Source organism: Melopsittacus undulatus, chromosome 6 (assembly GCF_012275295.1).
Source record: "Melopsittacus undulatus isolate bMelUnd1 chromosome 6, bMelUnd1.mat.Z, whole genome shotgun sequence".
NCBI classification, from domain to species: domain Eukaryota; kingdom Metazoa; phylum Chordata; class Aves; order Psittaciformes; family Psittaculidae; genus Melopsittacus; species Melopsittacus undulatus.
The window spans coordinates 15,125,621-15,335,967 of record NC_047532.1 but is presented as its reverse complement, the minus strand read 5'-3'; the positions used below and the strand labels follow the sequence as shown (position 1 = coordinate 15,335,967).

Genomic DNA, 210,347 nt, shown 5'->3' with positions numbered 1-210,347 from the left:
TTGCTGTTAAGAGGAAGGAACTGAGGAAGTTAGCCCAGTAAATCTGTGCAAAGTGTAAGAGATGAATTCATGCCTCTATTGAGGAAGACCCAGGAAGGATCCTCTTGAGTTTCCCTGGAATTGGACTGTACTGTTCCAGGCAGCAGGGCTTTACAGAGGGGCTGACCAAACTGCCCTGTTTGTAGGTGGAGGTGAGTGAATTCTTCCAATGGCAGTTAAGACTGGTCTTTTATTATTCAAAGACAATGTTGGTTTGTTCAATAATGTGAACAGACTGTTGTGGAGATCAAGATTACACTAAGTATTGATCCATGTTTTGTACTCAAGCAAATGAAGTGATGCAGAACACATCACAACAGCTACAGCAGCTTTACAAAGGTGACAGCAGAAGTACAGGGAATGGTTATTCATATTCAGCTCTTGGCTGTCCCACCAAGTAATTACTTATTTTTAACCAACCCCTGCCCCTGTCAAAGACCAGGTTGCAGATGCTGAAGAACCGAATGGATTTATTCAGAACCTGGTTGGCCATAGTGTCAACTGAGGCTTCAGGTAGCCAAGCAGAGCCAAGGGAAGAGGCCTTGGTATGGTTGGCTGGAAGCTTGGATTGGTGTCTAGAGAAGGGTTATAGGAAACTGGGCTGTCATTTATAACTGGCACTGTGTAGCTGGCAGGAAAACCCACACTTGTACCTCTGCCAGTGCCTTGGTTTGCCTTTATTTCAGGAGTGCTGTAACCAGGCATTCTGTAAATGAACACAGACCCTGTATGCTTCTTGATAGGAAAGAACTACATCTGTGCAAAGAAAAAAAGCTGCTTTATTTCCACATGATAAAAGCTGGTGGGCTGTAAGTATTAGGAAACACCCTCTCACTAAACAACACACCTACAGCTTGCTCAGGCACTATTTCTTTTCTTGGCAACCTGGTGTCTGTCATTCTCAAGTATTAGGCAGCATTTCCTTGAACTTTGCATTGCAGATGGATTTTGTAACTATGCTAAATTAGTTGCCTCCTTGGAGTTAAAGGGGATTATCTGCTCATTTGAGATCTTGGAAGCTGTTATTAATATTTTTAATAAAGTATCAATGCTAAGGCAAACATTGAAACAAATGTATACCAAAGTATTTTGACCTTTCAGTGAAGGTACCCCAGCTGAATAAAAGGAGTTACATGACCTCTTGCCTTTTCTTGCAACATCCTTGGGCAGCTCTAATAACTACTTATGTCAAAAAGTAATATTAGAAAGTATTTGATGTATTTTTAGATTGTCTAATGCAACTTGGCTGACAAAGAAGAGCCAGTGCCATGTGACCAGCTCTCTGCAGACATTGGGAAATGTGGTGCAAACTATGTTCTGGGAACATCAGATTTGATTTTGAGGCCATGCGTGAAGCTGGAAATTTCCAAGTGATGCAAATTATTGCCAGAGGTAGGTAAGTGAAGACTTAAAATCTTAACAGACTGTCAGCAGGGTACCAGCCCTCTGCACACCAAGAGTGAAGCTCCATTAAAGGAACCTTGAAGCTTATCCAGTTCCAGCTTCCGGCTCAGGCAGGGACACCTTCCACTAGAGCAGGTTGCTCCAAGTCCCTGTGTCCAACCTGGCCTTGAACACTGCCAGGGATGGGGCAGCCACAGCTTCTCTGGGCAACCTGTGCCAGTGTCTTGCCATTCTAGGCCACCTAGAACTTCTTCCTAATGCCTAATCTAAATTTCCCCTCTTGTAACTTTAAGCCATTCCTCCTTATGCTGTCACTGCTTGCCCTTGTCAAAAGCCCCTCTCCAGGTTTCTTGCTAGCCCCTTTAGGTACTGGAAGCTGCTGTAAGGTCTCCCTGGAGCCTTCTTCAGGCTGAACAACCCCAACTTTCTCAGCCTGTCTCCATAGGAGATAGCACGATTTGTAGTTTGATTTTGAACTTTTCAATTGTGAAATAACGGTTCAGTACACTCCACTATGCCTTGTAAGGCATGCACACTGCTGCAGCATGTGACCCCAGCTTGCCAGTACCACAGCCACTGGATGAACAATGATTTTTGAGGCAATCTCAAGGTTTTGATTCATGCTCTGGGTCCTTGTTCACTGAAAATCACTAGTTATTTAGTAAGATCTTTAAGAAGAAATTTCCATTTTGTGACAAGACCTGGTTTCAAAGGGTTTCTGACACATGCTGTTTAATTGAAAATAGCTGTAACTTGCTTACAGCATTTTTAATCTCCAGGGAGTAATGATGCAACTCAAGTTCTGTTCATTTTGAAAGGCTTGTTCTATTGCTGGAGACTGGTCTGCTTTGTGTGATTGGCAGTTGTCTTAGTGATGGTTTGCTTTTTCACATGTTTCTGAAAGAAAGGAAATATAATTAATTTATATTAAAATATAAAATAATTACTTTGAATAAGGGTTTCTTTCCCTGTTTTAAGTTTCCCACAGCCTCTTTTCCTCAGCTAGACCGAAAGACATCAGGTTTTCCTATAATCTGGTGCTGGATATTTGGGTATTTTGCTGAGATCTCTATTCTGACATGAAAGTGGCACCAGTCTTCTGAAATACATAGAATGCATTATATCTTCCAGGCTTTTCTGTATCACCTTTCTCTCAGCCACATGATTTCTGTGTTGTAAATTATTAACTTTTGAACACAGGGCTATTACTACCTCTCTCTCTTCTGCTGCCCTTTGAGTTGCAGAGTTGCTTTCATTGGCAGTGTGCACTGAGAAATCATGTTGGCCACTTCCAGCCCTGAAATTGTAGTAGTTTATCCCATTACATGGTGATTTTTTCCAGCTCATTTCTCTTGAGAACCTTGAAATGGCTTTTCCATAAAACTAGTCCATCCGCTCTTTTTCTTTTAAAGACTATAGTAAAATTTGAAGGGATAATCCAGCTATTGTTTCTAGTGGTGTGTGTGTTCTGTCCTGATGATTTTGTTAAATTATAGAGGATTTTTGTGGTGCAAGTCTGGGTTACTGAGAACTCAGTGTTTTCTTTGAGCAAGATTGCGTGTTCTTTAGGAACAAGCTGACATACATCACTAGCATCTTCACTGGTGGAAACTGTCCATGAAAAAGCATACACTTCCTCTGTTTTTAATCTGCACAAGCACTCCGTGAGTTTGCAGTAAGCTGTAATAAAGGGCTTAGATTGTCTTACACCAACATTTCCTCAGTGGCTCACAGGCATCATCAGGAATGTGTACCAGGTGTGTTTTCCTTTCTGACTGCCAGTTTTGCCTTCCTTTCTTTATAGCTGAGGTGAGTATTGTCTGAGATACAGAGCTGTTCAGCTTGAGCTTCCTGATATTGCAGTATGCTAATACTTTCCAACTGCTTGGGCCCTCACGTTTGTTATGGTTTGGGATGGCCAGAATTTGTCAGGAAAGAACAAATGAACCAGTAGCTATTCAGAACAAGACTTCACTTGCATTGAATAAGCATGGTGAGAAATTCTTTTTGTTAGCTTCTCTGCTGAGACATTAATCTGTGTTAAAATTTGCATGAGATGTGCCTTGATTTAATTTTTCCCCTTCTGTGTTAAATCTCAAATGAGCCGAGATGAGAGAGGTGATTGAATGTTTGTCCTCAATTGGTCTTACTCTCAGAAGCAGTCCCATGAAAAAGGCTGTGGGAAGTATTGCATGCATTGTCTACTTGCACAATAAAAGCAAGCTTTAACAATTGTTGCTACCATCTTTAAATAATCCTCTTAAAGCAAAAATATTTTTAGATTTTATACTCAGAATATCTCTAGTTTGGTAAAAGTAACATACAGGAGAGATGTCAAAGATACTAAAGCCTTTTTTTTCTTTCTCTTTTCCATCAAGAAAGCAGCTTCCTGCTGTGTGTATTATGATTTACTGTGCCCTGCTCTATTGGCTAATATTGTGTTTAATCCTCTGTGGTAGTCAAAACTGTTTTGCAAGGGTTCTGACAGTTTGAAATTGCCAGAACCTTTCCCAGCAAGCTCAATACATTCAGCTGACTGACTTGTGAGTTACAAACCTGAACAACTTGCAGACATCTGTCATTGAGATGTTGAGGAAATGACTGGTCAGGGCTTCCCGGGTGCTCTGACTCACAGCACTCCACAAAATCTCAATCATGTGATTTAGCAAGGCATAAATAAGCCTGGGGTTTTTTATAGGCTTAATTGCACCCAGTAAAGCAATGCTATTTTGCTTAAGCAGGGAGTTGCTGGGAAGGAAAAACTTTGTTAGAAGAATAGGAAGGTTCAAGCAGAGCCATCAAGATTGTAGGACAAGCAGAAGGAGTGTGTGTACTCATGGCCCTGCTCTCTCTACACATGTACACTTCCATGGGATTTAGTGGTGGGATTTGTCTGTGATAAGACCAAATGATTCCCTGTTTGCCATCACTGATGACTTAACAAATGACATGATCAAGATGAACATGTGTCTTTTTTTTTCTCCTTTTTCCCTTGCGTACTAGTGAAAGGGAAATGAACTGATGGGGAAGAGGGCCTGGAATAATTAGTGACATTTGTATTCAGCAAGGACACCAGTGACATTGCTGCTTTCATTCACACATGCACTTTCATTATGTGACTTGGTATCTATACGCCAATGCCTTCAGGATTTCAGACTCATCCAGTCCATGTTCAACACCCCTCCTGGCAAATGGGAATTTAGGGTATATTTTCGTGTTTAAGGAGGCTAGCACAAGCAGGTGTCCAAAGCATTTGCTGAGCCAGTACAGCTGCAACTGATGGGGTTATTTTCCGCCATTAATGAGTGGCAATGGGTGTAGCCAAGGCCATTCCAGCTACTGCTGGGCTAATGCTGGATCTTAAGGTGTCAGATGCTGAAGGTAAGCACTTGGGGGAGAAGACTGTGTAGTTAATGTATCATGATCATATGGGTCTTGCTGGATACTAACTCCTTGTCACGCTGTTTTCTGTAAAGACACACAATAAAAGATGGCCCTTTACCCTACACAGGGATAATCAGATAATTGACATCCGGTTTTCAGTCATCGTAAATGGCAGTAAAGTCCACTTACAGGGCTCAGGATTCCTTACAGAAATATCAATAGTGTCCTAGGACAAGAGGACATGAGTAGCAGGATCCCCCCAATACATAATTCCCTTTGCAATAGACATAAAATTGTTGGAAAAATCACCATGTTGTGAAAATTGCACTGGGTATTTATCACTCTGGCAAAGGGAACCATTCTTGTTTACTGGTCAGCTTTTGGTTCTGTGGCCTGTTTTCCCACACATAAATTATCTTGAAATTCAGTCTCTTCTTCAATCTCTAATCTGGTCATCACCTAGACACTGTCACAGTTCTGCTGAATTCTCAGCTTGCTTTCTTGTAGCCTTACCATTTTTATTTACACACTGTGAGGTACACATTTCCATGTTGCCATACCACATAAAGTTCTGGATGGGTTTTAGTCAACAGACAAGATTTTCTTCATTATCATTAAAGGTGCTCAGCCTTTTGTAAACTACAGGGGGAGATGTTTGCTTAAGAGTTTGGGGTTTTTCAATGTGAAGCACTCATTTCCCTTGGAGTGGAGGGAAATAAACCTTTTCTTCGTGGCTGTGCAATGAAAAGACCACCTCATCACCAAAGAGAAACGAGGGAGGAAGACTGCACTGTTTCATTTTGGTTTTGAGATGTTTGGTTTAATTCTGTATTTGGGCACTGTTGTTACCCTTTGATGGCTGGTTCAGGCACAAGTTTTCTATCCAGTCTGCTTTCCACTGTATTATTCTTTTGGTTTGCCAACATTTATATAAAACTGTTATTTTATACAAAATAATTTATTTTAAAAGACTGCCCTATAAAGAGAATAAGGGGTTTAGTGCTAGCTGTATAATGGCTATAAATAGATAAAACAATCCCAATGTTTTCCAAGTTTATTCAAGCATCATTCCCCCTGTGGGGAGTTTTCTCTATGTCATATGCGTTACTTGAGATTCAGTGATACTCAACTTTGAACTAAAAGACCACTAACAAACCTTTCGCAAAGCTTTTTCCTGCTTTACAGTGGCCTATGTTGTAGTAGTCTGGAGGGAGGGTGCCGGTGCTGGAGCCAGGCCATGTGCATAGCTGCACTGACCACAGTCACTTAAGGCTCCCATTTTATAACACTTCCAAAACATCAATTTCAGAAAATAGTTTCAAACACATGAAAGAAACTGTCATGTGAATATGATCTTCAGTGAGCAAATTAAATGGGTTATAACTCTCTTCCCTAGTGAATTTATGGTATGGGGAATTTGATGTCAATTCAGATGCCTGCCTCATTTTTCAAAGCCTTTCACTATGGGTTTTACATTTTCGGTTAAGCTGTTGCTATTTAAAAAGATGACTTCCATGTCATTTGCAAAGCATGTAGAAGCTGGAGGCAGTTCAGCATTTTGACACTCTTAATTAACTGACGGCCTGTCATGAAAGTAGATTGTAATTAAATGATACAGTAATTTTGGCCATGCTGCTTTTCAAACTATTTTTATATCCCAGCATAATAATTCAGGTGATGATAACACATCAGTGTCTGTGCTCCTCCTTCCTCAATGCCTACTCAAGAATTGTTGCTTATGGTTCAAAGGAGCTTTAAGAAAATAAATTCCAACCAGTTCTTGGTGAAAGAGGAAACAGAAAGTCAAAAGATTTCCTGTCACATACTGTGGCCTGTCATCCTGTTGGGGTCTGTGGAGATGCCATGTAATATGTGACAACCTACACGTCCTGTAAGAGATGTTCACACATTCAGAGATCTGCAGGGTTTCTAGTTCTTGAAAAATGACTGGAGAAAACAAAGGTATTTTGGTGGCTGCAGAGCCTTGTGCCATGTTTTCTCTGGGATATTGCTAATGATTTAAGATTGTATTTGGATTTAGCCCCAGATATTTTCGATTAATGAAGATTATGCTGTCTTCATCTAGAGAGGTGGGTGTTGAAATGGGAGCACTTTTACTGGATAAGCAAACACAGTTAATGGAGGTATTCCAGGATGGACATGTCCCTCACACAGCCTGACAGTATTACTGTTCAGAAATGAGTGGGATTTGCCAGAAGCCAGTAATACCTTCTGCTTTCTGAGCCAGGTTCTTTTGATGTCTATTTTCTGATGTGCTGCCCTGCAGAAATCTGCCATTTATTCATCTCTTCAACCCTGTAATAACATCCCTTGTGCCAGGAACATCATAATGCTCAATGCCATAGCTGAGACGTTACTATGAATATGCTGAAGATTCTTGCTTTGTGTGATGAAACGATCTTTGGGGAATCAGTGAAACAAAAGCGTGTGTAGGATATCCTTTAATTCAATGAAGAATGTGGGTGGAGAAGCAATTGAAATGAACAAGATGCTTTGGATTTTCGCTAATGCCTTGAAAATTTCAGAGTGTACTTAAACAAATTTGTGTGTGTAAAGGAGAACTGCTCAAGGAACTCAGGAAAGCAGAAGAAGCCCATTTTTATAACCATCTCCTGCTCTACCTGCCCTCCATTACACCTTTCCTCTCAAATATGGGCACTGTATTCCCTGTGGCTGTTCTGATAGGGGAGAAATAACCATACAAAGAAGTCTAGACCTACATGTAGTAATAGGACAGAGGGTAACGAGTTAAAACTTAAACAGGGGAAGTTTAGACTGGATATAAGGAAGAAGTTCTTTACTGTTAGGGTGGTGAGGCACTGGAATGGGTCGCCCAGGGAAGCTGCGAATGCTCCATCCCTGGCAGTGTTCAAGACCAGGTTGGATGAAGCCTTGGGTGATATGGTTTAGTGTGAGGTGTCCCTGCCCATGGCAGGGGGTTGGAACTAGATGATCTTAAGGTCCTTTCCAACCCTAACTACTCTGTTTCTATGTGGCTCAGAAGCCCTCTGCTGCTAAAAGCTGCTACAGTGGATGCCTTCCCTTTGCTGCCCTTGGTGGGGCAGTCATTTGTGACTTTCTCCTACAGCAGTCACCAGTTGCCTCTTTCAAGTGTGGTTGAACTTGAGCAATGTATTCTTGAATCGTTTAAGGGGAAAGGAAGACTTATCTGCATCTGCAGCACAGATGTGTGAGCCTTTCTTCTTCAAAAGACTTAGCTTAAAAAGACTGTATGTACAGAGGATTGTGGTTTTGATGCCCACCACACCCACAGTCATCAAGGAGAAGTAGAGTGGAAAAAAACAGCAGATAACTCAAGATAGTGTTGCAAGAGTGGAGCCTTCTGGACTTCTTCAAGAATAAAATCCCTTTTGCTGGAGTATGACTCCATCATGCATTGAGTGATTTAATTACAAAAAAGAATGAGACAGAGCTTGAGAGTCATGTATGGCCATGTATAGAGCTATTCATTTATCTCCAGCACAACAAAGAAGGGAAATGCTTAAGATAACAATGAGCCAACTACATCTACCACTTCCTTTCAAGTAAGTTTCAGTTCTTTTCCTTTCTAAAGAAAATCCAGCTCTTCCTTTGTATTCAGAAAGACTTAAGGGATAAATAAATGTATATATATTAGAGCTAACCCTTCACATAAACACTGAAAGAAAAGAAGATATTCTAGATTAAGTTTTATACTTCTGTTTACTTACATCCTCAAAAAAAAAAAAACCCAAACCAACAATCCTCAAACAACAAAACTGACCACACTGGAAATTCGTAAGTGCATGTTCATAGGCATGTTGACAACTTTACATTTGGACTAAAGACTTTTTCTGAAACATATTTCCTACCTTGTCCAGAAGTGATGAGCTTCATGCAAGATGTGTGTTCTCACTGCTTCTGCTGTTCCTCATCCTCTGCCTTCTGATGCCCCAGGAGTCGCTGATCTCTTTCCTTCTGTGTCCTCTCTTCTCCTGCCAAGACTGGCAGCTTTCTCTCTCCTCAGGTTCATAGACCTGCAGATCTGTGGAACTGATGAGGAAGGATATAGAGAAAAAAATATATTGCAGCATTCCCTCGTAGTGCTCCACACTCGCGTCTGTAAGGCACACAAAGATAGGATGCATCACTGTTTAGTGCTGCTCTTACAGTATATACAAGAAATCAGAAGAAGTAATTACTGACCTTAATCTTTTCTGTTCCCACCTTGGCCTTTGTTTTATATTTAGGTGCCTTTTACCTAATCACAGAATGGTAGAAGTGAGAAGGAATCTCTGGAGGTCTATAAGCCTCTGTTCAAGCAGGGTTAGCTAAAGCAGATTGCCCTGGACCATATCGAATATAGTTGAATATCTCTAAGGGTGGAGCCCCCACAACCTCCCTGGGCAACCTGTGACAGTGTTTGGCCACCATCACAGTATAGACTTTTTGATGCTTAAGGTGAATTTTGAGAATGTTAAATATTTATTACAAAAGCAACTTAAAGCTGTCTAGGGCTGTTCCAGAAGGATGTGTTAATACTTAGGTTTAGCCATCCAATAAGAAAACCTGGTTTTTCAGCTGTTCTGGTGCACAAGTGGATAGCTCTGCTTGTTGTGTAACTGTTATCCCTCAAAAGAGCACAACACCAAGGCTGTGATAGTGTTTCTCTAAGTGACAGAGCCCTCTCAGCTCTGGCCATAGCCCTCAGCATGTCAATAAGGATATAACCAGGAACCTAAAAACTGAAACTGACACCATATAAAGATGCACAAAAACTTGTGGTTTAAAGAGAAAAGAGAGTTTGCAGAACAAAGATAAATGAGAAGGAACAGAGTGGAAATAAACAGAATAGAGGATTATATGAAGTAAAATTTATTGTTCCTTTATGGGAAAAAAGGGTATTAAGTTAAATCATGCAGCAGAGCATTTATATTGAATGAAAGAAAACACTTTTAAAGTACCACAATTAGTGCATGGAACTCAGTTACAAGACATCACAGATTAAACCAGGATTTAAGTAGGATTAGATTTTTTTCTGTATGAAATGTGTGTCCATTTGTGTTAGATAAGTACAACAATGAACAGATTCATTTAATTTGTATACCAAATCTGTAAAAAAATCAGACAGCTGTTTTGCTCATAAAATACAGTTATGTTAGGAGGAACAAAAGAAAAGCCTCTCACATCAAAAAGCATCACTTCAACACTCTTAGTAATGGGTTATTTAATAATACCTGTGCCAATATGATTTTTTTCAGCTTGAAATAGTTTGATTTTGTACTTGATATAATTAAAGCTTAAATTGTAGTGGTTTGATTTATCTAAAATTGTTCTGTTCTTAGAATATGCCTTGCATCTGAAGTGTTGACACTCGAGGGAGTGGGTTTCAGTTCACAAAAACAGTCATTCAAAAATCCTGTACAAAATATCCTCTGTGCTACTGTTTGCTGGTGGAATTCCTTTCTGAAGTGTCTGATGGGGTTTGTTCTCAGCCAGCATACTGGGTAAGTCCTGCCTCTACGAGTGAGTGCATCAAGCACTGAGAATGTTCACCAAAGCCCACACAGATGCCTGAGACTGTTGCTATGTAGACTGACTTCATGAGCTTGTAGGCTCTCTTGTGGGCATGTATTTGGTCCAGTTTTAGAGAATCTCAGTTTGAAAATCACCATTATGCTTCCTCTTGGCCACGAAATGTAAGTATGTTGGAAAAGTGCATATGGCTGTTATGAAAGGGCTGTCAACAACTCAGAAACTTCCTTCTAGAAGCTGCGAGATATGCTGATCACTCCCCACCAATGTATCAAATGTAAGGCAGATTTTTTAGACCAAACTAAATGAATTATGACTCTTCCCCAAACAATGAGAATCTCAGTTATCCTAACTTCCACCAGCCACTGGCAGAGCTCCAACATTATTCCCAGAGTACTATAATTTTTGATATATGGAAGGTTTTATATGATTGAAGAAATTAAATCGTATCACACCCAAGTGATATACCAATATACATGGGATAGTATGCAAGATCAGGAGTTCTATGATTCTAGACCATATTTTTAAATGCATTTTTTAGGCTGCTTAATCCTCACATGGGGATTAACAAGTTTCAACTATTTGTGAAGTACTTTTAGATCTTCAAAAGGAAAATGCATATTTCTCAGCACTTTAGGAAGACGCAGTGCTGTAGATGAAGTTAATTTTTCAAGCTCCTATTCAGTTTTGAATCTCAAAGGTCTTTTGTTTCAGTGAACCAGAAAGCACATATTTAGGTGATGATTTCATATCTTCCAAATGATAGTTTTTCATGTAATCATCATAATAGCAGTTTTCATGGGAGACTTTCAAAGTGGTTTCTTTGGCCTTCTTAAGGTCTCGTGCAATACTTACTCATGCTGTAAATATAACTACTTTTACTGTACACACCAGGAGAGAGGATCAGACAGGTTAAATGTCACTCAGCAAGTCAGCTGAAGAGTGGAACAAGAACCTGTTCCTCCCAGTTCCAAATCTGGCAGGTTTTTTGTTACTGAGCACAGACATGTTCATATGGAACACCCTCACAAATACTCAAACCCCATGGGTATTTACTAAAGGCATTTCCATCTTCCGGCCAGACCGGGAATGTAATCAGAATGGTGCTTAAGCACTATCAGGGCTTCCAAATACAGATGAATAGGAAAATAAGCAATAAGAATTAAATTATTCAAACATTTATTGTTTTCCTGTTAACAGGGACTACCACATCATGCAGGCTGACTTCTCACTTGGTAGAGGCTTTAAAATTACCCAAGATCACATTCTAATCTCAAAAACTGAGTCCAAATAACAACCCTTGAAAAATTGTCCTGTGAGTATTGGAAAAACAGCCCTTGTTTGCACATGGATTTGTGTCTTCACCCTCTGATCTCTTCCTTGGAATAACTCTAGCCCTGCCATGTCCTTGGTGACCCTCCTACCACAATGATCTCAGCTTCCTCTACATTCCCTGCAATGCTCCTAAGCTGAAACAGTGTATGCTGGGAGTAAGCTGGCAGTGTGTGCATGTTGCCTGAGTGTGCACGAGCAGAGTAACAAACCAGCTGGGGCCACACATGGTAAGTACCAGCTGAGTTGATCTTGCTCATCCCTCTTATGTTCGGCCACGGATTGCCACAAAACTTGGAAGAACTACATTTCTTTTGAGGCCTACCACTTTTTCAGCTGTGGCAGAAATTGGCCAAGAGATCCTAAAGATATGGGAAGGAGGGAGGGGAACATAAAGACAAACAATTTAATTGAATAAATGTTGTTTCCTTATGAAGCTTGGGCTAATAAGCTAAAATGAGTGCCAGAGGGAGAGGAAAAGAAAAAATGAAGATGTAATTAAGGTCCAAAGTGCTTGCTCAAGTGCACACAGAAATTTAGCACAAATACACACATGGATCTTTTAGAGCCTCTAGGCCAGTATCTGGAGTATGGAGAGGAAAGTGGTGCATGTTTCAAGATTTAGTCAGCACAGACAGTAAAGAAGCTATTGCCCCCTTTAAATGCATAACACATGTGAGTGTAATGTTGGAAAGGATTGAAATGCCATCTATTTTTACTCCTAAGAATAAATGGTATGTTTATGATTTAAACTAGGCAAAATAAGAATAGGTTTTCAGCATGAAATGACTCTATATTGACCCATGCAAGGAGATTGTGACCTAGCAGGTCTTTCTCTTTTCAAGAGATTAAGTCTTATCTGGTGGCAAATGCATCATAGATTAATTTAGTGCCCATGTATTAGTGGCTTTATTGTATGACTCACTGAGTTAACCTTAATATAGGAGGCTGAGGACATTTAGCCAAGCATTGGTATTGATTCAGATTGTTTTGGTGCAGGTACTACTTGAGTATAATGGATGACGCCTACACAGAATTAAAAAAAATCCAAGATTCAAGGCTGATGAGGTAATCAAGGTGTATAAAGACACCACAGGAGCTGGACTGGTCTCACTAGAGGGCAAAATCAGGTCTGCATATTACAGCTCACAGTGTCTTTCTAAGGGTGTAATCAATGAGTTGTTTTTTTCACAACAGAAACCGGTTAAATGATCACTAAGCACTCCACTAGCAGTGGTGGGAGTAATGACTATTTAGAGTATTGTTTCTGTCAGAGTGTGGAATGCAATCAGTTACTAGCAAGCGTGTGGAAAAAAGCCAACATTTTATTCCATGGAGCTGTGAATAAAAGCTTCAGTCACCAATGAGGTTTGGAAGCTTAGGTTCACACACAGGCCTTTTCTACTCAAGGTCTTACATATCAGTAGAAGACTGAGTGTTTGTATCAGGAACCATATTTGGGAAGTAATGAACATTTTGCTGGAAGGTTTCCTAATTGAATGTACCTTATCAGATCCAGAGACTCCTGAATGTTTCAGCTGATACCAGATTCTGGAGAGGTTCAGAACCTCATGTACAATCCCCTACTCAAGTCAGTTTTTGACCTTCTTATATTGCGTTTTCCTGTTCTTCTCTCCCCTAGTTCTTGCCCTCTCTAGCACCTATGCCTATTTATTATCAAGTAGCTATTTTCTGCTCCAGTAGAACTCCCACTCCACTGTTCAGAGATCAGGAGTGGGTCAGTGGTATGGACCCGAGAGACTGCTTGCCATGAGAAAGATCCTGCTTGTGATAGTAGCCAGAAGCAGCTGCCAGAGGAAGAGTTTAGTAGTAGGATAATCATATAGTCACACTTGCCAGGAGTAACCTCCCAGCTTCCAGCAATGTACGTCTCAGAGTTCTTGAGTGATAAAAGTTACCTTTGTATGCAAAACATTTCAAAGGATTTGCCTTCTGTGAACAAATCCACCCATTCCTTCAACCAGTGTAAACATTACCAACCACAGGACTGCTCCCATCATGTGCTCAACAGCACATGATCTGTGTCAGATGATGCTGAAAGGATCACAGGTTGTTATTTAGTGCCCAAAGAAACTGGCTTCTGCATAGACTAGTAGCCAGAATCCACAGCTGCTGTCACCTGGTTGTACCTCATAGGTAACAGACTTACAGGACTGAACTCTTGCTTGTGTTAAAATATATATAAAACATTACAAATAATGGAAATTAAATAAAATAATTTTTAAAGCACCTGATTTTGACATTTCCATTGCTGGAAAATCTAATTTGTTTCTCCTTAAAGTCTCCTTAAACTCTTCACTGGTAGAAGACTCACCAGGAAGCTGAATAAATCTGCCTTTAGCATACAGTCACTGAATTTGGAAGTACTTAAAACCTGTGATTGAATCACCCATTCTCTTTTCTGACACTGAAATAGATTGAACATTTTCACTTTCTATCTAAATAATCTTACCATTCCTCTCTGAACCAGCTCTTTCCCAGCTTCTATTAAGGAATTAGGATATCAGACTTCAGGACCATTTGGACCAGTACCAGAAAAATAAAGACATCTTTCTATACTCTCCTGTTTATAAAGCCAAGGACTGCATTAGCCTATTGGCCACAGCACCACAGCACCTGCTCATTTTCTTCTGATTATATGTGATGACTCTCGAGGTTTTTGAGCATTAGAGCACAAATTCTCTCATCCTATAATAACTGTCTTTATCCTTTGGTGCCTGATTTTACATTTGGCTGTACAGAAATGTGTATTAGTCGTTACCAAGCTGTCTCAGATACTTTACATCATGACTTGTTATTTATGCTTACATCACTTGCAAACTTTGTTAGTGATGATTTTATGCTCTGCTTAGAGACTTCAACACAATGTAGTGTAGAACTAATCGCTAGGGGCCCCAAAACCACACTCTTTGATGATGACTTCTCCTTTCCCCTCTTTGTATCTGTCAGTTAGCTAGGGTTTGAATAGTTTAATACATTTTGTGATGAGTTGGTATCATTTTGGCTTCTTAATTAAAAAGCCACGAGTTACCAAAACAAATATTTTGCAGACCTACTTACCTTGGTCAACTAAACTTGTGATGCCATTAAAAATCAAATTATTCTGGCAAGATTTATTTTCCACATTAATTTGCACTTAATGTGTTTTCATCCTTTAATCCCTTTTAATCAAGTAATGTAAATAATGTCCCATTATTTAACCCAGAATCCTTGTCAAGCTGGTAGGTCATGATTACCCTGGGCACCCTATTTACCCTTTTAAAATATTGGTGCAATATTTCATCCAATCCTGTGGAACTTTAACAGTCTTCCAAGATTTATTGAAAATCAACATTAATGGTCTAAAGATACTCTGTGCCAGTGCTTTTAAAACTTTGGGATGAAAGTTACCTAGACCTGCTGATGCCCAACTTTATTAGCTTCTGTTTAACATCCTCCTCAGTGCCTGTTGTAATGCAATGCATTTCATCATCATCATGTGATATTCATACATCATCTGGCTCTTCCGCAGATACAGACCAGAAACAGTTACTGAGCTCTTCTGCTCCTTCTTACATTTTTGTTCTACTATTTCCATCTAGTAACAGACTGAAGCCATCACTAAACTTCCTTTTATCCCAAGTTTCTGCAAGTTTTACCAAGTAGTTAAAAAAGCCCTCATCTTTAACACTATTGTTCAGATTACTCTTGCATCATTTTGAATCCTGCATCAATTGCCCATAACTCCTAGCTCTGAGTGTATATAGGTTATTACAGACACACATTTTAGTACTAATCTTTTAATTCTCTCTGCTGCCCCCTTCAACTAGAGCATCTCACAGCTTCCCCTCGCCTTTCTGACTGTGGTCTTCTCACTTGCTCCCCAGTTCCTTGCCTTCTGCAAACTGGAGTCTCCTCTTCTATGTGCTCTCCTTCATGCCTCTTCCTTGGTAGCTTCTCATAGCAAGCTGGGCAAAGATGTTAAAAGACTTAAGAGAGGTGGTAAACTCAATACCAAATGTCCATGTGGGGTACTATCAGGCATGGTTCCCTATGACGGTGCAGTAGAGGCTCACTAATGTGAGGCTGATTTACATGGAAGAGCTGAAGATACTTTTCAAAGAACTTGTAACTCTGACACTTGCATTGAATGTGCCAAGTAGAAAGTCATGGTCCATGTCTTACAGCCTTGATGGAGCTTGGGATCAAAGTATCGATTTGGGATCAAAGTATCCATATCCAAATGTTTTCTGTTTGGACACTAGCAGAGGGAGCACACTGAGAAGGCAGGCAAACTCCTTGCTTTAAGCTCAGGTGTCTGGCCCCACAACTGCCTGGAGCAGCAAGCTGCGTTTTGCTGAGTTCTTCCTCCTCTAGATACATCTTCATTGGTAACAAGTCATGTGGCAACCAAGTTACATATAGATACCAAGACAGGATGGGGTGTGAGACCATGTCCTATGACCTTAACTCATAGAGACATTTCCCATTGCTCCAAACTCCTTTTTTTTGCGTGTATGAGTTGACACTTTGGAAAACAGCCAATTAAGACAACCTTCAGGTAAAAACTCTCAATGTTTGGTGAGAACATATTCCAATGAATGGCTGTACGCAGGGGGATTAAAGCAGAACAAAATAATGGTAGCGATATGCCTCTGTGAGCCATAGTTAGGTGGCAAACCTACGCGCTTGCATGCATTTGGCCAGAGGGTACAGAGTGTTAAACTGCTCACCCTTTAATTCATTTCCCTTTTGTTTGTGAGGCACGTTGTGTGTTTAGCAGTCTGAGGTGTTTCATGAGAATGGTTTTGAGGATAGTAATTGTGTATTGGACTGATCTGTGCTTTACAAGCATAACATCACTAATTGCTAGAGAGATAGCAAGGCGGGGTTAACCAGGAACACTTCATGGGAGAAAATAAATTCCATCTCCATTAATGTGCTACTACCAGCTATGATTGATTAGTATTTTTGATCTCCTCAGCTCTTTTCCCATGGATTGATGATTCAGTTGATTGGGAGTATCTTGTATTTTCTGCTTGAAAAGCACATAGTTCTACCAGAATCAATGAATAAACATTAAGCGCTTCTCTTTCATTTCAAGTGGGATGGGCTGATGCTCTTGGAGCAAGAAGGCCTAGATTTTATCACCGGAGCTCATTACACCGTATTCACTGCCAGATGCAGGAAGTTAATGGAGAAGCCTAACCTGCTGTGAAGTGATAGCCTGCGAGCTCAAAGACCTGAGGAGCGGGAATGGCGGTGCAACTGCACCAGCTGCCACCACACTCCTGGGGGTGACATGGTGCTCCGCCGCGGCTGGGGGGAGGCCGGAGGCCGAAGGTGAGGGGACGGTAGCGGATCTTTTGCCTTCCCTCGGCGCTGGGCGAGCCGTTCCTGAGGGGGAACCGAGGTGAGACACTGCTGAGGAGAGGAGCAGCCTGAGGCGGGGTCCTACCTGAGGCGGGGGCTCCCTGAGGGGGGGGTCCTACCTGAGGCAGGGGCTCCATTAGGCGAGAGAGACCCTGAAGCGAGGGGCCCGATGAGGGGGGAGCTCCATGAGGCAGGGTCCTAGCCGAGGAGAACGGCTCCCTGAGACGAGTGCTCCCTGAGGTGAGGGCTCCCTGGAGCAAGGGGCTCCATGAGGCAAGGTGGCGGGCATTCGCGCGGGACTTTTAGACTCGGTTATGAATGGCACAACCCGTCAGCTTGCCATCGCAGTTTTGACACTGTTCCTGTGAGGAACGACCATGTGTGTTTTGGTATTTTTGATCCGTGCTCTCCAGCTTTGCTTTAGAGTTAACGTGTCTTTGAGCGGATGGCTCCGCGCTCAGGCACCCCTCAGGGTAGCTGTATGGCCATGCAGGGGCGGCAGCGGGTGTCCCACAGAACGGGGTGCCCCTCTCTTGATGTCAAAGGTACTTCAACATGAAACGGTGAAACAAACCACCTACGGCTCACAGCCGCGAGCCCTCGGTTCGTCTCCCGGCCGCGCAATGCCGGGTAGCGGTGGGTTCCTCACAGCGGTACAGCCGCGCCTCACACAGCCCCTCTGCGGGGCTGCCTGCGGCTGGTTTGCGGCGCCCCCCGGTGCCGTCCTCCCTCCGCGTCTCCATGTGTGTGGAGCGGTGTGTGCGGGCGAGAGGCCCTGGCTGCGGGGCCGTTCGGCCTTGGCGGGACCCCGCGGCGGGGTGAGCGGGTGGGCTCCCTCCGCGCCGCCACAGTTGTGTCCCCCCACGCCGGGTGACTCCTCCCGCTCTCCGCCCGCATCCGCCCGGCGTCAAGCGGCCAGGCCGGAGGCGGTGGCTCGGCCTGCCCGGCCCCCCGTGCCGCGGGGCGGGGGTGCGGCAGGCTCCGCACTGCCTCCCCGGCGGTGCCGCAGTGCCGTGCGCTGCCGCTGGGGCCGGCCAGGGGGCGCTGGCTGCCGGTAGCTGCGGCGGCCTTGGCCGCGGAGCCAGCGAGCGAGCCCGGCTGGCAGGCGGTGAGAGCGGGCGCCGGCCTCTCCAGCGCTCGCGGGGTCTGCGGGGCCGCCCGGCAGCGAGCGGCGGCGGAGCGCGGCCCCGGGGGATCCCTCTCGCCATGCAGACCCGGTGGCGCCTGCTGCCTCCCGAGGTGAGTGAGCGCCGCGCAGCCCTGCGCCCCCAGGCCCGGGAGGCCGGGGTACCCCGCTCCCCAGGCCCCTACCGCCCGCAGCGAGGCCCCGCGGGGGGGCGGGAGGGGAGGGCTCCAACGCCTCAGCGGAGCCGCGGTATCGCCGACACCGCCCCAGCCCAGGGCCTGGGGGGCTCCAGGTGCCCCCTCACCACGCCGCCCTTGTCCCCCCCGCACCCCGCCGAAGGGAGAGGCTCTTCATCGCCGAAAGGGAAAGGCAGCGACCGCCTTCAGCCCTCACCGGCGCTGGTCCTGCGAGCCCCCTCCTCGCCATTCCCCCCAGACCCCCGGGTGCTTTGGGTGAACCCTCGGTCGGCGCAGCCGGGGCACCTTTCACCCCATGCCGGCGATCCTATAGAAGGGGGAAACAGCTTTTGCTGGTCTTCATCGGGACTGCCCCTCGGGAGGACACCCCCCGTGTACTCGGGTGCTGGGTGAGGAGAGGCTGTTCTCTGGCTGGCCGAGGCCGGCGGCCACGCCGTGCGCACGGAGGCAGCGGGCAGGCTCGGCCCCTGCCCGGAGCGGGGAGGATCCCTGTTCGTATCTCGTGTCCTTTTTATGGCCTGATCCCCGCTCTGTCCCCGGGCAGGGAATGCGACTTGCTCATCGCGATGTGTAACAAGTCACTCCTGCAATGGTGGTAGTGGTGGAGGGGGATGGGGCGAGCGGGCGGGATGCGTTTTATAACATCTCTAATTACGTGAAACTGTGGTCATGTCTCACTCTAAGAATAACTGGCACTCTTGGCATGTCAGACTTCTTGCAGAGGTGGGCTAGTTGCTTGCTCATAAATGTTATGGTTAAATAGGTGTGTGTGATGGAGCGTGGCTGAAGAACTGTTTTTACCTCTTTAACCAGACTGAAAAACAAGTAGCGAATGGGAATTGATAGACTTATGTTTTCGTTTTAACTATCTTGCTTATTTATAGACAACAAATTCCTGATTATTTAGTGACAGAGGTTTTTCAGGGGATTAATTTTTACACACATTTTCATTCAGTTCAAATATTAGAAGTTAACTGAATTCCTGCAGTGTTTTTTGCTAAGTATGGTTGTATCAGAAATTCTGACTAACACTGCCCTCATTATTTTAGTCCAGGCTGTATCCAAAAGTGGAAGGAGCCCTGTATAAACAAGTAAGATAATAACAAAAAAAGATGCTGTACTTGAATAAAAGCTTTTTTGGGGCAGCACTTGACTGCTTGGCAATGTTTTAAGACATTGTAATTAACTAGTATTAGCAAATCATTTTTGATTGCACGGAACGAATCCAGATTTTTAGATACACCTTCAGTGGCTGAAACAACATCAAAATCCTTTGTTACTGCCTGAGCCCAGTAGTGTGCTTCTTTGTGTAAAGTTATGGCATGTGATACAAGATGAGAAGAACGGTCCCCTTGACCCAAGAGGGATGAAATTAAAAATCTCTTCAGAGGCTTGGGGAAGCTGAAATGGAAGCTGAAGAAGGGCCTCAAACCAGCTTCCCTCCAATTCAGGCCCTGCTCTGCACCTCACAAGTCACCGTGTTCTGACACCCTGTGATTGATTCTCATTGCTTTATGGCGCTTTCTTTAGTGTGTGAAAAAAGAAGAAAACAACCCCAAAACTGCAGTGCTGAGTCCTGGATTGGGTGTTATTTTTGTGTGGTAGCTTTGAGTCAGTTATTAGGCTGGGGATTAAATACTTTCAAACACACATTTCAGGATCTGAGGCCTGGGGCTAAGACTGAGATGAAATACAGTTGGTGTGTTTTTTTTTAGTTTGGCATAAAGTCTGACTGATTGTCTCGGGGAACAAAGGTAGAGGCTGAACAAAGATGCACTATTAAAACCTGTGGCCAAAGAATGATAAGCTTTTAATGTCTGTTGTTGCCTGTCCACTTGCTGTGCCAGCTTTAGCAGAAAATAGCTTCCTAGTTTTCAGGTTTACAGGCTGTCTATAAAACATTACCTGACAATTATTTAGCAAAAAGATTAGCGTGAAGTTTTGCTTTTGACTAGGAGTTGGCCAGAAAGAAATGGATTTTGGGAAGAAGTTGTGTATTTGTGTTTTGTGTCTCAGAAAAATCCTTTTGATGCACTAAGCTGAGATTCTTCCAAATAAAGGTGAGTTTCTTAACAGTCAATTGGATGAGGAATAGTAGTTTCAGTGCATGGTTAGTCTGTGTGCTGATGACTCAGTGATCTCTTCCAGAACATTGTACTTTGAAAGCTTTATGTAAAGGCTACTCTTTATTTTTTAAATGTAATTGAAGTCTGTAAAGAAACTGAAAGGTGACCTGCTTTAGAGCTCTATTTATGATTCTTTGAGACTTGAACTTTGAAATGAAATGTGAACTAACATGCTCAGTTTTTCCCCCTGTTGTTTTTGTGAATGATTGAGAAATATGTATTTACAATGAGACTAAAAGTTTACAAAGCTTTTTGGCTTGGTAAGAAATACATAGTCAAGAGTAAATGGCTAAAAGGAAGTTACAATATTGAGTTTTAGGTGATAGAAACAGCTTTTACTTCCGTGTTCTTTAAAGTGTTGGCTACATCTTGCAACATGAATTAATGTAAATGAATTGAAAGGTTTAAAAGCTCTGGTAAGGATCTTTTGTTGACATAGGAGTTTCTCTTGCATTAGAATTCAGAATACATACAAACTTCTTTGACTAGTGGCTAGAGCAAAGCCTGCTGTATAGTTATCAAAAGAATAACACACTTTGAAAAATCTGTGTGATAAAAATAAATTACCATTATGATACAAATATATATTTTATAAATAATAATGACTTATTTTATAGTTATAGATAATTCTATTTTTATAGGCAAATAAAGTACTTTCTACTTACTGTTTGGCTGGCTGGGTTTCACTTACTTGAAACTAAAGCATAACACAATTTCTTTACTTTTAATTTAGCTGTTACTCGTTGAACATGTGTAGATTTTTAAGGTGCCTTGTTAAATGTAATTCTCAGCTAGAGTTTGTGGGAAGGAACGGGTGTGTGTGTTATACCTATAATATTAAACTGTGTCATTCCTTAAAATATTAGTTTCTAGAGAAAATGACAAGACGTTGGAGATCTCAGGACTTTTTCATTGGGATTAGTGGAATACTGCACTCAATGCTTTTGTCTTTGAAATGCATTTGTTTTCTGAATGTGCTTTGTGATGTTTTCTCCTTTTTGTATCATACACATGCAGAGTTTGGGATAGTTAGGAATGCGGCTGTTCAGATTGCAATAGGAAAAATACTTCTAAGGGCAGCTTATACTTGTTCTTTCACTGAGTCTTGTCAGTATTGTTTATTATTGGAACATTACAACAACAGTTACATTACTGTTGTATTTCTAGAAGAAATAAGTACAAATGTGTAATATTGATACTTACTTTTCAGAAATAACAACATTCCAACTAGTACATCAGCATCAAATGAAGGTGAATGTTAAAGGAAATCCATAAAGGGTCAATTAAACCATTTTAAAGGTCATTACTAGAGAAATGTAATTAATTTAAAATCAAAGGTTAAAGACAAACAACGCACAGCCAGGAACTTATGGGTGACAACACTGGATAAATTGTTCCTTCTGTATCCTTTCATCCGGATCTGCTCAAGTGGGAGTTGACTTAAAGAAGCAAGTCCAGTCAGTTAATTTTACAGTCACAGTTCTGTTACAGTAAAATTAAAAAATGGCCAAAAAGAGAAGAAGGAAAGTGCTAAGCTGTGTGAAAACCAGGTGTGGAGTCACCATCTGTAGATTTTCTGTGGTTTAGAAAGTGTGGAGCTAGAATGCTCTCTGAATAGCTTCTGTGGTACCTTCAGTCTAGGTATATACTAAGGCAATAGTTGTGAAGGCCAGTGAGGAGAGAGTTTGAAGAAACTGAACATCATTTTGCTTCCATGTACAATTAGGTAATTTGGAAATCTTAATATGTGGCAGTCTGACCACATGTTATGTTTTGAGGCTTTGGTGCCGATAGATTTGTTAATGCATGTAGACATGTATTCTGTTGCCAGTGTCTATTGTACATTGGCCAAAAGAAAACATGGACAACAGTGCTGGATTTCCATTTGCATGGGTTTTTTGTTTGTCTCTGATGTTCTTGAGTAGCAATTACTAACCTTCATATTGGATTATTTGGCCATACTGCTAATGGCTGTATCCTCTGTATTCTGTCTCTATGTTGTATATAGAATATATAGATAACTTTGTCTTGTTGCTATATATGTTAATATTGTTTATATCTCTGATGTTTTGATGGCAACTGAAGCTACAGATTATGAGTCAGTGGGGTCACTGTAGTTTCAGTTGTTTAAGGTAATACACTGAAGGTCCAGAAGCATTCTGGTATGTTCTGCTAGGATCACCTAAGGTTTTCTATCAAGAATTGTGTTGCATGATTTTGCTTCTGTTTTCTGTGCTTTCTTCCCCTCCTTTTAATGTCAGGAGGAAGCTTGATTAATGTTTTTAAGACACTGATAGCATAATGAAATTGTGTAGGACTTTGCAGTTGGAACTGGTATGGCCAGTTAATAATTTTTCTTCACATTGTTTCATTGGATTCCTGTTACTGGTTTGGTTCCATCAGAGTAACAAAGGTGGAAAGCTTTCTGCAGGAGGCTTGAGGCATTGACTGATAGTTGAGATAGTGATGCTGAACCCTGGTTTAGGGTATGGATTTGTATATAAAATAATGCAGTAATGTGTCTTTGCTAGTGTCTTCTTGCCTTTTGGATTGGCTCAAGCTGAACTGATGTTTGCAGTAGTTATCAAAAAAGCACTAAAGCCTAATGTAGATGAAGCTGGAATTGTTTTTTCTTTCTGCTGTTTTCTATATGTAAAAATACTTCTGTGTTGTAGATCTAATTTTGATCACTATTTTAAGGCTATTCTTCATTAGTGACAGAGGAATTAAGCATGACCAGAGATGCTGGAAATGTTTTAATCCTTTGCATTATGACTACACTTACTTGTAATGTTTCATTGTTAGTCTTACTTACTGGCTTCTTGTAATTCAGTTTTGCTAAAGAACAGTCATGGGCCTGCATAAAAAGACAAAATGTTTAGTGTATGTGGTGAAGTGGTAGCTAGGAGGAACCTGTTATTCCCTCTTCCCAGCATACAAAGAAGCCAGAGGTCATTTCCTATCAGGTGATAGTTTGAAATTAGGCCATACTTATGTCAGAGATTCATGTGTCTCTATCAATTAGAGAAGTGCTGTAGCTGCCCTAGTAATACTTACCAGCCTTACTTCTGGATTCTTGCAATGTCTGAACTGACTGTAATAGGAAAGGTTTTATTTACTTCTATGATATACTGAAGCCTATTTTTATAAATAGTACAGCTCAGTCTTTATACACGTGCTCTGTGTATAGTGTTTGTATTTCACTCTAAGTTTAACATTTTATTTGGGGGAGTAGTATGGGTGAAATACATTAAAAAAAAGTCAGTGAAGGAACATACGCTGGTACATTTTTCTAAGGGGTATGATGAACTTAAAAGGAGTTGGTAGTGTTCCGTGTGAGAAGCAGATCAAAGAGCTTTCTGAATCGCATAATAGCTTCCTTATCTGTGAATGACACTGACTATTAGAGGAGCTTTTCTGTTTCCAGATTCAGTTTTGTAGTGTCAAAACTCTGCTTTGAACTCAGCGTACATGTTGACTTACCTGCTTGCACTCTGAGTGCGATCTAGAAGATTGATTTAGGATGACTAAAATCAAGGTTGAACCATGTGAAGCTGTGAATTTGTAGTTATATACTTATATAAATTCAAGAAGAATTGGTAAATCATGTGAATATGCATAATATTTATTGCTTTATTGGGTTGCCAGTCACATTATTGGAAGTTTGGGAAATACTACACGATAGAAAAATTGCAGATATTTTCAAATCTGACTTTTTGTTAGTTATTATTTACTGTACTTTTCTTACATTTCTTTTACCCTTGACAGTGAAACTGTTCTCTCGTCTGTTTCCTTTTCTTTTTCAACTTCATTTTCTTTCCTCACATTTTTCTAATAGTTGAATTTTTAAGAGGAAGGTTTAAGAATGGTGTTATTAGTAGTAAAATATGGGGCCCGGTTTCTGGTCATCTAGATGCCTCTGATCAGTGTTGGACTCAGACCTCATTCTGATCTTGGGTGTGCGACACATCCAGTATCTCTGAGATTATCTCTGTGGTGTGACCATCCCTGCCCCAGTCATGTGCTGATGATGACTGTCAGAACTGAATTTGTATTCCCTCTTCAAGTTAGTTCTGCAGCTTTGAGCTTTGGATGTCAATTTAAACATAATCAAATGAATTTTGTTTCTGTTTAGATTGGGAAGTGCAGTGAGTGAAGAAGTAGCTCGTGATTTTTCTGCAGGTGGTGTAGAGAAGGAAAGGCAAGTGGGCCTCAGTGATCTATCATAGAAGGGGAGTGGATATCTGGTACTGGTGATTTCTTAAGTAAGGATTATATGGAAGAGATACGTGTTTATCTTGGATCTTCCACTAAGTATTGAATAGGGGTAATGCTTCCCTAGCTTTTTAAGTCATCACAGATCCAAGGAACATGTTGCCTGATGTCATGCAAGACTGAGGACTGAAAACTGGGCTTGATTAAGCCAATGCTCAAAAGACCTTAGTGGTTCCTGGACTGAGTCAGTGCAGTGTGTTGGTGCAGTGATAAAGGAGGTCTCATCACTCTTGCTGAAACAGTGGAAATCTAAATCCAGATTAGTTTCTGATAGCTAGAACTTATTTTCCACCCATCATTTTTTAGAATTTATGAAAGATTTTTGTAAGTAGCAGGGAAATTCTTACAGGATCTGGAGATGGAGAGAACTATGTTTTGTTTTGAATTAGAAGATGTGTTGAATGAGCTTTATAGTGTAAACTGAATCTGACATTATACATAGCCATGTCCTTTGAGATACTTCATTGGTAAGAGTCTACCATCAGTGGAATGAAAGAAGCTTGTTTTTCTGTGGATTTAAATCGGTTTTGCCCCTTAGTATCTGTTCCTTCCCTTCCTCCTCTGCAGTGACCCCAGCTTTCTCACATAACACCATAATTCCGTTTTCTCCAGAGCTGTGTGGGTATTGATTGCCCAGCAGGTTGATGCCAAAAATACATATAGCAGTTTGCTTTTCCCTTGGAGGACAGTCATTTGAATTTGTTTTTACATTGCAGATACTAATTTTCATGAATATATGTATTTTTTTAAAAGATGACCATAAGGAATAGGAAATGACCAATATGATCCCATATTCTTAATTTGTGTAGTAGATCAGATAAAAGATACAACACTTGAAAAGTGATAGTAGCTGAACACTTACCAGTATGCAAGTCCTTTTCTTACTTGTATTGCTGACACTGTGAATAGCAAGTTTTCTGTGTAGGGTGGAGGACATACAGAAGATATATGGTTAAAATATACTCAGCAAACCAGTCATGTCAGTGTAATTTTTTATTCCTTATCATCTGTGCTGTAATGCAGATAAATGAACACTAAATATGAATTGAGATCACATAAGAGGAAAGTTCCTTCTTTGCCTATTATTTTTTTTTCATTTTTCTAGGAGTCTCTTTGAACTTGCATGTTCTTCTGCAATGCTGTAGAAATACATGCTGTAGCTTGCTTCTGAGGCTTATGTTTTGTGCAGAAAGGCACAGGTATGTGATTTACAATCTCTTGGGGTCTATACTGCAGTATATAGGTACTGTGCCTGTTTGCTGGCCAGTTTGATAGCTTAGCAGAGCATATTGGCTGTTCTCATGCTACAAAGTTACATTGTGGATGCTATTTTAGTTCATTCAAAATTAGTATTTTAAGGATCTCTTATTTGGTGAACTTGAAAATATGTTCAAAGCCCTTTTCTTAAGCTATATTCTTAACAGATTGCTTTAAATATATGTATCGAAGCAGCCTCTTAACTGAAACATCTACTTGCATTGATGTAGGAATTTCATATTGTGTTTTTGTATAAATGATGAAGGTTGAATAAAACCCCAGTATGCTTCATGTATTTCACATCTCTCTTGATTCTTTTGTAAATGTAAAAGGTCGTTACTTTAAGCATCAGTCTACCTACGTCCTTGTGTGTGTTCAGGTAATTATATTAATGTACTGGCATAATAGCCTCTCCATTGTGTTTACCTTAGTTTTACTTAAGTAATCTGTAAAATGTATTTTAACCTAATGCTGGAATTTGCACATAGATTTTTATTTATTTTTTTGGTATACTTCTCCAGAATGAACATGGGTTTTATTACTACAAGAATTAGTAATGGTTTCTTGAGAGTTATGGACAGTAAATACATCTATTTGTAGTGGGTTTGGGGGTTGTGTCCTCATTCTTTTGCTGTAATGTCCTTTGTCTCTTTTTGATACCTCTTTTTTTCTCTTTTTTCCATTAAGCTTCATTTGTGTACAGAGTGCTTGTAGATGCAATTTTACCTTCTACTTTGAGGAAATATGTAATAATGGCTCTTATGCAGTTAATAATACCTCTTAACTAGAGGTTTCTGATACATAAATGCTTGAGGAAAGCAGGTAGCTGTGCTCATCCTGGATGTTGACTGCCCAGTGTATGTGTCAAAAATTGTATTTCATAGGCTAAAAGTCTGGAAGTTGAAATGAATTTGTGAAGGAGCCATGATGATGGTGTATAAAGACAAGGACAGGTAGAAGGCAGGTTGACAGTGAACACAGTTACAATGATTTCTTATGATTTTACTGCTTGTTTCATCATGTGTTTTGTTTTTTCCAATAGCTTTTTTGTCTAAAGGCTTTCATTTATGTTTGCAAAGTGGTTGCATCACCATTGTTGTTGGGTTTGTTCCCCCTGTTTCTAGAAATAAGGAATAATATTGTGTGGTTAATAAGGTTGTTTACAACTGGTTTATACCAGTGGTTCTGAACAGCAGTGTTGAAATGTACTTTTGTCAGAGAAGGGAAGAAACATGGGTAGGGAGAAAGATAATGAGCACAGAAAGAAGTGAATGGGCAAGGAATGTATTTGAGAGGGAATAAGAAGACTAACAGGCAAAGAAAACAGAACACAAGAATATAGTACAATCTAAGAAAGAGAAATGAAGTAGGGATTCATGGCCGAGTCAACCACCTGTTCAGTGGAATTGGCAGAGGTTTCTGAGTTTTGGACTGAGAAATGTTACATCTGAGTTTAAGAGGATTTTATGTTCTTGGGGCTCAATAAGATTTCTGAAAACTATACTTTGACTCATTAATAATTAATGCTTTCAATTTATTATTATTATTATTATTATTATTATTATTATTATTATTATTATATTTTTAGCTGTTAAGCCTTTCTTTCCCATGACTGCCAAAATGATACCGAATTATGGCCACTTAGTTTTGTCACTGAAACTTTTGTGAATCTCACATAAATTTTAAGTAAATGCCCTGATGGGTATATTGCACCACTGCAGCAGTGAAAAAAAACAACTTTATAGTGAATCTGATTGCAAGTTACTCACCATTTATGCTTTTTAGTGCTCAGTCCCATCAGCACTGTTAAAAGCATGTTAATGGACCTCAGGTTAAATGAGAACCATACACAGAAGTAGCAGTTTCAGTATATGCTGTTACCATGGATTTACTGAGTTGTATTGAGTTACTAGTTACAGATGACTTGAGACATAACGGACTGTGAGAATCAGCAATGTAGTTAGATCATGATCACAAACATGGGAGTGGGAATAAACTTTGCTACATTTGACAACAGTGTCTCATAATAATGTGTTTGTATTGAGTGTGTGTATACAGATGTTTAACCTTGATGTGATATGAATAGAAAGGTCAACACAAAATGGGAATTAAAAATTCATAGAATCCCAGACTAGTTTGAGTTGGAAGGGACCTTAAAGCTCAATCAGTTCCAACTCCTGGCCACAGGCAGGGACACCTTCCACTGGACCAAGTTGCTCCAAGCCCCATCCAACCTGGCCTGGAACACTGCCAGGGATGGGGCAGCCACAGCTTCTCTGGGCACCCTGTGCCAGCAACTCACCAGTCTCTCAGGGAAAAATTTCTTCCTAATATCTAATCTAAATTTACCCTCTTTCAATTTAAACCATCCTCCCTTGTTCTATCACAATCTGCTCTTGTAAAATGCCTCTTACAGATTTCTAGTGTGTTGATAAAGGTGGCTTTAGCAGCTGATTGACTGCTCTTTAGTAGAAGGTGACTGTGCAGATTGTCCTTTCTCTAAAGAGCAGCTGAGTGCATAAATTGTGTCACTTCTAGCAGCTTCTCTCCCCAGTGGGTTCAACTCAGAATTGATGGGTTAGTCAATGGTAGCAAGGCACTTTTCCTCTTTGTGTGTTGTCCTTTTCCTCTGTCCCATTCTGGTTGCATGGCATTAATGGCTTTTATTAGCAGACACAGATTTTGCTCACGGTGCCTGCAAGTATTGGCCCCTTGTGGGTTTTTTAAAAAGAACAGTTCTCTCGCAGTTGTAGGCATTTAATTAGAGATTCTTGGGGACCTCAGTCAGTGTTTCCCTCATTGCCCAAACCTAGGAAACATCTGAAACAATGATCAGTGCATTTGGGATTCATTCTTGTTACTGCTCTACATCAGAAAGAATTCAAACTCATAAACTATTATATTACAGAATTAATCCACTCAGATACATACACTGGAACATTAATTTTATTCTTCAAATCTGTTAAACATTAATTTCTAATAGTCAAAACCTTATTTCTCAAATACAAAACCATAAAAAGTCATCTTACAAATCTAGTTATTTTATATGGCTTAGTTTGTGTTTCAATAAAGTTAAATATCAGCTTCAGTTCCGTATGTTAAATGTATTGATTTGTTTTTTAAAAGCACATTGTTACAATAATGACATTACATGGAATCCATGCACAAATTAACAAACTTTATTTTGTATTACATTTATGTTTAATACACTGTGAGTTAATTTCTTTGGTAGTCTACAATATTTATAGTTGGGGGTTGGATGAAACAAAGTGTTAGAAAGCATTAGATTTAGAAACCACTAGATTTTCGGTTGAGCTCTACGAACATATGAATTAGCTCAGGAAAGCTTTTTCTCTTTTTTTTTTTTTGTCCAACTGAATTCCTTTTGAAAACCCTGTAGAGAAGGCAGCACTGCAGTGTAAACCTATCTACTTGTGTTTCCAAAGAGCTGGAGATGGACACTTTTCAAGGCAGGCAAAAGTAGCTACGTGAGAGGGATGTGTGGTTCCTTGTCTGCAAGTGCAGAGAGCCATGTCTTTGCGCTGTTGTGGCAAGGCTGGTTTTTGTGTCAAGAAAATAAAGTCTTTCTCCTTGAAGTAGTAAAGAGGGTAGGAAATGGAATTTATTTTCTCCTGCAAACTGTTATAAAGCAGGTGTCCTTCTCAGTTGGGCTGCTTCCTCTTATTTACTGGAGGATACAGGTTGATAATGTTGCTATAATTTTTCTTGTCTCTCTGCTGCTTTTGACTGTGATACTTTCTGTAACTCTTCTTTGAAGTTGCTGCTCTTTTGACTGCCTTACTACTGCTCTGGCATGTGTGAATGTCTCCTTATGGAAACTTGGCTGGAGACAAAAGTGAAAATAATAGCTTTAAAATGGCATGGAGAAAAGTCAAGGGAAAAGATGCAAATATTAGTGAAATAATTAGAAAGACTGTATTCTGCTTTAGGTGTTGTCCATCTGTTTGTTCAGCTGGTTAGAAAAAAGGACAAACCAATGCAACACTAAAATAGTTTATCTTTTCTCAGCATTCTTGGGTCCTGAGCTGGTACAAAGTGTTGTATTACACAGAAGTAGCCTGCCATGCCCCAGTCTGCTCTTTGGTTAATTTACATTGAGCAGTAGGAACATCAGCAAATTATGGCATATAAAGCCAAAAGATACATGATTGTCCTGAGCTTCTGATGCAGGGAAAGGATTAGCAGTGACTGTATCATGTTTGTTACATTTAATCTCCTGCTGCTGTTTTTAGTATTTCTTATTAAATGGATTTATGGTGAGTTTTAATGGGATTTTCTAATCCTGAACTGTTTCTTAGACAAGGTATATTGAAAAATCCTGTTGTTACTTGCTGAGTCTTCTTTAATAAATTAGAATTTTAAACCCAATTATTTTTCTTTTCCTGCTTGCATTGCATGGCTGCCACTTTAATTTATTCATAGAACAATTCATGTTGAAATGTTTAATTTTGAGCCTAATCCATACCAGTTGTAGGTGCTGCTGTGACAGTGTATCCTGAGACAGGTCTGGAGGACTGCCTTTGCTGGAGGAGTGTTCCTGGGTAGTATTTGCTCTTTCTACTTAGATTAATTCTTATAAAATAATACAGAAACATAGAATCATAGAATTAACAGGGTTGGAAAAGACCTTTAAGATCATCAGGTGCAACCTTTATCGCAGGACTGCCAAGTCCAGCACCAAGCTGTGTCACTGAGGGCGTCATCTGTACAGTTTTTCAATGCTTCCATATGAAGTTTGACTGAAAGTTTCTGCTTCATTTGAGAGAGGCCGAGAAGGAACCATTAGGAAGTGACATAACTGTTGGTCACATGGTAAAGTACCGTTATTCCAAACATTTAATCACTTGAGTGAAAGAAAACCACCTTTTCCACTTGTTAAGATTTAGCTTCCAGGTTCACTTACCAGATAAAATAATTCACACTGTAGAACTGTGTGTCCTGAAACTTTCTTCTCCCCCTCTTCTCTAAGTACACTGATTTCCTAATGCTATAGTATTTCTTGTTGTAGTCTTTATTCTTGCAAAGTTAGGACCTGGATATATCCCTGGTCTGTAGTCTCTCTGAATTTCCCATCTGAGAGTTCCAGAGTGCAGACAAGCAAGGATGTTACCAGTATTGAAATCTGGGTTTGCGTTTTAAGATAATGCCTAGTTCAACTAATCCAGCAATAATGAAGTGCCTTAAAATGGCTGCAAATGTATTCCTGCCTACTCAAAGACATCTCACTGGTAGCACATTATAGAGGATCTGTAGTTTAGTTAAGAGCTGGATTCTTGCCAGTACATGGGAGCATTTTTTAGCATCTCTTCATGCTTTGAGCATTTTCCGCATTTTTTTAACATAGTATCAAAATTGCTTCTTTTTCAGTCTCTTTCCATTTATTATAAGCTATTCCAGTTTGTGCTGGTTCAAATTACTTCCATTTGATATTGTAAACATTTTTTACGTTCTTTTTTTTTCTGGAAGATATTTCTAATTTTGTATTTTTAGAAATCTTTTCTGCTGTTCTTTATCCTGTCTTATTCTGGGCATGTCTCTGCTTGTCATATTTCTCTTCAATTCCTGTTTTGCTTTTACTGTATTTGGCAGTTGCCCTCTTGGAGCTCCTGAGGGAAATCATCCATGTAGGGTATAACCAAAGCAGCACCTGAGTGATACCACTGTAGGGCAGGAGACAGAATTCAGCCAACCATCAGCAGAAGAGATAACAAACTGTGAATTACTCAAAGGAAGCAAACTGGAACAGCAGGCACTGGGCCTCCTTCATTTGCAGTGATCTTAGGTCTCAGTAGGCTCATAATTTTTAGGTGGAAATGTATTTTTAGCAACATGTATGATTTATAAAAAACCTAATCCTCGTTAGGTTATACATTGTTGTGGATATTCCTGACTCTTCTTTGTAGTTACTCATTTTGTCTTTTTTATTTTAATATAGTTCACTTACAATACCTTTTTTTTTTTTGGAAAAATAATTTGGCTCTGTTACCAACTAATTGATTTTTTTCAGGAAATCCAAACCTTATAATTTTCTTCTTTGAAATTGCTTTTTGTTTAAATATATTACATTCATATCTGTAAGCATGCTTTGATTTCAGCATAGATCTTTGTAAGGGGAAATGGCTGCTGAGTGCGAATGTTGAATTGTAAACAAAATGCTCAAGGACCTCCAGGTAATATCTCTTCAAAGCATTCTTTGGAGGCTGGTAGGGATTGATTGGATCTATGTTCTCCTGTCTTGCATGGTTATGGATGAAAAAGTTACTACCTTGGAATAATGGAACAAGGAAAGTGGATCAGAATAAACCCGATGAATAATAAAGCTGTACTCTTGCCCTGGAAGGCTTGCTGTCTTAGGGCACTAATTACAGCACAGCACATTTCAGATGTGGATTGCTAGGACTGATCCATTTCTTACTGGTAAAGACTGGACTTTGTAGTTAATGTATGACCGACTGGTTCCTGTGTAATGTGTTTGATGTTCATGCTGCAGTTGTATAAATCACAGATAGAATTGTCGTTAATTGATCCATCTTTTCAAGGGGATCATGAAAACAGAACCATTCACCTCCTCCTCCAGGCCAGAAGGGGACCTAGTGGTGGTACAGACAACCTTGCCCTGCTGCCACATGTACTTCACAGCCCTTTAGAAAAGCTTATCATTCTGAAGCCTTTCAGAGGAACTAAATTTCCCTCACCTCCATTTTTATATGCATATGAAGCCTATCCGAAGAACTGCTTAATAGTAGAAATTATTATATTTATCCAAACCCCATCTTAGTTTATCGGGGTAGAAACATACCTGGCATCAAAAATTTTACTTGCACACAGGAGCAGTTCTGTTGGCATACAAAGCTGTGGGATTTTATTCTGAGCTTGGAAACAGTACTACTAGGAGCGCTACTGTGCAGTTCATTAGTTTCCTGGAATTATTACTGTAGCTTATTTCTGAAAAGAATAATAAACAGCCCTGGGAAAATTGTGGTATAGCACTGAATATTGCCTTCATGCATGGGGAACTGTTATTTTTTATTTAGCTCTCTTCATTTTGCTGGAGTTTTATTTTCTAACATATGCTGCTGCTTCATCAGAGCACCAATAAGTATTTCAACTACCTACACCAGGTCAGATACCAGCACCAGAACACCTTAAAACATGAATTGAACTTACCTTACTCTTTATTCTTCTCCTACTGTTTGTCATATACTAGTCTCATTTCTTTCCTGTGATGGATTTTTGAGCTGTGTTGGCTGTTAGGATGCAGCCTGTGAAAATAAGCACCTGACCTATAGAAATGCTGTTGTTAGAATAACATGACAGTTTCCTCTGTCTTATTTTTGGCCTTGGCTGTCCCTGCTATTGAAGGTTGATGCCATTGTGGTTTTGGAGAGAAGAAGCTTTTAGGAAATGAAGGGAGCCTAAAATTGTAGTGGGAATAATTTGAAGACAAAACCAGTTGTTTAGCTGTTAGAAAAGCAGTGGGAAGCTGATGAATACAGTTTACAGAATGCACAGGGCTGTGAATTTTTGATGAGTATCAAAGCTAGTAGCTCTTTATTTTTGGAAGGCCTATTGTAGTGTAATATAATTAACTTCAGAGGGGAGTTTTATAAATGAAGCCTTACAGTCAAGGTCATCAGGAGTACAAGGAGTGTTGGAGTTGCTGTGTCACTCTGTGGGTTTACAGTTAAATGAAGAATAATAGTAGGTAGGTAGCAATGTGGTTTTTATAAGCAGCTTTTTTCACCAGCATATCGGAGTGCAGTAGTGGCATAGTGCACAGATCCCTGAATTTAAAGCTGCAAATGTAATCCAAGTCATTTGAAGGTTTGCAGCATTTGCCAAATGTGCCTGTGCTAGCTGCAGTCATGTGCTGAAAAAACATGGGTTGTGGCAGAATTACCAATCATAAAATACATGTTTGTGTTTTGTTTCCAGGATCAAGTAGAACACACTGATTCAGCAGAACTGGCTGGTTGTGCTGCAGTCATCATGAGTAGGCACAGGGTCATTCGTTTCTTAACACATGTATAAGAGGAAAAGGTAAGAGGCAAGTTCTGCTTTAGAATGTAATGATTCAGGGGTATGTACTTGCAATGCATGTGTTTGTGTATGCTTATGGATATATATTTATATACATACACCTCTCTATATGGATATATCGTATATAGAAGATGACGAAGTATTTTTAGCATTTTGTTGTTTTGGCTTGTATTGAGAGTGATTGCCTTGTTTTACAGCAAAAATGTGGCTTATTTTGTTTGGGGGGAGGGGGAGAAGTGGGCAAAGTCTTTCTTTCTCAGTGTGTGCTGTAGGCAGATCTCATCAGTTAAAAATACTATTCAGCTATTGCTGAACTCTCTGAACAAGCTGTTCATTACAGCAGAGGTGCTTGAGTTCTTCCTCCCAGGAGCAGATGATTAAAGGGAACTGCAACAAATGTGACTCCACTGTTGTTTCTTAGGGTTAAAGGAAGTCCTCAGGAGCACTAGATCTAATAAATTAAATTGTCCAGTGGATACATAATTCCCCCTTGTCATGCTATGGGAAAATAAGATTTTCTGGACGTCTTGAGTTTTTTCAGGATGAGTGAGCAGTGTTTGTTTTTTTCATGCCCCTTGTGACTTTCATCTTAGGAATCCTTCAGATATATTTTTGGTGAAGATATAATAAACTACTTGAATATTTTGTTTAATAAGAGTTTACTGAAATGTGTATATTCACAGTTTCATGTTGACATGATAGCATAATAGTCCTTATTCAGGTTCTTTACAATTATTAGCCTTGTAGCAAAGGCCTAAAAATCAGAGAATATGTATGTTGGTATTACTTTCTTTTGTTGCATTTTTTCATTATAGCATTTTAATGTGATTTTGTGCTGGTCATCTACTATTAGAGTCAAGAAAATTTGGAAGACTTAAGGCTGCCAGTTCCAGTGCTGAAAAAATCTTGAGGGTAATTTAAGCTTTGCAGTGTAAAAGATCATAAGTTAAATAATCCTGTATGGTAGAGACCAAGGCAGATTACATGTCTTGCTGCTTTGCAGGTGGAATACAAGGCCTAGCTCTCTGTACAGTTTGTTTCCCAATAAGAGGCTGTTTTGAGAGTCAGTCTCCAAGGTTAAGCCTGTTCAGAATACCATCTAATTTTGAGGAAGGTTTTTCTGTCCTTTACTTCTGCCTCCTTCCCTTCTCACTAATCAGTTAAAGCTTGTCTGGTATCTGTTGGGGTGTAAGCCCAGCCGGTAACTCAGAACCACACAGCCGCTCACTCACTCCCCTCCTCTTCTTCCCCCCTGCTCCCAGAGGGATGGGGAGGAGAATTGAAAGAATGTAAATCTCATGGGTTGAGATAAGAACAGTCCTGTAACTAAGGTATAATACAAATGACTACTGCTACCACCAATAATAATAATGATAAGGGAAATAACAAGGGGAGAGAATATAGTACTAAAAAGGGAAAGGAAAGAAAAACCAATAAACACAAGTGATGCACAATACAAATGCCCCAGCTGTCCCTCTTAAATGATACAATGGGATGGATAGTAACTCCTGATACATGTGACACAGATGTTTGGACACATGCACATTTATGTTTAGACATTAGAAGAGAGTAGAGCTTGTAAGCTTGATAAAACATAAGTTGTTCAGAGTTGTTATCATCATCTTCAATGATGATGAGTCCATGCTGTTGGAATGAAGAAACTGACAAGTAAAACACAGAGTTTCTGGTTGATAGGCTGTGTGTTTTCATTAGCTTTTTGCCATGGGGAGCAAGTAATCCTGGGTTGTGGCCTTACTGTACCACTGGATAGCAGCCATTGAATTATTTTTTTTTGACACAATTAAAAACAATAAAATTGCTATTTAATGGGGTATTTGGGGGGTTTCTTTTTTGTGTGTGTGGGTTGTTTGGTTTTTTCCTATAATTAGTCTTTTCTGCCAAATCTGCTCAGAGGACTGTATTTTTGAAAAGCCATCTTATGCTTTTAACTCATTAGTGGTTTGTGTCTTGTTTTTCTTGCACTGGCACAATATCTTCTAATTTATAATGTTCATCCCAGTATATTCTAATTTAGGAAGTGTCTCCTTTTTGGCAGTATACAGCTAAAATTGCCATTGAAATTTCATAGAATCCCAGACTGGCTGGGTTGGAAGGGACCTTAAAACTCGTCCAGTTCCAACCCACTGCCATGGGCAGGGACACCTTCCACTAGAGCAGGTCGCTCTAAGCCCTGACCAACTTGACCTTGAACACTGCCAGGGATGGGGCAGCCACAGCTTCTCTGGGCACCCGGTGCCAGTGCCTCAACACTCGCACTTCCTTCTAATGTCTACTCGAAATCTTGCCTCTTTCTTCCTGATTTGCTCATGATTTCATTCTCCCTTTTCCAGAGTGTAAGTTGCATATTTGCTTGTCAGCTTCTCTCCATGCCACAGCTGGGAATAGTTAGGCAATGCTGAAGAGTTTCACAACTATCAAGAATCCTTTAAAAAACATAATTTCAACCTTTATACTCGGAGGAATTTTGGGACTAGGATAATTCCAAAACTGTTCCAAACTTTTTAGTGGTACCTGTGAGTTACAGTCAAAATTTCCCAAGATGTGTAAAGGAATATGTTTGGGAGTTTTGTTTGCTTGTTTGTTTTAATTTATGTTGGATATTTTATAGAAATATGAAAAAGCAATAGTGAACCACAGGGAAAACAGCTCCTGGATTACTACAGTATGTTGTGTTAGAGCACTTTGTGTTTTCTGGTTTGAGCTGAGGTTGCTGGCTATGCAGAATTAAGTATTAGATCTTCAACTGGCAAAAGTATGAGTTGCTGACAATGTATTGGTCATGAGGTATTCCAGGTATCTGTTAGGAACACGACTACTTGTCCTCCTTTTCTTTCAGGAAGAGGTCATAAGGACTTCTATGGCATTGATGATGTGTTTTGCCCTTGGACAGAAACTTCTGGAAAAGCTGCGTGTGGGTTGTTGTGTTCTAGTGTCTAATAATAATAATAATAATAGTAATTTTAGATATTAGACCTGAAGATTTGCAGCTGACCTTTTCTGAGAAATGCCTGCTTGCACAGACAATGAGATCTCATTTAGAGAGGCTGTCATCTTAGTGGCTCTGAGTTTAAAATGAAAAGATTCTTCATGTATCCTGGTACATCAGTAAGTGAAATAACAGTCATGGTATGAAAGGTCTTTTCTTTCTTCAGTTTGGACTATGAGCATACATCAATGTGGGTTTTGGCTCATTGCCTGTTTTGTGCACCAGTATTTGAGTTTCAAAATTCATATGATTAGATATATTTTGTTTACACATAGTTCTATCTGCTTCAAATTTTTAAAAACATAGAAAAAATCCTGTTATATTGGACCACATTTAAACTCACAAATACAGATATTAGATAATACTGATGTTAATAAAATAACAATGTAATGTAGTATTAAGCACATTGGGATAGTAAGGGAGTGGGAACAAAAGTCTAAATCTTCTTTATATGGCTTTCTCATTGTTAATTGAATGGTCTCCTAAGTCTGAATATTTATATTTTCCTAATGTTTTAAAATCACACTTAATATAAAACTTTAAAGCTAAACCTGACTAAGGTCAATAAAAATGATTATTCTGACCTTCTAACACTGCTTTCTTTGGTTAGGCATATCTTGTTCCTGATTTGCATGACAATGAAAACCCAGCTAATGTAGGGCTAAATTTAGGAAATGTTCAGTTTGTTCTGAAGTCATTTTAATCAGGCTTTCAATCAGGTTTTGAAGTTGTCTGAATGGCCAGGTCCTAATTTTGATAAACATTTGAAAGTTATACAGAATCAATATGCAGTTGTTCCAAGAGTTACTTAAACCTCTGTTTTCAGCAACTATATAATCAGCAGAGCGTTCCTTCCCCATCAGCTTGCTTGTCAGTAATCATTATCTTCTCTGAAATAAGCAAACAAAACCAAATCAATGCTTGTAGCCTATTTTTTTGGGGCCACTCATGCTGCAGGGTTTGTGTCCTAGAGAATTCCTTGACTGGATGTTCTTTTTCGCTATGAAAGTGCATGGAAATCTGACAGCGATGGTTTCAACCAGCATCACAGTTTAACTCTGAAACACAAAAATTCTCTATGACACTTCTCAGTCTTGCTGTGCTTCACTGACAAATACTCTTTGCATCATTGGTCTTAGTAGCAGGACTTTGCTTAAAAATGATTATTCAGATCTTCATCAATTATGGCTGGACTGGAATGTTATTATCATCATTTAAATTAAGTACATTATAAATGGATGTAAAATTATATGGTGTTTTGTACAGAACGGTCTTAGTACAGTGGGTTAATTTTGGTTGTTTAGAACTCTGAGTGAAAAAAAAAGTAACTGGAGCAGATTCTGATTAACTTTGCAAGATTTAACATTTCCTGAGCTTGTTGAAATGAGGTGGAGAGAAAGGTGCAAGAGAACCTCCAAACTCTGTCAGTTTGAAAGTAGTTGGAATGAACTTAGTATTTGTATGTCTAAAGAGAAGCATCTGCCTTATACAATATTTTGGTTTAATTGAAATGTATATATTAATTGTTTCAGTTAAAATGGTATGAAAAATTTTTAATACAATGACTTGGTGGGCAGATTGAATAACACAGGAAGACCTTACAGTGTGTATCTAAAGAATCTAAGAGGTCTATGGTCTTGGCACAGTTAGAGGTCAGAACCTGGCTTTTGATAGAGAACAGAAAGAGTTGAGCTTCTTTATATTTCTTCAATACAACCGTTGATCAAGGTGGCTATTGTTTCCATTGCTTTTTATAATCTGTGCAGCCATGTACAGTAAATTATATGGTCAGTCATATTTTCCTTACAGAAAGAGTTAATCATAGAACCATAGAATGGTTTGGGTTGAAGGGACCTTAAAGCTCAGCTATTTCCAACCCCCTGCCATAGGCAGGGACACCTTCCCCTAGAGCAGCTTGCTCCAATCCCCTGTGTCCAACCTGGCCTTGAACACTGCCAGGGATGGGGCAGCCACAGCTTCCCTGGACATCCTGTGCCAGTGTCTCAACACCCTCGCAAGTCTTCTCCAGGCTGAGCAAGTCCAGCTCTCACAGCCTGTCTTCCCAGGAGAGGTGCTCCAGCCCTTTGATCATCATCGTGGCCACCTCTGGAGTCACTCAAGCAGGTCACAGAATCCCAGAATCCCAAGGGTTGGTAGGGACCTCAAAAGATCATCTAGTCCAACCCCCCTGCAAGAGCAGGGTAACCTAGAGTACATCACACAGGAACTTGTCCAGGCAGGCCTTGAGTATCTCCAACGTAGGAGACTCCACAACCCCCCTGGGCAACTTGTTCCAGTACTCTGTCACTCTTACAGTAAAGAAGTTCTTCCTGATGTTAACATGGAACCTCCTATGCTCCAGTTTACACCCATTGTCCCTTGTCCTATCACTGGGTATCACTGAAAAAAGCCTAGCTCCATCATCCTGACACCCACCCTTTACATATTTGTAAACACTGATGAGGTCACCCCTCAGTCTCTTCCAAGCTAAAGAGACCCAGCTCCCTCAGCTTCTCCTCATAAGGGAGGTGTTCCACTCCCTTCATCATCTTTGTGGCTCTGCACTGGACTCTTTCAAGCAATTCCCTGTCCTTCTTGAACTGGGGGGCCCAGAACTGGATGCAATATTCCAGATGCGGCCTCACCAAGGCAGAGTAGAGGGGGAGGAGAACCTCTCTTGACCTACTAACCACACCCTTTCTAATGCATCCTAGGATGCCATTTGCCTTCTTGGCCACAAGGGCACATTGCTGGCTCATGGTCATCCTCCTATCCACCAGGACCCCCAGGTCCCTTTCCCCTTCACTACTTTCCAGCAGGTCAGCCCCCAACCTGTATTGATACATGGGGTTGTTCTTCCCCAGATGCAGGACTCTATACTTGCCCTTGTTGAATTTCATGGTCCATGTCCCTGTTTTGTTGCAGGTCTGAGAGCTGGATGCAGTGCTGCAGGTGGGGTCTCATGAGAGCAGAGCAGAAGGGCAGGATCAGCTTTCTCAGTGTGTTAGTCATGCTCCTAATGCAACCCAGGACACTTGGTTTCTGGGCCATGAGCACACACTGCTGGGTCATGTTGAGCTTCTCATCAATCAACACCCCTAAGTCCTTCTCCTTGGGGCTGCTCTCAGTCCATCCTCTGCCCGGCCTGCACTTGTGCTTGGGATTGCCCTGATCCAGGTGCAGGAGCTTGAACTAATCTAAAATCCCAGATTAGGCACAAATTTGTGAGTTTGTAAAATGAGAGTCTAGTTTATATCTGAATTTCTTTACAAAATGGTCTTTATTTGGGTGATGCTTATTGCAATTTTTGTGTTGCCATTATACTAATCTCTTTAGAATTGCCTTTTGTATAGATCTTTAAAACATCATTTAATCTGATTATATTAAACAACAATGTATTTATGTTGTAATATGATTATCTTTTAAAAACACTGTGTCAAATTTTTAGGTCAGCCTTAAAAGCTTGAACTCTTCATATTGTGATATTGTAATGCATAATCTTTTTGTACCAATAGCCTATAGCTGTTGCTCACAATAATGTGAAACTGTATTTAATGTTGTAATAATTGAAATAACTGGTTGATGTTTTCCTCAAATGCAGATACAATGGGGGTAATGCTATAGTTTAAATTGAAAATTCCTCTGATGTGTTTCTTGTGTCTGTTGTATCTCTAGTGCTGAAGAGCACATTTTTAATTGAACTGGAGTCTAGCTGTCAGGTCTAACACTGTTTCTTACTGCAAAACAAAGTTCTCACCCTCTCCTCCTTCATCTTCTTACTGCACAACGTTGAAAGCCAGTTCTGAAGAGAATAAGGTTGTTTTGGATGATGTTCAGAGAAAGATCAAATCAAGGTCTCTCTTTTTGGTATATAGGTTATGGCACACATTTCTCAGTGAAAATGTCTCTGCTGGTACTGAATGTTTTTAAGAAAATGAATCAGGGTGTCATGTTGCTACAAGCCTCTGGTAGCAAGAAGAGTATATTCCTACTGTTAGGGCAAAAATGTTATTTATTATGTAAAGTTGTAGAAAGTTATTTAGCGACTTAGGGTTGTGTTTTGTTTTTGTTTTTTTTTCATTTCTCCGTTGTCATCTTTCATTCTAGTCTGAGAGTATTATCTTCTGATGAGACTATTTACTTCTGTGCATTTTGCTAGATTTCCAGTGCCTGCCTTTCAGGTAAACAAAGATTATTAAAGTAGGCATTTTAAGAGCTAGCACAATTCAAATATCACCCATTGAGTTCTTTAACAACTTCTACAAACATGAATCTGTGAAGAAGCTCTGGGAGATGAGGAGTGACACACAGTACTTCTAATACGCATGAGAAGTCAGAAGCAATGGAGAGTTCAAACTACTTGTTCAGAGCCACATGATACCACATTGGTGGTATTATGGAACTGAAAGCTGGATCTTCAAATTGTTAGTTGGTCTTCTGGTTCTCTAGATTCTTATTTTCTGACCACAGTTGGGGCAGTTTTGCTCTTGCCATTATGGTAATCCTTATGGTTAGATGCATCACTGTGGGAGAGTGGAGGTAATAAAATCCAAAGCAAGTTTAATAAGGTTGTTAATCTGAATTAAATGAGTTTAAGCACACAAATAATTTTTATTCCTGGAAAATACTTCTGATTTGTGCATGTAATGTATGTAAAATTTGAATGACAAAGGACTTCTTTTTCCCTTAAATCAAGGCAATATGTAGTGGAACGCTGCTGACTGAAGGCTGAATATCTGATTGTAATTTGTTCTCTGACAGGTTCAGACAAGAATCTGGTGGTCTTTCCCTGACAAATGGAGAACTATTTCCAAGCAGAGGCATATAACCTCGATAAGGTTTTAGATGAATTTGAGCAAAATGAAGGTGAGTCATTTAAACAAGACTGTTGATGCACTTCAGATGTTTTCTACAGACAACACCACTGAAGAGGGAGAGATCTGTGATACCCTTTTTTGTTTTGACTTGCAGATTAATCTCAGAACTGGAAAAAAACATCAGTTAATTTTGCATGGTATATCTTCAGCATTTATTAGTAGTGTTCTCTTCTGGTTCTATTAATCTTGTTTACATCTTTTAATAAGAAACCTGCCATACATTTTTAAAATAAAGGTTTTATGAAGCTTGATCTCAGTGGCAATAATTTTAATAATTTATTTTAAACAGATCTGGCAAAAATGATTTTAAGCTTTTGCAGTTTTGGGAGTCTCATGCATAGAAATGTTTTATTAGGTCACATAAATCATATAATACAAGTTATCATATCTGAAGTATTAGATTTTTTGCTTAGTCTAATTGCTTCTTCTGTGCTGTCAAGGAAGTTGAACATTTTATGGGAGTGGGAATCTTTCTAGGCATTTCTAGCTGTCTAAAGTATATTAATCAATAGATTAAAGTTGCTTGTGCAAATTCAATCTGATATTAATTGTAGCTCTAAACTTCTTGAGTGCAAGAAGCATTATGCAGTCAATCAAGGGTGTTAGTTATCTTGGACCCATATTTCAACATCTCTACATTTATATTTGGGGTATTCTGATGCAACATGACTTGTGGTTTTAATAGGGCAGTAAGTTCTCTTATTTAAACACTTTTCCAGATGCTGCTGTTTCACCTGCACTTTTGGGTGCCAAGTGGAATCAGATTCTAGATCCACCTTCTCGTCATCTGTCATTTAACCCAACCGTGGCCAATGTAAATGAAGCTACAACTCCTAATGAATGTCAGCAGAGATTAAAGTCTTTCTCCTTGTCTCATTCAGTGACTACATCAACAGGAGGAGGGGATCACTGTGCTAATGGAAAGGATTTTAGCATAAGCCCAGAGACCCCAGTCATGTGGATTGATGATCAGGCAGCAGCAGATGATCAGTTGCTTAAAAGAAACAGTAATCTGGATGATCAGTGTAACACTGTGGAAACAGGAGAAAAGAAATGTGGAAATACAGCTTACTTGCCAGAGGAGAAAAATGTACTGGTGGTGGCAGTGATGCATAACTGTGACAGAAGAACACTACAAAGTGGTGATGCGGTGGATTGTAAAACTTACAACAGTCCGTCCCTAATGGACACTATTAGCTTTACACTGGATAATGAAAACCAACAGACTGATCAGTTTAGTGTTACTGTAAATGGATCCACGGAAAAAGATACAGAGACAGAAAAGCAAGTAAATAGGCTGTGCACTGAAGAAGACTCTATAAGTCATTTGCTTAATGCTTCATCTGAAAGCCTGACTGTTGCATCCCCCTCCTCTCATTTAAAGGATGATTTTAATATGAATAAAGATTCTCTGTTCTCAGAAGCTACAACTGCAGGGATTAATGCAGTGACTCTCTTACAGAGACCAGTTGATGATACTGCTAGAATGCAAGAAAATTGTGTATCAGTTGAAAACTTTACTAGTAAATCTATTCCTCAGAGAATGGATCTAGAAACTAAAAACTCTACTTCTGGTTCAAGTAATGGAAGCTTAATTGTGGAACAGGAAACAGCCCAACAGTTACAGTCTAGGCTATCTGGGCTTACAGAAACGTGTCAGCCTAACGTGACTGAAAGTGGCAATTACAAGGAATGTGTTGCAGAACATTTTGCCCCTGAGGATGTTAGTGCCACTGAAAGTGAAGTCATTGAGTGTGGTAAAAACCTTGGCACAACAGAATTGCTCAGCATGGCAGAGTGTTACCCTGAATCTCAGGAGATGACTAATTGGGAACTGACAAAGTTGAATGAGATGAATAATAAGCAAACTCTGGGAGAGAATGAAAAACTCTTGCAGACAAAACAGCCTGATGAGGCATGTAGTAAAGAAGGTGGAGATGGGATGATGGAGGCAGGCATAGACTTAAAAGGGACTGGTATAGATGAGCTTGAAGGGTCCAGTCTCTCTGATGTGATGGCTACATCAGCAGCAAGCTCTCTGTCTAATGGTTGTGATTCCTATGGAATGCAGAACCCAGTTGTTGCTCATGTTCCAAAGACTTTACCTTCCAAGGAGGACTCGGTAACAGAGGAAAAGGAAATAGAGGAGAGCAAGTCTGAATGTTACACTAATGTTTATGAACAGAGAGGAAATGAGACCACAGAAGGGAGCGGTCTTATTTTAAACAGCACTGGTGACCACATTAAGAAAAATTATTTGCATAATCTTTGTAGTCAGGTTTCATCCATGCAAGGGCAAACTTCACCTAAACCAGTGACTAATTTGCAATCCATCAGTGTTCCTTTTGGTGGTGCAAGACCTAAACAACCTACAAATCTTAAACTGCAGATTCCGAAGCCATTGTCGGACCACTTACAAAATGATCTTGTTCCCCCAAATTGTGGAGGTAGTAGTAAAAACAAAAATGTCTTTGGTAAGACACAATTAGGTGATACAACAAATGCATTTCCTAGTGAAATATCTTCAAATGCCTCTGTTACTGATGCTAATGGGGAACATTTGGAAGAGTATGAATCTGGAGTCTCTAGTAGTCCGTGCCTTGCTGTAGCCCCAGATAGTCCTGATAATGATCTCAGAGCTGGTCAGTTTGGAGCTCCAGCCAGAAAGCCTTTTACGACTTTGGGTGAGGTGGCTCCAGTTTGGGTTCCAGATTCTCAAGCACCAAACTGTATGAAATGTGAGGCCAGATTTACATTCACCAAAAGAAGGCATCATTGCAGAGCTTGTGGGAAGGTAAGTGTATATTTTGTAAGCTCAAAGCACCCTTTTTTTCTGATAACTGCACAAAATCAAATTGGAGGACTTTGATCCACTGGCTGTAGTTAACTGTGATATCTCTTCCTAAAAAGCTGTGTTTGGTTTGTGAAAGAAAAAAAAGGAGTTTGTAATCTCTATTTAGGGTCCTAATAGAGGATAACTGTTCTTTATAAATGAAAGAATTATTAGCCTGTATGTGCAGTGTATTTGTTGATTGCAGCAATCAACATCATTGGATTCATGTTGAACTGCTACAGAATGGCCAAGTGCAGGAAACTTGTTTGCAGAAATTACTGCGTCAATAATCCCATTAAAGATGCTGAAACCTATTGATGTGAGTTGGAAGTGTGCTGTTGAATTGCTGGTGTTCCTGCTGGGTGAGATGGCTGATCAGCCATACATTTGCTCCTGGAAAAGAAAATAGGGTAAATTAACTGTAACCTGATATATGTACACATATGTACACATGGTGAAAAATTTTGTGGTGAAGACAACTAAAGTATTATTTCTGTATCATTTTGTGTTGTGTAAGAAATATTTTATTGTTAACTTTTTTAATGTTTTATATAGATGCCGTCTAGGTCAACACAAATTCTTGGATGATAAGTTTTTGGTAAAGGATTAGCTTGTAAAGTGTTTCCAGGTATCTTGTTACTGAAGTACACATCAGTGGCACATGGAAAGTATGAACTTAAGAAAAAATATGATGACTCAAAAGCAGTAAACCAACAGTCTTGTCAAGTAGATATTAATGAATATTTTTACGATTAAAAGAAATACTGTGCTCCACTAAAAACTGGAGTAAAAGTAACTTTGGTTCACTTAAGCCCTATTTGAAATTTCTGAAGTTGATTGAAAGACCTCCTGACTGCTATAGCTGGTATCTTTTGCTACCAAAAGAGTGCAGGGAAGCAGAATGAACCAAGAAATGACTTAAAATAAGCAAATATATCTGGAAAGCTCAAACTCTTATGCCACCTCTTTCTGGAAGCAGCGTAGCAGAAAACCCAGGCTTGCTCCTCTGTAATGGACATACATGTGTCCCATTTGTCCCTTTGAGTGCTGTGCATTTTGGTTACTAATCTCTTCACCACCAGAGAAGTAGATTTTATTCAAAATCTTTCCCAGGACACTTCTCAGAGCTAAGCAGACATTCATTGTGCACTGGTCCAGGACTTCCAGTTGCTTGCTTCTGCCATCCTCTTGCAGGTTGGTGATAGTCATGATGTGGAGCTAGCAATGCAATAAACATTACATGAGGTACCTGCCTACCTTTTGCGAGCCTCTTGGTTAATATCAAAGGGCTCAATCTTTTCTCATTGCAGTTAAGGTGAATCTGTAAGGCATGTAAATTAAAGGATTATCCATTTTAGCTTTGCTCTATTAACTTATACTGTCAGTTATTTAGGTCATTCTTTTGGGTTTTATGAGTTTAAAAAATATGACTGCAATGTTCATTTACAGTAATGCTTTCTACTTATTTTTGTGTTTTAAACAAGTTTACTGCTTGGATTTAATTACTTCCCTGTAGTGACTGCAGCCCTGAATTGCACAAATGAGAAGCTGAAAATGAAACTATCTGTAAACAAAATGGATAAAATACGCACAGATAGGGCAATGCCAGAACATGTAGTGTGGTTTCTTTTTGCTTTTCAAATTGCTGAAGACAAGCCTTGAGAAGAGCATCCAGCATTGTTTCACATTCTATGTGGGGAATGGGTAAAATAAAAGGTTCCTCTGTAGACAGATTTGTTTCTCAGATATGAAAAATACATCACATATTAGTATTTAATGTTCTTAGAGTGTTAGAATAATCCTCAGAATAGCTTGTGTCTAGAAGCTTTTGTTAGCAAATGTTGTCTGGACAAAATTTGTACACATGCAGTCAAAAAGATATGGCAGAAGGAAATTGTGAAGAAAAAAACCCACTCATTAACAAATGCTAGTGATCAGTATAAGTCAAATAATACAGCAAATTGCTTTACAGCATTTAATTCCTGTAACAATTCCAGGTGGAAAGAGATCAAAGGTTTTGACAGGCAAGTTCTGATGAATCTAGCTGGTGGCTTGAGACACAGCTATTTGCAGCTGTCTGCTCTTGCTTTCTAGTTAAAATCCCTATCCCCAAAGCAAGTCATTCTGACCATGTGCCTCTGGTACAGGTAACTACTGAATCACAGTGACACTTCTACTGTTTCTGTTAAATGTATGAATCTCATTTAAAGAACTGAGATCCCATTTTCATAGAATCATAGAATCAGCTCTTGCAATTAATTGTTTCAAGGGAAGCCATGGGACTGAATATTTCTGAACAAAAGCTTTAGCACAACAGTTTCTTTTAAAGCTTTCTGAGCATTGTGGCAGATCATTCTGGTAGGAGTGAATGTGTCTGTTTCATTTGGGAATGAAAATTGCACTTAAAAATAGGTGAGTGGCACCTGGGAAGTCTGCCTCGGTTTTTAATTTCAGGGTAATAATTGCAAAATTAATGGACGATCTGAGCCTCAGGGGAGTGGTAGAAAGTAATACACTTACAGGAAATTCTGAATTAAAATTCACACCCTGAAGAATGTGTGTGAACACATTCATGATTTTTACCTTATTTTACCTTAATGTATTTAGCATTTTCTATTGTCGGATGAAACAGTCATCCTTGATAGGAAAACCAGAAAGTTTGTATTTCATTTTTCTACTGCCAGCCAAAGCTATAGTTTTCCACAAAAATGTATTAAAAAACCCACCAAGGCCCCTAGCAAGTAATGCTTTAACAACTCCCGGTGAACCTGAAAGCCCTAATAATAGAAACTCACTTTAACACTGCAGTGTTACTCTTCTATAGCATGATGTACTGAGATAGTGACTTGGTGATTGGTAATAACAAGACTGTATTGTCAGTTGTGCTGGATTGTGTTCTTCCTCAGCATTACTACTGTTAGAAGGCTGATGCAGCCTAAGAAGGGAGGTATAGGTGTTCTGTCGTTGCTTCTATTTTCTCTCCTAATATTAGATCGTTGCACTTGAGAGTTTTGCTGAATGCACAATGTGTCCTAAATGCATAAAGGGTCTTAAATTAGGTATTAATTTGTGTAGGTCCTTCATTTATGGTTGAAGACATTGATTTTTTCCGTGTTCAATACTGAACTTTCAACTGGAAGTTTCTCCCAGAAAGCTAAAATGATGTCAAATGTCTCTAAAATACACAGTGATGTTGTTATTAATACTCCCTAGCATGCTTGTAAATTGGGTTAATGTGTAAATGCAGAAATGAGATTTTTTTGAAGTACATTTGCCTTTTTTAAATGACTTTTTAAGATTTTCACATGAGCAAAAGGGTTGAGTTTATTTTTTGCATTAAATGCCAGTGTGCACACACTTCTATTTTGTTTCTGAAATGTTTAAGTTGACAAAATTAGGAAACATTTAAACTGGTTGAAATGAGGCAGGGTGAGCTCTTCTTACTTCACATTTGATTTTCAGTTCTCATGGTGAAATCAGAGCTTATTTTATATGTGCTTATTTTAAACACTTGCCACTAAAAGACTGCAAATGAAACAGGCTGCAAAGTGGTCATAGTCTGGTGTGATCCTTAACTCAGCTGAAGTTTAGGTAGGCTTACATATATTTATGTATGAGAATCCTATGTAGCTTCTTGTCTATATTACAGAAATACCGCTGCTGAAGTGATGATGGAATAATTTTTTTGATTGCATAATGAATTGTAGCTATAATATCCATCTAGAATTGAAATTTGAAATTCTTTCTTGATATCTGAACTGGCTGGCTACTGCTGTTTCTAGATTTCCTGAGTGTGATCTTACCTCTCCACATGAAATGGGTGTTCATCAGTGTCTTCATGTCACCTGAAATTTAACCTTTTAAATAAAGAAAATACTGTTATTTAAATCAGATAAATCATTAGGGCAGCTTGATCTATCTGTTCTGCAGGATTTTGAGATGGAAGTAATTGTTATAGGATCATATCTGCATGCAAGTGTTTGTTTTGGTGCACAAGTCATGCTCATGTTTTATGGTTTTGCTTGTCTGGAGGAAGCCTCAAGACTGTTTCCTGCCCAGGACTGGGGAATTGTTAGAGCTGGTTCAGGTGAGAAGCACCAGTGCTGTGACAGCATCTCTACAGGAGGTTGTCCTTCCAGGGGTTTTGAACCAGATCCCCCTGTAGCAGCCAGTGTGTGTAAAATGCAATTCCTGATTTCTCTCCAGTGTTGAGATGCTGTAGTTTTTTGTAATAATTTAAATACAAGCTGCTTTTTCTTTTTTTTAATATTGAGCAAGATTTTCTTGTCGTTCCAATGTCATTTAGCTCTTTTAAATGTCTTGTTTTATATGGTGAACACTTTTTGATACATCACTGCTCAGATAGGTCTCAACTGAAGAATAGCTTGTTATATATGAAGAGATTAAATAGCTAGAGTTGCTAATACATGTAAATTGCCCTACTGCAGAGAAAAATGACCTGTTACAATTAATCTGTGCCATAGCAATGTCTTCTGTAGAGAAAACTTGTGCATTTAGACACAGTTGGTTCTAGAAAGTACTCATACATTTTCTAAGACTGAAATTAATTCCCAGATGGTTAATTCAATGAGTAAAGTGGTAGGAATGTATTAACCCAATGTCATGTATGTCAAGTATATTTTGAAAATGCCATAGTGCAGTATCAGGACAGCATGTGTCTATGTGTTCCACGTAATACTGCTTCATCAGGATTAGCAGGAAGGGCATCCTGGGCAGGTATTAGTCACTGTGGCTTTAAGAGGAAGATACTGATAATTAACTTCCTTATTTTCCACATCTAGAGCTTTACAGATATTGACTTGTCTGAACGCAATCAGTTCATCACATCTTCTGAACAGCACTGAAGATATTTCCCCTTTGGTTACAGGTTTTCTGCGCGGCATGCTGTAGCCTGAAGTGCAAGTTGCTGTACATGGACCGAAAGGAAGCCAGAGTGTGTGTAATCTGCCATTCTGTACTAATGAATGGTAAGTGGCAAGAGAATCTGAGATACAGCATTTTACTGGCTTTGTGTTGAGCTGCAGTGATGCTATTAAAGAAAATAAATCGAAATACCTTATTTGAGTGGGTAAGTATTCTAAAACAGTGAAAACCTTGGAGAGACCAGCATGGAAGCTCTGTGGAGAGTAGGGATTACTAAACTAAATATGCTTAACAAAAGGTAAAAACTAGTAAGGTTGCAATGGGTTTGAAAGCTTTAATATGTAAGTGCTATACCAGCATTGCAGAAACTGTGGCTTTGGTGGCTTTTTGGTTTAATTCAGGTGCCTACTCTCTGTCCTTTGATGCCAGAGTAGTTAACCTGTTACGCTTTTTTACTGGATGCCAAAGAGAAGATTAATGCAATTGTCCCTCTTCTGGATTATATACTGTAGGAAACTGGGAAAGTAGTCTTTATCCACAGATTAATCCAGCTTTTCTTCCTTGTTAACTCCTTGGTGCTAGAGTAGGGCATCTTATCTAAAAGCCTGTCCACAACTGTGGACAACTGAGTTGGGATTATTGCTTTGGGCACATTTCTGGAGAGTGTGTCAAACCCAGGATGATGCTGTTTCTAAAAGCCTGATGTGAACATGGGACATATGAGAGAGGTCACAAGTAGTTAGGAAGTTAACAAGTAGAACAAAAGTTCTATTACCTCTGCTTGGTGTAAGGATTGGGTTTGACCCAATTGTAAGGTGCTTGAGTTTGACTAGAGAGCCATGGAATCTAATCTGAATTTTGTGCTTTATATTGTTAATGCTTCAGATATGTGATTTAAATAGGGGCAAACACAGACTATTCTTCCACTGTATCTTGAGGCCTTTGAAAATTTGAAGAACTTCCTGTGCTGGCTTTGGGTGGTGATGCTGCCCAATTGACTTCATGTCCATAAGCCTGAGATGGCTGTTGCTGAAAGGCGCAACGTTCACCTCTTCTGTCTTGAATTGAGAAGGTAGGAAAATTGGATTAGGTTGAGAAAGTATCCATGTGAGTGCTTAAATCATGAGAAATCCCATCTCACTGTGAGAAGTTCCAGGAGCTGTCTTCAGTTTATTAATGGTCTTTGGATAACTGGAACCTGATGATCAGAGTTATTTCAGTTGTGGAGGAAGGTCTGACAGGCACAACTGGCCATGTAGAAAGTAGAATGAGGAATAGACAAATCCGGGTTCTCAGTGCAAACTTGAAATCCTGGAATCTCCATTGCTACAAATGTTTAGTTAAACTTTGGAGACTTATCAAAGATGGCTGCCGTAGTTTAAACCAAGAAGTAGTTGGAAAAATGCTGTGTTATGTCAGCATTCAGACAGAGCAATTTTGATGGCATCTTTACATATTATTGTACAGTATAATATTTGGGCTGCTGTTCTCAGAAACATCTTTGGATTTGCTAAGGGTCTGGCTAAGCTTAGGAGCTCATAGCTTTTAATTTTCTCCAAAGAAGTTCAGTATTATGCAGGTTTGGTTGAAAGTAGCTGAGTTCTTGGGCTTGAGATGAGCATCCAAAATTAGCAGGCAGTTTATGTCATTAACCAGGAATAATTTTTTCCCATTTCAAAGATTTTAAAGATTAATCAGTGGTAGTTTTTAACTACTAATAATTCTTTACTGTAGGCTGAATGCATAAGATGATAGGAAATTTTAGGTTATAATATCTAAAACCTGAAACCAAGTTCTGACATTGATGTCAAAGGGGTGGTAAAAAATGACATTTTGAGATGGAGAAAGTAACTTATTTCAAGGTGTACAAGAACAAGGAACTGCACATACACCTGGCAAAAGGCAGCTGGCTCCTTTTGGTGGTGAGTAGGATTTGGTTTCATCTGGGGGAAGGGTAGAACCTGAAAATATTTCAGTTGAAACCAGAAGTGTTCTTGTAAAAAGGAATAATAAAATTGATCATATTATAATGATTTCCTTTTAAAAGCCTTTCTGTCCTGTTGCCAGGACAGATGCACATTAATGACAACAAACAGTGACACCACTGCTTGGTTTATTACAGGGAGAGTGCTGCTGCCTGCTTAGGTGTACTTGCCCTGGGCTACCTCTCTGTTTCTATCCCTGCTGCAGCGCTGTGTGATAATGCTTGTGGTTGCTGGTTAGTTAACTTGTAGCCTGGTCATATGTGATCCCTGCAGTGTCTTTGTGGGTACAGTTTTGGGTTTTTTTTCCACTCAGTGCAGCAGGTTGAGCATTAATCTTTGCACAGTCTTGGAACCAGGGGCAGGAATTCTGCTTTCGAAGTAGTTATTTCATTTGGTTGCTTGGTATCTGGTTTGTGTTTCACTGAGGTGTGGGGGAAGGGATGTATGTTTTCTAGCACTTTTCCATTGCCAGGCTGTGTTTAATAAGTTTCCAGTGCTTTTTTACTATATTTTCAATTGGTAGATATCCTGAGTTGGCACTTTGCTTGATTTAGACAAGGCTTTGAAAGTTCTTTTACCATGTGTCCTGGATTCAGCAATACCAATCATTTTTTCTCCTTGGTAGCTGGTACAGTGCTGTGTTTTGGCTTTCAGCCTGGGAACAGTATAGATAGCACTATGTGTTTAGTTACTGCTCAAATGTTTACTCTGGTCAAGGACTTTGTGAGTCTCATGCTTTGCCAGGGAGGAGAGGCCGGGAGGAAGCAGAGACAGGACACCTGACCCAAACTAGCCAGAGAGGTATTCCATACCACAGCATGTCATGCCTGGGGAGGTAACTGGGAGTTCCCCGGAAGGGCTCTCTCTGTTCTGGGTTGGTCTCATTTCGGCAGGTGGTATCGTATTCTCTTCCCTTGTTATTTCCCTTATCGTTAGTATTATTGGTGGTAGCAGCAGTGATTTGTGTTATACTTTTGTGTTATACTTTAGTTTGGACTGCTCCCGTGGGAGTTACATTCTTTCGATTCTCTTCCCCATCCCTCCGGGAGGTGGGGGGGAAAGAAAGACTATGGGGAGGGGTGTGAGAGAGAGACTGTGGTTGGGTTTTAAACCATGACAGTTCTTTTTGGCACCCAATGTGGGGAACGAGTGGTTGCGATAATGACAGATCTGACCAGATTAATAGTCACTTGGCACAATACTGATTTATTGGCTCTCAAAGTTGTTTCTCTTGATCTCACAGTGTCAGTATATCATACCTTACTTAGAGCTGGTATTTGCTGTGTTAGTGTTTATCAGGTGGAGGGCTTGGGCTAAGGTTCTTGTCTCACTGTACTTTATGGTAATGACTGGTAATACAATAGAAGCATTGATCATGAAACTGATCTGGTTTATGTTCCCAGTGTGGTCACCACCTTTATACTTTGGGAGGTATATAATAAAAGTGCTTAGCAATTACACATCTTTTTTCTCCTTCTCGGGTGGTCAACCTGTGAAGGAGACATTCTTTTACCCTCCCAGTCCTGTCCCGTGCCCCCCCAGATGGTTTACAGCATCATTTGAGAGTTTTGAAGTTTTTGAATGGCCTTTTAATACTGTTGAGACTTGTATGTTAATTGTGATGGGGATCACCATGGTAGCACGCATACAGAGTGTGTTTTGCCCACAACCATTTAGTCTGATTTCAAGAGTTAAGTGGAGTCAGGTTTGGGCCTTTTCTAGGGTTAAACAACAATATAGGAGGACCAAGAGATTTTCCCCGAGGCTGGACAGCCATGAGTGGCAGGGTGTGTGGGATTGTATGGGCAAGTATCTAGGTCAGTGGGCCCCTCCAGTACTTTGGAATTTCACTACCGAAAAAGTGCAAAATCCGGAAGAATTAGTAAAACACTTAAATGAGGTGTGTTGTCATTCTGGCCATACCAGAGATGAGCAAATCATGGCAATGTGTTGGGGCTTGGCCTATGCCTACAGGGCTTTGTTCAACACTATCCAGCACCTTCAAAAGGGAAAAAATGTCCCTGGATCTGAGGGCAAAGCAAGAGTCAGCGCAGCTACTCCAGCTCCAAGCACAGCAGCTACATCACCCCCAGCAACAAGTACAGTCACTGCTCAAACCACAGTGATAATCACTGCAGCTAAACCAGAGGACCAATTCATACCAATATCGGTTGCCCCTGTACGCAAGAGAAAAAACAAAAGAGAGTCAAGAAGGGTGAGGCAAGATGAAGAAACAATGTACTCACCACCTGGTCCAGCATTTGATCACGTGATGAAGAAGAAGAGGTAACTTCTCGACCTTGGACCTCAACTGAGCCGCAGAATATGCGAAAAGATTTTACCCGTCAACCAGGGGAGCACATCATCACCTGTTTGCTCCGATGCTGGGATAATGGGGCCGATGGTCATGATCTAGAAGGTACAGAAGCCAAGCAGCTGGTATCACTTGCTAGAGAAAGGGGAATTGACAAAGCAATTGCAAGAGAGAAAATGTCCCTCAGTCTTTGGAGGCGGCTTTTGGCAGCTGTGAAAGAAAGGTTTCCATACAAGGACGATGTTATGAGTTGTTTGGCCAAGTGGACTACTTTAGACAAAGGCATCCAGTCTTTGAGGGAATCAGCTATTGTAGAGATGATCTATCACATCAAGCCGAATAATGGGGATATACCCATAGACACAGATGAAGTCAAATGCACACGACCCATGTGGCGAAAACTGAACACGGAATGCACCATCATCATATGCCCATTCATTGGCAACAGTAACCTGGAATGACATAGTACCACTAACAGTGGATGAAATGATTCATAAACACCGAGAGTTTGAAGACAATCTCACCCCTTCCATCATCTCAGCTGTGGAAAAACTGTCCCAGGATCTCAGACAATTGAGGGACGATTTATCTGATTTATCCAGCTCCTCACGTGTGCCAGCACATGTCTCAGCTATTAACAAGGTGTCCTATTGTTCGAGAGAGAAAATATAGAAGGTACACACCATGGGCCACCCTATGGTTTTACCTGCGGGATCACGAAGACATGCCAAAGTGGGATGGAAAACCTACTTCAGCCTTGAAGAAACGTGGGTGAATTGAAGAGGGGAGAAAGGGCTAAGACTGATCGTCCCATGAGAGCTGCAGCTTCAATCTCTGATGAGCAGATTCCCAGATGGAGCGGAAGAGCTGATTTTACTCCAGCTCCTGTGATAACGAAGAATAATCCCTTTCAACACGACTTAAGTGTCCAACATTGTGATGACTATTAGAGGGGCCCTGCCTCCAGCCAGGTGGAGGTAGGGGACAGTCATATTTACTGGACTGTGTGGATCAGTCCCACAGAAGTATAAGGCTCTAGTAGATACCGGTGCACAGTGTACCCTGATGCCATCAAGCTGTCAAGGGGTGGAACCCATCTATATTTCTGGAGTGACAGGAGGATCCCAAGAGTTGACCGTACTGGAGGCTGAAATTAGCCTGACTGGGAGGAAATGGCAAAAGCCATTGTGACTGGTCCAGAGGTTCCATGCATCCTTGACATAGACTACCTCAGGAGAGGGTACTTCAAAGACCCAAAAGGGTACTGATGGGCTTTTGGTATTGCTGCTTTGGAGACTGAGGAAATTGAGCAGCTGTCCACCTTGCTTGGTTTCTCAGAGGATCCTTCTGTTGTGGGGTTGCTGAAAGTCAAAGAACAACAAGTGCCAATCACAACCACACCAGTGCTCTGGCGGCAGTATTGCACCAACTGAGACTCCCTGATTCCCATCCATAAGCTGATCCGTAGACTGGAGAGTCGGAGGGATCAGCTGGACCCACTCACCCTTTAATAGCCCCATATGGCCAGTGCAAAAGTCTAACTGAGAGTGAAGACTAACAGTAGACTATCATGGTCTGAATGAAGTCACACCACCATTGAGTGCTGCTATACCGGACATGCTAGAACTTCAGTAGGAACTGAAGTCAAAGGCAGCCAAGTGGTATGCCACGATTGATATTGCCAATGCAGGCAATGCCAATAGTCAGTGCAGGCCATAGTTCGCTTTTACTTGGAGGGGTGTCCAGTTCACTTGGAACTGACTACTCCAGGGGGTTGAAACACAGCCCTACCATCTGCCATGGACTGATCCAGATTGCACTGGAACAGGGGCAAGCTTCAGAACACCTGCAGTACATCGATGACATTATTGTGTGGGGCGATACAGCAGAAGTCTTTGAGAAAGGGAGGGAAATAATCCAAATCCTGCTGAAAGCTGGTTTTGCTAAAAAACGGAGTAATGTCAAGGGACCTGCACAGGAGATTCAGTTTTTGGGAATAAAATGGCAAGATGGGCATAGACAGATCCCCACAGATGTGATCAACAAGATAACAGCAATGTCTCCACAAACTGATAAGAAAGAAACGCAAGCTTTCTTGGGTGCTGTGGGGTTCTGGAGAATGCATATCCCAAATTACAGCTCGATTGTAAGCCCTCTCTATCATGTGACCTAGAAAAAGAATTATTTTAAATGGGGCAACAACAAGCCTTTGAGCGAATTAAATGCGAGATAGTCCTTGCAGGAGCCCTTGGACCAGTCCGGACCGGCCCAGATGTGAAAAATGTACTGTACACCACAGCTGGGGAGAATGGTCCTACCTGGAGCCTCTGGCAGAAAGCTCCAGGGGAGACTCGAGGTTAACCCCTCGGCTTTTGGAGTCGGGGATACAAAGGATCTGAGGCCAGCTATACCCCAACTGAGAAAGAGATACTGGCAGCCTATGAAGGGGTTCAAGCTGCTTTGAAAGTGATTGGCACTGAAGCACAGCTCCTCCTGGCATGCTCGTTGCCTGTGCTGGGCTGGATGTTTAAAAACAGGGTCTCCTCTACACATCATGCAACTGATGCTACATGGAGTAAATGGGCTGCACTAATTACACAACAAGCTCAGATAGGAAATCCCAGTCATCCAGGCATTCTAGAAGTCATCATGGACTGGCCAGAGGGCAAAGATTTTGGAATGTCACCAGAGGAGAAAGTGATGCGTGCTGAAGAGGCACCACCATAAAATAAATTGTCAGAAAGTGAAAAGCAGTATGCCTTGTTTACTGATGGGTCCTGCCGTATTGTGGGAAAGCATCGGAGATGGAAGGCAGCTGTATGGAGTCCTCAGTGACAAGTTGCAGAAACTGCTGAAGGAGAGGGTGAATCGAGTCAGTTTGCCGAGGTGAAAGCCATCCAGCTGGCCTTGGACGTTGCAGAATGAGAAAAGTGGCCAGTACTTTATACTGACTCATGGATGGTGGCAAATGCCCTATGGGGGTGGTTGCAGCAATGGAAGCAGAGCAACTGGCAACGTAGAGGTAAACCCATCTGGACTGCTGCACTGTGGCAAGATATCGCTGCCCGGGTGCAGAAGCTGGTGGTGAGGGTATGCCATGTAGATGCTCATGTACCTAGGAGTCGGGCCACTGAGGAACACCAGAACAACCAACAAGTGAATAAAGCTGCTAAGATTGAAGTGGCTTGGATGGACTTAGACTGGCAACATAAAGGTGAATTATTTTTGGCCCAGTGGGCCTATGGCACTTCAGGTCATCAGGGCAGAGATGCAACACACAGATGGGCTTGTGATCGAGGGGTGGCCTTAAATATGGACACTATTGCCCAGGTTATTCATGAGTGTGAAACATATGCTGCAATTAAACAAGCCAAACAGTTAAAGCCTCTTTGGTATGGAGGACAATGGCTGAAGTATAAATATGGGGAGGCCTGGCAGATTGACTATAACACACTCCCACCAACCTGCCAAGGCAAGCGCCATGTGCTTACCATGGTGGAACACTATCCTGGGCCTTGAGAAACAGATTTTGTGGTGATGTGGCACCCCAGAGAGAATTGAGTCAGACAATGAGACTCATTTCTGGAACAACCTTATAGACACTTGGGCCATAGAGCATAGCATTGAGTGGGTATATCACATCCCCTACCATGCAGCAGCCTCTGGGAAAATTGAACGGTACAATGGGCTGTTAAAAACTACACTGAGTGCAATGGGTGAGGGAACTTTCATGCATTGGCATACACACTTACCAAAGGCCATCTGGTTGGTCAACACTAGAGGATCTGCCAACAGGGCTGGTCCAGCCCAATCAGAACTTTCACATATTGTAGAGGGGGACAGAGTTCCTGTGATGCACAAGAAGAATTTTCTGGGGAAGACAGTTTGGGTTATTCCTGCTTCAGGTAAAGGCAAACCCACTCGTGGGATTGCTTTTGCTCAGAGACCCGGATATACATGGTGGCTAATGCAGGAAGATGGGAAAGTCCGATGTATCCCTCAAGAGGATTTGATTGTAGGGGAAAACAGCCAATTAACTTAATTGTATGCTGTTGCCTGCTGTGTAATACTTTTATAGCACATCACCTAGATGTCTTCAGGTCACCAGTGACTGTCCCTGACTTCCCTCCAACCATCATCCCAGCAGAGAATGAACTTTGATAGAACCAGACGAGTTCTTCAGTAAAGGAATGTTCAGCATTAGCAGGCAACGATCCAACACTGCACACAGCCTCACCTGCTCCGAAAGACTATTACAAGGGATGGTACCTGACATCATGGACCGAATGGACTCAGCAGCATTATAGGGATTGGTCCATGTACTAAGAAATGATCTCTTTCTCTCTGTCTGTGTGTATGCAGATGTGTATATATATATATATATATATATATATAAGTGTTATGGTATATTGAAAATGTGGGATCTGAGCATGACGTGAATGGTAGGGATAAGGGGTGGATAAGCAGTAGCAGTCATTTTTTTCCCTTCTTGGTAGCTGGTGCAGTGCTGTGTTTTGACTTTTGGCCTGGGAACGGTGCTGATAGCACCGATGTTTTTAGTTACTGCTCAGATGTTTAGTCTGGTCAAGGACTTTGTGAGTCTCATGCTCTGCCAGGGAGGAGGGGAGGCCAGGAGGAAGCAGAGTCAGGACACCTGACCCAAACTAGCCAGAGAGGTATTCCATACCACAGCACGTCATGCCCGGAGAGGTAACTGGGAGTTGGTTGGAAGGGCACTCTCTGCTCAGTTGGTTTCATTTTGGCTGGTGGTATCGTATTCTCTTCCCTTGTTATTTCCCTTATCGTTAGTGTTATTGGTGGTAGCAGCAGTGGTTTGTGTTATACTTTAGTTACTGGACTGCTCTTATCTCAACCCGTGGGAGTTACATTCTTCGGATTCTCCTCCCCATCCCTCTGGGAGCAGAGAGGGGGGGGAAAGAAAGACTAGGAGGGATGAGAGAGAGACTGTGGTTGGGTTTTAAACCACGACACAGTGCTTTGACCTTTCTAACAAAGGGATCTTAGAGATGTAACTTTTCTTTGTGCGTCTTTAACAGTTCCTTCTTCCAGGCCCTATACTCCAAATGAAAACAGAATTGCTGTTGCAGAAATACTTCAATTTAATTAATCTTCTCAAAGGGCCATGCCAGTATCTTTTCCATTGGCAGGTATTTCACTCCATTGGTTTTACAGGTTAATGAGAGGAAGAAGGAGGGGTTTTGTGTTCTGTTTGGGGTTTTTGGTTTTTGTTCTTGTTATTTTCACCTTGGTTTTCTGCCAATTCATAGCCAAAGGAACCAAAACATGTACATTATTTATTCAGGCTTTATAGCTGCTCAGAGTGTATAGGTGACATGATATTTATGTCTGACTAGTGAAATGCATCAATGGTAGCATACTAATATGGTTGAAGGTGCAAGTACACATGAATTTTCTGGTACCTTCCATAGCTACGAGCCTTCTTTATAGATGAAAAAGAAGTAGTGCTGTGGAGATACAGTCTGTTTCACTAGCTATAGGGGAAATTTCCCTGTGATGGATGTTCTTGACAAAGCAGTTTTATGTGTTACTGTTTGGCCAATTGAATTAAGGCTCAAGTCATGCCTTCAGAATGAACAGCATAAGTTGTTTTTATATATATAGTTAAGAATGTAAGTTGTTGGTCTGTACTGATCTGCCCCAGATACAAAGAATGTAAGATGCTTTTTCTCATACACAAAACATAAATCTGCTGAAGTGTCCTGTGGGTTATAAAACATTTGTAAGAGGAATATCCATCTGTCCATACAGTGTGATAAATACACATATATATAAGAATTAGTTTTTTTCAGGTAAATCTTTGAAGAAGAAACAGAATGAAGCATGAGGAGCTAAGCTTCATACATATAGTTTTCAGAAAATATTTCTATATGAACTACTACTTCTATGGCACAGGACCAGTGCTGTTTCTCCTCCTGCTGTGTTTTCTTGATTAACTAATGAAGTATCCTGGGCTTTTAAATAAAAGAAGAAAAATGGTGTTTGGAAGGTGGCAGGGTCCATACCTACTGTAGGTGAGAGCTTAACACAGTGTTTTGGATTGTTAGATACCTTCCTTTTTGTTCATGTTTCTTGTTCTTTGTTTGCTTTAGCTCAAGCCTGGGAGAACATGATGAGTGCCTCAAGCCAGAGTCCTAACCCTAACAATCCCGCTGAATACTGTTCTACTATCCCTCCTTTGCAGCAGGCTCAGGCCTCGGGCGCCCTGAGCTCTCCGCCTCCCACTGTCATGGTACCTGTGGGAGTTTTAAAGCATCCTGGAGCAGAAGGTAAGAGTGCTTTGTTTTCTTTCCATTTGCCTATAACAAGAATTTGGAAAGAATATCTGTACTTCATTCATTCCAAATACTCTAGCTACAGCCAGTTGTGATATTCCTGCCCTCAGCAGGAACACAAGGTTTTTTAAGGACAAGTAAATTATTCTCAGCAGATGTGTTTATACATGATGCTGCCATAGGCAAGGCACTAGATGATGTCTTAAGCCCTTTCCAGTTCATATTTCTCTGTTTATTAATTTTTTCCATTTTGCTCTTCTGTACTCAAATTTCCAGTCAGTGTTGCTGTGAGATCTTAAATCCTGTTTTCTATGTTCTCTCTAGTGGCTCAACCTAGAGAACAAAGGCGTGTTTGGTTTGCTGATGGGATATTACCCAATGGAGAAGTTGCTGATGCAGCAAAACTGACAGTAGCGGGGACAACTTCCACAGGAACCCTGGCAGTGTCACATGATCCATCAAAGCCTGTCAACAACAGCACTTCAGCAGCAGAAGTAAGGAAGTGTTCTGCTATTCACCACAGAAATACCAAGCTTGCTTTGGTTGTGTAGCCTGTGTCTGAAAGATATTTGTGTAATGCATGTTTTAAAGAAGCCGTGTCCTGGTCAGTAAGGAGTTTGAAACAAGATTGTCGTAGCACAAAGCAGAAAAACTGTGACACTTCTTATAAAATGATGTGTGCAGGAGAGTGCAGGTACAGTCTAATGTTAAATCTACCATACCCCATATGAGTGGAATTGAGACTTTGCAAAAGTTCAGATGGGCATAGGTACGTTTAGATTTTGTGAAGAAATGGGTGTGTATAGTGCTAGCGAAGGGAAGTGCAGTCTCTGCCTAAGCAGACTTTTAGCAGTAGTTCACATACAGGAGAATTAATGAGCCAAATTAGTTGGTGCTTCTGGTTCTCAAGCAAACACAGACTCCTTCACCTACATCTAGTCATCCAGCCAGCCAGCTCTTACATATTTATCATTATTAGTTTTGTAATGTCAGCCTTTTTTGTTTGCTTCTTGTAGACTGATAATGCTTCTGTATTCTCGGGAAATATAACTCAGGTTGGCAGTCCTGTTGGCAGTGCAATGAACCTAATTCCTGAAGATGGTCTTCCTCCAATTCTCATCTCCACTGGAGTAAAAGGAGGTGAGGGTATAATCTGGCAGCTAGCTTTTATGCTTACCAGTTGCACTTAACCTAATAGTTACTGTGCTGATTTTAAAAATAAGATGCTGGCAATATGCTGAGTAGTTGAAGAGATTTACATTAAGTACTTTTAGCTAAATGTTGTGACAGTCCTTTACACCATTGGTACTTACTGGAATCCTGGAAAAAAACCGTCTTGCTGTGAAATTACTGTAAGAAGTAAAACATAAAGCAAAAAGAAAATTAACTTCAGCCCAGAAATGTGGGCTAATTTCTTCACTAATCGGACTGTGGGGAATGTTTCACACAGAGATACATTTTAATTAGCCTTATGAATATTCATGCACCCCTCCTCTGAAATTCTTTTGGATCATCCTCTCTGTCTGAGGCATCCCCAAGCACTGCATTCAACAGCACTACTGTACATCTTGGCCCACAGTGAAGCTTTTAGTAATTGTGATATGTCCCCTTCCAGAGTACCCAAATGGAGGAGAATTCAGAGAAATAAAACCTTATTTTTATAAAATTAAAAAAAATATATATTTGTTTATCTGACAGTTGCTTTCCACAGTCTGATTCACGACATCCTTTAATACATTCCTGGGATTAACTTCTTTTTTTCATTTGTTTATTCCTATTAAATATTTTGCTGACTCAGTGCTTTTTTAATGGCATCTGAAAGTAACCTTTTATTGCAGGATAGCATCAAAACCAAAATGTGAGCAGCATTGAATTTCAAAACAAATCTGTTCCATCCTGTCTTAGCTCATAACTCACCGTGTTCATATGGGTGCCTGATTATTCAGTCTCTTCCTCAAAAAAGGAGTAAAACTAGAATAGACTTTTCAGCTTTTATGTAGATAACCTCACATAAATTGTATTTTGTATGCTAAGTTGATGTTGTTTTATATGCAGTCACATACCAGATTTTCTTTGCAGCATGTTATTTTTTATATTCTAATTCTATTTTAAGAAGAGTTTAAAATTCTCCCATTAGAAAGCAAAATTACCTTTCTTTCTAGATCATTCTAGCTGGAAAGGTAATACATTTATTTAAAAAATCTGTTTTTACCAGCATAACTATTTTTGTTATATCTTAAATGCAGGGTAAATTATAATCACATGGATGAAAAATGTTAATTTGCAAGTCATCTGGGTCTTAATCACAGAGGAACATTACAAACATCTTTGAAGTTTTATGTTGGGATCCATTTTACACTGGATTTTGACCTTCTATGATTTATAGAATACATTAGTTTATATATTTCTCCCCTCTTCATTATCTTCCTAGTAGCTAATGCATAGAAAGTGTATAAATTGTGTGTTTACTTGTTTCTTTCACAGACTATGCTGTAGAAGAGAGACCTTCTCAGATCTCTGTCATGCAGCAGCTGGAGGATGGTGGCCCTGACCCTCTTGTATTTGTTTTAAATGCTAATTTGCTGTCCATGGTAAAAATAGTAAATTGTAAGTTTTTATTATTAAGTAAGGATTGGGCTATGAGAGGGGAAATGTTACCTATGTTATTAGTAGGAACGGCAATGTATTTATTTGGTAGGATAGTTTGAAAATGTGCATGGATTGAAAACTATACTTAGCCATATTAAGGTACCTTACAAAAGGCTCTTTTTCAGTGATTTAGACATAAATACAGAAAATTTTGTGTAGAAAATATAAACTAGAGTGATAGAGCCTTCAGTCTCAGGTCTGGAGAGAGGTTTTGTCTATGCAGTTGGTAGGGTGAGGTGTATCACCAGTTCCTCCTTTGTTGCTTAGCTCATTTGCTTGTCATCCCATTCTGGAAAAAGCAGACGGGATCCCATAGTAATACATAGCTTCCATTCCACTACTCTATTCTTTTCTATACTATGTGTGTTCATGTGCGTGTACATGTGCAGGGTGAGGGAGGAATGAATAGGGAGGCATACAGATGGCTTGCCATGTTAGTACCTCAGTCAGTCTCTGCTGGATGAGAAAACATTGTTTGAGAAACTGAGAAGGACAGTTTTGCAGTAAAATGCTTTGTTTATGTGAAAATTTCATAAAAGAAATGAAGATGTTTATGAACCTTTCATCATCTGGTTAGATAGCAGTATGGTTTTTATGCATACATATAAAAATGTCATTACTGTGCATATATATACATATTAGATGGAACATTTTACTTCAATAACTTAGTGCTCTCACCAAATTAATTGTGATGCTTGGAGCATGTGTCATCACTAACATTCATATGAAGCAGAACAACATAGTGATGTCTCATGAAAATACCTGACATCCAGCTATCCATCTTGAGAGAGACATAACTGTCTGAAACAGGTTTAGCTGTCAAGACTGTGGTATGCACAGCCAGCAGCCTGGCCTTTTCGCAGGTTCCTTCATTCCTGTTTAAATGCTGGTCTTTAATCTGGATACAGAAACCGCTAAAAGTTAATCCCAAGATCTGACTGGAAACTGTAATGCTTTGGCTCCTCAGCTGTAAACAGGGAATTATTGTGCTGCTTTTGTCTTAGTTGTGCTTTCTTGCAAGGCAACAGATTTAGAACCTAATGTGTCTGTGTGACAGATATCACAATGAAACGAGCTGTAAAAGTGATTTTTGAAAGAGCTATTTTCATATAGTTAATTTGAGGACATATTTTATGAAATTTTCATCTTCTGTTCTGATCCACGTTTTCCTCTCTGCAGATGTGAACAGGAAGTGCTGGTGTTTCACTACAAAAGGCATGCATGCAGTGGGACAGTCAGAGATAGTCATTCTCTTGCAGTGTTTGCCTGATGAGAAATGTTTGCCTAAGGATATCTTTAACCATTTTGTGCAACTTTATCGGGATGCCTTAGCAGGTAGGAATGCTCTCTGTTAAAAATGTTTTGAATAAATGATTGTACTGGGTCAGATAATCACATTTTTGTCATTCTGCTAATGGCTATTTTTGTATAAAAGAATAAAAAAGTAAGTATTAAAATTAGTAGGAAAGAGAGGAGTTGTTATTATTAACCGGTGTTACATTCATCTCACCAAATGAAGTGCTGATAACCTGGAGAGCTGCTCCAAAGACCTTCCAGCCTTCCTCTGGGTGCCAGCAGAACAAAGAAGTTTTGGCTGTAAGGGCCATGCATAGACTATTATGGCAATGGAGCAGGGGGACTCTGCCTGTGGCAATTTTGTGTTCGGCAGCCCTTGCTGAATGTCTGCTCTGGCAGCTTCTGCTAAGGTGTTAGGGTAGGAATCTGAATACAGCTATCATATCTGAAATTAGTACTGTGCTTCATTTAGCATTAGGCATAGTAGGGTACTCAGCAGGGCTCATGGGTACACTAATGATATTACTTCTAATAATTATTTTTCTTTCAGCTTGAAGTCAGGGTAGCTTTTTTAAAGATACAAAAAGAAAATGTTGAGAATCCTTGTGAATAGAATCATAGAATAGTTAGGGTTGGAAAGGACCTTAAGATCATCTGGTTCCAACCCCCCTGCCATGGGCAGGGACACCTCACACTAAACCATGTCACCCAAGGCTCTGTCCAACCTGGACTTGAACACCGCCAGGGATAGAGCATTCACAGCTTCCTTGGGCAACCCATTCCAGTGCCTCACCACCCTTACTGTAAAGAACTTCTTCCTTCTATCCAATCTAAACTTCCGTTGTTTAAGTTTCAACCTGTTACCCCTTGTCCTATCACTACAGTCCCTAATGAAGTGTCGCTCCCCAGCATCCTTATAGGCCCCCTTCAGATACTGGAAGGCTAATATATTAAATATCCTGAAATCAGGTGGTTCAGAAATTTCCTTCCTACAGTGTGTGTGTCTATTGCCACATTATGGAGATAGTATTTATATTACAAACTAATACAAATACATATGTATATGTGCGCCTAGTATGAACCGTAAGGCACTGAAGAAATTATCCCTGAATTTTGAATTTACTATCTTAACTGCAAGATTGCATTATGTAAACCTTTATACTTTTTACATTTGGTATGTAAATGGGCTTCTACTTTTCACTATTGTTGAACCTTAGAATTCAAAAACCATTGCATTGAGGACAAATGCAAGTATTTGGTTCCACTGATTATAAAATAAAGATAGCTTTCCAGAGGTGAAATGGGATCACATTAAGGTTATATACTGAAAATACATTACAAAGGGTTCTGCATATCATTTGCAATACCTTCCCAATATTTTAATAAAATAATGAAAAAGATCTTTGTTTCCTAATGTGTCTTGGTACAGCAAAGGTTAGCTTGTCCAGAGAAGTTGTTAGGTTCAGGAGGTACTATTATCACATATCGTAATGGGATCTTGTGTAAACTGGAAACAAAACCTTTCTAAACCCCACTTTACTTGCAATGCTTTATATTCTAATTATGTTGTTATACTGAGGGAGATATATATGAAAATTTGAGTGCATGAGTGTGTGTATGTATATTGCAGATACAAATCCAGCTTGGTGTGTATATTGCAATGAAGTTCTGTATAATCACACTACAGAAATACATAATTTATGACTCCTACATAATGTATTTGGAATCCTTTTTTTGGTGCTGTACTGGTAGTAATTTGATAACCTACAATTGCACTGGTGCAGAAAGCTGCTTTCTATTGTACAGTTCTTAATGAGAAACCAAATTTCACTGTATAAGAATTCCACTTAATGTATAATGTTCTTTTGGTCAGATTTGCTCTGTGTTATGTATCAGATATGTAGTAGAAGCAGATAGACACCTTGAGTTGCTATGTAATCCCATGTAATACCAAACTGCACTGAAGTTTGTGTAGAACATAGCACCTTGATAAATTCACATAGCACTTTGTAATGCACATTCCTAGTACCCTTCCTTTTTCATTTCCAAGTCATGTTTCTTTGAGACGGAGAAGTATATATTAGGGTACTTTCAACTGTGGCTGTTTCAAGCATCATTCAGCTAGGGACACAAGGATGTGATGCTGGAGGGGTTTCAGTTTGGTGGTTGTAATTCCTTGGAAGTGGTTAGCAGTTTGCATGCTGTTGGAGATGGAACCATGCTTCTGAAGCTGGGATACTGCACCTCTCCTGGCAATTAGATGATGGACATTTAGAATAAATGAGAATTCCCATTAGAAGTCAGAGACTATCTGAAACACTGCTTCACAGTTTCATTGTTCATTATATAACATATTAGTTTAAATTTATTTTGCTGTCAGGAAACTGAAATTACTTTGATGGATGTTTTTATTTATCTCCCTTAGTAAATGTGTTCTTAAAAAGTCATAAAACAAAAAGACACATACAATATGCTTTTATTGGAATGGAAACAAGAATTACATTTAGCAATGTTGATTTGGTTGCAGAGTGATTTGGGGTTTCTTGTTGGTTTTGTTTTCTGCTGAAAAATACAACATTCCTTTTTTGTTTATTTAATTAAAGCCCATATCTATGGCACATTATTTTTTCATGAGTCATATCTATCAGCTTTTCTTGGTCAAGTTTGAATTCTGCATTCAGGCCTAGAAGCACAGACTTGTGTGTGCAGATGTTTCTGCTTTCCTTGGGGGATAACTTGTTTCTTGAGGCTTAGTCCTTTCCTCTGTGCTAGGTATTGCTTTCAGAGCATGGTTCTTGCATGTGCAGGTAGTGACAGCAGCAGAGCTCAGCCTCCAGACCTGCAGGCAGGGGCATTTAGTCTGCACACCCAATGCTTCGCAGTTTGTCCTTCAGATTCACCTCCTGTTTCAGCATGGGTAAGATGTCAGGCTGCTGCAGCACCAAGCTTCCTTAGTTTTGTTACTAGAAGTCCTCAACCTCAAGCTATGGTCTGGTATTAGGACTTTATAATAGTAAAACAACATAGAGGTTTTTAAGGAAAAATGGCATTTTTCACTATGGGCTGTATGCATGTGAGTTATAGATTGTAAAGCTGTTAATTAAGGCAAGTATTAATTGCTGTTCAGTTTCCATCATTTTATTTTTCCGCTGGCCCCTCTGTCATCAGACTCCCCGCTGTGCTGCTTTTCTTGTTTGGAAATGGAAAGCTAATGATTTCTGTTGTGGTTGTAGTAGTTGTACTGTTGTGGTAGTAATCCCATGATTATCCTTGTCTGTTGGCTATAAGCCTGGCAGGAGGTCTGGTGAATGGAAAAATGAGAACTTCTGTCTGTCTGAATGGGTACTTTGAAGCAGTTGCATGTGTCAATATAGAGCTGCCAGATACGCCCTAGTGCATTAGCTCTTTGATGGAATACAATAAATGCTACTGTTACTTTTGTAGTGAAAATGCAAATCTGGCAACTGCTTGAAATAGCTTTGTAATTGCCCTGGGTTTGGGGATATTCAGGGTCAGGATGGATCTATCCCAGTCACAGTCTTGTGTGTATTTTACCCAGCCTGATTTTAATTAAATAAGGTGGTAGCTAATACAGAGTAGAAGTATAAAGGAGCCCATGTAGATGTTCTGCACAGAGAACAGATTAACTGAGTGACCAATATACCCTTGTAAGTGTAATGTGGAAAATCAAACATTGTATCAGGCGTGATAGTGACTGATTGGAAGACTGTTGCAGACTAGTCTGAGGAAGTTTTGGATGCTGGTAACTGCTACTCACAGTGATAGTAAGTGAAGCATTATGTCCCTTGCCAATACAAATAACTTGTTGACGTGTTTCAGTAAAAATGCTGAGCATGGTCAGAATGTTAAATGTTGAGTTTCATGGGTTTTCTCAATGTTGGCATCTGCTACAGATGTGTTGTGTCATCAAGTTGCATTCATGGTCTTGTCTTTTCCGTATCTCTCTGTCACTCTTAGTATGGTAGTGACAGGGTTTGTATTGCTTTTTTGTGGTCATTTGCTCTTGAAGAAAATTCGTCTGGCAGGATTGTTCCCAGGTGACAGTTGCTTTGCATCTCTTGCTACAGAACTGAGACACTTGGGTTTTCAGGATGCTGGCATGGGGTTTGGTACTTGGCAGTTCTTGGTTGTTACTGATGACAATGGAATGAGGCCATACAGATGCCCAAGCCACATTTGATGCCTTCCCTGAGACTGGATGCTTTTTGATCTGGGATTAACCAAAAGACATGAAGCACGTATAAGGAATTTAAGCTTACTGGTTTTGATAAATGCATCTAACTGGCTTCACTATATATTGAGGACAATAAACAAATGCAGAAATCAATTTTCTTTATCTTTCCTGGTATAAACTATTTTATTTGAGTCCAGAGGGGATTGCCAGACTGATATGCAAAGTAAATTGTTCATCAGGGGAAGATAGGTGAAGAATTCAAAACAGCATGGATCATGACTGAAGAGAAAGTCACATCAGTGGATAAAACTGTGGGATTTTTTAAAGGACTTTATAGAGCTGCTTAGGATTTAAAGTCAAGGGTAACCCAGCATAATTGAGAAGAGAGTAAGTACTGACCTCCTGCAGAGCTGCTTTAGATGCATCATCCACACTTCAGGCACTTCTAAATAATGTCAGCTGCTAGAACTTAATATAAGGAAAAGCACCTTTCTGTTCACTCTGAGATTACTTGTTTAGAAAGGAAGTTGTGATATTTTGTAAATTACCTGCTTTTGAGAAGGATAGCTTTGTTTGAAAGCTTTTCTGAGAGCCACGCTTCCTCTGAGCTTCTGAAACACAGTTCTCGGCTTAAAATGTGTAACAGTGCAGTGGGTTGGGTTTGACCACGTCAGGCTGGTAATAGCAACTTATCAGTGGGATCTTGACCTGGAACCACCTTCAGAGACATGTCACGAAGAGCTGACAGGCCCTGGTCAGTGCAGAAATGTTTGTGGGACAAGCTGAAAGCCCAGAGGCTTTTTTGACTTGGATTTGCTGGTTGAAAAAAGACACTAGAGAGGAGTGTATGAAAACGCTTGATTTTTCCCATGCTCTCTATGCTGCACACTCTTGCATGCTCTTATAAACAATGAATTGCAGCACAACTACCTAATCCCAAAGGTTTCTCCTTTTACTAGTGGTAACCTATTGAAGTTTGCACTGCGACAGTTGCATGTGTCAAAAGGAGTAACTTTACAGTGAATGCTGTGGCTTATGGTAGCGCAGTGCTGAAAAGCTGAATTGCAGATTCCACTCTGAGGGGGTTTTTCATGTTTCCGTTGGCTGAAACAATTCCTGTTAAGGCCTCCCAAGCCTGGAGCCTTGAAGCTCCATCTCCTGAACGGAAAACATAAGTAGTCATCCCCTTGTGCTGCAGCACTTGGCATCAGTCACAAATGGAAATGTCTGATTGCTTTGTCATCCCAGTGGGCAGTATCACACATCTCGGAGCTGTATGACATTGTACAGCTTCACTTTGCCTAGCCTCTTTCACACAGAAGGTGCCTCAGAAAAAGGTGCACGATTCAGTTCAGCGTAGCAGTTCATACACTTTAAACGTTTTAAGGTTAGGAAGGATTATTATGGTCGTGTTATTGGAAGCGAGAACCTCACCAAGTAATTTTACTATCAGGCCCTGTAACTTCTATTTGGGTAAGAACAGATGGGAAGAGGAAAAGGAAGTTATAAATGAAGAAGAGGAGATTAGTGACGGTAGGTGGGAACTGCAAAAGCAAACGAGTGGTGCTGAGATAGAGAAGTGCCAGCAGCTATTTTAGATACGTGAAAATCTTTTCCATGAGCACTAATTGATACATTGGTTTGCACTCACCAGCACAATGCCTGAGTTGGTGCATTAGCGATGCATTCACTGAGCAAGCAATAGTGTCACAGCACAGGCTGACAGGGAAAGGCATTTGCACATGGGCAGGATCAATGCTTTTCAGCAACTGACAGCATTTGATGTGGCTCTACTAATCATGTTAGTCCTTCGGTTTGACCAGTAGCTACTTTGCATCAAGTATGCTCATCTGAGCATTGCAGGAGTTGTAGCCACTGTAAGGGTTCTGGAGTATGATCTGAATCAATGGTGGCAGCTCTATGTGTGTATCTGTAAAATGACAGACCAGCTTCACAGGACAGTGGCAATGCACACATGAGCTGCACCCTGCCATGGCGTGCCTGGGCTGCTGAAGCAACCTTGTAATAGAGAACTTAAGAACTCAGTTTATGCAACACCTTGTGGGCACAGACCAAAAAAATCCACTAAGGTGCTCACACATTTGGATAGCAGGGAAAGCCCTGAGCTTCTTTGTTGGAGCTGGAGTATAAAAGGAGCCTTTTGCTTAAAGACCTGCTGGTAGCTGTATTTAAATGTGGAGGTGCCAAGGTCGTGTGAAGGAGGTAATGCTCAGTGGTGGCTGTGCCCAGGTCGTCTGTTTGGAGGAGTGCAAAGTAGCATGGCCACATCTCCAGAGCAGGGCAGGAGCAGCTGTATTACTGTCATGCTGGTGCTGGCTTTGTGGAGAGGTGCTGTCATTTGAGGCTTTCACAGGGGTTTGATGTAAGGGAAGATCTGAAAGGACTCATCAGTTCTCCTTTCCTTTGCTGGCCAAAACAGTACCTCCTGTGTTTATTTTTCTTGCATATTTAAATGCTTGTGCATGATCTTTAGGCTGTTTTGCAGCATAAAATTAGAGAAGGCTTAAATTTAATAGTGTACTTGTATTGCTGAGGATGTCAGAGTTGCACTTTTGCGACTCATGTTTTTATGTACTTAAAACCTAGCATGTGTGTGCCTGTGCATGTCTTGTGTAAAAGGGAGAAACCCTTCAGTTACTGTCCGGTTGATGTGCATGTTGGAGCCTGCCTTGAGTTCAAATACAAACACTCCATTATAGAGTCATAGAATAGTTTGGGTTGGAAAGGACCTTAAGATCATCCAGTTCCAACCCCCCTGCCATGGGCAGGGACACCTCACACTAAACCATGTCACCCAAGGCTCTGTCCAGCCTGGCCTTGAACACCGCCAGGGATGGAGCATTCACAGCTTCCTTGGACAACCCATTCCAGTGCCTCACCACCCTAACAGTAAAGAGTTTCTTCCTTATATCAAATCTAAACTTTCCCCGTTCAAGTTTTAACCCATTACTCCTTGTCCTATCACTACAGTCCCTAATGAATAGTCCCTCACCAGCATCCTTATAGGCCTCCTTCAGATACTGGAAGGCTGCTATGAGGTCTCCATGCAGCCTTCTCTTCTCCAGGCTGAACAGCCCCAACTTTCTCAGCCTGTCTTCATACAGGAGGTGCTCCAGTCCCCTGATCATCCTCACGGCCCTCCTCTGCACTTGTTCTAACAGTTCCATGTCCTTTTTATGTAGAGGACACCAGAACTGCACACAATACTCCAAGTGAGGTCTCACGAGAACAGGATCACCTCCTTTGACCTGCTGGTCATGCTCCTTTTGATGCAGCCCAGGATACGTTTGGCTTTCTGGGCTGCAAGCACACACTGAAGCCAGCTCATGTTCATTTTCTCATTGACCAACACCCCCAAGTCCTTCTCCACAGGGCTGTTTTGAATTTCCTTTTTGCCCAACCTGTAGCTGTGCCTGGGATTGCTCCCACCCAGGTGTAGGACCTTGCACTTGGCATGGTTAAACTTCATGAGGTGGTGAATTATGTGGTGATGGAGGTGGAGAAGGAGCAGAAAGTTCTACTTACCAGTCTCTGTCTGCAGGTGGGAAAGCCTGGGATTGCTGCAGAAGCCCAGGAGTCCTGCATGAGTATCTCAGACCCATGTGGTTCCTCATACATGGTGTGATCAATCACACCATGAGCTCTGAAATTGCTTGTGTTCTTCTTTGGGAGCAAATCAGCACTGTTAATATTCACATCTTCCTATGGAGAATTGTGATCAGCTGTTCTGTACATTATTTGCATGCTGTTGTCATTTGATAAAAGGAATCACACCATGGTTCTTTGCTTCAGAGTTAAATGCTGTATTAGATGCTATAATAATCTAATCAACATTCAGAGTCATTCAGCCCTTTTAGAGTAAACAATTTTTGGAAATTGAGAGCATCAAAGAGTAAAAATGGGAGTGAAATTCACTGATGTTTCTCCCCTGTGTCTCTCTCAGTTGTGTTTTACATTAAGTATACTAATGAAATAAACAGCCTTTTGTGTAATTCTTAAAATGACCCAGATTTTCAGTGTGTGTCTGAGCAGGCACCCCAGCAGTTTGCTTAAGCAGAGGGACAATCAGCGGGCATAAACTGTTTGGTCAGGTTCACAGCTATCCTTTAATCATAGCTGGATCTAAAAGTTCAGTCAACAGCAGCTTCTGCAATGGAAACCCCTTGAATCTCTGCAGACACTGAAAACAGGGTTTCTTTGATGCTTTTGTAATGCTAGGGGGAGGTTGCAGGTACCACTTCCTTGGCAGCAGTATTGGCCTGAGCCATCCTTCCTTTCCCTGGCTATCCCTGGGATGCATCATCCCTTCTGTTACACTGCCTTTACCACTTGAAACAGGCAGATCACTGGTCTCCCACCCTGCTGTCCCAGGAGAGGTGGTAAGTCTGTGGTTGTATGTACTGTCCTGGTAACACTTGCAGGCATAGCTCTCTCAGCCAGGTGCAGAAATGAAGGTATGTGCATATATTCCCACAAAACCTACCTTCCTGCCAGTGATAGTCACTGAGTGCATGTGTCACCAATGGTGGATCAACCAGGAATGCCATGGCTTTGGTGGCTTTAGCCTGAAGAAGTTATTCCATAACAGTTTACACTCTTTTGCAATAGGATGTAACCTGAGCTCCTTTGTGCAGCAAAACATTGTTTCCTGAACCATTAATGTCTGTTTATCACAGAAGAAACAAAGTGAGTTTAATATGGACTTTTTCCCCTTCTGGAAAATTCTACATTCTCGATAACTCTCAATCTAGTGAAATAATGAGCATTTTTTTTCTTCATAGGTAACATTGTTGGCAACCTGGGACACTCCTTTTTCAGCCAGAGCTTCCTTGGAAGCAAAGAACATGGAGGGTTCTTGTACGTGGCAGCTACATATCAGTCCTTGCAAGACCTGGTGCTCCCAACCCCACCGTACTTGTTTGGCATCCTCATTCAGAAATGGGAGACTCCCTGGGCTAAAGTGTTTCCCATTCGGCTGATGTTGAGACTTGGAGCTGAATACAGACGTAAGTAACATGCATTCCTTCAGCTGCAATTTATTTCTGCAGGAGAATGTATTCTGGTGTAGAGTGCACACCCAGCCCTAGATTGTTACCTGTCAAAGACATGCAAGCTTAAACAGGCAAGTATAAATTGTGTTTGATGCCCACATTGCATCCAGCTAATAGCACAGCAGTACTGAGGTGGTGATAGGACTTACAGTCTATTTACAACTGTACTGGTTGATCAGGGAGATTTCTGCAGAGACAAATCTAGGTCTGAGCAGCTGTTTGTAGTTCAGTGAGTGACCTGAAAGACAGTTATGTGCAGAACAATCTGATTTAGCTGGTGCAGTTAGGACAAGGGAGAGATGTTCTTTCAGTGCTGAAATGGAAGCGTTTGCTTTTAGGTGTTTAGAACCACACTCATTTTCCAAAGGGTAACAATTATGTGTGCAGGAGCAACCGACCTGGCAGTTTGCTGCAAAGGAGAAAGGATTTCAGCTGAACAAAGTCCTAGCAGTTAGCATGAAAATAGCATAAAGTTAGGATCAGATCTTTTTCAAAAGACATTTGCCATTGCTGGAGCAAGCACTGGGTATCTGCCCACCCTGGTGGGCTCATCTGTAGTTTTAATTGGAGCATCTTCTAAATCTGAATTACTATGAGAATGGTCTGTGCATTTCTGTCCAAAACCTTTTCATGACTTATTAACAAAATAATTTTTAGAATATGCTTTCTAGGGGTTTTCAGATTTAACTTGAGATGTTTAGGGAACACTGGGATTTATTTATAAAATACCTATGTCATTGGACAGGAAAAGGGAAATCTTCAAAATTTGCCTTCTGAGGATGAGGGCTGTAGGCTAAACTTGTCAGAAGAAACAGTGTTAAAGGTGTGTATGTTTTTGTGTGTATCCATGGGTTTTTTAAGCAATGTATTTATTCCCATCACCATTTAGAAAAGCAAACAAAGATGCTCACATTTTGGATGTGACATCTGTTTTTTAGTACAGAAACAGATGACAGAGAAGTACCTGCTTGGACTATGTTGGGCAGCAACCAAATTAATTCTATAGCTGTGATTTGGATTTAGGGATATTCACCTGTCCTGTGACAGTTGTGACTGCAGGTCATTTGCTCAATCCCCTCTGGGAAGGGGCTGCATTTGTATCCCAAGTATCCTTGGATACATCCTGTTTTCTGTTGGAATGGCACATTTCAGCCATTTGCTGGCTGTGCAGCAGATCAGGTGCAGGAGTCACTGTGGGTTGCTGCACATCCAGCAAATGTCTGATGAGCATCAGCAGAGCAATCACACAGCTCAATCTTGGGGTATTTTATGCATCTGGGATGTAGCTGAGCTGCTGTAAGCAGCCAGGGTGGCAGGCATGGGATGTTCAGCACTTCTTGGTGCCTCAGGACACTGGGCATGAGTTGTTCAGCTGTATGGTGTGTATATGGGAGCTGTGATGCTGTCCAGATATCGCCTCAGTGAGCAGAAGCTGGAGCTTATTTCCCTCAGGAAATCCTGATGATGTTATTCAAACCTGCTGAGCCCCTTCTGGCTGCATTGGGAACTGTGAAGATGCATGGCATTTTGGGAAATGAGGCTGTGTTTGCCTGAGGGTAGTTTAGGAACCTTCCTTCAAACATCTGTTTAGAAAACCTTGGCATTACGTATTACTGTGTGAGTCATGGTTCAAGCATTGTTATGGCTTCTGCTGCAACATAATGTCATGCAGATCTATACACTACAAATTGCATCACAGATGGTTTACAAGGATGGCTAAGTCAGCCAAGGAATGTGGATGGTTTGCATTGCTGACGTACCATAAATGTCCTTTTAATTGCTTTTGACATAATCCTATGGAGAACTTGCCATATTCTTACAAAAACATGAACACAGAAAATGAAAGAACCTGTATTATCACTTGAATGTCACACACATCAGCCACAGAAGCTAAAAGCTTATGGTGCTATAGTGAAGAGCGGCAGGATGCTCATAAGAAAGGAAGAAGCTATTTTGAAGAAGTGGGCTGAGAAAAGCATTTAGAAAGGTCATCTCTGCAGTCAGTGTCCAGGTCACTAGGTTCAGTCTTGCAGTGTGGCACTTGTAAGCATCCCACATAATTCTTATTGTTTCTAGTGTGGTGGGTAAGGAGCCATGACGCACATGTAGGGAGCATTAGAAAGTTAAACCCTTCTTCCCTTTTGCTTTTTAAATTGGCCTTCTTCCAGGCTCTTCTTTTGCTGCTGCTTACCATTTTGAACTAGAGAGATGGTATGCAAGTCTGGTTTTGCAGAATTCCAGTGTTTTAATTTCAGTCTGACCTGTTTCTGTTTTCTTTTATCCTAGTTTATCCATGCCCACTTTTTAGTGTCAGATTTCGCAAGCCTTTGTTTGGGGAGACTGGACACACCATCATGAACCTTCTTGCAGTAAGTGCTGAGACGCAATTTGTGTGTTCCATCAGTGTGAATGGATCAGTGTGGCGAGAGCTGTACTCCTCTTGTGTGCAGTAGTAGGCAGGTTTAGAAGGTGACAATGCCCACAATAGTGGGCATTTGGGTGAATTTGCCTGGTGTTGGATGTTAGCTTTCAACAACACGGTGAATTGTAACAAGGTACCCAAATCAACATCCAAAACTGGACCACCTGAGGTGTTTGGATCTGGAAACAAGTGCATTAGTTGCTTGAAGTCTCTCCTCAGAAGTGCTAGGTCATCGAAGTGTGCAGTCACGGCTCTCTGATTATACAGCACTTCAAATGAAGCAGAATTATTAGCTCTTCCTAATTTGCTAATGTTTCCAATATTGAAAATTCTCTTTGATGTGTGACTTAATCTCACTGCTGGGAAGGCTAATATCCAGTAATGTAACAGCATGCAGAGAGCAAATTTTCTTACCTATAGTGATGACATTCAAGGCTGGAGAATATTAATTTTGATGTAAGAAAATCACTGGAAAGACCTAACAGTCATGATGATGCTTTTTCATTTGTGTTCTTCCATTATATAGGTTACAAGCTGTGATGTCTGCATTCCTCCCTGCCTGTCAGTCCCTGATTATAGTTGTTTTAATGGGCTAACCGGTAGTCACCAGGGTGGTTATGAAACTACAGCGTTAATGATGATGATCATGCCTAACTTTTAAAAACATGTTTTAATTACCAGGACTTCAGAAATTACCAATACACGCTGCCTGTTGTCCAAGGTTTAGTGGTTGATATGGAAGTCAGGAAAACCAGCATCAAAATTCCCAGCAACAGATATAATGAGGTAATGCTTATAGGAAATGCATTTGTGTGCAGCTTCTTTGTGGTTGGAGGACTTGGGATTTAAAGGCATTTTATTTTATTCACTACCACTAGGGAAAACTGCCTCAAATGAGAAATGCAGGATGCACACATCTTTGGAAAGTGAGGGAGGTTGGCTTCTCCATCAAATGCCATTCAGTTTAGTATTAAACTCTTAGACTCCTTTTTCTTCAGGTTTTTACCTGCTGACATATGAAGTGTAATACTGGTTTGATTTGAGCAAATAAGCTGATGAAATTGAGGTAAAGTAGGAGGGAAAAGTGCATTAGCTTTCCTCACCTGTGTTGTGTGTGCATACTCGAAGCATTTATAATTGCTTGGTTTATTTTATGTAAAACTTTTCTCGACATCTAAATTTTATCCTTGATTTCTGGTGTGCCAAAACCAGTTGGAGTCTTCAGGATGTGTGGTGCTGTTGAGAACTAAGTGAGGAGGGATTTATAGAATCATTAGAATAGTTAGGGTTGGAAAGGACCTCAAGATCATCTAGTTCCAACCCCCCTGCCATGGGCAGGGACACCCTACACTAGACCATATCACCCAAGGCTTCATCCAACCTGGCCTTGAACACTGCCAGGGATGGAGCATTCACAACCTCCCTGGGCAACCCATTCCAGTACCTCACCACCCTAACAGTAAAGAATATCCAGTCTAAACCTCTGCTGTTTAAGTTTCAACCTGTTACCCCTTGTCCTATCACTACAGTCCCTAATGAATAGTCCCTCTCCAGCATCCCTGCAGGCCCCCTTCAGATACTGGAAGGCTGCTATGAAGTCTCCACGCAGCCTTCTCCAGGCTGAACAGCCCCAACTTTCTCAGCCTGTCTTCATACGGGAGGTGCTCCAGTCCCCTGATCATCCTCGTGGCCTCCTCTGGACTTATTCTAACAGTTCCATGTCCTTTTTATTTGAACAACAGTGAGAAAGAACACTGGAGAAAGTGATTGATTTTGTATTCTGTCTAAAGAGGAGAAGGTAACTTGGTATTTTGAAACCAGTCAGCAGTCAGGGTGAGAGCAGATCACCTGGGCAAACTGGTATTTGTAAGGTTTTGTAATACCAGAGCAGAATGCAGTTTTATCTCAAGAGAGAGTTTCTCTGCAAGAAGCATTTGAGTAAAATAACAGTGAGGACAAAGAAATAAATTGAAATAAAGAAAGAAGTGTTCTTATGTGAGGTTTGTAAAAGATGAAACTGCTGAAGCAGGAACATAAAGGGTCTGTTAAAAGGTATATTAATTCTTGATGCAGCTGTGAGGTAATGGAAGAAGTCAGTGAAGTTTGCATGTGTCATGGGTTCAGCAGTAGCTCATGGTCTGCCAGGGAGGAGGGAGAGATAGGGCGCCTGGTCTGGGCTAGTCAGGGAGGTATTCCATACCACAGCACATCCTGCTTGGGGAGGGGACTGGAAGCTGGCCTGGAGGGAAGGGGTTAACACTCCACGCTGGGCTCGGAGAGGGAACTGTAAGCTGGCTGGGAGGGGAGGGGTGAGTGCTCTCTTCTGGCCTGTGGCAGCGGGTGGTATCGTATTCTCTCTCCCTGTTTGTCTCCTCTAACATTGATTTGTTATTGGTAGCAGTAGTGATTTGTGTTATACCTTAATTGCTGGACTGATTTTACCTCAATCCGTGGGAGTTGTATTCCTCTGGCTCTCCTTCCCATCCCTCTGGGAGTGGGAAGGTGGGGGGGGGGGAGGGGAGGGGAAACAAAGTGGGAACTGTGCTGATTTAGTTTAAACCATGACAGCATGAATTCCATAGGGATTGGCACACAGGGTGCAGCTCAGTGAATGTTAGCTGTGCATTATGCTGGTGAGTGCGTCAGGTTTGGTCCTGTGTTAGACACTACACTAAGCTGGGCTGTGACAGTGCTGCTGAGTTAGGCAGCTGAGCAAAATCTCTGCACCATGCTTGGATTCTCATTCCAGAGTGAAGCAAGGATTCCGCTTTTTAAATGAAGTAAGTGTTAGTTATGTATCCATAGAATCACAGAATGGTCTGGGTTGGAAGGGACCTTAAAGCTCATCCAGTTCCAACCCCTGCCAGGGGCAGGGACACCTTCCACTAGAGCAGGGTGCTCCAAGCCCCTGTGTCCAACCTGGCCTTGAACACTGCCAGGGATGGGGCAGCCACAGCTTCTCTGGGCACCCTGTGCCAGCGCCTCAGCACCCTCACAGGGAAGAGCTTCTGCCTAAGAGCTCATCTCTGTCTCCCCTCTGGCAGGTTAAAGCCATTCCCCTTGGCCTGTCCCTACAGGCCCTTGTCCAAAGCCCCTCTCCAGGTTTCTTGTAGCCTCTTTAGGCACTGGAAGCTGCTCTCAGGTCTCTCCAGATCCTTATCTTCTCCAGGCTGCCCAAGCCCAGCTCTCTCAGTCTGTCTCCATAGCAGAGATGCTTCTTGGAGCATCATCATGGCCTCCTCTGGACTTGCTTCAAAAGGTCCATGTCCCTCTTGTGTTGGGGGCTGCAGAGCTGAATGCAGTACTGCAGGTACTTGCAATCAGGTTGGAAAATTGAATTACTAGAATTTTTCCATCTGAATGTAGTTTGAATTAAGATGAACTAAACTACAAGACCCATGTAAAGCAGTATTTAATTAGAAGCGTGTCACTCAAGCTATCTAGAAAGTGAAAAACTCGCTTTGAATTCTCCACATCTAATCAGTGCATGCGATTTAGTCTGCAATTAACAAACTTTAATATATAGTTTTTCTGTGAAAGACATATTTTTGTCTTCAAATCATGTAAATTTTCTGCAGCTTACAGTAATAGTTAGCTGCCTGTTTAGTCCCTCAGCAAAGGTGACTGTCACTTTTTAATCAGTTGCCTTGTCCCAAAGCACAGTTGCCATAGCGCCATAGAATGGTTGGTTGCAAGGGACCTTAAAACTCTTCTAGTTCCACTTCCCTGCTATGTCCACTTGTTTTCTCTTACACTAAAGACAACTACAAGGCCCCATAAAGCTGCTGCTGAGCTCTGATCTTGTTTCTGGAGCACAACATGATGAGCTAGATAATGAAATACACTGTTGTCTGATGTGAAATCTTAATTAAGTTTCCTCCCCAAACATTACACCTGTGCACATTTGTCAATAGTGAGCATCAGCTAATGTTCCTGACACTATAATTAAGGCTTTATGTTAGACTGAGAGAGATAAATGCATTGTGTGTAGTGTGCATGCTTATCAGCTGCAGAGGATGGGAGTGCTGTTAAGAGATGTCAAAGAACTCAGCATTTTCCTTCTCAGAAGAGTTTAAACAAACATGATTTTTTGGGTTTGAAGCAAATTGTGTAGATAGGTGACTCCCTCAGTTTTAGTTTGGATAAAAAACTCATAGTCTGAGCTTCCATGAAGAGGAAGAGAGGAGAAAAGGAAAGAAACTGTAACGTACAAGAACATTTGTCAAGGCACGTTAGCTGAGTGTGTTAGATGATAATCAGCAAGACTGAAGTGCAGATGCATCACAAATGTTTTTGAGGCCTCCCTTGCAGAGAATTAACATTATTCTGGATGTTTGTGGTTCAGAGCTCTTAAAAAAGTCTTCGGATTGGCAACTTTGATCTCAATTTCTGCAGTTTACACAGGTGAAGCACAGGGATGCTAAAGCTTTGGTAGCTCGTCTAGGCACAACCAGGATTAAATGCTACAACTCGGAGTGTCAGTCTGGCACTGAAGTAGGGGGGCAACATAATTTATGTTATAAGCAACTGTAGTTGTGTAAAAAAGCCAGGTGTTGTCTCTCTGTTTTTCTAATGTGTTTTCCTGTGAATTTATTGTTCTAAAGCAGCTAGTGATAATAGCTTTTGCAGCCTGTGTAGTTCAGCTAGCCCTTGTACCATTTATCTTAATTACATAAAAGGTACTTTAAAGCATCTAAACAGGACAAGACCTGAACCCTCTTTTCAAAAGCAGCTTATGGTTCTGAGTGCTAAAATCTGACATGAGAATATGAGCACTGGTGACAAGCTTGCTCTCAGTGCTCTGTCCAATTAAACTGTTCCAAGAATCCCCTATTTATGGTAGCGCTTGACAAGCAGGTAGAAATGATAAACCGTGTTGTTTGCAGATGATGAAAGCCATGAACAAATCCAATGAGCATGTCCTAGCAGGGGGAGCGTGCTTCAACGAGAAAGCAGACTCGCATCTGGTGTGTGTTCAGAACGACGACGGGAATTACCAGACACAGGCCATCAGCATCCATAACCAGCCAAGGAAGGGTGAGAATGGGGGTTCACGAGGAGGCTGGACCCTCTTTGCCCTTTGTGTTATCTGAGCTTGTTAGACACTGAGAAAACAATTCTGACTGCTGGGCAGCTTTGGGAGTTAGACAAGTGCAGTGCAAGGAATAGTAACATGTTGCTCTATCTGCCCTTTACCCCTTTGGTGTTTTATTCCTCTCACAGAATCCATGATCTCAGATGTCGGGGGCACACTGTGCAGTTTGCATCCTGTGTACAGTCCACATCCCTCCTCTCTAGGCCAACATTGCTGTTCTGAATTTGTCTAAGAGGTGCTCTAGCAACTGCATAGATCAAGCAGATATAGAATAAAGCACACAACAGCTTCCTCCCTTGCAAATATAGTAACGCTGCTTGCACAATACAGCCCAGGACTTGTGCTGCTCCAGAGGTCACAGTGCTCTAACTGGCTTAGGCAACATCTCTAGATTATTAATGAGAGGTGTCATTAGCACACTTGGGAGACTACAGGTGAGGCTGTGGCTGCCTATGCTCAACCTATACTGTGAGAAAGGAGGAAGCTTAGATTTAGTCTGAGAGGAAGGTAAATAGGAATAACCAACTACAGTAGCATTTTAATAATGCAGCTTCAAGAGACAGTTGTTCCCTTCAATTAAACCATCTAATTTCCAGGCTTTATTTTTGTTAGAGGCTGAAAGGCTGCAGCAGCACTGTGCTGGGAATTTAAATACTGTGGGTTTGGGGAAAACTTCTGGCAAAGACGTTTGAACTATCTCTATATGAGAGCAAGCAAGACAGAGGCCAGCTTTTATGTTTTGCAAGTATCCCTGTTCACTCCAGTGAGTATACTGGGACTGATGGGCTTATCTGACTTTTACATGAGGGACAAGAAGAGGGATTTCCATCAGGAATTTCATGATGCTCTGTGGTCATTTAAGAGCATTTTACTTTTAAATCAGGTGGCTTTGAGCTGTGGCCTTGCCAGCTGTGTGGAAACATTTGGAAGGTAATTATGTACTTGGTTACCCTAAATTAATAGTCCTGAATCCTAAAGGTGTGTATGGGGAGAGTGATGAAATATTGAGCATTCATTAAGGTTGACAAAAACTCTTTTCCAGTTTGGAAAATAACTCGGCGATTTGGCCTTCCATACATCACCCTGTGCGGTGCATTAAAGTCACCATAATTCTAAGTAGTGTTTGATTAATCACCTCTGGATGCTAGGGCTCCATTACCTGATGCTCATTGTTTAGATAAAAGCATCACTAAGTCACTCCTGTTGTTGTTGTTGCAGTGACCGGTGCCAGCTTCTTTGTGTTCAGTGGAGCTTTAAAATCCTCTTCAGGCTACCTTGCCAAATCCAGTATAGTAGAAGGTAAGAACTGAACTGCTTGCTTAAAGGACACTACTTTCTGAATACAGCTTGGCTCTGTGGTTAGCAGGGCTCTGCTGTTACGCCTTGGGCATTTGAATCATGTTGCTGCATCAGCTTTAACCTGTTACTTAGCAAAAAAACCCCAAAGCCCCTGTTTTCTTTAATGAGGAGAAACTTGTCCAGATGCTGTAGAACAGGGACACAAGAATGTGAGGGTAAGATACGAATTACCTCACTTGTGAGCCTCTGGCCAGTTTACTGGTTTGGGTTGAATGAGGACATGGTGAAGCTAAGAACTATGGAATGTGTATTCCACAGACCAGGAGAGGAAGCCCTGCTGAACTTACTCTGTTCCCGCATAGCTCTGCTTTATACACAATTAGGGATGTGCATTGTTTGTGTGCTTGTATGTGGGCAGATGAGAACAACAAGTTGAGATTGTTGAGCTGGTACCTCTCTGATGTGGTTTGTTCCTCTTTCACCGGTTGTCATATCACAGAGACAAACCCCGACTGCACACACTGCATTGAAGACTGTTACTGCTCATTAGCTGAGACAGAACTTTGTAGTCTAACCTCACTGCAGATGTGACAGTGCAGGCAGGAGCATTTTAAGTGTGCTCCTTACAGTGCAAGTGAGGTATGCGAGAAGCCCACGCATGCAGTCAGCACAGCTCCACTGATGAGCAGGAGCTCCTTCAGCTGCACCAGCTTTTGAGCTGGCAGCTGAATGAGGGTGCAGTCCATGGGTGAGTGGTCACCCTCTTGCTGTAACTCACTATCTGTAGGTCATTGCACCATTTTCTGTGTCTAAATTGGTGATTTAGTGTAAGCACTCTAAGTGGTTTAATGTAGTGGTTTAATGTTTAGTTTAACCTCTGTTAGACAGAGGTACAGGTGGATTCAGGCAAGGAGGCTGTACACAGGGGAAGCATTTCATTCTCAAGGTATTTCTGTGGTAATTTAGACTGACCCAATCCAAATCTGTGTCATTTGCCACTGTCTGGCAAGCACTGACTTCTCACAAGCTCCTGTCACACTGGAATGCTGCTTCCAGTGCCAGCAGAGGTGACAGCAAGAGGGATGGAGGAATATGGGGCTCCTGAGGATTGCCTAGAGTGGGTGTCATGTTCTGAGGCAAACTAACTAATGTGGCTGTTACAGCTGACTTCCCCTATTAGACTGACTTCCCTCATCCATGTGTGACCCTGGTCAACACTCATCAGTGCTGTGTTTTAGGAATCTGAGAGTTCAGAAATGGTTTTATGTAGCACTGCTGCTTATGACTCCTGTACTAGATGTTTTAACCTTTCTGTTGGAAAAAGAGGAAGGATGTTTGTTTCTTTTTCTGCATAGGCTCTGTTCAGTGTGGCTTATCTTGGCTTATGAGGATTTCTTGGTTCCCTAGATGGAGTAATGGTCCAGATAACTGCTGAGAACATGGACTCTTTGAGGCAGGCCTTGAGAGAGATGAAAGACTTCACCATTACATGTGGCAAAGTAGATGCTGAAGATCCTCAGGAACACGTTCATATTCAGTGGGTAGAAGATGATAAAAACTTCAGTAAGGGGTAAGCAGAGGAGCAACCACTTGACATTGAATGGTGACTGCCTGTGTTTGTGAAAACTTTTAATTGCTCTTATAAGGTGCACAAGTCTTCAAATCAATAGGAATTACAAGTCTGTGCCTCTATTTTGAGTGATAAGATGCAATTAAATGTAATGAAAATGGAATTGTACCAGAGCTTTGAGGCATCAATGTAGAAAGTTGTCTATGCTATGGATTTTTTGCCATTGCTAATATCCAGTTATTGGAAACCACTAATCTGTCTCCAGCAGTCAGTGCTGAACCTTGCAGATTGTGGTCACTTTGCTCTCCTGGTGCTTAGTTTGCATTAAGTAACGCTGGAAACAAAATAGCTGAACATCAACAGTGTACCTGGATTCTTCATAGTTAGGACAAAAAAAGAGGTTTATGGCAGTAGAGTGCTGTTGTGATGGGTGGATTTAAGGACTCAGCATCTAGAAAAAAGAGTAGTTTCAAACTCTTCAGGTCAGTCTTAACCTCTGTGATCAAGTTCTGGGCTGTGTAAGCAGTGTTTCAGGTATTGCTGGCCTACACGGTTACCATTGCATAAAACCCACGTCTTACTGCTGTGTTAGCACCTTCTGAGATCTCTGCTCTGGTACAAAGCTGTGCTGAAAACCTTCAGGAAGGTGCCTCCTGCACCTGCTTTGTGCACACTGACCAGGGTGGGCTGCAGGGGCGATGCTGCCTCAGCTCTGAGCCCATTCCCACAAGGCTGCTCCTGCTGAAGCTCCACACCATCTTCACAATTAGCAGTTGCAATTAAGATCACTGGTTTTGGCACTTTTAAGCCTTTGGGTTCCCTTCTGAGGGTAATTTTGGTCTGTGCCCCATTAAGCTGATGGGCTAACTTGCTGTGCTGTAGCAGTTCCAATTGGAGAACAGTTATGAAAAACCCTGCAGTGAGGCAGTTGAGGATTCAGGTGCAACAGCAGAGCTGCCTGCCCTTTGATTCTGATGTAGTTCTCTTTTGCAGTGGTCTCTGTTCAGCTCATGTCTTCTGCTGAGTCTGAACTTACCCTTTTCCCTCCCTTTCAGTGTTGTGAGCCCTATTGATGGCAAATCAATGGAGTCTATAACAAGTGTGAAGATATTTCACGGCTCAGAGTACAAGGCGAATGGAAAGGTCATTCGGTGGACAGAGGTAAGTGAGTCAAAACAAGCTGCATGTAAAGCAAGACTTGGCCTTCTGGGATTGCAACTCAGCCTTCTGCTGCTTTCGACCTGCTCTCCCTACTCACCAGAATGAAAGCAGTAAATTCTTCAGCACAAACCAAACCTGTAGTAACTTTCCTCCCTGCAAGGCAACATTCAGTGTGGTATCATGCAGAATAAAATACCCTACGGCTGGTACATGCTCAGGCCTGGCCAGCTCCTTGCATACGGTTTGAGAACAGAGGGGGAATGGGACCAGAAAAATACTGTCTTACCCCAGGTGACAGTTAGGTTTTACCTGCATTTGTATTAAACCCAACCTTTTAAATGGAGATGAAATAACTGCTTTTATAAAGTGGGTCTTTTGAGCCACCTTCTCTAGCCTGGTGCAGGTTAAACTGGAAGTGCTGTGGCATCAGTCACTTGCAGAAACTGCTTGCCTTGCTGATGGACCTGTGACTCTGCCAGCACACAAATGCTGATGTTAAAACATTTCTTCAAGTGCTTCTCTTAACCTGCCCAGGAGGAACCACATCATCCCCTTGGCAGCTTGCCCCTTTGTATCCTGTTTTCCCAGGTCCATGTGGCTCAACAGAGCAAAGTTCATTGACAAGAACAGTACAGATCTTCAGCTGGGGTAGCTTCTAGTAAAACTGTGACATTAACATCTGTTTAAAAGCTGGTATTAATTAAAAACTATGTGCAATAAATAGTGCATTTCCATCATGAGGCTTTTGCCCAGAACAAACAGGGTTTTGAGAACACAACTGTTCAAATCTTTCCTTTTGAAGTTTAGTTCCCCCCCCCAAGTAAGTGTCTTTCTTCAGGGTCATTTGCTGGTCATCCCTGAACAGCTCTTCTTTAAGCCCTCATCTGTAGAAGGATTAGCTGGTGTCTCAGTAACCTTATTTGCTAGAAGAGCCAAGGGCTGTGTCTTGTGTTACCTCTTTCCTGCAGGTGTTTTTCCTGGAAAATGATGAGCAACATAATGGTCTGAGCGACCCAGCTGATCACAGCAGGCTGACTGAAAACGTGGCAAAAGCTTTCTGTTTAGCTCTCTGTCCCCACCTTAAGCTGCTGAAAGAAGATGGAATGACTAAGCTGGGTCTGCGTGTTACACTCGACTCAGATCAAGTAAGTCTTGAATAGTTTTGGTTTAACTGTTCCCTTGTTCATTCCTCAGAAAGGGAATACACACTTCAACCATTCCCTTGGTTAAAGAAGTACTATCAGATGCCAGTGTCATGGTGCTGAGGGGTGTTTGGTGTTCTGGGCCATCTGTTAAAAAGGGAAGCTAGTGCCTATCCTGAATCAACACCAGGCTTGAGCCCTGGGTGCCAGCTGGCAGCACCTGCTCTGCAGCCAGAGATCCAGGACCAGCCCTGTGAGCTGCAGGCCTGCCACATGCTTGAAGAAGACTCTGAATTGGCCTTTGCACCAGAAATTAAAAGATGGGAGTGTATGAAATGCATTACTGGGAGAGCACAAAGCATTCCCAAGCATGGGTGGTCTTAAAAGATCATACCGCATGTGAGGCAGAGGAGCAGCTGGAAGGTTCCTTAGGGAGTGCTTTGCAGGAGAAGCCCCAGGCAGAGATAAGGGAGCAGAGCTCCCTGGGAAGGGAGCTGGCTTTGCCCTGGAGAGGAGGTGTTCCTGGTATCAGCCAGCTTTTAAACACTGCCTGAGTTAATGCGATAACACAGGGGGTGGTTCCTGCAGGACTGAATGATCTGCTTTGACAAAGCAGTAGGGTACTTCTGTGTAGGTGGCTATTGGGAACCTAAAGGAGAACAAAACCAAGGGGAAAAGCTGCTTTAGTGCCTGCTAAATCCAACTTAGTGGGCAGAGGCCACAGCACCTCCCCCAGCTCATCCTCCTGCCCACCAAACTGCTGCCTGTGTCCTGTTCTCTGTAAACCCCCCCCCCTCACTTTGTATTTTTTAGGTTGGTTATCAAGCTGGGAGCAATGGACAGCCACTGCCCTCTCAATACATGAACGACCTGGACAGTGCCTTAGTTCCAGTGATTCATGGAGGGGCATGTCAGTTGAGTGAGGGGCCAGTCATAATGGAGCTCATCTTTTATATTCTGGAAAACATCTCATAAGAGGACTTCATTTTCTGTTCAGACCTGTTCCAGCAGCAGTTGTATCTGAATCATTTGCACTTTAAAACTGGAAAATTAAGCTTTTTGTTAACACTATTGGGGAATGGGTGGGGGGAGGAGGGAGGGACAGTTGTTCCATAATTCTAAATCTTCTATGCATTGTCAACAACCAGAGGATCAGGGCAGCTTCTATACTACAACATGGCTATGCTATCCTTGCAGCTAATACACTTCTGTTACTGTTTAGAGAAATGCTCATGTTTAAAGACTTACAGTCATGTACTCTAAATGCTCAAACGGGTGCGAAGATCACTGGGGCATAAATAAAAAGTGAAACTCCGCTCTTGTCCTGGTTGTAGATGGACATGTGAGAACCACTGCCCACGACCACCCTTCTGACCTCGTCCTCGTGTCGCTGGTGGCTGTGCTGTAGACATTCAGAAGTCATGTTTACATTATTTTGACCAGATTCTTGGTTGAAAGGCATTTGGAGTAGCCCTGGAGAGACAGGGGCAGGTTACCCAGCCATAACCACATTGGTCTATGCCTCCAAAGGAGCAGAAGGGCAGGTGGGATTATGTAAACTGCAGTTTTGTGTCTGTGATAGGCTAGTTTCCTTTTTCCCCCCATTTACTGTAAAACCCCCTCACCTCTGCAGATTCCTATGATGGCTCCTAGAACAACTCTGCTGTTCTGTACTTTGTTTACAAATCTGTTACAAAGCAGAGGAAATATTAGCCCTAAAGTGTGGTTCTGTCTCATTGCTCTTCCCCGGTAGGTCCTGCTTTTCAAGAGAAGTAACACCCAGGGCAGCTTTGAGTCTCCTCGCTGTACGCTGTAGTGTAACGCTTGTGTCATGTACTACAAGGCAGCTTGCACTTCATCTTAGCAGCCCCATGTAAAAGCTTACCCATGCTAAAAGTCTAGAGTTGCTCTTTCCTGCATGTTCTGCTGAAAAAAAGGCTTTGTGGGCAGCTCCCCACACTTGTGCCTGGCCCAGCGCTCCTGGTCTCACCCAAGAGGGCTTTAGTAGGGAAAAAAAGCTGTAACTGAGAGTCAGACAGAGACAGGAACTGTGTTTCCACATCCTCAGTGGGAAGCTGCTCACCTGTGGCAAGAGCTGAATGCAGGATCAGGGGTTTGGTTTGTTTAGCCATGTGGAGCTGCTGGTTTGGGTCCCTCGCAGAAGGGGATGAAGGTTTCCTTCTCCTGTCTGTACAGAAAGTTAATCTGGGAAGAGAGGTGCTCACTGCTGGTGAACTGTCCCTACTCACAGTCAGTTCTGGTGGATGCAGCAGGAGTTACTTTGGGTTTGCTGTAAATGGGTAACACAGGTGCCCCTTCATACCCAAAGGGAAGTGTGAGGCTGATCTTTAACAAATACAGTCTTAGCTGGGAAAAGGTAACTACACATAGCAATGTGTTATAGCACAGTGTATGGACAGAATGTACTTGTGAATAAATAGCTACTGCTTTTGAAACAAAGTCTGACAACCCAAGATGGCAAATGATGGCTGTCCCCAGCCAGCACTGGGAGAAGGTGGCCTGAGAACTGGGGTCCAGCCCCAGAAACAAAAGCTGGGCAGTAAGAGGTAGCACACTGCTACTGCTAATACACTTAGAAGGGTAAGTGTGGCATCAGAGCAAGACCATACCTCTGTGCTGGGGAGGAGGTGGCTGGCTCACTCCATGGGTCACGCTGGACGAAACCCAGACTCTCACACAATCCCTGTTCTCCCAATGGATTTGTGGAGTGGAGCAGGACTGAGGTTACTTCCTGATTCCCCTCTGCACACTGGTTTGGGACACACTTCACAGTTCAGGCAAGATTTGGTTCCTGGAAGAGCACTCCATAAACTAAAATTGCCCATTTTCCTTCCAGAGCCTGCTCTCCAGCTTTGCCACAGCAGCGGCTTTCCAGTTCCTTGAGTTGCATTGTTACACTTACTCTTGCAGTAAAAGAGGCGAAAAATCATTTCCTTTGCCCCAAAAGTCTTTTAGGTTTGGATTATGTTTGTGCAAAACACTATCAACTGGTGACTGACATGTTTGCTTCAACCATAGCCTTTGAAATGACCTTAATTACCATGTTGTTAAGAAATGAGTACTTGTTTTAGAGAAAAAAAAAGAACTGTACTTTTAAAATTCAGTTAGTTAACACTGCAAAAAACGGCATATTATATTTTTATTTTCAACATGTAGTTTTGTATATTAAATTTATTGAAATTAAAAACTAAACACTGTATTGTCTTCATCTGCTCAGGAAGACAGAGGCAGCGCTGCCTGACTCTTACCCGCCTGGACCCTGCTTGTCTATGCCCTGCCCTGCCTAAAGAGCTGGTGCAGGAAAGGCTCTGACCCCCTAGCGCAGGCACATCCTCTCCTCTGAGATCTGTCCTTTCTCTGAGCTCACAGAGGTTTCAAAACGCAAACTTATTTGGTACCATTTTGTTGTATGCTGCTGATCAGAAGCATTCCTGAAAATAGTCTTAATCCCGTTTTCTACATAAGAGTGGCTATTTTCCCCAGCACCTGGAAGAACTGTAAAAGCCTATTTCTGTACAAACACAAGGAACATTTGGGAAGCAGCAGTCAGAGCTTACTTAATGTTCTCTTCCCCTCCTTTTTACATTAAAAAAGAAAAAGGATGAAGGCACAGGACCAGGGCTGCACTGACCATGCAGGGCAGATAGCTGGGAGCCAGAACAAGAATGTACATCTATAAACACCTGCTGCTCTGGAGCCTGCCGTTCCTTCCTCCTCAACAGCAGCATCCCACTGAGCTCGTGCTGCAATGGCACACACAGAGGGACCCACTGCCTGAGTTCCCTCTCTGCTTTAGAAATGAAAAGAGATAGATCAGAGAGGCCTTGATAAGGAAACAGAAGAAGCAGTAGCAGACTGGTGGCTGTACCACAACACTGGAAAACAGGAGTTCTGCTAAAGGTCTTACCTGTGACTTGACCAAAATATTCTTGCACTGCCTCAGGGAATTCTGAAGGGGCCAAACTTTTCCCACACCACTGTGCATAGTTAGTGTAACGTTCATCCTGGTGCTACATTAGTAGTCCCACATTAAGGCAATTCTGTCTATTTTGTGTAGACTAGTGACAGTCCCCTGCAGCAGCAAACTCCCAGAGCCTTACATCTGCCCCGACGTTATTAGTAAGCACTATGGCTGTTATCAAAATAGACATTAGGTTCAGTAGTGCATTCATTTAACATCTTTGGTGCTTGCAGCTAGCAGCATCTCTCTGCAGACGTTCATCCCACATCTTTTAACTTGCCAGTGGATCTGGGGAAAAACAGAGGAAAAACACCAGAGTTACTTGATGCAGCTTTTAACCAGATGTTCAGAGTTCAAGGTCACATTAGATGGGAAATGCTGACATTCGTTTTCTGGATGGTCAACTATAAAATCAATGAAGCAGTATTGTTAAACTCTAGTGACTGGAAATGCTTAAGTGTCCAGTCACTTGGTCTTGCAGATACGGCCATCAGATGTGTCCCTTCAGAGAACTCTGAAGCTCACAGCCAGCTCACTGACCCCCATGGCTGCAGAGCAGAAATCCCCAGGCAAACAGTCCCTTTGGAGCTCCAAATTCACATTCATGCACTGAAACAAGACCTCTTGGTCTGTAAATCCTAACACAACAGGGAAGCAAAGGTGTGGCAGAAAGGTGCTATGCCCATGAAGCTGATCACCATTAATTTAATAGCCATCTATAAATGCAAAGCTGTGCTGAGGAAGAGGGGTGCACACCAGACTGCAGTGCACTAAGGGAGAACTGACTGTCGCCAGCAAGTCCGTGTCCCTCTGTGATTTATGAACACAGGCTGTGGGAGGAGTGAAGACCACAAGTTTCGGGGTGTCAAGTGATTGTGTCCAACTACTCTGACTTTCTTTCAGACATCAGACACAGAAGTGGGCTGAGTTAGAGATTCCACAGGCAGGGGCACTGCTGGTGTTTATCCTTCAGTAACTTTAGGTAGGAAATGGCTTAAAACCCAAAGACATCAGAGTCTGGTATTAATATGCTTTGGATTTGTTTTAAAGAAGAGAGAATTTGTGATACCTAAAAAGCAGAGTCTGAGAAAGGAAGACAAGCTGCCAAGTCAAGCAGTTTCTGTACAGGCTGGCAAGAAGAGGAAGCCTCCCTCTTTCCCAGCCTGCTAGTACACAGCTACTTTGGCAGCTCTTCTGTATCTGAGCACAGTGGGCATCAGGCACAGCTCTTTGGGTAACCTGTATTCAACTGCACAGCTTCTCCATCCCCAGAAGCAAGCCTGTCTCCAACACCTTCCCTTTCAGATGAAGTCAAGCAGACTTCCATGGGACAAAAAAAGTCCTTTCTCTAACTTCTGGTAGGGGCAGAAGGGTCCCTGCTAACTCTGAAAGGTTCTCTGCTAACAACAGGGATGGACAGAAAGCATTGCCACTCCTAGAAAGGACTCACCAATCTTGTTTTCTAAATGCCATTCTAAATAAGGGGGATGTTAGAAGTGATCGTGAAATAACATCTTTGATACACAAACTGATCAGAGATTGGGTAGCCTCATTTCTGAAACTGCCATTTCACCACTACAGATACAACGAGAAACGATCCTAAAGCCAGAGCAATGTAATTAGGTCAATGTCAACAACAGACATTATTCCAGCAGAGTTCCTCTGTACCCTGTCAAGTTCTGTCAGCCCATCGCTGGATGCAGCATTCCTACCTCAGGCAGAACTAATGCTCAAGGACCAGCCAGTTTTCTGTAACTGTTTGAAGATCTTGACCGCTGAGGGGCTCCCTGAGTCTCACTTTTACCTCCAGTTTCCCTCCAGTGGGCTTTCTGCCATCAAAAATCTGAAAGAACCACAAAGAGCAGAGCAGTCAGCACACATACAAGCGACAACATCAAACCAGGGTGCCTCAGGCAACCCCAGGCTCTATCTCCCCGTGACTAGAAGATGACAGAGATCACCTGCAGGTGACCACAGTGCTGAGGGCAGTGTGTCGTGGGCATGTCTGTGTTGCAGCCCAAGGCAGGGGGTTATTAAGGTTCCTGTTAGTGAGCTCCTGCTGGATCTTGCAGCAGCTCTCTATCCACTCGGGCAGTCTTCATCTGTTAGCTACCAACACAAATGTTTGGGAATCACCTCAATTTCTGGTCCTGACAAAGAAAACTGTCCTGATACAGGAAATTTGAGGAAGAGAGTTCCCAAGACAGGGCTTGGAGCACCCTGCTCTAGTGGAAGGTGTCCCTGCCCATGGCAGGGGGCTGGAACTGAATGAGCTTTAAAGTCCCTTCCAACCCAAACCAGTCTGGGGTTCTATGAATGGTAACAGCTACCACAAGCTTCAAGAGATGACAAAACAAAGAGCAGCCCACTGTTTATCAGCCTAACTAAACAAAACTCAGCTGTGTGCAAACACATGCAACACGTATTCATCTTCCCTTTGTATTCAAGTTCTAAACCAGGAGAACTCACCCTACCCAGAAAACGTACCTCGATGATCTCTCTGACTTCACACTCTGACTCCAGCTTCTCCAGTTTCAAGTGTGCTGTTCCCACTTGCTTGTCACTTCTGAAAAAGGACCTGTTTCAAAGAAAACATCTTTAATTCAGTGGGTAAGGTTCTGCAGTACACAAAAGAGAAAACAGGCTCAGGCCAGCACTGTTTGCACCATCACTGCATCCAGGAAGGTCAACCAAGAAGTGTTATAGAACCCTACAGGCCAGGGTGCAAGAGGCAAACCATGAGTGAACCAGACTACAAGGACAAGATACAAAGTACCCACGTTTTAATTACTCCCCTTGCAACCAAGCTAAAGATGAGGACAGTGGTGAAGAGAAACGACCAACTAAAGGAGCACTGGGAATGGCAGCAGTGTGGGTCCCTGCACAGGGCAACAGGGAAGAGTGGCCTCACACCAGGACAGACAGCAACCTTCTGCAAGGGGCTGTTCAATAGAACCTGCATCTCTCATCGAAACAAACACTTCACAGGCACGTGCTGGTTTTGGCAAACTACTTATCAGGAAAAAGCTACATGAATCATTGTTTCCTTTTGAGAAACCAGTTTCAACAACTAAGAACAGTTCTTTGCAGCTGTTGGTTTGATTCACCTCCACACCGGTAGTTTGAACCATCAGGAACCATCGTTTCAGACTTTCCAGTCTGCTCGAATTAAACACAAAGCATTTCATCCTGCAAGGAAAACAACCAACTGTTCTCTGCTACAGTCGCTTCTGCTCAACAGTTTGATCAGCAAGACATCCATCTTCACCTTAAGAGGCAGGTGATGCAATCCTTATCCACACAAACTCCCCCAAAAGGCAACAGCTAAGACTAACACACATTAATTCTGCTGGGTTTCTCTGCCTGCATCCAAGCATTTTCCTTGCTTTTGGAGCAAGTCTCCAGAAGGTTTGATAAATGACTAAAAAGTACAGAGTCTGGAGGCAGTAAAGCCAACCAGCCATGCCTGTGCCTGTCATGTTTTAGACAGGAAACCTGCCAAGAATTCAGAAGCTTCCTTTTTTATGCCACTATCTGTGAAAAACCAGGCAAGGAATAACCCCATTAATCCACTCTTATTCCTATTATATATATTATCAAGCAAGACTTGACATACACAATGAAAACTTGGAGGATTATTATATAGAGCCTCATGATCATGTAATCTGTGGCAACAGCAGCCAGGACATTAATACACAGACCTGACGTCAGTTTCCAAGGGAACATCTGTGAACCTGATGGTCTAAACTCTGACAGGAAAAGGGGGAAGGTTGTTTCCTCACATCCACCACCTCAACAATTGCTCCACTCATATATTCTCCAAATAGCTCAGATCAATCACTGTATAAGGCCCTGACATCCACATTTTACCCTCGCTTTCTGGCCTGTTTGTTCAGAAACAGCATCAGGAAGGGTCCTACAGTACCTGAGTTTCTATAGATTAGAAGTCTGGTACCATTAGCCCAGGCTGCAGTGAGCTCCCAGCAGGGAGCTCAGACACTTCTGGATGGCATAAAGACCCCAAGACCTCTGCAACTGAATGCACTGGCACATGCAGAGTCACTGTTAGGAAGTACATCTCCTTCAAGAACCTGCTGCTGAAGGACTTGAAAGACTCCAGCTCAGTTGTCAGATTACTCCTTAGCCTGTCAGTTTGTCCATCCCAACACAAAGTGCTGTAGTAAAGAAAAAGCACTGTCACAAGGAGTCACCTCAAAGGCTGATAATGCTGCCCCAAGCATGAAGCCTATGAATTCTCTTGGCAGAAAGCCCTCCAAAGATAAGACCTCATTCTCCATCGATACGACTACATCATTTAGAGAAGTTCAGACTTCATTCTCTTACATGCTAGAATACTTCCTTGACTTCACAAGCACCTTAAAATGAAGAGGGATTACATAACTGTACTGCAGTATGCTGGCACCTTGCTCATAAACTCGGGGAATCAGCGATTCTTCTGGCTGAATGCTTCTTAAAGCATTTTTCCATTTTATAATTCAAGACACAATGAAGACTGATTCAGCCCCCATCAGTTCTAAGGGGGTGGCTGTGAAGGATGTGAACTTGCTCCAGGCCATGGCTTCAGAAACAGCTATGGGGAATCTCCTTTTATCTTCAGAAGCTTTTAAGAGAAGTTTAAGGAGAGACTTTTGCTCTGGAGAAATCGCTGCTGGGATTTCTAGTTTAAAGTGTTCTTTAAAGGGAAGTTTAATATCGATGACCTGAAACAAGTCTCCTTTGCTCACGGACACAAAATAGTTCTTGGGAGAGGGTCAAAGAGCTACCAGAGACCCCAAACCTACAACATCTACAAGCACTTCTGAAAGTATTATTCATTTACAGTCTTCAAGACAGGCAGGGAGCAGGCAGCCTTTAGAAGAGAGCCTGCATCATTAATCCTCTTTTCTCCCAAGAGGACAGCCAGGGGATGGTGCTCAGTGGGCTTTTCTTCTCTTCCTCATTCCCCGTTGCTACGTGCCCAGGGAAACTGCCACCCCTCCACCCCAAACCAGCAACAGGCACATCTTTATCTTGTTACATTCCCGTTCTAAGAACAAAACCAAAACCTCAGACCTAGAAAAGGGATGACCTGCAGAGAGTTTTTTGCTAATCTTCAAAAAGGCTTCAAAGGCCAATCTGGAGCTGGCATGTAACTTGTGAATCACTGGAGAGTGTTTCCAATGGGTGAAGTTGAGCCTGAGCTCACCCACTAAAACCAAGCGCAGTTCCAGCTGGTGAGAGAACAGGATGTGCCCCACATGTACAATGATGGGCAAAAGATAGGGGAAAATGTTTTAAACCAATGTAAGCACTGAACAGTTCTGTGGATAAGAGGCTGGATCTCTTAATGATGACACCATGAACAACAGAGCAGTAGCACAAGCAGGACAGGCGGAGAAAGAGTAAGAAATTCAGCTTTTGCTTCAATGGAGATGCAAATGGGAAGACCTGGACTTTAGCTCACAAATTGAAACATCTACAACTTGAAAACCACCTCAGAGAATTTATGGACCATTTCTGCAAGTCTCAGTAAGAGAAACAACAGCACAAAGAACCACCAAGACAAAGCCAGGTTAGCCAACATCCCATCCAAGTCATGGATCACAACCAGCTCAGGGAATACAGGCCACTGATTCTGAATAAGTCAGTAATAAGCATAGACACAGGATGAACATTACCAACTCTTAACATCCACCTCATCATCTTGATCTCTGAGATGAGTGGAGTCTTCTGTCTCTCTCAAGCTAGTTTGCTAGCAGTGCTCAGTAAATACTGTAATAACCTCAGAATGAAGTACAAAACCCTAACACCAGTTCTGCCATCATCTGACAGCTGCTTTACTGCTGTTCATATTTTGCTGCTACTTGTACTTACTGTTCTACAAAGTTACCCCCTGTAATATATAAATCTCACCCAAACTGGGTGAGAATCCAAACAATCTGAAGCTGAACCGTGATGTTCTCAGTCTCCTCAATTCCTCTTGCCACACGAACCCTTCACTGATGTGACAGTTAGGAAGCAACTTCTCTGAACTTCTGCCTTTTCTTCACCCCCCCAGGGGAAGATAACAGAGCTCAGACATGTTTTGAAAGGAGTTCTCAGACACGAGAACCAGACAACACTTTACTGCTGGCTTAAAAATTGGACTTCATAAATTTCAGCTACTTCAGGCTTCTCAAGTGTTTCAGAGAGGCAATGAGAGGCAGCAAACTGTGGACTTACCCTTTATGAAAGACTTCAAATTTAATCCCTTTGGACCGAATTGCTCGTCGGAAACCTCGGTGATTTCGGTTGATGTTCAACTTAAACAACTGGTTATATTCTACAGTGAGGATACAGAGAAATGAAGGTAAAACATGTGCTGTGCCCTATTGCATGCACGTACTCAAACTCCTGTTTATCTTAGTTTTGTCCACTTAGAAACACTTCACATCCCTATGAACCTCCTCCTCAGGAGGTTATTCCAGTCATTAACAAGGCATCACTTTACAGGGACAGAAAGCAAATAGCAGAAAACCAAATCACGAGGTGACAGCAAATTACTGGAGAGCCAAAACGGGAGAATCAAGGTCTTTCAGCAATAAACAGATTGTCTGTGGCTAAGAAAAAGGTACAACTAATAAGGAAACAACATAGGAAGCTTGGAATGACTGGCAAGAGGGGTTTTGATAATGCAATTAACACCGATTTAGCACCAGTTTTACTAATGAGCATAACAAGAACTATGCCACAGGATACCTGTTTATCAGAAAGGGCCACAACATTGTACAACTAATGTTCAAAGACTTATCTGCTGTGCTACCCAGAACACTCATCTCTCTGCCTGTGAGCCTGGGATCTCAAAACATTACAGCTAAGTGGCTGCTCAGCAGGCGCAGATCAAGTTATCGGAAGGCTTGGAACACAGCTCTCAGCATCAGAGCTTCAGGACTTCCGCTTTTAATAGGAAATACATATAAACCCAAAAGATACATATTTATATATCTATATGTACCTATTTTGAGATAAATTCACAACTAATAATTTGAACATGGAATTCAAAGTTGTTTGATAGTAGATGGCTGCTAACTGCAAGAATTAAAGGAAAAAATATAAAGCAATAAACCAAACCCAGAGTACAAGAGGTTTAATTCTAAACCACATGATGAGTCTTACAGTGGTAGTCAATGGCCTGGTACAAAGGGGTATTTTTCAGAAGCTACAAGGGAAGCATTTTAGGTGGGTTTAAGACACACTGTCTCTTAAAAGAATACCTATAAGATCTATTTCTGCAGCACTGCTTTGGCAGGTTGAGAAGTGACAGCTGATTGCCAGCTCTGTCATGATCTTTGCTAATCTCCAAGGACACAAAACCCGACTGAAAAAGATGGGATCCATGGAGATACTGAAATTAAGGACTTTACTTACTTAATATTTATTTATCTGGCCCATCTGCAGCAGGGCTGATGGCAACAGCTGGAGCACAATTGGTAACTCGATGATTTCACTCATTCATAACATAACAACTACCACCGATACTGGGATGAAGGTGAGGAAGCTGCCATCGCAGCTGGACTTCACCCTACAACAAACCCTTTCATAAAGAAAGAAGGCCTCTAGCCTGGTTCACCATAAAGGACTAGCTTATACTCTCCCATGATCCCTAAGGTGCAATGTTTTCCCCTCTGCCACAGAAAAAGTACTAACCTGGAGAATTGTTATTGTTTATTACAGGTGTTTTACTCTTCTGAGGTTGCTCCTATTAAAGAGAGAGACACATTACATAAACCATCAGATACTGTTTCAAAATACAGAGTAGTAACAATTTTTATGAGCAGCTCTTTTATATACCTACACAGTGAACATGAGGTTTCAGGGGGTTATGAGAATGATAAGAGCAGCCATGGTACATTCAACACTGAAGTATTTGGGTTTCATTGTGGTAACAATAGTAGATAAAGAATAAGTCCAAAACATTACATTAAATATAAGTCACAGATAAGCTACATGGTCACACTCAATTCAATCCAATCATCACAGAGTTACCGACTATGGCTGTTCAATGACATGATAAACTGCACACGTTCCACGACACAGTAATTCTGTTCCTTCTGCATTAGTTGGAATAATAAAGCTACACAAGGAATTCATCACAAATCAGTCAGGGAATTGCCCTACTATTATTTTGCCTGACAATCAATCTGCCACCAAAATGAATTAACTTTTAACCTAAAGTGGAGAACAAACTGAATCTCTGGGGACTGAACAAGGACAATGTGATCTAATTACTGCAGCTACTTTGCAAAACTGATGCCAGCTATGAAGGAGAAAGGTGGAGAATTGACTGTTGGTTAAGCAGTGGAGACCTGCCTTCTTTAAAACAAAGATAAACGGATTAAAAGCAGCTACACTGAGGTCTTACTTATTCCCTGGAAAATTATTCATACAGACCAATTCTGGTTTTAGCCACCCCTCATGGGGGGGGGAACCCTTCATTAAGGCCTCACATTACTCAAACCTAACCCCAAACCTGATCTGACCATCACCAGTTTCTCACAGGTAACTGAATTCAATTCAGTGGAATTACTGCAAATTTTATTAGGAGCAATAAAACCTAGGGCTCTGCATTCTCCCAGGGGTAAGTATTAGTCCTGTAAGAGCGAAGACTGGTTTTGGCCTACAGCAAAAGCAGCAGAAGCCCTAGCACTTCTACTGAGAATAAGAGTAGACAGCCCTCAATGGTTTCTGTATGTCAGCTCAATGCTTTCTGTATTTTTCAGACCAGAGACTGCTTCTAAAAGTGTGGGGAACAGGATGACACTGAGGAGTTTCAAGGAAAGAAGCCATATATATGTGTACAGGTGTTTTTATACACATACATATGCACATATATACATGCACATAAGTATTAATTAATAAGGTCAAGAAACTTGTATGGCCTAAGTCAGATATGCACATGCATATTTGCTAACTGAATCACCAGGAGTCACATGCATTTATTAAATGGCAAAGATTAAGCTTCACAATCCATTCCTATAATTAAAGAGATGTCCAAAAGCAATACCTTTAAAAGCTTGTTTTCTGAAAGGAATGGGACTTAGAGATCCCATCTAAGGTGGCCCTTCTCCCCTACTGACAGCTTTGCCTGTCCTTGTGTTTGAAGTCACCAGAGATTTTGCACCCTTGTAAGAAATGAACTTCTACATATTTTGCAGACACTGGAAACAGTCTGATTAGTTATCTTGACAGGGGAAAATGTGGGCATGGCTTCACACCGTGAATGCTGTTCAGCAGAAAGCTGGTGGTCAGGCAGCCAGAGAACATGCAAGCCTAAAGCAGGTTCCACACTGCTAAGTGTAGGATGTGAAGAACATCAAGGAGCAGCAAAGCTCAGATGTGCAGCAAGCTCATTAAGCAGTCTGTTTCTCAGAAAAAGCTTCTGTTTTAGAACTAAATTCAAGCAGTATGGCTGGAAGTGTTCTCCCTTTCTAGAAGAAAACCCACACCTTTCTTCCTTGAAGCCCTCCCAGGCTAACACAGCAGGGGCAAAGGTCAGACTGAGGAACAGCAGAGCCAGGACACACACTCACCGCGCTCGGGTAGTGAAATTCAAACTTCACAAAGGGATCCAAATCTCTCGGTGATACACCTGAATGAGACAACACCGCCAATCCAAACAGCCCATATAGGTACATTCATTGCATCTGTAATGCTGAGCAGGGTTCTCAAGAGCACCTGAGTGAGTTTCAGTGGGACTCATGACCTGTCTGTCGACAACTGAAATCTAACGAACCAAAATCCAGAGAGAGCTGGTGTCCACAGGAAAACACCTACTTCTCTTAATGCCGCTGTTACCCCTGAGACAGACTGGCACAGATGGTTACAAGCTCCCAGAAACAAGGGACTAAGAGCAGGAACGTTGGCAGGAGCAACTGTCTACTGAAGGGTCACTGACATGGTACAGAGTTAAGGCAGGCATAACAAAATAGGAGATAAACACAAAATTAAAACTATGACCCAGTTACGAGTGAACCCAGGACAATTTAAAGCTCTTCCCTCTGTCCAGATAGATCCCAGATTCTCTTTGTTCTTCTGGGGGTTTTGTTCGTTGGGTTTTGTTTTTTTTTTAATACTGTTTAAAAGCTGGGGGGGGGGGCTTGAGCCTGAACCCTGGCTACTTTAATGAGTGCTGGCTACAAGTCTTGACTCCTAAAGTGCTCTTCAAGGTAGAAAAATCTTATTCCCCACTACTTTCCTTACCTAATCAGGGCAAAAAGCCCACATGTGCTTTTGAGTACCTACCTGGTGGAGCTGGTAGGTTTATCCCCCTGACAATAAAAAGGTGCATTTCTGTGCTGTTGAGCTCAGAAAATATCCTGTGGAAAAAGAAAGACAAGAAAGTGTATTCACACCAGTAGCCCACTGCCAGATCCACTGCCAGACCCGGACACCAGGAATGCACCAGACTGTTTTCTACAGTGCACTCCTACACAGATCATCTTCATAGATTACAAAAGAGCAAGGAAAAGGCACAAACCAAGACAAAAACATCTCTGAGGTATAATGGAAAATGCCACCAACAAAGCCAAAAGGCAACAGGATTGAGGGGGGGAACACAGAGGAAGGAAGAGTATCTGAAGTAACAGAATATGAAGAGATGAAGCTGAAGATATTTCAAAAACAAAAGAACCCAGAAAAGAAGTTAGAGAAGAATTTCTATGCATTTAAGTTGTTGTGTGCCTTTTAAGGAATGCTGAGCCTAACCCTAGGTGCTACCCAAGTCTGCTGAAGCCCACAGTTCCCTAAAGAAGATCTAGAAACCAGGAAACTCATTCCAGCATGCCTGAGAAATCCCTTTGGTTTTCCATACCTTATCATCTTGAAGGTTCTTTCTTCAAAGTGATGGCTTGGAGGCTCCATTCCTTGTGCTCGTGCAAGCTGCAGGATCTCCATGTCCTTTCTACAACCTTGTGCCATTTTCTCAAACCTATAGAAAAGGCAAAGAAACAACAGAAAAGCTACAACACACACTGGGACATCAAACAGAGCATTCTGCCAGATACAGCCCACACAGTAATCCTCACACCAGATGTCTGATTGCAACTTGGGCATGCAGGAGGCTTCACAGGTCCTGACCCTTTCACTTAATGGGAAACAACCTGAAACCCCATCATCTTTAAGGGGGTCAGGCAGACTCAAGCCTGAACTGACCACATTGTGGGATGATTTAACAGCAGGTCTTACCGAGTTGTTTCTGCTACATTTCCCAGATGCATGAATTGCTTGGAATACTGCAGACACCTCTGTCAACAGAAACAAACCCAAACAAATACAGTTGCACTCAGTGATCCTTATACACAGACTCGTGACTGGCAGAGTTTTGAGGCTGATGATAACCTAAGAAATGGCAAGAGTTTTCCCATGACACCCAAAACTATCCACCCACCATTCCGAGTAAAAAAGCACAGCATTTGAGTTGCTTCTTAATCACTTCATTTCCAAATATGAGGTTCAGTCAAGGGCCAGTTTTAATCATTCAGGTACTATTTACAAACTGGAGTGCTCATATTAATAGTGGCAATTCAATAGCCCTGAGCCTCCAAGCACAGCCTCTGACTTCAACAAGCAGAAGATCTAACTCTGAAAATGCTCCCCTTTAGGACACACAAAATTTAAAATTTAATTTAAAAGAAAGCCAAAAGACCCCACAGACACAGTGATGAGATGGACGATGATATTAATAAAACACAGAGAGATATTAAAATAACAACACCCAAAGCATTACTAAAAGAGATAAACATAAACTGGTCACCTCATATTGGTCCTTCAGCAGTTTTATGAGCTGTGCATACACTTCATCTGCTTTCTGAGACAGTCTGACATCTTCATGGTGTATGAAGATAAAATCACCCTCATCATCTGTAGGGGGTGATGGCAGCTGCAATGTAAGGACATCACATTTCAGAGCCCTTATAGGGGAAAAATGAAGTAAACAAAAAGCAGCCAGAATGTATGGAAAGGTCAGTGAAGGAAGGGGGGTTGTTTTCCTTCTCAAAGCAATTCCAACCCAACCCATACTCGCACTGCTGACAACTGCTTAAGTCAGAAACCCTGCAACATGTCTTACAGGCCTAGTTCCCTGATTATTCCGGTCAGGAATAATGAACAGTGCAGTTTAGTTTTCCATCTAACCAAATACCAAGAGAAACCAGGGCACCACTCCATCACATGCACCTGATCCTCATCCCAAAATGGAGCCAGGACACAGCTAAGAAATGTACTCACACCCTAACCCCAGGGGGTACTTCTAAGCTGCATGGTTTAGGTGTAAATCAAGGAGCTAACGGTTCATAGAGACAAAACGTTCTCAAAATCTGGAACACTTGAGGAGCAGCACAGGAAACAAAATGAAATGAAAATTAAATAAAAAATATAGGGGGGGGTTTCAGAGCTCAGTATCCAGATTTATCAAACTAACTTAATTGTGTCAAGAAATGCTTATTAAATCATTTACCATTTGAAGTAAGCACTTAGATGTCCAAGAATATGAAACAAAGCAGGACACTGACAGTCCTACTAACCTTGGAAATATCAACAGGTTTGCCACATTTTGCTTGCTGAATCTTTATGTCAAAGCTCTTGGCTGTCCTGAGATACATCTTGGCCTGTTCAAGGTTATTTTCCTTCTTTGCTTTGATGGCTGCCCTTATGTATTGCTTCTTTCTGTTCTCCAGAAATTCCAGCTGTTCCCTCACTGAAAAACAGTTGAATAAAAACCTTCATTCATCTGACACTGCCATGCCCCTGAAAAAGGTTTATCATGTTCCATTTATAGCCAGAAAAAGGTCAGCAAAAGTACAGCTACCAAATAAACACATTTCCTTACTGCACTTAATTGTTTCTTGGTCAGTTTCAATGTCAAGTATCAGAAAAAGAAACAAACTTCCTTCTATCATGGCATCTTCATCAAAACCTCACAGCATGTCACAAGTGTGACAATAGTGATTGCAGCCCTTTATTTGCAGATCCAAAGCAGAAGGTGAATACAAGCTTTCAGCTTGGCATGTTAACTCCTAGAAGACAGCAAACATGAGCAACTTCTGTACTCAGATGAACCAATATGCAGGCACATTCAGATTTATCACCTCTGCTTATTTGTGATACCTTGCCATCTTCATTTCTTATTAGTTATTGGGTCTCTTCTTTCCTTCCCATAATACAGACAACTGTGCAAGTCAGGAAAGATTGCTTTACACTGTACCAGGTCACTGCATCCTGCCTCTTCTCATACCTCACTTAGAAAATGCACAGCATGAGCCATTTTCCAAGATACTCATACTGTATTCACCACTGCACTCTACTTGTGATTACACAAGCTAAGCAGCACTTGCAAGAGGTGCCTGTCTTGGCAAATAAATACACCAATAACTCTCGCATTATGTTCACTGCTGGCAGATGACAATCAACTTATTCCCATCCTCACAGAAGAGCCACTGTCCTGCTGCTATGAGCAACTTGCCCAATCAGCCAAACCCAAATTAATTAGCCAAGGTAGCTAGCCCAGATTCCATTGAGACAAAACCCACAGTGTGCTCTGAGCCTGAGCCACAGAGCACAGGTATTCCCAAGAAAATCTGTGGAGAATGCACTGAGCAAAACCATTAATCCTACTGATCTTGGTTCCTTGACTTTCCTGGTGAGGCATTAAGTGCAACTGCTCCACTCCCCCACCTCCCTATGCCTTGTGCCCTCCAACAACACAGTTTTGTTACAGTCGATTTATCAGCTGTAAGCTGCATTTTGTAATTCTGGGGGGCAGGAGGCAGCATCTGGATCACAGAATGCACTTCGGCTAATGAAATACAGCTTTACATTAGTGAAGCACTGACTGTTTCACTGTAGTGAAAATCATGTCAGTATGAATCTGTCCAGGTTCCTGTTGCACCTATTGGTCTTTTAAAATATGTGAAATATCCAGGAGAAATTACTGTAATATCAGAGACCAGGTATCAATTCCTCCACACTGTAAGTCAAGGGCAATTGACTCAAAAGATTAATATGTCAGCTAAAACTGCAAAATCCCCAAATCCTGAGGATTCATAGATTTTCGAAGTCAAAATGGACAACTACTAAGTTTTAGTCGTATTTATAAAAGAAGTCATGGAATTTTTCTAGACAGAAGGCTTAAGCTAATCACGGTGGCACCATGAAATGCTTTTCAGTCTGTAAAAGACCCTGCATCAGCCAACTAAGCAGTTCTGCTTTGTCCTGCGGGAACTACCCAGGGCAGAATGGAAAGAGGATAGCACTATGAATGCCCCATCCCTGGTGGTGTTCAAGTCCAGGCTAGACAGAGCCTTGGGTGATATGGTTTAGTGTGAGGTGTCCCTGCCCCTGGCAGTGGGGTTGGAACTGGATGATCTTAAGGTCCTTTCCAGCCCTAACTATTCTATGATTCTATTACAGTCAAAGCAAACAACAGAATCAGTGACAGCATGAACACTGCTGGTGTGTGCCCAAATCACACCATGAGGAGGTGGCTGCCCCTGACTATCTGTACAATTAATCTTGTACAGACTGTTCAGTGACCTTAGCAACAGGAGGCCGAGAAACTGATGAAATACTGCCTATGTATCAGTTTGAGATCCTCGGATAAAGCACTAGGCAAAAACCATTGTTTGATGTAAAAGCTGCATTAGATCAATGAATAATTCACACTGGAAAGCTGTCCACTTTAATGAGAGTGCACACAGAGCTCAACTGTAAGCTGAGTTAAACATTATGAATGGATACATCAAAATTAATTAAATTAATTTTGTTACATCAAAATTAATTAAAACCCCAATCACCCTTAGTATTACACATTGCTGCCTCTATGAAATAAAGCTGCATGGCTGGTCTGGATCTGCCCTCCAGCAGACACATATACTGAGGCCCCTGCCAGAGGACATCTATGGCACATATTCACAAGCTCATATCTAAAAAGATAATGAAGTCTTTACCAAGGTATTAAACTAAACTAGTGCAAACAACTTGCACATGGATCACTAGGAATGACAATCCCTTCATCTTACCAGCTGGAGGGAGGTGATCCATTGACTCTGCCTTATGCAGGGCGGAAGGTGATGAAGCTTGTTTCACATGCTCAGGAGAGCTCTCCTCCCCAGCTACAGCAGATGGCACTGTAATTGGCTTAACGACTTGAGTCGGCTTTGCAGGCAGCTGAGCAGGCTTCTTGGCAACAGGGGCCTGTGCCAGAGGTTCACTCTAACATAACAAAAGGAATTTCATATTACATAAATAAAAATCAATTCCAGGGCTAAGGACAGCATCAACAACCGTGGTTATCTTTTATCAGCCTTCTGGTACCACTTTTGAGGGGAGCATAACATTCCAGACAGCAAATTTTCATGGAGGTTTATGAGTCATGCCATGCCAGTAGGTAGTTAACATGTGCAAGTGTCAAACCTCCACTATAGAAGGGACAAAAGGAATGTTCAACAAGGCACTGACTTCAAAAACAAGCAGATGTATGCAGAAAAAAACATCATCTAGGAATTCTCTCCATTAAAAGCTACTCCAGTTGAAAGCACAAGCAATCAGAAACCAAATCCAGAGAGAGAAAGAAATCAAACCCAAGTCTAAAGGCTGGTGCTGCCTGACAAAAAGTGTTGAAAATCCTGGGAAAGCACAAAGAGAGGAGCTACTGGGATGCAGGATGAAAATACAGATTGAAATACTTTAGAACAATGTAAAGGGGTGACTAGGATCACTAAAGGGGTTACTAGGTGTTTGCTTTGAAAATAAAACCCACATGTAAAACAGTTGTGAAAAAGCCAAACTGTGGACTCAGAAACTGTAGGTACTGACTCTAATAACATCTCATCTCTCTCCTGCACTATAATTACTACCGAGATCCTACACTCTTCAGACTTCTGGGAAATGTATTTCAACTTTCTTGACTGGAAATCCAGTGGCCTTGTCTCTGCATATCAAAGAGACAGCATTTTAACTTTAACACATCCTACTAAGAAATACAAACCTCCTCGTCATCATCATTCTCCTCCATGTTTGCCAGTTTGCCAGCACTTTCCAGAACAGCAGCTATTGAGCTGTCACCATCCGTTGCTGCAACACCAGGAAGAGGGGGAAATCCTGTGGAGGAAAGGGACACAGAAGAGCTGCATAAGACCCAAGAGCTGTCTTCCATATTTCTTCTTTTCATAAAGCTATTTCTATCCAAGTATCTATTACCTCATTTGTTTCACAGCTGAGCATAACTAGACTGTGATCAAGGCCACAGACCTTGCTAGATAAAGTCTGAGTGGTGGACTTAAGATCAGATCTCTCACAGATACCCAGACTAAGATAATGCAGTAGCAGAGCATAGTATTCTAAGTTGAGCAACTGGTAGCCAGCCACGGAACCCCACAATCTCAAGACTTTGGTAACAGAGATGCTTCCAGAACCAGCAAAGAATTCAGTCTCCTTTGCACAAAGGACAGTGGATTGTACAAGTTGTTGCTGGCTCTTTCTCCCCTCTCACTGCTGCCTCACCTTAAAGGTACACAGTCCAGCAGAAAATCTGTGCTATCCCATACAGTAATAAAACACATTGGTAACATCTGGATAACACACTAAAAGCCTCTGCTGAAAATCTACAGCAATATAGAGGTTGCAAAGTAAAGCAGAATCACAGTAGTTAAATGTGAAGTATATGAAGAACAATCCTTTTCACTTTTATTATCCTTCTAAGGACAGGAGGAAGGCTGGATGATGGGAAATAAACTCACTTCCACACTCCTGCTTCAGTGTCAGCTTTGAACAAGAGACCCAGAGCAACTATTATGAAATGTCTGTTAATAAGATTTATCTTATTAATATGTAGCAAGTATTCTTGCTGCTGGTCCCATTAGAGGTGCCAAGAAATAGCAACTGAACTGCTTCTAAACCTAGAGATAGTGCTACAGGGACAGAAAACATGTTTAGAGGTACACAGATAGGCAGAACCCTGTGCTGCTGCCCCCAGTTTGATCATTATTCAGCAGCATTTCTGTCTTCAAGGAGATCAAGGCTGTTCTTATCATCATTCAGATGCAATGAAATGCACTGCCAGTCCATTATAATCTCATTGCTGGTCCCAGTGACTGCTTGATGGTTGTCTTCAACCTAAATCATATGGCCTCTAAATGATGGCTGAAAAACACACAGCTAATACGTAAGGAAATGGAGGAGTTATCCATATTTTCAGAAGTGTAAATATGGAGTACCTCACCCTTACAGAAACTGGGATTTACCAAGAAACTGATCACTTCCTAGAACAAGGGGTGCTAAACTGCTTTTCATAGAACCACAGACTACCAGGTTGGAAGGGACCTCAAGGATCATCTGGTCCAACCTTTAAGCTTTCCAGGAACAGCTTCAAAGCAGGGAACCTTCATAGCAGTACATAACCTGACAGAGCTGGCACTGCCTACTGTATTACTACTACAGTGCTTGCTACTGCCACATTTGAGAAAGACAAAAAAAGCCACAAGGTCCACATCCTTTTCCTAAAGTAAAAAGCCTAGGCACCTCTTTGCAGTGCTAAGTGTCTTTTCAGGAGAACACATCAGGCACAAGATAAAAGGAATGATGCTTCCTAGGGGAGAAACAGTATCATGCAAACCACAGGTGGAACATTCATAGATGACCTTGTCCAACCTTTTATAGACACAGCACTATGTGTGTTCTGAAGATGGTAAAAAGGACCTGAGTCTCAAGAAGCAGCTTTAGTTTCTGCCTATGCCAGTGTCTCAGTTTGATCACAGGCATGATTTGCTTCATCTCTGTATACTAGTTTTATTGGCCATAAGAGCTGAATTACAGGTCTGACTTGTCAGGTGTAAGATGATGATTAATTAGATAGAGAGTTCTGAGGCTCCTGGTGGTGATCAAAAGAATGGGGTCAAAAATCTTCCTGTAAATTAAAAAGCCAATATATCCCAAATTCAGTCTTTCCTCTAGGAGGAAAGACAAAACAGGGCAAACACATAAGACAAACAGGCAACATTTTCAGCACCTGCCCGTGGTTAAACTGTTTAACTTCTCAAACAGCACCAGTTTTAAGTTCCAATACTGTCAAACAGGCAGTTTGGAACTCAAACTTACAGTCGACAATGAGGACTATTCACCAGTGTTAACATTTGGGTGCATATTTATAATCACTTTCACAATACCATCAAACAGCAAGGCCAGCCTACTCACTGAGAAATAGGAGGAGCTGTTCCACAGGATGAGGAGGCAGTATCTACACAGCTCCTTCAGAGCCCACTAAATATACAGAAAATGGTATTAGGACATTTTATATTCACACTTACCAGGAGGAACAGGTAGCTCAGAAAAATTCACTTTTCTCCCTGCTTTATGGGCTCTTATGGCATCCTGGTATTGCTGCAATCAAAGGCACTCAGTAAGATATAAAACAGAGTTGACTATAAACTAGCAATCATCTGCACTTAGCCACCACAAATATTGCAGAAAACACAGTATTTTACTATAATATGTGCATTGTCTCTATTTCTTCTTCCCTCTGAATCCTTTAGAGCTTTCCTACTGGAGCTCTTTACAAACAGAAGAACAACACACAAATTATTTCAGCCCTGAAGAAGTCTTCAGCAAGAGAACTAACTCAAATGGCTTTGCTGGATGCAAGCAGCCTGCCACACTTTCATTTACCTTCGCTATTCTCTCGTGCATCCTGCCTTTCCGGTCATCCCCACTCGCTTTAGCCTGTGCTGCTGCTGACTTGTACTTCTCAAGCCTTTGCTGCAATGCTTCCAGCACTGTTTTTGGCTGCTGCAGGGAAGCTTGAAATAAGACAGACAAAGAAATGGTGTGTGATTCGGATTTCAAAACATATGAACTGCTCTTTTCCTCCCCTTCTTTACCTTCTGCAGAGACAAAAACATTATTGCAAAGTCTTACTATGAATACGAAAGTACAGATGGGATCAGCAATAAACAATACTCAGGGCCTAGGTTTACTCAATCCTTCTGCAGTTCAGTGGGATAGTGCAGGCCTTAAAGTGCCTGTCACCTGTGCTGTTTCTATGGCTTGCAAGAGAAATCCACAAGACCTACCTGAAGCTTCTCGGGTGTGAGGTTCAGGTGTTTTAAGATCCTGGGAACTTCCCACTGGAGCTGGTACCTTTTGCTTGGATGCACCTTGTACATTTCCTAGGCTCTCAAGATCTGCAATGCACGGAAAGCAGGAAATTTCACTTGTTCCATAAACACCAAGTCAACCCATGTTACTCTGAAAACCATCAGTTTGATCACATCATCTTCCTGAAAGCTTTCTGGCTTCAAAACAGTATCTGCATGGCTAGGTAAGTGTAATGTTCCCATCATTCAGAGAAAATGCTTCATAACAGGAAATCTCAAATGCTGATTTCATTTAGGTTAGTGCTGCTTGTGGGAAAAGGAAAAAAAAAAGTACAACCACTTCAAGTATTCTAAGAATTCTCTCCCCAAAATACAATTTGGTATGGTGGCAGATGGAAGGAGTGAACAAGATTGCTAACTGACTAAAATATTCTAGTAACAAAGGATGTGCTGAAAAAGGAAAGCAAGTAACACCATCCATTCAGACACCCAGGCTTTTGGCATTGTGTAGCAGTGGTTACTTCAGAAAACTATAGAACTATCCACTGCAAAAATCTCCAATGTAAGATTGTGTCATGAGTGAACTTTCTCTCTAATGCCACTTGGTGATCAGTTTCTAACCTAAGGAATCATAAATTAAGTGATTTAATGAAGTAATCTGTCATTTAATTTCTTAGAATAAATTAATTTACTGAAGTAAATGGTTTAAAACATTAAGTTCAACTGACCAAATATTAAATGTTGGTGGCAATACCAGACTTAGTTTAAAAAGCCCTCTCTTAAAAAGATAGAAGTATCTTTAAAATTGGTAACTTACTTTAAACTTCACTGTACTGCAACCTATTTGTTAATCTCTTAACCTGAACATTATGAACTTCAGCTGACAATCCATAACACCATCAAATATCACGGTAAACTTTAAGGATGTGCCATTACTCTTCTTTCCCTTCCGTTTTTAAATATGATCTATTATATAAAGCTATAAACCCAGGAATATTAGACATCACTACCTACTTCAACTTGTAATTCACAGAGAGTAACTTCAGTGTAACAACTCAGTTTTCTTCTTTGGTTTTCATTAGAATTTGAATATGCAATAAGCCTCAGACCTAAGTGATCTTCAATTCTTCTTACAGTTTTGCAATCAAATGCAGAATCATTCCATTACAGCACAGAGAGACTTCTAAAAGGGTTTCTGTAAGACAAGCCTTACCCTGAGGAGATGGAGGCATATTCTCCAGGTCTATTGGCTGCCCACTGTCCAAAGCTTCCAAGACCACATTGAATTTCTAATGCAGAAAAAACAAAACAGAGGATTTATTCTAGCATGCCTAAGTCTTGCTAGCTGCCACAATAAATATTTGACATTCAATGCATGTTGGTAAAGCACAGGGTATGTTTATAATTCATGACTTCTTGTGTGCACACCTTGCCTGCCTTCATGTACTCCTTTGCTTTCTCCAGGTCCCCTTGCTGCTTGGCTTTCAGAGCTGCTAATTTATACTCCTTCTGCCTCATAAGTAGTATTGCTCGTGTGCTGCTCTTCTGGAGATCTGTGAGAATGAAACAGAGCATGCAAGACTTATACGGAGCCTGTAAGATGTGCCTCCATTGTTATGTCCATCTAGTTAATACCTGCATTTGCCCTCTTTTGCTTTGAACCACACAGCCATCTTAAGTCCTTTTTCCACCAGTCTCCAGAAGTTCTACCAGACATCATAATCCCACTTTTCCCAATTGAAAAGTGGTCTTTTAGTGAGTATCTCAAAACCCCTTAAAGCTTGGAATTCCACATGTGACAATACTGAAGGAGAAACTGAGGCACAGGAAAAGTTAAGTGAAAGATACTGATACAGTGCATGTAAGAGCTCTACAGTAATAACTGATGCCACTGCCAGAAATTCAGCTCCCACTGACAACTCTATCTGAAACATTCAGCAGGGAAGTTCCAACATAGTGCTTTGCTATAAATATCAAGAAAGATGTAGCATTAAATAGTATTGCAATTGCTTATCCCCTCAGATCAGGGTACCTGTTTCCGCAGTAGGACTAGAAGCATCATGACCCTGTAGAGACTCTGATTCCACATGCTGCACTGCTTCCCGAGGGGTCTTCTGCTCATCATCTGCAGCAGACTCAGCTTTATTCTCCAACAGGTCACCAACTGAATCTCCTGTATTCTCTAGCTCCACTCCTCTAGCTTGGGATAAGTGAGAAGAACTCTTTCCTGTTGCAACAGGAGGTGGCATTTCTTCCTCATTGACTTTTTTGCCTTTCTTCACTGCAGCCAGCATGGTTTCTAGTGTCTGGCAGAGATGGAACAGCAAAGTCAATAGGCATTTTCATCAAACATGCTACTAGCATAAAATCATTAAAACACAAATTCATTCCCTTACACCTGATGAGATCTATTACACACATCACTACAGGCTGCTGCCCTTTAGCTCTCTATTTCCCTGCAAGGCCAACTTCAGTGCTGGTGAAAGGTGTCCAATTATCAGAGCAACACAATGCAAAGGACTTGCTACCCAAACTACATAATTGCAAGTACCTGAATACCCAGAATTGTTGGATAACTGATGTGGCCCACTCAGCTTTGCCACAGAAAGTCACCAAGGAAGCCATTTATACTAACTACAGATGGATTTTGGTCTTCAAAATAAAATACACTACTGTGAAATGCCACTGCCTATGTGGATTTAGGGAAGGAAGGAGCGTGCATACCTGCTTAATGCAATGATAAAAGCCATTAATTACTAACAAAGGAAATAGAGCTTCAGCAGATGACCTATGGCAAGCAGCTCTCACCATATGTAACATGGGTTAACTGCTGCTCATATTTTTAAATGCCTTCCTCCAGCACAAATATTACCTTCCTCAGTATGTTGTTGTATTGTTTCGTTTTAAATTTAAGGTTCAAAGACCACCATGCACTTTAAGCCAAAACAAAAATTCTCCTTCTTTCATCTTCCACAGAAACCAAAATAGAAGCACAAAAAGACAACAAAATAATCTCATCAGTGCCAGAATTGTTGCTATTTTTGGCTAGCCATGACATTGTTTGACCTATTAAGCAACAGAGATACAGGGACCGCCAGCATGCAAGATGGGGGTTCAGACCAGTACAGCAACCCACACACAGGCCTCTCTACTCCACATGTGGCATGACAGACTGACGGGAAATGGAATTAAACACTGAGATTAAACTTCACAGTTCCAAGAACTAAGGACACCTTTTGTTGGCATGTCATTTTGCTAATTAAGGAACTGTGAGCTGTGAAATGAGATCTGCTCTATTATCCTTAGTTACACTGCTTAGAGACAGAGCAACTCCCTGCCTTGAAAAATAAAGGAAGTGGCAAACAGTGCACTAAGCTTCAGTGTTGGATAAGCTGCTTTGCCTATCTTGCTCTCTGAAAGGTCAGGTTAGTTTAATATACGTTCCTTTCAGAGGCAGCAGGCAGAGGACGCATACAGACATCTTCTTTCTTGTGCATTTCCTCCCCTGGGTTTGACTTTAGCTGTTCCCTTTGTACCCTTGTAGTTAGTGAGACATTGCATTCTTCCCTCAGTGGACAGTGCTGAGCTATAAAGCTTTGCTCAAAAAGACCGAGCTGGCTGCTGTGTGAAGTGATGCAGGGGACCAGATAAAAGTGAACAGGGAAATAAAGGCACTCTGCACAGCAGCAGTCACCAAGCACTACCAACGAACTACAAGCACGCCACCTGGCTGAGAAGATGCAATACTGAAGAGAACACTCCTTGCTGCAATTTTTAATTGCTTTAATGAAAAATCCTGTTCTACTCATTTCCAAGCACAGCCAGTGCACTCATGGAAAAGGTTTCACCTTCCTTTGTCTCACAGCAGTGAGTGGAAGGTTATTATTAAGGTGTTTGTGTTAGGAATGCTGTTAAACTTTGCTTTAAAGTAACATGGAACAGCTATCACAAGTCAAATTCAAATCTAGATGGGTGAGTTTAACATCAGCATTTGTGACAAACCTTGCCTCCAGCTACCCTTATTACCCATCCAACAGAAACAAAGCTGAGGTATAAAAAGGCATCTGAAGTTACACTTTACCTGTGTATTTGTTACATCAAATTGGTAGTAAGTAACAAGAAGTGCTTTTAAAGTAACTCAAGGCAGCATATTAGAATTTCTCTCCCACTTCAACAAACTCACACATCTGGAAAGACTCTAACTACACTTCAGAGAACAGACTTTGTCCCCGCCTCATTCACATACCTGATGAACCCAACTCACCTTAAGGCCTCTTTCGTATCGGCGTATTTTGGCCGACTCACCCGACTCCTTTGCGTTAGCAATTGCTGTCCTATAGTTAGCAAGCCTCTTCTCTATTGTCTGTTGCAGCTCACTGGTAACAGCAGGAAGTGAGGTGGTCTCAGAAAAAATAATAAAACAAATCAAGAAAACTTATTTCATCCAACTTACGCATTTTCCCACAGCACTGCAAAAACAAACACTCCTCTTCGACACACACTCCCGTTAACCAAGAGCACAAGGACGGAACAGTCTCTCTAACAGAAGAGCACTTGTACTACCCTAACAGTCCCTGGATCCACCTCTGGGCTTTCTCTCAAAAGCCTAATAGAGAAGAATGGGTGGAGACATCTAGAAAACTCACAGTCACAGGGTAATTGGAGCCATGTGGTTAGGGAGTAGGTGAGGAGAACAGTGAAGTCTCTCAAACACCACACAACAGAGGGTGTGAAGAACTATTCTGGCATAAATCTTGACTTTTTCTTTTCTTATTTTTAAAACACGCTAGTTTACTCCCTTCTGGGCTTCTTCAACCTGGTTTTACTACAAAAAGAGCTCTTTCTCCTTCTCCTACAGCCTGGAATTAGTTCAGTGACAAAAGCAGCCTAAGCAAAGTTATGAGTAGCTACTTACAAACACTCCACAGCTACAGGGCCTTTTCAGATGGCTACTGATGCAATTATTGCCATTATCTCTATAGAAACTCTCTCAGACCCATTTATTAATAGGCCTAATGCACAAGGACACGGGAATCTGTAGCATAAACAGAAACATGGCAGTAACTGAATAAATGATTTGATTGCATGAGGATTGACAAGCTGAGAAAGCTAATCCTACTGAGAAAAATGCCACAAGGATGCCAAGGATGCTGAGTGCTAACAAGTCTCACAATTTTGGCATGCTGCTCAATAATGGGGAATACAGAACTCTGGAAGCCTGAGCTGCAGTCTGTATGCTTATATGCATGAGGGACAAGACATGCTTGATTCCAACTGTTTACTTCCTCAATTCTATCCTAACATTAAAAAATACCCTCTGAACAAAGCAAAAAAATCACCTGTACCAACACAGCGCTGGTTTCCACAGAGAAGACACCAATAGCATAGCTTCTCCTTCCTTGGAGGGCAGGAAGACCTCTCTTGATCTTTGTTTATGACCCTTGCATAAGCTCTATGACAGCAGTGATTCAGTAAAACTGTCAGGAACATGAAACTCTTTCCTACCTGTGACTGCAGTTCTGGTTCCTCATTTTCTGGTTCAGCAGTGGATGGCTCCATTGCTATTGTTTCATCCTCACAGCTTTCCGTCTCACCTTCCAGAACCTCCTGCAATTCCGCCTAAAGTAAAAGTAAAAGCCAACAAAAGGCTTTTCCTCATGCTTCTCTATTTCCTCAAAAGACAAAATAAGATCAAGACTCAAGCCCCAAAATCTTTGGATGGACTCTGAACCCAAACAGAGAATCTAAAAGTCTTCTATTCCAATCTTTTTACTTTAAGTCTATTTTCATTTTTAAATTAATCTGGTCCCACTTGCACTCACAATAGGAAGACAGATACCACTTAAAAGCTCTAGGATCACCACAGAGATTTGCAGTTAAGAGATTTGAAACTGGAGATGTTCAGAGAATTACTTTTACAAAGATCATTCAAACCCAAATCTGAGATTTCCAAAAAAGCATCCATTAACACTGGCAGTAAAAACCACTGCTTACCACTCCTTCCCTTAGATCACTCACTGAAATAACAAAGAATTCCTTGGGAGAAGCTCTCTCAGGCCAAGCACTACTTGAAGCAGTAGCTAAATGGTGACAGACATCACTTTAAGGGGAACATCCCTGGCGGTACTCCCCCACCTGACCTGGAAGGGGATTCCTGCTGTTCCCCCCAGCTCTTTAGGACCCTCTTGCACATGAATGTTAGTTAAGAAACTCTTACACTTGTGCCACAGGGGGCTGGATCCTGCGAAGCTCTAGATCTAGGGAAACACTTTTGCAGTATTTTAGCTTCTTACCACAAAGTTAAGACTTTTTTTGCTAAATGTAGTTCCATCAAAAATCCAAACAAAACCCGAAACACAATAAAGACACACTAAAACTTCTTGCTAACAAAGTTATGCATACCAACAGGTCTGTATCTTTCTCTAAGTCTTCATCATCTGCTTCGTCTTCCTCATCTTCATTCAGGTCCTTCATACACTCTGCAGCCATCTTTTCAATATGATCCATTGGCAGAGGAGCTGTAATAAGAAACCACAATGAGCCATAAAGCCTAAGTAATAATTATGCAGTCACTGGGTGTAAACACTAAAGGAGTTGCTACCCACTGAAGAAGAGCAGTGGCTTCTTTTGCTACCCCTTATCAGATAGTGCCATAATTAAATGAGAGTATACTCATGGATAAAGGGAAAAGACTGGGAAGTGAACAACCAGGAAAAAACAATACCAGTATTTCTGAGAGTGACAGTCAAGGCAGGCAGTAAAACAAAGAAAATGACTGCATCCAATAACCTAGCTTAGAAATTAGATGTCAGAGAGAAATAATGTCTGTTTACTAATACTAGGTGCCTGAATGGCATAACCATAAGCACTGTAATAGACTAGCTGGTATGGTGGGACATAACAGTGCTCAGAAAGCACAGCCATAAAAGAGAAAGGTACTGTGGTAAGCTTGCACAGTACTGACAGCTTAGACTGGGCAAGACAGAGGAGCAGGACAGGATGAAACAACTGCTTCAGGAAAAACTTAACAGAATTCACCTCAAGCTCCTTGGCTGATTTAAAATACAGATAAATACTTCTATGATATTATTTACAAAACAAAACTAGTAACAGAAGCTCTTTCATTACAAAGTCTTAAATTTTTCAAGGAAAAATTGGAGAATAATACTATTCTTGGGTGTTACATCAAAACTGTATTCCTCAGTTAAGATAAAAATCAATGTTAAGATAAAAATCAATGGTGGCACAAGAGAAAATAAATATGCACTGCTGATAAATAGATCTGATTAGAACTTTCAATGCATGAAAGGGAATTATTGAGGCAGCCTCTGTCCTCAGTAGGAATAAACATCTGATCTAGTTTTAAGCTGATGCTAGGTACTTATGAAAGGGATTTATGACATGACTGTCCATATTGACAAGGCCTGGATTCAGCATTCCTGTTAGATCTATTATGTGTCCTTTGCCTCTTGTCAGTTTACCCAAACAAATGTAATTCACTGTTGGTGTAGGCCTGACTGACAGAATTAACTTCTGACTCAATATGGAAGAGAAGTGGTCCACAGCCATCCATTCCTAAGTGCCAACAAACTATTTTTTTCCCCAGTTCTGTCTCTTTTCTTCTCTCCCTCATGTTGACCTGATTTGAGTTAAAAGTATTCTAGTTCCCTGTTATAGATATAACTGAGTTAGCCCAACGGTTAAATGCATGAGATGCAAACACTTGCATTAACCATCCCAGCACACCTGCCAGTGAAACTTCTGTTCACATTTTCTTTTAAAGCCCAAAATATGTTATTCTATGTATTATAACAGCACATACAGCCATAAATCAGAACTAAGTTCAAGGCATTTACCATAAATGGTGCTCAGCTCAAAGACTTCCAATGAAACACCAACTAATTAAATCACTGGAGTTTTGTATAAGGTCTGCATTATGCTTGAGGCTCCAACAGTTGATCCATTTTCCCAGTATACAGTCTACAAGAATGTCTCTCTCCATCTCATGTTAAACTAGGTATGTATCCTTTGAATGTGATGAGGCACATTAACATCAATTTTGGAGACATACTGAACAACACAAGCCTTAAGCCAAACTCTTGGTTGTTACAGCTGTTAACATGACAAACAAGGAGGCACAGCGAATTATCCATATGTTTGAAGGCAGCCAGAAAGACAGACAAGGAAATCTTTCTACCTTGAAAAACTACTTGTTTTATACATCAAACACCACTGCAAAATCACACTTGGCATACAAAAATAGAACACTCCAAATCAAGGCATCACACTTGTCCTGAGCCTTGAAAGCAGCAGCAGAACACTGCAGAGAGAACTGCTAAGCAAATCAGAGAAAGTGCTGTTTCTTCTGCCTCTCTAGCTACACTTCTTCATTTTCTACATTGCTGTCTCTTCTAACTCTGGTCTTCACACTGAAAGCTCTACTTCATGCTGTGGCAACCACATCTTCCTTAACTATTAAGTTCCTTCACCAACACTCAAAATGAATTTATTTGCACACAAACCCCAACCATCCACGTAAATGCCTCTTATACTTCCTGATGCAGACACATGACTGTGACTCACAAGTGTCATTAAATGTTGCATAAAATATACATCTTCAGGACAGAGCTTTACAGTCAATTTAAATGCATCTTAAAATGGATCCCATCTGTCTGCTGCATTTGCTGAATCAGCTGAAAATGAACTCAGGTACAAAGCTGGGTTTGTTCACATAACCTACCATATCAGTGCTTCAGTACCTATATCAAACATGTTGCTCATGGATTTAACCCTTAGCAAAACTGCAACTAGGACAGTAGGCCATATCCAAAGGCCACTGGCTGTACTGCAAGGCTCATAGTGTTCCTTATATGAAGCCCCACTAAAGGCAAAAAAGCCAGTAAAGCCTTCTCAGAAGCACTAATCCAGTACAGCAAGCCGAAGCTATGATTTCAGACATCCAAGTGGCTGACCAGCTGGCATTTATCAGTCGCAGATAGGAGAGATCTCTGTACTTAAGACGCTGCAACAGTACAGCTTTTGCTGCCTGTATCTTCAAGGTAGAGGGAGAGATCACCTCCTCCCCTTCAGAGCCTTGGAATGTAAATCCAGGAGTAAATTATTGCAACTTGTGCATAGCCAAGAACTGAGCACTTGTATGTACTGTACTGGGTCCCTTTTTTCTGGTCCTTCTCCAGACAGGATCAGTTTTCCCCCTGTCCTTACTGTACCCTCCTTTCCAGGTGCTCCTACCATGCACCACCCTCATCACTTCACAGTATCAGGTCTCACGAGTCCCCAGTGCCAGCTATCCAGTTGTTCATCTTCCATGAGCTTCTAATCTACATACTCCCAATTCTACCAGGAAAACAAAAGAGCTGGAAATGATTTTGATATAAACAGATTTATGAGCCATAGAATAGAAACCATAGAACACATAATTTTAAAAGGCAAAGTAAATCTTAGTTTTGTACTGCCTGAAGTTTCATTTCCCTCATATGAATAGAGAGACTGAAAAAACACATTAGGTGACATAAGCAAGGCAGGAAGGAAGTCAGCATTTGAAAAGCTGACAGTTCAACGGACACAGATTCACCCTCAAAACACTTTTCTGCGTGTTTTAACGATGAGTAACCTTTACCCAATGGCAGAAATTCTGCTATTGAGCTTCTTAGCACAGTTATGCTTTTTAGATTTATGGGTTTACTACAGTCTTGACATCTGGAGAGTGGAAATTATTTAAAATCTAGTTTTAAATACAGACACCTCCTCTGCCTCTCACTAGTTACAGTGTGTAGACAGTCTCATTTTCTAAATACTTTAAAACTCTTCATTTCACTGCAGCTCTGTGTGAAGTCCCTTCAAATATTACAGGCAAAATACTGCAGAACTGTAGCAAGGGTAGGTACCACTCTCCTTGTCCCATCTCAACCACTTGCTGCCACCCCCACCTTGCAGCCACAGCAGCATTCAAATAAGCAGATAGCAAACCAGATCAAGGAACTGATTCCAGTGAAAACCCAGCACAACAAGGGAAACGTATTTTTACAGATCAGTTTCCTGAAGCAGCTCAGCCTGCAGCTCTGTAAATATGTACAGCAGCAACTCAGAGGCAGAGCATGTGCACTAGGGACTGCCCCTCTCAATGGTAGCCTTCATCTACAGCAGTTTATAGCAACCCTGTAAACCACTGCATAGCTGCTGGCAAACACCATCAGACAACATTAACACATGCTTAAAATGTTAATAGTAAGGATCTAGTCCAAGAGACACTCTAACCTCCTGTCATTTCATCAGCTTCACAATTTCCCTCTTAGAAGGGTTATTCATTGTTGTAACAATATTTGAGTGCATTCAGTAAATTCAGTTTTTAAACAACCCAAACATAACAACCAAACAACAACTAACCCTCCACAAGAAACAATTCCCATTTTTAATTCATCTAGCACCTACTACACCTTTTTATGGCTTCATAGGCTAAACAAGCATGTCTTTAGTCATTAAACTGGCTAGCCATCACGCATCCTTACCCTGTGGCTACAAGAGTACAGACAAATAAAGCTTGTGCCCATCTTGTGGAGTTACAATTTAAACCTTTCAAAGTAAAGGAAACAGTCGTTGCAATTTCAGCTTCTATCAGTGATGAAATAACATTTTAGATAAGTCAGTGATTTGTAAGTAAGTGGCTTAATAATTTTATTGTAGTTGTCAATAAACAAAATCCAAACACTACAACTTACTTTTCACTTTTGGTTTTGATTTCTCTTCTTTCACTTTCATTCCTGTGATAGCTGCAAGCTCTGCTTCAAGGTCCCCATCATCCCCACCATCCTCTGCAGCCAGCAGCATCTCTTCTGGATTGAAGTCTACAAAAAGCCCCAGCTGGAGCCAAAGGAAAATGAAATACCGCAGTTAGAACAGAGATGGCACTCAAACTGATCACATTGCATGGATTATTGAAACACTGTCATGCATTCTGGATTCTGCTCTTTGGTTTTTTTAAGGCCCACTCTCATATCACTTCTATCATCAAAATAATGCACACCAGGCATTAATCACTAACTGACTTAAGGCACATAAATCCTAATAAGCCACAAATACTCCCTCTAAAACTCCACTCAATCAATGATTCCTTAAAATCAAGCCTAATTTAACAGTCTGGCATAACAAAGCAAAACAAAATGACGTCTGTTATACTGGACCTCATGAAGCAGATATCATCAGGGAAGTTCAGGGCAGTTACTGCTAACAGCTAAGCTAAAAGGTATGCAATCATGATACACAATACCAGTCTGACATGTGTACACTGCAGGGATTTCAGGCTGAGAAAGTTGGGGGTGTTCAGCCTGGAGAAGAGAAGGCTGCGTGGAGACCTCATAGCAACCTTCCAGTATTTGAAGGGGGCCTATAAGGGTGCTGGGGATGGACTATTCATTAGGGACTGTAGTGATAGGACAAGGGGTAACGGGTTGAAACTTAAACAGCAGGGGTTTAGACTGGATATAAGGAAGAAATTCTTTACTGTCAGGGTGGTGAGACACTGGAATGGGTTGCCCAGGGAGGTAGTGAATGCTCCATCCCTGGCAGTGTTCAAGGCCAGGTTGGACGAAGCCCTGAGTGGCATGCTTTAGTGTGAGGTGTTCCTGCCCATGGCAGGGGGATTGGAACTGGATGATCTTAAGTTCCTTCCAACCCTAACTATTCTATAATTCTATGATTTCCCCCTTATCTCTTGGAAGAAGCTATATTCACATACACAGAACTGCTCTGTACATCTCCTTGCCTCAGTTTGTAAATCATAAACACATGGAAGATGCATGCACATACACAGCCTTATGGATTACAAATCCAGCAATGCCTATGGAACACTGGAGAAAACAATCAACTGTCTGGCCATATCATCAGCTAAGCAACATATCATCTTATGCTGCTTATCATCATACCAGCTAAGCAACAGCATCTCAGGCAATCTTATTAATAACAGTAATCAGAATCTGTCAAAGTAGTGGGGTTATCACTCAATTGTTGTAAAATATGCCAAATGACATAGGTATCAGAGAAACCTGAGGTCTCAGACTAAAAGGTATTCTTCTAAGATATCTTTTTATCACAATTGCTTTATGGCTGGTTAAGACACTAACTGCCCCAGAAATAACATTTTTATTTCTGCATGCTAAGCTTTTTTTATAAACATGAATTAACTGAATTAGGTTCATCCTATGAAGTAGTCAGAGTAACTTTCCTCAGACTTTTTCTAAGCACAGGCCTCAGTGTGACTTATCCATCTTCACATGGCCAAGCGGGCAGCAGTGCAGCCTCTCTCAAGTCAAGAGAATAAAACTCAGTTGTCATTATCACAAGGGTTAACAAATCTCCTCCTGCCTCTGAGGATGTGGAGTGATGCCAGAAGCTGAAGCTGCCTGTCAATTTATAAACTTGTGTAACAACCTTTTGTAATCCTATAGGAATCAAGATGTTGGTGGCTACCACCTTGAAATGTTTTATAACTCTCTTTGAACTCTTCTATAATCCCCAAGAAGAGTATGAAATATGGCTGAGAAACATGGATTCCAAGGACCAGGAACAGTATTCAAGAGCAGCACCTATTTGCTAGCCCTGATCCTGTAAGGCACTGGGCAGATCAGCTAGCCACCTTCTGCAAAACAAAACTAATACATTTGCAGTCTTGGATAGAACAGAAAGAAGACTGGGGTACAATTTAGTTAGGATATATTTATAATGGAGATCTAAAGATTAGAGTGCTCTGGAAGATGCATACACCTTATATCAACGTGCAAAATAGATCAGGAGCACACCTGACCCATTCTTCACTACAAGTGTAGAAAGTTTAACAAGTAATGAATTCAGTCAAGAACAGAATCCAGCAGTTCAAGCATCAAATCTCTCAATCTGTTCTGTAAGCAGCATTTCCAATGAAATTAATGGTATTAAATAAATGCTTAATGAAAAAAAAAGACGTTCTAAAAACCTTGCATTTGATACACCACATAGCACAAAACCAGTTTAAATGGAGTTAATTTGCAAGTGAGCAAGCTATTAGTGTATCTGCGTCAAGAAACAACCCTCCATGCTGTCAGACAGGCTGAATAACCAACTGTATTGAATTAGTAATTAGTAAGATATGCTAATCAGATCCTTTGTTTATTCTTTATCTTTTTAGAGTGTGGTTCCTTTTTCTGGAAGGGGCAAAATACATTTTCACCTTTATCTTCTCCCTTGCTCAAATAGACTAAATTGTCTAGTACCTTTCCAACTCAGAAATGCAAACTTTCATACCAGAGCAGTAGCAATGTTACAGATCTCTAATTAAATGATTCTGTTTCCAGTATGAAAATGCTGGTTCCTAAGAAATCACCAAAAGAGAACATCTTAGCTATTTTCTCTATTCTAACATCCTATTACAATGTCTTCTTGTATTTCCTTATATTTTTTATCAGTTACTCCTCCCTCTTGTTACTTGCCTTTTTTCTATCTTCAAAAGTTTCTAAAGTTCCACTCTGGTTCTAACACATTTGTTACCTGTTCCACAGAGAATTTGCCTTGGCTGTATTTCTGATTTTGACACTGTTGCCTAACTCCCCACACTGGCCAACCATGATTACATGGTGTTTCTCTCCTCAAGGCTTCTGAAACTACAGTGAAAGGTAAAGACTGTGAAAAAAACCCAACACACACACACACACACACACATCTAAGCTCACTTTTAGTGTGATACAGACTTATCAGTCTACCTGTTCCATGAAAAGATGACTATATACTAAGAAATTACCTGTTTCTAGTGTAGGACCTTAATGTTCTCCCATATGTGCCCCTGAATTTGTTATCTGATATTACAGTCTTTTTATTTCTGTCTTCTTAGAGATGCAAAACAAGCGTTGGTATAGTTATTGAAGCTATAAATAAACCTGGGTATACCCAGGGTAGTAAACTACTGTAAGCATGAGTCATGAGGTCTCCTACAAAGATTACAGCATTACAACATTGTGGCTTCCCTGCAAGACCTCCACTGTTGCATATCAGGTATTTACTTTGAGAAGAATGTGTTGAAGGAGAAAGCAGGAAAACAGACACCATGCAATTTAATTTTGCCATGGTCCTGCAGTATCTTATTAACACATAGGAAGATTCCAGCAGGAAGAAAGCAGGAAGAGGCCTGACCTGTGAGAGTAGGAGGTTTCCCTACCTGCTTTGCAACCACATCTCCCTGGCCCTTTACCTTCCTTACCTGCTTTGCAATGGCAGCTCCCTGTCCCTTTGCCTGAGGGCTTTTCTTAGGTCTTCTGCCAAGCATGTTGGTTCATTAATTTCAGAGGGCAGTCTCTCTAAGGGACTGAGAGCACATGAAACTGAACGTCAGTATCCCTACCTGTCTCAACGCACCGCAAACGGGACGAAGGCAGAAAGCACGTAGGAGGCTGCGCACACCCCTCCAACACCCCCAAACACCGGACAACACCAGGAGAGCGGCAAAAGGGGGACACACACCACGGAGCACGCTCCCCAGGGCCCAGGCCCATCAGTGCCGCCCTCCCCACAGCCGCACCCCGCCCTCCGCCTGAGGCGGCTCACACCCGGCCCGGCCCCGGTCACCGCTCGCACCCGCAGCCAGGTCAGTAGGACCCCTCCGTCCCCAGCGCCCCGTGAGGGCGGGGCAGGCCCTCCCCGCCCCGGCGCAGGGAGGAGCCGGCAGAGGCGATAGGCTGAGAACGGGGTAAATAACCGGCGCCTGCCGCCCCGGGGCACCGCGATGGGTCAGCCTGTAGCGGGCAGGCCCCGGCTCACCTCGGCCTCCTGCAGCCCGCCCAACGGCGCCCGGTGAAGCAGCTCCCGCCCGGCACGGGGACGCCTCGGCCGCGGCTCCAAGGCGGCAGCGCGCCTGCGCGAGGGGGCGGGGCCAGCGGAGGCGGGACCCTCGGGGGCCTCACCGGGGAGCTGGTTTGGGGCAGGGCGGCGTTACCTGAGGGAAGTGGTGCGAGGAGGGCCTCTTCACCCCAAATGAACCCCAAAAGCCCAAGGTGGTTACTTGAATGACAGTTTTCTTCTGGTGTTTTTATTTTCCCGGTAGGAAACAGCCTCCTCCCTTCAAACTCAAAGTTCTTTTTCATTATATCAAGTTTAAGCACGTTTTAATGTGTCTTTTATACTCACTGAAGAAAAGCTGTATAAACAGCAATGCCACAAAGATGTCACCAGTCCTAAAAGAAGGCAGGGATGGAAGCAACGCATTCCAAGCTCCCACACCTCAGCTGAAAAAGGGGACCACTTACCAGCATCCCAGAATATCTTAAAAAAATAGCTCTATTTCAGTTATTTAAAATGCTTTGAAGCAAATTCTTTATTATACCAAAATATACACCAAATATTCCAGCCAACCATTTAAAAAAATACGTATCACTATTTTGTCAATAATACATATTAAATTACATATTAAAATAGATAAAACCTCTATTTTCCTATTCATCCTTGAGGGCATACATGACATCGTCCTGGCTGACATTGAGTCGCACCCGCAGCTCAAGATACTTAGCACTGGACTCCACCAGCAAGAGCCTGCAGGCACCGAGTCTTGAACAAATTGCCATCACTTCTGACACTGTAGGGCTCGGGATGCCTTCCATTCTACACAGTGCTAGAAGGTGACGATAGACCTGTTAGAGAGAGAGAAGTGTTAGGGCTTTGGTGAGGAATGAATAATTCCAAGCTATAATTTCCTTTTTCATAGAGCCAAAAAGCAAAACAATTCGCAAACCAGCTTGTCTGCAATTTCAGTAACTGGACCATTTTACCAGTTATTACACCTCCGCTTGACTAGGTGGCCTAAAGCTTACCCAAGTAGATTAAGAGTTGCCATACAATGAATTACATATCAATTCAATTCACTCGGAAGTGATACTTGGGACCAGTGGCTGGTAAACACAAGTCACACTGACTACAGACACAGAACCATAGAATGGTTAAGGTTGGAAAGTATCTTAAGATCATCCAGTTCCAATCCCCCTGCCATGGGCAGGGACACCTCACACTAAGCCATGTCACCCAAGGCTCTGTCCAACCTGGCCTTGAACACTGCCAGGGATGGAGCATTCACAACTGCCTTGGGCAACCCATGCCAGTGCCTCACCACCCTTACACTAAAGAACTTCTTCCTTATATCCAATCTAAACTTCCCTTGTTTGAGTTGTAACCTGTTACTCCTTGTCCTACCACTACAGTCCCTAATGAAGAGTCCATCCCCAGCATCCCTATAGCCCCCCCTTCAGATACTGGAAGGCTGCTATGAGATCTCCACCGCAGCCTTCTCTTCTCCAGGCTGTACAACCCCAACTTTCTCAGCCTATGAAAGATCACAGCTTAGAAAGGCATGATGCACCTTTAACTACAGGAGAACACACTTCTCAAATCATGCAGACTGGTAAATCTGTAAGTTTTTTTAGTTAGGATCTTTTGCTTTGCTATTTAGAAAAAGCAGGTGAAAACACTGGGTATTAAAGGAAAACCAAGGGGAAAACAAAATACTCTTTGAAGTTTGAGAACTGATTGCACAGCGTATCTATGCAATAAACTGATGCAGATGTTGAGGAGCCAATAACAGAAAATGCATCAATTTTAATTAAAAATTAAAAGTATATTTATGAACCAGCAGAACCAGAAAACTGGCAGGTTATTTCATATATCTAGTTCTAAACATTTTTATAAGTGTTAACATCGAGCTTCCATACTGTGAATCATGAAATTGACTCTGTGCAGAGACTTCACAGCACTGCTGGTACCAAGCATTTTATGGGCCTCCTAAAAAATTGATGTACCTGCCTCTATTGAGAAAGATAGTGCTATGGAAGTTGGAATCAACTTTCATTTTTCCTCCTTGAACTACATTGCCCATTATATTATATTGTCTTTCATCAAGTTTTAAGACTAAAAACTTCAATTATTTAAATAGTTACACTTTGGCCTGAGCAAAAAAAAGAGGGGGTGTAAAACTTAAGGGGTAAAAGTGCCAAAATTAACAGGGGGAAGACTCAGAACACAAACGTACCTGTTGAACTGTTGCCTCTTCAACTCCTGCCCTGCGAAACTCTGCTAAAATTGCCTTCAAAAAGATTTGTTCATGGAGCGAGGCATTCCTGCATATCAACACAAACAGACAAAAGTCAATCTGTGATGTTTAGAACTTACGAAACCTTAGAGAAAAAGTCTAGAAGAGAAATTATTGCTTGGTAACCACCTATTTAAATGCAGGTTATCTTTCCACCATAGAGGGGCAGTCTGTGTCAACCAGCCATCATATTCCAGCCTGCAGCTCTGGCACCACAATGCACTGCATTTCATTTCACCTCACCTCTATTTCAATGTATCTGAACACAGCATTTCATTCTATACATCATAAATGTTCTGCAGTGTGTATTGATCAACTTACATTCATTAATTTACAAATTAACATTGAGGTTTCTAGGCACAAGTAGCACATTAAAAGCAGCACTTGCATATCCAGCAGAATATCCTATTTTCATCCCTTAGTCCTCCCCATCTTTGATGAAACAGAGTTTGGGGTGTTTTTTTTGACCAGAACTGGTAAAGCACTTTACCAGTTCAGCTTGTGCAGACCACTGAAAGTCAACAGAATTTCTCATTTATTCCCTTAGGAAACTTTTTGGAAGTCCTAAGAATCTATTTATGTTAAAGAAAGAAACCAGTTCAAATGGAAACTTCTTGCATCCTGTTTATGCATCTGTGGCTGCATCTAAGCAAGCAAAGATGGTGGCATAATAGAAGCAGATACGTAGGGAGGAACAGTTTGACTCGTGGGGACCTGATGACTACACTATGCACCACTGAGTGGTTTTCCCTTCAGTCTAGCTCAAAGTCTGGTCCATTAAGCCGATATCAGTAGTGTTTGTAGTTGTGGACTCGTGAATAAATTCTCTAGATTTAGTCCCAACTGAAAGGAATTCAAATATACGTACTTGGAAACTGCTGTCTACTGAGATCAGTATAATCAGGGACAAACAGGAAATTCCAAAAGCCCCCTCCTGGTCTAAACATTCTGTATAAACCTGTACAAGGGTTTCTATGCCTTTGTTTCCCCATCTTTAATTCCTGTTTTGTACCTCTCTCTCCCAGCTATGCTGCAAGGTTTGTTTTGTATCACGCTTTAATAAAGCACAATGCATCACATATGCTCCCAAAAAGTGGTGAGGAAAGACTGAGTGGTTTTGGAAAAGAAGTGAAGTGAAAGAGACACAAAAGCAAGGAGATTCCTCTGGGATGTTTTTACCTGATTGCATTTACATATGGTGATGAGAACATTTCACCTATGGCTTCAGTCACATGGGCCATCCTGACCATCTCAGGAGTTCCCTTTTGGCTATCGAACTCACAGATCTCAGTGGCCCTTCTGCAGATGTCAAGACAACGTCTGGCATCACCAGACAGTGCTGCTACCTGAAAGTGAACAGGACGTTTGTATTTGCTACAAGTTGCAAAACAGTATAAAAGAATCAACAGACAAAAGAAAACCCAACAAAACAACCCAACCACAAAACAGGAGAGCAATGCTACTGTGAAATATGTTATTCAAACTGGGATTCTAGGAACAATCTCACTGACCAAAACCAACAGAAGTAGCCCTGCTATGCCATGATTTGGTCATCACAAATTCAAGACTGATCTTTTTTCTGTGATCACAGAAGTCAGAGGTTAAAAAAAATAATGTAGGAAATTCAATCCACTGCCACACAAGGGCTTTTTTTAGGATCATCCAATGACTCACATTATACCAAACACTGGAGAAAGCTGACATCATTACACATGACTTGTCACATCTCTAGCTCTTGGAATACACTCCCACCTTCACAACGTAGGTGGGAAATGCAAGGACACTGCTTTAGCAGTATTTCCTACAAAAATACCCTGTATACCTTAAAGAAAACATAATGTGAGATCTGCTACTTGCCCCCACCCCACTTGTCTCCAATACAGAACCACAGACCAAGCCTGACTACTAAGATTCTCCCCTGCTGTACCCCACACTCTCTACCGAGCGCAACACAAAGGATGTACATCTGCTCTGTGCTTACCTTTCTGGAAACCAGCTGAATTGCATCCTCTTCAAATGCCTTCATGTTGTTCAGTCTAGAAGAAATAATTTGCTGTAGCTGTTTGTAGGTGTATGGCTGAAAGGACATTCTGGTGAGGCCCTGTAATAAATAATACAACACAGTGAGAAGTGTTTGTAATGCTTGAAAGCTCTCAACTGCTCAAGCATAGCCTGTATAGTTGGTTTTATTTTCTCTACTAGGAACACTCTCTTTCACATCCTTCTCCTCCAAGTGATATGCTCCAATCAGTTGCTTCACTTTGTGAAGTAAACATGCAAATCCACAAAACTGGCTAAGTGAGGATCCCTGTTGGAACTCCCCACTGAAAGGCCTGAGGAGCAAATGAGGTTGCTATCAGAGTTCAAATTTCCTGTTGCAAAACTTGTAAACAAATCGGAGCCATCTAACATGAAAATCTTTTGATTACAACTGGTGTACACTCTTTTTTTAACACAGAAACAGCAGAAGCTATGAAAGAATATGCATCTTTCCTTTAGCAGATCTACATACATGTATAGTTATACTATTGACTTCATGTTAGCAATCAAACTTCTTTCAGAAGAGGAGGACTATCTGTGTTAGAGATGGTGCACTGTCTTTCATATTCTACAGGAGGCCCGGGTTTTGCATTTCTTATAGTCACAATGGAGAATTTTGCATATGGACTCAGCTGATCTGCAGGTTTAGCGGGTGGGGGAAAGCAATTCATACACTGTGGAGCTATGTGAGTCACAGACGGTTGGAGGCACAGAGCACTGATTTTCACAAATCACTTTTCAGAGCAGCAATAAAGAAATAACCCAGGAAAATGTATTCAACATTTAACTTTCTGTCCAAAATTATCCAACAAAAGAAGTCTACAAGCTGGTGATGGCTGACAGATAGAACTAACTAGGTGTCTGGAATGAAAGGGGAAGAGGAAAGGAAACCAGAAGATAGTTTTCCTGAACTCCAGAGTCAGCAGCTTAACCGTGAAGCACAACATTTGATTATCCAGATTTAATATGTTTAAAAGACATCTACATTCCTAATTCATTCTTACAAGAACATAGTGTACTTACACAGCATAACATCTGATTAGCAAGCTGCCTCTTTGCTAAAATTTATGTGTTCGTTATCAGCCCTCTGGAGAGGGAATTACAAAAGCATTGTTGAACCTCTGATGTAACCAATCCTGCCTTTCTCCTGGATTACTTTTAATTGCATATAGTGTCTAATCTGTTTTCATTCTACAGCATAGCAACAGAACTGCTAGGACATACCAGCCTGCTAGCTACTCTGTTCATCATTATCCTCTCTGGCAAGTCCATGGTGTTAGCAATGGCCAAGATGATTAATTTGGAGTGCTTTTGAGTTGGCCAGTCAAATAAATTGTACATCACATTCTGTTTCCGTGTCCACAGAAGATCAAGCTGCAGAGATAGAAAGAGAAGAATTAGACTGAAAAAGAATAGCTTTGTATTTACCAGACATGACTGGGGTAAGAGAGCCCACTCTGCTACATAAGACTTCTTATGTGATTCTGAACAAGCTGTCTCTGTTGCATTTCCTTTATCCATCTACAAGTAGGACTGCTTTCTCCAAGTTAGGGCATTAATCTCTTTTGGAAAAGCACAGTCCTACTATATGCTTGAGCAATATTAATCACAGTAGAGTGATTAAACAGCTGGAGATTTTAAACACTATTGTGATATTATTGCCACATCTAACAAGATTAAAAGACCCTCCATGTGAGAACCTGAATAAGCTCACAGCAAAAAAGAAGTGTGTATTTGTTTATTATGGAACATAGCTCACTTGGAGGAGTTTCAAAACTGGATATGACTTATTTCACACTGAGTTTTCACACTGGAAAAGCAGCAGCTTCCAGACAAAATACAATTGAATTCTGTGGCATTTAGGACTTGACAGAACAAGTCATTATATGACATACCAAAACAAAACATAAACCCAATGTGAAATCCATGGCAGAGAACAACGTAGCAACAGGATACTTGCTCATTTAAATTCAGTTTCCTAATAAGGCTAAGAGGAACTATTTGTGCAACTAATCTGTCAAGTCTGTTCCTTTTACATCACATATCATATACTCTAAGCATGTACAATTTGTCTGTCTTCATCCTCCAACAAATAATTTCCTATGATACGTCAGGGAAGGAGAAAGAAGGATTCTTTGTCTCACCTCATCCACTACCAGCACTGTGGTCTTCCTCTTTGGTCCAGGTGTACTGAACAGTTTTCCCAACAGTACTGCAGCATGGGTTGCAGTCACCTTTTGACCTGTCAGTAACTGGACAAGGATTAAACAATGCTGCAGATTAATCACACCAAAACTCTGGAAACAGGAAGTTTAACTCCTATTTGGTTTTAACTTTCCTCTAGCAATCAACACCAAGCTTCTAGATTTTGGCATGGGGGAGTGGGGTTGTGTGTAAAAAAGCAGCTCGTAAGACACTCGGTTCTCCCAGAAGCTGTCCATAAAGGAGCACAGAAGAATACATAGCTGAAGAGGAAGGCCTTTAGAATTCACTGTAATTATATAAAAACAAGCACAGGCAGTAGTCCCAGATGAGATAACTGCTGACTAGTTTGTCATGGAAGTCCAGTACTGTTGACAGAGACAGTCCCTCTTTAGCTGGATTGCTATCACGACAGGCTAGTTAACAATTAAGACCCTCTTCGTAATTATTGTACTGCTACGCCGACTTCCAGAGTTGTCATCTCAGTAACTTTTTAAACAGAAAAAGTTACAGAAGGGGAAACTATAAAAAGAATCTAGTTTAGATTTAAAGCTGAGTGAATGTAATCAGGCTATTTCCCAGCCACTGCCCTTACGCAGCTGAAAGCAAAAGAGTTCAAGAAGTTGTCCATCACCTCAAGTTAACTATTTTTGATCCTCCTCTAAGACAAAAGCATACAGTCTCTCAGAGGGACTATTTTATTTGGAAGTATTGTTATGTTAAGTGCCTTCAATACTGTAACACATTGAGGATCTAATGGCAAAGCATAAAATCTCTTTCAAACCAGAAAGCCACTGACAAGGTTTTACTTACCTCTAGTATCTGCACGTAAGCTTGGTGAGGGTCAGTCAGCTTCATGCCATTGATCTCTAGAAAGTGGAATGATGGTAGCTCATCATTCTCTGCAGCTTGCTGAAGAGAGCGCATCACTTCACGAACAGTTGCAGTTTTACCAGTACCAGGCACTCCAGAAATGTACATGCACCTACAAAAGGAGAACACCTCCTCAGCAGCCTGAGCAGAATGCTAACACTCTTAGGATCAATGAGCTGGAATTTCCTGGGCTGAGACCAGCCTTGAATACTACTCCTTTTGTCACTCCAGGCAAATACTTTATGAATATAATTTACCTCTTTAAAAAGAAAGAAAATAAATGGTTTCCCAGACATCTAAAATTGACTAGTTATATCTTGGTCTTTAATTTGAATCTGTACAATAAAGGAACCCCCATTATTTCTACGCACAACCCTTCTTAAGAAAGCAAAATACCAAGAGAATTCAGCTAGAAACTTTAATTCAGCCAAATGATGATAACCTTTTAAATAAAAGCAGCGTTGATTGTCTGACACCACAACACTGCTGTTATGCCATAGGGAGATGCGCTGTTGGTTACAGTCTCAACAACAAACTCACCCTCCTGTTTCATCAATAAGCTTGCTTTCCACAAAGTTATAGATGTCCTGGTATTCTTCCTCACGACAGGGCAGAGATTCTGGGACAGCAGAAACATGCAGCCTTTGGATTAAAAATAAGAACAAGAAAAAGAAAGTTTAAATAGGAGGTCCAAGGTTTGCATTTTTGCAGTTCTACATGAAGAGCCTAGTGAGGAACACAAGGAACCAGGTGCTCCACTTCTCACAGCTGTGTGTAGCTTTCCAAATCTCTTGTGTACTTTAAGCCTGAACACCATTGTCAAACATCCCAAAAGAAATGGCCTTCTCTCTCTAGATGTATTACAGGCTTAAAGAGGGCTGAACAATCATCTTCAGAAACAATCAGCATGAATATGCAGTAGTAAACATCTAGTTGGTTTAATCCATGAAAATACTGTCAGTCTAGAGGTGGGATAAACCAGGGGAAACTGCTTAGAGGAGACTGAAAAAGCTACAGCTCAGTTTGAAAGATAGAGTCAGCCCTAAATGCCTCCCCCCCACTATGAACATCTACAATGACAGCTGTAAAGTTTTTTCATACATTAAGAGGAGACAGATATTATACCTTTAAAACCTAAAGCTAGTGGAAAAGGATCTTCATTTTTTTAATGTTGCACAGAATAAAGATATTTAATTCTTAGCATGGACTTGGCATGGACTGGTTTTCATAATTTGAAATTGTAAAAACATATTGTAAATGCTACTATTATTTGTAAATCTGGTATTGTACTGTAAATCTGTAAATGCTCTGCTCCTGTCAAAACATAATGCATTTTTAACAAATTTAGACAACATGGTAAAGATAACATTTCCCTACTTCAGCACAGCCTACTGCTATGCAGACCTGATGCAGAAAAGATTATTTCCTGCCTGAGCACACATCACTTTACCTTAATCTGGCCTCTTCTAGTACACTGGCTGGTTTCTGTGTCGCATTTTTGCGCTTGGGAATCTCAGGAGTTGCATTCCGGGGTGTCTTGGGTGTGCCTGGTAAAGGCTGCAAAGAAAAGTTACAACCTCATATTGATTTCTACAAACAGCAATTTCTGTTGGAGACTGATCATTCATACAAGTTTCCCAGACATTGCTTGTGGATGCCAGAGTACAAGACGAACAGAGAAACAAGCTTTACAAAGGAAATTACAAACAAGCCTCATACCCTTTTCTTCCCAAAGATAAAAAAGAAACTGGAAGGGGATGGTGACACCAACAGTGACACCTTTTACCTGTCTGAAGGACTTTTAAATTGTGAATGCTTTTCTGAAGTGCTGTGTTACAAAGTGATCTGGTTCTTAAGAAAGAGCAAGCAACTAGGAGGTTGATCTATCTGAATTTCATTGCCCAAATACGCAAGTGTTTTATACATTTGTATATCCTACTCGTATCAAAGATCCTATGAATCAAGATAATGTTTCATTAAAAGCTAAGGGGTTCAGATACTTCATTTGATACACAGGCATCAAACATTCCAATAATCAGCTTGGAAATAATAAACCATCTCTCTCACATGAAACTTACAGTTTTCTTTGGGGTCCTGGCAGGGGTGTGAACTGAAGACTTCCTTGAAGAGTTTGGGGTGCTGACTGTTCCACTTAATTTAGTTTTCTTTTCTGGTGTACAGATCTCGTCATCCTCTTCTTCCTCACTACTTGAAGAGGACAAGCTGTCTGAGCTAGATGAAGACTCCGCTTCCTTGTTTGACTCTAGTGCATTTAATAGGCTACAAGAAACAGAAATGAAGAGTTCTAAAAAAACCACACATAACACTGCACACTGCAAAGTATCATTTGTACGTTTTCAGCTTTTTCTGTATTTACCATAACAGATAAGCCAACATAGTTGCCACTTGAGCTGTTCATTTGCCATAGCTATTTAACAGACTGGTTTAAAGGAAGTCAGTTTTCTGATGAACACCATGAGCTGGCTTTAGTTTTTTATTCACATTGCAATTAAGCTGTGCTATTAGAACCATTTGCATTTCACTATTAAGCTAGACAAACTTCTCAAGGCTTCAAGCTATCAATAGCAACCTGAATAAGAGAGCACAGACACAAAAGTTCACCTGATTTGCTCTGCAATGCGAGAGTTTGTCTGCTCCACACAACTTCTTCTAGAGCGACCCATTGTTCTAGATGGGTCTACATGGCTCCGCCTAAGCAGTTCCCGGCATTTATTTGGACTGTAAAGAAAGAACACAAACCTGTTTGTATTTCTTTACATTACACTTGTGAAGATGAAGCCTTTCAAACTTCAGGCTCAATTGTTACTACACCTGTCAATCCAGCATGAATTCTTGTTGACAGTTATTTACAGACTGGCTGTGGCATGGGTACTGACAGTACAATTTCTCCTCTCTTCAATATATCTTTGCCAAGAAAAAAAAAAAACCCAAACAAACAATATATTTACTATAGTATGAATTAGCAGCCAAATTCTCTTGCACATGTAACACTGCCAAAATGAAGAGACAGGCTCCAAACAGTTGCAGGTTTGGTTGTTGGAAGTGGTTATGGTTTGTCTTTTCTCTTTCTTGGGCACTTCCTCATCACAGGAACTGTTAATACAACCTTCCAGTTAGTTCAAATGACACAATGGGATGAATTACAGATATTTTATTTGTTGATGGCTCTTAGAAATTTGTTTAGATCTAGTAATACTGCTGAATGCTATCACCTTATCAATTAATGGTGAATGTTTTTATGCTATACAATAAGTGACAAAACCAGAGTGCAGATCTACCAAGTGTCCAAGTGTTGCATCCACATCTTTACCCTTTGAAAGGAGGAACATGACTTGGTTTTACCTTCTCGCAACATTTTACACAAGAAAGTCTGATCCATTCTCCTCCTGCCCCAGCTTAATGCCATTTTTAAAGACTGTGTGAAAATAGACTTAAATATTTATGCTTTGTGAGTTTTAATTTCTTTTCTGCATAAAAATTAGCATGAAGGTATACATCCAAATATCATGAGAACTCTCATGAAGCCAATCGCATCCCTTTCTATACATCAACAGTTGCCATGAATAGGGCACATTTGAGCCTGTGATACATGTACTGCTGGGAAAATGATTTTTATCCATGTTGATGAGTACAAACCATACTGATCAGTAATATAGCCTGAGTTCCCTTTTATATCATCCTACCATTCCCATCTACAGCATCTTCTCTCTGTTCTTGTAATCACAGACAGTGTGCATCCATCTCTTTAAAGTCAACTCCTCTTGTGATTCCCCTAATCACTCATTCATCTCCCAGGAACACGCTTTCTAAAGCTTCAGTGCTACCCCCCTTCTCTCAGTTATCTCAACAGGCAAAACATGGTACACTCAGAGACGTCACCCTCCAGAAGTCTTTCCTAAGTGTGCTTTAAGAGAACTACACACAAACAGAACTCTCAAACAGAGGTAATTATAAAAAAGCACTTACAATACAATGTCGTTTTTCACATCAGGATTCTTGGCTTTCTCACTGTAGTCTTTGACCTTTATGGGGGATAATTGTAATGATTCAGTAAACTTCTGCCAGTACTCTTCAGTGTCCAATACTGACTTTTCGTTATAATTGGTATGAGGTATTTTTGGTGGTGAGCTTAAAATGCCAGTGAATTTCACTTTTCTTTTAGTAGATGATGGTTTTAATGGTGCTATAGCACCAAACTCATCATCCAAAAGATCCAAAACTTCACATCCCAGGAATCTGTCTTTAGGAGATCGTATGGGACCTAGGAATCAAGAGCAAAATGAATTTTTGTCAGGCTTTAACATGACCGGTTTGGTTAATTTTCAGAAGACATGGTAAGACTGGCTCAATGGCTGTCATTTAAATGAAAGAATATGGCGTTACACTCCAGGAACAAGGAACTGAACTGCTTAGAAGGCAGACACTTCCTCCAAAATGACAACTATATAGAAAACAAACTGGTGTTTTTCCAGTTTCCTAACCCACCTCCATCACTTACAAATTTATTCAGACTCCAGTTTGAAAATGCTGCATGTTACACAGGATCCAATGCACTTATTCAATGTAAGCCCAATACAAACATCATAGGGCACCATTAATCAGAAGATTCAAGCGAAATGTTCTGAGGTCAAGTTAGGCTGGTCGGTAACCTTTCAGCACTTTAAATTTAGACTTACCAGTTGCAAATAAGCATTTGTAACAGCAGTTGGATATAAGCAGCACAGTTGCTTGGAATAACAGACATGAGACAAACAACTGATGTACCCAAAAGTCAGGCTTGGGCTAACCCTGAACCTGCATAAGATGACTAACAATACTGATGTAGAATATTACCATTGTTTGGACTACACAAAATGAAGAGGCACTAAACATACTCCATTCAAAACTACCAAAGAGAATATTGCCATATACATACTGTTTAACTGTAACTTCTTCCTTGCTGTTGGAGTTTTGATGCCATTAACCCCTCTTTGTGAATGTCTCTCCTTAGCGAGGGAGGACTTGGAAGCAGAATGTTTTGATTCTATTTCCAACTCAACAGGTTTTGGTTTTGTGGCACTCCGAACAACACTTTCTGTCTCTTTTTTCAGAGGGGAAATGATGTCCAAAGGAATAAATGAGTTCGAAGAGCTTAGGATGCCACCTCCTTTCTTGTTAGCTTCTTTCAGCTTCGAGAATATGTCAGGGGACAAAGTCTTGAAGCATTTCCCATCCCAAGACTGTTTTACATAGAAAATGTTTTCCTTGTTCAATGAAATAGGTGGTTCCTCATTCAGACGGAGGGGTATTACCTGTATAAACAGAAAATACCAAAACATGCAGACCTTAACATTTACTGTTAATTTAGCATTCAAGTATTTTCATAGCATTCAACGATTTTTTAATCATATATCTTGTTGTTGGGACTCATGCAATCCTTCATTATATAGGGAAACATGCTCAACTTCTATAGTGCAATAAGCTTATGCTAGTGCAAATGTAACTCCCATTCACATAACTTTTTTACATATAAAACTCTAAATGGGCTGGCTGCCAACAACCAAAGTGATTTTGAGATGGAAGAAAGAACATTAAGTTTTCAATTATCTTAACCTATGTCAACTACATTAACAAACATACATCACACATTTGGTTTGGCAGGGAATAAAGTAGCTGCACTGCTCTATTATGCTTTTGAGATTGGTCCTGTTTCTTCCCTGTATGTATAGAGGGGCTGCAGTACATACCGTGGTGCTTTTAATAATGGTCTCTGCAGCGATATCAGTGTCAAAGCCAGGAACTTGATCAAAAAACACCTCTTGGGAATAAACCTCTCTTTTAAGCAGTTTCCGTTTATTTGGTGGTACCTCTGTAACACGAGAGAACCACTGCACAACCGCACGTTTCACCTGAGCACCTGCGGCAGTGAAAACAAGTCAGTGAACAGGAAGAATTTTACTGTATCCCAAACAGTTATTACAAGACCTCTATGACTTGAAGCTGAAATGCCATCAAGGATTGAAATCCACCCTGAACACGAGTGATAGATTTCAATTCCCATTTTCTAAACTAAATTAAAATGTTTGACCTGAGACTTTTAAAGACTAGGACAACCTACACAAGGGTATCAATCAGAACACCTGGAGACCAGCTCCAGACACTATTACAAATGAAGAGGTTCCTTATTTGCATAGATGTGTTCTAATTGAACCCCACTATCCAAATGCAGCCCCATAAAAAGAGAACTGAGAAACTTCAGAATGTTATTTTTAATGTCAGTGTATTTTAAAAGTAAGGCAGGAGCATACTTATTCACTGCCTAACAAACCAGCAAATCCTGCTGCTGACAGATCTAGGGAGGAAATTCTGTAGCATTTATTCAGACTAGGTGTGTAGAGAGCTGAAAGACACATTTGGAACATACTACAACTGAATACTAAGTTACACTCTACATTATAAATGTTCATCTTTGAATGAAAACAAAGCCACATTTCTTTAAATGAACTTCTCAAAGATACATAACAAAAGGAGAATCTTGTTTTCGAGGGAGCTTTATGGATTTCTTCCCATCATGAGAAGAATGTTCAGTTATGTTACAACAAATGTGCATTAATAAATAAAGAAGCTGGAGTGAGATGTATTTATGTTTTTAGGAAAAAACATAAAAACGTCGTTATGCTGGCCCAAAACAAACCATAAGTGTTCAAAGAAATCAGATATTGCTAATAAGTAGTGTCTAATCCAGATAAAGGCATAGTCTTTGTATAACCTTCCATGATTTATCTTTTTATATTTATATTTACCTACAAACAATCAGTTCTGCAAGGGGCAGCAGTGAGGAGCCCCATTTATTCAGCTTTGTACCTTATTGCTAAATAACCTGATGTCTAATGAGATGCAGGTTCCAAGGCTGCAGTGCCCTTGCTCCCCTTGGATTCTCCAATCTAAATAAAGCATGAGCTCACAGGGTCTTCTCAAGAACTATTTCTTTTAAATTAGGCAGCTAAGCAAGACTGCAAGAATTTCATCTTTAAGCTCTCTATGTACCTATAAAATCTACCTGAAGTTTGCTATCAGCCCCAAATAACTGGGGAGCAAGTGAATACAGAAGCACCGATTTCCTTAGCAAATTAGGTCAGTAGTGTGGTGTCAATGCTCACTTCACCCCCATGAAATAGGCAACTTAAGAACATTTTAAGGTTTCTCAGACAGGAAACAAGGTTTTATTTCTTACCATCTTCATACAGATCCAGGAGCTGTGCCACAAAAGGTTCATCTGCGTTCTCCCCTTCGACTAAAATAAAGTCACCGACTCGTATACAGTTTTCCGTTCTGGTTCTTTCTGAGGCAATAAGGATTCCCCTAGAAAATTAAACACACACGCAGATGAACAGGACTTCATATTCCTCATAAGTCATATATCACTAAAGCTGATGGCCTCTCAATTTCAGGGCTGCTTACACCCCTTCCTGCAAAGCTTACAGTTTAGTTTCCAATGAAAAGCTTACATATATACTTCAATTGAGGAGTTAATGCTTATTCACAGATTAGTGACGTGTCTTTGGTTACACATTATAGACTTACAATTCAAGAGCCTTATACTTTCATTATAGACATGCCATGTCCTAAAACAATGCCCAAAACTGACTGCCACATTAACCTAAACAATGTCAGAAAGGTAAAGAAACCTTCATTGATGGAGTTTCCCTGAGCAGGCCAGAAATGTTACTTACGTGTACTTTACAGTCCTCAGTTTCCTGTCAGAGCTCATGGGCTTTCCATACCAGGAGTAGGTAACTTTGCTCTGCTGCCGGGTGTTCATGATTCCCAAGGAAAAGCTAAAACAAATAAGCAATTGATTAATTAGTATTTAACAATAAAAACAGGGAAAGCCTCAAGATGGCGAGATACAGAAATCCCATCCACGCCTTCCTCGTGCATGAGAACACATGGCGTGTGCCTGGTGAGCCAGGCAAACCCCACCTTTCCCAGAGCATGCGGGTGCCTGTCCCCTGAGGGTGGAGGGGAAGGGATGTGATTCGCAGTGGATGGTTCAACACTCGGCTTTAGGAACAGACCTCACAGTCACTGACACACTTCCATCCATGGCAGTGTCCAATGCCAGGTTGGACACAGGGCCTTGGAGCACCCTGCTCCAGTGGAAGGTGTCCCTGCTTGTGGCAGGGGCTTGGTACTGGATGAGCTTTAAGGTCCCTTTCAACCCAAACCATTCTTTGATAATTCTGTGACAAACACGAGGTTCCCCTGCCTGCTTTGCTTATTCACAGCGGTGGCTATCAGCTATTCCCTGCTTACTGCCGAGCCTTCCCGCTCCCCGGGGCCCGCCGATCCCCGCCGCAACGATTGCTTTAAAATTTCAGGGTTTTTTTTCACTATTTTTTTCCTTTTTCCCCCATAAATAAAACCTTTCCCTCCGGAAACACCCCCCTCACCCACCCCAGGCAGTTTAGCGAGCTCGGCTAGAGCTCTCCCCTCAGGGAACCCGCTGCCCCTCCACGGTGCGGCCATGGCGCCGGACGGGGCAGTTAGCCCGGCCGGATGGGATGTGCCGGGAGGCACCGGAGCCACTCACCCACGCGTGCCCGTCAGGGACAGCAGAGCCTCAGCAGCACCGACGCGCTACCCCACGAGCCCCAGAATAGAATTCCGCGCCAAACCCGTCCGGGAGGCCCCACCCCCGCGGCGCGCGCAGAAGGGGCAGGAAAAGGCCGGCCAGCGCCGCCATGTTTGTTCCTGGCACCCTGAAGAGGAAGGGGGTGTTCCTGACCGAAGATAAGATGGCGGCAGCCAGCGGTGGCCCGGAAGCGGAAGCGAGCTAAGCGTCTCATGGGAAGGGAGCGGGGCGGCCCGGCCCGGCGCTGAGGGCGGTAGCGTAGCGGCCGCCATGGCGAACCGGACGGTGAAGGATGCGCACAGCATCCACGGCACTAACCCGCAGTACCTGGTGGAGAAGATTATCCGCACCCGCATCTACGAGTCTAAGTACTGGAAGGAGGAGTGCTTCGGCCTGACGGGTACGGAGGGCGGGCTGGGGCGGGAGGGGCCCGGCGCGGAGCAGCGCTGACGGGCTGTCCCTCTTGTAGCCGAGCTGGTGGTGGACAAGGCCATGGAGCTGAAGTACGTGGGGGGAGTCTATGGCGGAAACATTAAGCCTACGCCGTTCTTGTGCTTGACGCTGAAGATGCTGCAGATTCAGCCCGAAAAGGACATAATCGTGGAGTTCATAAAAAACGAGGACTTCAAGTAAGTCGGGGGCTTGATTTTTCCCTCTTTTGATTGCTGTACTGAGTGAAATTAAGCAAAACAGCCAGGGAAACGTCAAGGTATGGTTTAGCTGTTAGTGGGCCCTGATAAACTCCTGTTGCTAAAAAGTATGGTTTTCCTGTTGCTGTCAAGGCTGTTCTCCTGGTCAGCTGGTAGTTGGAATGCTTGCCTCTGTGCCTTGGGGACAGAAGACCTCCTGTTGATGTGCTGGGAATAGGATAGTCTCCACCCCAAGCATCTAGGATGAGGTGCATTACTCAGCCTTCAGTACCTAACAGGGCTGACAAGGAGTCTGGAGGGACTTTTTACAAGGGCCTGTAGCAACAGGACGAGGAGAATGGCTTTAAGCTGACAGAAAGGAGACTGAGATGAGCTCTTAGGCAGAAGCTCTTCCCTGTGAGGGTGCTGAGGCGCTGGCACAGGGTGCCCAGAGAAGCTGTGGCTGCCCCATCCCTGGCAGTGTTCAAAGCCAGGTTGGACACAGGGGCTTGGAGCAAGCTGCTCCAGTGGAAGGGGTCCCTGCCTGTGGTAGGGGGTTGAAACAGGATGAGCTTTAAGGCCCTTTCCAACCCAAACCATTTTATGGTTAAGGGAGCCATGTTTATCTACTTTTTCTTCAGTATTTTTGCTGTCTTTGTGAGTGATAATACACTAAAAATAAATAAGTATAGTAAATAATAATATGTATATAATTTATATGATAATAATAATAAAGATGATGTATGTATAGTTGAGTATATAGATACTTATATGTATACTTCAGTACTTTAAGGAGAAAATCTCAACGGTTACGTGTTCTATTTATTTCAGTGTACTGAACTGCCTCAAAATCTTACATGGAAAAACTCTTTATCTATAAACTTGTAACTTTACTAAAAGCCGAATGCCACAAAATGGTTTCATTTCAGGTATGTCCGAATGCTTGGTGCCTTGTACATGAGGCTGACGGGCACTGCCATTGACTGCTACAAGTACCTGGAACCCCTGTACAATGACTATCGAAAAATAAAAAGTCAGAACAGAAACGGGGGTAAGCATTCCTATTTGGTGGTGGGTTTTTAGTACCTCATAGGTGACCTGTTCTTAAAAACACATGTCCTACTGGGTGGAAATAAATACTCTTTTTAGCAATATAAGCATGAAAATTGTGGCATGTTTCTGAAATCTTACTTTATTCGTCATTTCAATAGTTGCTGGTCTTGCTGACTTACACAAATGAGAACTGCCTTGCTTCTTTTGCTTTCTCCAAGTGCTTGTGTTTTCTGTTGGGCACTGAAATGCAGTTCCATAAATACCAAGGCAAACACCATTTGAGTGCTGTTTTAGCACTGTCAATCTGCTAATCCCAGCTGTGCAGTAATTTCCTTTCTGCAAGACAGGCCTAATGATTTTCCTCATCTTTAAGAAAGATTTTACCACTGCTGTTTGTACAACCCCCTTGACGTAAATTGTCTCAAGTGTTTCATCTTTACTCTAGCCACCAGTGTTCATCTTGTCTTTTCAATGCTATATTTTTGCTCCCCCAGAATTCGAACTGATGCATGTGGATGAATTCATTGATGAATTACTCCACGAGGAACGTGTATGCGACATCATTCTGCCTCGATTACAGGTTTGGAAAAGTAGATGGTTATGGATTTCTTAACTGCATCAGATGCAGTGGTTGAATCAGCTGCTGGCTTGCTGTGTAAAACTACAATACAGGCTCTTTCAGCACGCAAGCTGCCTCCTCAGATGTCTGTTCTTACTGGGGTTGCAGATAAAGTTGTAATGTTTCTCATAGAAACGTTATGTCCTGGAAGAAGCTGAGCAACTCGAGCCTCGTGTCAGTGCTTTGGAAGAAGACATGGATGATGTAGAATCTAGCGAGGAGGAGGAAGAGGAAGATGAAAAGGTTGGTGAAGTACTGTAGGAAGGGATAGTTAAAGCTGGGGTTGGACCACTGCAAAACACTTTATGGCCTGTGAGAAATATTTTAGGGGAGATATCAGGAGGCTGCTTGCAACTCTTTTCTCACCCTTAATATATTTCCATATATGCTGCATGTAAGAACTTGTTACACCTTGGAATGGTTCTCAAGTGCTCTCTGTTTGTTCACCTTTTCTGTCTCCTGAAATTCACAAGTCCAGATCTGCTTTGTGTTAAATGTATATTAGATAAATTGTTTTACATGCATATCTAATGGAGAGAACTAAAGGTGATGATGAAGGTTATGCTGATCATCATAGTCAGTTCTGCTGTACTAAGAATCAGCAGTGAGAGGTGACAGTTAATTTCCACTTGGCAAGCTCAGGCATTACCACTCACTTCTGAATATGAAAGACTTGAGGCTGGGGACACATCATCACAGGGCTGTTGTAATTTATATTAATTGCTCAGAAATCTTTACTGATTAAAAACTTGGATAAAACAAAAGCCTCTTCCCTCTCTGCCATCGTTTCCAGCTGGAACGAGCACCATCCCCTGACCACCGCAGAAGAGGCTACAGAGACCTGGATAAACCTCGCCGATCTCCTGCTGTGCGGTACAGGCGGAGCCGGAGCAGGTCTCCAAGAAGGTGACATAGCTCTTTTTGAGCAATATTTTTACCTATCATACTGCAGACGGCTGGAGCAAAGCATAGGAGATGACAGTTCAGCCAGGATCTCTTACACCTCCCCATTCCTTTAGCTGCTTTCTGAAGGAAGAAGCTGCAGTGCAGTGCCCCAGTCACCCTGTCTGCCTCTTTCTGTAGTCCTCTAGTCTGTAACTCTTGAACTTACTGGTCAACTTTATTGGACGATATAGTGAAGATACTAAGGAGAATCAAGTGCCTTGTTTTCCTGTAAGCCAGAGGCTGCAGAAATAACGCAGTTAACAGTTCTTAGATAATAGGTCAGAAAAAATCACTGACCGTGTTTGTTCACTGTATGGGTGCCGCAGGCCAAACACACACTGAGGATACAGGGGGATGTGCAAGGGAAGCCCTGAACATTAAACAGCTGGTTCTGCTTATGATTTTTAGTGACTTTTTCTTTTCTCCCCCAATCACAGGCGAAGCCGCTCTCCAAAGAGAAGAAGGTAGTATTTTACTCTTATTATTTAATCTTAGCATGTGTGCATTTTTCGTATGGCTCTCTTACAAGCTTCCTCTCTCTTAGCCCATCGCCACGCCGAGAGAGGCATCGCAGCAAAAGCCCGAGGCGCCACCGGAGCAGATCCAGGGAGAGGCGGCACAGATCGAGATCTAAATCTCCAGGTAATTTTAGCACTTGCAGTTTAACTCTGGCAAGTTTTTAGCAGTAGAACATCCACCTCAAGAAGTCAAGGTATCAAGAAGGTAGCAGAGGTGCTTAATCTGGCTCATAAAACTGCTCATTATATGAAAGCACAGCTGGAGAACTCCTTTAATACTTCGAAAATTGCTTTGAGTAACTTTTTCAGCTAAACCAGGTGGTTAATTTGAGTGCATAATTAAGAGTGGGGTTGCACTTGCATTATCTAGGATACTTGGTCACTAGAAGCAGATTGCATGAGCAGAACAAGAAAGAATTCAGGGTCTATGGAAGTAACTGTTACTTTTTATCTCCTAGGTCATCATCGTAGTCATAGACACAGAAGTCATTCCAAATCACCTGAAAGGTAAAGGTTTGGCCTGTTTCTTAAGGGTGTGTGTACTGCTGTAGGAGCTTTCACTTGTCATTTAGTCTTGGCAACTGAACTTCTTCTTACAGTGTTAGAGATAAGGTATTTCATACCGTTCCCTCAGTACTGCAGTCAAGTCACAATGTCCATATTTGACCATAGAAAATACCACTTAACATTGTCAATCACTTTGGTCTTTCCAAGCAGTTACTAGTGCTGTGTCATGTGGCCTTTCTCTTTTTCTGCTTCAGATCTAAGAAAAGCCACAAGAAGAGCCGGCGAGGGAATGAATAACAAACTAAATCCAGCCCACATTTCAGGGACCTTGAACTGCCGTCAAATACTGTCCTATCTGCATTATAGGACAGCTGGATATGTACTGGCTGCTTTAGCAGTCCATTTCTTTAATCCTTCTCCTGTACAAGTCTTGTTTCTTTTTAACTAAAAGAAAGGTAAGGGCATTTTTTTATGTAGCTGCATATCCTCATGATAGAATTTGAGGTCTCTTTTTAAATAGTTTTTCTCAAACCCTGTAAAAAAGCAGTGAAGAGCAATAAAAAAAATGGGGCTCTTGGCTTTAGATCTTCCTTGCTGTTTTTCATTATACTTTGTTTAGTTGAAACTGGCTTCATTCTCAAATCGGGTGCCAATGTGAGAGTAGGTTCAAGTTACAGACACTGAAGAGCTACCAGCCTGAATGATTTCAAACCTCCAATACAGGAAAGAAATGAAGACTGTCCTAATTCAGTGTGTCTGCTAAAAGCAAGAGTTAAGCAACTCTCCCACATACAAAAGAATCAGTAACAGCTGTATAAGAATCACCCTTAGTTCTAACACTGTAAGACAGTTTAGAAGCTTCAAGTAATACAAAACACTGCAATTCTTTAAGCAACAGGTTATTTGGTGTACTTAAAGACAGTAAGCCACTACTGTGAGCATAGTTCATGGCCTGCATGTGACAGAACATGGTCCAGTTAGTTAGGCTCAGCTCTGCCTTCTCTCAATGAATTTAGCATTCAGCAAGTCTCTCATCTTTCAAATAGAGAATCATTAAGCTCCTATTCCAGTTGTAGTTCTCAGTACATTTAATTATATATCACTGGAAGTTAACCCCCTTGTGTACCATCCCTTTATTCATAGTCTTGCTTTGAGAGGAGGGATGACAAGTTTAGCTCTTGAACGCTGCATTTAAGTGACATTTACAATGTTGACAACACAAGGAGTAATATGGAAAAGTCCCTTTCAAATTACCTCATGGCAGAGCCTGATTTGCAAAGTTCATAAACACACAAGCACGTATACTCTTCCCTTAAGCGTTTCACACTACACACAGTGGCTGTGAACAGCATGTGCAACGGCAGCAGCATGGGGAAAACCTGATCTACTGCTGGTAGGACTTAAGATGCTCACCTTTCATCTCTTCTTCAAGATACCTGAATTAAAGCCATTTTTATTATCCAGCTTTCCTGATCCTGATGCCAGTTAGCTGCAAGCATGCACACAAACAGGGAAGAGGAAAAAGTCTTCTGTCCTTTTTTTTTTTTTTTGCAGTTTTATTTTTCTTTCAAAAAGGTTTTTGGCACTACATCGGTCTGTAAAGAATAGAAGTGACAAATTTTTAAACACATGAAATCCCCTTCTAATTTTATTCTTTTTTTTTAGAACAATATATATAAAGTCTGAAGCAACCAAAGTATGAATACAGCTAATAGAAAATAAAGAACTTAATTTTAAAAATTCTCTCTCTTTACAGTTTATCAAGATAAACCAAAACACAATTCCCCTTAAAAATAGGGTAATAAAATAGATGAAATTTGTATCACTCGGCTTCGTGATACGAGTAAAAACTATAGTTCATATCTATGTACAAATGATACAGTTTAAAAACAGTCTTAAATAATCTTGTATCTAAACACGTTGCATTAAGGTTTTAAATCAGAACCTGAATTTCTTCCTCCCCTCCTCCCCCCACCCGCCCCAATCCCACTGAATTTCACTTTTTCTGTTGAATGTAATTCAGATTCAAGTGTGGGTGTCCTTGAGACAGAAGCGAGAACCGCTGGTTACTCTGCATCAGTGGACCAGCTAAAAGAAAATGGATTACAATTACTTCAGCAATTTAAATATATTTAACAGTGCTTGGCTATATTCAATGTACTAGTCTTGCTTAGAAATAAATAGAAATAAAGCCATTTACTAGCCTGACACAAATGCTATCTGCACAACTAACCCATATAATGGGACAATGCAGTCATTACTTTCATCCTAGCTGCAAAATTCCCTCACCATCATCAGGACATCATTTTGGTGCACTGCTTTAAGTTACTTAACAAATAGAACTTCAGGATTTTTAAATCTGGGTCTCACTTGGACACCTTGCTACAGCAAATGGATTTTGAAAAACAGATTTGGTGCCAGTATCTCTCATTTTATACTAGGTGACCCCACTATATGGTAATTGCAGGACTCTCGGTAAAATTGGGGTATAGTTTCTCTTTTGGTGGAGCCAAAGGAGGTCTTCCTACACCCTGCCAGATGCTGAACACCTTTACCACTCACCAGCATCAGAAAGAGTGGAGATAAAGTCAGTCCTTCAGAGCACTGCAAGGAACTGAACCTGACCTAACTGCCATTAGTGCTGCTCTGACTGCAGCCAGGTTGGACTGGCTGACTCCAGAGGCCCCTTCCAACCTGGCTTATTCTCTGATCTTGCAAGTTTGTATCTATTTAATTCATTCCCACAAGAAAAGGAATTAGGACAGACATTTCTTCATTTTAACACATCCAGGGGCAAATTATCTTAACCTCTGTTGAAGCAGAGGTGGCTCTACAGTGAGACAGCAGCAGTGAAGAAGAGGCAACAGACTGCAAATCGTCTCAGATCTAAGAATTTGATATACCCCCATCCCTCCCACAGTGATTTTCATCCATCCATCCAGGAAGCCGAAGCACCGATTTGACTCTTGGATTCATTATGGTTCCAGGGAGCCTAGCAACTGAAACATGATTTCCTTGGCTTTTAAAGCCTTTGAGACAGTAAAGAGACACGTTGCATGAGCTGTTGATTCATATACTAATTCTAGTACCTTGAGGGTAGAAAGGTTTGTTCGGTGGGTAGCTGGCATTTCCCTGCTGCATGTAGTTCTGAGGCATATTGTAAGGCCACGCTCCTCGGAGGAGAGGAAAATGGGTAGGGGTCCCATGGTCCCAAGGGACAGAAGGAGGGTTCATTTTACCAAACTGTCCTTGGAAACCCTGATCTAGTTTTCAATTGAAAGGGAAAAGCACATTGCAAGTTGAAATAATTAAACAGTAAGTCACAAATACAGTTTACATCTTAAATAACAATTTGTAGGGGACTTATTGAGATTAGTCTGATGCGCTACTCTTGCTCTATTTAAAACATACATCAGTAAAAATTACCACCTAAATTATTTTGTTACTCACTAGAACAGCATTTATTGGGGAGAAAGACAGAGGATGAATCGGTATTAAAATCAAGACCTACAATTTCACTATTCCTATGTCATTCTCGTGATGAAAAACACAAGGGCTGAACAATGTTACTACTATCTGATCCCACAATGATATTCACTATCACTGACATAGCTGTGACACGAAAGCTATTATCCTACTGCAAGAAATCTTGGATGTACACTGGAATTCCACTAATTCTTGTATGCTTAAGAAACTTGGTATCTTGGTCATTGGACCAATTTCAAATGGAGTTTTAGAGAAAATTAAAGCTTTTTAAGTAAGTACATAAATTGTAACTTCTATTTACAAATCCAGTATTACTGCAGCATTAAGGATGAGAAATCAAGCATCCAAGGAGTCAGAACACACAACAGTTGATGGCAAATGCTATATTCATAGCTCCCAATTCTGTAAGACAATTAGCAATGTCTGCTAATTTAAATACCTCATCAATGGACATTTAAAAATGAATAAAAACATTTAAATAACTATCCTTCAGTGTATCAGTTCCCCCGCAGACAGACTTCCATTAAATAAAAGCGACACATTTATATATTAAAACATGGATCATGGCTCTGGAGTGTGCACGAAAAAAAGGTGTCTGTAACTTCTAACAGTCTGGTTTCTGATCAATTGTCTGCTGAAAACAGAGCCCCTCCTTCCAACTCAATGAAGGAATGTGAGGAAAGACAGTTTCCATGAACCTAACTGCTTTCAAATATCCCAAGCAAGTAAGAAAGCAGGCTTCAAACAGAGCACAAATCTCATTGCTGTGTGTGCCTTCCCAGCCACCCCACCTTAATGGCATCTAAGCCAAACAGGAAACAAAACTGATTTAAATACAAAGAGGAAAAATACTGGAACTGGGAACTAGGGAAAGGAGTGTGATAAGACTGGAAACAGATGGAAGCTGAGCAACTGGGGGGGGGGGGGGGGGAATACTGTGACCGAGAGTACAAGAGCACTGGGAAATCTGTGCAGGCACAATGACAGTGGAAGCAAACAGACTGAGAGCAAAAGGAAAAGGGACTGACTGACTACATGATGAGAAACGGGATGTGTTGAGGGAGAATGGAGCAGAACCAAGGATATGGGGAGCCTGTCTGAAAGAAAGCAGCTACTTGGGTAACAAGGCTTGGATTGGAAGGAGCTGCCTAAGTCAGAGCAGGGGGTGGACATGGAGGAGGGGACAGATGAGGCTGGAGAGAGGATTAAGATCAGAAATTGAGAGATAGGGACAAAGCCCACTGAAGGCACAAAAAATACTGGGAGCAGTTTCTGTATCACCTAGAATATCTTCCCCAAAGAGCTCTGAATAGAACAAATATCTCCAGCATTTCAACAAATATCTGCAATTTGCTGGTGAATTATACCTCATACAACACTCCCGGCTCAGCTGAAAATCTGCTGTTGTTGTCAGTTGCCTTACCAGTTCAGAGAAAGGCTGTGTAGGAGGTTCAACATTTCCATCTCATGGTGAGCAACTGCATTAGTACATTGTATGATGGATATAGTTTGTTAAACATAGGAGAAGTTGCACACTTGGAATAAATCAAAAGAACATTATTATGATTGAAAGATCACAGTTAAAATTTAGGGGCTGCCATGGTTTCTACTGCACAGAAAATTGTATGGCTTTCATCACAATATACTGCTTTTCACAGTCTCAAGCACACAAATGTACTTGGCTTTGGCAGGAGGCAAAAGGCTGTTGCCCACTTTGTCGCAGGGAGAATCTATGAAGTATTTTCAGGAAACAACATTGAAATTATGGTGGTTAAATGTGGCAGGATAAACTATAGGAAAAAAGAATGCCTAAGATCATGTTATAGTGCACTCAGTGCAAGGAGGCAATATTCAACTTGCACTAGCATAATTCTGCCAGTCTCCAAGTTTGTAGTTGCAGTCTCAGCATGCTCCTAATAAACTACCTAACACAAACAGAAGCAGAGTCACAGAAACATGCTTTAGACTCAAACAATTGTTAGACCATTTCTCAGTTGAATGCATGATTTCTCATGTCTTGCATGGCCACCAATAGCAGACAGGACCAATGCTTAAAAGTCACAATGATCAAACACACCTAATTTTTTTTCCTAGGAAAATATAAAGAGTGAAGGTGATGACTTAGTTTCTTAAGCATCTTATTTGTAATATCAAGCAAGTTGAAAGAGTTAGCTGTTTCTGTAACACTTAACACTTGTACACAAAGTGCGAGAGGTTTGATACAACAGAGAAGAGTTACCTGAATTCCCCACAGTGCCATTGTTCACCAGTGAGTTTGGAGTCACAGGATTGTGCCAGTGTCCCTCATGAGAAGTGCTGGGGATTCCCATGGGCCTGGCAGCAGGCTGTGCAAAGATGATACTGGGATCATTCAAGCTTACACTGCTCTGGTTATTTGGGGTGCTGCTGCTGCCAGATCTCATAGAAAATGGAACATTTGTAGAATGAGGAGGGTTACCCGGTGCAGAGTGAATAACGGGCCCATGAATAGGCCAGGAAGTGTTGGGAAGCTGAATTTGGTGGTGATGGTGCATCTGAAGCAGTCCCAGGTTATGCAAGGTGGAATACTGACCTGGGGGAGATTGGGGAAAGTTAAACAAAGGCAGCTGGACCTGATGGGGTGGCTGTGCACCCTGCTGTGGTTGCGGAACGTGCTTAGACTGGGATATTGGTTGTGGCTGAGTCTGGTTAATGGAGGCTGGCTGAGAGGAATTCTGTGTAAATTGTTGAGGTTGTGGAGAGTAAGATGACTGATGCGAATCAGACTGGAGGGGAAAAAAAAGTATGTATTTCTGATTAGTTCACTAGCTATTTAATGGTGTTTAATAAGCACTCACTGTATTAGACTATGCATAAAAAAAGGCAAAGCACTCCCCAGCAACACCCCAGATACTGTGCCCAAGCTCCTGCTGGTTTAAGTAAGTACAGTTAGACTGACACTGATTTTTACCATCAGATCATTTTATCTGTTAATGTGGCACATCCCAGAAACATCGTTCTGAGCAAACATTAGCCCCAAGCTCTTCATTAGACTCCTCACACATCTGTTTCTGGCTTTTAATCATTGTCTTCCCCACCCTACTTATTTACAGCCCAGAATCTCATCACTCATTACCTTACCTCTAAATAGAGTGGTTCTTATTACTACAGACACTTTTTAAAGTCATTACAAAGTAAATTCCTACTATTTAATTTTTATTTAATCTGTTAAACAAGAAATTGGAACTCCAAACGCCCAGTTTCACCCTCTATATCCTGATGTTAGGCCATGGCTAAAAGCATGGAAATAGTAGTTATTACTTTGCAGAGCTCTTACAAAGCTTTCCCTTTTACCAACAACAGAAACAGGCATGAACCTATTTCATCTCTCTGGTATTGTAACTAAGTACAGAAACATTTCAAGAGCTGAGGTGGCTCAGAAAAGAGTTCCCCTCTTTATTGGCCAAAATTTATTACCAGTGTCTGGATTAAGCCAATCTGGTTTTAAGCACTGAAACAAGATAGTGATGCCATCAAGACAGATGTCTCCAGAGGGAAATTCAAGTGACAGACAGCTACCTAAACCAAAGATGATTACCTGAGTCTCAGATCTCAACTGCCCCTGGAGTTGCTTGTCTCTCTCCATAAACTACAGACAGCTCAGCTCCAAGTAACTCAGCTGCTGACAAACATCTTTAGTTAAAGTTCTCTGCAGCTTGTCACTATCCATGACTGCTCGTCTGTCTGTTTAAAGTGGCAGTCACTCATCTTCCATAACCAGAGGTCTGCAGGACTCCCCCATGCCAGCCTTTCAGAGTGTTCCTTACAGCAGCATGCTGTGTGTCGGTCTGGGCAAAAGCTGAAACCCAGAAACTGGGACTGCTCCCTGCTGCTGTTCCAACTGTTCTGGTATGAGTGCCTCCTATGCCTTCCTATCAAACCAGGACAAGAAGGTAAAACCTGGGATTTGAAAGACAATAACTAGTTTAACAGCTTAAATGTTTTAAAAATAGAGCACACACACTGATTACAGCCTTCCAGCAAACATTAAACCACCACATGTCCTGGACATGCCAGCAGCAAGAGAGATGTTAAGCTCTAGCCTCTTGGTCTGCTTCCACACTCCTGCTTTTCATTTTCTTTCCCCACTAACATTCTCCTTCCCATTCTCCTCAAATAATCCCAAGACAGCACATATTCACCAAGAAATCCTGGACAAATGACAACCATGCAACACACAGATACAGAGCCTGTGACCTCCATATGACATAAGAATGTGCACATGCAGTAGGTCTGGTGTGCATGATGTGCCTGACTGCACCCGCATGTCCAGCTTCAGTTTCCCAAGCAGAAATAGAAGGCTCCTACAGAGACACTCCTGTGTCATGTGATAGCATGGTGGCAGTTCAGCCTTTCGCTTAGTTTAGGGCTGTACCAGTCCCTCATAGTAAAAATGACTCCATAAAGTCTCTGTTACTCGAGGAAACATTCCAATAAATGCTTGCTTATCAGTTAGGAAATACTCCATACCTAAAGTAGTAAACTGAACAAAGAGCATTTGTGATCAGCAGCCCTGATTGCTGTTTGCTTACTTGCCAGCTTCAATAGCAGGCAAGTTTCTCAGAATAATATCTTAAAATTAATCAATTTCTGCTGTATCCTGTACTCCAAAACACAAATGCCAACAGCTCTATTTGCTCAAATACCCAGGTTAAACAGATCTTATCTAATTCCATAGCAACTTAAAGTCTAGAGCAAACTACTAAAATTTGTGCTTTTGTGTGCTCCAGCAGATTTGTGCCTGTGTGACACCTGAAAGTACAATTCATCTGTGTTCCCTGCCTGTTCATGACAGTGCCTTAAACCACTGAGAATCATGACAGTCACAAACGTAAGCATGCTAACAATGAGCTGTGCTTTACCTCCTTTAGTAACCCCAGAAAAATGAAGCACAAGACTCCAAAAAGCAACCTAGCTTAAATCTCAAAGACTTTGGAGTTGGCCTTTCAGAACTGCAAGTTATCAGATGAAATTTGATGATTTGTTTCTGTACTGATAGATCACAAATGCTCTCTAAGAGACACGACATTATAGATATTATACACATTATAAATCAAAGTTTCATTAACTGGCAGAGTGCAATGTTGTCACTATCAAGTCCAGAATCTGTTGAGAAAACCCTGTGCAAACCTGTTCCTAGCATGGCTCAGGATCGCTGGTTTGCTACAGCTTGCTTACTTCAGTACTATAGCTAATTGGAACTTACACATTCTGATGACTGTCTAGTGCGCAGGGGTCGTTCTGCTTGTTGTTGACCCACAGCCACTAGCTGTGAATTTACCATGCTTCGGACCAACTGGGTGCCTAATCAAGGAAAGAAAATGTTAATAAACCCCACAAAGTTATGAGCGACAGAACAATGAACACAGAATTGGAGTCAGCGATCCCTTAACCCTCATATGAGGCAGAGTAGGTAAATCACTTTAATGTCTCCTCTCCTTTTAAGTGGAAAGCTTTCCCTCTAATGGCAACAATTGATATTAATAGGTATAGCAGATAAACCTAAAATCCAATTCCAAGTACCACGAATTCTAGCATGAACAAAGGTCACTTTGCTATCAGGCATGACTGCTACTTTACACCAGTTCACACAGGTTTCCACACTACTGCTTTAAGCAGTGGGATTTTAAATAGCAAGAGCAGAAACTTTGGGCAAAGGAAAACAAAAAAAGAATGTAAGTGATATCAGAATACAGAAAAGCAGCAAGGTTGTCTCTGAAGTTCCTTTATGACTGCTTTCTCTACTTTTTCATGGACTTCCTAAGGTTGAATGTGTTTGCAATTAGACTTCTCTCTAATTATGACAAGCAACTTGAAATCTAGCTTCCCAATGCATCCGTATGCTTTTGGAAGTGTTACTGTAAGACCACTGATTTTTGGTGAAAACATATTTACTTACCTCTCACACGTGAGGAGGGTTAGCTGAACCCAGGACAATTAGAGAAACATTTGGAAGAGGAAATGCATTCAATTATTGCTATTATTACTACTCCTAAATGCACCCATTGTGAGTGGAAGACAAATAATGTAATACCCTGTAGTACACTATACTTACTGCTGAGTACATTTTTACCACCCATGTAAAGACTGTACTTCAGGAGGCATTACTCCCCTTGAAGAAAAACAACACTTAGGCTAAAAACTGTTTTTACAATGACTAAAATAATTAGGTGCAGGGGCTTTTCTTTAAGATAATACCAGGTCTGTGTAGAAACCTATAGAGAAAGGACCTCAAATTATACCAGCACACACGAACTAACTTACCTGGCACGCTATTATTTCTCTGACGGGTTTGTTTGAATTCAGGACAATCTCTTCTAACATGACCCACATCACCACAGATGAAACATCTTTTCTCTCTCGTTTCTCTATCCTCTTCTTTCACTTCCTTTTCATCATCTTTCTCATTCTCCTTTTTCTTCAACCTGAATAATAACTTCCATTAGCAGTATCACAAAACCACACACAAAAATCTCTTGTGGAGTTGTTATACTGATATGTTCGAAGGAAATGGTCACATAACCAACAGCTAGCTGTACCAGAATACAGGTATCTTAGGAATCCCACAAAAACACTTGCAGGATCTGGCTTGTTAACAACCTGTTTGCAAAAACTTAATGAATTCAGGAGCTCCTCAGAATAATCCAGAAGCTATCTGAGTTACCTGTATTGGTACAGACTGTGTAAGCAGGCTTAACCTGCCAGTTAGTTTGGGACTAGTTCTATCAATAATCCCACTGAGTCAGAATACACACAAAACAAGTGAGCTGTATCATGGGGATATAACCTCAGCCTGACTGGAGATGGCATATTTCTCTGTAAGAGTATATTAGCATCCTGAGCCTAGATAGCATGTGAAAGAAGGCACCAAGGCTCTTTCAAACACTCAGTAATAATAAAACAGAAGAACTAGTGATCAGGGGCCAAGACAAAAAGTAAAAGTCTTTTTTCCACATGGTTATCTGCAGGATTGGGAAATATTAATACTATTTCGTGAGCTGTATACACAATTTGAGAGAGGTTCTGTGTGGCTGTGCTGTAGCAGCAGTTCATGTGAAGAGCAGATCAACTTCTTTTCCTGAGACAGATGTAGGGAAGGAGGTGATGCAATTCATAGAATCATAGAATAGTTAGGGTTGGAAAGGACCTTAAGATCATCCAGTTCCAACCCCCCTGCCATGGGCAGGGACACCTCACACTAAACCATATCACCCAAGGCTTCATCCAACCTGGCCCTGAACACTGCCAGGGATGGTGCTTGTGAATAGTATGTTAAGAGAGCAGCTGAAAGAAATAGTCAGGCTGTCACCTTAGGGTTCCAGGCCAGTTTCATGTATCTTGAACTTTGCTGACTGAACAAAAAGCTGTAAATAAGGACTTTGTAGCAGGAACAGACAAAGAATCTTATAAAGAATTATGAAGAACCTAAGGAGTAAATGAAAAAGCCCAGAAGCCAAATTCTAAAGGTTTTAGGAGATCATACAACCTCCACTGAATGGGTCATTAAAAATCCAAAGATGCAAAAACATGAGGAGTATATACATTCTCTGTCAGCTTCTGCTAAACTCTTCTGGAGATGCTGACCTGCATGTGCTAGGGACTCCTTTTGCAGGAATTCAGAATCCAGAACTTCTAAATGCAATCAATGTACAAGTGCAAATTCAACATGATCACTCCAGGAAATCCATTTAAATGTATTACAAAATGTGCAGTCCATCTGAATGTTTACACTATAAAAAGATGATTTAGTCATCTAAATTTTAAGCTAAGCTGTAACTACAGATAGATCACGAAGCACAAGTATTAACATATTGCAGACTGTTCATTTTACTGTGTGCGCTTGCATAAAAACTCTTTTCAAGAGATGACCAGAAACAGTCTTCAGAAAGCAAAAACTGGGCAGGAAGCTGCGGATGAGATACAAAGCTTTGATTTTCTGTGCAATTCAGCATATTCTTCACAGCCATTAAAATTTCAAATACCCAAATCTCTCCTGATCTAATCTCAAAAACTTAATATTAGCTTTATGTATTGCTTACCTCCTCCTCTTGGGGCAGTCTTTCATGTAATGACCAATCTTTCCACAGACACGACAACATCTGTCATTAGGTGCCAATTCCCCATCTGTCAGCACTTTTGAGTCAAAAAAGTATTCCTATCAAAACACAACCGACAGATACCATACATAAACCATTCACCCAGAAGACTGAGAATGAAAGCAAAAAGGACAGCTCTCATTTCATATTGTTCCCTAAATATTAGTACTGCTTGGATTATATGTAGTCCTTTTTCTCCCCTAGCTAACAGCAGCTTTTTCAGAGACATGGAGCAGTTTGGGCTAAAAAGTGGTATTTAGTCTCAGGGCCAGCAGATGAATTTGCCAAACTTATCCAAGCTCCAGCCTGCTGCCTACCTTCCTCTTCCCCAAAGACTCCTCAGAGGGAATTTTTTTGTGTATGATCTATTTGGTATGTGAGTCACTGCTCAGACATCCTCCAAAGCAGCCTGTGTTCCCTTCCAAGTGACATGATTATATTCCCCTAGACAGAACAAAGCTCAGGTGGGAAACAGCACAGCATGCTGACCTGTATCACCCCCTTCCTGTGGAATTTGATAAGGATGGCTGCAGTTCTGATGTGTGTCAGCACAAAGGACACGCTCTACAGCTTCTAAGTAGCATAAATATTGTGAAAGGACTATCTTGCCTGAAAGACTGAAACAGAGGTACAAACAGAAGTGTCCTAACCCCAGCTCAGGAACAAATTCCTACTGTAGACAGGTAATTTACTGAACCTTTTTGCTAGTTTCCTCTCTGTACCTCTGAGCTGCAATACAGGGCATTGGCTTAAAAAGGAGATAGAGAACTCCTTCTTTGTTGGGCACTTTGGAGAAATAAAATTCTATGTAATACCACTACTAACATTCCTTCCTTCACACAAGAGACAGCTCATCTGCATGCCAAGGCTGCTTTGTGTCTTGCTTTTATCCTTAGGGAAAACATTCAGTGAAAATGCGAGGTGAGGCAGAACACAAATGACCACATACATAAATACACAGTATAAGCTTTCCAGAAGCACTATAGCCTTGTCTTGAACATGTATGCAAACAATTAAATGAACTATTTAGCAAAAACATTTATTACATATGCTCACGTCTTTGTCAGTTACAGATAACAATGAGTTACAGTGTGGATGTGGTTATCTGTATCACAGTAGTACTCTAAAGCCTCAGTATAAAAACAGGTCTTATTTTTATTAGTTGCAGTACAAAACACAATCACTGCAGCAAAGAACATCTAATACACACTCAGAAAAGCACATAAAGTAAGCAAATGGAAGTGATGAGATAGGGAAGGATGAGGGGAAATAAAACTTCCAAAATCTCCTGGAAACACAAACCCTGGAAAGCCAGTGGGAGAACAGACCTCTGAAACTGTCTTAGAAACACCGAAGTAGATATCAAAAATATTAATGTCAGATGATTGATCTGCTCATACACAAATAGTTCTCTACTACGCATCTATGACTGGATCCTGTAGCACAAGAGGAGCATCCTCTCTAATGTGATGTAGCATGAACACACTCCTGACCCTGACTCACTATGCAAGTTTTGAAGGGGAAATGATTAAGGAAAAAAGTTGTTCATTATCCTTTTCCTTTCTTAAGCAGCAATTCTTCACTTTACCCGCCAACTGGAAAAATTAAGTCAAATGTAATTAACATTTAAGTTAAATGTCCTTGTGAGTCTGTTTTCCTTAGCCACATGAACAGCCAGTAAAGTTCCTGAAGCTGTTTCTGGGTTTTGTAGCCAATTTAGCACTCTTCTACAACACTTAATGTCACACAATGAAAAGATTTATACAAAAACCCAAAACTAAAAGAATCTTTTCCCAAAGCTGCCAAAAATACCAATCACCCATCTAACTATTCCTGTGAATTTTGTAATCTATATGCCCAATACTAAGCTGTACTTTTACGCAGATGATGTGTAATTACATATATTATGCATACCAAATTGACAAACACATATAAGAGATTTGCTTTGGGTGCGTAATTCAGTGGATGAAGTAAAAAACATACTAAAAACTGTGACAACTTACAGCTTCTCTTCCAACAGTTGGGTAGAAAGGGGTGCCAAATAGTTTTCTCCCATTGATAAATGCCTTCATTATGAAATTGGTCACTGTTGAAGAAAGACAAAGTTATTTGTAACAACAGCAAAGGCACAACACATTAGAAATTCATCATTAGTAAACATTAATAGCTTACTTTTCCTGGAGACTCCAGCACCGAGATTATGATTCAAGTCAAAAGGATCTGCGTAAAGAAGGGAAAAAAACAGAGTTGTAAAAAATACACCGCAACACAAAGTTTTTATCGTAACACAGAGAATTCAATTTTAAATGCCCTTACAGAGTAGATCATAGCAAAGCAATGCTGAGTGTTTTAAAAATGTGACTAGCCATAATAAAATAAAAGCAATTTCCTGACGTAGAGTAAAAGTTACGACTCTAATCTCATTTCAAAAGCTGCAGGAATTGCAAACAATGCTTTTTTTAAACACTGGTAGTAGTTTCCTCACATAAGGATCCTAGAATCCTAGAACAATCTAGTTCCAACCCCCCTGCCACGGGCAGGGACACCTTGCACTAAACCATCTCACCCAAGACTCCATCCACCCTGTGCAACAAGGAGAACAGGGCCTCAAGCAACAGTGATCATCACTCCCTCATGAATGGAACACAAAATCAGCAGGTGAATACCTTCAATTGCAATACATTTGGATGTCCACTGTTTCTCAAATGTAGTTAACAGCTTCTTCTGCCGGATGCTGATCACATATTCCTTGAAGTCAAATTCTTCAGTGTAGAATCGCAGCAACCCTAACCAAAGCTCTCCAAGAGATTCAGTATTCTTTCCAAGAGCAGGCAGACGCTTCTTCTGCGGGCAATTGAAAACACAATTTATCCAGGTACAGCTACTGAAGTGCTTCTCCTCCTGAACTGCCGACTCTGTCTACCATGAACAGTTTTCTCTTTGTTAAAATAAGGTTATATCAATGCAGTCAACACTACCTCAATCCTGGACTGTTTATTAACAGTAAATTTTTTTCCGGTTTATGTTATTTAGAAATGATTTAAAAGAAACCAAGAAAATGCAGACACTAATTTCAGCAAAACAGGACTCATTTAGGAAATTGTAATGCTATGAATATTGAAGTTTAACTCTTTTATACATTACACTGTTAGAAATGCATTACTTTCCCAGAAGAACAAGCTTTTAGTAACTTTTCTGGAATTAGAATATTACCAGTTCTTCCATGTCATCAAAGAAAAAGGCATTCCATCCATCCACCATTCTTTGTGGAATCTGTTTTCCATCAAATATCTGCCAAAATAGAGAACACAGTTATCACTCTAATTCAAAGTCACCAGAATACTGCTAAGTAGTAATATGAAAATATACATCTTTTAACAATTACTTCTTATAAAGGCAGAGTTTCCCATTGGAAAAAAGCTTGAATGTCTTTTTGCATTATTGCTATAATGCTCTCAAATTATTTGATATTTTATTTTCACTTATTTTTTGCAAATCAGGAAACATGACTGAAATTGCCTCATAAAGATTCCAACATAATTCTTGCCCACAATATCTCTAGGGATACTTTACGTGACTCCTATTACATTTTGACTTTAGCAAAGCCAAGGGGAAATTCCAATGTTATTTAAATGCATTCTCAAGGTGGCAATAAAACAACAACCTCCATCCACTACTCAATTATCAGCAATAAAGTCTGAGTCTCCACTGCAGTGTTTAAGCCAACTTTCCTCTTGCATGAAGGCAACAACAAAGTCAGAAAAAGCTTATTTTAAGAAGTGCTTGGGAGTTCCTGAGAGTATCCAGGAAGAAGCAGATAGCTGACTAATTATATTCTCCCCACCCATGCAAGTGGAGGTACAGAATGTTATTTTCTTAATAAAGTTTCCTGGCACATGTAAAATAGTATCTTTAAAGCTGCACCAATGCATTAGTTATCTTATTCTCACCCCCACCCCATCCAATTGTAAAATAAACCTTTTCTCTTACAGATAAGGTGTTGAACAATAAATAATGCTTCTGACAATAAACAATGGAAGAGCTGGACTCGCATTTATGAGCATCTGGTGCAGTCTCATAATTACAATTCCCTCTTTCCACACCACCTGCCAAATTTTTTCTATCCTGTTCAGCACATAAATACCATCATAAGACCAAAATCCCAGAGTAAATGTAACAGCAGAACCCAAGTCTAACAGATTCTCCATTTTGTTGTAATTTTCTTGGTTAAGTTTTACCAGTCAAACCAAGTGGGAGTTCGGAACATGCTAATGAATCTTTCATTCATCCCCCGATCCTAAAAGCCCAGACCTCTCACATCTGGCTTGAGAAAACAGCACATCTATTTTCATAGCTTCTTTTTCTGAAAACCTACCTCCTGCAGAACTGGAATAACTGGTGGGTTTCTCTGCTGTAGAAAGTACAGAACCATGAGGATATAGGCATATGAAGACAGACTGCCACGGGATGCGTCACCAATATCACAGCGCTGGAAAAGTACATTGTAAAATACGCTGTAAAAATGCTGAATTTACAGTTTATTACTCAAGACTAACAACTATGTCAGAGAGCAGCCAGAAACCCCACCAGCAACAGAAAATACATTCATCTCCTCACTAAAAATTGGTTTATGAAGACTAAAAAATAAATATCCCTTGAATCAAGTGCCAGCTGGCACATCCACAGCATAATTTGACTAACAGAAAGCCAGAAAAGCTTCTCATAACTGAAGTCTGTTTCTAGTTTATTTTGTGCCAAATTGAAGACAACAAATGAAACCCCCCAAAACAGAAACCCCAACAAACCTCCACGTCTGATGTCGTTTCAGTATTGCAAAATCTTATCCTCCTAAACTCATGTCTCATGTTACTAGAGCTGTTTCTATGATTCCTTATTGGTTTGGTTCTCCCCTTTTAAAAAATAATGAATTAATAAGCAAGTATTTCCATGTTGTACCAGCAGCTTAGGCAATACGTGGCATTTTACTAGCATACATACACATACCTAATTAAACCATGGTCCAGCCTGCACAAACATCAGTGAATTACCTTACTATGCTTGAAAATCTTATTACAGCATAACCTTTCCACAGCACCTGCTAGATTCTAAGCTACCCTTTGCTTCAAGCATGGGTCATAACAAACAACACATTTTTAACCTTCTAGGTCTGAAATAAACAGATTCACAAATTACTTTCACTTCAGCAGCAGCAACAGCTGTTCCTGGTTTTTCTGCCAATGCAAGCAGAGGAGGAAGCATTTTGCTTAAACACAGAGTATTTGTATAGTTAGGAAGTCACCTCCATACACATACATTCAAGAGTGTATATCCCACAGCTTGGAAGCTCAGTCCTTCCAGTAAGATTTTTAGCACGTAGACAGAAATACGCAATACTACCAAGAAAATGTATTCTCAACACAAGGCATTTCTCATCTGGACACAGAAAAGGCATGGCAAGATTCTGCATTCCTGTGACCACACCAAGAAAAATACCATTTGTAGTCTTGGTGACAATGTAATGAACATGTCCGTGTATCTCTGGAAGTTCTCATTCCTCTTGATATATTACATTAACATCTGGTAGCATGGTGCAATCTCTGTAACCCATTTTTCATTTACCCCTGTTCCACTAAGCTTTCTTTGGATGTGCTTGGGGAGTACAGATTGAAGAAAAAGAAACACCATGTTTGAATTATCAAAGACTCTGTAATAGTGTAACACTATTTGGTATTGGGTATTTCCAAACTCTTAAAAGTCAAATGTATGTCCTAGACACATCAAGTAGATATTCATACATTCATTTATCAAATCATACCTACTCCTGACTTGCATGGTAAGTAAAACAAGGCAAGTATGCCAGAAGAAAGTTGCAATAATCTCTGGGCTGATCCTAGCTATGGGAATTTGGGAAGCCCATGCACAACCATGTACATCTCACAGTTACCATTTTCCCCCAGTTTTGTTTGATTTTGGGGAGGGATTTTTTTTGCATTGAAGCTGGTTTGCATTCTTTAAAAATTAAAGTTTTCCTCTCATCAGCTTCCTCTTAAGACAGAAGTCTTTCAACAGACAGAGAGGATACCAGGACTAAAGAAGCTCATTCTGACACACACAGTCAGATGGAGCACAGCAAGCTTAGGAAAGTGCAATTCATGTTAGTAACATTCTGACATCTCCTTTCCAGTTGGTATTTGCAAAAAGCAAACTCAGTGGCTATGTCAGAAAACACTGTATTATACAAGTAAGTACCTTCTTTTTGTATTACCTTTGCAAAAACTTTCATTGTATAGCCCAGATATTGCACTCTAGGATCAATAGCTGCGTATGTAGCCAGCATTCTTGTGTTATGCTGTGCCTGGGGATAAAAGAAAGGAAATCAAACAAGAGTTTCAGTGTCATTTATGGTTAATTACAGCACAGTCTGTACTTCAAGCACAGGAGCTGCAGAAAGTAACTGGGGTCAAAAAAAAAGCAACACAACAATACTCCTTAAAATTCATTCAACTTTTCCTGCATAAATATAACTGAATGGTATAATCACTGCAGCCTTAATGCAGTAACAACAATAAGAACCTTGGAAAACACCAGCAAAGAAGTCTGTAAGATGACTCACACTGGAACAAGTTCCACGAATTGTTTCTTCACAGGTGAATGTGAGCCCATTATATAAGAAATCATGCAATTCCATTGTGCTACATGTAGGCTGGGATGAGATGTACTGATATTCACGAGGGCAGAAAGGCCACAATGAATATGACACTAACAGCTTGTTAAAAGCATTCACAAAAATGCTTTGTGTGGTGCCGCTCTGCACCAGCTTACAGAGCTACTTGTTTGGGCTGAGGGTATAGGCTGCTCAATTTAACCCATGCAGGGGAAGAAAACAAACACAAAGCATTTTAATTCCAGCTTCAAAATCATTCCCTCAAATTATTATTTGAACAAATTACAATGAATTAAAAAGCTTTCTTTGAACACAAAACTAAACACATACAGGTGCTTACCAGTGTATTATATAAACTGATGTCTCCTTCTAAGCCACTTCGTCTGTGTTCAAATTTTACTATAGGCACTTTGGCTGTTGTTATAGGCAAGATGTTCCTCAAACCTGGGGAAGCAACACTTTAGTACATAAAACATTTCCATTAACTACAAATATAGTAAATGTAAGTACAAAACAAGTAACACTTTAACACACCTACCTGGATGCTTCTTAAGAACTTTTGCCAAACCTTCTATTATCTCTTTGCAATTTAATTTCTAAGAAAAACAAAGATAACAGCTTCAGATGTTGAAACATGGATCTTATCCCAACAAGGACATTTACTGTCAAACATGCATTCCATAGAGGAAAAGGCTATACACAAAAACCAGTAAGCAATAAGCCAGCACAGGGTAAACTGTTGACTCATATTCTCTAAGTGGACATCTACACTATGTAGATGTACCGTATATGTGTGTATGTAGGGCATTAAAAGTAGAATATGCTGTATCTTGTCCAATTGTGCAGAGTGCAACAGCAAATGTGCCACTAGTAAAATCCAACCTCTTCTGTGTTCAGAAATCTTAACTGAATTAAAAAATCCTTTAAGAATTCTTGAATTTAAAATAGTACATTTTAACAATTTCAGAACTCTTACCTCTGCATTTTCATGGCCTTCCAACGTCATGCAGATATCTAGATCACTGTCCCGAAACCCAAATCCATTCTTTGAAGAGCCAAACAAGCAAAGTCTGGCTTTGTCTGATCAAAAGAGCAGACCAAAGAGACAGATTCTTATACAGTTGAATAGTTAAGCGCTTACTGTAGAATATTGCTTAACTGAAATGTGCAGGTGCCCATAAAAAAAATGAGTTCAAGAGAGAACTCACAATGCCACTTCTAACACTTCACCTCTAATAAAGGAGGAAGAGCAATACTTGAAAAATTAGTCATAGAAAGTAAGGCAGGATAAAGTCCATGTAATTCTTATGAGTGAGGTCAGCTACAGAGTTATTATAAGCATTAGATGGCATCTCCAAATGTGGTGCAATGTTTGGTAACTGCATTGTCCTGTTTTAAATAAATCAAAATAACGTGTAAACCCAGTCACCAGTATAGCCTTACCCACAGATAAGACAGAGTTATTCTTAAGGTACCCCAAGCAGTATTTCTGGTTCCACTCACACTTTATCTAGGTTGCATATTTTACTAGATAAATTTGGTCAACCAGTAAGTTTCTGTAACCACAACATACTGTTCAAGAAGATATAAGAAGTAAGATTCATATACTTTATGGAATGTTGTTTACATTGTTGTTTGAAACAGTATTATAACGTATTTTCCTTCTTGTAAAGTGAAATTATGTAACTGAGAGGAAATAAATTCTTAACTAAAAAGAATACATTTATCTGTTCAGTTGAAAGCAATGCTAGGAAAATGTATTTCACACCTATTCACAGCTTTTTCCTAATCTTGAACAGAATTGGAAATCTTAAGCTTTTCAAGGTTCTGTAGCAGGTCTCAACCCTCAGCTGCTGCCAGTAAATGGAGGGCACAGTGGGTGGATGGAAGCCCAGCTCACAGTTCCTTGATCACAGGCCAGCTACAGCAGAACAGATGGCCTGCTGTGCAAAGCAATGGACTGGATGGAATTCAGGAGACCTGGATTTGATACCTGGCTCTAGCACTGCTTTACAACACCTACCAAAAATTCACTTTGCCTTGAACTCCATCATTATAGGAAGATACTTTTGCCTATTTTTGAAATGTGAAGATAAAAAGGTTACTAAGATTTCTAAAATCATAGAACCACAGAATGGTTTGGGTTGGAAGAGACCTTAAAGCTCATCCAGCTCCAATCCTCCTGCCACAGGCAGGGACACCTTCCACTAAAGTAGGTTGCTCCAAGCCCCTGTGTCCAACCTGGCCTTGAACACTGCCAGGGATGGGGCAGCCACAGCTTCTTCTGGGGACCCTGGGCCAGTGCCTCACCAACCTCATAGTGAAGAAAAGACACTTAACAATGGCAACAAGAATACTTGGCCCACAACCTAGATAACACTAAAGTCAACTGGCCAGGGCCTATTCAATATTTTTTTTTGTCCTAACTACAATAATCCTGTATCTGCATTATTACTCTGGTAGCTCTTACTCCATTCTAGAGGCACTTCTGTGGAACAGCATTGAGGGATGTTCAGTTTAGGAGTCTGCAAATCAGCTTTGCATATAGGAGGAAAACCGGCAAGATGTCACTGCTTTAAGCAAGGAAAATGAGCAACAAGGAGACAATTTACATCTTCATGCTCTGAACAACATGAATAAAGAAAGCATTATCAAGCATCACTACTTATGTTACATACCATTATACTCTTTTCGAATAAATCTTTCCAGACTTGCCAGAATTTGTTCTCTGTTTTGTTGCTCAGACAAAGGAGGGGATAATTCATCTAAGTAAAAACAAGTTAAAACACAGTCAGATGTGACATTCAGCTACCTCAAAAATCTTTTTCAGCTAATGAAAAGTCTTGGTTACCTTTCTCTTTTTGGTTAGAGTTACTTTTCCTGAATATGCGTGGGGTTTTCGTATCACTAGAGTTGTTAGGATTTTATTTCAGACATTTGATTTCTTCTGCAATTATTCAAACACTGAGAGGCTTAGTGGGCACCTGGTGTCCAGCCAAGGTGAACCCACCACAGCATCCAAAAGGGGCTTCTTCCAGAAGAAGCCATGAAAATTGACAAACACAATTGCCCAGATCTTAATTCCTGGGAACACAAAAACCTTTTACAAACTCAGTGAGAAACCCCGTATAGTATTAGTTTCTCAAATCTGTTACAAGAATTTGATATCACAACCATAGATTATATGGAACTAAAAATATCGATCAATTTGTAGCCTAGAATACCTGGCAGAGCGCCTTCACACTGAATATCTGGAAAAAGGCATTTAACCCACCAGTTCCCTTTTTTCCAGATTACAGAACACAGTTTACAGCAGAGTACAAACACTTTTCCAGCTTACCAAAACATCTTTTACAGACTATATCAAGTATTTCCCGAAATCTGTCCGTCATTGGTGGTAGTGGTTTTAGATCGATTTTCTTGAAATCCTCTGGGCAGTCATTTTTGGAATGTCCATCCCGTTTGCAGATGCTGCATACTATAGTTGGTGGCTTGGGGGTAGAGGAAGGCAGGAAGAGAAGAAAAAAGGTGCACAAACACAATTTTACTTCTAATAGCTCAAGAGCCCTAACAATGCCATCTAAGTCATGCAACCAAGAACAGTTAACATATCAACGGCAATAGAGTCCCCACCTCTCAACAGGCTGTGTTTAGTTCTTACAGTGCATAGGAGCATCTGTAAATTCTACAAGAAAGTAGGAGAGAAAGGGGAAGGAAAGAAAAAAACCCACGAAAGAACCAAAACCAAAAGCCAGGATTATTTTCTGTGTGTAAATCAGAAAGCTTTGCATAAGGCAGGGGTAACAAACCACCTATTCCAAATGGTACGCAGGTTTGGTGCTTTTCAGTCATGCATAATAGGTAGTCTGAAAAGGCCAGACCTACCGTTCATAACAGAGACTGCAACCACCACTGGGAGAATCCTGTCACCCACCCACCCTTATTTTTAGTCATTTAAAATTAATGGCCCACTGATACATGACCAGCACAGCTTAAATACACAGCTTACCTTTCCTGAAGTAAAAATAAACTTATCAAATACATAATGCATTTCTTCTGTAGAGAGCCTGCCTTCATCTTTGAGATCATGAGCTTCCACCACTGCTTTGCAGTTGGGCGAGGTAGCTGTTGTGCCAGTGCACTTATTCTTCTGCGAAGACTCCGTTACCAAACTCTGTTTACTTTCAGTATCAGAAAACTCATTACTAGAATTTGTGTCATGATGTTCGCTGCAGTTACTGTGGTGGCTTAGCTCACCTTCACTTACACAAACTGATGCTTCTAAATCATCCCTCTCTATAAGTGATTTTTGCTTTAATTCACAGCATTCATTAGAAACAAGGGATAATGCTTCTTCTTTGTCTTCATCATAACTAGAGTCCAATGTCAAAAGCAGCGAAGAGTCCACGTTCTTGGAAGTACATCTTTTGGCTACAGCTTCTACCACTTCATTACATTCAAGTTCATTCTCTGGTATGTTACATCCACTTCCCATATTTTGCTTATCTACAACTTTTTCCCCTTGTGGAAGGCAACAGTTGGCTATGGGCTCTTCAGCTTTTGGGGATTTCTTATTATTCATTTTCCCTTTTTCTTTTTTCCTGGTATCTGGCTTGGATTTAATCCCATCTTTACTTTGTGGACATGCAAAATATTTATATGCTGTCCTAAATCGCTCCAGGATGTACTCAAATACCATCTGGCTATTTAGACTTCGTGCAACATTCCTCTTTAGTGCAAACGGATCTAGGAAGAAAAAGAACAACTTCATTAGTGATCTTTAATTCCTACATTTCACTAAAGCAGCTGAAATACCTAAGTTATGATAGAGCAGTTAAAAAGATTCTTCTAATACAATCCAGATTCGTATTTGGATATACTTAGAGAACATAGAGCCCACAAGGTTTTTTGGACTTCTTCCATACAAAACACAACACATGTGTGGCTCTGGATGGCTGCCTATCATAAACCATTCTGAACAGTGTTATTTAAAAAGAAAACCACAGGTATACTGTACCATTATATTACGGTCAATCTCTAAACTAGGAATGAAAATAAACATACAAAGACAAAATAAATGTAGGCCTGCCTGAACTTTTTCCTTTCACTGAAGGATTTGCATTTCCCTTAAGAAATTAATATCTAAGAGTAACATGAAGGTTATAAGGATTATATGAACCAATCTCACCAGGTTTCATTCTTAGTCCTTCCTAGCAATTTCTAGATCAAACATGTTTTCCAAGTAAAAAGAGCACTTGCATAGTTGCTGTAAGTTTGCCTGGGAAGATAGTATCAAACTGAGATTCTGTTACTTCATCATTTCAGTTACAAACTTAACATTAAAGTCAAAAGCAAAAATGAAAAACAAGCCCTCATAAAACAAACAAAAGCAACACAGAGACCAACAATAGCAGGTATCAGAACCAGAATGCAATCTGTTGTTTGAAATTATTTCCTGTTTCTTCCTCAATAATTTGCCTTTTCGTCTTACGGGTTTTAGTTTGCAACACGGAGAATAAACACTATTCTGGTTTTAAAATTCTCTAGCTAAAAGTGATTGGAAGAATTAGGAGAGGAAATAAAAGCCACAGGAGTGATCTCAAGACCCACTACTCAATATGTGCCTCAACAATTCATTCCTTGTTTTTCTGCTTCTTACTTTTCCTTCTTGCTCTTCCTGTACCTTACTGAGTCATCCTTTAGGAGTAACTCTATTATTCTCTTTGACCTATTTCTCCTTGTCCTCTCCATCACCTCATCTGTGTTACAGAAAAGCTACTCCATCAATGTCTCTAGAAAGTGTCCAAAAGTCATTATTTATGATTTTATGAAAATATAACCTTAAATGATTTCTTAACCTTCCTCAAATACCCAGTTTCTTTGTTCCTAAGGCCAATACTTTGCTCTGTGACCTTCCCTGTTAAATAGTGTTTACACATTTTCTGAGCTGAAGAACAGAAATAAAGATGTCTTCCAGTTATAAGGAACTAGCAGACAAAATAATTGTCTTTCTTTCTCTCCCCAACATATGTAACTCAGGGTATGTATTATCACCAAATTCACCCTGAAAAAAGCACTTCCCTTAGAGCAGGATACTCAGGCCCTGAAGCAGAACCCATGACATGACATTACATTTCATGGCAGTATGGAAATACTACTATCAGGGAAAGGAGAGGGTGTTGGTGGGGCAGGGGGAGTGGAGTGTTGTGTGTGTGTTACTTTGATCGGTTTGCTCCAGTTCACACTGATCAGAGTTGCTCGGTCAGAGGAAATAAACTAAGAGCTGGTAATGCTCAAAATACACAGTGACTATAGGAACTGCAGTTAACAGTGCTGAAAATTCATAGCATCAGAATTATTAAAAAGGAATAAAAAATAGCTTACAGAAAGAATGAAAGAGAGACAAGAACAAAATGATAAAAAACAGCAAGACAAATTTACACTTTGTATTTCAAGGATGAGAGTTTCAAGAAAATTTGTCTTCAAACAGACTAAGTAACTGACAACATAGATATATAAAGAATAAACCACTTAATCTTCCAATTATTTATTTACTTTATTATCCAGACTTCTTGTGACAGACCTGTAAGTATTACATAGCTAGAGATAATAATGCAGGATGACTACATGGCTAGAAACACAGGGTATTATCCTACCTTCAATGGCGATTCGCCTCTTAGGCCAGTTTTTATTCTCTCTGGTTAAGAGCTCCTGTACCCGTATGCTGATGACATATTCCTCCAAAGCAAATTCCAGTGTGTAAAACTTCAACAGTTCTAACCACAGCTGCCCCAGTGAAACTTGGTGGGGGGTTTTGAAAGCTAAAACAGACTGAAACACATGGAGAAAAATGCTCAGCTGCAACAGGAAATGAAAATTCCCACTTTTCTTCTCCTGTTTCCACCCAATATTAATGTTTAAAGATAAAACATAGGGATGTAAGATAGAACATGGTTCTCAGTGAAATAAAGCCACATCTTACACTGCCATGTTTCTCCTTTGCATTACTTTGGTTGTCCACTTCTGAGCTTGTTGCCTTCTTGCCACCACCCTTTTGTTGGTCAACTTTAGTTTTACTTTCTGCTCCAACTGAGTTTTTAGCTGCACCATTTGTTGGTGGTTTGTACTCCCACCGTACAAACTCCTCTTCTTCTACACCTTTCAGCTGGTGGTCATCTGGCCTCTTTGAGTCAAAGCCTTCAATCTATCAACAAGAACATCGCTCTGAAACAAGACTTGTTTCTAATACATAGTTTTCAGCAAAGGTTACACTGACAATCGTGACATTTACCCCCCTTAAAAGTAACTGATGTCAGATAAATAAATTCAGAGAATTAAACAAGAAAATATTTGCCTTTTCTCCAAAATACAGCATGACACAATTACACAGGCTATTGCAGCTGCCTTTTCAGAGTCATCAGGCATCAACTGTGTGAGTTGTGCAAGTACCAATGGGGTTTGTTTACTAATTACTTAGGCAATCAAATGATGCACACTTCATGACCTTGCAGAACACAGATACAATGTCAACAATTTAACAATATGGTTACTAGATTACCAAATCGCTTACCCAGTTGCCCAAATAGGATGGTAAAATACGTGGTTTTCTTTGTTGAAGAAAAAATATCACCATTAAGGCAAAGGAGTATGAGGGAATCCCACCTTCAGCCTGACAGTCAATGTGACAGAGCTGTAACAGAATATATCATCACTTTCCTGATCCAACATCAGCATTTTAATGTAAAATCTATCATAAAAGGACAAATATTAAAGAAATGAGATAGATACTACAGTGATACAGAAGATCCTTTATCTCAGAAACTGCAGTCGTCATGCCATGCCACGTACAGACAAAATGCAAATTACAGCGATTTTATAGCAATTAATACAGTGCCTTAAGTTATACTACATATGTTATTCTCTCCGTTTTGTGACTGTGGGATGCATTTATCTTCCTATCCATAAATTCATTCAACAATCACATATTTGTGTTACTGTGTGATATCTCCCATATGGAGATGGCAATTCTATGCATCTGGCTGTAACCTGCCATTGATCTCTGCTATGGGAACTATGTAAGAGAGATGTACTAAGTATTAGACATTGAACAGTTCTTTGCAGTTTCTACTGCTGCTACTTACATGTTGTAAAATAAGCATTTTTGTAAAAACACCTTGCTAAATCAAGCAAATTCAATCTCATCCTGGCCTGTTAAGGCAAGAGCTGAATTAACGACATGAAGTTCTCTTCTACAAACATATTCATGGTGTATTAGACATTACGTTGTATGCAGTACTTAAAAAACAGAAAGTAGACACATGTAATTATTCTTAATATTTATAAACTTACTCTAGCCCAGTAGCGGAAAGCCAAAACCAAGGGAATAAGGACAGGCTCCAGTTTTCCAAGTGCAGCCAGCAGGTCAGTCGTAAGGCACGCTACATCATTCCTAGCACTTACTTTACATGTCAAACCACTGTAATTACAAATGTAAACCAGAAAAAGAGTTACTGCCTTGTCTATCCAGATGATGCCTGGGGCAGGAGGGAGGTGGGGCATCACATCTACCATAATAAAAACAAGCATCGGTGTCTCCCTTGTGTAAGAACCTGAACTTCTTAAACAAAAGCTACAAAATATAATAACATTTTCTTCATCAGTTGGATTTAGAATTTAGAGAAGTTCCTTACAGCTAAAAATATAAAACAGCATTAAGAATTTGCTCTAAGTTCTGTCAGTACTACGTTGTGCAATCTTATCCATGGAGTTTGCGTTGTGTATCTTCCACATACCAAATAAATAAATTTAAAAAAGAATACTCCAGATCTGCTGCATATTAAATTTGGGAAGTCCACAAAACAGCATCTCTAAAAACTTTTGTTTTACTTCTCAGATTAATTATTTCTGTTCTCTTAGTACTTACAAAGCATTTGCATGATTTACAAACATGGGAAAAGGTATGGCTACCCTTGTTCCATTTACGTCCTCTGAATTTCAGTCACACACCTCTAGCCAGTCAAAGCAACGTGGACATCATACAGCAATCACATTTCATTTCAGAGGTTGCTGTTACTAAGGAATGTACTGAGACTGTCCAATGATGTGTCCTTTCTGGCAATGTGTATCTTATAAAATGTTTTTAAAGCCTTGGATTAAGCCGCTGGCAGACACTTAAAGTATTAATTGAAAACCATTCCACTTTTCCCCTATTTAACTAAAAGTAGAACTGGTATTTTCAGACTCCTACAACTAATGAGCTCTTTGAAGCACAAAAACAAAGCTAAGCTTTCTTCCTAGACTGTATTTTCATGTATGAGCAATTCCCCTTTAACAGGAATGTTAGCTAAATGTGACAGTAATACTTCTTGTCAGGAGTGCAGGGAAGTAGCTGCTGTGAACAAGAATAGTAGAAACTGGCATCTCATTAAAAATCCTTTTCAATGACATATACCTTTTAACATCTTTGCAAAAGACAACAGGAACTTTGGCATGGAAATCTGACTCCACGTCTGAGTAGACAGCTAAGCAAGGAGAAAAAAAAAACATCCTGTATTAAAGTCTTTCGTAGTTTTCCCAATTGGCTATTTAAAACTATTACACTTACACCAGGCTTTTACAGAACAACGCAAATTAAGTGCTGTGTAGTTAACCAGCAAGCAATATTCTCTGGATACTTTTGATTCACACCACCAGTATCACACAGCCAGCAGGGAATGAAAAAAAAAAAGAGAAATCCTTGTCAGGAAATTGGGCTGGCATCTCTTCTAGAACCTTTGTGTCTTTACAACATTTGAAAGCCACAAGGTTGAATGGCTGATGATACCATCAGAATAGTTTGAGAACCACTTAAGGAGCTGACCTGTCCAAATTTCCTGAAGGATGAGAAATGCTCTGCTGCTTGCAACACTTGGTTCAAGATAGGCAGATTACAGGGTTAGATGAATTCCTGAGACAAAAAGGAGGCTACAAGTTTCAGAAGTCTTGTAATAGCTCCCAATGATGTTCATATGCAAGTGGAAAAGTGGCTTTTGGGTTTACTGCTTAGAATTTCTCCTATAAAGCTAAATACTTTCAACCTGGCATCTTAACACTATTACCATAAATTCTGGCAGCCTGAACTGGACTACCTTGGCTGCCGTTTTCCTGCTGCAGGTTCTCATCTCTCACTTACAGAAGCATTGGTATTCATAAAAATCAATTTCAGAACAGCTCAGATACAAAAATTGATCAGTTTTCAATCAAAATAAGTTTACAGAAAAATTAAGCATAAAAAACTGAACAGCAGTTGGAATGCTAACTAAATAGAAATGAGATGTAAGTAAATCTCACCGCTGTTCTTCAAGATTTCAAGCACCTGTATCAGAACATCCGGTTGACTCATCTAAAATGAGAAATTAGAGAAGGTTGTATTATTCAGACTAACCCATTTGATTTTACACTGTGTTTAACACTACCTGGATTGCACAACTAGTAGCACTATGTCTTTCCTCAAAATGAAACCGTGTCAGTATTAATGAAAAGGTTAACTGCATCAGTCTGCACCATGAAAACAGGTACTAGTGAACCTATCAGCCAGCTTGCTTTTAGCCTACAGCTTTTTTACTTAATACTACCGTTCTAGTTCTGTATTAATGGAACCATAAAGTTAAAACAAAATATCTGCCATATATGTTGACACTGAAATTGCTGAATATGCCAGAAATACACAACAGTAAGTAATTTAATGTCAGTGCTTTTCCAGGGGTTTTGAAAGGTTATAGTTTTCAAATGTGTATTCTCCCCAGAAATCAACTGAAGTGGTCTTTCAAAGGTAAGCTGTATCTAGTTCAAAGAAAAGCTGAAAATCAGCACCACCTTTGAGCCTTTGTGAGAGAAAAAGTGACATGGTACACTCCACAAGCAATTGTTTGAAAAAGGGCTCAGTTTTGCTTCCTAACTGCAGTACCATTTCAAAAAGCTGTGTAACTATGTATCCAAACTAGGCACCTTGAATTCCACTGTAAAATAAAAAATCTTATGCTATTGCACAAGCATAAGATTGTCCAAAAAAGCAGAATTAAAGTCACCTAATAAACAAAGAAAACTTTACCTACCTGATTCAGAGCACACCTGACATCAAATAAAGTATTAGATGCTTTGTGCTAATCTACCACCATATGTCCCAAGAGGTGATGAAGGCAATGAAGTAGAAATAAATGTTGATGGCCTTAATTCAAAAAACAGTCTTAGTTAATACAAGATAAAAACTACACACCTTAGGGGGGAATTTGATATCAATGTTAATGTCGCTGGTCTTAAAAGCGAATCTGGTTAAACAGGAGCCATACATCCTCAGTGAACAGTCTAGAAGAGAGAAATGTAATTATTTAGCAGCTAGTAAATAAATTATTCTTTAATGGATGACATGCCTTTAGATCCTGTCCCTCCAAAGCAATACTCCTAGACGAATGAATAGTGAAGCACATTCTCACTCCTGTGAGGACTATTCACTTCCATGAAACAGCATCACAGGAAAACAGGTAATTCAATGAATGTAATTATCAAATGTCCAGAACTTTTCAAGCTGTTTTAAGAGTATTTTTGCAATGCAGCTTTAGTTGTGCTTGTTCTCAATAAAAACAATATACAAAATAGTAACAACTGTCATCTCAGTGCAGGACTTTATTTCACAGCTTTTGCTAACTACAGCTTGATTCTCTGCACCAGCTGGACACTTATAAAACTCTTTGGTGCCTTATAACACTTGTTAAGAACTTTTCCATATGTGCTACAACCTGTTAATTTCATTAGCAAGTTCCTATAATTGATTACAAAACATGCATATAAAATGTAACTTCAATATAATCCAAGGCACAAAGTACAGTATCCATTTAATGGTTTTGTAGTTAACACAGCTCCTGCAAAGATGTACAGGAGATCTAAACTAATTAAAAAATAACTATTCAATAATAGTATAATGAGAAATATCATTCCACTCTGTAACACCACTTCATGATAATGTTTGCAGATAAAAACTCCCCTGTAATATGCATTAGGGCTCAAATGTATTTATGTCAGCTGAAAATTGACAGTATTCTCAATCCCTTCCCTGCTCCAGCAGGGTACCTACAGCTGGTCGCTCAGAACTGTGTCCGGTTGGGTTCTGAAGATCTCCAAGCACGCAGTGTCCACAACCTCTCTAATGCAACCTGAGCCAGTGTTCAAGAACTGCACAGTGACGAGGTTTTTCTTGTATTTTTTCTTAGTACCTTTGTGTTCTGATCAAACTCTCTCAAACAGATCCACAACAAAATAATTCTTAAAAGAAAAAATTAATCTTAACACATGCACAGCTTCAAACAAACCTTTCTCTATTTTTTACTACTTAGAAATTAGCCCTCTCAAAATTAATTTATTGTAAATAATATTAACACATTGCAATGATTTCCAATGGCTTTTTGTAGCAGTAATACTTCTTGCATAGTTCTAATGTGAACTCAAGAGAAAATCATGCCGGAACATCCCAGGTTTTCTACAGTGTGCATGAATTATTTTTTTGCTATTAGGAAAACACATTCACTAAAACATGGCGGGCTTTGAAAAGTGGGGTAATAAATTGCCATTTACTACTACAGACTCCCCCTCCACTTCTACTACTCCTCCACATCAGCTCATCAATCCAAACAAATCAGCCAGCTGAGTAACACTGATGTAGTAACTTTCATGAGTATTTATGTTAAAGTAACAATTTCCTTTGCTTTGTCTTACGCTAATATAGTATCAGTGGAAGCCTCCGTAGTGGCAGAACAGAAGTTGGCACTAGAAGCCACATACAGCAATATTATAGAGCAAGTGAATTAGCAAACCTCCACCCTACTTTTCCCTGTTCTATACAGCACCTTATTTTTAAGCATATATTTAGTATAGTTCCTAAAACTAAAGCTCATTATCCTGCAGCAAAAAAAAAAAAAAAAAAAAAATCTTTCTTACTACCGTATTTTTACAGAGCAAAAGGAAAAAGATATTTCTAAAATAAAAGGACAGTATAGAGTATCAACCCAGTTTCAATACAGAGGAAATAAAAAGATCAAAAACTCATTGCCAATGAGATACTTTCTCATTCAAAACAAACCATTGTTAACATAATGTCAGCATTACCATAGCTCCAAAACCCAGCTCTCAAACACACAGTGTATTAACTAGAGGAGAAATTACAAGAATAGATGGGAAATCAATGCAAAGAAGCAAATGTCAAAGATTATCTTATTGCTACATTATCTTGTTTTTCAACAACAGTATAAATCGGATTTCAATGTTTAACATGCCCTATTGAAGTAACATAATGTACTTCTGAAGGAGTAGGAGGGGGAAGGAAGACTGTATCATTCAACTTATCCAGATAACTCAGACAGTTTTTACAAACTAAGCATTTAACCTACTCAAGACCTTTCTTCTTTCATTATACTTATTTTTAATCAACATAAAGCACTTAATCAAGAAAAAGGCAGATGAAGTACGATACTGATGTGTGATTAAGGAAATGTAGTATTTTGACCTATTTAAGGTAATTCAAGAGACTCTGGGAAGCTACAGTTTACCTCAGAGTACATCTCTCCTCATTTTAGGACCCATTAACCACAAATATACATGAGAAGAATTACCTGTTAACAATAACCCTTGTGGATTTTAACAATTTGCGTTAATAAACAGTTCCTGATGGGTACCTGCAGATATTTCACAGCACAGTTAACCACTGAAAATATGCTTACCAAAACCACTCATAGGAGAGGTCTGACTTGTTTTCCCAAAACTATGCTTTAAAAAGAATATGTAAGTGCCTTATGCAACTTTCATCTGCCCTGAGAGATGTCATAAACAACTGAAGGACCAGTAAGAAAAAATACCTTTCCAATTCCTTCTCATTTTCCCCTCCTGCTACACTCATACTGGTTTAATTAAGTGCACTTGTGGGGAGAAATCTCTGCTGTTAACAGCCACAGATATTCAGCAATGTTAATTAAGGTATAGGTGGAAAGGTTCTTGGACTAGAGCCTGAGGGATCCTCAGTGGCTGAGGCTTTAAACACAAGCAGGTAGGAAATATTTCATGCCCTGGAAATTTCCAGACTTCCTCTGAAATCATCACTTTAAAAGAGAACCAATAGCTTCAATAGGATCATAAAATGGTTTGGGTTAGAAAAGACCTTAAGATCTAGTTCTAACCCTCCTGTCCAGCCTGGCCTTAAACACTGCTAGTGATGGACTAAAAGCAAACTAGAAGGAAGCAAAAACAAGCACAATCATATTTCCACCTGTTTTTGTAGGTTTGTTGGTTCCTTTTAAGTCAGCTGCCAGTCTGTTTTAAAATGCCTGTATATATTAATACTGTATCATATAAAGATAGCCCAAACTGCATTAATTAACCATTAATGAAGGTGTCAAGAAGTATGTATAACTAAAGAAAAATCAAAATTTTCACCTAAAGGAAATGGGGGATACTGTGAATACCTGGTAAGGGCTGTTGAATAATTTTCTCCATCTCCTTTACAATGTCTTGACGAATTCGGAAGTCATCATCGGATATGCCTTGCTCATTTGCTGCCTCAATGAGGGTAAAGCTCAGAGCAGCCAACTGTGCAGAAGAGGGAGGTGGCAGGGCACGCAGCTCATTTTCTTCTTGTTTTTCCTGAGGAATTATTAGATAAGTAAAAACTGACATTTTAAGAGGAAAAAGGTTATCTCATACTATTCCATGATATTAGAATGTACTGTTTAGTGTCTGTGCTCTTCTATTTACATGGTGCCCTGACCAAACACTTTCAAAGGTAAGAACTCTGCCCTCCCTCACTGGCAAATGTACTAGTGTGGCTCACAGAAATGACAGTAGATGCTCAGTGTTTAAAAGAGAGCGTGTTGTCTCACAGCTGGCAACTGGGGAGGAAATCTGCTCTGTTACATTCCTGGACCACGTTTTCTGACAGCTCATCCAAGGAAATGAAAAGCTGTAATTGTTCCTACATAGTAAAAGTAACCGAGCTAAGAAAGTTTTTCTAGAGTCACACAGACCTTTTTCTCAGAGTGGATTGCACTTGAAGGGAAGATATGCGAGGCAGAAGTATTCCTAGCTCCAAGAAATGTTGATTTGAGTCTCATTGCTGCCTAAACAGCTGGTGCCAGAACGTGCTATTTTTAGTGCATCAAATTGATATCCATCTAATCCAACAGCAAGAAATATGTCAGATGCATCGAGTCATCTGGGAGTAAGTACAACAATCACTTGTTTCACAAATTCATCAACTAAATTAAACAGGTGACTGACAGCAGAAATAAATAATAACCAGAAAATAATTATACACTAAGAAAACACAGTCCAGTATGAAAATGTTAAGTTAGTTCTAGGCTGCATCTCTTAACTCTTCTGTTCTAATTTGCATAAATTTAGCATAAGAAGGAATTTGTGCATTTTCAATGGACTATGGGTTTTTTTTTCCACATCAGTGCTTTATGTTTTTCTTGAGTGTGGAAGCCACAGCTGCTGCTAGACTTCTTTGAGAGCATGTACCTCATAGCTAGAGCTGTAAATAGGTATATTTTATGAAGCAACATTTAGACAGTTACATACCTCTTATCACCATAACGTGGCACACAACATAAAGCTATTTGAAGACAACTGTTAAGAACTGAAACCACTCCCTGTTCTCTAGCATTTCCATCTGGAGGTAAAGAAACCTCATTCCTCAGTTCTTATCTCCATGCCCAGATGACAAAGTACGGTACCAAAGTGTTTCTATATCAAACATGGAGCTTGTTTATTGCCACTTTATTCGTATATTTCCATTATGTAATTTGGCAGCAAGAGAACCAGAATCCTTTACAAATAATAACTGAGCATAATACAGAAATGCTACTGTTTGAGATGGAATGGATTTATGATACTCAGAGTTTTCCAAGTGATGGCTTATACATATGATAGAGCATTAATTACAAACAGAAGTATGGTAAATACATGGGAACAGGAGTAATTGGCAGAATTTTGGGGAATGGTTGTAGGAAAAGTAATTGTAACCATCTGAATCACAAACCCCTCAATACTGAGGAAATTGTAGTTTTTCATCAGCATTTACAAAAATGGGTTGGGAAGAAAAGCTGTGCACCTTTTACTGGATTTCATGCATATAACAGCTCTTTAAAGCAAAGCAAACAGTAACACCACAGTATCTGATAAGGAAACTGCTCTTCTCCTTGAAATCAAGCTCATACATAAACCCAGGCAGATGATGAATGACTCAGGAACTGAATCCCTCCCTACTTTAACTGTCTTTTTTTAGTCTAGACGTACTAATCATTCCACTCACCCATCACAGAGAGGATGTAGATAAAAACATCACAAGTCAGACGAAAGAGGAAAAAAACTCCAAAAAAACACCACCCCCAGCCCACCTCCAGTCTCTGGAGGTCTTGCTACCAATGATACTACTTTTGGAAGAACCAAAAATACTAAGTATGTTTCTCACCTAAGTTACCTTGCATTCTGGTACTAACAGTATGATGAACTGCCCACTATTCAGAGACAAGAATTCAGAAGCAGTAATTAAAAATGTTCTTTCCTCTCTGCCTGGACAAACAGAGCATCAAACCCTTCCTCTCAAACAGAAAATGAGCAACAGAAATGTGTGGATCTCTGCTCAGCACACAAAATTATCACCTAAATGAAGATGACAAAAGAAAACAAACCACATAACAAAAAAAAAAACCCTTTTTCTTAAAGAAAAAAACCAAAACCAGTGAAAATCTTATTTGTTAACTTACCATTATGTTTTTCTTATGACGTTTTTCTTTAATATGCTTGTGAGCTCCCTGGATGTTCTCAATGTGAACTAAGCAGAGCTTGCATAGGTACTGACAGTTGGTGTATTCTGGGGAGCGCTGGGGAAAAATGGTCATAGATTAAGGTAATTTTTGTCTGCCAACAGTGTCTGAGAAGCTCAATTCTTTAAATAATAAATTGTATTTTACAATTATGTAACACCTGTAATGTCAAGGTGCTTTGTAAATATTAAATGATCTCCAAAAGAAACACAGCGGAAATGGATTTTTACCTGTATGACAAGTGAGGAAAGCAAGGAAAGGAAGTGAAGTGACTTGAATGTTACACTTCTCAGCACATTTTTGAGAGGCAAGGTTAAGACTGAAGAGTTTACACCACGTAAGGCTGACCTAAAGGCCAGTAAGCCATTCCCTTGCCAGCTCAAGCTTTAATAACTATGGATTTATTAAATCTCTGCATCTATCCTCCCCTCTCTGGAGAGAAAATGGGAAGAATTCATTGTGTTATCTAGTACACACGTTAGGACAGATGGTGGTGGTATTTGGCTGGCATATTTACAGCAGACTCTGCAAGTACTGCATTTTTTGTTCTATTAGAAAGGGTGCGGCTGGCCAACAGGGAGGAAGAGAGCCAGTTTCTGACTTAATAATGGCTGTGCTCTGGATAAAGTGGGATCCTCTGACAAGGGGTAAGATTATCTGACGCTGATTAATAATTTGGGATACTCAGAATTCAAGAAACACGCAGAACAAGTATTTTTGTGTACACAAAGGCTGGAAGAGATGAAGTACACAAATGGAGAGCTGGTACCCAGGAGACCCCTGTGACAGTCTGTAAGAAACAGCCAAGCCTCAGATGATGGGGGGCAGCGGATCATTATTTTCCTAGGGTCTAAGAGGGGATACTGGGGAATTTATCCTACCAGGAAACCAGTGAGAACTACTAGACTAAATGACGGAAAAGACTACCTATGCAAAGACAAGAGGTTGCTGGCAAACACTCCACTTTAATATGTCTCATCCTGCAATTGTATTTTCTTGCTCTACTAAACCACAGTTATAGGGATCAGAAACCTTTTGATATGCTCACTGCAAAGACAAAAGGGTCCCTTAGTTTTTCTACAGACTTGTTAGCATTTTTATGTTATCATTTTTACAATAATTGCTACCAGCTCTAACTGGGAAAAAGCCCTACTTAACATTTTCATCCTAATTCTAATACATCTATAGTTACTGAAACCAAAATGTATTCTGAAAACACCAGATGTTTAAACAGTGACATAACAATGAATGGAGAATGCTGTTTTAAGGCACTAAGGTGGACTGTAGATCAGTTAAACAAATTTGACTTACTAAACCACTACTAAATTTGGGCAAGTTTTTCCACTTACTGAGTTTGGTCATCTGCTTCTGGGGGGGGGGGAGGGGGGCAGGTGGGGAGAGTGGAGGAAACTCTGATATTTTCCAACTGCAGAGTACATATCAATTTAAAATAACATGGTCATTATCTTTTTATTACTAATTCTCTTCATCCTTATTTTTTTATATGAGACAGATACCTAGTAAGAAGAAATTAAACATCAATTCTAAAAACAACTTGGCCAGCTCAGAAGATTCAAGTGTTCAATACACGATGACTGAAGTAGATGAAAACTATTTTACCACTCTTCTAAAATGGACTATCAGCAATAATAATATTTGTAAAATAGGGTATTTCTTTATAATACTGATCTGCAGTATCATAGCAACAGATGTTGCCAGAATGGTCGACTCATGTAATGCCTTTTCTTTTGCCTTTACTGTGTTTTTAAAGTCATTAGTTAAGCTTAACACCAATGAAAGGGGCAAGAATGTAGTGAGACAAAAAAAAAAGCTACAGACTACTAGTTGAGTAAGACACATGCACCTATACAAGCAAGGCCTTACATATGTGTAGTCCTGACTTAGGACAGTCAGGGAGCTAATCCAGCTCAAAGCCAGTTGTATTTTAAAGCACTCACAGAGAATGGGAATGTTCCAGATGACTAGGAAAGAGAAACTGAAGAATATCTTTAAGAGGATGAGCCAAAGAATTAGAGACCAGTCAGAATGAATACCCAGAAATATGCTGTCATAAATTATTATTAAACACGTAATAAAGAAAGAAATCATAGGTGACAAACTGATCTGCTATAAACAAATTGCACAAAACCAATTTTAGGGTTGCTTTTTTAAAGATAAAATCATAAGGGCTTGAAGAAGCAGATGCTGTATCTTGAATTCTACAAGGTTTTTGTCACTTGTCATAGTATCAGTCTCAAAAGGAGACCAGAAGTACTATCTAAAGAACAGTAAGGTGGGAGCAAAACTCCTCAGAGAACAGTCCTCAGAGCACACACACTTAAGTCTGGTTCACCACCAGTTTAAAGGCGTGTGCCAGGTATTTTTCAGCAGGGATCCTTCTGGGGTCAGAAACATTCATGTTTTTGTTGAAGACTTAGGAAATGCAATAGAGGGTGTGCAGACTACAAACGTGAAAGATACCAAGTCGGAAGAGATTACAGAAGATATAAAATGACAAAAAAATATCAGTGATGGCAAGAAATCAAAGAAATTGAACAAATAAGCTACAATTACAGTATTGCAATATAATACCTGCTTAGGTACTAACTGTAAATGATACAAGCCTGGGCAGATCCGATTAGGCATTTAAGAGAAGGATATGGGGATCATTGCCAGTCAAACTACAAGCCAACCTCCTACTGCTGCTAAAAAAGCAGAGATCCTAAACACAGATACTGTATTTCAGACAGATGAAGTCAGCTTTCCTCTTTATATACAAGACCTAAGCTGAAAGTGCACGTCCAATTTTGGGTAGCAGCTACATGGTAGATGCCTACAGAAAAGCAACAATTATGAACCAGTAACTAAAAACCCTCTAAGACCAAAGAGCAAGCCTAAAGAAAAACAGACTTCATTAACAAAAATTATCTTCAAATATGTAGGAAGTTGCAGAAAAAGACATACACTTTATTTTCCTAGGACAACGCTACAAGAGATACTTACACTGGACATGAAGAAAACTTCTGGGTTAACCTATACTTGCTTTGTTTCACTGGAGAGAATATTAAGAAGAGCTTTGATGAACATTTTTAAAGAGTCATCTTCAATACATGTGATATGGATTAGTGGAAGGCTAATACACCCAGGGTTCCTTTCAGTACTGTACTCTGTGTTTATAGGTAGCCAGACATTCTATAACATCTTAGGTAAGTAGTGGAACTGGAAACCTTTAGGTCTGCAGAGTTATAAAATATAGTTCTACAAAGGCTACATGTGCCACAAAAGGAACATTAAGTTTCTAATCCTTAACATCTGCCCCCATGAATGACTAGCCAACTACTAGGGATAGTATCTTAGATCAATAAAGTGATTCATTACAAAGAACAAAATCAGAGGCAACATGTTCTAGTAGAAATAGCACCCATGTAGAAATATGGTAATGATAATGACAGAAAACTCCCATTTTCTTTTTTTATCTAATAAATAACTCAACCTACTTTTTCAAGTCTGGAGATATAATCTCTTTCCAGACGCTCTTCAGCTTGTTTCAATCCTAGTTGCTGTTCATCTGTCAGATTAGATTCATCAATAACAGCAGTGCTTTCTAAATAATCAGCTTCCAAAGTATGTTCTTTAGTTGATTCAGAATTCTTTATTTTACCTAGAGAAAGAAACAGTTATTTTCTCCAGAGTAACTAAGGAGAGGAAAACATGAAAGTTTAGAGTGCAGAGCAGTTAAGAGCATTTCACTAAAGAGTTGGACACAAATCAGAGCTGCATTCCAATTTTTTGTCCAAAGGCTGGCCAAAATCACCTTTAACATTAGAATCTTCCCAGTATGTTCACTGGTATTTTGGAGAGATTTCAGCTACTAAAAATGCTATCAAAAAGAGGAGAAAAAATATGGTGGACTGATTTTGTGTTTCAGTCACAACTCCAGTGCCTCTATTAAATTCTTCAAGGTAAGAAAGGGTTGGGGTTTTTTGTTATGCAGAACAAAGTACATGAGATTGTTATGCTCTACTATAACACATATAAGAAATACTAGGCTTAAGATTTTTTACACAGCATGTTTTGTTAAGGAAGCAGTCACAGAACCGCCTTAGACATTCACCCAAATGACCTTGCAGAGCCAGTCATCAGGCATGCCAAGCCCTACATTCAGGAGGCTGCTGGAGTTACATCTGAACACCTTCTGACACCTTCCTGCCCTTGGCTACCAACCACATAGTTCTGGAATGCTGCTGTTCACAAACACGCAGGTCAATTCTGACAGGCCAGTTCCTCCAGATGCCTATGAATTGTTCACAGGCCACTCATCTGTACAAACATCCACAGCTGAAATTGTTTCAGTAGTTTTTACATCAAGAAAAATTTGTGGTTTGTTCTTGCTTTCTTTCCTTTTCTTTCCTTTCAAATGAGATATGTGCTACCACACTTGCTAGGAATCAGAACTGAGCAAGTTTTCAAGTCCTGTTTTCTCAGTGACAGAGGCTCCCCACAGTACATAATGGTGGTTTACAAAGAGCTGACTATCATATAATCACAGAACAGTTAGGGTTGGAAAAGACCTTAAGATAATCCAGTTCCAACCCCCTGCCATGTGCAGGGACACCTCACCCTAGACCACCTCACCCATGGCTCTGTCCAACCTGGCCTTCAACACTTGACTGCCATGGATGGAGCATTTATCACTTCTTTGGGCAACTTGCTGCCATTTCTACTTGGTTTTGCTGTAAAATTTTATTAAGATAGCTAAAAAATATATGCACTTGAATATTCTCCTAGTACTTCCATACAAGCAATTACTGTAGCTGTTAAAATTGTGGGAAATACTTCAAATAGAAAGTCTGCACAGGCATGCTGTCTTAAACCAGCATTTTAATTTAAAAAGCTGTATTCTGAAGAAGTGTGACAAATTCTACACTAAGGAGTTAACCTGAAGTGAGACAAGCCTGATCCATGTATTGAGTTGTGAAATTGAAAAGTACGTATAAGAATTTAACACTCATAAGGGTAACCACTGGTGGATGATATGTATTCTGGAGCTCTCTAAATCAAAAGGCCACCTACCAAAATATATTTTAAACATAAAAGAGTACAACAATCACAGAAAAAAGGGAAGTATTTCCCTTCACCTATAAAACCCCACAATTTTTCTTGCAGATTTCTCCTCTGCTCTTTCCGAACAGCAGTAATAGCTGGCAATAATAGCTGGCACTTCCACAAGTGGCAATGATACGATGAAGGGTTCCCCCCCAGCATGTAATAGTCAACTGAACCCCCCCCCCAAAAAAAAAGTATTTTGCAAAGAGTTCCGGTCTTAGGCATGAGAAAAAAAGACAGCTGTTATCATAATCTCTTATTCTCTAAGCAGTATGTTTGTATTTAAAGCAGATTCTCTAAACACCATCAACAACTTACTACATGTGAAAAAAAAATATTCAAAGAGAAACATTTCAAAGCCCATTCAGACTGTTAACAATTTTACCAGAAGAAAATTGACTAAAGCAATCTTGAACACTCACTGAAGTCATCAGGTTTATGCTCCATTTTCCTTTGATCTGAAGAAGTCTTACCAGCATCACCAGTCTGATCAACGTTAGTCTTCGAAGTATGAACTCCCAGTGGATTTTCCAAAAGCAGTTTCCCTTTCTGTGTAGCTGTTAAGCTTTCCATACCGAACCCATTCCCCGAAACATGGGAGCTTGGAAAGTTTTCTCCCACTGGTTGAGCTTTTGTCTGTTTCAGGATTTCCACTGCTGATGATAAATTAGATTTTTTTGCTTTTCCATGACTCCTCTCCTGAAGGTTTGATCCCGTCTCTTTAGTTCCAGGAATACAACTGTTCACTTTGCATGATTTACTGTCTCCTTGTTTTTCAGAACAAACATCATTTTGTTTGGTTTTTTTGCTGCTATTCCCACTTGGAGAACTTCTCCCAACCTCCTTCACAGATTTGTCATTTCTGTTATGTTTGTAATTTTGATTATTTGTAACTTTGACTGCTTTGCCTTCCTCACAGACAAGACGGACAGACTTCCTTGGGTCATGATTTCCATTCTTCGAGCTCTGGGCCTCTTCCATTATAGTGAAGACCTGCTTCTCCTGTCTCTTGAGACCACTTGAAGTGCAATTCTTCAGCAATATGCAGTTGATTTTAAATCCACTGTGCAGGCAAGGATCGTAGCTGATTGTCTACTGAAGAAATAGTAATAGACATTTTTAAACTGAAGGAAGAACAGCAAAGCTCTATGCAGAGAAGACATTAAAATAAACCTCTCTAAAGCAAAGCAAAACTACAAATGATAGGAAGCATTTTCCCCCAGAGGAACAGGTGAATTCTCATAATACATTCTGTATTAAACTCATGACAATGTTGATCATCTTGTCTTCTACTGAAAAGAGGAGGGATCTGAAGAGAAAAAAAGGCAGATCATGGTAAAAACAAACACTCAGTGATAAACCTGCCAACAGCTTGCTTTTTCTTTCCTTCCTATTTCTGGCTTCCTGAAAAAAACCCAAGAACCAAGATATCTGCAACTACACTGGAGGAAAAAAATAAGGAAAAAATTTAACACATCTAAAAAATACCACTCAACAAACACACAGCTCAAGTCAGTCGCTAGAGAAAGCTGATTCAGTTTCCAGCAAGCAAGCTCCATCTTATTAACTGATTAAAAAACCCACAAGTTGCAACTACAGCTCAAAGTATTCATAATAAACCTGATCCATCACTTGTATCCACAGACACTTGAGCAAATTCCTGACATGTACAATTCTCATCCAAATTAATTGCCATCAATTCAATAAGATTTTGCTTAGCTCAAAAAATCACAAGTAAGAAGTATTTTGTTCAGCTGCAGATTAATTTTACTTATCTAAACCTCAGTCTTTTAGGTGGTGTATCAGCTGAACTCAAAGATTGTTTTTCCAGTGGGAAGCATGAGTAAGTGGGTCCTGTTTCTAAGGCATTCCTCATACTAATATATAAACCCAGGAATTGTGCTTCTGTAACAGAAACTTGGATTTTTTGTTTTAATAACCTTGAAATAGCAGTAAAAACCTATGATAATAAAGTATCAGACATAGAAAAAAAACCAAATTTTATAAGACTACAGCAAGATATGGAGGTTGGAGTTTCTCCCTTTCCTGTACAGCTACATATTCAGTAAGTAAAAGCATGATCCATGGAAATTTCTGGGGTTTAGAGAACCCATCAAAATAAGTACCTTATTATTTACTGAAGGAATAATAGAAAAGTCAATGAACTACGACTATTAGAAGTATCACAATGTACTTTTGTACTTAAATAATAAGAACCAGACGGAAGGATCAGATTAAAATGTCTGCTTTAAAAAAAAGCCCAACCAAACCTGCTGAAAATTATCAGTATAAAGGACAGTAATTTTTTTTCTTTTCAAGCTATATAGGGTAGTTACCCTCTCTCTCAAAGAGACACAAATCAGGCTATACTTCAGGACAAAAACCACATACTAAGCATGGTTATCTTAAGCCCCTAGTGACATAACTGAAAGCACATATTATCTTGCAGAAATGAAAAATCAAACAAACAAAACCTACCAGAATTTTCATTACCTTCATGTTAGCAGCACAGTCTTCAGTAAAATACAAAACTTGACAAAGAAAATCTGTATTCCTAAATTCATTCCAACGGCAAAGTATTTTAACTGAGAGATACATTTAGTTAATATTAAAACTCTTTTCTATTAAACACTGATTACACCTGGCTCTTACTTCTAGACCAGAAGTCAAAGACCAAAAAGCAAAATGATTAAATAGTATTAGCCTTTGGATTGTAGTCAGTCTTTCCCGTAGCAATTCTACCTGACTTGGCAGCAGGAACTAAGCCTCGGTGTGGTAGGAAGAGCCTAGGGTTCCTACAGGTTGGCTAAGTTATTCTGGTCTCTGACCACCAGTATAAAAAACTGAGCTACTGACTGGCAAGATGCGGTATCTACGTACAGGATATTGCTATCTTTAAACTGTACTTTACTGGGATCTTTTTCTTCTGTATCCAAGTTACAGCATGAGAGTAGGTTTTCTCAAATTCTAAACTATTCCTTATGCTTTAGTTGCTCGACCTGGAGAGGGAATAAAACCCAAATGACAGCAGCAGAAAAAAACCCCAACCCACACACATCAATTCCACTTTCATATCTGATTCATTTCTGACGTGCACATCACCATTAACTGCGGACACTGAGGCCACACTTCCACATTCACTGAAAAGCAGTGTAGGTCAACACCACCTAAAAGACAAGCACCAACAACACCCTTTCTCCAGCCCTGGTTACTTACTCCCACTCCTGGGGCTGCTCCCTCCCTTGTGCAGGTCTGCAGTGAATAAAACCGGAAAACCAATCCAGCTTAACATTAAGCTGGCACAAGGGAGGAGGAGGAGGAGCAGGAGCTGGTAATAACAAACAACTAGTTGGGTGGGGACAACTTCTCTTGGCATCATTTCCAGCTTAAAGCTACCATAAAACTCTAGCATTGGAGGAAAAGCAGGGCTCTGCTTTTTGCACATGTCACATTCTTAGGTTCATATTCTGCGAGGAGGTTTAAAAAACAAAAACCACAAAAATTCTATTGTAGGCTTAAATGACTTGATCTCATCCATTCAGCAAAATACCCAGTTACACATTCAAAGAGAACAGATAAGCTTTAATCAAATGTACAAATGTGATGGGAAAAAAGCCACTCAGAAAACTGCTAGTAAAAACTATAACCCAGCTAATAAATTGAGTACTGTGATAATGTATTTAATTAAACTCTTAATATGTGACAAGTAGTTAAGATCAAAAAGCACAGATACATTCCTTATTCCTCAGAAATATGAAGAACAAGTCCTAAAATTTCATAAGACAAGAATATTTTGTACAGAAAAAGGGTTCTACATTGATATTCAGAACCTGAAATACAATTACAATAATGTCGTATTTTGGCATCTTTTTCCTCTTCTTTCAAATTAAATATTGAAATGATTTAACAAACAAAAAATATTATAAACTGCTGTAACATACTCAACAGTAACCAAGCTGCCAAGTAATGAAACTTAACATGAAAAACAAAGAGACTACTACTAAGCCTAAGACAGTCTCAGAAAGATCTTCCCTCCTCTGTCATATATTGGCCATCTATACACAAGAGAGGGTAAATAAGTGCCTCCAAAAAGAAGAACATGGTAGGAAAAACACACTAGAGGAGTGAATCACTGCTGAGGTGGCATCCTTCTAGAAACCTGGATGTCTTATTCACCAGCTCAGGCTCAAATTGCCAGACCTGGAATCAAAGAAGAATTTTCTCCCAGGCAGGCTGGCAATAAAAGCAGAATTATTCACCTGCGTCTGCAAAGCGGGGTATGATTAACCTGCTGAAATCATTTCTGCATGTTTCATTTATTCAACATCCTGCTGTTACAGGGGACTTGGGTTCCTCTTTCTGAATGTACAGTTGGTTACTCCTCTGAAGCCTACTTCAATTCTTGGCTCTTCGTAGAAAAATAATCTGGCTGAAATACAAGAGTTTGAGGTCAGAGACAACACCATCTGACCTCAAGCTCTGAAAAATTATTGAGCCTATACACAGCTACAACAATCAAATTAAAAATGCTTAACATCAGCTTCAATTTTACTACAGCAGAATTCACTTCAGGCTCACAAAACGAAGGAATGACATTGTTTCACTTTCATTTCTGCCAGTTTCTTTTGTTTCCTCCTACTCTCAGTCTAGCATTAGAAAATTCTGCATGTGAATTGCAAAAACTCTGGGTAACTTACTTCCAAACAGGGGGAAGCAAAACCCAAACACTTTCAAGAAGGCATTTCTACGCATTTGCCCTTCCCCTCCTTCCTCTCAAGTTGTTCAACTGTATTTAACTCCTTCAGAAGCACACATTTTGCATCAGACACTGCCATAACAGGGCCTCTTCAAGAAGGCCAAGTTAAACTGTGAGCTCCTGCATTCTGAGCTGCTCTTTCGCAAAAGTATTTATTTAATCATTTCACTAGTAGCAGAACTGAATATACCTGGTTTCCTATACATTCATTTTGCGCTCCTCTGTCACACTCTGGATCACAGACCATTGGAGGAGACATGCTGTAGCTGAAGAACATACGCACTGACTGGTTCTTTAACTACTCCCTAAGTGGAAACTCTTTCCCCCTCAGCAGAGACCCATCCTCTGATGAGGCATCATTTTTCCAGAAAACATAGAGAAATGCAACAATCTGCTTATATTAATTCAAATATTTTGGTCCCAACTGGCCGAATGTCCAAAAGTTATGACACGAGTGTAGAAGAGCAACTAAATACAAAGAGAAACAGTCTCCTAAGTTTCATTTCCCGGGGAGTACTAGATTAAATATAAACAGCTAAAGTACTACAAACATTATCACTCCCTCCTTTGAGATAGAGACCTGTATTTTATCTGAGACCTGCTTTTATCTGTCCCATTATGATCGTGCCTTAAGCCCAAATCTCTCAAACCAGCCTTCCAACAGTACAAGGGGTGACTAACCTCAGTGTGTCCAACCCTCCTCACCTGATTACCAACATAGCCCAGTTGAACTTCCCCAACGGAAATAGGAAGAAATTCAGCAAGCAAAGGTTACAGCCACAGAGAAGAATGAAAGGAAAGGTTGTCTTCTGCACTCTGCTCAGACAGCAGCAGACGTGATGTCTACAGACAGCCCTCATGTGCTGGTGGAGGTATCTCTTTTCTGGACTGTTTGCAGCCTTAGGCCCATTTTTGTTTCTGAGAACTTCTACAAGATCATTCAAACTTCTCCCATGTTCTATGACAACAGTTTTATAAAAAAAGCTATCATACATTTATGTTTATTATGCATTAGACAGAACGTAGTACAAACTGTTATCAGTCCTTGATGTTTTTCCAATCTACTTACAACTAAACCTATCAGAGATTACTGGCCACTAACACACCTCGGGCTCTACCAGCAATAAACTCATCAGTATTCTTAGTAACAAACATAAGTGCTAGACAGTATTAAAGACCTTCCTGGTAGTACAGGCTATAGAATATAGGCTAGTAAGTATAATACCACTAAAATCTATCTAGAAGGAAGCCAGTACAGAGCACAGAAAATCTAGCACACAAAACAGGGATGCAACAAAACTTGTTGCATCTGGGCTTAGTGAAGATATGCAACTCAGTAGGAAGCTCCCACGTTGTGTTTACAGAGTGGAAGATTGAAAACTTTCAAGGAGTGATCATTAGATAAACAAATATATGTAACAGGATTATCTGAATTACAAAAGTACCACTGAGTAAATAATAGCAAAGGCTTTGCTTGATGCAAAACTTAGTAACATACATAGGTGCAAATATCTTTCAACTGAATTATGAAATGAGCAGAATATGCTGGATAGGAGATCCATACAAGAAGTGCTTGTTAGAGATTATTCTCTCTTTGCACTGATGGCCGCTGTCTGTTCTACAACATGGTATGACTCACTGAGAAGGCAAGAAAGAGGCATGTTACAAACACCAAGAACTACCACTTTCTGAACCTATTACTGCTGATGACTCCCATTCCAAACTTGGGAAAGCCATCCTCTCTCAGTCACACCAACTATGTAACTAAATTACAATGGCTTCCCTTACCTGTTTTTCATATAAAGATTCTGGTTCTGATCCTAGGTTTTACTGTAATAGCCCTTTAAACATTTCACAATCAACTTAAGCAAGCACTAAAGCCAGAAGAGGGGTACTACCTGCCTCAAATGTTCCAGAATGCTGCAAGATACATGCTGTAACCAGAGCAGGAAACTGATCCAAGGCAGCTCTAACTTCAAAACCAAACACACACAACATTTGTACGAGCACAGGTGAGGAGGCTGGAAAAACACAGTACAGCACTGCCTAGGTTTAAAGCCTTTCAGAGGCTAAACTAGCTTTCAGAGGCCTGAACTGATCATGAAACTGGTTTAAGTGGCAGCTATGCATTTAAACAGAATTTATCCATCTTAGTCTTCAATCTCCATTTATATTTGGCACTTATGGTAAATAAAAATACAGCAGTATTTATTTGTGGCACAGAAGTTTATCTGGATCTTGTGTTTAAGCACCAGAGGCATTTACACCCAAACTCCAATCTCTGAAGAAGCGACAGCCTTTGAACCAGTCACAAGCTAGTTCACAAACCACAGGGGTAAAGCAGATGCATCTTCTACTGGTATCCTTGCATCTGCTTTACCAGCATCCAGCACTTTCACTACTGAACAAAACATGCTGAAAACCACTACTTTAAAAAAATATGGGAAGTAAAAATACATCCATATAGTTGGCACATCAACTGAGTCACAACAGTCCCAAGCTCCAACTGGTTCCAGGCTCCCAAGCCAAGCTTTGCTGACACCAAAAAACAAAGTCTGAAAATGCTGGAAACAGTATTTTATTAATTAACAGAAATAAAAAAATAAAATCTAAGAACATCTGACAAGTTGCTTGGTTGTTGTTTGGGTTTTTTTTCCCAAAGATCTGCTAGAACATTAGTACCAGAATTAGGACTCAAGGATACAGTAATGAGTACACATACATGTATGCCTGCATCTCTGGTAAAAAAAAAAAAAAGGTAAATATTAGATTCATATGCATTATGACTAAATTTAGGTAATAAGATTTTAGAGCTTCTAAGTTAAAAGTGTTACTGATCTATCACTTACGTGCATTTAAACAATTTATCAAATGATATACAATATAATCTTAATGTGCCAAAAGCATCTGAAATGTTGACTTCCCCTGGATTGCTTCCATTCTTCAAATTAATCCACTAAGCAAATTGCAGGATCCTTCCTTCTATGAGTTGTCAAGGCAAGTCAGTACAAGCATTCCATTATTTCATTAAGATAGGGACAAAAATAAAGTTAATTTAGTAGAAATGCTTTCTAAAATTTCAAGAATACTACAACTACAACACATGATACACTCTCAGCCCGGCAAAATTTGAACTGCCTTATAGAATCAATGTGAATACACAACCCAAAAAGATTACTCTGACAAGCAGATCCATGAGACACTTAAGAGGAGCTCCCCAGGGATCTCTTCCTTTCATATAAGATACAGGGAAATCCTACTTCCCTTTCTTTTTCTCCCCACAGCAGCAATTTCCTTCAGAGGAAGAACCAGGTAAATGCCCCATGGCATCCAGCAGTCTCTTTTCCTCTGTTATTTGAGGTACAAGAGAAAAGTCCCAGTTGTCTTCTGCACAAGAACAGAACATGCAAGGAACTTTCTGATCCCTCTGTATATACCTTCTAGGAATATAACCAAATATGTATGTTCTGGGAAACTAATTTCATCCCAAAATTTACTTTATAAAGGTATTTTCAGTAAGGTAGAAAAAAAACCCTTAAAAGCTCCCTGCAAAAACGTGTTTGTATCCTAATATAGCACCTTCTGCCAGATAGTGTAATTAAGTCATACTTCATGGCCGATTTACTTTTCTCATAATGGAAAAAATTATGTCATAACTATCTGGGGTCAGACTATCCAAAAAGCACCTACTGAAACTGGAAGCACGACTCAAACGAAAACAGAAGCAACGCTTATCCTCTATTTTCAAGCAAATGCAATGACTCTCGAATCCAAGGCACAGTGCTCAGGAAGCCAAGTGACGTAGAGGTGGCATGAATATAAAGAAATCATTAGATCCATAGTTTTTATTATACTAATCCTTCCCTTAGCCTAAACCTGATTATATTGTTTGTCTGAATGTTATGAGCTTGTCTTCCTTTGATATACCCAGAAACAACTTTAAAAGCAAGAAGGCCTCAGGTAATATGACACATTCAGCCAACTGGCACATTGCAACATATTGCAAAAGCCGGAGAGTCGTTCAGCTGTATTTGTATACAAGATAAGCCAACAAAAGAGCACAAACACACGGGCATAAGGATGCCTGTGTGTCATTTCAGGCACATCATGACCCACAGAAAGGAGAATCTTCGCTTTGGCAATACGTGTCAGAAGGGGACACGGCTCATGAGGCCGGCACGGGAGAGAGGGACATTTCCTCGGGGTGCCTCAACAACCGCCATGGTCCTCCCCCCCAGTATTTAACTCCACAGGCCGTGAGAATAAGCGGCAGCAACCAGCTCCAGTCCTGCAGACCTCAACGGGCGTTCAGCCGGCCACTACCTTCACAACAACCGCCCACCCGCCCGCCTGGACGCTGCTGTGGCGCCGGCCCCCGTTCCCCGCTGACCTTGCGGCCGACCCCCCGCAGCCCCCGGGCCACAAGCAGCGGCCCCGGCCGGGTGTGCAGGACAGCCCCAGCGCCGGCCCCCAACCCGGGAGAGAGATGGGGAGGCCGCTAAGGGCCATCGAGGCGGGGCGCAAGACGGAGGGCAGGGACGAGGCGGAGCTGGGGCGCCGCAGGCTGAGGCGGGGGGCGCCGGCGTGGACAGGGCCCCCCCGCCGGAGCCCGCCTCCCCCCGCCCCGCTCAGCGGGGGGGAGCAGAGCGCGCCCAGCCACCCCCACCCCTCGGGGGAGGCCCAGGTAGCTGGGCGGAGCACCCCCGGCCCCAGGAGCCCGGTACCTGGCTGCGGCGCTAGGGGTGCCGGGGCTGCGCCCCCGCCATGCCCGGCTCCAGCTGCTGGAGGCCCCGACGCCAGCGGCTCAGTCCGGCCCGGCCGCCATGTCAGTCGCGCCGCGCGATGCATTGTGGGGCGAGGCGGGAGGGAGAGCCTGGAGGGCGGGCGGCGCTGCCGGGCGGCGGCGTGTGGTGCCTGGGCCTGGTGCAGCCCTGCCCTGCCCCACCTGACCCTACCCGGAGCGTGGCCGGCTGGTGGAGGAGCCTCACCTGCCCCACAGAACTGCCCCTCCTCTGGGCAGCGCCCCCCTCCCATCACCGCCGGCCTTCAGAGCCTTCCTACCCCACAGCAGGAAAGAGGGATGCGGGCTTAAGCAGCTATATTTTTTCCTTATTCCCATACACTCATCCTAATTTTTATCCTGTTTTGTATTCCAGGTGTCTCCCCACGCACGCCAGGCCCTGTGGAGCGGGGTTAAGGCCTGTCTGGAGGGTCATCTTCCCCCGTTCTTCAGGGCGTCCCCCCCTCTCCCTCTGCTCCCAGCGCTGCTTGGGTGGAGAGGGGCGGGTGTGCTGCACACAAAGCAGCCTGTGAAGAACAGGGATGCCGGGGGGGAAATGGCTGCTGGCTCCCTGACCTTGACATGAAGCTGGCCAGCGTGTCTGCTGGCAGCTGTGCAGGTCTCACGGGAGGCAGCGCTGGCTCCCCTGGCTCTTGGCAGTGCTGGAGAGTGACCTAAAGAAATTGGCAAGTGCTTGTGTAAGGCAAATCCCTCTCTGATCCAGTGCAGTACCCCTTCTTGGCAGTCAAATGTCATGTTGTTGGCACTGGCTAGCTCAGGATAAGGAAGCCTTTCCAGAAAAACAAGGTATGCAAAAGATTAATGTGGAAATCCTTAAGTTCAAAGGAAAGTATTAAAAATAATGAGAATAGGAGTGCTGGAAACACCACCTCAGAATCTCTATAGGTGAACAAAAGTTGCAAGATCTGTAATAGTGGCTTCACTAAGTATGTTATTTCTGAATATACTGTGAAGTCAGTTCGATCCTTAGAGCTAATCTGCTTTTTTGGGGGTCATTTGAAATTCATGTTTTACAATTGAGGATTGGATAGCTCCAGGCATTGTAATGGATGTAGTGCGGAGCTTTCACCTTCAAGAACATGGGCCGGTCTGACAGCAGTGACAGCAATTGCAGTGGTGTTTGGGGACAGCTGAGGTTAGCTGGTTGGTGGTTTCAGTCCAGTCCTATTTGGCAAAGATTTTTACTAGGCTTAGCAAGCCAAAGAGGAAATTTCAAAAGTAAATTATACTTGCTACTGGGTACAGTCCTCCTAGATCAACATTTAGACATGGTAGGGAGCAAACACACACCGGTTTGCAAACCTAACTGGCATTTTTCCTGCAAGATGAAGTCTATTAGAATATATCAGATTTAAACAGCTGGATGGACACTAATATGAAACATTAGTGCAGCTGGCTCTGAAAACTAAAATCATTATAAAGCCAACAGCCTTTGACATAGTCTTCTGTGTATTAACTGTCTTCCTTCTTTGCTGATGTTAAAGAATGTACTGTTGCAGGGAGCAATACAGACACATGGAAGTAAAAGAGGAAGCTGGATTCTACTGCCAGCTGGCCATTATTTAAAGAATTCCCAACTCAGTGCCAGTGACCAAAACCTTTCAGATCTGGGGCTCAGCTTGTAGAAGAAAATATAATTCTGAACCCCATTAAGTCTAGAAATCAGAGACAATAATCACAAAGCTGTAGGAAGCAGATTTTACAAAGTCCCTTTTCCAGAGCAAAACCTTGCTTGTCTCGTGTTGTAGCATGATGCCTCATAGCACTGCACCAGCTACTAAGAAGGAGAAAAATAACTGATACAGCTGAACCCAGGACATAGTCCCATACCCAAACTACTAGAACATTATGCCCGCAAAAGTGTAAAAGTATAGTGTAGATTTCTTTTTAAATTTCTGGCAAAAAAAAAAAAAACACCAAAAAGCAAGCTTATGTTGAATTATCTTCATCATTGGGATAATTATTTTTAAATTATTGTTAGGATTTACTAGGTTTTTAAACTATATTAAAATGTATATACTGTATTAAAGCCTTATTCTCTGTCTCTGTCTGTGTCTGAAGAAGCTTCTTAGTTTTACAAAATGAGGAAATCATACTTGACTGTCAGCTAAATGAAAGGGGTTTGGTCAATACTGCAGCCAGGAAAGTATACCAAATATACAGAAAGGTAGCACTTACCTGTGAAGGTGAGAATTTAACATTCTTAGCACAGTATATCTTCCCCATAGACAGCACGGTAGATTTTCCATCTATGTATTTTTGTACTATTATTGCATTATTTCTTGATGCTGGATGTCTACTTAACCTGAAATACATAATACCATGAAATACCTGAAATGTTTAAAAACTCATTAAATTTTTCAACTAGTTATACATGGCTTCTTCCCCTACAGTAATGCTACTTATGCTTGAATTACCCAGTCAAATCTAATCAAGATATCACAGACCTACCAAAACTCAGTTAAAAAAAGATGAAAATCACAACGTGAGATTAAAAAAATGTAATTTGTTCTTCAGGAGATAGATTTCCAATACACCTGGGATGTGCTACTTAATTGTTTTCTGTAAATCACTACACTGTGCTTTGCTTTGCCAAGAATTACCAGACTCACAGGCATGGAACACCAGTTTCTCAGTCCAAAAAGAAATCAATGATCATAAAATGCTTTCTATTGTTGTTACTTTAAATATACATATCCTCTTCTCCCAGCAGGCATAGCAGCAAACTATGTACAAATGGCTATTTTTTTTTTTGCAGACAAGCAAAGAATGACATCAGTGCACTGAAGCAGTGGTTTGGCTCTGTGCCTCTGAAAGCCTTGGTACCAAATTCAGTTTGTGATGCTTAATGCCTCTTTCTTGCTTAAAATTTTTTGGTAATGTGGTTTCTCCCAGATCACACTGAAAACCAGTTGTCTGGCCACTCATTTCGTGCAGCCAGGTGTATGCAGAGATGAATTTTCTGAAGGCCTGGCTAACAGTTCTCCATTTCGCATGATGCTGTGCACGATATGTGCCCCATCCCTGGCAGTGCTCAAGGACAGGTTGGACAGGGCTTGGAGCAACCTGGTCTAGTGAAAGGTACCCCTGCCTGTGCAGGGGCTTGGGACTGGATGAGCTTTAAGGTCCCTTCCAACCTAAACCATGCTGTGATTCTATGATTCTATGTTTGTAATTCTGTTTTTGCTGACTGCATGCTGCAACTCTCATTCTGAGTACTTGCATCAGTAACCACTAGCAACCAAGCCACTGGTATCCTTTGCCATTACACCCTAGTTACTAGATGCTGTAGCCAGCATACTAAAAAAAAAGGCACTTATAAATCCATCGAAAATCATAATTAACTACCCCTTATTTTTCTAGGACATGGTGAAAGCAGGTCCCTGATGTGTCTCTGGTACCCCACAGACCCATACAGTATTACTGTTCTCAAGCCAACGAGCACTTCCATTTGTCGTGTACCCATTACTTCACACACCATCACCACCACGAAATACTCCATTTTAGAACATTCGAATCCCTATGAATACATCCTCCGAGCTGTGGACACAGTTCCCAAACCTCTGCAGAAGCCAGACTGTTGCAAAAGCTCCGTTTGCAGCAGTCCTTTCTTTGCGGCAGCGCTTTCCTATCGTGGCAAGTGCCTGCAGCACGGCCCCGCAGCATGCTAGATCCTGAGGGCAGTGTGGAGCACAAGCCTCCCTCTTTCTTCCCCAAAGTTCTCCTCATCCCTGTAGCCATGCTCCTTGCAATTGCAGCGCTGCTGCTCTTAGCCTTTTCAGCTACGCAGCAGAAGGAGCCTGATTTTTACACTTTCAAAGTGGTAAACATCAGGGGCAAACTAGTCTCTCTGGAGAAATACAGGGGCTCGGTAAGTCCGCACGGGGATGGGCGTCTCTCGCCCGGACTCACTTAACAGCCGGTCCTTGCATGTCTGCAGCAGCCAAATGGGGGTGGAGAGGTTGTACATTAACTCGGTGCACACACGCGGGGAGATTGGCGTTCACGGCTCCTCTGTAACCGATCTGGAGTGTTGCCTGCATGCTGCTTGTCATACAGCTCCACTGCGCTCTAAATAAAACGTTTGCGGTCCTAACTTCTGTGTGTGTGTCTCCGCGTCTTCTGCCGGTGCGGGCTGCAGCCTGCAGACGTGGCAGGCAGGGAATGCCTGCCTGACTTCCCTGCCTTCCATCCAGCAGGACGAATTGCACTGCCTTGTGGCTATTAAATTTGCACCTCAGGAAGTTTGTACCAGTGTATAACTCACTTTTGGAGCTTGTTTAGCAGGTTGGACTTGACGTTCTTAAAGGGCTTTTCCAACCTTGTTGATTCTATGACTCTCTTTCTGCCTTTTAACTGCATGACTTTTAGGAAATTATTTTTACCTGAATCACAGTTCTTTATATTATTCTAAATGAAAAAAAAAAAGGGGGATGTAATCAGTGGCTAATGGAGTTAAGAGATTCACAACAGTAAAAAATTGGAGACATTATAATTATTTTAATATCAGTCTAGAGTGAAACTGTAGCAACACAATACTATTCCCGTTGTCACTTGATTGTGCTAGAGCAATATGGGGAAGGGCATGTAGATACTTATATATTTTTATGATGTCTTTTAGATTTTATTCACATGTTACATTAAGTATTTCTAAGCAGAGCTTTCCTTCCCATTTTAAGAACAGTTCCCTTGAATGTAACCTGATGTGATTTTTCATATTTAGTGGTATGACCAGTACTTATGGAAAAGTGAAAAGGGAACTTAGCACATGCGGGGCATAATACTATAAGTACTTAGAGCCACATTTACAAATTACAGAAGCTAAAATCAACATAAAGCCCACAGCTGCCATCCTCAGTGCTCAAGTGACACATCTTCAGTGATGCAGCCAGGTAGCCCAACAGCTTGGCTGCTGCCCAAAAAAAGCAGACACCACTGCTTATGCTCACTCTGATTCTCCAGCTTGGTGTTTCCACCTTCCTTTTCCCCCTTGTCAGGGACTTCACTGAGGTGTATGAGCTCACTAATCCACTGCAGCAGGTCACTAAAACATTGGCAGGAAGACTAGGAAGGTATATGGGAGGAGATGGGACACTTTCCTGAGCTCAGTATAAAGGGATACTGGTGAATTTGGACCACATGAATGGTCTGAATGTTATCTGGTTGAAGTCATCCTTCCCCTTCAGGAATTCCTCCTTCATAATTCAGAGCAGAACTGGTCCCATACCCATTCAAATATCTATACTGGAAAAAAACATGGAAGCTATTTAACATTAAGCAATATTTGCTTTTGGGTTTTTTTGAGTTTTTTTCTCAAGGCTCTGTCAATAAATGCTGCTACTGGGGCATATTTTGTCTGCAGGTCATCTGCAAATATGCCTAAATAAGCAAATACCACCTGTAGCTTTACCTCAGGGCCAGAATCCACGTGGAAAGAAGTAAAGCAGAACTTCAGCTGATTTGGAATCTCATGGACACACCAGGTTAGGGGAGGATATCTGTCTCTCCAGTGGTGCTATAGTAGCAGGCCATCCTCGAGGTGTGACTGGCTTCAAAAGGGAGAGCACTAGAGCCATACCTTGAGAAAGGTAATACCATCAGTGCATAGTACTCTGATGTCTGCTAGGCCATAGGGAATAGTTTATTCCAACTAAAAAACTGATGACCAGCTTCTGTTTGGAACAAAAAGACTTGCATTCAGAGGGGTTATTAATGTTGAGGCTAGATGCTCTTTGATAGCACCTGCAACTATTTTAAGGAATATTCTAGCAATAAAACACATCTCTTTCTGTCATAATGTTGTCAGAAGTCAGTATTGAGGTAGAAAAAGGTTAATTAAAGTGCCTGGTTATTTCTTAAAATGAACCTGCTTAAATATGCAGTGAGATAAGTAACGTTTAGATGTTACTTTATCGTAATATTTTAAAGCTATTTAAAGAAAGCAGGTAATATGTAAGTGCTATGTGTGCTGCTGGCGTTACAAAGAAAGTGAGTCACTCGTTAGCCCCAGGAACAATAGTCTGCTAATTCCTTGACCAGCTTTTAACATCCTTAAGCTTTCTGGCAGATGTACAGAAGACATTCGATTCAATTCAACTCATTTGATTCACTCAACTGATTTAGTTAAATAATTACTTCATTGGTAGTCAAGAAACTAACTGAGCATTGAAAAAATACAGAGTATTAAAGAAAACAATGAAGTCTGCTAATTCTAGAAAAGCAAGAGCTGTGCTAAGTCTAAACAACCAGTGCAATTCATGACTTGCAGAAACTTTCTTCAATACCTCAATATAAATTACTGTGCATTTAGACAATTGAAACAATTTTTCTTAGTAAGAAAAAAATAAGGCTGGTTGATATTGATTCAATTTCTATTCAAGTGCATCTTGATACAAATCACAAGTACCCTCTGTTATAGAATAAATAAGAAATGTACTAACAGTTCTGAAATAACAAAATGAAAAAAAGCAGGGAACAGAGTAATTTTTTTCCATGAAAGAAATGTGTGCAGACATAACCTATCCTCCACTTTAATGAAAATACTAAAAATATGGTAGGGAGTACACCTTTTTATGGGGGCATAAGAAATTACATAGCCGGAATGCTAAAAATTCGGTATACATGCTACAAAATCAGGTATCGCCTGAAAGCCAAGAAAGGTAAGACTGTTACAACTGGAAAAAAGCATATCACAAGCAAAATAGATCAAAAAGCTGTGTGTTTTACTGTGCTGTGCATAAAGGTCATCCTTCTATGATTATTCCATTCTACCAGACTGATGTTGACCCATCTACATTAAAAATGAAGGGCCGTGATGCATTATTGGAAGAGAATTATCAGGATCCAAATAAAATCAGTTTTCTCTTCTAAGATAGGCTGAAAGAGCTGGGTTTGTTCAGCTTGGAGAAGAGAAGGAAGGCTCCAGGGAGACCTTAGAGCAGCTTCCAGTGCCTGAAGGGACCGTTAAGAAAGCTAGAGAAGGACATTTTACAAGGGCCTGTAGAGACAGGACAAGGGGAATGGCTTTAACCTGCCAGAGGGAAGATTGAGATGAGCTCTTAGGCAGAAGCTCTTCCCTGGGAGAGTGCTGAGGTGCTGGCACAGGGTGCCCAGAGAAAACTGTGGCTGCCCCATCCCTGGCAGTGTTCAAGGCCAGGTTGGACACAGGGGCTTGGACCAAGCTGCTCCAGTGGAAGGTGTCCCTGCCCATGGCAGGGGGTTGAAACTGGGTGAGCTTTAAGGTCCCTTCCAACACAAACCAGTCTGGGATTCTGTGATGTCATGATTCTGTCTGATCTGTCCATCCATATAATTCAAGAAAGCTTCTATTATATTTTATGTTTTTCATGAGATACATAGTAAGAGGCAGTATTCTTCCCCAAAATAGTATCTCTTTGAGAGTCAGCACTCCCAAGCATCAGCTATTCCTGCTGTGCTTATACCTATCTAGATGTAATAGTGCCTACTGCCTGCCTGCCTATCTACATACCACACAGCAAAGTACAGCATGCTGGGGTGTAATTAAGCAGTGTTAGTGCAGTGCTTTGGAAATCTTGAACTAAATGTAGTATAATAATGTAAAGGTATTAGGCCCTTTAACAATGTAAAGTATTATTTTACTATTGATAATAATGCTAGGCACTTTGCATCACAGCTGTCTAAAATCTGAGAATGTAGTATTACTGAATGTGTATAAACACAGAGTATAGCTACTTCATTACTCTGCCCTCTCTTTCCATGAAGGTAACAACTCTGAGTTGGACTGATCTGACACTTGTGACTGGTTCTTCCATCAGTCAGATGGAGCCAGTTAAGGTCTAAAACCCATAGTATCTACTGTCTCTGCTACAAGATCCACACAGGATTACTTGAAGCTACAGCTGTCCAGGGATTTTTTCCTGAAGGAGGTACACCGGTGTAAGCATTAAGTAAATCAAGAACTATATTTACAGTGTTAAATAAATGAGTTCACTGCCAGAATGCATGGGTTTTCCAAGCAAAGGGAAGGAAAGGATAGCATGAGGAAGTCAGACAACAGCTAATACAGCATTCAGCTTTAATGAAATGATTTTGGTAAGGTCCAGGCTGAATTGTTTGCATTGGACACTAGGTGGTGTGCTTGACTTGCACTCTCACAGCCTAAAGTCAGCCAAAAGGCACTATCATTAATAGTTGAAGGAAGTCAAAGTACAGCGTCTGTAAGAGAACATAAAGAGTGACTGTTATTTGTTCAGAATATAGACAAAAAAGGAAATCACCACATTGAATCACCTCTGGTGCCAGACACTTGAAAGGTAACTTGGTAAAGATTTTAAAACAACCATTTTAAACATTCCTTATGAAATGCTAATACAGACAGTTTTGAATTATATTTTTTAGTTATATTCTTAGGAGGGTTGCAGTATTAAATTACAGAGTTCAGTAACAGAATGCATTTTTCCAAAGGAAAAAAAAAAAAAAAGGAAGCACAATATGCCTGCCATTCTAGGAAAAGCTGCATATAATTTCCTCCTGTTTTGTGGGAGAACATTTGGAAGTTTGCACTGTTGGCAGTGTGAGCCTCTCATGCCTTTCACCACCATGCTGAGTAACCACTGGTTTTAAACAGCTGGAAATTAAAATTGATTCTTTTTGAGTGAATTCTTTCAACCCTCCTAACTTCAAAATCATGTAAAAGTTATAAAAGCTCAGTTATTTTCACTGGGAAGTCACCCTTCCTGTCTGTGAACATAATACCTACACAACCTTGTTTCCCCCAAGCCTCCAGTGATAAATTCTTGCGTTGCCATTGTATTTGGGATGAAGTACCAAGAGATCTGAATATAGCGAAGTATCCAAATAGTTCTGCATCATGAGAATGCTAAGTCTTAAACTATACCTTAAAAAGCCTCTAGAATTTCATCTGAAAGAACTACATGTGACTTCAAGTCAGTGGCACAACCTATTTTTACTTCAATCACACTAAAATACAGTTACTACTATGCAGATTATTTGACATGAACAGAACTGCCAATAGTTATTTTTTATGTCCAATATCTATTTGAAACGCTGACAGCCTGCATCATAAAATTGTTAGTTCTCTGAAAATGAAATATTTAATTATGTGCCTGTCTTTGGATGTTTTAGGAGACTGAATTTACAATTTCGGGTAGAGCTTATAAATGTTGTCTGAAGGAATGTGATGCTTTGGTAGTTAGCTAGATGGCTCCAGATCATATTTCATATGCAAGTGTACAGGGAGTGCTTAGATTGTATGCTGCTGACCACAAGGAAGATTACATCAGCTTGTGCTTTATAAGATTACCTGTCTTTCAGGGAAAACAATGCCACTCTGAAACCACTTTAAATATACCAACAGATCTATACGAGGTACAAAATACACAAAGTAAGTGTTAACGTTTAATGTAAGAAATGCTAAATACCAACATCTCCTTAGCTTTTTCTTTACTCCTACTGCTTCAAGGGATTTCATTTTATGATCTCATACCTTACCCAGATTATGTAATGTTATATGCCAGTTTGTTTTCTGGCTTTAAAACCAAAATAGACATGGAGACCTCATAGCAGCCTTGCAGTATCTGAAGGTAGGCTATAGGGATATGGGGAATGGACTATTCATTAGGGACTGTAGTGACAGGACAAGGGGTAACATGTTAAAACTTAAACAGGGGAAGTTTAGATTGGATACAAGGTAGAATTTCTTTACTCTAAGGGTGGTGAGGCACTGGCATGGGTTGCCCAGGAGGTTGTGAATGCTCCATCCCTGGCAGTGTTCAAGTCCAGGCTGGACAGAGCCTTGGGTGACATGTTTTAGTGGGAGGTGTCCCTGCCCATGGCAGGGGGGTTGGAACTGGACGATCTTAAGGTCCTTTCCAACCCTAACTATTCTATGACTCTACGTAGTAGCTTATTTTTCATACAATTTATTTTAATCACTCTATTCTTACTCCCTACATACTTCCATATTTTGCATTAAAACTTACACACAGGAATATGGAGCAACAGTAACATAAGAATCCAAAGTTTAAATTGAGCAAAGCCCCTGGTCACAGACACAAGAGTCTGTGATTTGGAGTCAGGATTTTTTACTTCCTTTTCTTGCCCTGCACTTACTTGCTGGCTAATTTGTCTGCAGTTACTTGCTGTGCAATTTTATAAGGGCAATTAATGTGTCCAAGCTTCAGGCTTTCCTCTTGCAGCACTGGGCCCTTCAACACTGCTGTCTCACACTGACAATAATAAAGAGAACATGCCAGCTTCTATGAGACTTCCAAAGTCTCGTAGAAAGATCCAATGCAAATGGCCACCATTGTTCTACTGGTACTGGGGAATGTGTTGGCTACTTTGATTGAATTTAAACTTGTTTTTTGCAGTTTGAGAATGAAGAACTAGCTGCTGGACTGATGTATAATCTGTAGAAACCCAGCAGATTTAGTGTAACCAGGTAGAATTTGGTTCCTGAATCATAGAATCATAGAATAATTAGGGTTGGAAAGGACCTTAAGATCATCCAGTTCCAACCCCCCTGCCATGGGCAGGGACACCTCACACTAATCCAACCCGGCCTTAAACACTGCCAGGGATGGAGCATTCACAACTTCCCTGGGCAACCCATTCCAGTGCCTCACCACCCTTAGAGTAAAGAAATTCTACCTTATATCCAATCTAAACCTCTGCTGTTTAAGTTTCAACCCGTTGCCCCTTGTCCTATCACTACAGTCCCTAATGAATAGTTCCTCACCAGCATCCCTGTAGGCTCCTTTCAGATACTGGAAGGCTGCACTATGTCCTATATTAATGTAGGTGAGTAGAAACATTTTTAGCATTATAATATTTATATTGCCTTATGAGTCTTACGTGTTGGTCTGAAAAAAGGAATAGAATGTAAAAGAAATTACTATAAAGTGCATAATGCTATTTTTATTCATAAAATCATACTGTATCTAAAATATCTGTGGCACACACAAGAAAATATTAGAATGGACTCAATTTATGTAGAATGCGTGGCAACTCACACTTATAAAATTGGTAGGGATAATAAAACACCTAAGTCTAAAAATAGGTTCTAGGAGTTATTTAAAGATAAAATACTTCAAAAACCAATGGAAATATCTTCAAGGCCCTGAGAAAATATGAACATGTGTCAACTCAGGGTTAGGTTATTTCATTTCCCTAACAAATTCTTGTTGAAATCTCTTCCAGCCTGTGTTCTCCTTACATACACCTCTGTTTTCCTGAAGTGCTCTCCTGTGTCTGGTATCTCCTGTGTCTGGTCCACACACTTGAGCTATTAGTGCAATGAGGCTCCTGGTCTGATTGAAAATCCTGAACATTCTGTTAGTCATGTAGCAGAATAATAAAAAATAAGAATACAACTCATGTAGTGCTCTCCTATGTCTGGTATCTCTGCTGGATGTTCTCAGGCAGATACATGCCTGGTGGTAATGCCTAATGACACAATGTGCATGTCAAAGATGATCAACTACAGGAATGACTTCAAATGGTAATGGGCACAGTCTTCACTTCTTGGAGTCTCTAGTGGAGGTAGTAAACCTTTATGCAAAAGGTTGTCATTTTGTCATAACTGAGTAGGTTTACTCCAGAAATGGTGGGATATTTCACAATCCATACTGCACAGACCAATCCAAAATCCAGTAATTGCTTCTGTTAACTTCCAGGTCAAGGTATCTACACCAGCAATGATGGATCAGCCAATTCTTTATGAGTACTAAATTCTGTGTAAGAAGGGATCTTGCAGAACAGATGCTTCATGAAAGATAAATGAACTACCCAAAATACATTCATTTAAAAGCTTCCTTCATTCAGCTTGGTATATCTTAGCTGGATAGTCATTCCTTGAATATGATTAGAAACCATGCAAAAGGCAGAATGGAGAAACATAGCTTCTCTGTAAACTCATAATTAAGATTGCTTACCAGTTTATTCATTAACTCCATGGTAGCCAAATGGAAATATACAAAAGAAAGATTGAATCTTCCTGTTGTGAACAGAACTCAGTGTAGTTTCAAACACAGGTGTTCGGTCACATTTCTCTAGATGTTCTCATTTCAAGCCTTCCAGTTGGAAAACTAACATGCGCAGCACATCTTTTCATCTCTCTTGTTCTTCAGGTGTCACTAGTTGTCAACGTTGCAAGTGAGTGTGGGTACACAGATAGCCACTACAAGGCCTTACAACAGCTACAGAGGGACCTTGGCCCGTATCATTTTAATGTCCTGGCATTCCCATGCAATCAGTTTGGGCAGCAAGAACCAGACACCAACAAAGAAATTGAGAGTTTTGCACGGAAGACTTACAGTGCCTCCTTCCCTATGTTCAGCAAAACTACAGTCAGTGGAGCTGGTGCAATTCCTGCCTTCAAGTACTTAATTGGTGAGTAATCTGGATCTCCAGGGATGGACAGTATGATAACAGATGCCCTGTAAAAGCTAGTCTAATAAACCTCTACATGGAATAGAGTCTCGAAATACTCTCCTGTATGCATAAACACCTGATCTTCCTTTTTCCACTTTGGAGTCTCGTAAGTGCTTCTCCTGTGACACAGCTGCTGCAGGTTGGATTTATAAAGTTCATCTCAAGAGATGTAGAATAAGTGGAATCAAAGCACCTACATAATTTACTTCCAGAATTACAAAGTGAAACCAGGCTGTAAGACATGTCCTTGAATACTCCCTTTCCCCTTCCTTGCCAAGCATCAGAACAGCCATACTGTAGAGTCCCTCCAGTTCTATTCTGCATAACAGCTGGCACTGAGATCTGAAAAGGTTTTTCTGGTTCTTAGCATACAGCTGACAAACTACACTGTAAAGCAGAATATTCTCTATCAGGGCACTACTTTTCTTGCATGAATAAATTCTCTGAATACCATTTAAATGCCAAACAAAAATGTCACTCTTTATCCAGGGTGAAGGAAATATCTTCATTGTCAAATGTCTGAAGCAATGATATTTAATAAAGCCCAATATAATATGGTATCACCTGAGCTGTGTTCTGCAAGGACTGTATCGCTGCTGCTTCTCTCCAGAACCAGTGTTCTCCCACATACCACTGACTTTAAAGGAGTGTTGGTAGTATTTCTGAGTACCTCAAGCACACCTCCTTCCAGGCGTCTGTAATGGATCTTTCTGCCAGCCAAACTTCCTGTTAATCCCCTTCACATTCTATTTCCTTTTGCTGAGCAGGGTTATTTATTGCAGACAGGTCACATGAAACTTGTAAACCTTCTGTTTCTTTGCTGGCCCACACACTTGAGCTATTAGTGCAATGAGGCTCCTGGTCTGATTGAAAATCCTGAACATTCTGTTAGTCATGTAGCAGAATAATAAAGAATACGAATACAACTCATGTAAAATGAGTATGTGGTCATGGAGGGAAAAGCTCGTAGATAAGGATTAAGAGGAAATCTCCTGCAACAGTTTACTTTGTTATTTCTTCATGTAGCATTTCTTGAAAGATTCTTCTGAAGCACATGCTACTGGAAAAAATCCGGATAAGCAAATACTCCTAATACAGCTATATTTTTATTCCCAATTCCATTTTCCTATCAGTGTTCAACTGTTTTGGATTTGTCTATATAGCACAGACACACACGTGTAAGCACGCAGTTTTAAGACTGATTATAGTGCTTTCTCCTGACCGTCTGTCTCAAGCTTGGCTGTTTCCATTAGCCTCCAGGGCTCTACTGTCTGTCAGAAAATGAATCTCATTATTCAGTCTCAACTCCCCCTTAATTTTACATTCCTTCTTCCTCTGAGAGGGTCATCATCAAATTAACATGAACAGATGTCAGGAATTGGCCAGCCCGGTTTGCTTTTCTAAGTTCCCACTTGTTTTTATTTCCCCACCCCTCTATAGATTCTACAGGAGAAGAACCAACCTGGAACTTCTGGAAATACCTGGTGGATCCCAATGGGAAAGTAGTAAAGGCCTGGGACTCTACTGTCACTGTTGAAGAAATAAGACCTTATATTACAGAGCTTGTAAGGAAAATCATCCTGAAGAAGAAAGATGAATTATGACTTTTGAAAATCACAGCATGCCACTTACAGCCTTATTGAGAACTAGGACTGGACTTTGTCTTTTCACATTCCAAAAGAGAGTATATGGGGAAGGGAAATTATGACCAGTGGAATCTACATTCACTGTCCTACGAATGTAGAAAATATCAACTTAGCGTGGTCAAAGTAATGTAAATTTTGTCTCCGACTGAATTCAGTTTGACCTTTCTGGGAAAGAATAAACTGATTGGCAACTGTTTCATTCCCAGTTCAAATAATTAATTATTGGTAATCCTATAGGAAGTTACTTCATGTACCTGTAGGAAGAAGGCTCAGAATAAGGAGAACTTTCCAATTGGTATCTCATTGTTATCTACAATTCTGTTGTCATATTTTGCTTGTGGACTGAATGAGAAAATAAAGAACATATGAAAACAAAGTGCATGATTGACTTGAGGCATGTGCTAGAAAGAGGGCCAGAACAGATACCTTCAAACCAGGCAGACTTATATGTAGGTATATGTCTTTCTAGTTACCAAGGCCAAACATACCTCATTTCATCTGTCTAGATAGTTAAGGAAGGCATGGGGAAAATACATCTTTAAAACTTAAATGAAAGAAATATAAAGACAAAGTCTCTGTAAAATTATCCAAAAGCTATGAGAAGAATTTCTACATTTTTTCACCCAGTAAAGATTGTGAGATGATTTTTAAATAGCCATTTGGACACCTCTAAGACCAGAGCTTATATGAAATAGCTGTTTCTCTCTTCTATTAGCAGTTTGGTTTAGAATTATTCTCGCTTCATACAACTGATGTTAAATTTGTCAATTCATAACACCGTCCCGTTTTGCTACATGTACAGGCAAACATTGGAGAATCATCATTTTTCCATGGAAATAAATTTTCAGATATTTAATTGTTGCATAATGTTACATTGTTTAATATCACATTAATGTCACAAATGTTTAATGATACCTTTTCCAAATATAGCACTCAGACATCTGCTCAGAGTGCAGAACTTCTTAGCTTGTACTACAATAATAGCAGCCTCATTGTTCTCTGAAAGAAACTCTTTGAAAATCTTGTCAGCAAGAACTCTTTTTATCTCAAAACCTCCACAACGTACAAGTCCCTGCTCTTAACCCTGGGATGCTTTAAGAATCTTGTCCAAATGCAGTATTATTGACAAATGAAAGCTTTTTTCATGCTTTGTAATGCTTTCTAAAGTAGCACAAACAATATTTGTCCATACAGTTGTCAGGTTCCAAGTGTACAAATAAGCCTTAATTGACAAGACCATGATAAAGACTTTTTCCAAGTCACCACAACCATTATAGCTCTTCAGTATCCAAACAGGCTCTACTTGAAATCGAAGGCAAGTATTATAGCATGCACTGGCTTGCAGAACTAGAGGGGAAAGAAGAGTACTGATGAACTAATGCAAATAAAAGCATTGATCCTAGAGTACAGTAGAGTTCTCGTGCTTGAACAGCTGCTGTCTCCTGAGGTCTTCGATTCATTTTGTGGAGTGGACTAAGGAAATAAGAGCTGGAGGTACTTTAGTGTGTGCAGGAAGAATCTGAAGGGCAGAGACAGTAAGGCACAAACTTAATTTGCCTGAAAGAAGCCAAGAGTGAGAGTTTTATGGTTTTAGTGGTAAAAAAAAAAAAAAAAAAAAAAAAGAAGGGGGGGAGACAATAAAAGGAAGAGGTAACATAAGTACAAAGAGAGATCAAGTAAGAAGGGAGGAATGAGAAGGAAATTAAAAGAATGTTTGCAGCCAAAGAACTCTGGGACAAAATGGGCATGGAAATGTTCAGGTCCTATTGATACTAATGAGTATGTAGCAAGCTACATCTGCTACTTCTCACTTGGAGTGTAATTTAAGAGTGCAGGAAGCGGGTGCTTGTGGCAGTGAACATGTCTATGTTTTCCTCTTCTGATGGTGAGAAAAGTGAACTCTACTATCCATTCAGTCATTTAGTCTGTTCCTGTATGAATCACTCCAAGACAATGGCTGCTAAGGATATAACAAAGAGAGGAAAATCAGGCCCAGCTAATATT

The 210,347-nt window shown here is 40.8% G+C and overlaps 7 protein-coding genes across 16 annotated transcripts; 4 read left to right on the top strand and 3 right to left on the bottom strand.

The window, feature by feature from the left end:
* The first annotated feature begins 16,859 nt into the window (after window positions 1-16,859).
* Window positions 16,860-87,539, top strand: ZFYVE9 (zinc finger FYVE-type containing 9). 5 transcript variants are annotated; one of them, XM_031050785.2, is made up of 20 exons: window positions 16,860-17,107; window positions 25,897-25,990; window positions 34,005-34,109; window positions 41,878-41,982; window positions 42,713-44,787; window positions 49,715-49,814; window positions 60,141-60,317; window positions 60,648-60,817; window positions 61,340-61,463; window positions 62,808-62,930; window positions 64,152-64,307; window positions 73,266-73,490; window positions 75,822-75,904; window positions 76,639-76,743; window positions 80,844-80,994; window positions 82,271-82,351; window positions 83,759-83,921; window positions 84,977-85,082; window positions 86,051-86,227; window positions 87,038-87,539. In XM_031050785.2, exons 4-20 carry the CDS (start codon window positions 41,913-41,915, stop codon window positions 87,197-87,199), a joined length of 4,248 nt encoding a protein of 1,415 aa, XP_030906645.2. In that variant the 5' UTR covers window positions 16,860-17,107; window positions 25,897-25,990; window positions 34,005-34,109; window positions 41,878-41,912; the 3' UTR covers window positions 87,200-87,539. The 5 variants fall into 5 exon arrangements, with proteins under 5 accessions (XP_030906645.2, XP_005151183.2, XP_033920043.1 ...); XM_034064152.1 differs by lacking the exon at window positions 16,860-17,107 and adding an exon at window positions 18,160-18,306; XM_005151126.3 differs by lacking the exon at window positions 25,897-25,990.
* A 1,828-nt stretch (window positions 87,540-89,367) lies between these two features.
* CC2D1B (coiled-coil and C2 domain containing 1B) lies at window positions 89,368-124,225 on the bottom strand. Of its 2 annotated transcripts, none has more exons than XM_034064154.1 (25): window positions 124,133-124,225; window positions 123,576-123,680; window positions 120,070-120,211; window positions 115,733-115,848; window positions 114,836-114,949; window positions 113,595-113,732; window positions 111,363-111,636; window positions 110,759-110,883; window positions 110,544-110,619; window positions 109,307-109,417; window positions 108,903-109,033; window positions 108,545-108,617; window positions 106,228-106,340; window positions 105,260-105,452; window positions 102,767-102,939; window positions 101,998-102,123; window positions 101,430-101,488; window positions 101,056-101,172; window positions 100,488-100,561; window positions 99,776-99,834; window positions 97,893-97,944; window positions 96,429-96,528; window positions 92,694-92,784; window positions 91,919-92,049; window positions 89,368-90,494 (listed from the first exon to the last, which is right to left on the bottom strand). In XM_034064154.1, the coding sequence occupies exons 2-24, from the start codon at window positions 123,639-123,641 to the stop codon at window positions 91,930-91,932; spliced, it is 2,643 nt and encodes an 880-aa protein (XP_033920045.1). In that variant the 5' UTR covers window positions 123,642-123,680; window positions 124,133-124,225; the 3' UTR covers window positions 89,368-90,494; window positions 91,919-91,929. The 2 variants fall into 2 exon arrangements, with proteins under 2 accessions (XP_033920045.1, XP_033920046.1); XM_034064155.1 differs by lacking the exon at window positions 124,133-124,225 and adding an exon at window positions 123,950-124,068.
* A 435-nt stretch (window positions 124,226-124,660) lies between these two features.
* On the bottom strand, window positions 124,661-140,225 carry ORC1 (origin recognition complex subunit 1). The gene is made up of 17 exons (XM_005151129.4): window positions 140,155-140,225; window positions 139,295-139,399; window positions 138,796-138,923; window positions 137,309-137,478; window positions 136,498-136,873; window positions 135,549-135,843; window positions 134,184-134,300; window positions 133,640-133,841; window positions 133,012-133,118; window positions 132,102-132,203; window positions 131,502-131,673; window positions 130,631-130,738; window positions 129,711-129,860; window positions 128,428-128,547; window positions 127,626-127,792; window positions 126,387-126,474; window positions 124,661-124,998 (listed from the first exon to the last, which is right to left on the bottom strand). Exons 2-17 carry the CDS (start codon window positions 139,381-139,383, stop codon window positions 124,804-124,806), a joined length of 2,586 nt encoding a protein of 861 aa, XP_005151186.2. The 5' UTR covers window positions 139,384-139,399; window positions 140,155-140,225; the 3' UTR covers window positions 124,661-124,803.
* A 199-nt stretch (window positions 140,226-140,424) lies between these two features.
* Window positions 140,425-145,057, top strand: PRPF38A (pre-mRNA processing factor 38A). The gene is made up of 10 exons (XM_005151130.3): window positions 140,425-140,596; window positions 140,666-140,825; window positions 141,755-141,876; window positions 142,373-142,458; window positions 142,630-142,740; window positions 143,291-143,403; window positions 143,880-143,906; window positions 143,987-144,084; window positions 144,419-144,467; window positions 144,722-145,057. Exons 1-10 carry the CDS (start codon window positions 140,467-140,469, stop codon window positions 144,762-144,764), a joined length of 939 nt encoding a protein of 312 aa, XP_005151187.1. The 5' UTR covers window positions 140,425-140,466; the 3' UTR covers window positions 144,765-145,057.
* A 961-nt stretch (window positions 145,058-146,018) lies between these two features.
* TUT4 (terminal uridylyl transferase 4) lies at window positions 146,019-194,294 on the bottom strand. 5 transcript variants are annotated; one of them, XM_034064190.1, is made up of 30 exons: window positions 194,186-194,294; window positions 185,128-185,800; window positions 183,097-183,260; window positions 179,540-179,656; window positions 177,239-177,416; window positions 174,007-174,095; window positions 173,082-173,133; window positions 172,204-172,273; window positions 171,102-171,228; window positions 170,323-170,442; window positions 169,735-169,956; window positions 169,409-169,583; window positions 166,762-167,498; window positions 166,093-166,243; window positions 165,431-165,517; window positions 163,729-163,832; window positions 163,291-163,348; window positions 163,093-163,196; window positions 162,354-162,443; window positions 160,464-160,577; window positions 159,302-159,379; window positions 158,755-158,932; window positions 158,261-158,308; window positions 158,092-158,174; window positions 156,032-156,147; window positions 154,257-154,417; window positions 153,199-153,296; window positions 150,193-150,718; window positions 147,557-147,730; window positions 146,019-146,555 (listed from the first exon to the last, which is right to left on the bottom strand). In XM_034064190.1, exons 2-30 carry the CDS (start codon window positions 185,684-185,686, stop codon window positions 146,464-146,466), a joined length of 4,872 nt encoding a protein of 1,623 aa, XP_033920081.1. In that variant the 5' UTR covers window positions 185,687-185,800; window positions 194,186-194,294; the 3' UTR covers window positions 146,019-146,463. The 5 variants fall into 5 exon arrangements, with proteins under 5 accessions (XP_033920081.1, XP_033920083.1, XP_033920082.1 ...); XM_034064192.1 differs by having other exon boundaries at window positions 158,755-158,929; XM_034064191.1 differs by having other exon boundaries at window positions 185,128-185,797; window positions 194,186-194,274.
* LOC117436248 (translation initiation factor IF-2-like) lies at window positions 193,364-194,553 on the top strand. Its single transcript, XM_034063521.1, has 2 exons — window positions 193,364-193,421; window positions 193,700-194,553. The coding sequence occupies exons 1-2, from the start codon at window positions 193,364-193,366 to the stop codon at window positions 194,551-194,553; spliced, it is 912 nt and encodes a 303-aa protein (XP_033919412.1).
* Window positions 194,554-197,913: 3,360 nt separating this feature from the next.
* GPX7 (glutathione peroxidase 7) lies at window positions 197,914-209,291 on the top strand. The gene is made up of 3 exons (XM_005151132.3): window positions 197,914-198,133; window positions 206,394-206,655; window positions 208,138-209,291. The coding sequence occupies exons 1-3, from the start codon at window positions 197,927-197,929 to the stop codon at window positions 208,299-208,301; spliced, it is 633 nt and encodes a 210-aa protein (XP_005151189.1). The 5' UTR covers window positions 197,914-197,926; the 3' UTR covers window positions 208,302-209,291.
* The last annotated feature ends 1,056 nt before the right edge of the window (window positions 209,292-210,347 follow it).

Bases quoted from the DNA above. Each gene is read 5' to 3' on its own strand.
- TUT4 (XM_034064190.1), bottom strand. From the start codon at position 185,686: ATGGAAGAGGCCCAGAGCTCGAAGAATGGAAATCATGACCCAAGGAAG. The intron at 169,957-170,322 runs GTAAGCGATTTG...TCTTGTTGATAG, and splicing joins CATCCTATTTGGGCAACTGG to ATTGAAGGCTTTGACTCAAA. The intron at 163,349-163,728 runs GTAAGAGTTCTG...TGTTTTTCTTAG, and splicing joins AAGGCCATGAAAATGCAGAG to AAATTAAATTGCAAAGAGAT.
- CC2D1B (XM_034064154.1), bottom strand. From the start codon at position 123,641: ATGCTTGGCAGAAGACCTAAGAAAAGCCCTCAGGCAAAGGGACAGGGA. The intron at 110,884-111,362 runs GTACCCTGATCT...TCATTCTCACAG, and splicing joins TAGTCCTACTGCGGAAACAG to ATCTCCAGAAGAGCAGCACA. The intron at 109,034-109,306 runs GTAGGTCTTGTG...TCTTATTTCAAG, and splicing joins TCACACCCGAGAAGCTTCAG to CTTCCCTGCAGCAGCCAAAA.
- PRPF38A (XM_005151130.3), top strand. From the start codon at position 140,467: ATGGCGAACCGGACGGTGAAGGATGCGCACAGCATCCACGGCACTAAC. The intron at 140,826-141,754 runs GTAAGTCGGGGG...GTTTCATTTCAG, and splicing joins ATAAAAAACGAGGACTTCAA to GTATGTCCGAATGCTTGGTG. The intron at 144,085-144,418 runs GTAATTTTAGCA...TTTATCTCCTAG, and splicing joins ATCGAGATCTAAATCTCCAG to GTCATCATCGTAGTCATAGA.
- LOC117436248 (XM_034063521.1), top strand. From the start codon at position 193,364: ATGAGCTTGTCTTCCTTTGATATACCCAGAAACAACTTTAAAAGCAAG. The intron at 193,422-193,699 runs GTAATATGACAC...CCTCCCCCCCAG, and splicing joins TAAAAGCAAGAAGGCCTCAG to TATTTAACTCCACAGGCCGT.
- GPX7 (XM_005151132.3), top strand. From the start codon at position 197,927: ATGCTAGATCCTGAGGGCAGTGTGGAGCACAAGCCTCCCTCTTTCTTC. The intron at 198,134-206,393 runs GTAAGTCCGCAC...CTTGTTCTTCAG, and splicing joins TGGAGAAATACAGGGGCTCG to GTGTCACTAGTTGTCAACGT. The intron at 206,656-208,137 runs GTGAGTAATCTG...ACCCCTCTATAG, and splicing joins TGCCTTCAAGTACTTAATTG to ATTCTACAGGAGAAGAACCA.
- ORC1 (XM_005151129.4), bottom strand. From the start codon at position 139,383: ATGAACACCCGGCAGCAGAGCAAAGTTACCTACTCCTGGTATGGAAAG. The intron at 130,739-131,501 runs GTAAGTAAAACC...ATCCTTGTCCAG, and splicing joins CTTACGTGCAGATACTAGAG to TTACTGACAGGTCAAAAGGT. The intron at 129,861-130,630 runs GTGAGACAAAGA...CTATCTCTGCAG, and splicing joins CAGTGCTGGTAGTGGATGAG to CTTGATCTTCTGTGGACACG.
- ZFYVE9 (XM_005151126.3), top strand. From the start codon at position 41,913: ATGGAGAACTATTTCCAAGCAGAGGCATATAACCTCGATAAGGTTTTA. The intron at 60,318-60,647 runs GTAAGAGTGCTT...TGTTCTCTCTAG, and splicing joins AAAGCATCCTGGAGCAGAAG to TGGCTCAACCTAGAGAACAA. The intron at 86,228-87,037 runs GTAAGTCTTGAA...TGTATTTTTTAG, and splicing joins TTACACTCGACTCAGATCAA to GTTGGTTATCAAGCTGGGAG.